Here is a 288,358-nt window from a genome sequence, read left to right on the forward strand (position 1 = left end):
GTGTATTGATTTATTTTCTTTAGGATATTCTAGTTTGATGAGTACTATGGTCTAAATTTATTCTAAAAGTCTCATATTTATTTCATCTTTTTCCTATTTTTATTTTCTATTCTATTTTGAATTTTTGGCTTACCAACCAAGGTTGGGTCTAGGTAGGTTCCATCAAGACCTTAAATTCTAGATAGTGAAAAAATTGTATCAAATCACTAGGCTCCCATGTCTCATAAATAAAAAAGAAGGACGTCTAATAGAGTATCACAGATCGATCTATTGACATATGTATCTATCTTTAAAAGGCTACAAAATATCCTTAGGAAAAACATCTCTAAACTGATTCCATATCACATAAGCCATTCAATCTAAATATTTTAAACTTGTATTACATTTTTTTCTATGTAGATGGTGAGAACTAGATCCAACGATATTGAAGATGTTAAGTTGGGTATTGTGATCGAGCCAAAGGTATAGGTAAGGCATGGGGAGATTCTCTAGCTAGAGGACAAGGTCAAGTATCCTCTACTAAGATTAATATTTATTTTGATGGGGGGATTATTAAAGAGATAATGTTAGACCAGATTAGGCCCCTTAGAGTTCTGTCACTACCTAGTGTTGTCTGATTTGTTTATATATATTTTGGTTTGTCTGGAAGGTATTCGCTAAAAAGGTATTCAATAGAGTATTCCGAGTGGTTCATAGTCTACATGAGTTACTCAAACACTAGGATAGGCACCTACTTATGTTTTCCAACAACAACGGTATATCCATCTATTGTGGTACCCCCATATGTTGATACTTTTCCTATTAGACATTTTGTTCCTCCTATTAAATCTGGTCTAGTGATGTCTTCTAGTGATCAAAATTTTTTCGAGGGATTTATTTGGTTTTCTCCTGTCAAGTTTAATGGTTTGATAGGTGAGAATGCTTATGAGTTTCTACTTAATTGCTAGGAGGGGTTGCATAACCTCAAATCCCTTGAGTACCATGGTGTTGCTCACACTACCTACCAGTTGAATAACATCGATAGGTAGTGGTGTAGTTCTCTTACTAGTATATATACCATTGGATCTCTAGCTATGACATGGACCTATGTTTCTACGGCACTTGATCTTAGGCATATTTACACACCTAAGTGACATTATTTATGCATATTTAGCTTAGTTTTTAGGATAACTTGATAAACTTAATAAAGTAAAAAGTGTTCATTTGTGTTTGTTTTCAAAGTTGTATGCTTATAGCATTTAAGGTTCATTTAAAAAAATTCAAGATTCAAAATTATCAAATAGAGTTGAGAGGACAAATTTAGTTCGACTGGCTTATGCTATCTTTCTTCTACTGTACATCAACGAGCTTTATTATATTGTATGGCCTAATGCATGTGATGAGAGGTTGCAGGGCCTATTGGGGTTTAATTTGGAGATAAATTAAGTCACACATGAGCTATAATAGTTGATGAAACAAGGATCAAGATTGACGTAAATAATGGATTTGGAAGAGTATATGTAAAACTTCTCAAGCTGAAGAATATATAGATTAAAGATAAAAAAACTCATCAAGCTTGAGATGCGATGCAATCAAATAAATGATACAATGTTATATATCAAGTTTGGGAGAGTTCGGACCACTAAAATAGTATCTTACCATGATATTAAGGTGCCACAGAGTAAAGGAATAGAAAGAAAAAAAGTTAGAATAAGTGTAGTCGGCCAAGAAGTAGCCTTTTGAGATATTTTTGTATCATGACGGAAAAGCTCCATGCTATCAAAGTGTCATAGAGCTAAGGCTCAATGATTCAAAAGTGTCACGAACCTTTGTTTATTTGGGTACAAAATTTTTGACACTATAAATAGGACACTTATCTTTAATTCTAATCATCTTTGGACAAGTTGGGAAGATTTTGGAGAGGTGAAAACAAGACAGAAGCTTATATTAGTGTTCTTATTCTTCTATTTTTATTACTTAATTCTTGAATGAACTAAATTAATTTTGTAATTGCAAATTAGATTATGAGTGTCTAAACACCCTCTTTCTAGGGTTGAGGCTACGAACATGATTTCTTAGCATATATTCAAGTTGGTTCATGTTAATTACTATAGTTGGTTGCTATTATCTTTGTATACTCACTATTATATTGATTTCAACCTTTAGAATACATTGATATTTCTTTTGTGAGTCAAAATGAGTACTATTATATTAAATTTTGGAACATAATAAATAGGTTCTTGTCTTCTAGATGAACTAAGGATAAGAATCATGGTTAGGAAAGGCATATACAAAAATTTCCCCATTTGGCTCAAATGCGAGAGGAAATATATAAATGTGTTAACTTTAGTTCCCACATCCACGCACAGCGATGTAGTTGTGAGGCTAATTTAAATAAATTATTAGAGGCTCAAAAGACCATAATCATGATAGTTAACCTTGTGAATCAACACTGAAGATAGATAACTTAACCAGAAAGATCGTATATCTTTGCACAGTTGTTAAGGATGTGTTAACCCTAGAATCCTACTAATTATTATTTCTAACACTTTTATTTTCCATTGTTGATCACTATTACTCTTAGAATAATAAAACAAAAACTCTTTGGTTACAAATTACACTAATTTAACCTTAATCAGTTTGTCTTCTAAATTCCATGTGCATGTGGGATAAATATTCAGCTTACAAGAGACACTTTGTTACTATCACCACTACGTACAATTATGTAGTTCTTGGATGAAACAAGTTTTTTGCACCATTGTCAGGGACTTGAAAAATTTGTGATATTCTAATTTTGTCTTAGTATTTTGTTTGATAAGTGCTGACAACTTGGTCTAAACTTCTGAATTTGTAGGTAAAGGTTTAAATTGTAAGCAATATAGAAAGTGAGAGGAAATTGGTCAAACCATATCCCAAACTCGCAAAATGCTTAAAATAATTGAGAAGAGAATAAACAGTTCTCTATCTAATCCTATAAGTTTAATAAGTCAAGATTATTCCTACAGTAATGGGTGATGAACAAATAGCCTGCAGGATAGTGTGTGAGTGGAAATCCCACTCACAACCACTGTGACCTACAGTATCTAAAAAGCAAAAGAAGGATGTAGATTTGAGCTTAAACAGAACATGATGCGATTATTTTACACAAGAGGGAAATTTCAAGGCTACCACATGAGGATCCATCATATTCAAAATTTTCAAGATACCAATGACATATTCATTCCCTCAAGAGTCTTTAAAAATTATTTTAGGCTCACTTTTTTCCTATTCTCACTATTGGGAGAAGCTAAGACATGGTTGAAGGGAGAACCTTTGCATTCTATCACAACTTAGGATTATTTGGCCAAGAATTTCCTCATTTAATTCTTTCTATCTGGGAAAATTACAATTTTGAGGAGTGAGTTATTAAGGTTTAAATAGAAGCCTGGCAAAAATCTCAATCATGCATGGGAGAGATTCAAGTTTCTTTTCACATCACCAATAGACAAATAAGGTATTAGATCATCTTTTCATTGAAAGTTTTGATCATAACACAAAGATTTTGTTAGATTCAGTGATAGGTGGTATTTGTAAAAAAATAAATAAGGTGTTGGCTACTCTACTCAACTGTATTAAACATGGTTATCCAAAGTGGCAAAGTGATGGACCTAGAAGCATGGCCAAGCATCCTGCATGTATGACCTAGGTAGATAGTATCACATCATTGGTTACATAGTTGGCCTCTTTTTAGAACCAAATGATGACTCGGTTCAACAAGGTGAGTATGGCTCAACCACAAGCCAAGTTTATTAAAGTTCAGACTTAGTTGAAACTTTATAATAGTATTGGTCACTCTTCAGACTTATATGGATCAAATACAAAGTTGATGAATATTGTAGCTAATGCACAAAATGCAAATTAGAACTATGGTAATGCTAATAATCCAAACTGGAAAAGTCATTCCTGCTATATCATGTATTTATGATGAGCAACTTACAACAAAGGACCAGGACCCTAGATCTTCAAGGAAAAAGTACAGCTGGTACGTGCCTACACAATATAGTCATCTAGTGTCACAAACTGTCCAGGTGTTACTTGTACTAATAGGGAACCTGGTCTAATAATATTTAAACCCTTACCAATACTCTACTCTAAAAGGTAAAGAATGCTTCTCAATTTATGGTTTTTAAGAATTTAAAAGGCTGGAGAGGTAAATAAAACAAAAATAGAACTTTTAACATAGCTCAAGTTTTTATTTCCTATGTGTGCTAAAATAGAGAGTGTTCTTGAGTCAAGCTTGAGTCTGTAACTGACTTACTTATTGTATAAGAGTAATGCTATTTTCTTCTTGGTTTGAGAGTGCTTAGATTGAGCTTCCTCGGCTTTAAACTAGTTAGAGTTAATCATAGTTGAGGAATTCTTGGCAGAGTTGTCAAGATGAGGTTGTAGTAGAGTTACTACAAGCAGAAGGAGCCTAGAGTAATGTTAAAGTTTGAGTCTGTAATCAAAAGTTTGAGGTTGATTATAGTGAACATTTAAAGTGCTTGTGAGGAAAAGTTGTGGTTTTTCGTCCCTTGAACACGGAGGCTTCCACGTTAAAACTTATGTTCTTTAAGTGTACTACACTACTTTGTTTCCCTGGTTAATTTACTTTTTTAATCATATGACTGATTTTTAGGGACTTGGTCCCTCATTGTGTAGTGCAATCCTAAGGTTTCAACAACTGGCATTAGAGCCGATTCACTCTAAAAGGTTCCTACCAAGAGTATTTTGGTTATCATAGATGATTCACGTAATCTAGAAGAAGGGCAATTTACCATTACACCACCTAGATTTAATGGGTTGTAATATGGGTGGTGGAAAACCAGGATGTATGACTTCATTATGGCTGAGATTAGTAAGCTGATGGAAATAATTCTCGATGGTCCTCATGTTCCTATTAGAGAAGTAAAAGAATGATAAGTTACAAGAATAGTTGTCAAAAGTAGAAGGGGGTTTAGTAATAAAGATAGAATGAAAGTTGATAAGAACTAAAAGGCCAAGAAACTGTAAGTTTATGCCATTGAACCTGATCAATACAATAGGATTTCTTCCTGTGAAAATGTTAAGGAGATCTAGGATTGCTTGACGAATCATCATGAAGTTAACACCCAGGTTTAGGATTAAAAAGTAGATAAGTTGTCTTCTAAATTGAAACCTTCACCATAAAACAAGAGAAAATTCAAGACATTCATACAAGATTCACTTTTATCAAAAATGAGCTTCACTACTTAGGTGAATTTTTATTCCATTGTACAAGCAAGTGAGGTAGATTCTTGATGTTCTTACTATGTCCTAGGAAAGCAAAGTAGATGCTATAACTGAGGTAAGAAACCTAAAGACCCTTACAATGGATGAACTTATTAGAAATCTAAAGACTTAAGAGCTAGAGAAGAAAGAATAAAAAAAGAGAATGATTTCTGGCATTGAATGCTTCAAAACATGATTAAAGTGAAGAAGACACTAATTTTACCTATTTAGCAAAACAACATTCTTAGAGACATGAAGAAGAGTAGTCAGTTCCAAAGAAGTGGAAGAAACAGTAAAAAGGGAAGCAACATGAGGTGTGTCACAAATGTAGAAGTCCTTAGCATTTCATTAAGGACTGTCCAATCCATCAATAGGATATTATTAGGTGTATATCAAGATTCTAGGTCACAAAGGAAATATTAGGTATTAGGTCCCTAAAAAACTCAAGAAGGAAGGTTGCAGCTAATTATGTAGTAAAGCAAGCTCTGGAAGTTTAGGGAGATTCTTCTAGTAAATCTGGTGAAGATGAGAAGTCAGGAGATGTTTCCATCCTAGTTGTTGAAGATAGTCCAATTATCCATCACTCCATATTTTATTTCATGGCCAACACAGAAGATAATGGAGAAAACGAGGTAACTCTTTCAAATATTAAAGAAAATATTAAAAACTACTCAATTAGAAAAATAAAAAAGCTTGCAAATTTTCTAATTGATTCTATGTGTGAAATAACTACTAAAAATGCTTTATAAGAAAAGGTAGAAAGTCAAGATCTTGAGTTGATAGCTTTAACCCTTTAGATACCTGAAAGTGAGGAACATGTTACAAAGCTAAAATATGAAAAATCTAAGATTAGTTAGTCAACTGGAGAAAGCTAATAGTGCTTGTGATAAAGAGAAGAATAATTCACTAGAAGGAATGATAGAAGATTAAGAGCTTGAATAGATAACTTTGACTCTCCAGGTATCCAAAACTGAGGAACAGTTTGCTAAGTTAAAACCTGAAAATCTGAGATTGGTGAGTTAACTGGAGAAAGTAGGTGATTCAAATGATAAATGGAAGAAAGAAGCCGCAAAGTTTTAGATTGAGCTTCAAGAAAAATTGAAGGATCCCAAAAGAATCTTAATACTGCACTTCAAAAGAATGAGGAGTTAGAAAGGGACCTAGTTCGTCTAAGAGAAGAACTAAAAAAATCCCTATAATGGATTGCATCCTCACAAATACTTTCAAAATTAATGGCCTTGCGTATCATTACAAAACTCAATCACTTGGATCTTAAGGAAAAGTTGTTTAAAATATCATAAATAATATCCATAAACCTCTTTGTACTCATTGGGGAAGAGATGGGAACATGAAGGAAAATTGTCAAAGCTATATTTTGAGCTAGAATGAATGGTTCCACGTATATTCTGAAAGGTATTTCACATCCTAAAGGTCTAAAACATTTAAAAATATGAAGACGCTCTCATTACCTAGCAAGGCCCAGAAGGATTTGATCACACTTTTTTTTTCCTACTGGGAACTCAAACTCAAGTGAGTTCCTAAATCTAACAAAGGATTTTGATTGCAAGAGAAGCAAAGGGTTTGCAGTCAGAATTATCTTCTTGATATGTAATTGTTCAAATATATGAGTATAAGGATTGATTGTATTCTCTCTCTTAAGACACTCGAAGGTGGAGGTGTCTTATGTGGAAATGGTAAAAACGATCAAGAAAAGTTATATGTATGGTCTATACCTACACAAGTAAGATATTAATGGAGAGGGGGGTTAAAGAAAAATTTGACATAGAGAGGAGTGATGATAGTGATAGTGATCCAATATCTCAATCACAAACATCAACTCAAGTAGAAGAACCTCAAGAAGTATCTAGTAAAGATTTTGCAGGGACCTGGTCCTAGTGGATTTCATCTAAGAAGGTCAAACTAAAAGAACATATATTCTAATCCCCGTGGATATTCTAAATTCATAATTAGAGATTGGAGTGCAAACAAGACACTAAGTTAGAAATATCTTTCTTTTCTTAGCATTCCTATACCAAAAGTAGGCTAAAAATGGTGAAAAATATTTTGAAAGGTGCTGACTGGTTTGAAGTAATGCAGAAGAAACATTTGCTATTTAATGTATGCTATGTTTGGGACCTGGTCCTCAGACCTTTTTTCAGAACAAATTTTTGTATTAAGTGGTGTATTTAAACTAACAACTTGAACCTGAGATTGATCAAATTAATTTGGACTACAGATAGATCAGTTTCTCTCCTCACCAGCGACTATGAGAAGGAGGAAGGTATCTTTCATAATATAAGTGCATATTGGTCAAACTCAGTATCATACGTTTGTAGGTATACACCCATAGGAACAACTTTGGAGGAGGACAAATATGACATACACAAATTGAGGATTCACTCAAAAAGAAAATGGATAGGGTCCCATTTGTTAATTTAGTATCATTAATATGCAATTTTTTGTTCTAACAAATAAAGCCATATCCTCACTCTTTCTTCCTATGTCATAAGTTTGTCTTATTCTAAAAGAAAGGATGTGTCACCCCTAAATTCAAATTGATATCATCATTTTCTTTCCTTCCTTATACTCCTTCCTTTAAATCTTGCTATACCTATTCTTTCTCTTATGATAAAGAATATTCTAGTCACAAATAGTTCTCCTATGAAAAATATATACAAATGGCTACAAATTCCCCATTTTTGAGTCTTTCAAAGAAAATCTAGCTTAGCATTGACAAGATATCTCTCTCAAATCCTCCTGAAAAATACCCTTCACCTCTTACTCTTCCAAAGCCAAAATCCTACTTCACTCAAATTGTGCATACAGAATCATCCCTGAACCCTTAAAATATTTTTAATAATATATTAATATATGATGTCTGGGTTGCTAAAAATCTCATCTTGCTGTCAAATCAGCCAAGAAAGAGCATATTTGACCCTAAGAAAAAAAATTAGCTAAAACACCAAGAAACTCTGGAGAAAAGTCTAGAAGTTTTACTAAAAAGCAGCAGACTCCTGAGGGACCTGGGCCTAAGAAGAAGAAAGTGGCTGAAGGGAATTTGTGATTACTTATACTTAAAGGACAATGGGGAGAGACGTAAGGTTGTGTACAAGGAAGTTAGAAACAGGTTCTTGAGAAATCAAAAGGTGCTAATTGGAATGATTTTTAATTTAAGTATTTTAAAAGAATTAGGTATGATAGAATTGGTTGAAGTTATTAAACATCAAGGATGGATCCATCTTATGGAAGGACCCATTCCTAGAGTCTTTGATGAGGTAGTCAGGGAATTCTGATCCACTTTGGACTTTTCTAAAGACAAATTGAGCATGACTACCAAAGTTCAAGGAAAACAGTTGACTCTTGATGTTGCATTACTTGGGACAATTTTGAATGTTCCTATAAGTTGTGTGAGCACTGTCTCAAAGCAACAGACTTTAATAGAGTATTTATCAAGTGCATCAAAAGTCAAAGAAAGATCTTTGGCTTTAGTGAATAGGAAATCACTCAAAAGTGAGTTACAATTAGTCTTTAATTTTATTAATAAAGTAATTCTACCCAGATGTCAAAAGTGAAACATTGCTTCAGCTAATGATTTGTATGTGATAGAGTGCCTTAGCAGTTTTAAGTTCATTAGGGTACCTTCATTAATGATGTAACACATTCATAAGGTTGTTCTTGAAAAAAGGTAAAACATGGCATGCCTTATGGATATTAGTTGAACAAAGTGTTTGATCATTTTGGTATTGCCTATGAGAATGGAACCCATGGAACCGTTTCTCAAATATTTGGCATAAAGACACTAGTCAAAATTGAGTATGTGAAGAAAAAATTAGGTAATAGTTCTCAAGGGGATCTAAAAAGGAAATATAATAACTGAAGTTCAACTCAGATGCCAAGGATGAAGAAATTAGTAAACTCCAAGTGCCAATTCAGTATCGTTCCAAAAGGACCCATGTGTCTTTAAAGTTCTCAAAATACTGAACTAGAGAAGGGAGTTTCAACATTAACTGATGAAAGCCTTAGATTGAATGCAAAGATAAGGCATCTATCTAAGAAATTGTTGCACTATCATTCTACAAAGAACAATAACATGGCTCTACTTCTCCAAACCCTCTTCCCAAATCCTTTACCTATTACTCTTTCTTGATTTCTATGGCTTTTTATATGGAATATTTTAATGATGCACTACAATGATACTTGAACTCTACATATGAATGAATCTGTGTTTGTGTATTGCATGTATTTCCTCTTTCTATTAAAGTTGTTCTTCATGTTAGTGTTACCCAGTAGTCATGAGTTAACTAACTTGGGATTATCTTACTCTTGGTTTACTGGCTTCACTTTTCAATGACTCTAAAAGTGGGAATATTGATTTAATATAGTAGGGACCAATTTCAGGTGGTAGGGACCAGGTACCAGGTGTAAGTGTTGAATATTGCAAATATGTATTGCATATTGATAGGGGGAAGTATGATGATGTGTATGCCATATTGGTTGGGGAAGTATGATAAGGTACAATGACAAAGGGAACTAAATAAAGTTTTCGATATGAATTAAAAGCAAGGGGAAAGGTCCCTAAGTTTCATGATGATGAAAGCATAATGATTGAATGATAGGGGGAAATTTATTTGCAGTAATGGTAATCACTCTTATTAAATATGAAAAATAAATGCGGATGCTCAAAAGATTTGTAGTTGGTTTGTCATCATAAAAGGGGGAAATAGCTATATCATGTTTGTATGATTAGAAACTTACAACAAGGGACTAGGTCCCTGGATCTTCAAGGCTAAAGTACAGCTGACACGTGCCTGCACAGTTTTTTTATCTAGTGTAACAAACTACGCAGGTGCTGCTTGTACTACATAGAATACCTGGTCCAATTGCATTTTAACTATAATCATTACTCTATTATAAATGTTAAAGTATGATTCTCAATTGATAATTTATGCAAATCCGAAAGATGATAAGTGAAAAAAAGTAAAAACCCAACTTTTAACATTGTTCAAGTTCTTAATTCTTGTATGTGCTAAAATAGAAAGTGTTCTTAAGTCAATCTTTAGTCCATAACTTATTTACTCATTCTATAAGAACAATGTTATTTTTTTCGTGCTTTGAGAGTACTTAGGTTTGAGAGTACTTAGGTAGAGCTACTTGAGCTTAAAACTGGTTAGAGTTAATTAGTTTTAAGGGAGTCTTGGTAGTGTTGCCAAGGTGAGGTTGTAGTTGAGTTACTACAAGCAGGAACAGCCTAGAGTTAGGTTCAAGTTCGAGTCTGTAATCAAGAGGTTGATTATAGTGAACTTTTGAAGAGCTTGAGAGGGCAAGCCATTGATTTTTCTCCCTTGATCAAGGAGGTTTCCATATTAAATCTTCTATTCCTTACATTTCCTGTACAACATTATGTTCCTTGTTAATTTACTGTTTTATTGCCTGTGACTTATTTTTTGTGAGTTGGTCCCTCACTTTGTCGTGGAACCCCCAAGGTTACAACAAGCCTAGCCACTATTGTGGTAATAATAAGGTTCAAACCCCAACATTATCAGTAGCATCAAGGTATTCAAGCCAGCAATATATAAGAGACATTGAAAAAGTTTTTAGCCAGCCAAGAACAAATAGTTACAAAGATCAAAACTTAGCAATTTCCTTAAAAGAAATAGAACTCTGAAAAGATCTGTTAGCTCCGATATAAAACACAAGAACTCAAAAGGATTTGTCTAGTGATAAAAAGAAAATACAAAGTAAGTAATCGAATCATCTTGAGAAGTTTTAGAGATTTGATTGATTCATATCCAAAGAAAAATCATGAGGCACAAGCATAGTTGATCACACCAAGACAAACAAAAAATCAAGTGGAATCTAATAAAGCAAACAAAAGGGAAAGTCTGAGTGCCTAATAAAAATTTAGTTGAGCAGCAAAGTATACCACCACCTCTATTGACTCAAAAGCTTAATAAAGTTGAAGAGGATGCTTATTTTAAAAAGTTCTTTGGCACTTTCAAAGAACTTCACATTAATCTTGCTTTGTTAGATGTTTTGTTGATAATTCCCAAGTGCTCTAAGTACATAAAGGATGTGGTGATAAAAAAAATGAGGCTTGGTGATATTGAGATGGTATCACTTATAGATGGCAGTAGTTATAACGACTAAATATATCATTACTAGAAAATACCGATATTAATATGGAGTCTAAAATTTTTTTCATAGTATTCGAAGTTTACGTGAGACCACAAGTACATTAAAATTTAGTGAATTAAATAATAATGTTAGTCTAACGTCAGACTGCGATAGGAAAATATATTTTATTATAGTTGTACTGTTATAGAGATGAGACTTTCCACTTAAGAAGGATTTATTTCTCTTCTCTACATTGGCTGAAATAAATAATGTAGGAGGCTTCAAAAAATCTAATGTCTTATAACAATCAATAGGAGATGAAAGAGGTGCAAATGGGTATAAACCCATGGAATTTTTATGATGAATGCATTCGTGTTCTTGACTTTTGTCAAAAAATTACATTGGATCCTTCTTCCTATAGTTGATTGATGTTTAATTATGCAAAGGTTGATTGAGTATAATAAACTTGAGTTAGAAAGAACGAATGTCATATAGATGGATGTGAAATTGCATGTTTAGGCCTTTGGACATAGAGTAGGATGGGTAAAATTTGATTCATGTTTGGATAACACATGGTTAGGGGATATTTATATCTCTTTTCATGTTATGTCATATGTATGTTATGAATTTAGGATTTCCAAATGCAATCTAATATTTAGGTGTAGTTGAAAGAACAAAATTTTAGTTATTAGTTAATCTCTAATTGAAAAAGATGTACTACGTAGGGTGTGGGTGAGCGTCTGACCAAAATAGGATGAAAATATTTATTATAGCTCTCAAATTTTAGTATGGTGGGCGTGTTATGGTTAAGGCCTCACTTATAGTACAGGCAACAATATTGTATTTTAGTCTAAATTATGCTATATGTGCATGCTAACTACTTCATTGCATGATTTGTTAGCACATATTGGTTGGTGGATCAATGAAAATTGTTTTAAGATAATTATATAACTTGACTTATGTCATTATTAATGAAGGAATATTTGGTAGTGAGAACATTCTCATAGATTTTTGGTGAAAAAATTACCAGACACTCGTGCCTTGATTTAGTATATTGATGATAATTGTCCCCTGCAAGTCATGTCTAAAGGGTGGATGCATCACCCATAGCATATATGTATTAGGGTTAGATGAGGTTTTTTGTTTTCATGAGTGAACTGTGGAATATCCTTATGTTATTAATATATATGTACATATTTAGAAATTTATGTAATCTGGGTAATTGTCATATGTTGGGTATGGTTGGAAACAGGGATTTTAAGTTGGTTGTGATTTAATTGTATAATTATTTACATGTATTAAATAGAATTGATTGAATACAAGTTGGTGATATTTGAAGAATTATAATTTTAATACTTATTGTTTGTTTATTGCTTGTATGTTGAGTGTATGTCAACTTGGATATGGGATAACTTGGGGCATCATCATCTAGTTAGGTGTGAAATTCTTATGACTTAATCCTAATTTCTTATTAAGGGTATCTTTTTATGTTACTTTAGTGGTGAAAGTCCACATGAACTTGATCTAATAATTATGGAGTTGGGTGGGAAGTTTATATGACTAGTTGGGCCTTACCTAGGTATTAAATGTGAATTTTTAGTTTCTTGACCTATGTCTAGGGACTTTCCTTTGTTGTAGTTATCATCTAGGAGTTATGTTGACCCTCGCTGTAAGGCCAGGTTACTAGTCTGGTGTGGAAAGGTAAGAGAAGGGGGATACAGTGATGTCTCAGGATTTACAAATAGAGGTTAGTGAGTGGGTGGAAGGGGACCTTTGGGGGTTGTGTAATGATTTTTAAGATCATGCATGTTTCCTTTAAATATTTACATTATATTTGTGTGGTCCAACTGGGTCAACCGATGAGGCTAACAGTATGTGTGGCTTGTACTGATATTACACTTGATATGCCCTCTTTGGGTCATAGTATTTTTAGGAATATGTGATGGTTTCTTAACCATGGAGGTAGTGATCCTCTAGTAGCTCACACTTTCTCACTCTCACTCAAAGTTGTGTCTTGAGTATTTTTCTCTTAGTAGCTCTTGTACCTATTAGACTAAATCTTAGGATAGCTTATTGCGACAGTAATTTCCTAAATTATGTAATAATGGTTAATTAATTTTAACTATAAATACTTCTATATGATATTTTGAATGTTTTGTAAGGGGTTCTCCTATCTAAGTGTATTAGAGTAGTTACCCTCGCAACATTGTAGACTTTTGCTCTCCTCCACCCCAAAAAGGTATGGACTCTCTCATGGAATTGCCTCAATTGATGACATAATACTAGGCTTGAAAAGCATGCATGCTATTCTACATGAGCTGGAAAAAGTGATAAAAAGACAAGCTCATATGGTACTATTGTTGGAGTAAAGAAGAGAAAAAAGTTATGGTAAAAAAAATAGAAGAGTTTAAGAGACCGTTGATGATGTTGTGATGTGATCAATGTTGTGATATAAAATAAGATAATGTTTAGGAGGAAACCCATTTTTTAATATTGTTAATTATTTTTTTTATGTAGCGTCACCATTGTTTTTGCATTTGTTTTTCTTTGTTTGTTTTGATGATTAGGGACGTCTGAGTACCCGAAATCTAATCTAAGGATCAAGATGAAAGCATAATCCTGAGGCGAGGAATCTTCCGATTTGTTTAGGTTAAAGTAAGCTATAGAATTTTTATTTTGATTTATTTATAAGTTTTAGACTAAATTTTAAAAAAATACAAAAAGTTTTTATCTTTGATTATTTTCAAATTATTTTGGTTTGTTTGTTTAGTAAAAGCACACTTCAACCACCCCTTGAATTTTCTTTTTGGTTCTTTTCCGAGGGGGGGCTGTTTGAACCCAGTATCCTTTTTTATTTATAGGAGTAATTTGAAAATTTTTGTTATTTGGAAGAAATAGAGGTGCTCTAGCTAGGTGTAGCATATGATAACATGTTGCAAGCGGTGCTGACTTCCAAGCCATAAAGGAAAAACATTGAATTATTGTTTTGAGAATCCTTGGCTTTTTTATATGAATCTTGTGTGATTTTGGCTTAAATTTGAATTCTTGTGAATACATGGTTGAGAGTCCACAAAGATTTTTCTTTAATTAAACATGTGCCATGTGTGTTGAGGTTTTTTCTGTATTCCATGTTTTCATATTGATGTCTAGAACTTGCTCGGTGCGTTTGCAAAGAAAATGAAGAATGTTATGTTTAGTTGATGATATAGGGAATTCTTTAATAGCCATGATTTATACCTGCTTTATCTACCTATAATGCATGATCATAGTTAGACTTGTTGATCCTTAAAGCTATTCTTTGGTAGGCTTATATGTAGTTCAATCAATTTTTAATCGACCACATGTTGATCCAAACTCGTAACCGCTTTTATCTGTAAAACTAAGATGTTAAAGAGTGTAAAATTAAAGAAGGAAAAGGTGAAGTTGAAGACCTAAAGTGATAATTATGGGTATTTTTAAAAATATGGTATTGTTGGTGTGGAGTGGTGTAATGAAAAAGAAATATTGATAATAATAATTAAATCATGTGTTGATGGCAAATACTCCCTATTAATGATGTGCAAGCTCGCTTAAAGAGATGGGCCAAAACAAAAGAGAGGTAGAAAATAAAATTTGTGGAAAATAGGTTATCTGTAGTTTAGTTTAATGTAAAGTATGCTATATTAAAAAACTTAGGGAAGATAGTCACAATTACAAACCTAAATAGTTCCTACTCATCCCTAAGCCTAATTACAATCCTTAAAGTCATACTTGATCTTGATCTTTAATATTTTGATATTAATGTATTACTATACTAAAGGAAAGATTATGATTCATCCAATTTGACGTGAATTCTTTGTGAGAGTGAGCGAAATCTGATTCTTACAACCATTCTTATGATGAAGTGCATATTGTGAGTGGACACAAGTTCCTCTCTTGTAGTGAGGGCGCATATTTAATGATGGATAGGTGACTTATATGTTCTATTTGTTGAGTAATATGCACGAGGTTTCCAATTTGGGAGAGCCAATCCTTAAGGGTGGGAAATGTTGAAGTAGTATTCATGTGCATTTCAATTGTAAGATTAGATGCCTAATGTGAAACTTGCTATTCATGTATTCATTGTAGTTCTATATTGAGTCTCTTAGTTCAAGGGGTGATGTTATATCCTTCCTTAATTTTTCTTAGTGTAAAGACTTATTCGAGGACAAACAAGGCTATAAGTGTGGGCTGGTGATGTTAGGTACATTTATGCACCTAAGTGTCATTATTTACACGCGTTTTACTTAGTTTTGAGGATAGATTGACATGCTTAATGAAGTGTAAAGATTGTGTTTGTGTGTTTTTGTCTAAGTTGCATGTTTAGAGTGATTAAAGGGTATTTGAATTAATTTAAGAGTCTAAATGATTAAATAGAGTTTCGACGAGAAAGCTAGTTCGACTGGCCTATGCTATGCCTGTTCTAGTGTACTTCGATAAGCTTTAATGTGTTGTATAGTCTAATGCATGTGATGAGCTATTTTAGGAGTCTATTGAAGCTTCTTTAGGTAGTAAATGAATCTGTACATTAATTTTAATGGGTGAATAAACAAGGAGTAAGCTTGACATAAACAATTGATTGTGAAACCCCTCCAACTGAAGAACATGAATATTAAAACCAGAAAATCATCAAGATTGAGATGTTCTGCAATCAAAGCCTTGGAACGATGTTAAATAACAATTTTGGGAGAGTTTGGACCGCCAAAATAGTAGCTTACCATGATATTAAGGTACTATAGAGACATGGAATAGAAGAAATGAAGTTGGAACGAGTTTAGTTGGCTAGGCAGCAGCCCTTTGGGATATCAATATGTCACGAAGACAATGCTTCACAGTATCAAAGTTTCATGGATATTAGGCTCTATGATTACAAAGTTTCATGTACCTTGGTTTTTTTGGGAACAAACTATCCTATTCTTTAAATAGAAAGCTTCATTTATGATCATCTTTGGATGACTTGGGATGATTTTGGATAGGTTAAAACATGAAAGAGACATCCTAGGATTCTTATTCTTCTCTTTTAATTTCTTAATTCTTGTATGAACAACATTAATTTTGCAATTGTGAATTAGATTATGAGTGGCTTAACACCCTCTTTCTGAGATTGAGGCTACGAACATGATTTTTAGTGTATGTTCATGTTGGTTCATGTTAATTATCATATTAGGTTGTTCTTATGTTCTTGTATTTACTATTTAATTGATTTGAGACCTTTAGAATACTTTTATATTTAATTTGTGAGCCCAGAATAAGTATCATGTCATAACCCGATTTACGAGTCATAATGGCATCTACTTTATTCCTCCAATAGGTAAATGAAACCGTAGCCCAAAGCTAAAAACAATGGGCTAATTTGGTTAGAAAATGGCATAAATGTTGGAAGTATGTAAGTAAAGTCTTTGAAGAAATAAATCATGGAATTAAAATTAGACAAAAGATAAATAAGACAAATGATAACATCCCATGACATAATAATTTCGGTATAAGAGCCACTAATAAAAATAATACAAGTACCATACTAGTCAAATATTCATCAGTCTTGAAAATGAAAAGCCTAAGAAATAATAGAAGATGGTAAAAGGTTAACTTTGGCTTCGAGAGCTCACTCTGTCTCTTAACTCTAGCTTGCATGATTGCATCATCAACAACAACTAGTACTTGGATCAGACCCAAATAGGTACAGAAGTGTTGTATGAGTTTGAAAGCCATAGGTACTTAGTAGGCATTATTGATCAACTAAGCTAAATCAGAATATAAATTTAACAAATATGCAAGATAAATAATGTTTAGTCAAAGTAAGAGGAAAAACCTAGAATAATGCTCCTATACTATTAATACACAAATAAAACAATAATAATATGAAAGAAAACATAGAAATTACTACAAACTATCCCAATAAGTTGGAAAGTATGAAAAAGTAAGTAACCTAATGTAGGCCCCTAGAAGTTCGGAGGGTCAAATTAAAGATAAGAAATAAGAAAAATTATACTAATTAATCATATCTCAAAGCCGTAATTGTAAATCCTTCTATACCTTAAGAATCGGACTTTAACAAGTTCCATAACTGCCATAGGTAACCTCTAAATGTCGAACTTGAACAAGAACTCATATCATCATTTGTCTGACTTGAACTGAAACTGTTATAACCATTTGCTGGACTTGAATAGAAAATCAACATCATAAACCTCCAGACTCAAACCGAAACTAATAGCATCTCGAAGTATCAATATACAATAAATCATCATACATCTAGCCTCCTCAAGATCTAAATATATATATGTAGAAGATGTACCAAGCCTATAAAGTCTACAATGATCTAAATATTGTCTTGGACTAAGGTGGGCCGGAGAGGCCCACTTCTAATCTTCAAATCCATTCTAAGGAAAATTTTAACCAAAAAAGTCTAAGGTATATAAACTAACTTCTAGACATTAATTAAACCACATATTAGTCCTAATATAGAAATTCCACCTAAAGGATGAGTAACTAAGTCAATTATGCTTAATTATGGTTCATTAACTAGCTGAAAAATCTAAATTGCACTAAATGTACTGCCAAGACCTAATATCCAACCCACATATAGTACATTATCATAAATATGCTATAACTTAGCCTAAACTATGAGTAAGGTAAACCTAGCCTAGCCGAAGAAAACCCAGCAAACTCCCCCAAATCAAAGTTTTCCCTTTCCTTAAAATTTCCTATGATGCCACACTATCAAAATTATAATCTACTCATCAATACTTAAGAAATTAATTGGGAAACTCACAATAAAATAAACAAAAATTTACCAAGATTGAGATGTAGAAATAAAAAACCCGAGGTCACAATCGCCCTAAAATCACATAATAATGTGTCTCCGAATTTTTCACTCTCTAGGGTTTTCACTCTTGAGACTTGTGGGAAAATAGGGAGAAAATTGGGTAGATGGGGAATTTACTATCACCTAGGTGGCGCTTAAGTTGACACTTGTACTCTTAAGTGGTCACCGCTAAAGCGTCCAAAAGTCAGAAAAGTTGTACCCACCTAGCGCCTGGCATGCGCTTAAGCGAACAAGCCAGCACTAAAGCGGCATACACTTTAGCAGTTAGCTGACCACTAAAGTGTGTTGCAAGGGAAGACCAGGGTTGCCTAAGCATCTAGATGGCTACTTTTGTGAATGCACTAGCTAAGACTTGGATATTTCTTTATGTTTTACCAACCCTTCGGGACTCGTTAGGAATCACGTATGCGCAAATGAACTACACTACCATAGAAAATTTGATGCAACAATACTATTATAAATTTCCGTCCGAGTTCGTTTAGACAAAAATTGGGTCCCACAACCAAGTGTCATATTTATCAATTTTTGGTCAATAGCTCGAAATGAGTCTGAAAGTCTCAAGACCCAAACCAGAGTTCTCCTACCCTAAATTTAATATTACGGAGCTCATTAAACTGTAAAAATTGGCATACAGGTCGTTAAAATAACATTTTTTCCTAATAGAAAATCGTACCATCGAAGAGTTGAAAAATGAGAATTGGCTCTAAAAATCAAATAAATTGCGGGATAGTCAAACTGTCAGATCTAGCAAATCATAAATGACTTGGGGTGGCTATAAGAATGACCGAAACAAAAAAATAAGTAGAAAAGCAGATAATGACCTTGAGGATCATTGCAATATCCACTACTAATGAACATTCATTCGCAAAAAGAAATAGTTGGAATGTACTTGAATCCTTAAACAAGTGAAGGTATTGACCCACATCTTTCTATCGATCTCCCAAGTAGCCTTCTCTATTAGGTGGTGTCTCCACTGTACAACCACATGACATCACTGGCCAATATGATCATCGGCTCATATACGAAGGTCAATCTCTCATCTAAATATATCGAGTTCGACTAAAGCATGTAAATGTATAAGGAATGTACCACTGCAACATTGAAACATTTAATACCGGATGGACAAGAGAAAAATCTTACGGTAAGACTAACTTATAACACACCTCTCCAATTGTTCAAAGGATCTAAAAAGGTCTAATATATCTAGGGCTGAGCTAGCCATTCCTCCCAAACCACATAACACACTTCATGGGAGATACTCAAAGGAATACCTAGTCAAGAACTCCAAATCTCAAGGCGTTAAGTCTACATCGACATAAGATTTCTTCCAACTCTAAACTGCCTTCATTCTATCTAGAATCACACTGACTCTATCCAACTCGTAAACAAAATAAGTAACACAGTTTCTAATCTCAAAGGTCTTAAACCATCCAATTATGGATCGATAGTGTCAACCATATAGTTCCTCAAATGGTGCCAACACAATACTCAAATGATAGTTATTATTATACACGAACTTTGCCACATCTAATGTTGCTCTCACTAACTTCAAAAATCCACAACATCGAATTGGAGAATATCCTCAAGAACCTAATTTGTTCTCTTCCACTACTTGTTGGTCTAAGGGCGGAAAGTTGTTCTAGGATCAACTTGAATTCCCAACTCCTCTCGAAAAGCTCTCTAGAAGATAAAAGTGAATATTGAACCCCAAATGGTAGATTTAGGAAAACCATACAAATAGACTACCTCATAAACATAGATATGAGCTAACCTCTCAGCATTGAAGGACATCAAAATAGGTATGAAATATGCTGATAAGGTCAATTTATCTATAATAACAAAACTACCATCAGAACTATGGGAGGTTAAGGAAAACAACTAACAAAGTATATGTGATTTGCTCCCACTTTCACTCAGGAATGGGCAGTCTCTAAATCAATCCCCTAGTCTCTGATGCTCGGGCTTCACCTTCTGACAACATGGGCAAAAATCTACAAAGTCTACAATATGTCTCTTTCTTCCATTCTAACCATAATGCTACGTAAAATCTCTATTTATCTTAGTTGTACTAAGGTGAATAGAATATCTGGAGCTATGAGCCTCACACAATATCGACTGAATTAAGTCTCCAACTGTCAAAATACAAATGCAACCATTACATCTCAGAATAACCTCAAGAACTGTGGTTTCCCTCTTGGACTCACCAGTCAACACCTAATACAGGATGATACAAAATCTTAAATCCTCAAATTAGTGACTCTGAATCTGATGAAATAAAGTATACCTTGCCTCAACACTAGCAAGAATATTTATGCAGTCAGATATACTAAGAAACACCATCAAATTGGCTACGGTGTGGATGTCCTAAGACAATGGCCTCTGAGAAATTAAGATTGAAGCCAAGCTACCCATACTCTCCTTCTTCTAGCTCAAGCTATCTACTATAAAATTTATCTTGCCCGGATGATACAAGATATAGATTTCATCATCCTTAATCAAGTTTATCTATATGTTTACTAGAATTAAGATCTCTCACAATGATGATCCATGTAGATCTCACAATGCACTCCATAGAGATAATGCCTCTAAACATGGAATAATTGAAGCCAACTCCACTACTGGGGTAGTTGTGATCGCACACATCTATTGACTCAATGCATAAGAGATAATTCAATCCTACTGCATCAATGCACAACCCAAATGAACACCAAAGTAATCAAAATACACGATAAATCCCTTAGTGTCAATATCAAGAGCCAATATAGGAGTTGCAGTGAGAAATCCCTTGAGCTTCAAAAGGCTCAACTCATACTCCTCAAACCACTTGAAAGAAAACTTCTTTTAGGCTAATTTGGTTATTAGTGCTGCAATAGTAGTAAAATATTCAATCAACCACCAATAGATATTAGCCAAACTAATAAAGCTACAAACCTCAAACAGAGATGTAGGCCTGGACCAATCGGGAATAGACTCAATCCTTGTTGGATCCACATAATCCTATCCTTAGAAACCACATGTCCTAGGAATGTCACTGACTTAATACAAAATGCACACTTTGAGAATTTGGCAAAAAGTTTATGATCTCTCAAATTATGGAGCATAATCCTCAAATATTATATATGCTCCTCTCTAATAATCGAATGTACAAGGATGTCATTAATGAACATAATAACAAAAGAATTTAAATAGATCCCAAAACAGAGTTTAGCCGATCCATGAATGCGGCTGGGGCATTTTTTGACCCAAAAGACATCATCAAGAACTCATAATGACTATAATGAGTCTTAAAAGTTGTCTTTGGGATGTTCTCAAACTAAATCCTCAACTAATACCTTATGCCAATCTTAGAGAATGTTGCAGCTCCCTGAAGATGGTAAGATAAATCATCAATGTGAGGAATAGGATATTTCTCTTCATTGTCACCTTAATAAGCTTTCTGTCGTAAATACACATATGCAAGGAACCGTAGTTCTTCTTCTAAAATAAGACAGTAGTACCCTACATCAACATACTTGGCCTAATGAAACCTTTTCCAAAATAACCCTAAAGATGAAAATTTAGCTCCTTAAGCTTAACAAAAGATATACAGTAAGGTGTCATAGTAATGGTTCTGGTGCCTGGATCAAGATCTATAACATACTCAATATAATTCTTAGGAGGATGACCAATAGATCAGTAGGGAAAACATAAGAAAACTCATGAACTATAGGAACAGAGTCAAGTAAGGGACTCTCCACACTAACATTACTAATATAAGAGAAACAAGACTCATAACCCCTTGAAATAAGTCTCCTATCCTATACATAAAAAATAATCCACATCATCTCATAGATAATATATCCTTAACGCATAATCAAGGGTATGCTAGGCATCACTAAGTTATCAATCTTGGAAAAATAATCCAAGACAACATGATAGGGTTATACCAGTCCATGCCTAGAATCACATCAAAATCCACTTTGTCTAATATAATAAGATTAGCTTGAGTAACAAAATCCCATACTGGCGTAAAACATGTTCCATAAACTTGATAAAATACTAAAGAATCACCTATGAGAGTAGATACACATAATGACATAGATAAAGAATTCCAAGAGAAATCTAACTTCGAAGCATAATAAGCACAGACATAAGATTAGTGGATCCAAGATTAAATAAAGCAAAAGTTGTCTGATGGAACACTAAAATTATACTTGTAATAAAACCATCCAAAGACTTTATCTCAAGTCTAGAAAGTATGGCATACAACTGACCACACTTGTCACCAAGCTGGGCTCTTGATTTATCTTCTATCCTACCTGGTTAAAGACTTCTACGAGCACCCTAAGGACCCCCCGATGACCATGCATAGAATCCTTAGATGGGGGAGGTACTTCCCTAATAGATGGAACACTATGAGCTATAAGAACTACAATACTATGACTGGGGCACTCACTTGAGAAATGGCTAAAGGTCACACAACTATAATACGTCTTAGGAAATATACTGAAACCATAATATTTGGCTTACGCAAAGTAACCACCATAACAAAAATACCCATAAAATGAACCTTTCGAAGGCTGACCACTACTCTGTCTAGGATGATCATTGCAACTAAACCAGCCTTCGTTGATCAGCTGAGGTGAGACGTGAATAAGTCTACCAAATCAACCCTGATCTTATAAATGCTAATACAGAGGGAACCTACTTGATGAGTGGTGAACTTACCACTCATTTGCACTCAACATTCATGCATATTACCATGATTTCAATGTATAAGTGAGACAAAGTTGTGATTAAAAGCACTATTCTTCTCATTTTGCAAGCATACAGATGATGAGCTAGAAAGATATGGAATTAATCAGAAAAGGAACAATAAGGAGAAGTAAAGTCTATAGTAGAATAACCATGTGCAAAATAAGGCTCAGTTACCATAATTGCAGTCTGAGGGCCATGATCGCAGCCAATCAAGATAGTCAGCCATCACGATCACATAGATCTACCCGCAGTCGTTTTAACTATAATTGCAAAAAATTTGGTGTTATCGTGGTAATGCAAGACTAGGACCAGGAGCAATTTTAAAATTTTTAGCAGCTGACACCAAATCCCTTAAAAGTCTAAAATACTTTCCTATTTTGGGTATTGTAGACTCTTGCAACATTTTGAATTTAAAGTTGAAACCCTAAATTGGGCAAGAATTATAATTTTAGTTGAAGACTTTTAATTTAGTATTTTTTGAAGAATGGATGCTTAGAATAATTCTTACGGTATATTTTTCTCTCCATTCTTCATGAATAGCTAAATTTCCATTATATTGAAAGGTGCAATTAGTTATGGTTTATGATGTATTTGTGTATATGCTAGTTAGTTGATGATGGGTTATACTTTTGATTGATTAAATTGAATGTGATTTATGAGTGAAAGCCCCTAATACCCAAATGAGTTTGTGGATGAAAACCCCATACTCTTGAAATCTCAAACTATCCTTAAAAAAAGGGTTTGGTTGAACTTTTGAAACCCACCTTATCCTTGAAAGGGGGATGTGGAAACCAAAGCAATAGTAGATAATTAATGGGTATATTTGCTAATTTTCACAATCTTAGACGTAAGGGTTATTATGAGGTTGACTATACCTTGAGTATCATCTTAGAAATAGGGATACCCAAATTGAGGTAATAGGTTAATATAATCAATACATATGCTACATATTCAAAAGGTTCAACAAGTGAAATTCTTGAGGCTTTGTTGACAAACTAACCTCAAGGAACTTAGACCTAGCCTACCATATTATTAACAACTAGCATGTACATCAAATCTTCATATACCAATGCATAATTTTCCCTTAGGTATACTTTATCCTAAGATTCTCTTCATATAAAATCAATGTTGTTGTGTAGTTTATGGAATTGAGTTTCTATTGACTAACACTTTACCGAAAACCAACCCCCCTTTATTTTAAATTATGCTTTTTACTTTATTAGTACTTTGGGTGTCTTCTTAGTATGTGTTAAGACCCATTAAACTAGAATTCTAATTCACTCCTTGTGGATTTAACCTCAACAAATATTGAGATATTGACAACGACCATCCTCAATAAACTTGTATGGTATAGAGCATTATTAATATGGAGCCATTGTTGGGGCATAAAATATAGTTTTCACTTGTGAGGTATTAATTCTTGCTTGGGGTGCACCTATAGTGGTGTGCATTTATTCAGGTTGTTCTTTTTTTTCCCTTTTGAGGTGATTCTTATAGTGTTCATGGAATAATGAGTGACAAAACAAGTGTTTCCAGATCCTTCAATGGCCCTTTTAATAACAAATAGCAACTTAATAAAGTTGGACATTCAAGAGCTATCTGTATCACACCTACTTATGGGAGTGGTGTCTTTCATGTCACGAGCGCCATATTGCATATGCTACAAATAAAGGGTCTTTTCATGGGACAAGCTTACGAGCACCCCAACATATATTTGAAGAACTTCGTGGAAGAGTGTGCACTATTTGATATTGCATACATCTCCCAAGAGTCCATCCATTTGCATCTCTTCCCATTCTCTCTAATAGAAGAGGTGGTATTGTGGCTTCGATCTCTCTAGGGTGGCTCAATTACTTCATGGGATGAACTTTCTGTGCACTTCATTTACCGATATTTCCAACCCTAAAAAATTCTCCAATTGTATGATGAGATCATTAACTTTAGGTAATTGAATGGAAAGACCTTGTACGATGTATAGGACAGATTCAATAGAAAACTCATGCAATGCCCCAAAAAGAAGGTATCAGAGAAGATGTCTCTCCAAATCTTCTATCGGGCTCATTATCCTCTCAACAAAACTGTGGTAGATAATGCGGCGAGAGGCTCTCTAGGGAAGTTGACTTACCTAGTAGCTACAATTTTTCTAGAGGAATTTACCAAGAAAAATAATGGGTGGCATACCTGGGATGACGAGGTACCCAAAGGATCTCCTACTTCCTCCTTGGTTAGAAATAAACAAAGAAAAAGAGATTAGGAGAGATAGGAGAATATGGAAAAAATGATGACTGAACTAAAGCTTTTGATGAAACATGTGATGGGTGCACCTATATATGTGGTGAATGTTGTGGCATCCAAGTCCTATGATAATGTAGTGGCTAAGAAGCTTGATGATGAGATTCGATATTTGACCAATTATTCGAGGTGTTCCCACCCCATATCAAAGGCAAAGTGGAAACCAAGGTTGGGACGAATGGGATAGTGATCATGACCAATATTAAAGGGATAGAGATCGTGATTATAACTGTTATGTGCCCCCTCATGACCAGGGAAAGAACAAATATGGCAGTTCTATCAACCCCAACAAATATAAAATTGAAGATGTCTTGGAAAGAATTTTTATTAAAGTAGAGGGAATGGACAAAATGCTCCATGAAATGAAATATGGTTTTTTCCGACTCCACAAAACTGTAGTGTCCCACTCTGTTCACATCAAAAAATTAGAAAAGAAAATCAGGGAAATCTCCACTCAATTGAATTCTAAACCAAAGGAAGGTATTCCTAGTGACAATATTATGAACCTAAAAAATAAAGCTCAAGTGTTTGTAATAGTCACGAGACGTGGAAAGACTATTGGTGATCATTTGAAGCATTTTAAGGGAGAAAATGAGGTTGATAATGACCCAAAGGTTACGACAATGAATGTGAAGGAAAAAGTTATGGTTTAGTCAAAAGAAAGTCTCCTGATATCTTAAAGTGGATAGGGTGAACAAATATCGGTAGAAATGAATGAAGAGGTTGTTGAGGATGATAAACTTTAGAGTGATGTATTTCCCACCATGCAAGTCCAATCTCTATTTCCACAAATGCACAAGAAGAAAGAAGAGAATGACAAGCTCAAGAAATTCATAACTAAGCTTCGCAACCTCTCGATAAATATCCCACTACTTGAGGCTATCCAAGAAATCCTGGGGTATGTTAAGCTTATGAAAAAATTGATGTCTAAGAAAAAAATTGTCAAAGATGATACTATTTAAGTCACCCATAGGTGTAGTGCTATCATGAGTAGTGAAATGGAGGAAAAGAAAGAGGATCCTAGAGCCTTTACCATTCCATGCACCATTGGAGCACATAAGTTTGAAAAATCTCTACTTGACCTTGGTGCAAGTATTAATCTCATGTCATTTGTAATTTATTGGAGGCTTGGATTGAGTACCCCTACTCTAACGTCCATAAAGTTTTTAATGGCAGACCGGTCCATCAAGAAATCGGTTGGTGTTTTATTTGAACTGTTGTTAAAAGTGGATAAATTCATATTTCCTGTGGATTTTGTGGTGTTAGATTATGATATGGTCCAAGAGGTGCCTATTATTCTTGGTCGACCTTTTCTTGCTACTAAAAAGGCCATTATGGATTTAGAGCTGGGGAAATAAAGTTTAGAGTACATGTTGGTAAAGTATCATTCCAAGTGAGAGAAACAGGAAAGAAACCCATGGACCTTAAAGTGGTTTCGGTGATAGGTGTTGAGGATAAGGAAGTGAAAAATAGGTCCTTTGAGGATCCAATATGAAAATGATGGAAGACATCGTGTCATAATGATAACTAAGGCGCTATACGGGAGGCCACCCATAAATGCCACAAAAGTGGCTTGTTTTCTTTGTTTTTATTTTTCTATATTGGTATTTTGTATTTTACTTTTTTCCCTTTTATTAATCCATGCATTCGACGACCTACAGAGTGTTTTGGATGAGTTTGAGAAAAGGAAATGTGTGAGATTTTTTCATACTGAACTAATCAAGGGAAAATCTGTCCAAAGGTGAAATAAATAGGGGAAAATAGGGGAGCAAAAATTCCCCAAGTTACCGCAATCATGGTCACCCGTGTGTCTATAATAGCACTCACCCGCATGTCCATGAGGGCAGAATCCTAACTGTAATTACGGTCACATTAGTTATATGGCCATATAAATCCATATTTCCTTCACACTCCCTTCCCAACTTGTCTCTCTAATTTGTCCCATTTCTGGCTAAATTATAAGTAACCGTTTTGTATCACTTATCTGGTAGGTGCCTTAAATTCATGCCTTGATTGTTAAAAGTAGGCCATAGAATGCATGTTATGGGAAGGCCTGAAATTATGATTTTCATGCTTAAAAAAGTAGTCAATTGTAATTGTGTGGTGTTTAGCTGCTAGAATGTGGTGTGCACATACTTGGAGAAGTTTTGAGTACCCAAATTTTATGTGAAATTGATTAAAGAGAAGTTTACACACCACGTTCTCGATCAAGATTCTCAAATGATTCATAACTAGTAGTTTTAACATTCTGAGGGCATAATCAAGTACTTAGCAATATTGTTCAATGACTTTAGTTCAAGTTCTTATCTTAGAACATATTTTTGCTTAAAAGTTAAATTTGTTGAATATTGGAAATTTTGTCTTGTAACTGGTCTTAGATATCATGATTGCGGTCATTGGGACCGTGGTTACATCTCTATGGCTTGCGATCGCAGTATTTGAGGCTGATTTTCTACCTTGGCAAACCATTCTGCACTTTAAATTTTTGTCCAAACTCCACCAAGTATCCTTTGCATGGTCTTTGAAGAACAACATGGCATAGTTTGTGCTTGTAAATATCAATAATTAATGAATTGTGTTGTCTCGATATTTTTCAAGATAATCTCATGGATGAATACGACCTAGTCTAATTTATGTCACCTGAGTACCACACTCTCTACTATGGTAATCTTCCAAAGGAAAAGCTACTCTCAGAGAGAGGAATTTGCTAGAAGAAAGTTCCAAAAAAACTTCCAGCATTTCAAGATAGGCTTGTGGCAATGGGGTGGTGGTTTTTCACCCCAGATCCTTGCAAGGATAACGAGTAATGAGTCTATGAGTTTGACACTAACATTAGCATGGTGTGTTTTTCATACCCATCCAAAATGATTATTGGGATCCGAGGGAAAGAGGTCGACTTTATGTGGAGAAAATCAATGATATCTATGGGCTTCCAAATGCAAAAATGGGTGAGTTCAAAGAAAAAAAGTATGAGTTGGGAAGTTTGTTGGGAGAAAGACTTTGACCCAGAGAGGAAGTCTCTTGGAAGAAACAAAGAGAAATATCTCTATGAATGACTTCACTAACGAGGCTTGGATTTTGTTGAATGTCATATGTAGTCGATTCTCCCATTTCACCCATATGAAAGCAGACCCAGATTTATGGGGTCGAATGGTTTGTTACATTCTAGACAACATTCCCTTTAATATTGGTCATCTCGTGGTTTCTGGCATAAAATCTTCAATAACCAGGGTGGCGCACATCTCACCTTTACCTCTTTGATTACTAAGCTTTGCAGGAGAGATGGGGTTGAGAAGTACCTTAGAGATAGATGGGTTCTCCCTGTCACCTCCATTTATCATCTCAAAATTTGAGGAGAGGGTGCACCAGGAAAAATCAAGAATAGGAAAATCGACTTAGGAAAGTCGATATGTGAGGAGCCTAAGTCTTGTAGGCCATCCACCACTAGGCCCCTTTAAGATATTGGAGTTGATATTATGGACATCAAGGAGCTCATGTCAGGTTTTCCCCAGGGGCTGGAAGAGCCCTCTACCACTCATAATTTTTATGTGTCCCGGTATAATTATGAGAAGTATCGATAAAACCAAAAAAATCATGGATCTACCATTGCTAGGATTGATAAATTCTACTCATCCTTGGCAGATTCACACTGAGAACTTTGGGCCTCAAATGACAAGATTGTAAAAAGGAAGAAGAAGAGAGAGAAATTCTTTATCAAGATGTGGAATAAGGTAAGGGGCCTTTGGAAGGTCCTAAACCCCGAGATAGACTACCTGTCTCCCGAGTTGACAATAATGATGAGGCCCTAACTGAGTGGTCAAATCCTGAGGATGCAGATGATGATGCAGAATATGAGGACAAGAGCAACTATTGATTTGGTTTCGTCGAGCACCCTTATTCCTTCTTATGTTTTATTTATGCAGTGAGGTCACTACAAGCTTTTTAGTTAGGGGTGCCTGTCTCTGCATTTATTCATTTGGTCCTATATTATTGATATTTCTAGTTACTTTTATGCACTTTTGGATATTTTTACTTCTTTATTTATTTGGGCTGTAATATTGGGGCACTTTGATGGTGCCTACATTGGCATGGATTAGTCATTTTTGTTTTATATTTTTACTTTATCCTTATTTTATATATGGAAAATTTTGGAAAACTTTTCCCTATGATAGATTGAGTGATGACATTCTTATGGGAAATGAGTCGTGATTGCATTTTTTGCCAAAGTTGTGGGTGGTGATGATTGGATGATGTACGTTTGGTCCACGAAGTTGTAAGTGAGTGCATATAGGATTAAGAATTGAGAACAAATAAACAAGAAAATGAATGTATCCAACAAAGGAAAGAGAAGCATAAAGGGTGTAAGAAAAAGAAATTAAAATATAATGGGTAGACTAAGGAAATAAAAGTAGGCACATATGTGAGAAGTGAAAACAAAAAGAAGTTGTCCATGATAAAATGTTGGATAGAATAGTGTGATGTATATGTTCAATGATGGTATAGCCATGTGTTCCTAAATAATATCCTACCCTACACCAATCCTATGTTACAAGCTCAAAACCCACTTCATGATTTCCAACCAAATATTTTCATTGTAGTGGCGATTGAAAATAGGGGTAAGCCTATGGTGAATTAAATTCCTTGTTGCATATTTTATAACTTGTTGTGTGTAAATATTTTTCTTATTAGGAGGCATGTGAACAAGTTAAGGTGGGTGATTTTGTCATCTCCCAAAAAATGAGGATAAAAGGAGTATAATGTAGTTGAGGTCAAACGTGAGTCATTTTAGAGTATTCGAGATTGTTGTATGGTTTCTCCTTGGAGTCTTTTGCATCATTAAAAATTGAATTTTATGTTGATGGGTGTCACTAAAATGGCTTTGTCCATGTGTGAAGAGCTATTTGTGGTAGTACTCACGTTTAAGTCATTGTGATCATTGGTAATTGAAATTGGGCATACATGTTCATTGTCTCATGGTAAGAGGTAGTGGTGCTTATGGACAATCAAAGCTTTAAGTTGGGGTGTTAAATATTGGTGAATTTACAACTCCTTTGCACTCAATATTCATGAACATTACTATGATTTAAATAAATAAATTAGACAAAGTTGTGATTAAATGCACTAATTTCAACAATTTGCAGGCATACAGGTGGTTAGCTAGAAGGATGTGGAATTGAGTTGAAAGGAACAAAGAGGAGAAGAAAAGTACACAACTAAATGATCATGTACAAAATGAGGCTCAGTTACCATGATTGAAGTTTGAAGGCAGCAATTGTAGAAAGTCAAGATGGTCAGCCATCGCAACCGCGTAGATCTACCCGTGGTCGTGGTAGCCCAGATCAAGGCAAATTTGGTGCAATTATGGCAACGCAGGATTAGGCCTAGGGGCAGTTTTGTAATTTTTAGTAGTTGATCCCAAATCCCTTAAAATCCTAAAACCCTTTCCATTTATGGCATTCTAGACTATTGCAATATTTTCAATTTGAAGTTGAAACCCTAAATTGGGCAAGGATTGTAATTTGAGTTAAAGACTTTGAATTTAGTATTTTTTTTAAGAATGGATGATTTGAATAAATCTTAAGCTATACTTTTCTCTCCTTTCTTCATGAGTAGCTAAACTTCCATTGTCTTGGAATTATATTAAACTAAGGTGTAATTAGTTATGGGTTGTGATGTATTTGTGTATCTTCTAGTTAGTTGAGGATTGGTTCTACTTTTGCTTGATTAAATTGGCTGGGATTTATGGTTGAAAGACCCAAATACCCAAATGAATTTGTGGGTGAAAATGCCAAACTCTTGAAAGCTCAAACCATCCTTGAATGAGGGGTTTGGGTGAACTTTTGGAACCCAGCTAATAATTGAAATAGGGATGTAAGGGAATAGTAGACAATTATGGGTGTAGTTTGTTGATTTTCAGTATCTTAGACATAAGGGTGGTTATGAGGTTCACTATACCTTGGGTATCATCATAGAAATAGAGACACCCAAATTGAGGTAATAGCTGAATATAATTAATAAACTTGTTAGGTATCCGAAAGGTTCAACAAGTGAAATTCTAGAGGCTTTGTTGACAAACTAACCTCAAGGAAATTAGACCTAGCCTACCATGTTATTAACAACTAGCGTTTACGTCAAATACTTAGGTAGACATAATCCCAAGATTCTCTTCATATCAAAGTTAAATCAAAATTGTTGTGTAGTTTGTGGAATTGAGTTTCTATTGACAATCACTTTCGAAAAACCAACCATCCACCACCACCACCACCACCCCAATTTTAAATCATGTTTTTTACTTTATTTACACTTCGGGTGTCTTCTTCCCAAGTGTTATGACCCTTAAGACTAGAATTCTAATTTCACTCCTTATGGATTCAACCTCAATGACATTTGAGATATTGACAACGACTGACCTCTACCAACTTTCATGTTATAGGTACGCGCTATCACTAACTTGAGAACTACTCCCTTTAAATTGTGAGCCACTATGGCTCCCTCTGATACTGACCTAGTATTGCAACCACTTATCCTGCCCCCTTGGGCTTCACAATGCATCTCCTCCATAACTTGTGAAAGACTTGAAACCTCAGGAAAAGATCAACCATCAATAACCAAACTCTATGTATCCAAACAAAGAGGAAGTCTCAATCCCTAAATAAAACATCGACCCCACTCATACTCAATCCCTAAACTAAACATCGACCCCACTCATACTCGATCAGAAAAATAGATGTAGATTTCCTATCCAACACATAAAATCAACCCTCATACTCCATAATAGTCATAAAGCCATACTCCAACCTCGAGAACTACTATTTCAGTTGATCTTTAGGACTGAAAGGCATATACTTCTCCAAAAAGACCTTAGAGAACTTAGTCTATGTCATATGGGAAGTTCTATATAGCTTGGAATCAGGATGACCTCTCCACCAGTGTAGAGCTATAAAATACAACTAGAAATTAGTGCAATCCATACCACTAGCCTTAACTAGACCTAAATTATAGAGCCTATCCTCGTACTCAAACAATAACTCATAAGCATACTAATTTGGTGTACCTAAAAACCTAAGCATAGTCAATATAAAGAATCTACCAAGTATTTTTTGCTCCTCAGTAGACATAGAAGGTTAGGCAAGCAGTGACTGAGAAACTACCAACTGAGCAACCACCGGTGTAGGAGGGACCTTAACTCTAGGAATCACAGCTATATATTGTTCGCCTACATCAGTACCCCTGTGATCCACATACTTTGTACCATTAGATGGTGCATCACCAACTAATTCAAAGACTTGAACTGGTGAATCCTTGAGTAGTGAAGAAGAAATGAACCTCCATAGACCCTGGGCTAGTCCCTAGCCTACTATTGGCTAGGGTAGTAGAGTCTCTGGCGCAGGTGCAAGAATTAGGTTTAGTGAAGGCCCCTTATCCTATTCTCTAGATTGGGATGAATTTCTCGGCTTTTCATATCCTCTAGGTCATCCCAAAACTATGATAGAATCCCTAGTCGTGGACTCAGGGTTCTCATTTGGTGTAGCAATAGCACATATCCTAGCTATCTGAAAAAGAGGGAAACCAAAACAATCTGTAGAAACCAACTCAAACTCTTATAATGAAATGTGTGAGAAAAGTGAAGATCACCTAGTAATGTCCTATAGACTCTCAAAACTAAGAAACCGGCGTCATTGTTCCAATCCTCTAGACTATACTAGAAAATATTTATTGTACCAATAATACTAGTGAACCTAGTGCTCTAATACTAATTTTTCATGACAAAATTTATGAGTCATGGTGGAACCTACCTTTTACCTAAAGTAGGTACTTCACACTGTCACTCAGAATTAAAAAAATCAGCAAATTTGGAGGGAAAAGAGCATAAATACCAGAAGTATGGAAGTAAAGGCTTTCAGGAAATAATAAAAGAATAATAATAAGATGAAAGATAAATAAGAGAAATAATAACATCCCATGACCTAGTATTGTCGGTACAAAAGCTAATAATCCAAATAAATTCGAGTACCATGCCAGTAAAATATACATCAGTCTTAAAAATCAAAACACTAAGAAAAAATAAAAGTAAAAAAGGCCAACTCCGGCATTGAGAGCTCACCTTGTCTCAAAAATCTAGCTCACATGATCACAATGTCAATGATAGCAACTAGTACTCGAATCTACACCAAACTGGTATAGAAGTGTAGTATGAGTACCTAATCCATGGGTACTCAACAGGCATCATCAACTAACTAAGTTAAATAATAAAATAAATATAATAAACATACGAGATAAATAATACTAAGTCAAAGTTAGTGGAAAAACTAGGAATAATGCTCTAATATTGTAAATACGTAACCGGAACAATTATAACATAAAGAAAAATATAGTTATTACTACAAAATTGGCCCACATAAGCCAATAAGTGTAAAAAAGTAAATAACCTAATGAGGGACCCTATAAGTCTAGAGGGTGCAATCAAAGCGAAAAAAATAATTGAAATTATACTATTTAATTGTATCACAAAGCCATAACTATGAATCCTTTCATACCATAAACATCATACTCAAACCAGTTCCATAACTATCATAAGTAAAATTTCAATGCCATACTTGAGCCAAAACATATATCGTAATTCATCGTACTTGAATTGATACTCATATCACCTTTTGACGAACTTAACCAAAACATAGCATCATAAATTGCCAGTCACGAACTAGAAATATCATCTCCCAAGTATCAATATAGAATAAAGAAGCACATATCTAGCCTCCTAAAGATCTGGAATTTAGCATTTAGAATATGTAACATGCCTATAAATTCTACCAGGAACTAGTATAGTCTTAGCCAAAGGTGGGTCGGAGAGTCCGACTCCTAATCCCCAAATTCATTCTAAGGCAAATTCTACTCGAACAAGGCTAAGATATCTAAACTAACTTCTAGATATTAATTAAGCCATATTTTAGTCCTTAGATAGCAATTCCACTAAAATAATGAGTAATTAAGCAAATAATGCCCAATTACGGTTCCTTAACTAGCTGAAAAATCCAAATTATACTAAATGTACTACAAAGACCTAATTTTTGACCCACATCTAGAACATTATCATAAATATACTTCGACTTAGCCTAATATTTTTCAAAGGTAAACCTAGCCTACCTGGAGGTCGAAGAAAGCCCGGTGAAGTTCACTAAATCAACACTTTCCCATTCTGACAAGCTTCTACAGGATTCCACGCTATAAAATGATAATCTACTTACAGTACGAGATCAACCGAACCCATATTTCATTTTTATGCTTTAGGTCCAAAATTATGTAAAAATTCCATGTGTGGCCCACTTGTGGAATCACACTTTTGAAATCATCAACACGTCCCTCTATGCTTAAGGAACAATTATCGTCAAAATTTTATAAATTATGAGCTCAAAAAAATTACCGAGGGTCTTTGAGAAATTAACTATTAAATTAATGAAAACTTATAAAGATTTTGATGAAGAAATGAGAAATACGAGCTCACAATTGTCCCAGAATTACCTAATAATGTTTCTCTAAATTTTCCACACTCTCTAAGGTTTTCACACTTGAGAATTATAGAAAAATGCGGATAAAATAGGGTAGATAGAAATTTAATGTCTCCCATGTGCCGCTTAAGGGGACACTTAGCCGCATAACCAGTCACCGCTAAAGCGTCAAAGTGCCAAAAAAGTGGTACCCGCCTAGTTCCTGGCATACCGCTTAAGTGGACAAGTCATGCTAAAGTGGCATGCGATTTAGTGATCAGCTTTCTGCTAAAGCGGTACTAAGGCAGTCCAAGGAGACTTATGCGGCCTCCGCTAAAACACATAAATAGCCACACTAGCAGATACACTAGCTGAGACTTCAAATTTTTCCCAGTTTTAATCGACCACTAAAATGTTGTTTGAAATCTTGTATGTGAAAAAAAACTATGCTACCCTAAAGAATTCGATGCTCTAGACCTAATAGCACAGTTAAAATTTCAATGCGATGTTGTTGAGATGAAATATGATTTCCACACCTAAGTGCCATTTTTATAAATTTCCAATTAGTAGCTCACAATAAGTCTGAATGCCTTAGGACCCAAACCAAAGGTCCCCCTATCCTAAATCGACTTTCCAGAGCTAATGGGATTGTCAAAATTGACAAACGAGGTTGTTAAACTAAAAATTTTCTCAGAAGCCATTTTTTACCAATAAAGAGTTTAAATCTAGGAATTGTCTCTAAAAAATAAATAAACTGGCTAATAATCAAACTTTTATCTCCAACAAGTCATAAATGAATTGGGGTTATTATAAAAAAGCTCTAAACAACAAAAATGAGCGGAATAGTAGAAAATAACCTGGAGGGTAGTTACATATCATTAGATTAGAACATGGAACATAAGGAATAGTTCCTTGTGTCTTATGATGAAATAAAGATAAGATTAATAATTAGGATAAGAATAACCTAATATGTCCCATTTGACTCAAATACGAGATAAAATATACGTGCATTTTAATATGTTCCCATATCCCCTCTTAATGATGTATTTGTAAGGCTAATTTATTCGAGTTTTAGGGGCTTAGAAAACCATGATCATGATATTAACACCATGAATCAACAACTAAGATAGATAACTTAACCAATGAGATCATATAGCTTTGCATAATTTTTTAAAATTCCTTCACCCTGGAATCCTCCTAATTATTGTAATTTCTTTTATTTTTCATTGTTACTTTTAGCATAATACAACTTAAACTATATTTTGTTTACATCGCACTCATTTAACCTTAATAGTAATATCTGAATTGGATTGTCATCCGAATACTATGTCACTGTGGGATCGTTATTCAACTTGCAAGAGCTACTTTATTATTGACACGACCATGTACACTTATATGTGATCTTAGAGGAAACACTTTTCTTAAGAGTTTCATTCCCTATAGTTTGAGAAATTAGATGAGTAATGTGTTACATCATTTAGAGAAGGCTCCATGACTATTACAAAGTATTAATCATGCTTTCATGCACTATCCAGACATTCCACTACTAGTATTTCCATCAATTTTTAGAGGATCAAGAAGTTAGTTCAGCGTTTGGTAGGATATTATCAACTGGTGATAGCTCAACTTAGGGTTTCAAGTGGTTTTACCTAGAGTGTTATAGAGAATTCTATATTGATTGAGTTAATTCGTCAGGGTGCTCAGGGTGGTAGTTCTAAGAATACACATAAACAAGGTGAGTTCAATGGACATGTATCTCCAGGTAGAAATTTCACACATAGGTTCTCATGATTATTATGGTAGATAGTTCATCCAGACTTAAAGAATTTGGGAAGTAGTTTTGTTGTTTATGAAGCTTCAAGTAGCCAGGGGTCAGTTATGTTATTAGAGGCTCCTATTTTGGTTCATCGAGCCATGGAGGGTGTTTCTTTTTATTCTAGTCCCTCTCAGTGTAAGTTAGGTAGTAGAGGGTCTTACATATGTTATGACCTTGGTTATTATGTAAGGGAGTTTCCACGAAGTACATTGGGATCAACCTAGTAGGAGTCTCAGCTTCAGCTTTGTCCAACTACTATATTTTTAGTTAGAGATAATTCACAGGGTGGTGGGGATAGTTTTAGAGGTGCTCGATATGGATCTCAGGCAGCTCATGTGTCATGACCCAATTTCCATGAGTCATGATGGCACCTACTTTTATCCACCCTCTAAGTAAGTCAAGTTTCATCCCAAAATGACCATGAATAGGCTAGATGCTAAAAGGTATAAATAACACCGATATAAGGTAATAAATATGTCTAGAATAAAAAACATAAATACGATATCATAACTAAAGGAGAAGAAATAAAAGAGTGTCACACGACCTGTTAATGTTAGAGCAAGAACCTCTAAGCAAAAGAATATGGGTACTTGTGGTATCAATATACAAGTAATCTCTAATGGAAAGACTATACATAAATAATATAGGGAGAGAGAATTATCTCCTGCTTCAAAAGATCACCCTATCTCTGAACCCTGACAAGTGCTAGAGTGACGTCAGCAGTAGCAACTAGAAATTGGGTCTACATCAGAAAAGATGCAGAAGGGCAGTATGAGTACTTAAAGAATGGGTACTCGGTAATCATAATAATCCAACTGATATAAATCAAAATAAAACTATTATAAGATACGAGAAGGTAAACTAAAGGAAGGATACAAAGGCTGACACTACGAATGTCTGAGAATAAAAAATCACATAAAAATGTGAATAATTATTGCCTATTTGGTCCCATATAAGCCCAGAAGGTGCAAATAAAAAGAAAGTAACTAATCGAGGAACCATAATTCCAATGGATAACTTCAAGCAAGAAGCACCGATAGTAATAATCATACATAATAAAACATCAAAATCATAACTATGAACCCCTACGTACCATAAGTACCAGACTTAAACCGGTTCTTTAATATGCTAAGAACTCTTCAGTTCCGGACTTGAACTAGAAATATTATCAGAAATACCAAAATCAAACTGAAAATTATATCATATATGCTGGTCTCAGATCGTTCTTAATATTAAATAGGTCTATTATATTAAATATCTTAATATAATAGATGTTGTACTTAAACCGATCTTAATATCATAGATTCTGGACTCAAACTTCTATTAAAATAAATACAAGGTGCAGGTCTAATCAAGAGTTAAAAAATGATTAAGCCCTCCTAGGGCCCCAGAATAAATGTAAAATAATGAAATTGGGCCTCCTAGATGTACAAAGAGCTAATTAAGATATTTTACCTTAAGAAGGCCATCAGGCCCCACCACTAAACCCCAAAAGTTCATACTCAGGAAATTTATACCCAAAACTAGGCTAAGGAATACAAGTCCTACTAAAAGGTGTCAATTAAGTCTAGCAAGTCCTGCGATCATTATTTAATACCAAAAATATGGTTAGGCCAATTTTACCTAATACTGCTCATTACTAGGCTAGATGTTCAAAATTTCACTATATGTATACAACCATCTCATAATCTTCAACAAAAGTCAAGCATAATACCATACTAATACCATGATAAATCTCAATCTAAGATAAAGCTAAGCCTATCCTATGTGGACGCTAATGAATGCCCAAGAAAGACCACAAAATTATGGATTTTCCCTTTCGTGATGCCTCCACACGATTCCACTCTTCCGATACAAGAATCTAGATATCAATATTAGAATAATTATACCATATTGCATAGAATTACTTCAGGTCCAAAATTGGGCAAAAAATCCCATATGGGTCCTACTTAAAGAATAACACCTTCGAAACTGCCAAAATGTCCCTTTAGTCTAAAGAATCATTTACTGTAAGAATGAGTAAATTTTGAGATCAAACAGGTTTAGAATTTTGCCGCAAAAGAGCTAAAGATTTAAGGTTAAATCAAAGAATTACTTAAGGAATTTGGATAGAAACTTAGAAAAATCAAGCTGGAAAAATGGCCCCTAGGCACTCTCTAATTCGCTTTAAATCCCCAAAGGTCACCTTCACTCTATCTCTCTAACTATCTAGGGATATCATAGACTTAAGGATAGATAAAAATGGTTAAAGGTGAAATAAATGTCCTTTGGTTGTTACTTAAGAGGCCATTTTACCACTTAAGTGGCATATGGTCGTTTAAGCAACTCATGCCCAGATCGACATCCACGAAAGTAGACATTATATCGCTTACACAATATCCATCAATACGGTATAGTATTTGTTAAGAAATTTAGGTGAAAACCCATCTTGGGTACTAAAGCTGTAACTTGGTTGCTTAAGAGGGAAATGGTGCACTTAAGTGACTTTACGAGCTGAGTCCTTGCACCAATTGAAACTAGTTTTTTGCCAAGTTTTCGTCAAATCGTTTGGATTGTTTAGAGTATCGTGATCGTAAACAAACTATGATACCTAATCATAATAGGCATTCAAAATTCAATGGCGCCATTGAAACTCCCATCCCAAGGCATCTTTATAAAATGTGAGCCCTACACCTAATGGCTATTTAAATAAAAATTGGTCCAATAGGCAAAAATGAGTCTGGAAGCCGTAAATTTAGAACCAAAGGTTCCCCTAGCCTAAATTGATATTTTTGAGCTGATGGAACTATGAGAACTAGCATACGAGGTTGTTAACAAGAGATTTAAGCCCAATAGTGAATTCTTAACAATAAAGACTAAATAGGGAATTTTCTCCAAAACCCAAACAAACTTCACGGTGGTCGAACTACCAGCTCTAGAAAGTCATAAATGACTTGTGGCAGATAAGTGAAAGCTCTAAAGGGTAAAAAAAGTGCAGAAATGCAAAGAATGATCTGGAGGGTCATTGTTGTATCCACTAGTAAAAGAAATTCCATCCGTTAAAGTAAGGGTATACTTGATGGGTCTAACATTTGGGGATATTGCTCCTACATTTCTCTCTCAATATCTCAGGTAGCCTCCTCTACTGTGCGATGTCTCCACTGAACCATACCTACTACAATATCTCTATAGCACAACAACATAATATCCCTAACTAATATAAGAGTTGGCTCTTCCATAATGGTCAGCCTCTTATCCAAATAAAATGAGTCTTACTTAAGCATGTGTGACTTATCAAAAATACATTACCGCAAGATAAAAAAATAAAATATTAGATAAAAAAATAGAACAATCAAGGAGCACAGACAACTCATAACCTACCTCACCAACTATCTGAAGTATCTCTAAGTGCCCAATATACCTGGGGATAAGCTTGCCATTCCTCCTGAACCTCATCATGCCCTTCATGGGTGATACTCTAAAAACACTCAGTCTCTAATTCCAAACCTCAAGGAACAAAATCTGTGATAAATATAAGCTTTCAGTCTACTCTAGACTACCCTCAACCTATCTTTGATTACTCAAACTCTATCTAATGACTCCAGAAGTAAATCAGTACCACAAGTCATAACCTCGAAGGTCTCAAACCACCCTATTGGAGATCGACATTTCCAATCATATACTACCTCAAATGGTTTCATGTCAATGCTAAAATTGTAGCTATTATTTTAAGGAAACTCTTCCAATGCCAAGTTTTGCTCCCACTAATCCCTAATGTCCATTACACAAGCTTAAAGAATATCCTCGAGAACCTGAATAGTTTTCTTTGATTGTCCATTAGTCTAAGGGTGAAAAGCAATTCTAAGGTCCACCTAAGAACCCAACTCCTCCTAGAGTCTAAAATATCAAGTCGAAATATAATGTTTTCTAAGGACTGGATGTCCCTATGCCAATGCCCACTCAGAAGCTAAAATGACAGCCAAGTTACCCATACTCAATGCCTTATAGCTTAAGGCATCCGCTATAATATTTTCCTTGTCTAAAATATATATAATAAAAATGTCATAGTCCTTTAGCAACTCCAACCATCTACTTTATGAAGAATTAAGCTTTATATAAGGCACAAGGTATTGAAGAGTACAGTGATCATTGTAGATAACACAATGAATGACATGCAAGTAGTAACTCCAAATAATAAGCATAAAAACTACCCATGCCAACTCCAAATCACGCGTGAGGTAATTGTACTTATTCATCTGTAGTTACCTTCATGCATAAGCAATAACTCAGCCTTGTTTCATTAAAACACAACCCAAACTAACACCAAAAGCATCATAATTTATGGCAAACCCCTTACCCTCAACAGGATAAGTCAATATAGGGGTTGAGGTGAGTAAATCCTTGAGCTTCTGAAAATGAAACTCGCACTTTATAAACCAATAAAAAGGAACCTCTTTTCTAATCAATCTAGTCATTTATATTTCAATAAAAGAAAAACCCTCAACAAACTACCTATAGTAATTTTCAAACTCAATAAAGTTACAAACTTCAAATAGAGATATAGATCTGGCCCAATAATAAGTAGTCTCAATCTTTGGTAGATACATCATAATCCCATTCTTAGACACCACATGTCAAAGTAAGGTAACAATACTAGAGTCAGAACTAACACTTTGAGAATTCAGCAAAATTCCTATATCTCTCAAAGTTTAAAGCACAATCCTGAAATGTTGCTCATGTTCCTTCCTACTCCTATAATACACAAGAATGTCATCAATAAACATAATACCAAATGAGTTCAAGTAAGGTCAAAACACAAAGTTCATCAAATCCATAATTGTGGTTAGGGTATTGGTTAACCCATAAGACATCACCAGGAACTCATAATGGTCATACTAAATCCTAAAGGCTATCTTAGGGAAGTCCTCAGCTTAAATACTCAATTAATTATATTTGAATATCAAGTCAATCTTAGAGAACAGAGTTGCTCCCTAAAGTTTGTCAAACAAATCATCAATATGAGGCATATGATACTTATTCTTCACCATCACTCTATTCAACTGCCTATAGCTGATGCACATGTGCATAGAAATATCTTTTTTCCTTACAAACAAGACAGAAGCGCCCTAAGTAAAAACAATCAGCCTAATTAAACACTTATCCAAAAGATCCTAAAGCTGAGAATTCATCTCCTTAAGTTTGTTAAAAGCCATGTGATAAGGTACCATAAAAATAAGTTCGGTTCCCATCTCAAGTTTACAAAGAAACTCAATATCATGGTCATAAAATCCCCATGGATAACCTGCTAAGAGAATCAAAAACAATGTTAACCTTACCTAGATGATAGTGAAGACTCATATCATAATCCTTGAGAAGCTCCAACCATCTCCTCTACCTAAGATTTAGCTCCTTATGTGTAAACATATACTATAGACTCTTATGACTAGGTAAGATGTCCATAGGCACTCCAATAAATAATGTCGCCATATAATCAAAGAGAAAACCATCGCTGAAATCTCCAAGTCATGATAAGGATAATTTCTCTTATGCACCTTCAACTGCCTTGAAGCATAGGCAATCACCTTCTCATGCAGCATAGAAAAGCAACCAAGTCCCACTCGAAATGCATCACAATAAACCACAAACCCCCCATTACCTTTGGGTAATGTCAAAATAGGAGCCAAAGTCATCTTATCCTTAAGCTTCTAGAAACTCCCTCACAAGCATCTGACCAAGAAAACTTTACCTTCTTCTGAGTTAACTTAGTCAATAGGGAAGCTATCAATAAGAAACCATTCACGAACCTCTTATAATACACAGCCAAACCTAAGAAGCTCCAAATATCATTTAGATTCATGGGTATAGGCCATCTCTTCACCACTACAACCTTTTGCAAATCCATAATGATCCTCTCACTAGAAATAATATGACCAAGAAAAGTTACAACATTCAATCAAAACTCACACTTAGAGAATTTGGCATACAACTATTGCTCTTTTAAGGTCTGCAATATAACCTGAAGGTGATTAGCATGATACACCTTACTTTTAGAAAACACCAGGATGTCATCAATAAACAAAATGACAAAGAGATCAAGAAACTGCCTGAAAATCTTATTCATCAAATCCATAAATACCACCCGATCATTTACCAAACGGAATGACATTACTAAGAACTCAAAGTTCCCATACTAAGTATGAAAATTTGTTTTAGACATATCTACCTCCCTAATCTTAAGCTTGTGATAGCCAGACTTAAATCAGTTTTAAAAAAGAATTTGGCACCTTGCAACTGATCAAAAAGCCATCTATCCTTTGAAGAGGATCCTTGTTCTTAACCATTACCTTATCCAATTATTGATAGTCAACGCACATCTGAAGGAAACCATCTGTCTTGTGCACAAATAAAACTGGTTCACCCCAAGGGAAAACACAAGGACAGATGAAACTTTTATCCAAGAGTTCCTTGAGTTGATCCTTGATTTTCCTTAACTCAGTTGAAGCCATTCTATAAGAAGAAATAGATATTGGACGAGTGTCCAGAATGAAATCAATACCAAATGCAATCTCTCTATCCAAAGGAACACCAGGAAGATCACCCGAAAACACCTTAAGAAATTTATTTACGACCAAAACTAAAATAAAAAGGACCTTCCGAGTTAGAATCTTTAACCCAAACCAAATCATAGGTATACCCTTTAGAGATTAATCTTTGAGTTTTAAGATATGAAATAAACCTCCCCATAGGAGAGAGGGAAGCACCCTTCCACTATATAATGGGTTCACCTGGAAACCTAAAGACAACCTTACAGCTCCAATAATCCAAGGATGTGTAACAAGAGGGTAACCAATCCATCCCCAGAATAACATCAAAATCCTCCGTATTAAGCTCAAACTAGTCTACCAAGGTCATCCTACTATCAAATGATACCACACATCCCCTAAGACCCCTTTAGTAATCACAGAGTCACCTACTAGGTAGAAATAAAAAAATAGATTTGAAATAGCCTTAAGATCAAAGCTAATACACACAGTGATATGTGAGGTCATATAAGAAAAAGTAAACCCCAGATCAAGTAAGCAATACATATCATGAGAAAAGAGGTTTAATGTAACAGTCACGATATAAGGTGATTTCTCAGATTCTTATTTAGTAAGAACATATAACCTATTCTGACCTACACTTGTACTAGTGGCAGAAACTAATGCTGAAGAAACACCTTTTGGTACATGAGCAGAAGATGAAGAAACTAGATCCTTACTTGCTCCCAAAGCATCCTTACTAACTAGACAGTTTCCAGTATATGGCCTGGTTAACCATATTTGAAACATTTTTCCCTTCCTTCATCATAGAATCCCCTATGCAACCTACCACAGAACCGGTTAGAAAGGAATGATTAGGCCGACTGATCCCCACTTTCCATAGATTGGGCACCCTGTGTCCAAAAATTATGACCACCCTATTGTCTCCTATCAATGGACTACTTCGGGAAAGGATAACTCAAAGAAGATAATGAACATGAACTCCCTCACTTCTTATTTGTCCATATACCATCATCCCGACCACCTCGCTGTTCAGCACCACCCTATTCAGATAACCTAAAGTTCTTACCCTGCCTTTTCCCAAACAAATCTTTCTTCCTCTTTTCTTCCTCCACTTTTTGCTTATGAAAAACCAACCTAGAAATATCCATATCCTTGATTAGAAATGCAATTTTGCTTTAAGGATAAAATCCTGAGATAGTCCTGAAGCAAACTTTCTCACCATACTCCTCATGTCAGATACCAATTTCGGAGCATACCAAGATAGCTGATATAATTTTAAGGGGTATTCTTTTACAAACATTTTTCCTTACTTAAGATTCACCAATTCCTCCATCTTCGCTTTCCTCAACTCCTAAGAAAAGAAGAAATATAGAAAAGTATTTTAAAAGGCCTCACACAAAAACAACTCCTCTACATTACCCCTATCCCTATCTCATTCCTCATACTACTGTTATGCAGCATCCTTCAGCTGATAAGCTATTAAATTTACCTTTTTCATATTTTTCCCCTACATCACTAAAAATATTTTCTCTATCTCGTCCAAGAAACCCTGAGGGTCCTCCTCTACCTTCACACCAGTAAAAGTAGGACAGAAGACTTTTCTTGAATTCCAGATCATCAAGGGATGATCTGAAAAGCAAATAAACAAAGATTAAAGAGGACCTTAGACCTTACAGCTTGAAATAGAATACCAAGAAAGTGAAAAAATCCTAAATGCCTTGTTGCCTCTCCCTTATGAGTGTGGTGCACTACACACCCTTAAAAGAGACTCTACTAGACACGGCTTTGTGAACTCCCCAATAGACCATGAACCTAAAGCTTTAATACCAACTTGACCCAACTCAATCTGTGGCCTTGTCATAATAGGCATCCCAACTCTAACTAGGATCAATGACTACCCCCATTAACCAACCCAACCTCCAACCGCCTGCCCTGAGTTGGCTGAATTCTCAATATTTAACAAGATACAGAGACTCTCCAATTACAAACTCAGTGAAAGGTTTATATCTGAGACTGACCTAACTGAAACCAACCGTTCAAACCATATAATAACCAAACCGAACCATAAAGCAACAACCAAACAATAACCAAACCAAGTTACATAACATAACATAAATAGATGGAACAACAAAAATATCATCCAAGGCTGTCAGCCCCAATACAAATTCTAATACTAAGGTTGACCCTAACACAGATCTCACCTATACCAACCTATAATAGTTCCACAAAAGCCTCTAACAAAAATAAAACCAATATCCAAGTAGGACATTTCTCCAACCATAGGTAAAACTAATATCCATAAATAAACAAAAAGTGTATAAAGGCATCCATGAATGAACTGGAGCCTTCCAAAATATTAAAGCTCGCCACTTCAATCCAATAGCTGACCCCGAAGACGAATACTAAATAGGAGGAGTAGGATGGTTAGTTCCTGCATCACATAGGGATACAGCCGTCTGAGGATGTGTTAGTAGGTGAACGCTAACAAGAAACTCAGGATAAGGATAAAATAATTCCATCTAGTAAAACAAAGTAAACCAACAATATGCATACAAACCATACATATACATATATGCACATATATATATCAATATATAACCATACCATAAAATAAAACCAGGTTTAGCATGCATTTAAAACCATTAACCAGGGTATATGTAGATTAATCATCCTAAAACCAACCAAGGCTATATGAGTCCTATGACACCCTTTAAATGGGCCCTAATGTGTGTAGCCGAATGAATCGGAGAAACCATAAGAGTAGGGGATTCCCAAGTACCCTTCGCTCTCCATGATACATATTACAGTGTTCTTAAAGGATTCCCATGTACCTCTTAGTATCATATATGGTCTCCATGACCTACTCTTATGTTATCAAACATGAGTTTCTAGTGCCCACCTATTGGACTCGTACCTCATGATTATCTATCATACCTCGCCATCACTGCCCAATTAAACCATTTCCATCCAACAAAATAATTAGACCATTATTATTAACCAAGGCTATAAGTAATGGTATCATGATACCGACTATAACTTGCATGTAATGTCCTTAGCAAACCTTTGTATGTAGAGAGATTCCCATGTATCCATAGTCTACATTATAAAGTTAACTTGGGGGAATCCCGTGTACCCCAAAAGTGTTTCACTATTAAGTTTGGTTGGGGGGAATCCCATGTACCCCATAAGTTAGTTTAAATAACCATTACCATGAACACCAAACCTTTCCATTTAACCATCCCAAAGCATTTAAATTATTTATTCCATTTAGGGTTCCATTACCAAACCATACTATGCAGTAGTTCCATTAAAAGTCCAATAATATAGTAAAAGCATTCTCATAGGCATTTTGACAAACATACCAGGGGCATAGTATTTCCAAAACCAATTCCAAATATCATTTAACCATTCCCATGAAACCAATTGTCCAAACCCCCATTAAAACTTGTAAAAATATAATTAAAACCATAACCAAGCATTTAATACCAAAACTCCAAACATATATTTTAAAACCCCAAGACCATACAATAATTATGCCATGAAAACATTGTATAGATCATATTTTTAGTTTGAACTAACAATGAGGAAGGAGTATCTAGCCTTAGATTAGTACATGATAAAATGAAATCATCCAAACAAGCCCCAAATTGCTTCTCTGGATGAAAACCTACCCTTACTTTACCCAAAAGCCTTAGGGAGAATTATAGTGTTTGAGAGAGTTTCTATGTATTTAATGATAGAACAATAGGGTAAATAACCTCCCAAGTGGGTTAGAAGTTGTGGCTTAATAGGTTAAGTAGGGAAATATCTGGATTACCCCCTACTTAAACCTTATAAAAATCCCTTCATATGGTTCGACTATACCATATCGGTCGTACCCTTCAATATGAGTTATACCCACCACTCGTACCCTAGGACTCACCCGTAGACCCAGCACTGCCCAATATATGACTTACCAAAACCAAGTTTTACTCAAGTAAAGACCTTTACCCTTGACCCATATCTTTGACAATATAGAAATCAAAAGAGGTTTTAACATTGTCCTCTATATGAGTTAAGGGTTTGAATAGTACCCTAGATCATGACCCATAGTGAGCTACTCGTACTCAAATTTAAGTTATTTTACTAAGTCTCAGATTAAGTGAAGGAAAAACCCAAACCAAATGACCCGTATCCAACCATATGACTCATACCAACCCAAGTCATACCCATTCCAGGGACCAATCCAACCCACCAACCAATACTGGTCAGCATACGACCAACCCAGTAGTGGTACTTAACCATTGTTAGGACAGTGTCCACCACACCTTGGCCTCAAAGTTGAGCATGTTCTTCTCTATTTTTATTGATGTGACATGCAGGCCACAAAATACCCATACTACTTCCACACCATTAGATGTTATCGCCCAATAATCCAACTAAAGTGACTCATATTCTCATCTAACCCCATCTATTTTTGAGTATTCTTTCATTCTCCTCTAGATAAAAATCTATTTTACTAGTGTTTACTGGAAGCTGATAGTCTAGTCCATACAGAAATATAGTAATAGTATGTGGGGAGATAATGAACCGCACTTCTCAAATAAATAATGAGACAATGAGGTCAGCACCTCTTAACAGCTTTCCCTGTGGATACTATCGCTTTAACTCTCCCTTGTACGTTGTCTAAAACTCCTATGCTATTGCAGGACTATATCTGCCAGGCACTCTCGTAATCTACTAAAAATCATATTGTTTGAAATGCTCCTCGAATTTGGGTAACTCTTCCATCCTAGTAGTAATCAAATATCTCTCAAACTATAAATTTCTTTTGATTTTTCCATTCTAAAATCTGCTCAGGTAATCATTATAGGTGGTGTACATGCCTGGGTATTCCAATCATCAATGGTGGGCACCAGAATAGTTGTAAAGGCAGGTGGAGGATGTTGTACATCAATTGGTGGTACATCCACATCTTCCACAGCATTATAATTTTATGAACTCTCTTGTTTAGAGCTGGATTAATCAACTTCTACCTCTGAAGGTGGAGCTAAGTGTGGAGAAGAGGTACTCAGGTTCTTTCTCCTTGGTCCCCATTGAGGTGTGTCCTCTAAGGTTGCTACTTTCTTTCCCTGAGTGAGTCTTTTTCCCCTTGGGTCAGGATTTCACTTCACTATGAATTCAACTATATCACCACTACTATTCGATAACTCGATGGATTTAAAAATTGAAGATGGTTCATTTTTTTCACTTCTTGGCCACTTTCTTGGAAAAAGAAACACCTTTTGGAGGAATGATATGTAAAAGTACATATACATTAGTAATTAACCAAGAAAAAGGAAGGAAAAAAGCAGAAAGTAAAAGTACATATACATTAGTAATTAACCAAGAAAAAGGAAGGAAAAAGGAAGAAAACAAATATCACTATGCATAATATGTACAAGCTATGACTGGGGGTAAAAGTCGTATCGCCTAGGTATGATACAAATAACTTTTTCATATTCTAAATAGTGTACGGATGTGTCATGACCCGAGCCTAAATCCTAGTCGCGGCAACGGTGCTTACGGTTACAAGTTACCACAAGCTAACCCATTAGTTGGTACCTTCTATGAACACTAAGTAACGAATAATAAAGACATATACGGAAAACAACTTATAAATGCCACAAGGTTTTAAATACCAAAAATGTAACTGAACTTGCAAGTCTGAAAAACATCTGTGAAAATACTAAAATTCGACTGATAACACTGATAAACTAACTGACTGTCTGAATGTCTAAAAATCCTCTAACTGACTAAATATGAAGTTGATGGGGCAAACCCCCAACTAACTCTAACTGACTGAAATAAAGAAATGCTGAAATAACTGAATGAAAGATAAACTAGTCCTCGAAAGATGAGGACTCACCATTGTTGCTACTGTAATGCTGAACTATCTAAGCGTGGTCAAGAAACTGTGCATCCAAACCTATAATATAAGAAATCATAGTGCGAACAAAATATGCGGCCAGTACTTTGAATGTACTGGTATATGTGATGAGATTAAGCTGTAATGCATAGGTTAACTATGCATGAAATACTGTCTGACTGAATAACATGAGATATTTGAGTAAGCATGCCTAAAAATTGAAATATTGAGAATGCAATACCAAGCATATATACCTTTCTTAAATAATTTGTAAACTAAAATACTAAAATCTAATAACTAAATAGCTGAGAATTTGTATACGTTGGTCAAGAAAACCTGAACTGAAACTATACTGAATACGGTACTGAGACTGTGGGAGCTAGTTAAAATTGACATGCCCCAAATCTATTATTGGGGTCCAACCTGTAACCCCAATTGGAATGGTATAAGCATTATGCCATGCGTAATAACACTGGCTGAGTGGATCCACTAATCTGATGTCCCAAAAGACTAGGGTGTCATGCCTAACTTACGGGGGGACCCCTCAAAGTCTATGGTAATTCCATAGGTAAGGAACTTAGGAACTCCTACTAATGTCTTATACCTAACTAGCGGGGTAGACCTTCTTCATGCCTAACTGACAGGGGAGACAAGTGTCTTCTACCTAACTGGCGGGGGAGATGCCATTCCTACATTCACTTGGTGCTAAGTTTTACTCCTAACTGATAGACACTGATTACTTGACTAAGCTACATTTTAATGAGCAATATAAGTGATCATGGTAACTAATTGTATGACAATGCTCATCATTTATATGAAACAATTCTGCAATACTGAAACTATGTCAACAACTATGTATCGGGTATTCATAACCCCCAATACTAAATGTAAGTAAAAACAAAGGCTTGTAAAAGCTTTAAAAACCCATAATCGGGATTCATTCTACAAAATCTTTCTCTTGGGCATTTCATCAAACATATGGAGATTAGGATTTTAACATGGGGATGCTTTTAAACATGATGAGATAGAATGATTACTTGAAAAAACCATAAATTGAGGGTTTATCCTGAATCGCATGAACATGACATGGAATCTTCAACATCCAAAACATACTATTATCCATTCCCCTTGAAGACAATTGTAACCTTAACTTGAAATAAACATATCAAGTAATTAATGGAGACAACTCATTTAAAACATGGAAAACTCATAATTTAACATTTTAAAAAAAGCATTCTCGGACACCATAGTGAAAGGAAAACCAAGGATGAACATCACACATACCTTAAATCCTTAAGCTTGAAAGAGAAACACAATCTTGAAGGTTTTCATGAAGTTTCTGGACTGGGAGACTTTAATTCTTAGTTTTTCTAGGAGAATATATAATTGAATTCGATGTTCTTGGGAAAGGGTTAGGGTTTCTTTGATAGAAAACTGGAGAAGAATTGACAAATAACGCCTAAATTTTTTATATAGTTGGGTTATGACAACTTGGATTGAAGGGAAAAGACGTTACTGCCCCTCGGACATTTAAATTTGTAATTGGAAAACATTTTAGAGGAGCACCATGATGCGCCAAGGGACTCATCACTATACCCACCATGAAGCACCAATATCGCGGTGAGGTGCTTGAAATGAAAACCAAACATAACCCAATCCTCATTTGAAAAAGCTAATACTTCCCAGAGATATGCTTGTTATACCCCTGAACATGAATTAATTCAAAAACTTACATCTCAGGGTTGGGAAGGCCATTTTTAAAATCCTTAGAGTTAAGTGGCCAAAAATAAGACTAAGTTCCCAACACTTAGTGAAATTTTTAGGTTCTAAGCCACTTATACAAGCACTATGAGCTAAACTGTGGTAACAAAAGTAGGGGGTATTACAATATCTCCCCCTTGGGAACATTTTTCCTCGAATGAGACTGATTAAGCTGAGAATACTGAGGAAATAAGAACACATACTGAACATACATAGCTGAATACATGATTACTTGACTGAGCTTGAAATATGATACCTGACTTAACTAAATTCGTGAAAGCATGCAATGACATAAGAATAATTATATAGATGGAACTAAGAATGGAAAAGTTGCAATCTAAGTAAAACTATTACCTTAGGTTGAGTCTAAATTAGCAGTGAAAATATAAGAGTACTTGGTACGTATATCTGCTTTTGCTTCCCATGTGGCTCCCTAAATGGACTGGTTCCGCCAAAGAACTTTGACCAAGTGAACATCTTTGTTCCGTAGACTACAAATCTGACGATTAAGGATCTCTACTAGGACTTCACTGTAAGAAAGGCTATCTTGAACATCTATGCTCTCTAAAGGAACTACAATAGCAGGATCACCAATACACTTCTTTAACAAAGACACATAGAACACTTGATGAACTGATGCTAAATCTACAGGCAACTAAAGTTCACACGCTATATTTTCCAAAACCACTCCAAATTCCATAAGGGCCAACATATCAAGGACTGAGTTTCCACTTCTGGCCAAATATTTTCACCCTCTTCATGGATAAAATTTTCAAATATACCAAATCACCAACTCAAACTCAAGGTCTCTTCTTCTCATATCTGCATAGGATTTCTGACAGCTTTAGGATATCTTAAGCCTCTCTCTGATTAATTAAAACTTCTCCATTGCATCAAATACCAAATCTAGTCCTATCAAAATAGCCTCACCTACCTTAAACCAACCAATAGGATATCTACATCTCCTTCTATAGAGAACTTCAAACAGAGCCACCTAAATACCGGAGTGATAACTATTATTATAGGCAATCTCAATCAAATACAAGTGATCATCCCAACTTCCTTTAAAGTCAATAACACATGCTCTCAATGTGTCCTCTAGGTGATAGGTCCACTCCACCTGACCATCTGTCTGAGGGTGGAAAGTTGTACTAAGATGAACTTGTGTACCAAGAACTTTTTGAAAAGCTCTCAAAAAGTGAGAGGTGAATAGAGTACCTCTATCTGAAATGATGGACAATAGGACTCCATACAACCTAACCAACTCTCTAAAATAGAGCTTGGCGTAATCCTCGGTTGAATAAGAAGTATGAACTTGCAAGAAATAGGCTGATTTTGTCATTCTGTCTACAATGACCCATATCGAATCATGTTGGCGACGCGTAAAAGGCAAACCCATCACAAAATCCGTTTTCACCTCTTCCCACTTCTAAGTAGGAATACTAAACTCCTGCAATGTGCCACTAGGCCTCTGGTTCTTTACATTAAGCTGCTCACTATTAGAACACTTAGCTATAAACTTTGAAATATCCCTCTTCATAGCACTCCACCAGTATATTTCCCATAAATCACGGTACATCTTAGTGGCTCCTAGGTGTCAAGAGTAACGTGCACTATGTGGTTCATCCAAAATCCACTATCTCAAACCATCAACACACGGCACACATAACCTATCCTAACATCGCAACTCCTCATATCTCCCTTGGGAGAAAACCTCCACTTTCTAATCTCTAATTGAACTTAAACAAAATGGAATCCCAATCTTACTTTTATTTTACTTTGGCAACCAAAAAGATTCCAAACCATTCTAAACCCAAAAACCACCATCAGCTAAATCAACCAACCGAACACATAATTAGCAAGCTGATGAACCTCCTGAACTAACCTCTTTTTATCATTCTCGATATGATCCACACTACATATAGATAATCTACTAAGGGCATCTGCCACGACATTGGCCTTGCCCAGATGATACGACCCACTCATATCATAATCTTTCAACAATCCTAACCAACTCCTCTAGCAAAAATTTAAATATTTTGTGAGAACACATACTACACTTTTATTATCCGTGAACACATCCACATGAACTCCATAAAGATAATGCCTCCAAATTTTCAAGGCAAAAACAACAATTGCCAACTCAAGATCATGGGTATGGTAATTCTTTTCATAGAGATTAAGTTGTCTAAAGGTATAGGCTATGACCTTACCTCTCTGTATCAACACACAACTAAGACCAATTCTAGAAGCATAGCATAAAACAACAAACCCATTAAACTATATGGAAAAGTCATGACTAGGGCTGAGGTGAGTTGAGTTTTCAACTCTTAAACACTCTTTTCACAAGAATCTGACCACTAAAATTTGACCTTCTTCTGAGTCAATCAAAAAATAGGGGACGTAATAGACGAAAACCCTTCAATCAATGGCCTACAGTAGCCAGCTAAACCAAAGAAACTCCTAATAAGTGATGGAGAGATGGGTATGGGCTAGTTTATTACTCCTCAGTCTTTTGAGGGCCAACTCTAATGCCATCATCATAAATAATTCAGCAAAGAAAATCTACTTATCATAGCCAAAACTCATACTTACTAAATTTGGTGAATACGAATGGACTCTAAGAGTATGCAATATAATTATAAGATGATTTGCATGATCATTTTCACTACAGGAGTAGACAAGAATATCATTAATTAAGACTATGATGAACATGTCCAAGTACTACTTGAACACTCAGTTCTTTAAGTCCATGAAAACTGTTTGGGCATTCGTTAGTCCAAAAGACATAACTAGAAATTTGAAATGACCATATTGAGTTCTAAAAGTTGTTTTTAGAATGTCACATTCTCTGACTCTGAAATGATGATAGCCAGATCTATGTTCTATATTAGAAAAATAATTGGCACCCAGAAGTTAGTCAAATAAGTCATTAATCCTGGGGAGTGAGTATTTATTTTTGACTGTGACTTTGATCAACTAACGATAGTCGATACATATTTTGAGAGAACCGTCTTTCTTACACACGAAAAGGTTTGTAGTGCCCCATGGGGAAATACTTTTCCTGGTGTATCCCTTATCTAAGATATCTTTAACCTATTCTTTTAACTACCTAAGCTCAGCTGGATCCATCCTGTAGGGAAGAATAGAGATAGGCTGGGTATCTAAAAGGAGATCTATTTCAAAAAAAAATTTCCTTTTGGGACGAACTCTAAGAAGATCTTCACGGAACACATCAGGAAATTCCCTTACTACTAAAACTGATTCAAGACTTGGGGTCCTAGAACTAGAATCTTAGACTCAAACAAGATGGTACATGTACCCTTAGATATTATTTTTCTTGCCTTAAGATATGACACAATTTGCCCCATTAACAGTGAAGTACTCCCCCTATTCAATAACTGGTTTATTAGGAAACTCAAACTGAACAACTTTATTTATGAAATCAATTAAAGCATAACATGAATAGGGATAATCCATACCAAGAATGACATCAAAATTAGTCATCTCTACGTCTACAAGGACAACTGAGGTGACTTTCTAGGATATTGTGACTGGACAATTCCTATATCCTACCTGGCTATAATAGAGATACCTACTAGGTAGACACTGAGAAGGGTTGTACAAAATATTCGGGATTGATACTAAAATTAATAGCTATATAGAGGGTTATAAAAAAAAGTGAAGCCTCAAGATCTAGCAAAGCATAAACATGTTGAAAGACCTATAACCTACCTGTAACCACATCAGGAGAACTTTCCTGATCTTGTTGGAACTGAAATACATATAGTTTGTTCTGGCACTATCCACTGGTTGCACTAGAAGTAGCACCTTGCTGATTTGGATAACCTGCTGGTGCCGCTAAAGAGTTAGTTTGACCTTTTGGGCGATCATTGTTACCCTTCCATATACCTACCAGAGATTCCCTCATCCAGTTTCCTAAATTGATATATCCAAAGCACACATCACTACAAGCTCAATACACACCCTGATGATTCCAGCCACACTTTCCATAAAGTGGATTAGTAAGACCATTGTTCATGCTACCCTGAGATTTAGCACCTTGTGCTCTATCTCGACTGTCATTCCTGAACTTGGACACTATTACACTAGCTGAAAATGGAGTTAGGGCTAAAGATTTCTCACAAAAGTAAGAACAGTTAAAACCCTTTGGCCTTGGGTGAGAAAAATTAAAACTACCTATTTTGGCCTTCTTACTCTCCTTCTCTCCCCTTAAGTTTCTATTCCTCATTTTGTTGAGCATGGACCATTAGCCTAGATATGTCCATCTCCTTAATAAACATAGAAGTCTGTACTCCTTGACCACACTATTAGCTACACCAAAAACAAACTTACACACTCTAGACCTATTATTAGCCACAATTGAAGGGGCATACCTCACCAACTGAGTAAATTTAAGTGAGTATTCCTTCACACTCATATTACCTTGCTTTAAATTAATAAACTTCCGTACCTTATATTCCCTCAATTCTAAAGGAAAGAACCTATCTAAAAAGGTTATGGAAAAATCCTCCCACTCTGTCAGCCCTACCTCGATTCCCCTATCCTCCTTTCAATGGTTATACCAAGTGTGAACCATATCCTGCAACTGGTATGTAGCCAACTCTTTACTTTTACTTGAAGTAACACCCATGATATCTTTCACCTTCTTACCTATATCAAGAAATTCTTGTGGAATATCATCTGAATTAGATCCTAAAAATAAAGGATGGTTCATTCAGGTAAATTATTGAATCCTAGCTGCAGCTATATTTGCCATTGGATTTGCTAGAGCAACAGCCTGCTAGTTATTCTTAGTAGCTACTGAATGAGCTAAGGTAGTTCACGCAGCTCTAAACTCGACATAAGAGATATGCTCATTTAGAGGATCTTCCTGAACAGGCGGAGGTGCAGGTTGGTTCTTATTCCTTCTTCCGTTATCCTTTCTAGGAGGCATTTTTTAAAATAGAATAAAGGATGGATTAGAAAGAGAGTTTAAATAGAGATCATACTCACTCGCACAACATGTATACTGAAAAAAGGAAACTTTTCCTAAAACTTCTTGTAGACTCTTGTCCATAAGTGTGGCGTGCTTCACACCCATCACAAGACTATACTCAATACATATTTAAGACTCTCTAGGACACTGTAAGACCTTAGACTCTGATACCAAGTTTTTTCATGACCCGAGGCTAACCTTAGTCGCAACAACACTGATTATGGTCACAAGTGAGCACAAGTAAACCCATGAAGTGGTACATGCTATGACCAGAAAGTAGCTAATAATAAAGACGTATTCATAAAAAAACTGATAAATGCCATAAGGTTTTTAATGCTAAAAATGTAATTCAATCTATAAGTCTGAAAACATCTATGAAAATACAAAAATCCGACTAAAACACTAATAAACTTACTGGCGGTTTGAATGTCTAAAGAGCCTCTAACTGACTAGTTGTGGAGTTGATGAGAAAAAACCCTAAAAAAATCCAAATGATTGAAAAAAGGAATATTGAAATAACAAAATGAAAGATAAACTTGTTCTCAAAAGATGAGGACTCACCACTGTTGTTGCTACCATAATGCTGAACTATCTAAGCATGGTCAGCAAACTATGCATCTGAACCTATGATATAAGACATCATAGCGCAAAGAAAATATTTGGTCAGTACTTTGGATGTATTGGTATATGCGATGAGGTTAGGTTGTAATGCATAGGTCATGAAATACTGACTGGCTTAATAATATGAGATATCTGAGTAAGCATGCTTGAAAATTGATATACTGAGAATGAGAGATGAAGCATATGTACCTTTCTGAAATAATCTGTAAACTCAAATATTGTAATATGATAACTGAATAGTTGAGAATCTGAAAGCTTTGGTCAATCAAGCTTGAACTAAAACATTACTAAAACTGTGGGAATATCACACATACCTTAAATCCTTAAGCTTGAAAGAAAAGCACAATCTTGGAAAACTTGAATTCTTCATTTTCCTTGAAGAGAATATAATTGAATTTGCTGTTCTTGGAAAAGGGTTAGGTTTCTTTGATTGAAAATTATAGAAGAATGGGCAAATAATACGCAAATTCCTTATATAAGTCGAGTTATGACAACTTGGACTAAGGGTAAAAGATTCTACTGCCCCTCACACATTTAAATTTATAACTAGAACACATTTTGGAGGAGCATCGCAATGCGCCAAGGTACTCATTGCTATACCCACCATGATGTGCCACTATTGCAGTAAGGTGATGGAAACGAAATCCAAACACGACCAAATCCTCATCTAAAAAATCCAAACTTCTTTGAGACATGCTTCATATACCTCTGAACATGAATTAACTCAAAAACCTACGTCTTAGTGTAAGGAAGGCTAGTTTAAAAATTCTTGGAGTTAAGAGGCCAAAAATAAGACTAAGTCCCCAACAGTTAGTGAAATTTTCAGGTTCTAAGCCTTATATGGAAACACTATGAGCTAAACTAAGCTAAGAAAAGTATAGGGTATGACAAGATGATTGTTCACTGGACTGCTTTCAATTCCTCCTAATGAATTATACAGATAAGGTATGACTCATTGCCAACAGTCATAGGTGATCTAAAACCAATCTTGTAATATATGATATTTACTCATATCCTTATGACTTAAGTGTAAAAGTCTTATAATTTTGATATGACTCATTTAGGCAAGTCATATCCATACGAGAGTCTACACTCAATTAAACTTCTATGTTGTCAGGGGGTACGAGTCTCGTTATGACCCAATTACTTGTGCTAAAAGTAGTAAGAAGTTCAACTTTAGATTTGACTCCAATTTAAAATTTCCCAAACTACCCTCTATTTTATGTGGTAATATCACCTAATTTTAGTCAAAACAACACACAATATCAACACCCAAAATTAATTTTACCCCTAATTTCCAGTTTTAACTCAAAACCTATGAACTAGGGTTTTGATTTTCAACATATAAACCAAATCAACTCAAAGTAAGTTTAAACTATCTCACATTTGCATTTTAACCCAAAAAATAGACCAATTAAGTTTAAACACTTACTTTAGTAGTTGATAGTGTAGGTTGCTCAAGGTATTGATTTCTCTTATGCAAATTAGTGCTTAATCAGTGCAATGTGAGAAATTAGAGCATTTTTGTAGATAATTAGAAGTTTTTTTGATTGATTTTGTGTGATAGAAGCTCAAGAATCAACAAAAAATAGATATGGGTACATCTGGTTGCCTTATTCGCTTTTAAATCAAGTTTTGGGCCGTGTTGATCCTCGACTCCTTACCTGGTAAGCTAGGGTATGAGTTATGTTTATGAATTATACCCAGACTTATAGGTATTTTCCTCTACTCATAAAGATCTAGAACCTTACCTAGGTTCTAGAGTCGATATGACTCAATGTGATGAGTTATACCTTGAGAGTATGACTCTTTCTGAGAATCATAAAGACTCTAGAAACATTTACCTTGAACTGCATAATCTCCCAGATCCTTATTCCTCTTACTCATGAGTCATACCATTAAGTTACGATTCGTGAAAAGCCTATATAACCTAACTTATTTAACATTTCTAAATCCTTTTTGCAACCTTTAGTCTTGTACAATGAACAAAAAAACTACCCTATAAATAAATAAGTACCAAAAATAGGTTTTCGCTCATGCAACACTTAATTTAACATCATGGAATGATGTGGCTAAGTTGGATACTTAGATTTCATCAACTAGCCTCATGGGTTGACTCTCATGCAGCGCTTGATTTAATAGCGTAGCATGATGTTTACCATGCTTACTCAGGCTTTACTAAGGTCCATCTCAAAAATAAAATTTATTTCTATAGTGTTACACATGTAATACTTTACTTATTACCTATTCACCTGGAACAAGTCTTCACCATTGCACGTCAATTCGTAAGCACCATATAGGAACACTCTTAGCATAGTAAAGGGACCATACCATCTAGATTTCAACATACCTTGAAACAAGAAAAACCTTGAGTTCTAGAACAATGCCTGGTCACCATTTTTGAAGATTATTTTCTCAATTTTGTGATCATGTTGTGTTTTTATCTTCTCTTTGTAAAGTGAAGAACTTTCAAACACCCGAAGTTGGAATTCATCCAACTCATTCATACTATTCATCCTTGACTTGACTATATCTTGCCATTCAAAATTCAGCTTATTCAAAGCCCATAGTGCTTTATGTTAAAGTTCAATATGAAAGTGAAAAGCCTTGGCATACACTAACTACTAAGGAAAATCACCAATAGGGGTTGTGAAAGCTGGTCGTTAAGCCCATAATGTATCATCTAACTTTCATGACTAATCAGTCCTATTGGTTTTTACTGTCTTTGCCAAGATAGACTTAATGTCTCTATTGGACACCTCAACCGGTCCACCAGTCTGCAGATGATAAGGTGTTGCCACCTTGTGTTTTACTCCATACTTCTCAAGTAGACTTTTGAATAGACGATTACCAAAAAGTGACCACTATTACTAATGATACCATGTAGCTTGCCAAATTGAGAAAATATACCCTTTTTCAGGAATGTAGTGACACTATATGCTTTATTGGTACGAAGTAAATCTACTTCCACCCATTTAGAAACAAAATCCACAGCAACAATTATATACTTCATGCTAAACGAACTGACAAAAGAACCCATCAAATGTATATACCATACATCAAACAATTCCAGTTCTAAAATAATAGTCATAGAAAGTTCATGGAATCTAGAAAAGTTACCTTGTCATTGATATTGATCACAAGATGAAGCAATATTATGTGCACTTTGTAGTTTGTGGGCCAATAATACCCACATTGCAATATTTTTTGAGTTGTGTGGGTTCCTCAATGAAAACCCCAAATTGGAGAAGAATGACAATCCTTAAGTAAACTCATCATCTCCACCTCAAGTATACATCAATGAATTATCCCATCCACATAAATTCTAAATAAAAAAAGATCATCCCAAAAAAATTTACTTACCTCAAGCATAAATTTCTTTTTCTGCTGAAATAAAAGATTTTCTAAGATTAGATTACTTGTTAGATAATTTGCATAGTTTGTAAACCATGGAATTAGATCATGGAATCTGCTAATATCTACTCTTCTAGAAAATTTTTATCAATCTCAATCCCATCTTCAACATTCTATATAGCTTCCTCCTCAAGTCTAGAGAAATGATCTGCAACTTGATTCTTAGTGCCTTTTTTCTCCTTGACTTCAAAATCAAATTCTTACTGCAATAGCACCTATTTAATTAGTCTAACTTTAGCATCTTTCTTTGACATTAAGTACGTCAATTTTGCAAGATCAGTGTGCACAATCACCTTTGTCCCAATCAAATAAGACCTAAACTTCTTAAAGGAAAAAACCACTACTAACAACTCTTGTTCCATCATAGTGTAGTTCTTTTGAGCAGGATTTAGTGCCTTGATAGCATACTGGATAGGATGAAAGGTCTTTTCTTTTTGTTGTCTTAGTACATCCATTAAGGCCAAACCACTCATGTCACACATAATCTCAAATGGCAAGGACCAGTTTGGGGATACTATGATGGGAGTAGTCATCAACTTCTCTTTCAGGCACTCAAAAGCCTTCAAGCATACTTCAGTAAACTTAAATCTCACCTCTTTCTCAAGAAGCCTACAAACTGGGTTGGCAATCTTGGAGAAGTCCTTGATGAATCACCTATAAAACCCTGCATGATCCAAAAATCTACGATCACCCTTCTCTGAAATTAGTGAAGGTAATTTATCAATCACTTCAATCTTCTCTCTATCTACCTCAATACCCATTTTTGAAATCTTTTGTCCAAGTGCTATACCTTTTTTTTCCATAAAATGGCACTTTTCTCAATTAAGTACCAAGTTGCATTCTTCACGCCTTCTAAGAATATTTTCCAAGTGAACTAAGCAGTCATAAAAAGAATTACCAACGACCAAAAAATCATCCATAAATACTTCAATGGTGTGTTCTATCATGTCAGAGAAGATTGATAGCATACATATCTGAAATATGGCTGGAGCATTGCATAACTCGAATGACATCCATCTGAATGCAAAGGTCCCATAAGGACAAGTGAAGGTTATCTTATCTTGGTCTTCGGGTGAAATAGTGATTTGGTCGTTACCTAAATACCTATATAGAAAATGTTACTATCCTTTACCCGTTAGTCTATCCAATATTTAGTCTATAACGGGCATGGGAAAATGTTTCTTCTGAGTTTATGCATTTAAGTTTCTATAGTCCATGCATACTTTCCATCCTATAACTAGCCTCATTGGCACTAGATCATTCTTCTTATTAGGCACAATAATAATACTCCCTTCCTTTGAAACATATTTTGTCAAACTGATCCACATACTATCAGCAATAGGGTACACTACACCAGTATCCAACCACTTGATTGTCTCTTTTTTTACTACCTTATACATAGAAGGATTAAGTTGACACTGATATTCTATGCATGGAATACAATCTGGCTCAAGTTGAATTTTATGAGTATAGATACTAGGAGGTATACCCATAATATCTGTAATGGACAAACCTATGGCCTTCTTGAATCTCTATAGTGCAGATAACAAAGCTTTTACTTCTGTCTTACCCAAGTCAACTGCAATGATTATTGGAAAAGTGTTGTTGTCCCACGAAAATGTATATCACAAGTGAGAAGGGAGGGACTTCAACTCTAAAATGGATGGCTCCTCAATATATGGACGAGCAAGTGCAATGGGTCTATTTTTCAAATTAAAATCATGCTTCTTTGGTGCATAAGTGTAAGAACCACTATAATATAGTACATATACTATCTCATCATAACCCTTAATACAATCACTATATAAGTTAATGATCACGGTTGCTAAAGCTTCAACACCCAATATCTCTTCAATAGAAAAAGTATCAGAAGTACCTTCCCAAGTAGTTACTACATCAACATCATGGAAACGGTCTATCTTCTTATCTAACACATTAATTAAATATATGACCCTCAACTCATCAGGTTGCTTCAAGGATTTCCATACATTGAATATCTCTTATTCATAATTGAGTCTCTGTATTAGATTTTCTAGCTCCAAATCAATCAACGTCCTTCTTGTACCCAAGAATGGTCTTCCCAAAATAATTTGGACTTGAAATTCCACTTCACAGTCTAATATCACAAAATAAATAGGAAAAATAAAAGAAGCCACCTTTACCAATACATTATATAGAATACCAATTGGCTTTTTGACTTTATTATCTGCCCCCACTAGTCTCATAATAGTTAGTATGGGAGCCCCCAACCCCAATTTCTAAATACTACTAACGGAATAAGTTGATACTATCACCAAAATAACATAGTGCTGGAGTAAATTATGATCCAATAATACATGGTATGGTAAAATAACTAGGATCCTCCTTCTTCTCAACGAAAGATCTAGTTACAGAATTGTAATGATGAATATTATCGACTAGGTCATAACTAACTGGCCTCTTCTTCGTTATTATATCCTTTATGAATTTTACATATCCTGGTATTTTCTTCAATGCCTCTAGAAATGGGATATTGATTGATATCTCTTTCAACATAGATAAATATTTCTTATACTTACCTTGTTCTTATTTTTTTAGCATTTAAGGAAAAGAAGGGTGAGGTCTCAGAATAGACTTTAAAACAGGGTCCTTGGCCTCATCCTTTCCTTTATCTTTTATAGAACTTCTTTTCATATCAACAGAATCATCATCATACTTTTTCTCATCAATAGTGGGTACAGGTGGGTGTATAGTGATTTTACCAATTCAAAAGGTAATGGCATGACAGTGACTATCATTCTTTTGATATGAAATCATGTTACTAGGAAGAGTTCCAGGTTGCCTTTAATTTAATATGTCCGACATATGACCTTACTACTGATCTAGTTGCATTATTGCGGTAGCATATGACTAGACTTTCTGATTCAGCCCTAACAGGTCTTTCTTAATCTCCTTAATATAGCTCTCTAGACTTTCTTGGACTTTGACTAGCTTTAACAACATTGCTTCCATTCTAGATTTTAAATTGTGATTACCAGGTTGAATGTACTTGTCACTCTTCTTCTTGTAATCATCTTTTTGATGCCAATCACCATCTCATTATCTACTTCTATCTCTATATCTATCATTATAATAACTTTGACCTTGATTCCCTTTTTCTTGGTCTCATAAATATTCCAACCTATGATCAATATACTTCGCTTCCTCTTCAGACTCAATCTCAAAAGTTCTAGAAGTCAAACCTTATGCCATAATTGGATTCACTTTCATAGCACTCATTATTGTGAACTATTTGGTAATCATCCAAATATCTATCTGAAGCAGTACAACCTCTTAAGATACCATATCATGACCGACTGTATGCATTATCTAATCCAATAGCATATTTACCATCAGCACGCTCAATATCTCTAGTGTCCCAACCTCTATTAGTCACTGAAATATCATCAAGAATATCCTATACAATATCCCATCGAAGACACATAAATGCACCTTCAGAAATAGTATCTCTCATTTCTATAGAACTAGCATTCAGTTATCTGTAGAGGATATCCAAAAAGTTGGACCATGAGATTCTTTAATTAGGTGTCATGCTCAACTTCTTCTTGAATCTAAGCAAAGCATCATACATGGACTCTGAAGGTAATTATTTGAAATTATAGATTTCATCTTTCAACTATAGCATCCTTGCAAGAGGAATGAATCTGTACAAAATTTGTCTCCACAACTTGTGCCAAGTAGTGATTTAACCTCTCAGAAGTTTCCATAACCATAGTGATGCTTCTACAGTTAATGAAAATATGAACAAATGCAGTCTCAAATCTTATTGATCTACCTCAAAATAGCATATGATAAACAAATCATAGTAAAAATTTTAAGATGCATCTTTTCATCATCAATTGTTATCTCAAAATTCACCCTTTAAAATGAGAAATGAGATCACAACACTGGTAATGTCAAATTTAACATTGGGGGGTAATTCAAGAGGAATGATGGCTCATATCTCAGTAGGTTAAACATACCTCATGTCTTGATCTTCATCATATAGTTGAAGATATTGATAATTAGGAATCACTTGAAAACTGGCTCTCTACACTCTTCCTTAATGTGCAAGAACTTATCTTGGCCTGGATAGCGTTGCATTCAAAGCTTGTCTAGCCTCTTCAGCTACTCATTCTTCCTCGTAAACTCTAGCTTCTTTAGATGTTGATGCTAATAATTGATTAGTCTATATCTCTAAAGTATTTTGTGGATCATTAGGTGAGAGTGGAGGTACAATCTGAGGATCACGAACCTCAGCAAAAACACGATCATGAACTTGACCTAACATCATTCTTGGTGTTTGAAGGATTATTTGAGGCTATGAATCGACAAAGAGTAAGGAATTGCCTTGTCACCTAGTGTTTGACATACACCAGCATAAGGCAAATCAAAATTAGAAAATAAAACCTGCAAACTTCACAAAATTTAATAAACAAATCACACCATCCTCCCTGTCAATGGTGCCAAAATTAGATGTCACCCAAAACTAACATCCAAAGAAATATGTTGTGTTCGATGCCAAAAATAGTAACCCAAACCAAGTTAGGATCGAACCCACAAGGAAAATTAAACTATTGCTTGGCTTTGATATAATTCACAAGCAGTGTAGAAAAGTAAATGGGGCATTTGAAAATCAATCTTAAGGAGTAACCGAATCTTGAGTAGTTTGAGTTGTAAATAATAGAAGAAGAATACTAGGACTGTGTTCCCCCTAGTTTCTTAACTCTATAAATTTCTCATGTTAAACCTACCTATTTTTCTTCTCTAAATGTAAAGTCAACAAGCTATGTATTATCAACAGTCTGGAAAACGTGTTGGTAAATCTCACCCTTTACCTTATGAGTTTAAGGGTGTGGCTTTATTGCTCCTTGTCAATGACTTTAGTTCAACTCTAACCTTATGAGTCTCAAGTTGATTAGATGAGATAGTGGGATAATAATATGGAAGTGAATCTCAAATTAATGTCTTAACCTTTATTTCCCTATCTAATACTCCCTTGTAAGGAAGTTATCAAATACAGGCAATACTCAAGCTTCTGTAGTATCTCTTTGGTTAATTATGATGAAGAAGATTAAGATACACACCTACTTTTGAATTCATAGATCTTCTACTTCCCTTATGTGGTCAATCCACCACGGTACCACTAACCTAGTCAGGGAAGCTAGCCGCTCATGTTCATGCAAGAACCTATGGTAATCAATGAAGAATACATGTAATTAATTTCACAAAATAAGAAGAATAAAATCTGAAGTCTTTAATAGAACAATAACCCAAAATCTTAAGAACAATGTAAAAGTATGTAATAGAGTATAATAGAATGCAAAAAGATATTAATGAACATAACCTAATAAAAGCTAAAACTTAGGGTATTTATAGTATCTAAAAATAACCCATAAATCCTTACAAAAATGGAAAAATAACTGTTTTGTCCGCACATGGTATGACTCTCTCATTCACTCGAATGCTCCTTTTACGGTCGTATCATGCCTCTCATATATACAATAGTGTTTGATCTCCCAAGGCTTCAACTTTATTTTCTCTTAGGACTGCTACTCACGAGTCAAACATTGAACATACGACTCATGACCTTTACTTTTATCCACCTGGGACTTCTGCCTTTCTAAGCTTGGACACTGGTTTGCTTACTATTTGATCATATGAGATGTAATCAGACTTCCTACTCATATTCTTCTGATACTTCATTTTTTATTTGCTTCCTTATGTTTAGCTCTTTGTATGACTATGATACAATATATACCCTTATCTTATGGCTCATACTCTCAGTCGTATCTTATCTACACTTAGTTTTTCTTTCTTGCCTTAGTTTTTATTGTTCTTACGAGTTACCCTCCGAATTATATAAGGCATTGAAAAGTTATGTGGAGACTCGTAGCATCTTCAGACTTCATCAAAATAGGTCTTTTTCTGCATCTTTCTACCCAATACTATCATCGAACTATTTCACCTATAATAAGCATAAAAGTACATCATATATCAAAAAATAACCTAAGTCCAAGCATAAATTCATGTTTTTAAGCATTCAAAGTGTCGTTTTTCCACGACGCATCACCTACCCTAAGAACCTCTACCTCTAAACTATAAGACACTTTGGCTTCTACTAAAACTACCCTGGTAATGAGGTCTCTTATTGTTGTCCCCTTGGGACTGGTGATGCATTTCCTCCATAGTTTGAGAATAATCAGAGATCTCAATAAAAGACTTACTAGCAGCAATCACTGAGTATCCATCTAAAAAACGTCTTAGCTATCTAATTAAACACTAAATATTCTCATACTCAATTGGAAAAATGTAGTAGCATGTTTGACCAACTCGTGGAACTATAACTCATACTCTTGAAAGGTCATATAACCCTACTCCAATATCAAAAACTAATCACTCAGACACTCTCTAAGACTATGAGACATAGAATTTTCCAAGAAATTCTTAGAGGACTGAGTTCTTGTAAAAAAAGAGATCCATCTCTCCACCAATGTCTAGATATCAAGTTTAAATAAAAGGTAGTGTAGTCAACCACATGACTTAACTAGGCCTAAATTATAGAGCCTATCCTCACAAAAAGTCACAAACTAGAATGCATCCTTGCTCGGTGCCCCAGAGAGCTTAGGAAGAGTCAGCCTAAAAAATTTTCACAATATCTTCTTCAACATACATAGTGGGTTGGGCGACTACCAACTAAGAAACTGCTAGTGTTAGAGGGATCTCAACTCTGAGTCCACAACTATAGGCTACACACTAATATTTATACCACTTTGGTCCATAGATTAAGAACCATCAGTTAATTCACCATGAATAAATCCCACAAACTAATCTAAGGCAACTCTGAGTAGTGATGAAGGAATGAATGCTAATGGATCCTGGGCTTCTCTAGGACCACCACTGGCTGAGGTGGAGTAATCTATGATGCGGGAGCAGGAATAGAATCTGGTTAAAGATCCCGTCAAGACCCCGAGTTGGAGTTGCAGCTCTTGCATTCCCCAAACCTCTAGGTCAGTCATGACCTCCTATACGATCATTAGTTGTGAACTCAAGGTCCCCATCCCTATTAGTTATATCTCACGTCCTAGTGATCTATGAAGAGTAAAACTAAGTGAATTTTAGAAATCAACACAGACTCGTACCATAGAATAAGTGAAGAAAGTGTAGATCTCCTAAGAATGTCTTATATCCTCACAAAGATAAGAAACTGACATCTTTGTTCTAATCCACATGATGCTATTAAACAATTGTTCTTGTCAAAAATACCAGTTACTATTCATATGATGCACATATGATCTAATGGAATTCCATAATATTAGACCTTAATTTATCCTATGAGGAGGAGCCCATTGTTATTCTTGGTAGAAAGACTAAGAGGTTGATGTCTAAGCATATTTGTAGTGAAAGTCAAGTAATGAGATTACCCAATTGTGGAGACTATATGGGAGGTTGAGATCGATGTATGTTATAGATACCCCCATCATTTGACCATTTTAGTTAGTTTATTTGCTTTTTAGTCCGAGAAAAAACATGTGTTTTAGTGGTTAATAATGTAACAACTATAGTTGTGATTTTTAGCTTTTGTCGTGTTTTAATTATTTTTTCCTTCCCCATAGTTGTTATATACTATTTATAAGTTGTGGAGCTGGTTGTCACAATCCCCAATGCATTTGAAAGTCAATTGAGTGAGCCTGAGTTCCTTAAAGGCTTTGAAGATGGTTATTTTAATTTTGCTCAATTTTTTGTGACACGAGTGTCGAATGATGATTTAGTCAGTTTAATTAGATCCAGAGTGTCTATGTTGTGGATTAGTAGCAGAGTTAGCTTGGGACCTGAGGCTTGTATTGAATTTTGACCTTTCAGATAAAAACTAGTAAAATAATCTTAAAAGGGGTCCTAAGGTCCCATTGTAAACAATCATTTTCATAAATCCAACAGTTTTATGGAGTTTGGAATATCAAAATTAACCTAGTAGAATAGTTGATTTATTTATACGGGTTGTGGAATGAATACGGATGTCCACTCAAAAAAAAATTTCAACTAATGCTTTAGTATTTTTACTGACATCAAGTGCAATTAGGCTTTTCATTACAATCATGTGGACATGTGTTATGATTGTAGGCCTCAATAATCTTTTCACCATGATAGCATGGTGGAGCACTACGATCATAAAGGGTTATTCTAGTAGTTAGGGTAGGGTTTGACCATTACATTCATGAGACCATCCTCCCATAATTGTGATGACTTACTTTAGATTGGTCACTATGACCCTTGTATTCATAAAGTGGGGACTGCGATCACTAGGTACTATTTACCTGAACATTAAAATTCTCCATTTTCTCAACTTTCACCATTTTTTGACCTTGAGACCTCGGGAAAACGATTTTAAAGTGGGTTTTACATCAAAAGTATTTGGAAGCTTCTAAACTCAATTTCAATCAATACTCATTGATTTTATCTTAAACAAAACTTCAGAACTTTTATTCTAACCTTGAAATTTATGGTTTTTACCTGCTAAAGTAGAAAATTAGTTTTTCTTTAATTTAAAGTCTAATTTTAACTCGATGTCAATTGGGTTTAAGAATTTGATACCTCTTGATATGGAAAACATGATTCTTACATAATATTTCAGATCAGCCCTTTTTTGAATTTTAGTCAATTTTTGAATCATTTTTGTACTCGAAATATATTTATCCAATATGAGTATCTTTGGACTCCTTTTAATGTGTAGATTATGATTTTGATATGTCTAATTTGTTTTGAAGTTGTTAGTGAAGGAAAGGCTCTGTGAAGGGTCTAGATTGGATTTTGACTTCTCAAGGTAGGTTATGGCTTAACATTCTTTAGATTGTGCTGGATAGTTAACCATTCATATAAAGCATATTATGGGTTGGGTATTTACTCGAGAGATCTTGTTTTGTGATTGTCATTATTATTGTGTTGCCTGTTGGGGGGTGGCTTATTTGTATTGTATTGTTGATTTGAGTGATTATATTTGATGTAATACACATGTGGGGGCTTGACTTTATATTATAGTCCTTATATGTGCATTTATTTATGTTATTACTATTGTGATCCCTGAATGGAGGCTTAGATATATATTATAGGCCTTACTTGAACATTATATGTCTTTATCATTATAGTGATGCACGAGTGAGTGGATTTATTTGATTGTTTTGATGTATTACATGACTATTTATTCTACATTGTTCCAAAAGATAGTTGATATCATAAATTATTAACATATTGAGTTGATTGTGAGCTTATTTATACCTATATTGAATTGATTATTATCTTCATACTGAATGGTTATAAGCATTACATCCTCGTTTTATTCATACATATTAATGAGCTTTGTAACACTGAGAAACACTAATTTTGAAATAAAATAAAACACATTACAAAACCATTCATCGAGGGATGTGCCCACAAGTTTATTGAGATATGAGATTGAGATTGCGAAAGTATATGGGTTGTGAACTCCCCATGGATCCTGTCCTGGGAGCTTTAGCTCCAATGGTGTATAAGAAAGTTATGTGATGGCTTATATGTTTGATCTATGATACGCTTGAACTATCAGTCATCGAAAGCCGTGACGGAAGAACTCCGTCTTTCTTCTCTAAGCAAAGCCGCAAAGAAACTCATCATTATTCCATTCCATTACATTGCATTGCATCATGTGTACTTTCACTTACATGTTTGTTACCATATATTTATATGTTCTTATATAATCATATGTAGTTATTATTATATAGATGTTGTACTTGTAAATCTATTATATGATACAGTGTGAGTTGTCATTTGAGAACTTTTCTGTATGCAGCTGAAAAGGTACTCAGTATTTTTTTACTTGTTTAGTTTTCTAGCTTGCTCAGCCGGCCTATGATACCTAGTATATATAAATGGACCGTACTCACTTCTACTTTTGTGTCGTTTCAGTGCAGATCCCAATATGAGTGCAAGCTGCGGTAGCTAACTTGTGCTTTGAGAGATTGATTTTTAAGGTATTGGTGAGCTCCATCATTTGGGGAAGAATTTGGACCTAATCCTACCTTATTTTTCCTTTATTTATTAGAGATAGACTAATGTATTTCAGATTGTGATATTGTATTAGATGCTCTTCACACTTATGACTCCAGATTTTGTGGTTTGATTGTATTTTCTTTCAGATATTTCAGTGGCATGAGTATTATGGCTTGACTTCGTTCTAGAAGTCATGTATTTATTTCATCTCTTTCCTATTTCGATTTTCTATTTCATTGAAATTTTTGGCTTACCTACCAAGATTGGATCAGGGCAGCTGTCATCATGGCTACATTTTTTTTGTTCCTGACGATGCTTGAAGGACGAAAATTAAATAGATGATGGTTATCCTATATTAATTAGATTGCTACGTTTAGCTTAAGAATTATGTCAATTGGGTGATTTTACTGCAAATACGTGTCGACCTTGAAAAGCAGATTTAAGGCAAATGTTGTTACATATAGTGAATAAACTAACCTATATGTTAATTTAATAATTTATTCGCCAAAAATGGTGGATTTTTGGTAAAGTCCTTACCTATTGGCTAGATACTGTTTTTTGTGTTACCAAGATATTTTTTTAATGGCACGTGCATTAAACTCTTCTAAACATAGTCCGTTGGATATTATTTTTTCTGATAATTCTTTTGATTTATCTTAGGGCGCTAGTGATTATCCTAGTACAATAATGTATACGCAATCTGTAAGACATCTGAAGAAAAGCATGCATCCCTGTCTAATGTTAGTCCAAGACAGCCCGACACAAGACTACCTGAATAAATTCTTTAGTTGATTGCAATAGTATACCAAAATACTTTGTTTCTCTATAACTACAGCAAGTAAATATCTCTTAATAAGTCTATTCATATACATGTTCGTGAAGATAATAGAATAAATGTTATTACTTTAACAGAGTAGTTGATTCTAATGTATTTGTGTATCTTCCGAACCTACAAACATGAGTACTTGAGGTGAGTCAGTTATAATAAATTTGAAAGTGTAAAAAGTATTTTGTATCAAGTAATCATAAGTATTGTATTTGACTTATTTTATTGGCAGACTATACTTTTTGTGTATATTATTTTTTTCACTTTTGTTACTCCGTCATGACCAAAACATTTGTCATTGTCTTTGATACTCAAATTTTTTAGAACTAACTTCTACGTACTTCTCATTCATAAGTATCATTTCTCTTTATTTTCTTCCTTTGTTGAACACCTTAGAGCTCACAAAGATTCCAAATACAAAGAATATCAAGTATGTATTGTTAAGTAAATAGGAGTAAAAATAGAGTTTATATTAGAGTTTTTGCCCTAATTTTCTTACTATATTTAAGTTTTATTTTTTCTTAGAAGGAAAATAAAAGTTATCATAATTACTTTTACTTTTTCTGAAAGAAAGAAATATAATTCTTTTTCATATTTGGCTAACCTCTTTCTTGGAGTAAAGGTTTTAGACATCTATAAATAGAAGACCCCCTTCTCATACCATAACACAATAGCATCCACAATGTAGTTTTTAAAAGTCTTTGTTTAGGGGGAGATTTTCTCTCTCATTAGTTTTTATGTTTTTTATATTAGGTTTTATATTTAGGCCAATTGGCCAAATAATACAGTAATATTAAGCCTTTTAGTATTTTTTTATGTGTCTTCTGAATTGTCACCATAATGGTTTGCAACTAACAGCTTTCACATGACGCCCTCTCAATTTCGAACCCAACAAGTGGTATCAAATCTTACAGTTTAATGGTCCAATGGTGTGGTGAGACGAGATTAAACAAGTTCTAAGCGGTTTCAAAATCAAGCTGCAACCAATTTGATGATAATGAAAATATATGTCCAAAAGCTACATGTGGAGATAATTGTCAATGATATTTTCAACAATCCTGCTGTCACATATTTGAAAATAAAGCTAACTTTTAACCCTGCAAAAGGGCTTCAATATTTTTAAACCCGAAAAGGGCTAATATATTTTTTAACCCCAAAAGCTCCATTTTTAAACATACCAAACAGCAATGATATGTGAAGAATATATATGAAAAACGAAGATCATGCACAAGAAGAAGGAGGATCAAGAATATTTTGAAGAAAATCAAGCCAAAAAAGAGAGATTTGTTAGGGTTTTTGTCCTGATTTTTTTACTATATTTAAGTTTTATTTCTTCTTAGAAGAAAAATAAAAGTTACCATAATTACTTTTACTTTTCCTGGAAAAAAAAATATAGTTCTTTTCCATATTTGGCTAACTTCTTTCTTGGAGGAAAGGTTTTGGACTATAAGACCCCCTTCTCATACCATAACACAATAGCATCCACAATTAGTCTTTAAAAGTCTTTGTTTAGGAGAGATTTTCTCTCTCATTAGTTTTTATATTTTTTATATTAGGTTTTATATTTAGGTCAATTGGCCAAATAATATAATAATATTAAGCCATTTAGTATTGTTTTATGTGTCTTCTGAATTGTCATCATAATAATTTGCAACTAACAGCTTTCGCATGACGCCCTCTCGATTTCGAACCCAACAATATTAAATGTTGGATTAGTTGATAAAATCTAAAGAAATTACTCAAGATTGTCCCCTAGGTATGTTGCATTAACTTTTGTGCCCTGTAACAAAAAAAAAATTGATGGCTAAAACATATATGAAAAAATATAAAATACGGGATGAATAAAAATATAACTATTAGCTCTTGTTAACTAAAATTACAATTTTTTGAGAACTACAACAACTGTATTTTATCAGCATTTAGATCACTTGAGAGTAGCGTGAAAGATAGTTGCTTCAAAGTGTGTTCAAAATTATATTCTTTCTAGTGGTACTTTTTGTGTAATTTTATGTGTTACTCTATTAAATAGCTACAAATTATCGTAGTTCTGGAGCAAGTATAGCTAATAAACTACTTTTCCCACATTAACTGGGTTTTGCAATTGGATCAATAGTACTTGTTTATCTTGCGATGTTTGGTGCCTATGTGAGTAGAGTTGGTATCAAAACTATCAATGTCATGGAACCAAAAGTCTTCATTAATTTAATGGAAGGGGCTATGCTTCCATATTAGTTCTCATCCAACAGATAATATGATATAATTTTATAACAAAAGTAAAACTTATAAGATGAGCAAAGTTTTATCTGAATAAGTGAATCATTGCTATATTAGTAGATGAAGAAAGTTAGTTATGAGTAACAAAAATTTAAATTAATTCAACTAATAACACAATCTACATAAATTATAAAAAATAGTTTTTAACTTAGATTAAGAAATTAAGCTAACCTAGCAATTAATATTGTTTTCAAATCAACAATGTAAAAAAGGGAAGACTTTATGACAATGAAAACATGATAATCGAATAGACAAAATTGATGAAGAAGGTGTAAAAAAACTGAGAGAAAAAAAAATAAATCTTAGCAATTCTCAATGGAAAAAATCGAAATTTATTATTGTTTTTATGGAAGTAGAGATGCATAAATCAAAAGGGACACTAACTATTTTTTTGGGAAATAGTCACGTACGCAAATTCATTCTAACTGATCAACCACCCCTTTTTACTAGGCAATTCACGTGCACAACTAAAAAAAGTCACCCAGAAAGTTAGGAATGGAATTAATAAATAAAAAAGACACGAATTAATATTTTTGGAAAAAAGTGACATACCAATACAAAATTTCCACACAACCAATAAAGTTAGGAAAATATTTCAGCAGAAAGAAAAGAATGAAAACACTATTTAGCATACTGTTAAGTGTTTTAACGAAGGATAAAAAGTTCAAATTACTTTTTAAATGATGTTCACACTTTTAATATAATATATACATATAGAAACTAGTAGAAATTATCCCTATGACAATGATTTATGAAAATGGTTCGAAACCATTGCCATAGATCATCTTATGCAATGGTTCTATAACAACGATTAGAACCACTGCAGGATATTATTGCATATGACCAAACAACTGTTGCCACTATGTAATTCTTGTTTCCATATTCCTTTTAAAGCAAGAGTTATATTTATGAGTTGCAATAGACTATTTTTGACAACGACTGAAATTCTATTGCTACGGTTCACTAATTCCCTCCTTATGTATTTTCCCATAATTTTCACTATACTGCACCAAACATATTTGACCCTCAGAAAATGTTCTCTCTCACCCAAAAAACAACAATGGAGCCATACACTCAGAAATCCCTCTCTTGTATGTGGAGAGGCCAAGGAGCTTTGTGTATCCGAATTTTGATCACCATGTGTGTTGGCTTGAAGCAATTTAAAATATTTTGTTGCCTTTAGATTTGTGGATGCATTTTGTGTGTAGAGTTATTAGGTACTTATGCTGCCTTGAGTTAATGAATACCCAGTGAAATAATCGAGGTGCCTATAACTTTGATGTAGCCCTATAAATAGGTAGTATTTCGAAAAGTTCTTAACTTTCTACTTTGACTTGCCGATTGTACTAGTTTGTAACTCTGTGTTATCATTATTTTGGGCAGATGGTGTATTTTATACATCTTTGTAAAACCTCTAAAATATGTGGCATCAAAGTCTACATCTCTTTGGCATTGCACTTTTCTGCAATTACTGATTTGATTGTGTGAATCTATGGATCTTCTATTATTGATCCATTTGCCTATTGTATGGAATCTATAGAGGCTTCTTACTATATCTTTACATACTTTTAGCGTGATGAGTTCACGAGGTCTCTGCAAAACCAATGTTGTGCTTAGTGCGGATAAAGATGAGATCTATATTTGGTTTTATTTGTTATGTTAGTTTGGATGGATAGGTGAATGGTTTTTATGAATTGAACTTCTCATGACCACATATTAAGAGAGTTATTTTGTCATGAAATGTATGGCTTCTTTATTTCTTGTGCTTACAGGTTGTGATGTGTATAGTAGACGCTGATGTCGCTTTTGGCCTTGGTAAATTGTAATTAACTGCAGATAAGATCTAGAGATTATTCTAACATAACTCAACAACAATAACAACAACAACAAGATATGCAGTATAATCCCTCAACAACAAGATATGGTGAATCACTTTGTCCAGGAATTTAAGAGAAAGCACAAGAAAGATATTAGTGGTAACCCAAGAGCTCTAAGAAGATTAAGGACAACTTGTGAGAGGGCTTAGAGAACTCTATCTTCCATTGCTCAGACAACAATTAAAATTGATTCCCTGTATGAGGAAGTTGACTTCTATTCTAACAATTGTGAATGAGCGATGAGCAAACGAAATTCCTGTATCCAATGAAAGAGCAAGTTGATGCTTGCAGCCTGTGGGTTAGACCCATTACCCATGCCAGATTCGAGGAGCTGAACCTTGATATCTTTAGGAAGTGTATGGAACTTGTAGAGACGTATGTAAGGAATTCCAAGATGGATAAGAGCAGTGCTCATGATGTTGTTCCTGTAGGTGGACCCACTAGAATTCCCAAGGTGCAGCAGCTGTTGCAACACTTCTTCAATGTAAAGGAGTGCTGCAAAAGCATAAACCCAGATAAGGTTGTTACCTATGGTGTTATTTTTCAGTGGAGAATGTAACGAGAGGTCCAAGACTTTCTTATTTTTTATTTAGATTACTAGCTTGTGATATATTTTTGAGTATGATTATTAATGAAAGATTTATTTTGTGATGTGTATATAATTTTGTGTATTATAATTTATTATATATGTAAATACTAATTTATAATAACGGTTACTGTTTCATCTGAGATATATGTTAAGTGAGATATATGAATTTACCTATAAATTATTAAATTAATTATTAGAAGACCATTTAAAAATAGAGAACCTTTTAAAGAAATTAAAGAATCTTTAATTAGTAATTATTCAGAATATATAAGTCTAAATAAAATAAAAGAAAATCCACAAAGATTAGCCTACCTAATTACCTTAATATCTAGTATTGAAGCGAAATTAATAATCCATTTAAAATCTAGAAGAATGGGACACATACCACCTAATTATGATAAAATTAGATTTAGATACCTACCAAGATATTATAAATAAGGTTTAAATGAATAAAGTGTAGAAATACAAAGAATTAAAACAAATTATTTCTGAAAAACGTAAAGAATTAAAAATAAGAATAGAAAGACTACATTATAATATATTTGCCGGAGTTAGTAAAAACTTAATAAATACACAAAAAGATGAAATATCAAAATTAGAATCACAAATAGATAGTTTAGAATATATATATCAACATGAACTATTCACAATAAAATGAACAAAGAAAAATTTATAATAGATGAAAAAATATATGAAAGCCACGAAGGCTTAAAAATAAAAATAGTATTTTCTAATCTAGGAAGAAGATATAAGAAAATTGGTGAACATTTATATCTAATGTTAGAAAAAGAAGAATTAAAGTTAGAAGATAAATTAACAGCAATGGTAAGAATAGAAAGAGAAAATGAAGAAATAGATAGGAAAAAAGAAATAGAAAAAATAAAACAACAAACTACAGAAGAAATACGAAAAATAGAAGAAACTAAAAATAGTAGGATTGCTGAATTAGAAAAAGAACTACAAATGTTAAAAGATCTGTATGAACAAGGACAAAAGGAAAAAGAAGATAAAGATAGAGAACAAAAATTACTGAACGAGATAAATCAATTTAAGGAAAATTGGAAATAAAAAACAAAGAATTAGAAATAAATAATATAGATGTTGAAGAGACAGATAATTATGATTCAGAAGATAGTGAAACATATACAGAAATATTAACAAATACAAAAAATTTAGAAATCAATGAAAAACAAAAAGAAATTAATGAGGAAAACTTAGAAAGTACCCACACAGAAATAAATACTCTTGATAAAAAAGAAGATGAAAATATAATATCTAAAACAGCAGAAATAAGAAAACCTATATATTATAAGAGTAAGTTTAAAAAATATAATGAATATGACAAATGGACACCAAAACAAATAGTTAATAAAAATTATAACTTTTTAGACCTAGACTGTGTAATAGATACAGAAAAAACAATACAATTATGGATAGGATATATATGACAAAACAATTATTAGATAATAATATAAACATAACAGATGCACCGGAATATATAGAAAGAACACTAATAGAATCAGTAAAACTATGGTTTTCAAATTTAACTGAAAATAGCAAGAAAGTATTAAGAACTAATAAACCTATAGAAGGAACATCATCGACAACAACTAAACTAACACCTATAGAACTATTAAAAAAATATGAAACAGCTATAAAAGATGAATTTGGTAGTACGACAACAATCGAAGAAGAACAAGATGAAGAAAAAGATACAAATATGAATTTAATGTTAAAATTAGCAATATGTAATAGGTGTTATATAGATGAATATACTTGCGTATTTAAAGAATATTATTATAAAGGAGCATATAGTATAGAAGAAAGTAAGGAAATAAGAAAATTATATTTTAATAAATTACCCGAGCCATTTAGTTCAAAAATAATAAAAAATTGGGAAGAAGCAAAAATAGTAGATACGTTAGGAGCAAGAATAAAATTTTTACAACAATGGTATAGAAACTTATGTGAAAAATATAGAGAAGAATTAAAAATGGAAAAAACATTAATAAGAAATTTAGCATGTTGCAAAAATAAAATAGCACCCCAATTTGGATGTGAAGAAAGATATTATAAGAAAAGAAAAAGACATAAGAAATATAAAAAATTAAAATATAAATATAAGAAACCGAGAAAAAGATATTATGTAAAAAATTATAAATACAAAAGACCATATAGAAAGAAGAAATCTATAAAAGAATGTACTTGTTATAATTGTGGAAAGATAGGTCATTTAGCTAGAGATTGTAAATTACCTAAAAATTTAAAAAATAAACAAATATCAGAAATAAAAATAGATAATACAGAATATATGCAGATAGATTATATAGATTATGAATTAGAAAGTGAGGATAGTATATATGAAATTTCAGAAAATGAAACAGATAATGAAATAGATAATAAAATAGATAGTGAAATAGATGAATCAAATGACTGAAGAAGATATAAAAATAATAACAAAGGAAGAATATTTAAATGATGAAGGAACGGAACAAAAATAATATTTGACAGTAACATATTTGATGAAATAAAAGGAAAAGAATTAGATTTATGTGTAGAAAAAATATTTAAAATACCAACAATAAAAAATATTTTTACTAGGAAAAAGGACGAATATTATGTAGTATGCCAAAAAGAACATGTAATAGACTGCAGCTATGCAAAAGGCAAAGCTAGTATACCACTAGTAACAAAAAGAATAATTAATAAAGAGATAAATGATATAAAAAGTAAAGGAGATCCAATAAAATATGTACACCTTAGAGGTACAGAGATACTAATAAAAGCATGTTTTAGAGAAGGAATAGATACACCAATAGAATTATATTTAGCAGATGATAGAATTATAAAACCTATAGAAAAAAGTATAATAACTGCCGTAAAAGGAAATCTAATATATCAAAAATTCAAATTTATAATAAGTGCAAATTATTCAGTAACAGTAACAGATAAAAATATAGATAAATCACTCGTATTATATTGGAAGATATCAGGAATAGAATTAACCCCAGGAAGTAAAATATTTACAGCAAGATGCAAAAATCTATATGTATTAACAACAAAACATAAAATAACAGGAAAAAATAAGTTTAACAAAATACGAATAGAAAGCCCATTCGAACAAATTGTAAAAATAATAAATTATAATGATTATAGGTATAGAGACATAGATATAGAAGAAAATTTAGAAATAGTAAATGATAGAATAAGTACAACGAAAAGAATAGTTGATGAAAAACCAGAATCATCAAGCTCATCAAAAAGAACAAGTTATGAAACAAATTCAATAAGTAATTTAAACCAACATTACATAACAGGAAAAATAAATGAAAAAGAATATCTAATACTTTTGAATACGGGACAAGAAGAAACTTATATAGCAAAATATCTAGTAAAAAATGAAGAAATAAAAACTGATAATGATATGTGCCCAGATCTACCAAGAAGTTTAATAAATAGTAAAAATATAGCAGAAAAAGAAATAATAATAGGAGTTAGGAAAATAAAAATAGAATTCGAAGTAAAGGAAGAAATGCAAAAAGCAGATATAATATTAGGAATAAAATGGTTAGAACAAGTAAAACCATATAATATAGAACATACACAATTAACCTTAACATATAACAAAGAGAAGTTATTCTTAAGAAGAGCCTTAACATAAAATGAAAATACATGTTTTAATGAAAATAGTAGTAGAAGGATATTATAGTAGATATTATACGCCTATGATAGATACAGGAGCAGAAACTAATTTATGTAGATATAATTGCTTACCAGAAAGTAAATGGGATAAATTAAAAACACCAATAATAGTTAAAGGATTTAATAATGAAGGAAGCTTAATTACTTATAAAGCTAGGAATGTAAAAATACAAGTACGAGATAAGATATTAACAATAGAAGAAATTTATAATTATGAACTAACATCAAAAGATATACTTTTAGGAATGTCGCTCTTAGATAAATTATACCCACATATAATAACTAGAACAGACTGGTGGTTTACAACACCATGTAAACAGAAAGTAAGAGCAAAAAGAGTTAATAATAAAATAAGAAAGCAAACTGATTGGATAAAAGGAAGTGAAAAAATTACACAAAAGTTAGAAAACATAAAAAATACTGAAGATACAATAGAACTAGTAGTATTTTCGATAAATAAAACAGAAATAACTATATTTTCAATAAATAAAATACAAATAATTAAGAAAAAATTAGAACAATTATATAGTGAAGATCCATTAAAAGGATGGGAAAAACATAAAACTACTATAAAAATTGAATTAATAAATAAAAATAGCATAATAACCCAAAAGCATTAACATATAATTTTGACGATTTAAAAGAATTTAAAATGCATATAGATGAATTATTAGAAAAACAATATATACAAAAAAGTAATAGTAAACATAATAGTCCAGCATTTATAGTAAATAAACATAGTGAACAAAAAAGAGGAAAAAGTAGGATGGTTATTGACTACAGAAATTTAAATGCAAAAACTATAACATATAATTATCCAATACCAAATAAGATATTAAAAATAAGGCAAATACAAGGATATAATTATTTTAGCAAATTCGATTGTAAATCAGGATTTTATCATCTAAAGTTAGAAGAAGAATCTAAAGAATTAACCGCATTTACGGTACCACAAGGATTTTATGAATGGAACCTATTACCATTTGGATATAAAAATGCACCAGGTAGATATCAATATTTTATGGATAGTTATTTTAAACAATTATCTAATTGTATAGTATACATAGATGATATATTATTATATACAAAAACTAAAGAAGAACATTTAAAATTATTAGAACAGTTTACAGATATAATAGAAAAATCGGGATTAAGTCTAAGCGAAAAGAAAGCTGAAATTATGAAAAACCAAATAGAATTTTTAGGAATACAAATAGATAAAAGTGGAGTAAAAATGCAACAACATATAGTACAAAAAATAATAAATTCGAAAGAAGAATTGGATACAAAGAAGAAATTACAATCATTTTTAGAATTAGTAAACCAAGTAAGAGAATATATTCCAAAATTAGCAGAAACTTTAAAACCACTACAGAAAAAATTAAAAAAGGATATAGAATATAACTATAATGAAGAAGATAAAAAACAAGTTCAAAAAATAAAATTACTTTGTAAAGAATTACCAAAATTACAATTTCCAGATGAAAATAGAAAATTTATATATATAGTAGAAACAGATGCTAGTGAATATAGTTACGGAGGAGTACTTAAATATCGATATGAAGCAGAAAAAATAGAACACCATTGTAGATACTACTCAGGTACATTCAATGAGACAGAAATAAAATGGGAAATAAATAGGAAAGAATTATGTTCATTATATAAATGTTTGTTAGCATTTGAGCCATATATTGTGTATAACAAATTTATTGTACGAACAGATAATACACATGTACGCTGGTGGTTAACAAAGAAAATACAAAATTCAGTTAAAACAAAAGAGATTCGGAGACTAGTCTTGAATATATTAAATTTCACATTTACAATTGAAGTGATTAGTACTAACAAAAATGTTGTTGCAGATTACATATCAAGACAAAGCTACACAGACTGAAATAATAGAAGAAGATACTCTAAAAAAAGTACTTAACACCCTAACTACGCTTTCAATGAAAGTGGACAGTATGGGTAATGAGATAGAAAAGCTAAAGACTAATGAAGATAAACTGAAGTCTATAGCTACAAATCAGCTAACTCAGCAGTGTGCAGAGCTATGTCGATCGGAAGACATTAAAGTTTCAGAGCTAGAAGGAGACGTTGGGACACTCCATAAAACCCAAAACATTTATCAATCTACTTTTGCAGGTACAAGCAAATGAGTTAATCGACCAAGATACCAGAATATGAATATGAATAAAATATTTGAAAAACCATTTATACCGAAAACACAAAAAGACCACTTGTTCATACCCCCACAAGTTAGCACATACCGAGATAGCCTAAACCAAGATAAAAAGGTTTACAACTACACAGCCCAGAAATACATAGAAAATATCTACAGAGTACAAACTTTTCTAAACCATAACCCCAGAGCTACAAACATCAAAGAACCAAACACAAACTATATAACCCAAAAATTACAAGGATATAACAAGCTAATAGCACTACCCAAAACTAACCCAAGCCTAGTAAAACTTATTTTGACTATGGACTATTAAACACCATATACACCCAAGACGGAGAAGAATTAACAGCTATGGAAGAATTACACAAGATATTCACCACCTACAAAAGGATAACGAAAGGAAATCTATTTTACATAAAATGTTACACTGCACCAGCAGAGATACTATATGACGAAATAAAACCAGTTATACAAGTTGTAAAAATAGGACTAACTAGAGATATGATCATACCAGAAGATATTACACAGCAACCGGAGATACCCAGAATTGAGATACCCGATTTCTACGCAAATAAATGACTTATTGGACTAGCTACGATTATCCAAGAACTAGCAAATAATTATACTAATGGAAACCCACTATGGAGCTATTATTCGAGAGATCATCAAATGATTTACTCTAATTCAAAAGAGCTACGACAAGCAGATATGGAAGATGTCTGACAATGGATAGTGACATTACTCAACCCAGAAAAACAATCTACCGCAAGAGCAATTAAAAAAGGATTTATTTCAGATGGACTACTGACAAGATATTGTAAAATAATCGGACACAAATATCCAGATCACCAATGTTCAAGATGTAATGGAGAAGATAACATTATTCTAGAAGTACATCTAGAATAAAAGAAGACAAAATGCCAGCTGGAAAGATAAGATAAGAAGCAATAATGGAGATATAGCAGATACGACAACATCAATGGAAGACAAGATATTGGTTAGATTTTTTTAGTCTTTACGTAAATTTGTAAATTAGCTTTTATGTAGACTTGAACTTTTCTTTTAGCCTTTAAAGGCTATGTATAGGCTTTTTAGGTTAGGTAGCCCTTTTAGACCTTTCTTAATAGCCTTTTTGACTTTACAAAATTAGAATTTTTAAAACGTGTAAGGATATTGTAAAGATTTCTCTATAAATGAAGGAAACTGAAGGCATTGCAAAGCAAGCCTTCATGCGTTGAAGCAATACTCTCTCCAGTTCATAACAAATATTTTGCTCAGTTAATTAAAAAACAGACATATTTCAATGGAAAAAGCTATGGAGGAACAAACTTCAGAAATATCAAAACTACCCGAACAGGTATATTTATTTATGATTATGAATAGCTAAATTCATAATTCCCAACAATCATGATATGATAAAATGAATTCATATTAGTTACTTTATAGTAGAATTATTCGAAGAATAATATGTTAAGAAGTTTATTAACAAAGTGGAAACAGAGAAAGATCCCTAAGAACTATGCCATCCTAAAGGTGAAACCAATGAGGCAAGAAGCCGTGGCGGGGAGTAACCAGAGTAGAGGCGCTGTTTAAGGGAAAAAGTATCTGAATTACCATGTTAATAGTGACCGAAGAACATATTATTTAAGAATAATCTAGTATATAGTAATCTAAGATGACCATATTTTGTTATGTACATGATTGAAGGGAATATTTTGAAAAAAGTAATTTTATGAAAATGAATAATTATTTATTTGATGTGATGGTAGATAAATTTAAAATACTTATTTTGTATGCACTTAAAGATATAAAAGTAGTAGATATAAGAAAAATCATATTAGAAAAAACATTTGGTAAATATTACATGACTAGAGTAAATTATATACCATACCTACCTAACTACTCTTACAAATACTTACCATGATAAATTACATAGAATTTTTAGAAAAAGAAATGAGAAACATACAGTTACTAGAAAAATAGATGAAAATAAATATAGACAAATACATGGAAAATAAAGATATAAAATACATAGAATATCTTGATAAAAATATGCAAGAACTACTAAGGCTAAAACAAACAACTACAAAATATTATAATAAAACCAATTTTAAAAGATAGATCATCTAGATTATCTTAAAGTCTTAATCTTATATATATTTATATAGAAATAATCGATATTAAGAAAATAATATTAGAAAAAGTAATAGACTATGAAATTGAAACCATAAATTGGCTAGAATAGTTATACGAAGAAATTTACCCAGAAGGATACTATTCAGATTAAGAGATGTTAGAATATATTAGAAAAACAAGAGAAAATCAAGATAATCTAAATAATGAAATTAATTATAGAAACCGAATTAGAAAAATAATGGAGAATCTAAAAGAAAAATTAATATGGATAGAAGAAACCTTAGAAAATTTAGAAAAAAGTACATGTGATAGTTTATATAATTTAAAAAACTCACTACGAGAAGAACAACACAAGATAATAAATAACATTGAAAATCTAGAATTAGATATACATTACAGTACAGTTAGGATAAATTATTATACAAAAATTTGTAACTCTGCAATTACTATAGGATAAAATAATAAGCCAAATAAATTAATGAATATATCTTACGAAAAGAATAAATCATTAAAAGATATTGAAACAAAATTTAAGAAATATCCATGCACAAAGAAAAATAGATTCACTAGATACCTAATAAATCTATTTCATATATCAGATATCCGCACCCCCCTACAAATGGTATATCCGCACCCCCTTACAATTGATGAACTAATTGTAATAGGTAGTGAAAACCATTGCAAGAGACCAACAAGCCGTTGTAATATATTTTCATAATAGTTGCAATAGATAGTCAAAAACCCACTGAAATAGAGTTTATTCCAATGGTTTATACCATTTGTAATAGATTCTATTGCAACAGTTTGTAACCGTTGCTATAGATATAAAAATTATCCCAATTGGAGAAAAAATAATGATTGCCATTGGTGGTTCTATGGAGATGGATTTTAAAACCATTGCCATAGATATGTTCCCGCACTCGCATATGAGACACATGCTAAACCATTATGATAGAGCTATGGCAACGAATTTTTTATACGTAGCAATAGTTTTAGAACCGTTTCCATAGGGGTAAATTCTAGTAGTGAGATATAGATAAGTTGCATTATACTCTTTATATTCTCGTAGTTATTCGTATTCAATGGTCAAATCGTCATTGTTTAAAACTCACATAATAACCTTTAATCTTTATATTCTCATACTCTCATTATTTCATTTTACTTGGTCTTTGTTGAATTTTTATTATCCTTAAGAAAATATTTACTACTAGTTTATTTTAGTGACATTATCCCTCCTTTTAGCGTTACAATCTTTTTCACACAGTCATTTTTAAAAACCCTTTCAACACTCGAATCCTAGAAAATGCTTAATTTACCTATTTTCACCAATTACCTTGGCCACAGTGGCCGTTGTCCAGCCTCCACCATAGGAGGCCAGGACCAAGAACTAACATAATTAATAACACTTGACAACCATAAACTATCACATATGCTAATAACATAAAACTCATTGTCCCTTAGTGGCCATACCATTAAAGCATATATCATATCTATATGGTGAACCAAGAATAGTTTGAAGGAGAAGGAAGAACCATAACTAATCATCAGTGAAGATCTTTAATATGCAGTTATAGAAAAATTCTCCTATGAATGGTCGGAGATCCACAGTTTATGTAAACTAATACAAAACAATGTCAAATTAGAGAGGATGTAAATATTGAATTTCTAAGTAATAGGAATGTTTTTATAAGAGTCACTACTTTGGAGGACTATGTTAAGTTGCATTCCAAGGCTTAATTCTATATTACACACCAATATTGATCCTACCCTATGCATGCACTTAAATGGGACTCTATGTTTGATCAAAAGGAGGAAACTTAATTAGTCATAGTATGGATATCTTTCACATTACTTTCACTAAATATTTTTGATAAATAGGTAATATTTTCATTAGAAACAATAGGAAAGCTATTGTTAGTTGATATAGCCACTCTGAAAAAGACTAAATCATGTTATTCAAGAGAAAAGGTGAAGGTAGATTTACTAGGGAAATTTTTGACAAAGATCAATGTTGAAATAATAAAGAAATCAGCAAAAATCAAGGAGAAGTGGGTGACCATTAAATATGATTATGTTCCCATACTTCAAGGACATGATGAGAAGGGACGTTTCATAATTCACCCAAAATTGGTTCCTAAGAAAATGGCCAGAGGTGGAGAAGAACCAAATAATGAGAAGAAGGAAGAACAAGAAAGGAATGTAAATAATAAGGAGAAGGAAGATAATGAAGAAGAAGAAGAAGAAAAGTCAAGATGTAACAAAAGACAACAAAAAGTAGCAACAAGAGAACAAGGATTTTCAATACCAAAGAATAAATTTTTTTTATAGGAGTAGAAAACAAGGATTTTCAAGAACAAAGAAGGAAAAATAGTTATAGAAAGGGGAGAAAATTTTAGAGGACAAATAGAGATGAGCTAGTATGGAATCAAAGGCAGGATAAAAGCAATGAGAAACATATTTAAAAAAACTAATAAGTATGGGGATATAGATGATGATAAAGGTGTGGAAGCAGGACAAGGAAAGAAATGAGAATGGGAAAGAAAATTGGAGATAAGAATATAGAGGAGAAATAGACCAAATCTTTTATAGGATACACTAAATGATGAAAAAGCTTCAAGTAGTACTAGTAACAAAAGCTAATAGTAAGGAGGGAAAAGTTAAGAAGAAGAATAAAACCAATAATGACATTGATTGGGATAAGTCTCCAAACATCTCTAATTCTTCATCAATAGAGCACACATCATCAATCCCAGACCAAATCATTGATGAAGGAGTAGGCACAAGTTAAATCATAAGCAGAAAAACTAGAGGTACATGAAAAGGACTCAATAGATGAAGAAAGCTGAATAGGGGAAACAGAAGGTGAGAGTGAGAATACAACAATATCAAAGGGTCATGAGGTGGATTTATTATAATAAAAGGAAAGTATGGATGAGCATACTCATCGAGGAGAAAAGTACACTACCCCAAAAATTCAAAAGATGTATCAACAAAAGAAAAAAAAGCCATAGAAGGATGAAAATTTTGATGCTAACATAGAAAATATCAACAAGACTGGAGATCAACATAGATAGAGAGACTGAAAGGTAAAAACAAAAAATGTACACACATTAAATCAGTCATCACAAATTAACATAAAAAGTTAAACGAATAATTCTTTTACTATTGTATAACAAGTTACAAAATAATATTTTTAAATATTAGGTTTGTTAAAACTTAAAGTTCTTTTAAGAGACTAATAGACCTGATATGAGACATCATTACTCTCACATTACTTTACTACAACCTTTTTAAAAGTCTACTGAGTTGACGGGTTATAAAATTAAGTTGGGGATGCAGAATGTCAAAGTCAATTGTCCATCAAAGATTTGAATTTTTTTGGAATAATAACTGGGGGGAAGAAGAAGGATCAACATATATTATTCAAAAAATTTCCACTAACTTCAAGCTAAAATCATTGAAGAAAACTTCATAGCTACTGATTTGTATGCTAGATGCAATTCTTTGAAGAGATTGGAGCTGTTAGAAAATTTGGAGGGCATTGCAAATAACACTACAGTCCCTTGCCGGCGGGTGGTGATTTCAATACTATCATGGATGACTCATAGAAGCTAGTAGGTTTCTAATACATCAAAGTGAAACAGTGAATTTTACCCAATCTTTTAGCTCATATACTTTGAATGAACTAAAATTCACCGATAGCTCATACACATGATGGAATGGCAGAATTAAAAAAGCAAGCATTTTCAAAAGACTAGATGGAGTTTTGGAAATACTAAATTCATGCAGTTTACTACCTTATAGTGAAGTCCATTTGATTAGATAGGGCATAAATCATGCACCATTAAATGTCATATGTAATACTAATCAAGAGAAAGCTACAAAGATTTTTAAGTTCTTGAATTTCCAAATAAAATATAATGATTTTCATAATGTGGTAGAAAATAACTGTAAGGTGCCTTTTATAGGATCCCCATTCAGTACTATAGTGCATACAAAACTACATAGATTAAAGATAGTCTTAGTATAGTTGAGTAGAATCCCTTTTGGGAATAATTTTCATAGAATTGCTACTTTTAAATATGTCATTAATGCTAAGAAAAATTAGTTGGAGATTGCCCCTACTGAGGAGGGCATAACTAGTCTCAAAAAGTCCACATATTTGAAAAGTTATTTGAAAATTGAAAAAGAATATCAAAAATAAAAAGCTGGGATGAGGTGGTTTATATATAGGGATAGAAATATTGATGAGGTGGTTTATATATAGGGATAGAAATATTAACTTCTTCCATGAATATGTTAAGGAAAGAAAAATAAAGTTGAATATTCCATAAATCTAAACAATACAAAGAGACAATTACTTTGATACAAAATATTAGAGAGGATATTGCAAATGTATTAGAGGATCAATTTAAGTAGATACATAAAGCGACAGACTAATCAATGATAAAATGTGTTCCTAGTCTGATCATATAAGAGTAGAATATTGATATGGAAAGAGTTCCAACAAAGAAGATAGGGAAGCAAGTGGTTTTCTTATTAAATGGGACAGTGCAAGTTTTCAAGATAAGTTTCCTAGTCATTTTTTTTTCAATGTTGGTGGGGGATAGTAGAAGAAGACATTGGAACATGGTAAGTGCTTTTTTACGTAGATATGATTTGAAAAGATACTTAACTCATACAAACCTACTATTGATACAAAAAAGGAAGTGGTTAATAATTTATTGATCGGACACAAATTAGCCTTGGAAATTTTACTGATAAAATTATTTCGGGACTTGTGTATTAAAGGTTAATAGCAGAGCTACCTTGAATTATTTCAGCTAATCTGACTAGTTTTATTCAAGTAGAAGTACAATTGGAAATGTACTGTTATCCTAGGAGATAAGAAGGGATGTCAACAAAAGAAACAAAATTCATAATGTGGTGGTAAATTCTGGCAAAGACTAATTAGAGTGTTTTGAAAATATCTCATTTATGTCATGGTTTGATTTTTTTATAGAGAATAATTGATAAGATAGTGATAATGATCAGTAATAACTGGTATCCCATATTAATGAATAGACATCCTATGGCTTTTTTTAATCCCCAAGATTACTGAAGCAAGGAGAAACTTTATCACGTATACTTTTTACTATTACATTAGAGGTTTTGCCTAAAAATATTAATGGTTTGTTTGAAGTTGCTTTGTTTGGATATGGAATGCTTAAATGAAGTCCAAAATAAAAAACTTATTTTATGCATATGACACCATATTATTTTATTAGGACATCCAACCTCTATGAAGAAGGTGATGAAGATTTTGAGAGGATATGAAGTTGTGTCTAACCAAATGATTAATATAGAAATGAGTCTAGTGTACTTATATATAAATGTGGCTATAAGTCGTTTAACAAGATATAAAGGACTATAGGTGTAAGACAAAGATCTTTTCCTTTAAAATACCTGGGTTTTCCTAATTTTTATAGGAGAGAGAACAAAGGATCTTTTTAAGCTTTGATTATGGATGTGGTTAAATAATGTACTTATGGCAGAATAAATTGTTATTATTTAGTGGTAAACTGTCACGACCTAAATCATGGATCATGCAAACACCTACCCATTGTCATCCTAGATGGGAGAACTCCTATCACCAAACTATTCAATTAAGTATGGAAGACATATACCAATAGTTTTAAAAACTAAATAATTTCTTAAATCATACAAAATGTCTTATCTAATTACATTAGTTACTAATTACGTCATGGGATAAATAATAACTTTCCAAAACCTAATCTAAAAATGGTACAAGATCACTAAGCAATTAGAATGACTCAATATACTACATCTCTATTAAAGTAGAACAATAGGAGCTGCTAAAGAGTAATTCTTGTTGCACCTATAGAAACTATAATTGACCTGCAACATCATTATACCCCTAAATTGATATATAGGAAGTATAGTATCACTATAATAACATATATTAGTAGGTACTATCAGCCAACCTACAACATAGCGCTTGATTAGATAACTAAGTTTTATGGATTAATCTAACACACAATCTTATGAACTTACGTTATTACAACAACCCTATATACTTCTCTCTCTCATTGTTAATAATCCACTTTAGTGACAACCCTTGCTTACAATTATACTATCATTAATCATTATGATTACTACAATCAAGATAATCAATAACATTAACAACTTTACAAGAAAGGGCACTACAATATACATCATGTATATAACTATATATATATATAGGGGAATAAGATCTATAAAAAATCTAGAACATACCTTGTATTCATATTTTGCTGCAATGCACAATCACAACCATTAACATAATCAGTCTACTCAAGGAGCCATAATATATCATCAAATAACTAGTCTACTATAAGAACCATGATATATTATCAACAATACTCGATCTACTCAAGGAATCATCAGCAATATATAAATTAAATATGCATTTAATTCATATGATGAATGTATGTAAGTAGGATGTACGTATTATATCATTTCTTATCAATCCCATCAGCATAAATATCATAATCTCAATATCATTTTCAATATTATCAACTCCTAACCAATCAATATCCTCTTATTATTATGAGAATTATGATCTCAATACCACCATCAATATCATCAACTCATTATCATAAATATTATATAAATATCATGAACATTATGGTCTCAATATCATCATTACTATCAATATAAATGTAAGATACAGTAATGCTTGAAGGTGAAACACAAATACCTAATAATAATTAGATATAATCAACAATAATTAAAATAGAACCTACAAATATTGACATCCAATAAATCATATGAATTATACTCTTACATGTTTTATAATATCAGTTATTATTTTTGTATTCAGTTGATACCATGTCAATTTCTCAAGTTATGAAATAGACCATGTGATCATGTTTTCCTCATATGTTTTAACATATTCTCATACTCATAATCATGAATTTCACCAGTTAAGTGAAATATACTATAATTTGGGTTTATGAATCATGAACTCCCTTACTATATTTTAAATAATGTTATTATATTTAAAGTATTATTCAGTCTTGGAGGGTTATGAATACACGATACTTATATATTTACACATGTTTTAGATTTTCAAGTTTTAAGTCAGTCGGATCATAATTTTATTATCATATTCAAAATTATTATATTCAATTAAGAAATTATCAGTTGTGAGTTCAATTAACTTTAATCAATATTAGTGTAAGTTTAGTTGGGAGTATGATTTAGTACTGAGCGAACCTAAGGATAAAGTCTCACCCGCCAGTAGAGATCTAAGATCTTTATTAGAAGTAACTATGTTCCAGAACTACATAGTCAGTGTAAGTTGTGAGATGTCACTCGCTAGTAGAAGACTGGCACTCTCTTAGAGGTCAGCCACCTGTAGAGGACTGGCACACTAGTCCTTTAGGATATCAACCTTGTAGATCCATATCATCAAACATATGTTAGAACCCATGGCATACTAACACCCTTCCCACTAGGATTAAAGGTTAGACCCCAATTATCTCAGATTGGGGTATATCGATTACATAATAACTCGAACAGTCTCAGTTAAGTATTCAGAGTAATTTGGCTCAGATTTGCATAAAAAAGTGTATAGATATCAGTTATTCAGTCATATAGATATCAGTTATTCAGCTATTCAGATATCAGTTATTCAGTTGTTCAGATCATTTTTGTATATGTTTATGCTTAGTCTTGCATTCATTTTACATGTTCATGTATTCATCCTTAATATATACATGCACTTCAGCTAGTTCGTATCTCACATACCAATACATTCAAAGTAGTAATCACATACTTTTTTCTGTTCTATGTTATCTTATAACGCAGGTTCGAACACTCAATTCCCTAATCGCCTTTAGTTATTTCAGTACTATTCATCAGTTGTTATGGTGATTCCTCATCCATCAATGACAGTTAGTTGTAGTTATTTCCAGTACTTTTTTTATTTTGGTCAGTCAGAGTTAGTTGGGTATTGGTCTCATTAACTCTTCATGTTTTAGAGGCTTTCATTTAGTCAAATTTGTTTTTGTTTTATCAGTAGTTTAGACATATTGAGTATTGTTTCAATATTACATATTAATACAATATCTCATTAGTTTTGGTTTCATATGTGATATTTTATTATTTTTTATTTAGTTCTCAAAATAGATACCAAATCATGGATTAACTTGGGGTAACTTGTGGCCTTTATCATTATGTTATGACTAGGGGTAGTCTCAGGTCATGACAAACTTGGTATCAAACCCTATGGTTTTAAAGTGTCCTAGGATATCTGAAAGTCACATTGACTAGGTACTTGCTCATGAGTGTGAAATATGCCACATTTATGGGCAACAGGCTACGAGATATTTTAGAAAAGTTTCCCTTCTTTCAATATTCATATCATGCAAGATATCTGAGCTCTATTGAATTCCCTTTCTAACTTGTTTTTTTATCTATCTATAGAAAATGTGCCTCCCAAAAAAATAATGGAAGAAGGAACGGGAATCAGCCAACATCACTACTTGTTCAGGAAGACACACTAAACAAGCATGTTTCCCATGCAGAATTCAAGACCACTTTTACTACTTTAGCCTAGACTATGGCTACTTAGATTAATCAAAATATTGTTTTCCTAGCCAATCTATTAGTGAATATGACAACAGCTAGAATCTGAGATTTTACTCGGATGAATCCTTCTTTTTTTAAGTCCAAGACTGAGGTAGATCTACAAGAATTTCTAGATTATATGCAAAAATTAATAGACATCATGGGTGTTACTTCAAGTGAGAGTGATGACTTAGTCACTTACTAATTAAAAGAAGTGGCTCATATTTGGTTCAAGTAGTGAAAAGAGGATAGAGGTGTTTAGGTAGGGCCTATAGAGTGAGAGGAGTTTGCTATGACTTTCTGAGATAGGTTTTTCCCACTTGAGTGGAGGGAAGCCAAAGTATAGGAGTTTATAATTCTAAGGCAGGGTAACATGAGTGTGAGGGACTACTAACTTAAGTTTACCCAATTGGTGAGGTATGCTCCAACTATGGTGGTTGATTTTAAATCCAGAATAAGTAAGTTTGTGTTTGCATTTTAAAAGATATGGTTAATGAGTGCAGGATAGTTATGTTGGTTAAGGAGATGGATGTTTCTAGGTTAATGGTTAAGGCTCAGTATATTGAAAAGGAGAAGCTCAAAGAAACAAAAAGTGAGTATAAGAGGGCCAGAACCAGTAGCTTCAACTTCTCATAGTAAATGTCTGATGGTGGGAACCGTTCTTAGTACCACAAAAAAGTTTTAGCTCCTTGATAATGCTCAAATTATGCATTAATTTAAGTGCAAATCAATCATTATAAATATAATAACTCAAACAGAGATGGATCAAATCCATGGGGAACAACGTTAGTGGCGAATGGGTAAATTCAAAATAAAAGTACTTACTAAATTCAGACTTAAGATACAAAGACTGGGGTGTTTTAAATGTTTTCAAAGATATGATTAATTTTTGTCTTCTAAATGACTAATTCAAGACTAAGAATAATTATAGTAAAATAAATTAGGTACAAATCTTTGGATTATTGAAACACCCCAGTTTCTGGACCTTAGAAAATTTCTTGGAATTCTGGTCTCTGGACCTAATATGACTCAAGGGTACGAGCCATAAATTGGTGTATGGATGGTATGATCTAGTCATATGCAGACCAGTGTTTGTTGGTGGGATTGATTTTGGTTATTAGAATAGATATGACTTAGAGGTACAAGTTATATTAGTGGGTATAAATTGTTTGGTTCCTTAACTTAATCTTAGAATTGGTTACTTAGGATAGATCTGAGTACGAGTGTCTCACCATGATCTGTAATCCAGGGTACGAGTCATACACAGGACTCGTATGGTGGACAGTATCTAAATCTTCCTTGGGATTAATTTTCCAGGGGTACAGATGAAGGATACTGATCATATGCTTTGGATATGAATCATTTGGATAAGTCGTATATTGGAAAGTGTTGGATCTAAAGATCTAGTCTAGGATACAAGTCGAGGGTGCCACTCGTATTGGAGGGTATAACTCTTGAGGGTTAGTTGTACCCCTTGGATGGGATTTTGTGCAACATAAGTGGGGGCATTCTAGACATTTCCCCACTTATCCTAATAAGGTCCAATGACTTCTAACCTATTTGGGAGGTTATTTTTCCTATTATTCCATTCATTAACACATCGAAACTCTTCTAAATACTGTATAATTCTCTCAAAAGTTTTTGGGCAAGGAAAGCTAGGGTTTCAACTAGAGGATTGATTTGGGGATTGCCTTGGTGATTTGTTTCTCTCATTATCTTGGTTTAAGGAATGTTCTCTACCCTCAATATTAATTCTAACTAGAAGCATGGTTTTTATAAATGTTTTCCTGACTTTATTAATTGTATGACTTTGGTTATAAAATAGGAATTGGGGGTTTTGATATTAAATGGTTGGTTGTGGTTTTCCATGGTTTTAACTATGCTTTATGTGCATTAATGATGGTTTTGGATAATTTGATTGCATGGGAATGGTTTAGTGATAATTGAAATTGGTTTTGGTTATATTATGCCCCTAAGGTGTTTGATGAAACGCCTTTAACAATGTTTTCTTTATAATATTGATTCTTCAATGGAATTTATACATGGTTTAAACTTGGTAATGGAACCCTAAATAGTATGAATGGTTTAAATGATATTAAATAGATTGGAAAGGCCTTGGTGGCCATGGTATTGGTAAACTATAAATCATGTCGGGTACATGGAATCCCCTAAGATTTGGCTAAGGATAATACTTACAAGTATGGTTGGTATGGCGATACCACCACTAAATGGACTTGGTTAATAAATGGTAAATGGGTTGGTTGGGTGCTTTGTAATATTTTTGATTCAGAAATAATGACGAGATGTGTAGGAAAGTCATAGAAGGTAGAGGTTCTAGGGGGACAAAAACTAGAAACTCATATTTACCGATGTGAGGTTTGGTCTTAGTGACCATGTACATGATATCAAACTATATTTTGGGGGATATACTAGTCATCCCAAGTTTTCTTCCCTGGTTGTGCGACTTTACGCACTGGGTCCTTTTTAGTTGGGGGAGCTAAACCCGTATAACCCATGGGTGGTTTTGGACTACAAAGCTACACCGCCAAGGTAATGGTTTTGAAGGAATGCTAAACACGGTCCCTTTTCTTGGCATGGTTATATATTTGTATGGTTGTTTTCATATTCATGGTTTTACTTGGTTTTATAAATGGCGTTATTTTATCCTTACCTTGAGATTATGCTAGTGTTCACCTGCTAACCCATCTAGTAGCGGTTGTATACCCATGTTATATAGGAACAGGCTGTTCTAATCTTCCTACATAGTGATTGACCCGTGGATTAGTATTTGGACTAAAGTGGAGATCTTCAATCCTTTTGAAAGGCTCCATTTCATGTTATGGATATTTTTAGACTCTTATTTTTTATTTTGGATATTGGTTTTGGCCATGGTTGTGGGCATGTCCCAACCGAATTTTATCACTCTTTTGGTTGGAGGCTTTATGGTACTACTATGGGTTGGAATGGGTGGGTTCGGTATAGGTGTCATCCTTAGGATTGGTATTGGTATTTAGGCTAGCATCATCGGAAATAATTTATCACTATTCCATTATATTTCATTTTGGAATTAATTATACTAAGTTTTGGAACATCTTTGGTTATAGCCTTTTTATAGCCTTTATTTCGGTATCAGTTTGGTATGATTAGAATATTTGTATGGGATGGTTAGACTTAGTTGGGTCGGTCATGGTTGTGATTTTATCCCAGAGTCTTCATGTGAGCTATTACAGTATCTTGTTATATTCTCGTAATTCAGCCAACTAAGGGTAGGTGGTTAGAGGTTGGGTTGGGTAATGGGGGTAGTCTCCAGTCCCGGTTGGACTTGGGATGCCTATTACAATAAAGAACCCAGTTGGTTCACGCCATGTTGGTATCAGAGCCTAGGTTAATGGTCAATTAGGAGTCCACAAAGCTATGTTGATTAGAGTCTCTTTTAGGGGTGTGTAACTCGCCACACTCATAAGGGAAAGGCTACAAGGCATTTAGGAATTTCTCACTATCTTGGTATTCTATTCTTAAGCTTTTAGTGTCAGTCCTTAAATCTTATATAATCCTTGTTTGTTCGTCTTTCAAATCATGCCTCGTACATCTGGAACATAAGAAAATTTTCCTATCCCATCTGAGGGTAATGCTGAAAGGGTGCATCCTACTTTTGGGGTTCATCTTAGATCTCATGCTCCCATACTTGATAGTTTTGGAGTTCTATCAATTACGACTAGTCCTCCTCACGATGAGGTGACTAGTGCAGAATTCTGTCAGTCTATTTATATTATTGCTAAGATGGTTGCTTCTTAGGCTGAGCGGGGTGCTATTTTTTCTTTGTCTACTGAGGCCACAAGGGTTGGCCAATTTATGATTGGACCAACCATTTGTACCATTGGTATATGACTCATTTCCACTGGTCCCTCCCTATCATACCTTAAGCAGCCTATGAGGATAACATTCCATCTTCTATATGACTTGGCCTCCCCTTAATCATATCCTAAGTATATGAGTCGTACTAAGGTTAGTTGTATGGTGCATGACACCTAATGTTGAGTGGATTATTTTCTATAGGAGTGGTGCATATGAATAGGGCATGAGTCGTACCATTTGGATATGACTCAAGGGTGTCCACTCGTACCCTAACTAGTGTAGAAGGCATGGAAAGAGCCTAGAGTATGAGTAAGGGTACCACTTGTACCCTAGGGTATGGTTCCCATGTGAGACGTATGGGGGAGTCCAACCCCTGGACGGGGTCATATTCCAACTTTTAACCAAGGGCCTTGTGGTTATTTCCCTTGCTTAAAACCCTAAGTCCTCTCACTATATAAGGCATTTTAGACTCTTAAGCCCTCATTTACATTACTCAAACATTCCAAAGCACTCTAAAAGCTTTTTGAAGCATTATTAGATGCTAGGGTTTGGAGGGTGCTCATCTAAAAGATAAATAAGAGTCAAGTTCTTGGTGGATAAGCTTGTTTAAGGCATGTAACTCTTTCCCTTGTTAAATATATCTAAACCCATGCATTTTACGCTTAGATTAGAACGTTTACATGGTGATTTTGAAATTAAATGAAGAGGGTTTTGTTGCGTAATGATGAATAATAACGATTCTTGCCTAGACTTGTGTTTATACATGTTATTGATGATGGTTTTCCTATGTGGGTTCTTGTAGTATATGGTTTAATATGGGGGTCTTGATGACCATGAATTTAATGTATGATGAAATGTATTAAGGCATCGGCCTATTAAAATGGTTGAGCAATGAAGGCTCCCTTGAGGACCAGGTTGTCATGTATAATGTTGAGTTGGCTAATTTGAGCTAAAGTCCTTAAATATGAAATAAATTGTAAGGCTGTTAACGTATGAACTAATGGGTCAAAAGTTCAAATATCGACTAATAACAGCGAGTGATTCGAGCTCCTCATTAAATGAAATGACTACTGATTCGAGTTCCTTGTCTAATGAAAGGGCAAGTGATTCGAGTTCCTTGTCTAAAGAAATGGCTAGTGATTTGAGTTCCTAGATCAGTGAAATGACTAGTTATTCAAGTTCCTACTCCAAAGAGATCTTTTGAGGTTAAAAAACCTCATCAAATAAAATAGTTAGTGATTCCAGTTCCTAGACCGGTGAAATAACTAGCAATTTGAGTTCTTAGTCTAATGAAATGTGAGTGATTCTAGTTCCTCTTATAATGAAATAGCTAGAGATTTGAGTTCCTAGTCGGATGTAATGACTAGTGATTCTAGTTCTTAGTCCAATGAGATGGCTTATAGCCTGAGTCCCTTGCCTAATGAAATTGGTTAAATTGGTTGAATTAGTTGAATTGGTTAACTTGGTGGACTCTGTTGAATGTATATGTTAGTTGAGTTAGTTTGGGGTTTGGACCCCCTAACTAATATAATGATGAAGCTTAAGATTATAAAATTTGAAAGGTGGAAGATTGAAAGCTCTTCATTCTATGTCTCATGAATGAATGATTTAATAATGTATGTTATAACTTGTTTTATACTTGTGTATGTTGTGTAAATATGTGTACATGTATACTTATATATGCCTATGCTTATGTAAAAGTGATTGCATATATTTGACTTGTATTGGACAAATGTGTTATTTTATCCTTATCCTTGGGTTACATGCTAGTGCTTCAGCCACTAACCATCTCTGGATGTTATGTCTCCATGCGATATAGGGGCCGGAGCATCTTCTCTTACACGGTGAAGAGTTGTTCGAGCAATCCGGGCACTGACTTTGAAGTGGTAAGATTCCATACTTCAGAAGACCTAACTTTCATAGTCACGTTACTCTATGTTTTAGACTTGTATAGATTTAAAACTTGGCTATTGTTGGGGGCTTGTCCCGACATATTATTGACTTTGGTTGGTTAGAGGTTTTGGGGATGACTATGGACTTGGGTATTTTTTCTAGACTATTTGCATTAATGAAATGTTAGTTATTGTCTAAGTGTTTACTATTCGCCTTATATTTTTGCTATCTTATCATAAGGTTGGGATTCATTCGACCCTTGTGGTTGTTGTAATGATGATTAGGGTGTGTTACGGTGCGACCTCCGATACATGTATGCTTAAGGTGCCCATATGACATGGCTCTGTTTTGGGGTGTGTCAAGTTGGTATTTGAGCCTAAGTTCATGGTCAGTTGGGAGTCCACAAAAATGTGTTAAGTAGAGTCTCTTTTATGGATGTGTAGAGCGCCACACTTATTATAGAGAGGCTATAAGGCATTTAGGAATATTGCCCTTTCTTGTGTTTCAATCTCAATCTATGTAGAGTCTAAGGTCTTAGATTTCTCTGATGTTTGTTTGATCATCTTTCAGATCATGTATCTAAGAAGATTTGAAGTTTAAGAAAGTTCTTTTGTCCTGACTGGGGGCAACATGGACAAAGCTCGTCCAACTTATTGTATTCAGACCCGGTTAAGGGTTGTGACATTTATTATCCTCGTGGGGTTCCACCTGTCCATACTAGCCCCATAGTTAGAGGTAACCTTTGTCTTTAGTTACGTAAAACTATTAGGTTCTATTGCTCTTTTTCTCAGTTGGCTCAGGTTGGTGGAAAGTAGTCCAAGATGAGGTATTGGGCGGGACCTAGTTTTCACTCCACAACTAGTCCTCCCTACCCAAACCCGTTGGGAGGCGAGCATCTTTAGATCGGTAATGCTCATGGGAAACCTATACTCTTTGTCAGTTTTGAGGTCAATCACACTGTACTTATTGCAAGAAAGAAAAGAACCAGTGTTTTAAGTATGATCAATTTGTTTACATGCAATGGGAGTGTACAACAATAACTTTCACTTGGGAAAAAAGATGTCGGTTACCACTTCTCTAGCTTTGGCACCTAGGGGTGCCAAAGTTCAAGTTACTACTGCCCTATCGGCTGTATTCCACCCTCCTTGTAGATTCTGTGGTCAGAGTCATAATATTAAGTGTGAGAAGGGGAGAGATAGATATTTCCATTATGGTCAGGTTACGCATATGCAGCGAGAGTGCCCCACTCAAGCTGCTTCTTTGGCTACTAGAGCTCTACTCCAGCACCAAGAAGTGCTATCTCCGCTTCTGTTCCTCGTACCGTCACTGGCCAAAGTCACTTGTATGCACTTCCCAATCACCAGGAGTTCGAGACCTCTTCGAATATAGTTATGGGTATGTTGAAAACTTCTTCTTTGTGTTATGTATGCTTTGCTTGGTATGTTTAATCCTATTAATGGTTGTGTATTTTAATTTGGTTCCTATCCATTCGGTCTCCTTTTTTCGTGGGGTTCTCCCATGTTGTTTGTGTGTAAGAAAGATGGTTCCCCTCGTGTGTGCATTGAATTTTGTTAATTGAACCAAGTGACCGTAAATAATAACTGTTTGTCTAGGATTGATCCTAGAATGGGTTATCACTAGCCTAATATTAGGGATGTGGATATCCCTAAGACTACCTTTAGAACCCAATATGGCCTCGATAAGTTTCTTGTCATGTCCCTTGGGTTGACCAATGCCCCAGTGGCATTCATGGGCTTGATGAATAGGGTCTTACATCTATTCTTGGACATGTTTGTCAATGTCTTCATTGATGGCATCTTATTCTATTCTAAGAGTGAGGCAGGTTATGTCAATCACCTCCATGCTGTGTTACAAACTTTGACGGATAATCATTTTTCTATCAAGTTCTCCCGATGTAAGTTTTAGTTGAATGTCATAGATTTCCTTAGTTATGTTACCTGTCTCTAGTTAAGGGATCATGGTAGATCCCCAAAAGTTATGTGGTGGTGTGTCTTTTGGTGCCCATTCCTAAGGACTCCTTTTGTATATTGTGTCGTGGTGGGTCTCATTTGTGACCTAGGTGGTTTATATGAAGTCCTTCATACTTATGGTGTCGTGTCTATATGGAAAGTGTTTCCTTGAGTAGCATAAGTTGCTCTTTTGCTTTGGTTCCTTCGTAACCCTTCTTATATTTCTTAGTAGCTTGGGGAGCAAGGTGATGTTTCGAAATGAGGAATGTAGGGGTCCCCAAGTAGGGGAGATTCTAGGGTACCTTTTTAAGGAATTGTATGGTCGAAGATGTCGTTCTCCCATTTGATGGTATGAAGTTGGTAAAGGTAAGTTGCTTGACCGCAATTTAGTTCACCAAGCCATAGAGAAGGTGAAGGTGATTCGTTATAGGTTGAAAACCACTCAAAGCTGCCAAAAGTCCTATACGAATATGAGACGTAGGGACTTAGAGTTTAGTATTGGCGATTTGGTATTCTAGAAAACGTCTCCCATGAAGGGAGTGATGCAGTTTTGAAAAACAAGTTAAGCTTAGTCCCTGGTATATTAGTCCGTACTTGACTATGAGGAGGGCTGGGAATACTGCCTATGAGTTGGAGTTACCTTCTAGTATGAACTCCATTCACCCAGTTTTCCATGTCTCTATATTGTGAAAATGTGTGGTTGACCCTTCATTGGTTGTTCCTTTGGGGAATGTTGATATTTTGGGCTCATTGTCCTGTGAGTAGATCCCGATGAGGATTTTGGATAGGCAAGTTCGCTGATTGCAAATTATTGAAGTATCTTCGGTGAAGGTTCTAGGGGGAACTAATAGTCCAAGGAATCTTCTTGGAAGATAGAGGAAAACATGAAGTCCAAGTATCCGTAGTTATATTTTGTTACAGAAACTCATGATTGAGATATGTATTGGTGTTCTTAACTTTGTTTATGTCTTTGATAGAAAATGGGTTTAAATCCCCAAATCTTGCAATTGATTGATGTTTTTTTTAGACAAGGGATTCAAGTTCCAAATGTTTCAGTTTCTCTATATCTTTGAAAGAAGATGGGATCAAGCCCTTAAGCTTTGAATTGATCAAGTGTGTTGATAAATAATGGGTTTGAACCCCAAGGATCAATGAAATGAAATGGTTGATTGATGCTGATCATGATATGTGCTGTGTTGTAATTTCGTTGTATGCTTTGTACTAATTTGCTTGAAGATTGTGTCAGTGTGTGCCAATGTGTTAACTTGTGTTCATGCTTGCCTTACCCATCCTTCGGGGACAAATGATCCAAAGTAGGAGAGAATTAAATGTCCAAGATTGTGGCTTTCCAAAAATTTTTCGGTTTTAAGAAATTTGGCTAAGGTACAAGTGGACAATCCACTCGTACCCTCGGTATAAGACTCGTATCCACTTGTACCTCCCCTATCATACCCTAATCAGCCTATGAGGATAGAATTCCGTCCTCTATACAACTTAGACTCCCCTCAATCATATCCTAAGTCTATGAGTCATACCTAGGTGAGTCGTATAGTGCATGGTACCTAGTGTTGAGTGGACTGTTTTCTATAAGAGTCGTGCATATTAATAGGCCACGATTCATACCCTTTTGATATGACTCGAGGGTGTCCACTCGTACCTTAAACCGTGTAGAAGGCCTAAGAAGAGCCTAGGGTATGAGTCAAGGTACAACTAGTACCCTAGGGTACGGTTCCCTTATGAGTCGGATGGGGTCATTTTCTAGCTTTTAACCAAGGGCCTTGTAGTCATTAACCTTGCCTAAAACCAAAAGTCCTCTCACTATACAAGGCATTGTAGCATCCTAAGCCCTCATTTACATGACTCAAACATTCCAAAGCACTCTAAAATCTTCTTGAAGCAAGATTGGAGGCTAGGTTTTGGAGGGTGCTCATCTAAAAGATAAAGTTGAGTCAAGTTCTTGGTAGATCTAATTGTTTAAGGAATGTAACTCTTCCCCTTGTTCAATAGCAGTAAATCCATGTATTTTACACTTGAATTAGGAAGTGTACATGGTGATTTTGAAATAAAACGGGGAGGGTTTTGTTGCCTAATGATTAATAATGATGATTCTTGCATAGACTGGTATTGATACATGTTATTGATGAAGATTTACCTGTGTGGGTGCTTATTGTATGAGGTTTAACATGGGGGTCTTAAGTAACCCTAATCTTAATGAATTATACCATGAAAATACACTTGTTTAAGGTATGCACATGAGGTGTTTGTGATAATGTCTAGGTGAATTATCTAGGTACTTGTTTGTATTGTTTTGAACTAGGGCAATGTCCTAATAAGCATGAATGATTGATGAACAACAACAACAACAAGAAAAACATACCCATGGTATTCCCACCTAGTGGGGTCTGGGGAGGGTAGAGTGTACGTAGACCATACCACTACCTTAAGAGAGTAGAGAGGTTGTTTCCAATAGACCCCCGGCTTAGGACCAATAACAGTATAACAAATACAAAAAGTAAGCGGATAAAAACTAGTATGGTACACGAAAAAAACTAACAGTATAACAAACATAAAAGAAAAGTGCATAATAAACTAGTACGGGATACAAAAAACCCAACACCACTAACCCCAAAAACTACAGCCCCAACACTAAGAACCAGAAACTCCAAACCCAAAGGAGCACTCCCCTATTATTACCGTCGTTCTCCCACCCCCTAACCCTCTACCCTAATCTGCGTCCTCCACACCTTCCTATCAAGGGCCATGTCCTTTGTAAGCTGTAATTACTCCATATCATGCCTAATCACCTCCCTCCAACATTTCTTCAGTCTACCTCTAGCCCGCCTAAAACCATCCACAGCCAGAGTTTCACACCTCCTCACTGGAGCATCAGGGCCCCTCCTCATCACATGCCCGAACCAATGTAGCCTTACTTCTTGCAACTTATCCTCCACCAAGGAAACTCTCAACTTCTCCCGAATAATCTCATTCCTTACCATATCTTTCCTAGTATGTCCACACATCCATCATAACATTCGCATCTCCGCCACCTTCACCTTTTGGATGTGGGAGTTCTTAACTGGCCAACACCGCTCCATACAGCATAGTCATCCGGACTACCACTCTATAAAAATTACCTTTAAGCTTTAGGGGTATCTTCTTATCACAAAGGACTCCCGAAGCGAGCCTCCACTTCAACCACCCTACCCCAATACAATGCATGACATCCTCGTCAATCTCACCATTATCCTGAATTATAGACCCCAGATACTTGAAAATCTCCCTCTTCTGGATGGCTTGAGAGTCTAGCTTCACAACTACTCCATATTCTTGTGACACATTACTCAACTTACACTCCAAGTACTCCGTCTTTGTTCTACTTAATTGAAAACCTTTAGATTCAAGTGTCTGTCTCCAAATCTCCAACTTATCATTAAGTCGACCCCGTGTCTCGTCGATCAGAACCAAATCATCAACAAATAACACACACCAAGGCACCTCTCCTTGAATATGTTGCGTCAATACATCCATCATAAAGGCAAATAGAAATGGTCTAAGAGTCGATCCCTGGTGCAACCCTATCAAAACTGTGAAGTGCTCTGAATCTCCACCTACCATCCTCACACGAGTCTTGGCACCTTCATACATATCCTGAATCAACCTAATGTACGCCACAGGAACCCCTTTAGCCTCCAAGCACCTCTACAGAATCTTTCTGGGAACTCTGTCATATGCCTTCTGTAGATCAATAAACACCATGTGCAAGTCATTCCTCCTCTTTCAAAACTGCTCTACTAATATCCTCACAAAGTGAATGGCCTCAGTGGTCGAGCGACCAGGCATGAAACCGAACTAATTCTCAAATATCATCACGATCCTCCTCATCCTCAACTCTACCACCCTTTCCCAAACCTTCATAGTATGACTCAACAACTTAATACCTCTATAGTTGTTACAACTCTAAATGTCTCCCTTGTTCTTATAAACTGGAATCATCGTGCTCCACCTCCATTCTTCAGTAATCTTAGCATCTCTAAAAATAATGTTAAACAAGCTTGTCAACCACTCCAGACCTGCCCCGCCAGTGCTCTTCCAAAAGTGTACTGGAATCTCGTCTGGCCCCGTCGTCCTACCCCACTGCATCCTGCGAATAGCTCCCTTGACCTCCTCAACCTGGATACGTCTACAATAATTATAATCATAACCCTCCTTAGATATCTCTAAGTCTCCCAACACAGAACCTTTGTCCCCCTCACCATTCAAAAGTTTATGAAAATAGGACTGCCACCTCTCCCTAATGAGGGCATTCTCAAACAACACTACACCATCCTCTTCTTTGTTCCACTTTACTTGGTCAAGGTCACGAGCCCTCTACTCCCTAGCCTTGGCCATCCTATACAACTTCTTATCTTTACTTTTCTCCTCTAAAGCAGCATACAAACTCTCAACAGTTGCTATCTTAGCCGCCATAACTGCTAACTTAGCCTCTCTTCTAGCAACCTTATACTTATCCTTATTCTTCCATCTTTCCTCATCATCCTTGCTCCCAGCCAACTTAGCATAAGCCATATTTTTAGACTCTACCTTTCTCTTTACCTTTTTATTCCATCACCAGTATCCTTGATGTTTGCCAGATTGACCTCTTGAGATACCCAACACCTCTCTAGCAGTCTCCCTAATTCAACTGGCAGTCATCTCCCATATATTATCCACCCCCTACTCTCCCAAGCTCCCTAATCTTTAATTTCTATTCCATCTCCAAAGCACTAGACAAAGTCAGGCTCCCCCACTTAATCCTGGGTCGCACCTCCCTTCTTCTTTTTTTTTGGCCTTATTGATAACCAAGTCCATCACCAACAACCTATGTTGAGTCGAGAGATTCTCGCTAGGTATGACTTTGTAGTCTTTACATTGCACTCTATCCCCTTTTTTAAGAAGCAAAAAGTCTATCTGAGTCTTGGCCACTGAACTACGAAACGTAATAAGGTGATCCTCCTTCTTCGAAAAGCTCAAATTTGCTATCCACAACCCAAAAGCCCTAGAAAAATCAAATAGAGAATTTCCTCCTTCATTCTGCTCACCAAAAACTAAATCGCCATGCACATCATCATACCTTTTCAAAAAAATAATATGCCCATAGAAATCCCCTTCCACGAAAAGCTTCTCAGTGCTCGGGATGCTCCTCACCACCTCATCTAAAACCTCCCAGAATTCCTTCTTCTCCTCTTCGTCCAAACCTAGTTGTGGGGAATAGGCACTAATAACGTTCACTGTAGACCCTTATAAGACCAACTTAATAGACATCAGTCTATCACTAACTCTCTTTACCTCTACCACCTTCTCCCTAAGATCTTCATCTACTAAGATACCTACCCCATTTCTATGTCTCACACTACCCAAGTGCCACAACTTATATCCATCCACATCTCTCGCTTTAGTGCCTACCCATTTAGTTTCATGGACACACGCTATGCTAACCCTTCTCTTTCTAAGAATCTTCACCAACTCTATAGACTTACCCTGTAAAGTACCAATATTCCAAGACCCAACTCACAACCTAGAAGCTCTTTTATCCCGTCTAACCTTACTATCCTTATCCCCTTACCCCAAACTCGATCCTAGACCAAACCCAGACCTCACCCCTTCAAACCCCAGCCCAGACCCATCATCTCCTGATCTTGACCCCAACCTATGACATGCCCCTAGTCTACCCTTGCCAATCACAACCACTATGCAATAAAGGAAAGAAAGAAAAAAAGGAAGAAAGATAACAAAGGGGGATCAAGATAAGGTAAAAGGCACACTAGTTAAAATAAAGTCAATAAAGGAGCTAGGGAGAAAGACAACAATATATAATAGATATGGAGCAACAAAACCAATAATATAATGCAAATTTTGATACACAATAGTCAATAGTGGAAACTAATACTACCACACTTAATAGATATGCTAGTAAATTAAGTAACAGTAATAAGACAAGGTAACACACTCCAAAACTACTAAGAACAATAAAGAGATTCACAGGTACAAAACTATTATAAAGTACCCAATCAATAAGAAATTCGACACCCACAACCATATAATCAACCAAGATGCTACGAAACAAGAATTGCAACAAGAATAATGTAGAACACCACCAGTAGCAACCCCTAAAATAAAGAAAGCTATACACAACTAGAAAAGATGGATCGAGTACACCTAATCGAAGATGAGTTGTGTCCTTATACTTGATTAAGTCATTGGATTTCGGTAATTTATGGTAGAAATTGGTCACCAAAATAGTGTCGCCAGAATAGTGTTCCTATCACTAAATTTTGCTGTGTGAGCAGATGCTAACATATTTGAGGCTTTTAACTCTAAATAATTATGAAGTCTTAAGCAACTTTTTGTTGTTTTTGATTGTTTTCTTATGATATTGTAGTTGTAGCAAGGATAGGAGGAAAATATAAGAAAGATAAATAACATAAGTAAAATCTGATACAAGTGAGTTGATATGAGTCTGACGGTATTTCTTGCAAGCCGTCAGAGATATGGTAGTCTACCAAAAAAAGGAGTTAGGAAGAATAGTGAAGAAGAGTTGCTGGATAAAGGTGATGACATTCTCAATATATCATCATAAGCATGGTAAGCTATTAGAATATGCTGTCAGAGTGAGGCAGAACATGGTGAAATAAGTTCAAGATATGACGATATTTGCTATATGCCGTCACAAGTGTGGTAAGCCATCATAGGACATTGTCAGAGTGAGGCAGAAAAGGTCAAGATGGCATGACTTCTAATGACATATCTGAGACACCGTCAGAAGCTTGACAACCAACACCAATATGGTGTCACCTAAATTCGAGACCAGTTGTGATTTTGTTATTTTATTTCCTTAATTAGACGTTAGTATAAATATCATCTTTTAGGGTTTCATTCACAACCTTGGGGAAACAACTTTTGACATCTTATAACTTAGTAAAGGGGAATTCACTTGTTTTTGACTCTCTTAACTTAGAATTCAATTTTCCATCCTTTGATTTAGTTGTGGGAAATTCTTATTGTACTCGAAGGAGAAACAACTTTGAATTTCATCTTTTGTAGGTATAGTTGCTTTAAGTTATGAATTTAATCTTTGTTATCTCGTTCTATCTTATGAGCAACTAAAACCCACAACTAGGGTTGTGGGATCTATGATTATTGTTTCATTGATTTAATATTTGGATTAGGGTTTGAGTGATTTTGAGAACGTCTTGAAATTTTGTTATTTTAACTTGAATCTATTGGTTGCAAATATTAGGTTATGCCTTAGGTTTTATTTGCTTATAACGCAGAAATAGACTAGAGATCGTGAATAATCAATAGGGACTCGGAAGCTACCAACCTTCTATTTAATGATTGATGCCATAACTGGATTAATCTACTTGAGATAACATCTGTTTGTATATAGATAAATTATCCAAGTTTGAGAGAATTAGATAATAAATTATCTGGTAAGGTCGAGAGATAAGTCAGACTGTATCATCGATGGGGATAATCTGTTATTCTGACCTATCACAAAAATCAGGAACAATTATTATTCAATGAAGATTAATAGTCATAGTGATCACAACCCTAGTTTCTCTATATCATTAATTTGAAATATTGAAATCTAAGTTTTGAGTTCTAAAATAAGTTGAAACATTAAAATTTGTTTGATTGATAAAAACCCCTACTCTGCCCTTTTCTTACTATTTATTTGAATTTAACTTATAGCTATAGTTTTGAACTAGTTTAATCGCCACTCACATTGTTCTTTGTGGATTCGACCCCAACTTTGAAGTTGGGTAAATATATTGACGATGACCTCCTTTCACTTATTTGAGGTGTAAGTTGAGCGTTATAAAAAATGGTGCCGTTGCTGGGGAACAATTTAGCATATTGAGTTGGTTTGAAATTTTAGCCTACTTGCTTGAATTCAAACTTGTAAATATTTGTTTTTATTTTTCCTTTGTTCTTGTGTTAGGTAGATTTTCTTTATTTTTGTTTATTTCTTACTATGGCATCATGAAATGAATGTAAGTTTGATGGTTGACAATCTTATCTGGATGATCCATGTCCATATTATGATGGACCCTACTTTTGGCAAGATTGTAGATATGTTCCCCAAAGAGAGATGTATGCACCATCTCCATCCTATGAAGAGTATAATTGTTCTTTATGTGGTGGTCAAGATGAACATTAGAGTGATTGCCCAAATGCCCCTTCCCCCTATTGCGCTAACCCAGGTTCTAGTTTTTCTTATGAGTATGACAGGTCTTATGGTCAAGAAAAGAAAGAATGAAGAACTTTAAAAGGTGACATTGAAGCTATGCTTCAACTAATATTGGATCGTATAGACACAACGAATGATACCATATGTGACATAAATCTAGACATTAGGGCATTTAATGAGGGAAGAGAAAGGATAGAAGAGATAAATATCGAGGTCAATCATCCAAAACACTTTTCTACATTATATTTAGATGATATCTTGTCTGTGGAATCATTTAAAATAATGGAAGAGTGTGACGATGAAGAGCAAGATTCCTATACTAATGATGAGCTTGATGTTGATCAACCCTTGGAGATTTCCCAACCAACCAACCCAACCATGAGGGATGATGCCAAGATTGAGGGAATGGTGCTAGAGGCAAAAGAAGAAGCCAAGTCAATCTCTTATGAAAACTCTATCCCAATTCAAATTAAAAATGTTGAGAAGATGAATAAAAGTGAGTGTGTAGAGGATAGTGTAAATTTTGAAGTAGGATTTGTTGGGCCACACTCGAAGACTTTTTCCACATTATGTTTAGATGATATCTTGTCTGTGGAAGCATCTAAACTAGTGGAAGACTATGAAGATGAGGAACAAGAATCCTATATTCTTTATTTTACACTTGATAAACAACATAAAAACACACCTCACTTTAAGATCGAGTTGTTTACCATGCATCATTCATTACTCGGCTTCTTAATCTTTGTACCACCTCCCTATGAGCAAGGCAAGAAGATGGACTCTAAGTTGGGGGTAAAATTCATATCCTCAAGGTGGACGAAAAAGCTGAGTTGGGTCATGCCGTGACGTGAAACTAGGTGCTTCTTGGGAGGCAACCCAAGGTAATTTGTTGTTTGTATTCGTATTATGTGATTGACATCAAATCTTTGCACCTATGGTGCCACAGGTATATTTCTAACTCTCTTATTTTGATTTGACGTGTTGGGAACAATGCATGATATTAAGTTGAGGGTGTGGCTACTTATGGGTGTTTATATATGGCTACGGTGAATCTTTTTATGGCATTAGTACTAGGGAGATGATAATCACTGCTAACAATTGCATGAACTGAATGGGTAGTAGCTTTTGATGTACCATTATGCCATATGTGTGTGAGGTCTTACTCAATTCTCTGTATGTGTTGAATGTAGAACTTGCCCGGTTAGTCTTACCTTGGTTGAAAGATAGGGGTTAGGAAAAGATCATAGGCCGTTTTGATTTTTAAGTCACTTTTTGCCAAAATGATCTTCCCTGTATACATGATATCTCTTGATCCCTATTTTGAGCCTGAATTGACCATTTCTTTCTATGACACCTATCACCTTCCCGTTTAGATCATAATGAACCTATTTTGGCCCTGGTCCTCCTTGGATACTATGCACCTAGACTTAGGTAAACAACCTAAGTTGAGGGTGGCTATCATAGGGGTGCATGATATAAACTGAGTATGAAGAAAGGTAGAATAAAAGAAAAAGAATAAGTGAAAAAGAATAAAAAGATGGGTGGTGTGGAAGAAGAATAAGAAAAGAAAAAGAATGAAAAAGAAAAGCCACATCCATCCTAAATAATGTGTGATCAAGAAAAGGAGAAAAAGAAGAAAAAGGTTAATAAGTGAACCCCAAAAGTTAAGGGAGTGCCAAGGAGGCTTAGTCACTCTAAATGCCATTGAATATCATACCAGCCCTTAACCTACATTACAAGCTGAAGAAAAGACCTATAGTGATCCTAACTTACCTTTCTGGACACTTTGGTAATGAAAATAAGGGCAAGCATATGGTATTTGACATGCATTGATTGGAATTTCTTTCTAAGAGTGAGTGTCTCTTGACCATCCCTGCATTGACATGCTTGAGTTCATATATGAGTGAGGAAGGACTTCTTTGTTGTAAGGGCACATCAGTTGCATTGCTAGCTATTCACTTATTTGGATAGTGTAATATTGGTACATGCATGGTTGTTGTTGCTAAATTGATGCCATATCTTGACTCCTTTGGGTTACATTGTTAATCTTCATAGATATGCACAATTGGATTAAACGTGGAGAGTGGCATGAGTTTTGAGCTAAACTTGATAATCAACTGTGATAGGTATCTTATGTGTCTCTTGGTTAAGCATCGTAGTATGGTGTTGTGTAGTTGCTTGAGGACAAGCAATTATTTTAAGTTGAGGGTGTTGATGTGTGAGAAGATGCTAACATATTTGAGGCTTTAAACTCTAAATAACTACGATGTCTTAAGCAACTTTTGGTTATTTTTGATCGTTTTCTTGTGATGTTGCAGTTGTAGAAAGGATGGGAGAAAAACATAGGAAAGATGAACAATATAAGTAAAATCTGGTACAAGTGAGCTGATATAAGTCTAACGGCATTTCTTGCAAGCTGTCAAAGATGTGGTAAGCTACTAGAAAAAGGCATCAGGAAGAACAATAAAGAAGATTTGCTGGATGAAGGTGACGACATTCTTAATATGTCATCACAAGTATGGTAATCCGTCAGAATATGCCGTCAGAGTGAGGCAGAACATGGTGAAATAAGCTGAAGGTCTGAGGACATTTACTACACGTCATCATAAGTGTGGTAAGCCATCATAGGACATCATCAGAGTAAGGCAGAATAGGTCAAGATGGCATGACTTCTGACGACATATCTGAGACGCCGTTAGAAGCCTGACGACGAACACCAATATGGAGTCACCTACATCCGAGCCCAGCTGTGATTTTGTTATTTTATTTCCTTAATTAGGCTTTAGTATAAATAGCATCTTTTAGGGTTTCATTCACAATCTTGGGGAAGCAGTTTGACATCTTATAACTTAGTAAAGGGGAGTTCACTTATTTTTGACTCTCCTAACTTAGAATTCAATTTTCCATCCTTTGATTTAGTTGTGGGAAATTCTTATTGTACTTGAAGAAGAAACAACTTTGAATTTCATCTTTTGTAAGTTCAGTTGATTTAAGTTATGAATTTAATCTTTGTTATCTCTTTCTATCTTATGAGCAACTAAAACCCACAACTAGGGTTGTGGGATCTATGATTATTATTTCATTGATTTAATAGTTGGATTAGGGTTTGAGTGATTGTGGGAACCTCTTGAAATTCTGTTGTTTTAACTTGAATCTATTGGTTGTAAACATTAGGTTATGCCTTAGGTTTTATTTGCTTCTAACAGAGAAATAGACTAGAGGTCTTGAATTATCAACAGGGACTTAGAAGCTAGCAACCTTCTGTTTAATGATTGATGCAGTAACTGGATTAATCTACCTGAGATAACATCCATTTGGATATAGATAAATTATCTAAGTTCGCGAGAATTAGATAATAAATTGTCTGGTGAGGTCGAGAGATAAGTCAGATAGTATCATCGGCAGGGATAATTTGCTGTTCCGACCCATCACGAGAATCATGAACAGTTATTATTCAATGGAGAGTAATAGTCATAGTGATCACAACCCTAGTTTCTCTATATCATTGATTCAAAAATATTGAAATCTTAGTTTTGAGTTCTAAAATATGTTGAAATGTTAAAATTTTTTTGATTGATAAAAACCCTTATTTTGTCCTTTTCTTATTCTTTATTTGAATTTAACTTGTAGCTATAGTTTCAAACTATTTTAATTGCCACTCACATTGTTCCCTGTGGATTCGACCCCGACTCTGAAGTTGGGTAAATATATTGACGACGACCACCTTGCACTTATTTGAGGTGTAAGTTGAGCGTTATCAAATTTCAACAAAATTTGCATTTTTCTTCTTTGAGATGATGATGATGATGGTACCTATCTTCTTCTTGTTGTTGTTATTCGTTAACTATGGAAGTATGAATGGACGGTGAGCTAAATCACCATAGATACGCCGAAGAATTGCTGGAATATCTTTTTGCCAGAGCACCGGTTCAAACCATAAAGAAATTCGATGCTGGTTTGAACAAGAAGACGGTGGCTATTAATGCTTGGAAGCTGGACGAGGCGGTGGAACCAGCAACACTTGAGAAAGTTCCTTGTGTGGGGGAAGCAAACTAAGGTATGGGGGAGGATGTTTGAAGTGTTCTTCTTTAGTTGAATGTGAAGATGATACAGTGTTCAACTGTATACAGTGTTCATTTATGATAAAGAAGAAGATAAGTATAGTTACATCGTCAAACATTTAGTTAATCGATGAAGAAACTCCGAGTGGAAATTGAAGTGAATTTATAAGATAAATTTTGGAAGAAAATGGCTAGTGAAAATGAAAGATATCATAAATGTATTATGATCCATGTATTGTGTAATTGATGCCATTATTTGGTCAATGACTAATAAGGGTTTGAAGCCCCTAAACATAAAAAGGAATTGGATATGTATGATAGCCTAAACGTAGGAAGATTGTGATGTAAGCTTTCTAATGAATTGTTAATAGTTATGTGGGTCTTGATGACAATAAGTGAAATTAGTGATGATTTGAATCAAGTCATTTAGTCTATTTAAGTGATTAGTGGTTAAATGATTTGGTAAAGGCCTAATGTGTATCTATCAAATTAGTTTAGTGAACATGAATAAGTCATGATAAGGACTAGATGAATGTGAGAACTTGTAGATAGATGGTAAAGACCTTGTTGGCCATGTATTGAGTTATTATTATTGTAAATTATTGGTAAATGGTCAATAAGAACCTTGTTAATCATGTAATGGATTAGCTTATGGCTTTTAATGGGGTGGTGGGACCCTAAGAATAAATGATTGATAATTGATATTGTGTTGATGTTATTAGCCATGTAATTTATGAAGCTATGACCATGTTGGTTTGATGGCTAAGAAAGGGGTTCGATTCCCTAAGATTGAACTTGAAGTTTTGTGTGGAACTAAAATATGGCATGGAAATGTTAATGATCAATGAATGAGTTAGTAAGGGTCTTAATGACCTCTGATTGAATTGACTGATGACTTGAATTGAGGAGTTGGCCTAACAAAGTCTTATAACACCTCTAGACTTCCCCCTGGACAACACATGGTGCCTAAGACCACAATTCATCAGAAGCTAACCATTGTACTTGCTTATTGCTTGACCTAAAGATTTAATTACATAAAACTGGAAGTAATAAGCAGAAGAGAAGTCATTAGTTGAACACATTCAAAACAAGACTATTTAAAATATTTACACTTTGGTTATACAAGACAAACTAAAATCAAATACATCAACTCTACTGATTGTCTATGAAGCTTCTACTAATAATGACTATAGAGGGTTGAGAAATAACCCACAGCCATCCCAAATCAATTTGATAAAATAAAAGAATGGTACTGAAACTGTAGTAGACTCTCGTCCTCAAATCAAAAGAACTCCTCATCTGCTAACTGGAAGCTGCAACTTATGAGATAATGTAGCACATAGAGACAATGGAGACATAGACATATATGTGGATTAGTACTTCTGGAATGTACCGAGTATATGGGGGTGATTGCATAAGTAAAGAAATTACTGAATATTCATATAAACTTTCAAATAATGCATGCTAAGTGTAAATGACTCACCATGGGCTTTAATAAAACTGATAGCTGATAACTCATAATCAAGAATAATAAAGCATATTGAATAACTTTGTGAGCCATAACACTTAGTTCTAAAAGCTTCACTTTTATTCTTTCATAGGGAGGTTCTTCTAACCGATATAAATCATGTGAGCTAACAAGGAGTCCAACGTCTTACCCACGTTGGGGACAACTGTTCTACCCTTGCCATCAGAATAGAAATGTAACTTAAGTGATCACTATCTTTAACTTCATCCATGTTGGGAATAAACTTAACCTATTTTAGATTGTAGTTTTGGGGAATGCGACCTTGGATTCATACCCAATTCGGTGCTAAATAATACTCCCTTATTACTTATATGATGATAATTTAGGAAATCCACCTTAAAATAGCATAAGAGTTTGTAGAAATTAGTTATACTTCTCTTTGTTTTAATTCAAACTCAAGATGAACAAATGTGGATTCCATATCTTAGCTTAGGATATAAAGATCATTTATTTCTTTAAATCTTGGTATAAACTTATCAAAGAAGAACTTAAGATTACAGTCTTCTTAAAATCTCAAAAAACTCATGCTTGATTTAAAGCATATGAACTAAAATCTTCAGAATTTCACCTCTACAATTTTCTTGAAATCATTCTACAATGTCAACTCGCGATAAGGAAGTGAAATTCATGATATAAATCTTCAAGTCAAATAATAAATATATGAAATAAACATACACTTCAATACATAAATCACTTATAAATTCATAAATTCAAAACATGATAGTTAGGGTATGAACTCTAATTTGCAATTCATGGAATCTTAACTTAAAAGAAAGTTATGGGCACCAGGATGAAATCATTGTTCATAACCCCACATCCCTTGAATGGACAAATCTACTGAGAGGACTTTGAATTTGGAACTTAACTTCTTGATTCTTGAGAGATGACACTTGGATTTTTGTTCTTGGGAATGGAGAAGGGTTTATGAATTGCTTACTGATTTCTTAGGGTTAAGAGGATGAAGTTAATGTGTCGAACACATAATCAAAACGTTTTAAAGTGATTAGAGATGGTTTAGGGGTATGATATGACTTTAACACCCTTGATTAATGTCAAATTGGAGTATTTTTGGCACTGGGCAATTACATAGGTGACGCCCTGTCAGTCGTCCAAGCTAAGGTGGGAGATGCCTTGCCAATCGCCTAGCCCTGGGCTGGGAGACACACGGATAATATCCTAGCCCTTGGTTGTGTGATGCCTAGCCAATCTCACACCCATTCTAGTAGCCTTAGGCGATTGTTAGGCGACACACACCTTTTTGGATGGCCATAACTTTTTGCTCGAGCATCGAATTAAGGCAAAATTGGTATCGTTGGAAAAAAAACTCAATTATATATCATTTTATTGGTACTGATATGAAAAATTAAACATATATAAGAAGTTATACATATCCCAAGTAGACCCTTGTAGAATCAAATACAAAACTTAGGACGAATCAAAGGCTCTTAGCTCAACTTTGTTCTAAGTGATTCTTATGAACACTTTTACCTCTAAAGCACTTAACGTACTAGGATAAAGATGATGAAACATGAATTCAGAAGTAAATCATGGGATTATAGTTTACACACGTAAGAGCGATGCTTCAAAGTCTAGCCTAAAAATATGGGGTATTACATTATCTCCCCCTTGGAATCATTTGTCCTCAAATGATGGAAAGGAACTCATTGAAGTCTTAGAAGCATGGAATAATGTAGACATGATATGTCTTCTAAGAAATGATAAAACTGAGCTAAAATATTAAAACTTTTATCATGAAACTGATTTCTGAGCTGGCTTGACTTTACTTACTATAAAAAGCTGATTCATGCTGATAGTTTAGAACCTGCTTGAAGTGTTCATGATACAATCATTCATATAGAACTGTAAAATAATGACTTATGCAAGTACAAACCCTAAGATTACGAAACTAAGATCGTACAAGGGGTATTATACTGTCCGAGCTGGGATACTTGGAAAACTGAGATTATGCACTGAACACTTATGAACTGAGTCATGACTAAATAGCTAAATCTTAGACATGGTGCATGAACTAAACTAAATTCGCAACTTACATGTATGTGAACAATTACCTAATGGAATATCCATATTCATGAAACTTTGTATAGTAAGACTAGATGGAAGGATGCAAAATAATAGGAACTTATTTGTCTGATTATTAAACTGAATTATTGGCTATACAAACTGAATTATACTGAAAGCTTATACTCAAGTAGAGGTGAATTGAGTCTTTAACTTCTGAAAACTCTTCTCGCAAGGATCTAACCACTGAAACTTGACTCTTTTCTAAGTCAATCAAGACATAGAGGATGCAATAGAAGAAAATTCCTCAATAAACCATCTGTAATAGCCAGCCAAACCTAAGAAACTCCTTATATCTAATGGAGAGACAGGTCTGGACCAGTTTCTTATTGCTTTGGTCTTTCGAGAATCTACTCTAATGTCATCACCGGAAATGATATGACCAAGGAATGATACTGACCTTAGCCAAAATTCTCACTTACTGAATTTGGCGAACAACTGATAATCTCTGAGGGTCTAAAGTAAAATTCTGAGATAGTCTGCATGATCACGCTGACTACGAAAATAGACCAGAATATCATCTATGAAGACTATGACAAACATGTCCAAGTACTGTTTGAACACATGGTTCATTAAGTCCAAAAAAGTTGCTGGGGGATTGGTAAGACCAAAGGATATGACTAAGAATTCAAAATGACCATACTATATACAAAAGGCTATCTTCAGAATGTCACATTCTCTGACTCTGAGCTGATGGTAGCCTGATCTGAGGTCTATCTTAGAGAAATAGCTGGCACCCTAAAGTTGGTCAAACAAATCATCAATTCTGGGGAGAGGATACTTGCTCTTGATCGTGACTTTATTAAGCTGATTGTAATCAATGCACATTCTAAGAGAACCATTTTTCTTGCACACGAATAAGATTGGTGCACCCTACGGGGACATACTGGGCCTGATGAATCCCTTACTAAGAGATCCTTCAATTGTTCTTTTAGTTTTTTGAGTTCTACTGGTGCCATTCTGTATGGCGAGATAGATATAGGCTGAGTATCTGGAAGAAGATCAATGTTGAAGACTATTTCTTTTTTGGGAGAAATTCTTGAAAGATCTTTGGGAAAGACATCAGAATATTCAGGTACTACTAGGATTGATCCAGGACTGGGAGTTTTAGAACAAGAGTCCTTAACTCAAATAAGATGATAGACACATCCCTTATATATCATTTTCCTTGCCCGAAGGTAGGAAATAAGCTGACCTCTGAAAGTAGATACACTACCCTTCCACTCTAGGACGGGTTCATTCGGAAAATGCAACTGGACTATTCTATTTCTATAGTTGACTATGGCATAGCTGGAATGAAGCCAATCCATACTGAGAATGACATCAAAATCAGTCATATCTAATTCGACTAAGTCTACTGAGGCGACTTTATAAAATATCATAACAGGGCAGTTCCTGCATACCCGTTGGGTTATGATGGTTTTACCCACTAGAGTAGAGACTAAAAAGGGCTCTTCTAGAATTTCAGGACTGACTCCAAAATCAACTGCTATATAAGAAGTAACAAAAGACAAAAAAGCTCCTGGATTTAGCAAAGCCTAAAAATGCAAGTGAAAGATCTGTAACGTACCAGTAACCACATCAGGAGAATTTTCCTAATCTTGTTGGGACTAGAGAGCATAAAGTCAAGTTGGGAGTTTCCCACTTATAGCACTGGAAGTGGCACCCTGCTAATTTGGGTGACTGGACTGAGCTGAGGAATGGTTCTGTTGACCCTGAGGACCTAGCTGAGGATAGTCTCTGACTCTGTGGCCTGGATTACCACACCCAAAATAGATACCACTACCTGCTCTGCAAATACCCTGATGTTGCTTCCCATAAGTTTGGCAAAAATAATGGGTGCAAGTACAGCCAACACTTCCCTGAGACTTAGAGCCTAGCGCTCTATCTTTATTACCATCCCTGAACTTAGGAGCTAGAGCTCTAGATGAAGAAGGAGCTGGAAATGATGACTTAGGATGAAACTGAGAATGGTTTCCTTCTGATTTGGGCTGACCAAAGTTGAAACTACCTGTCCTTGCTATCTTATTCTACTTCTCCCTCATCTTAATCTTTTGCTCTTCTATCTATTGAGCATGAGTCATAAGCTTGGCTATGTTTATGTCACTATTCAACATCATAGACCTATACTCATTAACCATACTATCATTCGCCCTAGAAACAAACTTACTCAACTAGGACCTGCTATCTGCAACCACGTGAGGAGCATATCTAGATAATTATGTAAACTTATGAGAATACTCTTTCACCATTATGTTGTCGTGCCAAAGGTTGATGAATTCTAACACCTTAGCCTCTTTCAGCTCTTAGGGAAAGAATCTATCTAACAATGCAGTGACAAATTCCTCCCACTCTATAGGCCCTACATCATCTAGCCTTTCTAACATCCAATGCTTATACCAAGTGTGACCAACATCCTGCAACTGGTATACAGCTAGCTCAATACTCTCACTAGGAGTAACCCCCATAATATTAGTAACCTTCTAAACCTGATCGATGAATTCCTGAGGGTTCTCATCTGACTTAGACCCAAAAAAGGATAGAGGATTCATTCGGATGAAGTCTCGAATCCTAGCTGCAGCTGAATTGGCCACTGGGTTGGTCGGAATGATAGATGGTTTTTTATTCTGAGTTGTAACTAATTGAGCAAGAGTTGTGAATACAACTCTAAACTCTACATAAAAAACATATTCGCCCAAAGGATCTTCGGGCTGAGAGGCTGACTGATTCCCGTTTCTTCTTTTAGGAGGCATGTTCTATAGAAGAAAGGGAGAAACAGATTAGACTAAGATATTGACTTGAAACTATGCTCACTGGCACAACATGAATACTAAAAGAAGGGAAACTATTCCTAAAACATCTCATAGCCTCCTGTAAATAAATGTGGCACGCAACACACCCATGCACAAGACTCTACTAGATGCGACTTTCAAACTTCCTAGAACTCTATTGAACCTTAGACTCTGATACCAAGTTTGTAACACCTTGAATCTGGTACCCAAAATGCTACACAGTGCTCATGACCTTGAAAGACTACAAGCTAACCCATGACTGATATCTGTACCTATATACGACATGAACTGAAAGGCCATAAGGTTCAAATCTGTAACATAACTGATAATTCATAACATATGGATGGGGTATGAAATACCCAAAACACTCAAAATAAATGTCTGAATAAACTAGTCTAAAAAGCCTATAACTGACTAAACTTTTTGAATAAGGAGTGGATGGGATAGGTCCCCAACTAACTCCAACTAATAAATTAATTAATGAGATAATAAAGAAATAATCATGTCCTCAAAGAATGAGAACTCACTTCTAACTGACTGCTGATATCTGTAATCTATTGATGCTCTGGAGCTCGTGCTTCGGAACCTATGGTATAAAATATAATAGCGCAAATACGTTAGTACTTTGAATGTACTGGTATGCATGTGAGGTAGACTAAATGCATGGGGTTCATATACATGAACATTACTGACTAACCGACTACTGTGAACGTGAGAATACATGCATAACCATATAGTAACTATATCTGAGATCGTGATAACATGAATTTATTGATAACTAACATGACTGATAACTGAGTTCTGATGAGTGATATAACGGATAACATGATTGACTATATCTGACAGTCATAAATCTTATGGAACTAGCTGAGTTCCTATTGTTCTGAGTTGGTTGTATCTGATAGTCCTAAATTCTGTAACTGAAACAGTGAGAAAAAGTTATCTAACTGACATGCTCCTCATACTCCATTATAGCTAAGATGGGGTCCAATCTGTAACCCCAATTGGAAGGGTGTCAATACCGCGCCACTAGTAGGGATAATTTGTGAATAACCCTCATATAACAGATAACTCTAGCGAGAATGGTGGGAACCCTCATATAACAGGATAAGCCACTTCATCTACCCTCATATAGCAGGCTATGATGTCTCAACCTATGCTGGCTTAGTAGTTCTTGAATGCAAGGATTACTTCTAAGAATCACACCCTCATATAACAGGTGAGTTCCCATCCTTGGGTTCACTCTGTGCTAACTCCTACTCCCATCTGAATGGACACTGAACATAAATTATTGAACTGAATTAATTAATTCCATTGACTGACGGATTAGTACTGAGATTAATGAAGTACTGAGATTTCCTGAGTCATATGGCTTACTGAGTTCTATAGATCATTGCTTGACTGAGGATATCGTGAAACATGTCACTGACTCTAGGAACACAACTATATTTTTTGGGTACAAGTACCCCCGGGACTCGATGAAAGAAAACTGACAAGGCATGATATTCTTGAATATATGACCAATCATTAATAATCCATAATACAATAATTGGAGATATTTCATGGGCATTTGATTATCATAGCTTGGTATGTGAATAAGATAGCATAATTTCATAAGGCTAACTCATGAGTAATCCAACAAAGAAATTTCATTACATAAGAATAACATGGAAATCATTTTGGATCACAATTTAGCTATAGTACATAATTTCTATCTTCCTAGGCATTTTATCAAACACCTTGCATGCACCCATAGGTCATAGGCTTAAACATCAAATTGACACATTATAAATACATCAATTTATGGAGTTCAGTCACTTGCTAATATATTTTCATGAAAAACACATAAATATTCCAACTTGGGTATCATATAACAAGATAAACATGGTATAATCAACCCATAACATAAATATCATGATTTGCAATTTGAAATAGGATTCTTGAGCTTTATGGATAAAAGGAATCCATAAATCAACACAACTCATACCTTAGTTCTTGGTTTAATGAATATTGATGGAGATATTTTTTTGAAATTGAATCCCCAATTAAAACCCTAGCTTGTTCTCGAGAGAAAATTGAGAGAAACTAGTTTATTTTGGGTTCTAAATAGTTGAATCTTGTGTTAAAGGGCTTAATTAGGGGTTGGAAATTAACCCTTTTAACCCTGGATGCTTCTTTTAAATTGGTGAAAATTCCCCAAACTGGACCCCTGTTGCGACGTGGCACTATCGCATCATGTCACTAGAATTTGACAATTGGGAAATAGGGGAATGGAGCGATGCAGAGTCATCACGTTGCCACTTTGTTTGTGACCTGGAAGCTTGGTGCGACGCTCCATTATCGTGGACCCCTACTGGAATTTTACAAATGCCATTTTCTCTTGTGGCGCGGTGTGCCATTGACTTATATGGCGCTGTTTTGCGATGGGAACTTGAAATAGTCATAACTTCTTACCCGGTTATTGGATTTAGGAGAATCTTATATCGATGGAAAGATTATTGAATTTTACACATGGAAAAGACAGAAAATTTTAGAAAATCCCCATGGAATAAACATCATTCAATTTAGAAGATAGTACTAGACATTCTTCTGATGGAATTAGTTAGAAAACTTTAGGTGTTACAAATCATCACAAGGTTCATGCTCGATAATCAAAATCTTGAAATTTCTTTTACAATTCTAGTCAAGACAGTGAAATCAAATTCTTTATATATTTACAGCCGAGACATATGTATGGATACATAAAATAGAGATTCAATTCAACATTCAAATGGCTTGTAACATTATAAACATCAAATAATGACAATTGGATATAAACCCTACACTCAAATCATGTAAATTCAAGTTTAAAGACTAGTTTTGGGCACAAGGATGAAAGAGTTACCCTTGTTTATAACCCCACATACCTTAATTGACTAAATTGATGAAGGCACTTGACTTTGAATTTCTATTTGTGTTCTTGAAGATTGTTTCTTAAAGTTCTTGAACCAGGAAACTCAAATTTTGAATTCTCTTTGAAAAGGAACGGTGAATTTTGGATTTCTTGAAGTTTAAAATTGAAGCAATAGGGTTTCTTGGAGAGGTATCTGATGAATAATGAGTATTTTTGCTAAAAAATACACTTAATCTTCTGTTTTCCATGATTTGGAGGTTTGGTAAAGGGCAAAACTACACTTGGGGTTTTAAATCCCACAACTGGAATGCTGATCATGACCTTGCTGTGACCCGCCAAATGGGTCATCGCGATACCCACCACAATAAGGTGGAATCACGATGACTCACTGGAAATGGTACCATTGATGATTTAGGGGTCACTAGGATGTGGTGACTGGTCATCGTGATACCCACTAGGATGCGTTTGATTCGTGGTGACCCTTTGGAAACTGACAAAATCCATTTTACACTCCACTGCATTGCGGTGGACCTCTTGATGCCATACTCACCATGATGCAATGGAATCACGGTGAGCTACTGGAATTCCAATCCAAACACCATCCAATCCTAGTCTGAAAAATCAAAAACTTGCCTAAAATATGCTACTTATACACTTGAATATAATTCAGCACAAAAGTCATCGTCTCGGGGACCAAAAGGTCAACTTAAGAATCCACGGTGTTTAAAGGGAGTCAAAAGTGACTAAAGCCCTCAACACTTAACTTTATTTTCAGTTTCTAAGTACTATGGGCACATACTAGGGGCTGAGCTGAACTAGCAAAGTACGGGATATTACAATATCTCGCCCATACAAACATTCACCCTCCAATGAGACTAATGAAACTGAGGTTACTGAGAAACTAAAATTATACACTAGTATGCACAACTCTAAGCATGACCGCATGTCTAAACTAATTTGCAAAACCAAAAATTATCAAGAGAATAACTATATAAAGCTGAAACTAAGAATGAAAAGAGATGTTCTTAGGAAACTTGTTACCTTAAACTGAGTCTGAATTTCCAGCAAAAAGATAAGGGCACTTGGTTCGTATATCTGCTTCCGCTTCCCAAGCGGCGCCATTAACGGACTGATTCCACCAAAATACTTTGACCAAGGGAACTTATTTGTTCCTTAGTTTATGAATCAGGTGATCAATAATCTCAACTGGAATCTCTTGATAAGAGAGGCTACCATGAATATCTATTCTTTCTAAGGGTACAATGGCAGCTGGATCACCAATACACTTCTTTAATTAGGATACATGGAACACAGGGTGAATGGATGACAAATCTGTAGGCAACTCAAGCCTGTACGCCACCTTCCCAACACAGATCAATATTATATAGGGGCCAACATATCGGAGACTAAGCTTCCTTTTTTTGCCAAATCTCTCAACCCCCTACATGGGTAAAACTTTCAAATAAACGAAGTCATTAGCTTCAAACACAAGATCTCTTATCCTCATATCTGCATAAGATTTCTAATGACTTTGAGCTATTTTCAACCTTTGACTAATCCACTGGAATTTCTCCATAGCTTATAACACCACATCTGGACCTATCAAAGCAGCCTCACCAACTTCAAACCAATCGATAGGTGACCTACATCTCCTTCGATAAGGAGCCTCACATGGGTCCATCTGGATGCTAGAATGCTCTTTGTTATTATAGGAAAACTCGACCAATGACAAGATCATCTCAACTGCCCATGAAGTTGAGAACACATACCCTCAACATATCCTTTAGGGTCTAAATAGTCCTCTCTGTCTGAGCATCTATCTAAGGGTTAAAAGCCGAATTAAGACGAACTTGGGTACCAAGACCCTTCTAAAAGTCTTTCCAAAAGTAAGAGGTAAACTGAGTACCCCTATCTGAAATGATCGACAAAGAAACTCCATGTAATCTGACCAACTCTTTAATATACAACTTAGCATAATCTTCGGTTGAGTAGGATGTCTGAACTAGCAGGAAATGGGCTTATTTGGTCAATCTATCAATAATAACCTAATTCAAATCATGCTGACGATGGGAATGGGGTAACCTTGTTACAAAATCTATGTTCACCTATTCCCACTTGCAGGTGGGAATACGAAACTCCTACAAGGTGCCAGTAAGTCTTTGGTGCTCCACCTTAACTTGTTGACAAATAGAACACTTAGAGACAAACTCCGTAATATATTTCTATATACCACTGCACCAATAGACTACCTAGAAATATTTGTACATATAAGTAGAACCTAGGTGAGTGGTGTAACGCGCACCATGTACTTCAGTCATAATCATCCGCCTCAAACCATCAAAGCACAACACACATAATAAACTTTGGTATCTCAACACACCATCTCCCCCTTAGTAGAAAACCTCTATCTTCTGATCTCTAACCGACTCTTACAACTTAACTAGGCTGGGATCCTTATCTTGTTTATCCTTCACCTCTAAAACTAAAGAAGATTCTGCACTACTCTAGACCTAAATATTTCCCTCAGCCGAATCAACTAACTGCACACCTAGTCTATCTAACTGATGAACTTCTTAAACTAACTCTTTCTTATCACCCCCTACATATGCCATGCTACCCATCGACAATCTACTAAGGGTGTTTTCCATAATATTTTCCTTGCCCAAATGATACAAAACATTTATTTCATAATTATTCAATAATTCCAACCTCCTTCTCTGATGGAGAATTAACTCTCTCTGCATAAACTCAAACTGCAAACTTTTATGGTCTGTAAACACATCGACATGCACCCCATAAGATAGTGCCTCCATATTTTAAAAGCAAATAGAACAACAGATAATCCAAGGTCATAAGTAGGATTGCTCTTTTCGTGAGGCTTAAGTTGTCTAGAGGCATATTCTATGACCCTACCTCTCTAAATAAAAACACAATTGAGACCAACTCTAAAAGCATCACAATAGACAACGAATCCATTTGTATCATTAGGTAACACTAAGACTGGGGCTGAACTGAGTCGAGCCTTTAACTCTTGAAAAGTCTTCTCACAATAAGCTTACCACTGAAACCTAACTTTCTTCCGAGTTAATCTAGACATACGGGATGCAATGGACAAAAACCCCTTAAAAAACTATCTGTAATAGCTAGCTAAACCCTAGAAACTCCTAATGTCTAATAGAGAAATGGGTTTAAGCCGGTTTCTCACTACTTTGGTCTTTTGGGGATCAACTCTAATGCCATCACTGGAAAAAATATGATGGAGGAAAGCTACTAACCTTAGCCAAAATTCACTCTTGCTGAATTTAACAACTGGTGGTCTCTAAGAGTTTGTAACACAATTCTAAGATGGTCTGCATAGTCATTCTCACTATAAGAATAGACAAGAATATAATCGATATAGACTATGACAAACGTGTTTAGGAACTATTTGAAAACTTGGTTCGTCAAGTCCATGAAGGCTGGTGGAGAATTTGTTAAACTGATGGACATGACTAGGAATTCAAAATGACCAAAGCGGGTTCTGAAAGATGTCTTGGGAATATAACATTCCCTTACTCTAAGATGGTGATAGTCGAATCTAAGATCTATCTTAGAGAAGTAACTTGCACCTTGGAGTTAATCAAATAATTCATTAATTCTGGCAAGAAGGTATCTGTTTTTAACTATGACTTTATTTAGCTGATGATAGTCAATGCACATTTACAGAGAACCATCTTTCTTTCTTACAAATAGGAGAGAAGCTCCCCATGGAGAAACACTGGTCCTTATGAAACTTTTATCTAAAAGATCTTTGAGTTGCTATTTTAACTCATTAGGCTTGGCTGGATCCACATGATATGAAGGAATGAAGATGGGCTAAGTATCAGGAAGAAGTTCAATACCGAATTTTATTTCTCTAACAGGAGGTACCCTTGGTAAATCTTCAAAAAAAACTTCTGAAAACTCATTGACTACACGGATCGACTGAACTGTTGGTGCCTTAGTGTCTTTGACTCGAACTAAATGATAAATGCACCCTTTGGAGATCAACTTTCTATCCTTAACGTAGATGTGAAATGATCTTGGAAGACACGGAATTACCTTCCCGCTAAAATACTGGCTCATCTAAAAACTAAAACTTTACCACTCGGGAGCAACAATCTATAGATGCATACCAGGAATGAAGTTAATCCATGCCTAAAATAAGGTCAAAGTCTACCATATCTAACTTTATTAGTTCTAATAATTTGATCTTATGAAGGACAGTGATAGGACACTTTCTGTAAATCTATTTGATGATACTTACTCACCCACTGGGGCAGAAATTAAGAATATCTTAGAAAGCTTTTCAGGATCTACTCCAAAATTTACAGCAACCAACAGAGTCATATAAGAGATATTTAAACCTGGGTGTAGCAACACATAAACATCAATATGAAAGACACGAAGCATACCAGTAACAACATCTGCTGAACTCTTCTGCTCCTGGCGGGATGATAAAGCATAGAACCAATTCTGGCACTAACCTCTACTAGTATTGGATGATGCACCCTAAAGAGGGGTTGGGCAACCTAAAGGAACTGGTGCCTAGTAGCCTGAGTCTAGGGATGAACATCCCTGCTTCCTTGCGTAGCATATAGGTACTTTTTGATTTCGTGACCCAACTTGCCATACCCAAAACAACCTTTCTTTCCCAATAAACACTCACCAAGATGATTCTTACGATATTTAGCATATGTTAGATAATTGGGCCTTCCACCCACACTATTCTAAGACCTAGACGTAGAAGTTCTATCCCACTGTTCCTGCTTGTATTTGGGTGTAGGAGCGCTGGCTGAAGATAGCACCGGTATAGATGGGCAAACCTAACACTGTGAATGGTTTCCCCTAAAAATATTGGTTGGTCATACTCAAACTGCCCAGTTCTAGCCTTATTATTTCCCCTATCTCTTCCCTTTAACTTTTTTGCCTTAACTTGCTGAGCATGAGTCATCAGTCTAGCAAGATCCATATACCCAATAAGCATGGCATTCCTACACTCCTTAACTACTAAACAAAACACTCCGGTAACAAACTTACTCATACTAGATCTTAAGTCAGCTATCAAATCAGGAGCATATTTAAATAACTGATTGAACTTAAGACAGTACTTTTTTAGTGTCATAGATCCCTACCTTAGGTTTATGAACTCCTCAATCCTTGCTTCTCAGAACTAACACAGAAAAAACATGTGTAGAAATGCATCCTGAAAAACCTGCCAACTCAAAGGAGCTGTATTCTCACCTTTACCATTCTTCCATATAACCACCCAATCATATGAAACATCCTTCAGTAGGTATAAATCCATTTCTACGCTCTCCTCTTCAGTAACATGCATAACTTATGTGATCTTTTTCAACTCATCAAGATACAACGGTGGGTCCTCACCTATCTTTGCCATAAAGAATCTAGGCAAATTCATCCTCATAAAGTCATAAAGTCTGGATATAGCTAAATCATCCCTTTGCTGACATCAGACTATAGCCTGATATTTGCCTTGATCATTGGCAGTCACAGCTGAGGCCAACACCTAAAAGGCAGCCTAGAATTTAGCATAAGACATATTCTCATTCAGAAGATCAACAAGCCGGGGTGGCTGGTTATCATTTCTGCAGGCATTAACTCTGTGGGGAGGCATATTCTGTTATGTAAGAACATGAATTAAAAGTAGATAGAGACAACTGTAAGCACAATGGATCATGAAAGAAAAGAATAATTTCTTATATTATTATGTAGCCTCTTTCTCTTGAATGTGGCGCACTTCACACCATGATCAAGACTCTACGTAACGCGACTTGTCTGACTCCCTAGGACTCTTTAAAACCTTAGTCTTTGAAACCAAGTTTGTAACGTCCCAAAAAGGGGTACCAACATGTCACATAGTGCTCAAGACTATAAGTAGTCTCAAGCTAACCCTATAAGCCTTCTACTAAATCTGAAACTCATAATAGAGAAATATAAACCTATAATTAATGCTGGAATGTTGAATTCTGTCTGATCTAAACTAGAATTAACTTTACATAATATCTAAGAATACTTCACTTAAAACACTGGATAATCAACACTGGAAATCTAAGTTATAACTAGTAGTTTGACAAGCCTCTACTACTAACAACTAGAGAGCCACTAAGACAGACCCCTAACTGACTAAATTTGACTAAAAATAAATAAGTAGGATACTTTAATAAATTGAAAGTTCGAATAATAGGGTCCCCAAACTATGAGAACTCACCACCTCTCGGGATGTAGATAGAGATGCTCACAATTGATCACGCTGCTGAAACTGAGCACCTGAACCTAGATTATTAAACAATGTAACACATAGACATATATATTGATTAGTACTTTCGAATGTACTGAGCATATGGGATGAATGTATTAGTAAAATAATATCTCAGTGTTCATAAAAATTTATGAAAGAAATCATGCTAAGTGTAATGACTCATATTGGCTTGAATAACTAAAAGCTGAAAATCATAAATGATAAAGCATACTGTGTAAGTTTTGTGAGCCATCTAATTTCTTTCTAAAAGTTGTACTTGTATTCTATCTTTAAATCATGCAGTCTAAGTATAGAAAGGACTCACTTTTATATCTATAAACTGAATGCTGAAATCTCATGACTAATATCTGATGTAAAACAATATAAAACAGTATCTGAATGAAACTTTGAGCTTTCACACTTAAATTCTAATGATTTTTTGTAAGTCTTTGTTGTTAGCATGGTTCTTCTAACTGACATAAACAATGTGATTTATCATGGAGTCCAATGTCTAGTTCCCCTGAGGGGAAAACCTCATGTTGCGGAGAAGTGTCATACTCTTGGCAGGGAGTATAACCTGAGCTAACTGATCATAATCTGTATCTGTATCCATATACAAATGGAATATAATCTAAATATGTACCTACTTTGGTTCGTAGTTCTGGGGAAGTAGTATGCGCCAAACCCATACTTCTCGCTCGGTGCTAAATACTACTCCCTTTAATCTATATGCTCATTCTGTAGGAAATCCACTTTAAAGATAACATAAGGGTTTACTATGAAAACTAGTTATGCATTTATTTACTTTAAACTGTAATAAAAAAGGTAATTAAAAATTGATAAAGTGGATTCCATATCTCAGCTAAGGATCAAATGATCAATGTTGTTAAAAACTGAATATAAACTAATCTTAGGATGCTTAAAAGCATAATCTTCTTGGAATATCAATATTCAAACTAGGGCTTAATAACCCATTCTTTCACTTATATCAAATCTTCACAAGGTTATGACTTGATAATCAAATTCTTGAAATTTCTTTAACAAATCTAGTCCAGACAATAAAATTCTATTCTCAATATATGTAAAACCAATCCAAATGTATGGATACGTTAAATAGAGATGCAATTCAACATTCAAATTGCTTGTAACATTATAAACATCAAGTAATTACAATTGGGTATAAACCTTATACTCAAATCATGTATATTCATGTAAATTCAAGTTGAAAAACTAGTTTTCGGCACAAGGATGAAAGATTTACCCTTGTTAATAACCCCACATACCTTAATTGACTAAATTGATGAAGGCACTTGACTTTGAATTCCTTTTTGTGTTCTTGAAGATTGTTTTTTGAAGTTCTTGAACTGGGAAACTTGAATTTTGAATTATCTTGGCAAAGGAACGGTGAATTTTGGATTTCTTGAAGTTTAAAATTGAAGATCTAGGGTTTCTTGGAGAGGAATTTGATGAATAATGAGTATATTTTGCTCAAAAATTCACTTAATATTCTGTTTTCACGATTTGGGGTCTTAGTAAAAGACAAAACTACCCTTGGGGATTTAAATCTTGCAATTGGAATGTTGATCACGACCTCATCACGATGCACCAAATAGGTCATTGTGATACCCACCACGACACGATGGAATCTCGTTGACTTACTAGAAATGGGACCATTGCTAATTTGGGGGTCACCGCGATGCAGTGAGTAGGTCATCGTGATACCTATACGATGCGGTGGATCACGGTGACCCTCTAGAAATTAACAAATGACTTTTCACACTCTACTACAATGCGGTAGACCTCTTGACACCATACTCACTGCGACACAATAGAATAGCAGTGAGCTGCTAGAATTCCAATCCAACCACCATCCAATCTGAGTCCAAAAAAGCCAAAACTTGCCCGAGATATGCTACTTACATCCCTGAATATAATGCAACTCAAAAATCAGCATTTTGGGCCCGAAGGTCAACTCAAGAATCCTCGGAGTTTAAAAAGAGTCAAAAATGACTAAAAACCTCAATATTAGCTTTATTTTTAGGTTCTAAGTGTTATGGGCACGTACTAGGGGTTGAGCTAAACTAAGAAAGTGCAAGGTTTGACAAACCTGGAATATGTAAGAATACTATGCATAACTTAGACACTTAACTGAGGCCATGAGTTCTAGAAACTAAGCATACTGTGAAGCATGAGTACATGGGTCATGAACTGCATGACCTAAGTTTTGAGTTCATAAATTCATGACACATGATTCGTACTGCTAAGTGAACTAGAACTCCTTATGCTAGGGACAGAAAGAATATATGATTCTTTGGGAAGTGTACAGATATAAGGTATGATCATGGAGCTAACATGTAAGGCATGAGTAGATATCATGATGACTGAAGTACAAAAATTTGAACTGAGATAAGAATGGGTCGTGTACCTTCCTCCCTTACTGCTATTCCAGAACTTACTAGCATCACTACTAGGATCTAAAAACCTGACTTGGTTACTTATTCTATCATCTCTACCTTATCTTTAACCCATCATTCTAAGTTTGTGGATCCCTTTAATAAACTCTAAACTTTGCTTCAACCATTCTAATCTAGAGTCTTAGATATAATAATACACATAAATAATAAACTCACCCTAAAAGACTACACTTGAAATTTTAAAACCCACTGCTAATACTTCCTTCTAAGATACAACACTTAACTTTCTATAGCCCCAATGGTCATCATACAATAGCTTGAACACTTACTAACTTAGAATCCTGATGAGCATAACATAATCTGAGTTCACATAATCTAAAGCTTTAACTCTTCTTTCTATTAGTTCAATCATCCTAGATTCAGACATATATTCTAACTCTTAACATGGATATCCCCAAACCTTTAATGAACCATACTACTTCCATCATATCCTACTAATATCGCATATCTAAAATTATATTATTCCCTAAACTATGAGAATCTAAATCATACCAAATGACTCAATATCATCTATCCATAACTCCTTAACTTAGATATTAAGAACACCATATACTATATAACTAGCCCTCTTCTCAATTAGAAACTTAAGGGTACTACTAACCACACACAACCTTTAATAATCTTAGAAAATAATGCAACCAACATATCACCTTGGGTACATATCTAAATCATTCCAACAACATCATACTCAATTCCAAATCAATGAACTTAAACTCATGCATATACTGTTTAAGCCTACTAGATCACTTCCATATAACTAGCATCACTAACCAAGCAATCATTATTTCTACCTCGATGATCATCCTCTATTCAAACTCAGTGTCTAATGATAGACAAATTAGAAACCCGACCTCATATACTATTCTTACTTGGAAGATATAAAAATACATCAAGAAACACCAGTACACTAGAACCTCATGATAACAATAATTGATCATGATTGTATGACCCATATTATTATAATCCATTAGCATATTGTCCCTCTACACATCACTACTATTCACCCATATATACTAAAATTTCTTTCATAGCTCTATATGGTTAAACTAATCTCCTTGCAACCTTAAGAAAAGCCTAAATTAACAATACCCAACCACCAAATACTTTTATCAATAACCTATACTTTACTAACACAATAAATAACTTTAATAACTCCTTATCTACCTTTAACCAAGGAACATGTACCACATTCATTACCCCTAAACTAACACACAACGTCTTATCCCATCACTACTAGCTCGATCGTATGCAAAAGTTTAACTATATACATTCAATCAATCGCCATTACCATATTTCTTGTCACTATACTTCTAAACCCATAATTCCAACTATAAGAATTTTCTACTACTTATGAATCATAATACTCAAGGTCATAACATCCCTCAGATGCAAACTCTATTTAATACTTTGTATTAATACTATCTCTTCTCATGAGCACTATCTGGATTAAAGCGGTTAATAAGGAATCTAAATACATAACATATTTTATCTTATTTGGACAACTCATATGGATGAGGATACAAGGTTTTGACTTAAGGGTCTTATAACACACTAACGAGCTTCTCTCAAGCCTCTTGTATAACTTCTAAAGTTATTGATGGTAAAACTGAGAGCATCATATTATGAGAAATTGGAATCTAGTGCTCAGGTTATGTCAAAAGGTTATAGATGGAGAACTATAGAGTAACACATGAAATAAAATAAGTGTCTGAGAGAATAAATTCAAAACAAGCTCTAGAGCATGAAAAAGGGAAACATTTCTTAAATGCCCTGTAGACACAAAAAAAAGTATAGACGTCTCTGTACCATTTCACAAGACTCTACTAGCCACGACTTTAAAGGCACCCTAGGAAACGTGAACTTTGGGCTCTGATACCTTGTTTGTAATGCCTCGAGATTACCCCTTGGACGTCACATGGTACTTAAGACCATAAGTGATCCTAAGATAACCCTTGTACTGGCATATTGCTTGAGCTACTGATTTAATAATATCAAACTCGAAGTAATAAATTGAATAGAAGTCTTTAGTTGAACACATTCAAAATAAGACTATTTAAAATATTTTCATCTCGGTTATACAAGACAAACTAAAATCAAATACATCAACTCTAATTACTGCCTATGAAGCCTCTACTAATATTGACTATTAGTAGCTGGGACATGATCCCCAGCCATCCCAAATCAATACAACTAAATAAAAGAATGGTACTAAAACTATAGTTAACTTGAGTTCTCGAATCAAAAGAACTCATTATCTACTGACTAAATGCATCAACTGTGTTATTATGATATGTGCACTACAACTGGTACCTATATTATGAGATAATGTAGCACATAAATATATATATATGGATTAGTACTTTTGTAATAAACTGAGTATATGGTGGTGAATGCATAAGTAAAACAATAACTGAATATTCATATAAATTTTCAAATGATGCATGCTAAGTGTAAATGACTCACCTTGGGCTTGAATAAAACATATTATTGATAACTCATAAATCATGAATAATAAACCATACTGAATAACTTTGTAATCCATAACACAGAGTACTAAAATATTTACTTTTATTATTTCTTAGGGAGGTTTTTCTAACTGACCTTAACCATGTGAGCTAACATGGAGTCCAACATCTTACATATATTGGGGAGAGCTATTCTACCCTTACCATCAGAATAGAACCTTAACTTAAGTGATCACTATATTGAACTTCATCTATATTAAGAATAAGCTTAACCTATGTTAGACTCAAACCCAACTCGGTGATAACTACTACTACCTTATTGCTCATATGCTCAAACTTTAGGAAATCCATGTTAAAATAGTATAAGAGTTTATAGAATGAAAATTAGTTATGCTTCTCTTTGCTTTAATTCAAACTCAAGATGAATAAATATGGATTTCATGTCTTAGATTAGGATCAAAATATCACTTCATTCTATAAATCTCGGTATAAACTTATCAAAGAAGAAATTAAGATCATAGTCTTCTTGAAATCTCAAAAACTTATGCTTGAGGTTTAAAGCATTTATACTTAAATATTCAGAATTTTACAATAAAGCTTCATTCTCAACAATTCTCTTAAAATATTCAACAATATTAATTCATGCTAAGGAAGTGAAATTCATGATATAAATCTTCAAGTGAAAGCATAAATAGATGAAACAAATATGCACTTCAATACTTAAATCACTTATAAATTCATAAACTCAAAATGAGATAGTGTGGGTATGAACCCTAATTTGAAAATCATGGAATCTTAACTTAAAAGCAGGATTTGGGAACAAGTATGAAAGAGTATCCTTGTTCATAACCCCACATACCTTGACTAGATGAATCCTTGGAGAGGACTTTGAAACTGGAACTTAACTTCTTGATTCTTGAGAGATGACACTTGGATTTTTGTTCTTGTGAATGGAGGAGGTTTTTTGATTTTTTTACTGATTTCTTAGGGTTAAAAGGATAAAGTTAATATGTTTAATACATCATCAAAACATTTTGATGTGATTAGGGATAGTTTAGGTGTGTGAAATGACTTTAACACCCTTTATTAAAGTCAAAATAGAGTGTTTTTGGCATTGGGCAATGACCTAGGCGATGCCCAGTCAATCGCCTAAGCCAAGATGGGTGATGCATTTCAAATTGCCTAGATCTGGGCTGGGCGATACATGGCTAATCACCTACCCCTTGTTTGGGTAGGTGATTGTTAGGTGATGCACACCCCTTTGGATGGCAATAACTTTTTGCTCGGGTATCATATTAAGGCAAAATTTGTATCGTTGAATAGCTAACTCAATTATCTAAAAAATTTTAGGTCTTGATACGATAAATTCCACGTATATAAAAAGTTAAACGTATTTAAATTAGAACCTTGTAGAAACATATACCAAACTATGGACGAATCAAAGGCTCTTAGCTCAACTTTGTTCTAAGTGATTCCTATGAATATTTTTTGCCTTGAAATCACTTCACAAACTAGGATAAATATCATGACATATGAATTCAAAAGTAAATCATGGGATTATAGTTTACACATGGAAGAGCAATATTTCAAAGTCTAGCCCAAAAATATGGGGTGTTATAAGTGTATAATCGATAAATATTTCCATGAAGACGTTATGGGTCTTGATGAATATGAATTAAATTGTATGATGAAATTTACTAAGGCATCGTCCTATTGAAATGGTTGAGTAATGAAGTCTCCCATAAGGACCAGGTAGTTATATATAGTGTTGAATTGGCTAATTGAGCTAAAGTCCTTAAATGTGAAGTGAATTGTATGGATGCTAATGCATGAACTAATGGGTTAAGAGTTCAAATGTCTTCTAATAACAATGAGTAATTAGAGATCCTTGTCTATTAAAATGACTATTGATTCAAGTTCCTGGTCTAATAAAATGGTGAGTAATTCGATTTCCTCATCTGAAGAAACAACTAGTGATTCGAGTTCCTAGACTAGTGAACTGACTAGTTATTTGAGTTACTAGTCAAAAGAGATCTCTTAAGGTTAAAATACCTCATCAAAAGAAATGACTAGTGATTTAACTTCCTAGATCGATGAAATGACTAGCGATTCAAGTTCTTAGTCCAATAAAACAATGAGTGATTTGAATTCTCATCTAATAAAGTAGCTAGTGATTCAAGTTCCTAGTTTGATGTGATGACTAGTGATTCAAGTTCCTAGTCCAATGAGATGGCTTGTATCTCAGGTCCCTTTCCTAATGAAATTGATTAAATTTTTTTAATTGGTTGAATTAGTTAACTTTGTGGACTTAGTAGAATATAATTATTGGTTGATTTGGTTTAGGGTTTGGATCACCGTGACTAATGTAATGATGAAGCTTAAGATTATAAAATTGATAAGGTGGAAGATTGAAAGTTCTTCATTCCTTGTCCTATGAATGAATCATTTGACAATGCATGTTATAAATTGTCTTATGCTTTGGTACATTGTGTAAATATTAGTACATGAATCTTCATAAATGCCTATACTTGTGTAAATATGATTGAATATGATGATTTGACTTGGAATGGAAAACCATGCTATTTTATCCTTATCCTTGGGTTATATGCTAGCGCTCCAACCGCTAACCATCTCTAGATGCTATGTCTACATGAAATGTAGGGGCCAGAGCATCTTCTTCTTTTACATAGTGAAAAGGTGTTCAAGCAATTCGGGCATTGACCTTGTGTAAGACCCCATAAAATTTTCTCATAGTCTAAGCCTTAGAGCATGTTCAATGGAGTGTAAATCTGTCCCTAAAAGGTTGAGAAGTATCTTCTCATGTGATAAATATTTTAAACCATGTATAATTTCTACAATATAAAATTTTTTTGTGTAGATCATTGAATAAGCTTTCTGTCGATACCAATTTCTTCAAAATCCAGAATCGGACAAAGAAGTTATGGCCATTTTATAGAAAGTAGTCGGAATCGCCCAGGTGCGATGGCTGGGTTGACAGACTGTTGAGCTTGTGATGGACCATCACCCAAACCATCACAACCAAGGCATTAACTCCATTTTCTAGCCCAAGTTTGACGGCCAAGATGACGAACCATCAGGTTTGCGATGGACCATCACTAGGACCGTCGTTGCAGTGGCAGTGTGGCCTCATCCTAGCCAACGTACGATGGATAATATGATGGACCATCGAGTTAGTGATAGACCATCGATGAGACTTTCTCATTGAGGTAGTGTGTTCTTTTTCTGACCGATGTGCGATGGACGATCTGACGGACCGTCAGACTAAGCGACGAACCATCGCTTCAACCGTCGCAACCCCCGTTCAGCATTTTTAACTCATTTTAAAAAAGCACTTTTTGATCTTTTTCCACTTTTTTCAGCCCTTATTTATACCCGATCAAGGCTCACAACTTTATTTCTCCTCTTCAAAATCAAAAGCTAGGGTTTCTACAAAATCAAAACTCTTCTTTCTTCTTCAAGAAAAATCAAGAAATCTAGAATCTCTCTAAGAGCCTTCAAGAAAGAGTTTCCCTAAGGTATGTAGATGTTGATTCTTAGGTCCCTTTCATCCAAAAAGCTCAAGAACCCTTTTCTAAATTTCAAAGATCTTATGATTATGGGTTTTCATGATTCATGTGAATTGAAATTAGAGTTCATGCTATTATTGAGTTTTTAATTCATGTTTTGTTTATGAGGTTTCAAGCTTTGACCCTAGTATGTGATATTCATGTGATGTTCATGATAAGCCCTCTTCAAGTTTCTTGTTAGTGATGTGTTTATGTCAATTAAGTGTAGAAATTGTTGAATAAGCAAGGCATGCTCCCCATATATTTGATAAAATGCTTATGTGAAAGAATTAGAGCCATTATAGCATGTTGACTAGAAATCCCCAATTGTGTGCAAGCCCATGCATGCCAAGTATTTGTTGAAAAGCCTTAGTGAATTAATTCTGACATGATAGCATGAATTTCCCCAATTATGTGCTCTTCGATACATACTAAAAATTTAATATATGTTAAGTGTTTGATGCAAGACCTTGTTGAATGGAGTATGAGCCAATAGTATATCTCCCTACACTATCACATGTTTATGATTACTAAATGCTTGAAGAGATGCTTTAGTGATTATGATGGTGAATGAATATCTATGGTCTTGAATTATTCAAGAATAATTTTATGTTACTTTTATGTCATCGAGTCCTGGGGGTATTTATACACGATAAATTAGCTGTAGCTTAGAGCCAGTGTTAGTTTTTTTGATAATCTCAGTCAAGCCATAATTCTCAGAACTCAGTGAGTTATAGAACTCTGTACTCTCAGATAGATAAAGAACTTAAGTAATCTCAGTATCGCTAGTATTCTAGCCTCAGTTCAGCACTTAGCTCAGATCTAGTAGTATTTAAGTGTTCAGTTCAGTACTCAGTAGTATTCGAGTAATCTATCTCAAGCTCAGTATCATTTAGCCAGATGACGAGATTCAGTAGTATTTCGTCAGATACAGAACCAAGTGAATTCAGTGTAACTAAATCAGATCATTCGAGAAATATAATCAGTAACAGACTCAGCTCAGTCTAATTTCAATTAATAATTAGTTCAGAGTCTTTTAGTTAGGAGTGAAAGCTAGCACCGAATAAGTGCAGGGATGGCAGATCTCCATTAGAGGGGCAGAGTCATTAGGAGCAATCCCTAAACTCCAGAACTGCGTAGCCAACACAAGATTCAGGAGTCACCTATTAGGAAAAGGCTTAAGTATTATACTGCCTTAGGCTTGACTTTCTGTGAGGGTCACCCATTGAGAGGCTTGACCAGAGTTGAGGTCTTTACTCGTGGCACAGTATTGACACCCTTCCAGCTGGGGTTATAGATTAGACCCTACTAGTTTAGATTTGGGGCATGTCAGTTCAGTGAGCACTCCCACTGTTGCAGTTTAAGTACCAGTCTTTAGAGTTGAACTCAAAAATCAGGACTATCAGATACAATCACCTGTCTTAGTAAGGAACTCAGATAGTTCCATAGATTTATGGACCACTAACTAGATAGGCCTGGTCCCTTATAAAGTTAATTAGTATCAAAATTCTCAGATCTAGAGATCACCCATTGATAGGCTTGATCTCAATCTCAGATTCAGTTGAGTAATCTCATTATCAGATCCATAGATTACTCGTTAGATAGGCTTGATGTCAATCTCAAATTCAGTTGAGTAATCTTATTATCAGATCCAGAGATCACCCATTAGATAGGCTTGATCTCAGTCTCAAATTCAGTTAAGTAATCTCATTATCAGATCTAGAGATCACCCGTTACATAGGCTTGATCTCAGTCTCAAATTAAATTGAGTAACCTCATTATTAGATCCAGATCACCCATTAGATAGGCCTGATCTTGTTCTCAGACTCAGTTGAGTATTCTCATTATCAGATTTAGAGATCTTCCGCTAGATAAGTTGGATCTCAAACACAATCATTTCTTATCATTGATAGTAGATTTGGGGATCATCCGTTAGAGTGGTTTGATTTTAGATTTAGTCATTCGAGAGTAGTAAGCTCAGAGTACAGTCATTAATGTGAGTAGATTCAGTTAATCAGCTCCAGTAACATCAGTTTTCAAGATCACTTTCTAGAGAGGACTGATCTCAACTCCAGTACTCAATTATCAATATTAGGAGATTCAGTTGTTTAGTATCTCAGTATTAGGAGTGAGTTCAGATAACAGTAAAGCAGTACTCGAGTTGCAGTATTTTGATTCACGATGATTTCAGTTATGATTTATGCATTCATGCATGTGTTCTTATTTAGTACTCTCATGATTGTTCAGTTAAGTAATTGTTTATGCATAAGCTATTGCATTTAGCCTAACCTCATCTTCATACTTAGTACATTCCCGTATTAATGCATTTATACTATGGTGTTTTATTTGACACCATAGGTTCAGAGGCACGAGATCCAGAGTACCCTTAGCAGCTTAGTCCCAGTCAGCAGCAGTAGATGTAGCAGTGAGTCCTCTTCATTAGAGGATGATCATTATTTTATTATCTCATCAGATTTAGTTTATTTTTAGTAGATGGAGTTAGTTGGGGGTATGTCCTATCAACTCCACAGTTCAAACAGTTTTGAGGCTTTTTGGACAGATGTATCAGTAATCAGTTTTCAGTTTTGAGTATTTTTAGATATTTTGAACGTTATGGCTATTTTTCATATTTATTATCAATATTATACAGTTCTCAGGTACAGATATCAGTAGAGGATTAGCCTGTGATCCTTCGGTATCACGAGCACCGTGTGACATTTTGGTTCTAGAAAAATTGAGTGGTTACACCTTTAAGTGGTGAGCTTCCATATACCAAAAGATCTACCTTTCATAGTCACGTTACACTATGTCGTAGACTTGTATAGATTTAGTACTTGGCTATTGTTGGGGGCTTGTCTCAACATATTATTGACTTTGGTTGATTATAGATTTAGTGGATGACTGTGGACTTAGGTATTTTGGCTAGACTATTGGCATTAATGGAATGTTAGTTATTGTCTAAGTGTTGACTATTGGCCTTATATTTTCACTATCTTATTATAAGGTTTGGATTCAATCGACCCTTTTAGTTGTTGTGATGATATTAAGGTGGGTTACGGGGGGACCTCCGGTACAGTGTGCTTAAGGTGCCCCTATGACTTGGCCCAATTTTAGTCCATGTCATACTGTGGAGAGGATACACTTTACAGCTTATCAACTCAAATATGTTGCATATCAGTGGTATAAAGAGTGGAACAATAATAGGGGTGATGTGGAGGAATAAGTCTTATGGGATAATTTTTCTAAGGCCTTTTTAAATCATTTATTTCCCTAATAGCTGAGTCAATCAAAGATGGAGAAATTTATGAACCTCAACAAAGAGAGGATGTCTGTCAAGGAATATTCCTTGAAGTTTTACCAATTGTCAAGGTATGCTCCTTATTTAGTTGCTGATATACGGGCAAAAATTAGGAAGTTCACTTCTGGGTTGAATCAAGATCTGATTTGTTAAGAGAAAGACTGCCTTGCTATTTAAAGATATGGACATCTCTATATTAACTTTTCATATACAACAACTGGATGATGAAAATAGAAAATAGGCAGAGTTTGGGGATAGATAGAGTGAAAGGTGTAGCTTTTCTAACCAGGGAGGTGCGATGACCCAGAGTGGTCGGGATGGTGGAAAATAGCAGAAAAAAAAGTTGGGGAGTTTTGGTTCCTACTCTTCTGCTAGTGCTCTTTACCAGTCAGGCGACAAGCATCATTAAAGTGGTGATAATTTCCTTGCACAGGGTGCTCAATATCTGGCAAGCGGAGGTTATTTAGTTTCTTTATACCCTCCTTGTTGGTTTGTAGTCGTCCTCATCGAGGTTATTGCGATTAAAAAAGGGACAAATGCTTTAAGTGTGGCTAGGCAGGCCATTGGCTTAGGAATTATCCAGTTAATAAGGTTTCTATGGAGGAGAATAATATTCATGTGGCTTCATCTTCTACTCCTGCACCTGGTGGTATTGCATTTACATTTGTTACTATTATTGCTTCTAGTATTGGTCAAAATAGATTGTATGCTTTGGCATCCCGATAGCAATTCGAGGAATCAACCAATATCGTTAATGGTACATTACAACTTTTCTCCCAATTACATATATTGTTTGCTTGATTTGGGGTCCACTCTCTACTATATGACTCCTTATGTAGCTGTATTTTTTGGTTTTGATCCAGAAGTTATTTTGGATCCTTATTCTATTTCTACCCAGTAGGTAACTCAGTTATTACTAAGTGCTCTATAGGGATTGTGTGGTATCTGTTGGTGGCAAGCAGACCTTAGTGGATCTGTTTAAATCGGGTATGGTGGATTTAATGTCATTCTGTGTATGGATTGGTTGCACTCTTATTATGCATCTTTGGATTGTCAGATCGATATGATTATTTTTAGGTTCCCCGATAATTCGTTTATAGAATGATAGGGTGGTTCTTTAGCTCCTAGGGGAAAATTTATTTCTTATCTTAGAGATTGGAGGTTAATCTCTAAAGGTTGTCATTATCACTTGGTTCAGGTTAAAGATTCTAACTCGAAAGGTCCTTCTTTCAGTTAGTTCCAGTGGTTAATGAGTTTCCAGAGGTCTTTTTGGATGATCTTCCTGGTGTTCCTCCAAATAGGAAAATAGAGTTTAGTGTTGATCTAGTTTTGGTACACTCATCCAATTTCTATTTCTCCATATAGAATGGCTTTGGCTGAGTTAAGAGAACTTAAGGAGCAACTTAAGAATCTTCTAGATAAGTTGTTTATTCATCCTAGTGTATCTACATAGGGTGCACTGGTATTGCTTATGCATAAGAATGATGGTTTCCTTTGGATGTGCGTTGACTATAGGCAGTTTAATAATGTGATGGTCAAGAATAAGTATCCTATTCCAAAGATAGAAGATTTGTTCTCTCAGTTGCAAGGTGCCAAGGTTTTTTCTAAGATAGAACTTGGTCCGGGTACTATCAACTAAAGATTAGAGAGGTGGATATTCCTAAGATATATTTTGATACTCAGTATGGGCACTTTGAGTTTCTGGTAATGTCATTTGGGTTGACTAATGTTTTGATGATGTTTATGGATCTAATGAATAGGGTTTTTCATCAGTATTTAGAACTTTTTGTTATTGTGTTTATCGATAACATTCTAGTTTATTCAAAGAGTGAGATGGATCATGCTAATCACCTTCGTGTGATGTTGTAGACCTTAACCTAACAATAGTTGTATGCCAAGTTCTCCAAGTGTCAGTTTGTGTTGAACTCTATAAATTTCTTGGGTCATATTATTTCTAGTAAGGGGATGATGGTGGATCCACAAAAAGTTGTTGGGGTGAAGAGGTGGCCTAGACCCATGACTCTATCCAATATTCAGATCTTCTTAGCTTTAGCTGGGTGTTATAGGCGGTTTATGGAAAGCTTTTTGTCGATAGTTGCTCATTTGACTAAGTAAACTCAGAAGTAGGTTAAGTTTTCTTAGTCAGATGCTTGTGAAGGGAGTTTCGACATGTTTAAGGATAATTTAACTTCGCCTCTAATTCTGACTTTATCGCAAGGCAATGATGGGTTCGCGGTTTATTATGATGCTTCTCGGGTAGGTCTTGGTTGTGTGTTAATGCACATGAGAAGGTGATTGCCTAAGCTTCCAGGAAATGGAAAGTGCATAAGAGGAGCTATCGTACTCATGATTTAGAGCTATTGGTGGATGTGTTTGCTTTGAAAATATGTTGGTATTATTTATATGGTATGCACGTAGATATCTTTTCTGATCATAAGAGTCTACAATATGTGTTCACTCAGAAAGATCTTAATCTCAGGCAGAGGAGATGGCTTGACCTTCTTAAATACTATGATATGAGTCTTGACTATCACCCAAGTAAGGTTGACGTGGTTGCTTATGCTCCTAGTAAGTTATCCATGGGGAGTTTGGATCATGTGGAAGAAGGAAAGTAGGAATTGCTGAAGGATATTCAGCACTTGGATTATCTTAGAGTTCACCTCTTAGACTCCAAGGATAGTGGTGTGATGGCAAAATAAGTGTTTTAATCGTCTCTTGTTACAGAGATTAAGGAGAAGCAAGTGCTAGATCCTATCTTGATGAAAATCAAGAGTGACTTGGGTATGTAAAAGGTAGTGGTGTTTGAGATCAACGGTGATGGTACTTTATAGTACCAAAAGAGGTTATGTGTTCCTAATGTCGATGGTTTGTGACAAAGGATTTTGGTTGAGGTGCATGAGTTGCGCTATGTTATTCATCACGGCTCAACTAAGATGTATCATGATCTTAAAGAGATCTATTGGTGGAATGTCTTGAAGAGGGATATGGCTAATTTTATTGCAAAATGCATCGTGTGTCAACAGGTTAAGGTTAAGCACATAAAGGCCAGGAGGATTGTATTAAGAAATTAATTTTCCCTAGTAGAAATGGGAAGTTATCAATGTGTAGTTTGTTACCGATCTTCCTCAGCCTTGGAATCAATATGATTCTATTTAGTTCATCATGGATAGGATGACTTAGTCTTCCCACTTTTTGCAAGTTTGGACTACCTTTTCGGTGGAGGATTATGCAAAACTCTATCTTCAGGAGATTGTGATGCTGCATGGGGTACCTATTTTGATTATTTCAAATTATGGCACGCAGTTTATATCTCACTTTTGGTTATCATTTCAGAAAAGGTTGGAGACTAAGGTTAGTCTGAGTAATGCTTTCCACCCGTAGATGGATGAGCAAGTGAAGAGAACTATTCAGGCATTCGAGGATATGTTTCAGGCTTGTGTGATTGATTATGGTGGAAATTGGGTTGATAATCTACCTTTGGTGGAGTTTTCTTACAACAATAGCTATCATTCTACTATTGGTGTGTCCCTTTTTAAGGCATTGTATAGTAGGAGGTGTATGTCTCCTATTGGTTGGTTTAAGCTAGTGAAGTGGATATGTTTGGTCCAAACTTGTTTTACCAGCCTATAGAGAATGTGAAGCTGATTCGGGATAGGCTTAAGGCTTCCCAAAGTCACCAAAAGTCCTATCCAGATGTTAGGCCTAGATACTTGGAGTTCAAGGTTGGGAATAATGATTTATTCAAGGTATCTCCTATGAAGAGAGTAGTGCAATTTGGTAAGAAGGGGAAGCTCAGTTCCTATCATGTTGGTCATATATGGTTTTACAGAGAATTGGTAACATTGCTTATGAGCTAGGGTTTCCTACTTGATTGAGCTCGGTTCATCCGGTATTTTATGTTTCCATGTTGAGGAATGCATTGGTTATCCTTCTTTAGTTGTTCCTTTGTAAGGATTGGGTCTCACAGATTCTCTATTTTATAAGGAAATCTTAGTTGGGATCTTCGTTAGGTAGGTTCGCGGACCAAGGATGTATCTTGGGTTAAGTTTCTTTGTTGGAATCATAAGAGGGAAGAAGATACATGGGAAACGGAGGAGGACATGAAGTCCAAATATCCGCATTTATTTTTAACTCCTAGGATTCGTGCGGAGGGTATGTGTCTTTAACACATCTTTATTTTCAGAGATTGTTATAGGAAAGATTAATATCTTTGCCTTTTTGTTTTCAAACTTTGTTAAAGATTGGACATATATTTGATAATGCAAATGATTCATGCATGTGTTTACCCCTACCTTGTTCGTCATTTAAGGTCAAATGTTCCTAGTGGGGGAGAGTGAGACACCATGGTTTCTGGTCCTTTGAAAATTTCCTGGAATTATTATCTCTAGACCCAATACGACGCGAGGGTACGAGCCGTATGTTGGGGTACGGATGGTATGGTCCAGTCATATACATACCAGTGTTGGTTGGTGGGATCGATTTTTACTACTGGAATGGATACGACTTAGGGGTACAAGTCGTATTGGTGGGTCCATATCATTTGGTTCCTTAACTTAATCCTAGATTTGGTTACTTAGGTTTGATCTGAGTATGAGTGGCTCACCATGAGCTGTAAGCCAGGGTACGAGTCATACTAAGGACTCATATGGTGAACGGTGTCTAAATCTTCCTTGGGATTAATCTACTAGGGGTACAGATGAAGGGTATAGATAGTATTTTTTGGATATAACTTTGTTGGATGACTCCTATACTGGCCAGTGTTGGATCTAAAGGTCGAGGCTAGGATACGATTAGACGGTATGACTCGTCAGGGTCAGTCGTACCCATGGGATGAGATTTTGTGCAACTTAATTGGGGTTATTATGGATATTTCCCCACTTATCCTAATCTGTTCTGATGACTTCTAACCTATTTGGGAGGTTATTTATCCTATTATTCCACTCATTAACACTTAGAAACTCTCATAAACACTTTATGATTCTCTCAAAAGCTTTTGGGTAAGGGAAGCTAGGGTTTCAATAAGAGGATTGATTTGGGGCTTGCCTTGGTTATTTCTTTCCATCATCATTTTAGTTTAAGGCATGTTCTCTTCCGTCATTCTTATTTCTAACTAGAAGCTTGGTTCTTATGAAGGTTTTCATGACTTCATTGATTGTATGACATTGGTTTTCAAATATAAATTAGAGGTTTTGATATTAAATGGTAGCTTATGGTTTTCCGTGGTTTTAGTTATGCTTTATGTGAACTAATGGTGGTTTTGGATAATTGGATTACATGGGAACGGTTTAATGGTAATTGGAATTGGTTTTGGTTATATTATGCCCCCAATATGTTTATTAAATGTCTTTAACAATGTTTTTATTGCAATATTAGTTTTTCAATAGAACTTATCCATGGTTTAAACTTGGTAATGGAGCCCTAAATGGTATGAATGGTTTAGATGGTTTTAAATGGATTGGAAAGGCCTTGGTGGAAATGGTTTTGGTTAACTGGAAATGATTTGGGGTACATTGAATCCCATAAGCTTTGTCGAAGGATAATACTTGGAAGTATGATCGGTGTGAAAATATCACCACTAAATGGCCTTGGTTAATAAATGATAAATGAATTGGTAGGTTGCTTGGTAATGGTTTTAATTGGGAAATAATGATGGGATGTGTAGAAAAGCCGTGGAAGGTGGAGGTCTCGGGGGGGACCAAAACTAGAAACTTATATTTGCCGATGTAAGGTTCGGTCTTGGTGACCGTGTGCATGATGTCACACAACATTTTGGGGGATGTACTAGTAATCCCAGGTTTTCTTCCCTGGTCATGCAGCTTCACACAAAGGGGCCCTTTAAGAAAAGGGATCTGAAGCCATATAGTTATAACTCCCCAGAAAACGGGTCCCGGAGAGTCACACGGTGCTTGAGGCTACGAGTAGCCCCAAGCTAACCCTTTGATCCATTTTCATTCAGTTCAATACAAATCAACGGGGTTTCTATAAATAACCCTCAAATATCAACAGAGTAATCATCATCCAAGAATAAAAGAATTTCAGAAAGATAACAAAATATGACTTATTAGTCAACTCCCAACATCTATACTAGTCTGACAAGCCTCTAATAAAATCAATAAAACCAGCGAGCCATTGAGACATGCCCCAACTGACTCATACTCAATTATCAAATGTAAACAATTCCGTGAAACCAATATCAGACATAACGTCCTCAGAACATGAGGACTCACCACAACAGAGGATGTAGAACAGCGTGCCCGAAGAATAACTGTCGAACCTGGAACTGAGCACCTGAACCTACATTCCGAGAAAATGCAGCCCACATCCGAAGATGTGGGTCAGTACAATGGAAAGGAACCGAGTATATTAGGCGTATGCAGTTGTATAAACATCATCATCATAAATATTTATAAGAAATATGCAGGATGTATGGAAGACTCACATAGCCCGAAGAAAATCATCATAATCATGAGAGGACAAAATAAGTACAATAACACATGTGAGTCATCATATAATTTGTCAATCACTTTCAGTTCATCAAGAATATCAATTCTCATAATGTAAATATCATTTAAATCTTTCGAAAGAATAACTTTCACAATTCCACTTTAAAATCACTTCACCATTCACCATAGACACAAGGAAACACACACACACTGGGAGATCCTATAACCGACATAAACCATGTGAGCTACATGGAATCCAACGTACTACCCACGTTGGGGAGAGCCGTCCTATCCTTTCCATCGGAGTAGGACTATCGATATCAAATCCACACAAACTAGTGATCACTATATAAATCAGCCTCAGGCTCAATCCTACGGGGGCACGTAGTTTTAAGAAAGTAAGGTCGCTTTATACCTCCCACTCGGTGCTAAAGATTTCTCCCGGACTTAGCTCAGATCATTTCAAAAACAATCCACAACAAAACAATTTCAGTAATATATAAATATACATCGGGAGCCATCATGCTTCCCATCTATCAAAATCAACCACGTTGTGGATTTCTTTCACACTCGAGTTCAAAACAACTCCATTAAGACCAAAAGGTCAAATCATTCAAAATATCTCAAATATTCAACATCAACGTGCTTATAACACATACTTTCTCAAAAAACACAATTTCCAATGGGGATTCACGACCCAAATATTAAAATCATGATAAATATCGTTCAAGATTCATGCTTTATATCTCCACATATGTAAATTCATCTTTCAAAATCATAAACATCAAAATTTCATAATAATCGTCATAAGATATGGGTTCATTCTTCAAATTTGTAAAAATCAAATAAAAATCATGCCTTTGTAAAGAAAATTACTTTTGGGCACAAGAACGAAAGAGAGTTCTTATTGAAAAATCCCACATACCTTGAATGATGAACTTTAGATCGATACTCATTTTTGAGATGTTAATCGTTCCTTTGAATGATGGTTCTTGGAGTTCTTGAACTAGGAACTTGGAATCTTGAATAAATTTGCAGAATTAATGGTGAACTTTGGAGGCTCTTGAAGTTGGATGTAGGAGCTTAGGGTTTTCTTTTTATAGGAATTTGATGAAATATAACATATAATACTTCTACTAGGCTTTAATACAGGGTTTGGATGGATTTTAGGTGAGGGGGAATGACCAAAAATCCCCTAAAAATCAAAAAAATTCTCGAATCTATCATTTGGTGGACTGTTTTGATAGTCTGAAGTAGATCAACCATAACGTTTTACTCCGATATTCAAATTGGATGAAACTAATTTCATTAGAAAGAGGACTCTCATATATTTCCATTGATATATTGTATCTCACCCAGATCATTGTGTACAAGGAGTTATGATTGTTTGAAGTTGACCCAAAAATTTACTTTTGATAGATTGAAGTAGATCGACCATAAGTTTTTGCTCCGATAGAAAAATTAGATGAAAATAATTTCATTGGAAAGAGGACTCGCAGAGATTTCCATTGATATATATTAGATCACCCATATCATTATGTACAAGGAGTTATGATTGTTTAAAGTTGGAGCAAAAATACGCCAGGCCTCAGTACTTTTTCCTGCACGTTTTACTGTTCACTACTATTTACGGTTCGATCGAAATGTTCATAACTCGTCGCTCGGGTGTCCGTTTTGCATGATCCACATATCGTTGGAAATATTATTCGATATTATACACAATGGTGGGTCATAATCTAAGACATTCCACATGAAAAATTTATAATTCATTCTAGAAGATAGAACCCAACACGTTTACGCACAAAATTTCAACAAAAAATTTTCCGGGGTATTACATCATCCCCCCCTTGGAAACATCCATCCTGGAATGATGCTAGACATGCCAAGATTAGATAGGGAATAGAGAATACAGCTGAAACCATTAGTTATACTCATCACCACATCATTTCTCACTCCGAATGCAACATAGAATGCATAAATTCAAGAAACTATAGCTGAACACATAATAAATGATAGCTGAACTGTTGTAACTTTTATCAAAAGTGCATGATTTAGGAAAGAACGGTACCTTTGGATTGATCGGAGTTCGCAGAAAATAGGTGTGGGTACTTGGATTGCATATCTGCCTCAGCTTCCCAAGTTGCACCCTCAATAGATTGGTTTCGCCACAACACCTTGACCAAGGGAACTTCTTTGTTCCTTAGTCTTCGGACACTGAAATCAAGAATCTCAACAGGAATCTCATCAAAAGAAAGATTTTCTTGAATGTCAGCACTCACAGAGGAATCCACTACCACAACATCGCTAATATGCTTTCTAAGCATAGAGACATGGAATATTGGATGAACAGAGGACAACTTGGAAGGCAACTCAACCTCATAAGCTACCTTACCAGCACGGCTAAGAATTTTGTAAGGACCAACATAACGGGGACTAAGCTTCCCCTTCTTTCCGAATCTCTTCACCCCCCTCATGGGTGAAGTTTTTAGATACACTAGGTCACCAAATTCAAACTCAAGGTCTCTTCTTCTAACATCCGCATATTACTTCTAACGACTCTGCGCAATTTTCAACCTTTCCCTAATCAACTTAACTCTTTCCATAGCCTCAAATACCGAATTAGGACCACTCATAGCCGCTTCACCCACCTCGAACTAACCTATGGGGGATCTACACTTTCTCCCATATAAGGCTTCAAATGGATCCATACCAATACTAGAGTGGAAACTGTTATTGTAAGCAAACTCTATCAATGGTAAGTGATCATCCCAACTTCCCTTAAAGTCAAGTGCCCAAGCTCTCAAAATATCCTCTTAGGTCTGGATGGTCCACTCAGCCTGACCATCGGTCTACGGATGAAAAGCAGAAATCAAAAGTACTTGGGTACCAAGACCCTTCTGAAAATCTTTCTAAAATTGCGAAGTGAACTGAGGACCCCTATCCAAAATGATAGACAAGGGAACTCCATGCAGTCTGACTAGCACTTGGATATACAATCTAGCGTAATCCTCAGTAGTATATGAAGTATGAACAGGCAAGAAATGAGCAGACTTAGTCAACCTATCAACTACAACCCAAATGGAATCATGATGGCATCGGGAAGGAGGTAAACCAATCACGAAGTCCATATTTATCTCTTCCCACTTCTAGGTGGGAATACTAAACTCTTGCATCATACCACTAGGTCTTTGGTGTTCAACCTTAACCTGTTGGCATGTTGCACACTTAGCTATAAACACTGCTATATCTTTCTTCATGCCACTCCACCAATAAATTTCCCGCAAGTATCGATACATCTTGGTGGCACCAGGATGAATAGAATATCCCAGCCCGTGCGCTTCAGCCATAATCCTCTGTCTCAGATCATCAACATTCAGCACATACAATCTACCCTGCAATCTCAATACACCATCTCCCCCTGTGGAGAAAACTTCTACCTTTTGGTCCTTGACTGACTCCTTCAGTCTGACCAAACTAGCATCTAAGTATTGCTTTTCCTTCACTTCCGAAACCAAGGAGGATTCAGAACTACTCTGAACCCCTATACTACCTTCAGTAAAGTCAAACAACCTAACCCCCAATCTAGCCAAACGATGTACATCACGAGCCAACTCTTTCTTACCTTTTACCACATGCGAAACACTACCCATGGACACTCTACTTAGGGCATCCGCCACAACATTGGCCTTGCCCGAATGGTATAGCACACTCATATCATAGTTCTTTAACAATTCTAACCATCATCTCTGCCTAAGATTCAATTCTCTCTGGGTAAACACATACTGCAGACTCTTATGATCAGTGAAAACATCAACATGGACATCATACAAATAGTGTCTTCAGATTTTCAAAGCAAACACAACAGCAGCCAACTCAAGGTCATGGGTAGGGTAATTTTTCTCATAGGGTTTCAACTGTCTAGAAGCATAAGCTATCACTTTACCCTTCTGCATTAATACGCAACCCAACCCAACTCTTGAAGCATCACAGTACACCACAAAACCATCAACACCATCAGGCAAAGTCAAAACAGGGGGTGAAGTGAGTCGAGTTTTCAACTCTTGAAAACTCTTCTCATAAGATTCAGACCACAAGAACTTCACTTTCTTTTGGGTCAACCGAGTCATAGGAGACGCTATAGAGGAGAAACCCTCAACAAAACAGTGGTAATAGCCAGCTAAACCCAAGAAACTTCAGATATCAGTCAGAGAAATAGGTCTAGGTCAAATTCTAATATCTTCGGTCTTTTGGGGATCACCTCTAATACCCTCGGAAGAAATGATATGACCTAGAAAAGCAACTGACCTTAGCCCAAACTCACACTTACTGAACTTGGCAAATAACTTGTGATCTCTAAGGGTTTGCAAGACAGTTCAGAGATGATCAGAATGTTCATCCTCATACGGGAGTACACCAGTATATCATCGATGAACACTATGACAAACATATCTAGATATGGTCTGAACACTCGATTTATGAGGTCTATGAAAGCTGCTGGGGCATTAGTTAACCGAAAGACATAACAAGAAACTCAAAATGGCCATAATGAGTTCGAAAAGCAGTTTTCGGGATATCACACTCCCTAACTTTGAGTTGATGAAAGCCGGAACGAAGGTCTATCTTTGAGAAATAACTTGCACCTTGCAATTGATCAAACGAATCATCTATTCTTGGAAGGGGGTACTTATTTTTTATAGTGACTTTATTCAGTTGGTGGTAATCAATGCATATATACAAAGAGCCATCTTTCTTTCTCACAAACAACACAGGATCACCCTAAGGAGAAACACTAGGCCTTATGAAATCCTTATCTAGTAGATCTTTGAGTTTCTCTTTCAACTTCTTAAGTTCGACAGGGGCCATACGGTAAGGAGAAATAAAAATGGGCTGAGTATCGGGATGAAGATCAATCCTGAACTCTATATCTTTATCAGGAGGTATCCCTGGGAGATCATCCAGAAAGATATCAGAAAACTAATTGAAGACGTTAATAGACTAGAGAGTTAGAGTCTCAGACTTAGTGTCTTTGACTCTAACCAAATGGTAAATACACCCCTTGGAAATAAGCTTTCTAGCTTTGAGGTAAGAGATAAAATGACTCTTGGGTGACACAGAATTTCCAGACCACTCAAACACGGATGCACCCAAAAATTAAAACTTGACCACTCGGGTCTGACAATCAATAGAGGCATAAAAATAATACAACCAGTCCATACCCAGAATCACATCAAAATCTACCATGTCTAACTCAATCAAATCAGCCAACAAGACTCTATGAAGAACGGTAACAGGACACTTTTTATACACTTTCTGGGCAACAATCGAATTACCCACTAGGGTAGAAACTAGGATAGGCTCATGAATAATCTCAAGACTCATTTCAAAATTTACAGCAGTCAAAGGTGTAACATATGAGAAACTGGATCCAGGATCCAACAAAGCATACACATCAAACTAAAATATATGAAGCATACCACTAACAACATTGGGAGAGTCCTCCTGTTCCTGGCAGGATGGTAAAGCATAGAATCTATTCTGGCGCTGCCCGCCAGCATTGCTAGAAGAGGCGCACTGAGATGGGGCTGGGCGAGTTGCTGGAACTGGAGCACTAACAGTCTAAGTCTGGGTCTGAGGGCGATAGTTACGATGCCCTTGTCCATCCTATGGACAATCTCTAACTCTGTGACCCATATCACCATACCAGAAATAGCCTGTCTTCTCACCCCCAACACTCATCCAAATGAGCCCTACCGCACTTAGGAAACAGGGGACAATTCGGCTTACTGCCAGTACTATACTGGGACCTGGATGCATATGACCGGCTACCTTGCTTCTGCCTACCTCTAGGCCCAGGGGCACTAGCAGATGATGGTGCCGGCATTAACGAATGATCCTGATACTGAGGGCGACTCCCTCCCTACGATCTAGTCTGACCCTATCTGTGCTGCTCGGACCTAGCTCTTTTGTTCCCTCTCATTCTATCTCTCTCCTTAATCTTGTCTGCCTCAATCTATTAGGCATGAGTCATCAGCCTAGAAAGATTTATCTCACTATTCAGCATAGCATACCTACACTCCTTAACCACATAACTAGACACTCTAGTCACAAACTTACTTATACTAGCCCGTTATCAGCCACTAAGTTAAGAGCATACTTGGCCAACTGATTGAACTTTAGACAGTACTCTGTAACAGTCATTGAGCCCTGTCGCAGGTTCATAAACTCTTCCACCTTTGCCTCCCTTATCTCTAAAGGGAAAAACTTATCCAGGAATATATCCTGGAACTCTTGCTAAGTTGTAGGGACAGCTCCCTCACCTCTACCTTTCCTCCAAGCAATAACCCAGTCATAAGCAAGGTCTTTCAACCTGTACGCAGCCAACTCCATACTATGTTCCTCAAATACATGCATCACCTGAGTAATCTTTTGCATCTCCTCTAAAAACAACTGTTGATCCTCATCAGACTTGGACCCATAAAATTCTAGCGAATTCATCCGCATGAAGTCACGGATCCTGACAGCAGCTGAATTACCTCCCTGCTATTGTGAAGCCGAAGCTGGGTTGGCCTAAACATTTGCAGTAATAGCTTGGGCCAGCGCCTGAAAGGCTGCCCGAAATTCAGCATGAGATGCGTTTTCATTAATGGGTCAGCGGGTTGAGGTTGTTGACTACTATTATTTCTTCTCGCTCGACGTGGAGGCATATTTCTAAAAGAGGAGAGCACGAATCAATAGTAGAGAGAGACACTTTAAGCACGATAGACTTCTGAAAGAAATAATCACATTTTTTCCTAAAACGTCTTGTAGCCTCTTGCTCATAGATGTGGCATGCTATATACCAATGATCAATAATCTACTTAACGCAGCTTGTTAGACTCCTTAGGACACCTTAAAACCTTAGGCTCTGATACCAAGTTTGTAACGCCCCAAAAAATGAGACCCGGGGTTTGTAACGCTTTGAACCATTTTAATTCAGTTCAACACAAATCAACGGGGTTTCCATAAATAACCCTCAAATATCAACAGAGTAATCATCATTCAAAAATAAAAGAATTTCCGATAGATAACAAAATACGACTTATTAGTTAACTCCCAACATCTATACTAGTTTGACAAGCCTCTAAGAAAATCAATAAAACCAGCAAGCCATTGAGACATGCCCTAACTGACTCATACTCAGTTAACAAATGTAAATAATTTTGTGAAACCAACATCAGAAATTATGTCCTCAGAACATGAGGACTCACCACAACAGACGATGTAGAATAGTTGCCTGAAGAATCACTGTCAAACCTGGAATGAGCACCTGAACCTACATTCCAAGAAAATACAGCCCACATCTGAAGATGTGGGTCAGTACCATGGAAAGAAATCGAGTATATGGGGACGTATGCAGTTGTATAAACATCATCATCATAAATATTTATAAGAAATATGCAGGATGTATAGAAGACTCACATAGCCCAAAGAAAATCATCACAATCATTAGAGGATAAAATAAGTACAATAACACATGTGAGTCATCATATAATTTGTCAATCATTTTTAGTTCGTCAAGAATATCAATTCTCATAATGTAAATATCATTTAAATCTTTTGAAAGAATAACTTTCATAATTCCACTTTCAAATCACTTCACCAACACTATAGACATAAGGAAACACAAACACACTGGGAGATCCTATAACCGACATAAACCATGTGAGCTATATGGAGTCCAACGTACAATCCACGTTGGGGAGAGCCTTCTTATCATTACCATCAGAGTAGGACTATCGATATCAAATCCACACAAACTAGTGATCACTATATAACTCAAGCTCAGGAACACTCCTACGGGGGCACATAGGTCTAGGGAAGTAAGGTCCCTTTATACCTCCCACTCAGTGCTAAAGATTTCTCTCAGACTTAGCTTAGATCATTTCAAAGACAATCCACAACAAAATAATTTCAGTAATATATAAATATACATTGGGAGCCATCATGCTTCCCATCTATCAAAATCAACCACGTTGTGGATTTCTTTCACACTTGAGTTCAAAACAACTCCATTAAAACCAAAAGGTCAAATCATTTAAAATATCTCAAATATTCAACATCAACGTGCTTATAATACATACTTTCTCAAAAAACACAATTTCCAATGGGAATTCACGACCCAAATATCAAAATCATGATAAATATCGTTCAAGATTCATGCTTTATATCTCCACACATGTAAATTTATCTTTCAAAATTATAAACATCAAGATTTCATAATAATCATCACAAGATATGGGTTCATGCTTCAAATTTGTAAAAATCAAATAAAAATCATGCCTTTGTAAAGAAAATTACTTTTGGGCACAAGAACGAAAGAGAGTTCTTGTTGAAAAACTCCACATACCTTGAATGATGAACTTTAGATTGATACTCATTTTTGAGATATTAATCGTGCCTTTGAATGATGGTTCTTGGAGTTCTTGAACTAGGAACTTGGAATCTGGAATAAATTTGCAGAATTAATGGTGAACTTTGGAGGTTCTGGAAGTTGGATGTAGGAGCTTAGGGTTTTCTTTTTATGGGAATTTGATGAAACATAACATATAATGCTTCTAATAGGCTTTAATATAGGGTTTGGATGGATTTTGGGTGAGGGGGAATGACCAAAACGCCCCTAAAAATCAAAAAAATTCTTGAATCTATCCTTTGGTGGACTGTTTTGATAGTCTGAAGTAGATCAACCATAACGTTTTACTACGATATCCAAATTAGATGAAAATAATTTCATTAGAAAGAGAAATATCATATATTTCCATTGATATATAGTATCTCACCCAGATCATTGTGTATGAGGAGTTATGATCGTTTAAAGTTGACCCAAAAATTTGCTTTTGATAGGCTGAAGTAGATTGACCATAACTTTTTGCTCCAATAAAAAAAATTAGATGAAAAAAATTTCATTGGAAAGAGGACTCACAGAGCTTTCCGTTGATATATAGTAGATCACCCATATCATTATGTACAAGGAGTTATGATCATTTCAATTTGGAGCAATGCCAGGCCTCAGTACTTGTTCCTACACGTTTTACTGTTCACTACTATTTACGGTTCGATCGGAATGTTCATAACTCGTCGCTCGGGTGTCCGTTTTGGATGATCCACATATCGTTGGAAAGCTTATTCAATACTCTACGCAATGGTGGGTCATAATATAAGACATTACACACGAAAAATTTATAATTTATTCTAAAAGATAGAATCCAACACGTTTACGCATAAAATTTCAACGAAAAATTTCCCGGGGTACTACAATAGCCCATGGGTGTTTATGGCATGATAAATTCGATCCCCTTTCCCGTTATGCTTATATATGTATGTATGGTTGTGAGCATATGGATGAGTTTACTTGGTTTTATAAATGGTATTATTTAATCCTTATCCTAAGATAATGCTAGCATTTACCTACTAACCCATTTTCTAGCAGTTGTATACCTATGCTATAAAGGAACCGACTGTTTTACTCCTTCTACATAGTGATTGACTTAGGGATCAACATTTGGACTGAAGTGGTGCGCTTCCATCCTTTTGAAAGGCTCCATTTCATGTTATGAATATTTCTTAAAACTTTATTCTCGATCTATTTAACTCTATGGTCATAGTTATTTAGGTGTTATTCCGAGATTGAATTTCTCCCAGGAACACACAAAACAAAGATATGAACTATGTTATTTTGGATTTTTTTTGCCATGGTTGGGGGTATTTCCCAATGGATTTTATTAATCTTTTGGTTAGAGGCTTTCTGGTAATACTATGGGTTGGAATGGCGCGATCGGTATAAGTGTCAGCCTTAGCACTGGTATTGGTACTTAGACTGGCATCATTGGACATAATTTCTCAATGTTCCATCATATTTAATTTTGGGATTAATTATACTATGTTTTGGAAAATCTTTGGCTATGGCCTGGTTTGTGGCCCTTGTTTCGGCATCGGTTTGGTATGGTTGGACTGTTGGTATGGGATGGTTGGACTCGGTTTGGTTGGTCACAGTTGTGATGTTATCCCAGAGTCTTCATGTGAGCTGTTACACTATCTTTTTACATGCTTGGAATTCAACCAAGTCAGGGAAGGAAGATGGAGATTAGGTTGGGAAATGGGGGTGGTCTCTAGTCACGGTCGGACTTGGGAAGCCCATTACGACAAGGATCCCTATTGGTTCTCATATATTATGCTTTCCTGAGGTCAAGTAATGCATGGGAACATGATGATTCGGTGCAAATTTTAAACGCTCATGATGTGGTAGGCTAGGTTGAAAGTCCTTGAGGCCATTTTGTGAACAAAGTCTCAAATATGTGACTCATTGACCCTTTCGAGTACCTAACGAGTGTGTCAGTTAAAGACACCAAACACCTCAATTTGGTGTCCCTATTTCTAGGAAGATGCCTAAAATATACCCTACTCTCTATTCACCCTTATTTCTAAGATAGCAAAAAGATAGCAATCTACATCCATAATTATCCACTATTGCTTTGTCCCCCATAGCCCTCTTTCAAGGATGTCATGGGTTCCAAAAGTACACTCAAACCCCTCTTTCAAGGATGGTTTTAGATTTCAAGAGATTGGGGTTTTCACCCCCAAACACATTTTGGGTATTTGGGGCTTTCACCAACAAAACCAAACTAATTTAACCAAGCAATAGTAGAACTCATCATCAACAAACTTGAATCTGCACAAATATATCATAACCCACACACAAATTGCACCCTATTCTAACATAATCCTAAGAGGAAGAACTAGCAACTCATAAAGATGAATAAAAATATACTAAAATCTCCATCAATTTGATTCATGAAAAATAATTAGAATGCAAACCATAATTTAAATCCCAATAAATCTCCTCAATGGGATTTGACAATTCTTCACTTTGGAGTTTCTCTAACTAATTATTTCCTCAAATTAGTATTAATTCAAGTTCCAATCTCTAAGTGATATACCCTAAACTAAGGATAGGATAATATGTAAGATAAAATATATGATGAAAAATGAGGTAAAAACCCTATTTAAGCTTGAATTCCACATTTGCCAAATATTACAAAAATATCCTTCAAACTTTTCCACTCTACCGCGATCACCATCCCTTGAATATGATCGAAGTAGTGATATTGCAATCGCCCTTTGTTTGACATATTGACTAACCATGATCGCGACCTCTGTCCGCAATCGCGGTAACCAAGGGTCAACTCCTGGGCCTGCAATTTCAGCCTTTGTTCTTTTTTCTCACATTTCTTCTCTTTCACCTTCTCCTTAGCTAATTTTTATCAAATTTTCTTACTCCTCTTCTCGTTGTAATTCTTACCTAGACAAATGAGAATTAAGTAAGAAAGTAACATTAATTCAATGAAAAAGCATGATAATTTACGCTTAAAAAATGCTAGTAAGTTGTAAAATTGATTACTTATCAACACCCCCAAACTTATACCACTACTTGTACTCAAGCAACCAAGAACAATTCAACAAGATAGGGTATTTAACTCAAATCCACCCAAAATAAAACTATACTAGAGGAATAAGCTAACAATGCTCTACAAAGAAATTTCAAACATTTCATGGCAATAAGTAAACCAAAATTTTCTAATAAGCACATGTTATGAAGCAAGGATGCAAGTTTGTATCAAATGAATCTTTCAAATCAACAAAGCACCTTAAGAGGAAACACAAAAACATCAAAAAAATTCTCAATCTTCATAATGAAACTTCACCCATTACCCAAACCGAGAGTAAGACTTCACACTCTACCACAAAGTATCGATGCAGCTCATAAGCAAGAGTTATCTCCACACACACAAAAGACATTGAAATTTCTAAGGAAGCTTAAATTATGAAATAATTCACACTCACTCTCGCAAAAAATTCCAATTTAATGAGTAGAACCATAGGCTTGCCCTTTGTTTTTTTCTCAACTAATGTAGACTAACCTAGTTTGGTATCACCAAGGTCTTGCAGTACAAGATGAAGGTTTGAGGTGCGGGATGAAATATATATGGATCAAGTAACTAAAATACCTCATTCAATGCAATTACTCAATCTTTTCTACTACTAAAATTTTCAATCTCTCCACCTTATTATCCTTCAATACATTTTCCATGTTTCCCTACCCTTTTTTTCTTAGCGTTTACCAAATAATTCAATGACGCCATTTTCTTTCCTCATTTCTTTGACTTTTTCAAGAGACTTTCAAACTTTAAGCCCTTCTTAGACCTTCATTCATCCAATTTCTCTTCAAGTTCTATGGGCTAGGCTATTCAACTTTATTATTAAGAACATCTCTTATCTTTTAAGAACATGAGTTGACAACCTTACATACACCTTTGTTGGATTATCTTAGCACATCATATTCACCCCCTCCCCCCCAAATCTTGGAGTTTGAACTACCCTCACATTATTTTCCTAACTACACAACCCCCCTCCCCACAAACTTAGGCTTTCACCTATATTTCATTTCATAGAATCATGCAATGCATCAAAGGAGGTTAAGTGCCAAAAAGAAGATTTTAAAAAGGGCTTAAGTATTTTAGCAATGTTATCATTCGACAATGAAAGAAAATTGGGTAAAAAGGCTTAAAGGGGTTAACTAGGAAAAATGTTAAGGTGGGAATTTGGCTATGTTATGGTCAAAAAATAGCCTCGAGTCATTCTCCAAACAATGCTTGTCTAGGATTTTCCTTTGAACACACTCGGGGAAAGTTCTAGAATACGCATATATACTAGAATTATACAAAAATCTCACCACACATGGCATCGTACTCATAGAGCAAAAAGTTAATCTCCCAACCAATTTGATCTTAATAAGTTAGTCCGAGTCATGACTCATCCTTGTAAAGAGAGAGACAAAAATTGAATTTAATGTTATCACTCAAAAGAAAACTCAAAAACATCCTTGATCTCTTTTTTTTTTTTGAAAAAAAAACTATTATTTAATTTCTTGCCAATGACCTTTTGAAAGAATTTTTGATCTTTTGACTCTTCCTAAACAATTAAAGAAAAACTTAAGTGAATGCAAGGAAACATTATTATTAAACTTCATGGTATTCTTTCCTTACAACCTCACATATCGTCTATTTAGTTCATAAAACACAAATGGAACCAATACAAACACAAACGACCCATTACCCTTAATAATGGCATCACCCAATATATCATAGGGAAAGGAAAGCATTCATGTCCCTCGGGTTACTTAGACTTCACTTGGAGATGCTATGATATGAACACTATGGACACAACATTGATAAATAATTTCAACCAAACCCCACCGGTTATACCACTTTCAAAACCAATTGGACTCAAAACTATACTCCAAAAATGATCACACAATGCCCCAAGAATGTTTACATTAACTTTTACAAGCATATAAGACATTTCTCACTTATTGACATTTTAAGAAACATATGGTGTGCATGTAAGGTAAGAGCTTGAATAGGTAAAATAACAACACATGTGAACAAGCCCAATGCACTAATTAATCACCAAACATATCACTTGTAATCATACTAACCCAATTAAACCACCCACTACTCAATTAAGTACATAAACCTTAAGTGGGTGTTTCATCAAACACATGGTGTGCACTAGTGTTTGAAAGCAAGAATTTTGCAATTTAGCATTTGAGACAAGGTACACATTCAAAAATCATCATCCCAACAACAACGTTCTACAAAATTTGGCTAAAATTAATTAAATTCAAACCAAATGAAACCATGGAATGTGATCATCATTCATATTTTATAGATCCAACCTAATAAGCTTACTAAAGATAGCAGAGTGATGAAAAGAAAGTCCAATATACTTATTCGGGGTTTCATTCGTGAGGTACACATTCCAACTTTTTCTATCACCTATAAACACCCAAAAGTGAGCTAAAAAATTAATTAAAAACAGTAGAAAACATCAAGAAAAAATTCTTGGGTGGCCTCCCAAGAAGCACCTTAGATAATGTCATAGCACGGCATCTTTTGCCTATCAAATCAACAACAACAACAACAACAACAACAAACCCAGTGTATTCCCACTTAGTGGGGTCTGGGGGGGGGGGTAAGATGTACGCAGTCCATACCTCTACCTCTGATGAAGTAGAAAGGCTGTTTCCGAAGGACCCCCGGCTCAAGTCACGAGATATCACACAAACACATAGTACAGCACAGCAGCAGATGACATAACATAGATACGGCACCCATAGGGAATATAAAACAGAGTAAAGCAGGATTGCAGGAATATAAAGCAGAGGAAAGCACCCAGATTCGTAATATACATGGAACACGGAACACAAAACACTGAATACAGAATCATAACAGGAATACACCCCCACCAATTAATTCCCTACACTAGCGACCCGAACTGGCCCTAATCCTCTGCCGTAATTCGCATCTTCCAGACCTTCCTATCTAGGGTCATGTCCTCGGTGAGCTGTAACTGTTCCATGTCCCGCCTAATCACCTCACCCCAGTACTTCTTCGGTCTACCTCTACCCCGTCTAAAACCATCCAACGCTAGCCTCTCACACCTACAGACCGGGGCATCCATGCCCCTCCTCTTCACGTGTCCGAACCATCTCAATCGTGCTTCCCGCATCTTACACTCCACTGAAGTCACACCAACCTTCTCCCAGATAGTCTCATTCCGAACTCTATCCCCTCGGGTCAGTCCACACATCCAGCGCAACATCCGCATTTCTGCCACCTTCATTTTTTGGATGTGGGAGTTCTTAACTGGCCAACACTCCGCTCCATACAGCAAGGCCGGACGGACTACCACCCTATAGAATTTGCCTTTAAGCTTGGGCGGCACCTTCTTATCACACAGCACCCCCGATGCGAGTTTCCACTTCATCCATCCCGCCCCAATACGGTGCGAGACATCCTCGTCAATCTCACCGTCACTCTGGATCACGGACCCGAGATACTTGAACTTATCCCTCTTCCCTACCTCCTGTGCTTCTAGCCTCACTACTACCTTATTCTCCCGCCTCACGTCATTAAACTTACATTCCACATACTCTGTCTTGGTTCTGCTCACCCTGAACCCTTTAGACTCCAGAGTTTGCCTCCACAACTCTAATTTGTCATTCACACCTCGTCGAGTCTCATCTATCAGGACTACATCGTCTGCAAAAAGCATACACCATGGCACCTCCCCTTGGATACGCCGCGTCAACACATCCATTACTAACGCAAACAAAAAGGGACTAAGAGTAGATCCCTGATGCAATCCTGTCAGGACAGTGAAATGCTCTGAGTCTCCTCCCGCCGTCCTCACCTGGGTTTTCGCTCCCTCATACATATCCTTAATTACTCGTATATATGCCTGCGGTACTCCACTCACCTCCAAGCATCTCCAAAGCACTTCCCTGGGGACTTTGTCGTACGCCTTTTCCAGGTCGATGAACACCATGTGCAGATCCTTCTTCCTCTCCCTATACTGCTCCACCAACCTCCGTACCAGGTGGATTGCCTCTGTCGTCGAGCGGCCGGGCATAAATCCGAACTGGTTTTCCGAAATAGACACTATCCGTCTCAGCCTCACCTCGACCACTCTCTCCCATATCTTCATAGAGTGACTCAGTAACTTAATCCCCCTGTAGTTATTGCAACACTGAATGTCCCCCTTATTCTTATAGAGGGGGATCATGGTACTCCACCTCCACGCCTCGGGCATCTTTGCCGTCCTGAAAATTTCATTGAACAATGCAGTCAACCACCTTACACCAGCCTCTCCAACGAACTTCCAAAACTCCACCGGTATCTCATCCGGCCCCGTCGCCCTACCCCTTCGCATCCTGCGGACTGCCTGTCTAACCTCGTCTACCTTAAAACGTCTACAATAGCTAAAATCCCGACACTCCCCTGAGTGCTCCAGTTCCCCTAACACAATAGCTCTGTCCCCCTCGTCATTCAAGAGCGTATGAAAGTACGACTGCCATCTCTTCTTTATGTGACCGTCCTCCACCAACACCCTACCGTCCTCCCCCTTAATGCACCTCACCTGATCGAGGTCACGACCCTTCCTCTCCCTAGTCACTTTTGCCTATCAAATATATATCTTAATTTGGAAGACTTGAAATGGCAGCCTAACTTTAGATCAATACATCTTTGAGGAATTTTGGGCAAAAGTGACGACAAAATGAAATATTTTCTATCTTACCACTTTGAAAATTTAAACCTTTTACCCAACTTCGCATCAAAATTTCTAATAGGCTCATTGGGTATTGGTGAGAGCATCAAAAATTTGCTTATTACACACTGAATTTTGCATTTATCCACCTTCAAGTGAGAGGCTTCATTTTTTCCTTTTGGAATGATAAGCTCCAAAATGTAGGGATTTACCTCCTCATTTCAAAAATTCATCATTTGCTTGGGTGGTTCAACTTTCATCACATCCACTAAGCAAAATATTGAAAGGTAGTTCGAGTGAGGTCTTCTCCTTAATTTTGGAGTTGAATCGATTTTGACATTCTTACCCCAAAATGGACTAGACCCTTCACAAAGGATTTTCTTGGCTTTTTCTTTCAACTTTAGTACCATTTTCTTAATCTTTGCATCATCTCTAATGTTTGTTTCAGTTGGTTGGGAAATTACTGAAGATTCATAAACATTGAGCTTATTTTGAAGAGTGGGCATAACCATGGTACTTGAAAATTTAGCCTTTATACCCACTTTCTTTATTGTTTTGATTTCCTTTTTATATGCCCCCACAGCTTGATGAGTAAGATATATTTTATCCCCCATTGTTTTCACTCGATCAAAGATATGTTGATGCATTGCTTCAATACCATTGCATCTGGCATGTTGTTCGTCCTTTTTACCTTATAAGACCCATCAAACTTATAATAAGAACTAGCATTAAGATTAGTATAACTAGGGAAAGGGGAATTTAGACAATCGCTCCAATGTCCATCTCTACCACCACATAAGGAACAATCATACTCCCAAGTGAATTGAGATAGTACACACATCTCTTTCTGGGGAGCACATCTATAATTTTGCCAAAATTAGGGTCCACCACAATATGGACATGGATTATTAAGATAAGATCTCCAACCACCAAACTCATATACATTCCAAAATGCCATAGCAACTAGTAAACAACACTAAAAATCTACCTAACACAAGAAACAAAAGAAAATAAAAACACATATTTACAAGTTTGAACCAAAGCAAGTAAGCTAAAATTCCAAACTAACTCACTACACCAAATTGTTCCCTGACAACGACGCCATTTTTTATAACGCTCAACTTACACGCCAACTTAAGTGCAAGGCAGTCATTATGAATATAATAACCTAATAAGTGCCGGGGTCGAATCCATGGGGAACAATATGAGTGAAGAATGGGTAGGTTCAAAATGAAAGGACTTACTAAATTCTAACTTAAGATACAAAGACTTGGGGTTTTAAAATATTTTCAAAGATATGAATTATTTTGGGCTTCTAAACGACTAATTCAAGACTAAGAATAATTAGAGTAAAATCAATTAGGCATGGATCTTAGGATTATGCTTTCCTAGGGGTAAGTTATGCATAGGAACATGATGATTATGCTTTCCTAGGGGCAAGTTATGCATGGGAACATGGTAATTCGGTGTAAATTTTAATCGTTCATGATGTGGTAGGCTAGGTTGAAAGTCCTTGAGGCTAGTTTGTCAACAAAGTCTCAAATATGTCACTTGTTGACCCTTTTGAGTACTTAATAAGTATGTCAATTAAAACCACTCAACACCTTAATTGGGCAACCCTATTTCTCAGAAGATGCCCAAAATATAGCCTACTCTCTATTCACCTATTATTTTGTCCCTCATAGCCCTCTTTTAAGGATGTCATGGGTTCCAAAAGTTCACCCAAACCCATCTTTTAAGGATGGTTTCAGCTTTCAAGAGTTTGGAGTTTTCACCCACAAACCCATTTTGGGTATTTGGGTATTTGGGTCTTTCACCCATAAAACCAAACTAATTTAACCAAGTAATAGTAGAATTCATCATCAATAAACTACAATCTACACAAATACATCACAACCCATACACAAATTGGACCCTACTCTAACATAATCCTAAGTGGAGGAACTACCAACTCATAAAGATACTTAACAAAAAAATATACCAAAATCTCCATCAATTTGATTCATGAAAAACAAAAAGAATGCAAACCACACTTTAAATTCTAATGAATCCTGAATAGAATTTACCAATTCTTCACTTTGGAGTTTGTCTAACTAATTCTTTCCTCAAATTAATATAGATTCAAGCTCCAACCTCCAAGTGATAAACCCTAAACTAAGGATAGAATAATATGTAAGATAAAAGACAGGATGAAAAATGACCTAAAAACCCCTATTTAAGCCCTAATTCCATACAACAACAACATACCCAGTGTATTCCTACCTAGTGGGGTCTGGGGAGGGTAAAGTATACACAGACCATACCACAACCTCAAGAGAAGTAGAGAGGCTATTTTTGATAGACCCTCGGCTTAGGACCAATAATAGTATAACAAATACAAAAAGTAAGTGGATACAAACTAGTATGGTACAAAAACAAACTCACAGTATAACAAACACAAAAGATAAGTGCACAATAAACTAGTGTGGGATACAAAAAAGCCAACACCACTAACCCCAAAACTACAGCCCCAACACTACGAACCAGAAACTCCAGACCCAAAGGAGGACTCCCCTATTACTACTGCCGCACTCCCAACCCCTTACCCTCTACCCTAATCCATGTCCTTCACACCTTCCTATCAAGCTTACCTTTAGGCTTCGGGGGCACCTTGCCCTTCAAACTTTTTTTCTTTATTTTGATCGCCATCTCTTGACTATGATCGCAGTACCACTATCGCGGTAGCCATATCATGATTTTCCTTTAGTTGACTTATTAAATGACCATGATTACGACCCTCAGTCCACGATCGCAGTAACTGAGGGTCAACTCCTAAGCCTATAATTTTATCTTTTGTACTTTTTGCTTATATTTGTTCTCTTTCACCTTCTCCTATTTTTATCAAGTTTCCTTATCATTTTTACCTTCATAAATGAGGTTAAGTTAGATATTAACAACAAATAAATGAAAAAATGATAATTTAGGCTGAAAAAATATTATTAATTTATCAAAGTGATGACTTATCACTCTCGCCCCATCTTCAGCTAATGCCTAAGTTTATATAAGATGATAGGGATAGATTGCTAGGCTCAAAGTCTAAGGGTAGTATGAATAGTTGTCTTAACAATCCTCTTTGTAAGAGATGTGGTGGGAACTATCAGGGAGAGTACTAGATAGGTAGTGATGCATATTTTTGATATCACAAGATAGGACACAGGATTAGAGATTTCCCAGCACTTTCCTAGAAAGGAAAGGATTTTATCAATGGGGTCAGTCTAACTTTTCATCAGCTCCAATAGTTAGCACAACTCAGTCGAGCGCCATATCTACTTCCACCTATAGACAGTGTTAGAACCAATTTTAGACTATCCAGACTAAACATTATTAGAAGAGTTCTCCTGATGTTGTTATGGGTACGTTACAAGTCTTCCATGTTCATGTTTATGTATTATTAGTCCCTGGAGATTCTCTTTATTTTATGACTCCCTATATAGAAGTAGTCTTCGGCATAAGTCCCGAATCCTAGCAGAACCCTTTTCATGTTCTACCTAGTAGGTAGTTCTATTATAGCCAGATGGGTATTAGAAATTGCCTGATTAAAATATCTTAGAAAGTTATTTTAGTTTATCTTATGGAGATAGAAATTACAGATTTTGATATTATTCTCAGCATAGATTGGCTCCACTCATGTTAAGCCTCAGTTGACTGTAGAAATAGAATAGTCCAGTTCTAGTTTCCTAATAAGACTGTCGTAGAATAGAGGGGTAGTACTTCAGTGCCTATTGGTTGATTTCTCTCCTATATTAAGTTAAGAAAGATCATTTATAAAGGATGTATTTACCATATCATACGAGTCAAGGACTCAAATTCTAAAACATTGAGTCTTGAGTCAGTTCCAGTAGTGAATGATTTCCCAGAAGTGTTCCACTAAGATTTTTGGAGTTTCTCCTAAGAGGGAAAATGACTTCAGAATAGATCTCCTCCCAGTTACCCAACTATCTTCATTCCACCTTATAGAATGGCTTCAGCTAAGCTTAAGGAATTTAAGGATTAGTTGAAAGATCTCTAAGATAAGGGTTTTATTAGGTATATTATTTCTCTATGGGGTGTTTTGGTTCTCTTCGTGTGCAAGAAAAATGGTTCCCTAAGAATATGCATCAACTACCTTTAGTTAAACAAAGTAACAATCGAGAATATTATCCTCTCCCAGGATTTATGACTTGTTTGGACAACTTTAGGGTGCAAGCTATTTTTCTAAGAAATACCTCAGATCTAATTATCATCATCTTAGATTCAGGGAATTTGGCATTACAAAGATAGTCTTTAGAACTTGGTATGGTCACTTTGAATTTCTAGTTATGTCTTTTGGACTAAAGAATGCTCTTGTAACTTTTATGGACTTGATGAACAGGGTGTTCAAGCAATACTTATACATGTTTGTTGTATTCTTCATAGATGACATCCTCGTCTATACTCTTAGTGTAGTTGATCATGAATAACATTTGAAAACTATAATACAAACCCCTAAGTATCACTAGTTATTTGGTAAGTTCAATAAGTGCAAATTCTAATTAAGATTAGTACCTTTCATTGCTGACATTATTTCTGGTGATGGCATCTGACTTGATCTTCAAAAGACCAAAGAAGTGAGAAACTAGCCTATACCCATATCTCTGTCAGATATCTAGAGTTTCTTGGGTTTAGATAGTTACTATAAATGGTTTGTTAAAGTATTTTCTTCTATTAATTCTCCCATGTCTCTATTGATTTAAAACAAAGTCAAACTTTAGTTTTCAGATTCCTACAAAAAGTTTTTTTGAAGTTGAAAGCTTGACTCACATTAGCTCTAGTATTGATATTTACTAAAGGGTTCAAATAGGCTTGTAGTTTATTGTGATGCTTCTAGAGTAGGTCTTGGTTTTGTGTTAATGTAGTGACGTAAGGTCATGGTGTATGCCTCTGGACAACTAAAACCCTATTAGAAGAATTGTCTGACCCATGATCTTAAGTTAGCAGTAGTTTTCTTTGCCTTAAAGATTTGGAGGCATTACCTTTATGGGTTTCATGTTTATGTGTTCATAGATCATAAGATTTTCAAATATGTGTCCAATGCATAAGGATCTAAATCTTAGTCAGAGTAGGTGGATTGAATTATTGAAAAACTATGACATGAGTATGTTGTATCACCCTAGTAAGGCTAATATAGTAGCTAATGCTCTTAGTAGAATGTCTATGGGAAGTGTTGTTCCTGTTGAGAAGAATAAGAAGGATTTATTCTATGAGGTTCATCATCTTAATAAATTAGGTGTTCGGTTGGTAGATTCAGTCGAAGGTAGTAAATAGGTTAAAAATGTTTTGGAATCTTTATTAATGGTCAAAGTGAAAGAAAATCAAGACAGGAATCCTATTTTGATCAGGTTGAAGGAGGCAATTCTAGATCAGAAGGTTGAGGGTTTCTCCCTGGGGTGTGATGGTGTGCTTCATTGTTAGGGCAGGTTATGTGTTCCGGGTGTGGATGATTTGAGATAATGAATATTATGGAGGCGCATGGTGCGCTATATTCCATTCACCTAGGAGCCACTAAGAATTATCGTGATTTGTGGGAAATCTATTAGTGGAATGTTATGAAGAAATATATTGCAAAATTTGAGGCTAAGTGTTTGAATTGTCAGCACGTTAAGGTTGAACACCAAAGTCCTAGAGGTACTCTTCAGGAGTTCAGCATCCCCACAAGGAAGTGAAAAGTTGTGAACATGGATTTTATGATAGGTTTACCTCGCACGCATCGTCAACATGATTTAATTTGGGTCATTGTAGATAGATTGACAAAGCCAAACCATTTTTTACTAGTTCATACTTCATATTTAGATGAAGATTAAGCTAGAATCTATCTCAAAAAGATAATAAAGTTGCATGGGGTCCCATTGACCATTATTTTAGATAGAGGTACTTATTTACTTCCCATTTTTTTGAAGGCAATTCTGAAGGGTTTTGGGTACCCAAGTCCATCCCTGTATAACATTTCATTCTCAGACTGATGGTCTGGCATAGAGAACCATTCAAAACTTAAAGGATATATTGAGGGCTTGTGTTATTGAATTCAAGGGTAGTTGTGAATACCACTTACCTTTGATTAAGTTTTCCTACCATTAAAGATATCATTATAGTATTTAGATAGATCTATTTGAGGCTATTAATGAAAAGAGGTGTATATCTCCTATTGGTTGGTTTGAATTAGGTGAGGTTACTTTGATAGGGCTAGATTTAGTATATGAGGTGATGGAGAAAGTTCAATTAATCAGAGAAAGGCTAAAGACAACCAAAAGCCGTCAGGAATCTTATACAAATATGAATAAAAGAGATCTTCAATTTAACGTTGGCAACTTGGTTTATTTGAAAATTTCACTAATTAAAGGGGTGAAGATATTCGGTAAGAAAAGGAAGCTCAGTCCCCACAATGTTTGCCCATATAGGATTTTGAGCCCTTTTGGTAAAGTAGCTTATGAATTAGAGTTGCCTCCAGATTTGGCATTAGTCCATCCCACGTTTCATGTTTCTTTGCTAAGAAAATGCATCAGTAACCCATCTTCTATCATATCTTTAGAGAGTGTGGCTGTAAAAGATAGCCTTTCCTCAAAAGAAGTCCCAGATAAGATCCTTGATTGTCAGATTTGTAGGTTACGGAATAAACAAGACCCTTTGGTTAAGGTTCTATGGAAAAATCTGTCCTTTGAGGAAGCTACTTGGGAAGCCAAAGAAGATATGCAAGCAAAGTACCCCCCCCCATCTTTTCTCTACAAATTCAAATTCATCTTGAGGTAATGATTTTCCTTAAATTAATTCTATCATTTTTTATCTCAGCCATCCAACCATCCTCATGTCATAGCAGGCATTCATGATTTTAGTTAATCCATGTATCATGTATCAGATTCTTTTACTTAATCACGATTCAACTCATAAGTATTTAGTGCACGATTTTAGTTTTACTAGTATCTCAGCTCGGACAGTTTCATTCGGGGACAAATGATCCCAAAGAGAAATATTAGATTACCCCAAATATTCTAGATGAGTTTCCATCTATCAACCACATGTTTAAAAGTCCCAAAGTCATTATTTCGCACAAAGTATTAGTGACATGGTAATTTAGACATCCCAAGATTTTGAACATTTTATTTTTGGAATTCCTGAGTTTGAAACATAGATTTATTAGTTGAAATATGTTCAGGGATGTTAAAGGATTTATCTGGGAGAGTTTTGAAATTTTTGGAAGGGATTCGGGGTGTTTTTCGACCATGGAGGTGAAATGTCTTCATGATTTTAACGTTTCATGTAGGCTAGACCTCCGTGATACATGATGTATCGAGGAGGTTAGTCTCCGTGATACACGTCGTGTCATGGAGTAGCCTCCATAATAGCCTCCGTGCCACAGAGGATATGTATTTCCTGCATCACTATTAAAGGTTCAAGGGGCATTTTGGTCTTTCCCTTCACCCTAAATACCCAATTGATGATTTAAAACCCAAGAGGGGTATTATTTTCCCTATTATTCGTCAGTTAAAGATACGCAATCTCCTCCTATTCTCAAAAACACAAAATTACATGTTTTTCCAAGAATTCAACCATTCCAAGGTCCCAATTCCAGGTTCGCTTATAGAATTTGAGTAACCTAGGTATGTGGGAATTCATCAATGGGTTCCTTCCACCCATTGAGTCCTAAGAAATACCTTGTTTTTAAGTATAAACTCCCTTTTCCTTTTCATGAAATTTCAATGTTAAGTATAAATTTACTCAAATTGCTCTTAATAGTTTTGAATAAAAACCATGACTTTGTGTTTCCCCATGTGAATTATACTCTTACATGCTATATAATCTCAATAACCCACATCATGATAAGTTGATACCATGTTAATTCCCCAATTTATGAAATAAATCATGTGATCATGTCATCCTTATAAGTTTAACATATTCCAGTACTCATAATCATGTGTTTCATTAGTTTAGTGAAATATACTATGATTTGGGGTTTACGAATCATGAACTCCATTACTGTATTTTAAATGATATTATTGTATTTAAAGTATTATTTAGTGCTGGAGGGTTATGAACACCTGATAGTTGTATGTTTACACAAGTTTCATATTTTCAAGTTTCAAGTCAATCAGATCATGATTTTATCATCATATTCGGAATTATCATATTCATGTTGAGCAATTATCAGTTTTTAGTCTAGTTAACTTTAACCAGTATTAGTGTAAGTTCAGTTGGGAGTGGGATTTAGCACCGAGTGAACCTAGTGATTAATAATCACCACCAGTAGAGGACTGAGACCTTTAGTACAAGTCCCTAAGTTCTAGAACTATGTAACCAGCATAGGTTGTGAGATATCACCCGCCAGTAGAAAATTGATACTCTCTTAGGGGTCACCCAACAGTAAGGACTAACTACCTAGTCGTTCAAGACATCATCCTTATGGATCTACATCGTCAGACATTTTTTAGCTCCCGTGGCAAGGTACTGACACCCTTTCAACTGGGGTTATAGGTTGGACCCTAATTATATCAAATTAGGGTATGTCAGTTACATTATAGCTCCCATAGTCTCAATTCAGTATTTAGAGTAAGTCTACTCAGGTTTGCATAATCAAGTGTACAGATATAAGTTATTCAGTCATATAGATATCAATTATTTAGGTATTCGGATATCGGTTATTCGGTTTTTCAAATCATTTCAGTACATATTTATACTTGGTCTTGAATCCGTTTTACATGTTCATGCATTCATCCTTAATAGCTACATTCACTTCAGCTAGTCCTTATATCACATACCAGTACACTCAAAGTACTAACTGCATACTCTCTTTTGTGCTATGCTGTCTTATAATATGGTTCGGATGCTCAGTTCCCCGATCGCCCTTAGTCTATTCAGTACTACTCAACAGTAGTTGTGGTGAGTCCTCATCCATTGAGGATAAGTTATTTGTAGTTATTTAGTACTTCCTTTATTTCAGTCAGTCAGAGTTTGTTGGGGGTTTGTCCCATCAATTCCTCATGCTTTACAAGATTTCAGTTAGTTAAGTTTGTTTTTAGTTTTATCAGCATTTTAGACATGATGAGTATTCTTTTAGTATTACATCTAAAAAGAATTTCTCATTTGTTTAGCTTCTGCGTATGATGTTTTACTATTATTTTATTCAGTGCTCACAGCAGATACCATATCATGGTTAGCTTGGGGTCACTTGTCGCCTTAAGTACCATTTTATGACTAGGGGTAGTCTCGGGTTGTGACATCACCACTTTATCAATTTATCATTATCAAACCCCAATAATCAATCACAAATATGTCTGAAGACCAATCAATCAAGTATCCATTTTAGGAGTTCATGTTCCACCAAGTTTGATAACAATACTCTAAATCATTATCATAATTTGTTCACCAGTCTAACCCTTTTATAGTCATATTGAAATAGGTAAAGTCAATTACTATCTACTAACCCTTGAACTCAAGCCATCACTAATTTCAAGGCACAATATCCTTTAGTCGATCATTCAACCAATCAGCTATATTCAAGGAATATGATCCACAGTAAAATTAATGTAGGGGCTATATAAGATACCCAAAATACCACATTATATTATGATTCATGAATATTTTGTGCGACAACATAATTAATGGGAAATGAAAAACTAAAATTTGCATTTTTACCACATGGTGGTAATGTTACCATTGTTGTAGCTTGTAGGACTATCAAGGTTACCGTTGTGGTAGTATTTTTACCGCTGCAGCTATCCCAGGGCTATAACGCCAGCCCCCATCCCAGTTCAGTCCATTTCACAACACACCTCTCAAAATTCAACATTATGAACTAACTCTTTTATTGAAGTTGTTATAAATGGAGTTCTACCATCTCATTTTACATATTGAAAGCTTGTACGACATCCTAAAATTGTCCTCTAACCACTAAAATTCACCAATCAACACAGTATGATCAACTATTTAACACTAATTCGTAAAACACTACACTTTTGACAAAACCACATTAATCTAAGGTTATGATCCCTATATTATGAAAAAGTTTAGTAGAGTACTTACACCCTAACCATTGTGATAACATCACAACACCATCAATCACACAACTATGGGTTTTTGTTAACACATAAATTCTCCACCACTACTCACATTTTTCACTACCCGATATAGGAGTCCTGATAGTACCTACTAAATCAAGCCAGCAAGTAAGCCAAAACCATAACCCAGAGCTAACGCAATGGGTTGATTCAGTAGGAAATGCCGATCATAGTTGAAATTCATGAACACAATATATAAATAACCAAGTTTCTAAATAGATAAAGATAATAAAAATAAGATACCAATCCCACAACATGGTAGAGCTAGTACAAGAGAATCTAATGTTTCAATACAACTCAAAGGTATAGAATAGTGAATACATCTGTATCAAAACAAAAGGCTAAAAATAGAGATAGAGGGAAATGGGTGACTTAAACTCCAAGAGCTCACCCTATCTCCGAAAATTAGTCACTGCACGAACAACGATCAACGATGATAGCTAGTACTTGGATATGCGCCAAAAAGGTATAAAGTGTAGAATGAGTACAAAAATAATGAGAAATTAGGAGATATCACTAGCCAACTAATCTAAATCAAGATATATGTATGATAAAATGCTATATAATATAAACTAAGTTAAGGTACAGAAATAAACCTGAATTATCTCCAACATCGCTGAAAATAATAGGTAATTAAATTGGAATAACAATATAACATAAGGTATCAACAAATTCCACTATTGTTGTGCAAATAAATGTTCCCAATTTGGAATAATAACACATCATAAGGCATCATCATAGCAAATATAACTACTAAATTGGATCCCATATGCCAATTGGTAAATAAAAGTAAAGAACTCATCACGATCTTCCATACAACTGGAATGAACAATCAAGAAAAGAATAAAGAAATCAACAAACATTTTAGCTAACTTTCGTCATCGTTTAACCATCATTCCACAATTATCATCAATCAGTCATTTACCAGTATTTCAAAATTCCCCAACATTATACAATGTACTCACATTCCATACTATTATCATTATTTAACAATCTTAGCATCAATATACACTAGTCACCATTTACTAGTTAACCATCTCTTCTTAACTAATCTATTTGACTACTAGTCATTATATAACCTCTAATAATTATTTAATAACTATTTAACACATAGCCACTAATTATCATTTATTAGTTAACCATCAATTATCACTAGATTCATTTATTACCAATCATCATTACCAAATAAACCTTGTTTATAAACTAGTCATTATTAGCCACTTAAACAATCATCTACCACTAATCCTTATTTAGCACTAATCATCAACTATACCGCTTTGTAAATATTTATCACTTTCGGGATACATCTAGCATCCCTAATATAAACATCACCCAAATGACACATAAGTTTATATAAGCATATAATTGCTATACATAGGGCTAGCCAGACTCGAACCGGTAGATGAACACATAGTCACATCAGTATAATAATCATTCAGTATTTTTGGGTATCTATGCATCATCATAGTCATCCTAAAGACTTGTTGGGTATCAATATATCATCACAATTTCCTATGGCCTTGCCAGGTATCAATATCATCAAAGTATCCTTCAGCCTTCCCAGACATCAATAGCAACATAGTGTCCTTCGGCCTTACTGCATATCAATGTATCATCCTAATATCCTTCGACCTTGCTGGGTATTATCATATATATTGATTATATATATATATATCATATATATATATATATCACAACCACATACAAGAAAAATCATAAGAGGTGGAAAAATCAATAGCATAAGTATTTATGTAATCAAACATTGTGATTTAAAGCACAACTAATATCATAATTTTCCATATAATCAAAAAACATAATTGATAACATAATTCATGGAACAATTGCTAATATCACCATTAGGAATGTTTTCTAGCATGATTATAATTATAAGAAATATCATGAGCAATGACTCATTAATAACATAATCAATGGCCTATAATTGGCATAAATGATAGCTTATTGTCAGCTAATCCAAGGCATAATCTATAGCTTAATCATATCATAGTTAATAACATAATTTATGACTTAGGAAGTATCATAGTCAAGGGCTCATTTAATAGTATATTCGGTAGCCAAACAATAGAATAATCAATAGCTCATTATAGGCTTAACCAATAACTCATACATATCGCCTAATCATTTAGGCTTTACTTCTAACGCTATCTATCATGACTACAAAGTGCTAAAGTTCCTCAATATTACCTAAGAGGGCATTTTGTATGCATTTAATAAGGGTCTAAGGAATTTAGGAGAACTATATCAATCTTGGCATAAGGTAGGTCAAGAGCCCAATTCTATATCCCTAAAATACATTCTAAGTCCAATTTTATCTCAGACTAGTCTAAGGTATCTAAACCCACTCTTAGATGTATAACAATCCCAATTATTCCTAGGGTAAATGTTCTTCTCAAACACAACAACTAAAATAATATGATAACTAAAGCAGCTTCCATTAGTGTAAGAAACTACAACCAACTTACCCTAAGCATGATTAACTAGACCATTATACTTAATCTTTATCAATCTAAGGCATTCTCATGACAAATATGAGTAATGAAGTATAATGCACCAAGGCTCAAAGAAACAAGCTAAGAGTTAAACTCTACGATTTTCAATTTAGGCTAAATAATCCAACTAACATAAATCTTGCATTTCATAAATCTAATACCTAAAACCCATCCCAATCTAACAATATATAATAAATATAATATGACATAGCTCAATCTAACAAGGGATAAACCTAGCCTACCTCGACGCCGAAGAAAGCTCAACAAATTGATAAACCTTCTCTTTTCCCTTACGAGAAGCCTCCTCAAGATTCCAAGATGTCAAAAACACATTCGACTTATCAATATGAAAATGTTGATACCTATATTGCACCATTGGCTTTGGGTTCAAAAATAACATTAAAACCCCATGTGGATGCCCCATAAGAAAATCACATTTTTGAAATGAACCCAACACTCATACAAGCTCGAGGAATCATTATCCTCAACAATGGTTAAAAACTATGTAAAATTGAAACTAAATTTATGTCCTAAAGGTTTGGGAGTTTTGAGCAATTAATTAATAAAATCAACCATGAATTTATAGAATTTTTACCTTAAATCCGTTGAAGAAATAAGAAATGGATGCTAATATAGTTTCTCGAGCACCCATAGTATTCAATATTAAGCTCTCACACTATTTTAGGTTTTTTGTCTCTCAGTAAGAGTGAAAATAGGAAAAATCGCTTACTAAGGGGTCCTTTTATACCCAGTCCAGACCCTCAGAAGTTGCTATCATGACCAACAGGTATGCGATCGCAGCATCTTGTGGTTTACACAACTTGTCACAATCACAACACCATTTGCAATCATACCACCATGATCACTACCCAAAGATGGTGATCGCGGTTGCATTAGTTGAAAACTTAAAACTTGGAAATCTTCAAAGTCTCCTCCAAGGCCTTGGGATTCATACGAAATCCTATATATGCAAAAAAAACTCTGTAACCATACTAAATTCAACATTCCAGACTTAATGGCACACTCAAATTTTCCATCTGAGGTTGTTTAGATTAAATAAGGATCCCACACCTATATGTTAAATTTCTCAACTTTCCGACCAATAGGTCAAAATGAACTTGAGTGCCTTGGGACCCAAACGAAAGGTCTACCTATCCTAAAATAAATATTCCAGACCTATTGGTGCAGTTAAAATTTTCATACAATATTGTTTTATTAAAGTTTTTTCCCAGTGGCCATTTAGAAACAACGAAGTCTTCTAAATAGGAAATTGGCTCTAAAAACCAAATGAACTACCCGATAACCAAACTGTTAGTCCCAGAAAGTTATAAATGAGATGGTCAGCGATAGAAATGCTCTAATGATAAAAATATGCAGTAATTTAGAAAATAACTTGTAGTGTCATTACAATATCCATAAATAAAGAAACTTTCATCCCCAAAAGTTAAGAATTTGGATGTACCTGAAGTCTCAAATAGGTAAGGATACTGGGCCCTCATCTCGCTCTCAATCTATCAAGTGGCCTCCTTCACTGGGCAGTGCCTCTATTAAACCTTAACTATAGGAATCTCTCTAGTACGTTATTACCTAAAATCACTAGCCAAAATAAGCACAGGCTCCTATACAAAGGCCAAAATCTCATCCAACTATACTGAGTCCCATCTAAGCATATGAGATGGATCAGGTGATAAAGCTCAACTTATACGTCAATTTAGTACAAAGTGGTTGTCGTTAATATATTTACCCAACTTTAGAGTCGGGTCGAATCCACGAAGAATAATGTGAGTGGTGATTAAACTAATTTGAAACTATAGCTATAAGTTGAATTCAAACAAATGATACGAAAAGATAAAATAGGGGTTTTTGATGATCAAACAAATATTAAAGTTTTAACTTGCTTCAGAGCTCAAAACTAAAATTTTAATAGTTTAAATAAGTGATAAAGAGGAACTAGGGTTGTGATCACTATGATTATTAATCCCCATTAAATAATAATTATAGTATTGGGTTCTCATGACTTGTGGGAAACAGCAAATTATTAGTTTCGACAGTCCATCTAAGTGTTTCTCAGCCTGCCTAGATGTTGAACTCCCTAATTCTCTCAAACTTAGGAAATCATTCTATTCATACTAATTTTATCTCAAGTTGATCATTCTTGTTACAGCAGTAATTATTAGATGGGAGCTTAACCTTCCCAAATCCTTGTTGATAAATCGCTACCTTTAGTTTATCTCTCAGTTAGAGCAAATCAACATAAGGAGGGATTTATTGTTTGCAACCCATAAATAAAAATCATAATAAAGGAATTATCAAGATGTTCCCACAATCACTCAAACACTAACCAACTATTAAATCCATGGGGGGGTAATCATAGATTCCACAACCCTAGTTGTGGGTTTTAGTTCCACGTGAGAAAGAAAGAGATAGCAACAATTGTAATCATCATTCAAAGTAATTATACTTACAAACGATGAAGTCTAAAGTTGATTCTCTTCTAAGTTCAAGAGAAAATACCCACAACCAAATCAAAGAGTTGAAAATTGAATTCTAAGTTTAGAGCCCCAAAAAGAGGTGTCTTTTCCTTTTGGATAAGTTCAAGATGTTTCGCCCCTTTTATTAGAAAGCCCTAACATATGATTTAAATACTTCATCCTAATTATGAAAACAAAATCACAGATCACAGTATTTTCTTGGACAGACGACGATGTGTGTGATGACTTATCAGGAGTATGATGCCTTATCAAGAATGTCGTCAGCTCCTCTTTATATTTGAACAAGTTCTGTCTTCAACTAACAATGAAGCCTGACGGCTTATCAGATATGTGACGACTTATCAGAATTATTGTCACTTTTTTACTTCAAGTTCTCAAGCACTTCCTAAGCCTAACGACGAGCCTGATGGCTTATCACAACTATGATGGCCTATCATAAGTTGTCGTCACTTCTTCCATCTGAATATCATTCTCTGTCAAAGGCTGACGATAACTCTGATAGCTTATCATAAGGCTGAGGACTTATCAAACAAGTCGTCAGCCATACTTCCCTTTCTACTTGCTCAGAAATCAACTCTTTTACTTCCATTATTGCTTGTTCTCTTGCATCTTGACTTTTACTACAATATCAAAGAGAAAACAATCAAAAATGATAAAAGTTGCTTAAGACTTTGCAATTATTCTCAGTTAAAAGCCTTAAATGTGTTAGCATTTGCTCACATATCAACACCCTCAACTTAAAACAATTGTTTGTCCTCAAGCAACTAAAACATAACTAAGAGGATACAAATCACATTCGGCAGTCAATCATCCATTTTAGATCAAAACATCTTCACCATCTCCAAGGTCAATTAATTTAAAAAAAGCAATTGTGCATATTATAGAAGAATAGTAATGTGACACAGAGGAATCAAGATATGGCATCAATTCAGCAACAACAACCATGTATGTACAAGGATTAAACTATCCAAAAAGTTAAGCAACTAGAAACGTAACCAGTGTGCCCTTACAACAAATAGGTCCCTCCTCACTCATATGCGAACTCAAGCATGTCAATGCGAGGACGATCAAGAGACACTCACTCTCAGAAAGAAGTTCCAGTCAATGTATACCAAATACCATAATCTTGCCCTTATTTACATTATCGAAGCTTTCAGACAGTTAAGTTAGGATCACTATAGGACTTTTCTTCAGCTTGTAATGTAGGCTTGGGGCTGGTATGATACACAAAGATATTTAAAGTAATTAAGCCTCCTTGGCACTACACTATTTTTGGGGTCTCACTTATTAACCTTTACCGTATTTCTCCCTTTCTTGATTAAAGCACATTCAAGCTGGGTGCAATTTTTATTCATTCATTTTCTTTTTTTCATAACTTTTTTTTCTTATTCTTTTTCTACCACGCCCAGCCTTGCATTTTTTTTACCCTTCTTTATACTCACTTTATATCACGCACCCCTATGATAGCCACCCTTAACTTAGGCTATTTACTTAAGTCAATGTGCACAATGTCCAAGAAGGACCAGGGCCAAAACAGGTTCATTATGATACAAATGGGAAGGTGATAGGTATAATAAAAAGAATAGGCATTCAGGCTCAAAATCAGGATCAAGGGATATTATTCACACATTGAAGATCATTTAGGCTAAAAGTGGACTAATATCAACAACGGCCTATGATCCTTTCCTAACCCTATCCTACAACCAAGTCAAGACCAACCGAGCAAGTTTTGGATTTAACACACAATAGAAACTAGGTAGTATCTCACACACACACGGCACAAAGGTACACCACAAGCTACTACCTATTTGGTTCATGCAATTGTTTAGCAATGGTTATCATGTCACTAGTAGAAATGCAATAACAAGATGCACAGTGGTCACACATAAATGCATATTACATAGTTATAAAATAGACCTTTGGAGAGGTGTTCAAAAATCAACACAAACATGTTAACTACCTAAGGTACTTGTATTTCTCCCAGTCAACTATAAAATCTTACAACAAATCACAATACGCCTAAACATGCCGGCTTTACTAGGAAAAAGACTTCGGGAAAAAGAGTCACGGCAACAAACACCCCAAGAGGGCATCAACACCCACAAGTAGCCCCACCCTCAACTTAAAATCATGTAATGTCCCCAATACGTCAAACCAAAACAAGAGAGTTAGAAATATACTTATGGCACCATGGGTGTGAATATCTAATGTCAATCATATAATACGAATACAAACAACAAAATACCCTGGGTTGCCTCCCAAGCAGCGCCTGATTTAATGTTGCGGTATGACTAGGTTATCTTCACTACTCAAAATTCATCAGGATATCTTAAGAGTGCTTCATCCTTTATATCTCCACTCAGACGATTTGAATCGTCAGCCCATCTTTAGATCTTTACATCTTTTAGGTACGTTAGGAAAATGTGAGAGCATGATAAGGAAAGTTCTATCATGCCACTTCAAAGACTTGAACTGCTTACCCAATCTTGCACTGAACTTTAGGGTGGGCTCGTTTGACAACGGTGAGAATCTTAAAAATCCACTAAATGGACATCGATCTTTAAGATTCTTGGCCTTCAAGATTGGGGTTGTATTATACCCTTTCGGCATGACAAACTCCAAAATGTAGGAATTTTCCTCCTCATTTCCAATATTCACCATTTGCTTGGGTGATTCGATTTTCATCACATCCACCAAGCATAATGTTGAAAAGTGATTAGAGTGAGGTCTTCTCCCTAATTTTGGAGTTGCATCCTTCTCGACCTCTTCACCTTGAATTGGGCTAGAGTCTTTATAAGAGATTGGCTTGGTTTCTTCTTTTGCCTCTAGCATTATTTCCTCAATCTTGGCATGATCTCTCATGGTTGGTTTGGTTGGTTAGAAAATCAGCGAGGGTTGCTCATCATCAAGCCCAACATCAATATAGGGTTCTTGCTCCTCATCTTCACACTCCTCCATTATTTTAAATGATTCCACAGACAAGATATCATCTAAACATAAAATAGAAGAATGCTTTGAATAATTGACCTCTATATCTATCTCCTCATGAATGATTGGCTTCATGTATTAACGTATATCACATACAATATCATATATTTTTTATAGAGATAAAACATTCAATGAAACATAGCTTCAATGCCACTCTTACCGGTGCTTCATTCTTCCATTTCTTGACCATATGACCTATCAAACTCATAAAAAGAACTAGAATTTGGGTTAGCACGATAGGGTGAGGGGGAATTCGGGAAATCACTCGAATGTCCATCTTGACCACCACATAAAAACAATCATACTCCCGATAGGATGGTGATGGTGCACACATCTCTCTCCGGAGAGCATATCTACAATCTTGCCAAAAGTGAGGTCCATCACAATATGGACATAGATCATAAAGATAAGATTTCCAACCACCAAGCTCATGTTTATTCTACGATCACATAGTAATAAGTAAACTAAAATAAAAATCTACCTAACACAAGAAATAAAAGAAAACTAAAAACAAATATTTAAAAGTTTGAATTCAAGCAAGTGGGCTAATATTTCAAACCAACTCAATACGTCAAAATGTTCCCTAGCGATGGCGCCATTTTTGATAACGCTCAACTTACACGTCAATTTAGTGCAAGGTAGTCGTCGTCAATATATTTATCCAACTTTAGAGTCGGGGTCTAATCTACGAGGAACAATGTGAGTGGCGATTAAACTAATTTGAAACTATAGTTATAAGTTGAACTCAAACAAATGATATGAAAAGATAAAATGGGGGTTTTTGATGATCAAACAAATGTTAAAGTTTTAACTTGCTTCAGAGCTCAAAACTAAAATTTTAATAGTTCAAATAAGTGATAGAGAGAAACTAGGGTTGTGATCACTATGATAATTAATCCCCATTAAATAATAATTGTAGTATTGGATTCTCATGACTTGTAGGAAACACCAAATTATCAGTTTTGACAGTCCATCTAAGTGTTTCTCAACCTGCCTAGATGTTGAACTCCCTAATTCTCTCGAACTTAGGAAATCATTCTATTCATACTGATTTTATATCAAGTTTATCAATCTTTTTACAGCATTAATCATTAGATGGGATCTTAACCTTCCCAAATCTTTGTTGATAATTCTCTACCTTTAGTTTATTACTCAGTACAAGCAAATCAACCTAAGGTGGGATTTATTATTTGTAACCAATAAATAACAATCATAATAAAGGAATTATCAAGATGTCCCCACAATCACTCAAACCCTAACCAACTATTAAATCCATGGGGGAACAATCATAGATCCCACAACCCTAGTTGTGGATTTTAGTTCCACATAAGAAAGAAAGAAAAAGAAATAATTGTAATCATCATTCAAAGTAATTAAACTTACAAACGATGAAGTCTGAAGTTGATTCTTTTCTAAGTTCAAGAGATAATTCCTACAACCCAATCAAAGAGTTGAAAATTGAATTCTAAGATTTGAACCCCAAAAAGAGGTGTCTTTTCCTTTTGAATAAGTTCAAGATGTTCCTCCCCTTTTATTAGAAAACCCTAACATATGCTTTAAATACTTCATCCTAATTATGGAAACAAAATCACAGATCACAGTATTTTCTTAGACAGACAACGATGTGTGTGATGTCTTATCAGGATTCTAATGCCTTATTAAGAATGTCATCAGCTCTTCTTCACATTTGAACAAGTTCTATCTTCAACTGACGATGAAGCCTAACGGCTTATCAGGCATGTGATGACTTATCAGAATTGTCGTCGCTTCTTCATTTTAAGTTCTCAAGCACTGCCTAAGCCTGACGATGAGCCTGATGGCTTATCACAACTCTGACGGCCTGTCATAAGTTGTCGCCACTTCTTCTAGTTAAATCTCATTCTCTGTCTAAGGCTGACGGTAACTCTGATAGCTTATCATAAGGCTGAAGACTTATCAGACAAGTCGTCAGCTATACTTCTCTCTCTACTTTCTCAGAAATCAAATCTTTTACTTCCATTAATGTTTGTTCTCTTGCATCATGACTTTTACTGCAATATCAAAGAGAAAACAATCAAAAACGACAAAAGTTGATTAAGACTTTGCAATTATTCTTAGTTAAAAGCCTCAAATGTGTTAGTATCTGCTCACACATCGTTAGGGATGTATCACAACAATATAGTGACATAGAAAACTTTATGAACAGCGAAAAAATCAGGAGGTAAAGCTAACTCATACCTCACTAACTACACGAGGAATATATCTAGGACTGAGCTTACCCTTCCACTTGAACCTCATCATACCTTTCATGGTTGGAACATGGAGGAATACATGATCACAAACTCCAAATCACAAGGCACAAATTTTATAGTCTGCATAGGCCTTCTACCTACTCTGAACCGCTCTCAACCTATCTTGAATCACCCTAACTCTATCCAACTAATCCTAAAGCAAATCAGTACCATGAGGCCTAACATAAAAATCTCAAATTATCCAACTAGAGAATGACATCTCTTACCATACAAAGCCTCAAAGGGTACCATCGTAATACTCAAATGATACCTTTTATTATAAGCAAACTCAGCCAAGGCTAAGTACTACTCCCACTAGCCTCTAAAATCCATAACATAGGCTCAAAGGATGTTCTCAAAAACCTAAATACTCCACTTCGACTGACCATCTGTCTGTGAATAAAAGGTTATACTAAGATCCACCTGAGTTTCCAACTCCTCCTAGAGTGCTCTTTAAAACTTCAAAGTAAATAATGAACCAGAGTCTAAAATAGTAAAAATGGTCACACCAGGCAAATGGACTACCTCACAAACATAAATATGAGCTAACCTCTTAGTCCTGAGGGGCATCTGAATATGAATAAAGTGTACTAACTTTGTCAAATGATCTACAATGACCCAAATACCATCAAAACCATGGGAAGTAAGATGAAACACGCTAATAAAATCCATGGTAATTCTCTCTTATTTCTTCTCAGGAATGGGCAACCTCTAGTCAAACCACCTGGTTGTTCATGATTGGTATTTACCTACTAATAATAAAGGGAATGAGATGCAAAGTTTGCCCTATCTCTCTTCATACCACTCTATCAATAATGTTATCTCAAATCTCTATACATCTAGGCTGTGTCAAAAGCAATAAAATATCGAGAGTTGTAAGCCTCATGTTAAAACAACTGAATTAAGTAATTAATCTGCGGAACACAGATGAGACCATAAATGTTAAAATACCAATAGAATCTATGGTTTTCCTCTCGAACTTACCACTGAACACTTAATCACGAAGTAAGTGAAGCTTTTTATCCTTAAATTGACAATATTGAATATGCAAAAATAGTAAAGACCTCACCTTAACACTAGTAAGAACCCTCCTAGGGTTTGAAACATCAAGGTTAACCATCAAGTTGGCTGAGGACGAAATGTCCCATGCCAACACCCTCTGATAAAAATTAAACTACAAGCCAAGCTATCTATACTTACTGCCTTACAGCTCAACGAATCATCCACCACATTTTCCTTGCTCGAATGATACAAGATGGAAATATTATAATTCTTAAGCAACTCTATCTATCTATACCTCGTAGTATTTAGCTCATTTTGGGTCGTAAGATCGTGAAGATTGTGATGATCGATGAAAATCTCACAATGCATACCATAGAGATAATGACTCAAAATCTTAAGCATGAAATCTACCACCGTCAACTACAACTCATAAGAGGGGTAGTTAACGCTCATGCACCTTAAGTTGTCTAGAAGCACAAGCAATAACACGACCATATGGCATCAATACACAACCAAGACCAACACCTAAAGCATCACAAAACACATTGAATCCCCTACTCTCAACAGGAAGAGCTAACATATGTGCTGAAGTAAGGAAATCCTTTAGCTTTCCAAAGCTCGACTAATACTTCTTGGACCATCAAAAAGGAACCTTCTTCTGAGCAATCTAGTCATAGAATCTAAAATAGAATCAAAACCATAAACAAAGCATATATAATATCTGACCAAACAGATGAAGCTACGAACCTCAGTGGGAGATGAAGGTCTAGAACAATGATGAATCACCCCAACCTTAGTCGAGTCTACCATAATATAATCCTTAGACATCACGCAGCAAAGAAATGGCACCAACTAAAGATAAAACTCACATTTAGAAAACTCTACAAAATTCACATGATCTCTCAAAGTCTAGAGCACAATCCTCTAATATTGTGTATGCTTCTTTCTACTCTTCGAATACATATGAAAATTATTGATGAACAGAATAACAAAAGAATCCAAATAAGTCCTGATTACTCAGTTCATCAAATCAATAAATACAGATGGGGAATTCATCAACCTAAATATAAGACCCTACAAAATCCTAAGCTTAACTCAATCCTTTAAAGTTTGTTAAAGGGTCCCAGACCTAGAAAATTTTAGCCAAGTATTCAGACTTGGTGTTATTTTAGACTTCATAAGTTGACGACTCTATTTCATTACCCTCATGACCTTAAAGTAATGATTTTTAGGTTGAATCAAGATCAAGAATGTCAGTAGGTATTTCCAAACAAGTTTTGGACATTTTGGACCTCGTTTGAAACCCTTTTGGAAAGCTCAAACCAGTGGATTGAAGCAATCTCGATGCGCCACATCGCCTATTGCATCAATGAATATTTTTCTTTATCTCCCAGTGTAAGTTCTAGTGAATCAATGCATACTCAATATGGCGTGTTGTCCATCGCATCAATGCCAATGATGCAGTGCGTCCATCAGTGCATCGTTAAATCAGTTTTTAGTCATTAAAAATATTGCATCCTCAGGGATAATTAGGTCTTTTTCCACCTTATATCGACCCCCAAAACATGAGATTAAGCCCCTTTAGAGTAAAATCCGTTCATCTTTCTCAAAATATCTCAAGAAGAAAACCCTAGGATCTCAAATTAAAGATTTAACTTTAAGAACACTCTATCATTCTTCGCAAATTTGAATACCAAGGTATGTGAAGTGTTCATCCAAGGGTTTCCTTCGACCCTTGGAGTTCAAGAAAGTCTTTTTAAATATAAGTTAATTAAACTTATGGATTTCATGTTGGATCTTGAATATGTTAATGATTATGGTGTTAATGGTGATCTAATTCCATGATTTGTCCCAAGTTTCATGCAAACTAGTTAATTGTGAATTGAATTTAATGAACTACATGTTGAACTCTTGAATTGCAAGTTGTGTGTAGAATCCATGATATTACTACATGTGTATTGATATGTGAAATACCCATGCTCTCAAAGTGTTTAGTAAATTTCTCATGTAAACAAAGAAAAAGGGGAAAACAGTCATGTCATATTATCTTATGTGCAAACTATATCATGGAAGCGTTTGATGGAATGTCTCTATGAATGAGTTATGATCCAATGCATATGATTATGCCTTTCAAGTTTATGCTATGATTTATTTTTCATGCTATCCAGTCCTGGGGTATTCAATACTCAAAAACTTAGTTGTTTGCCTAGAGTTGTGGTATTTACAGAATAGTCTCAGTAGTGTCATAAATATTAGTCTCAGTAATTAGTCCCAGTTATATTTTAGTATTCAGTTCAGACCTTAGAGAATCCATCTAGTCAACACAACTCTGTAGTATTCCATCAGTTAACAAAATTCAGTAGTACTCCATCAATTAATAGAACTCAGTGAACTCAAATTAATTTAGTTAGATAGTACGATCAGTAACAGTTTAGTCTGGCCTAGTATAGTTTAGAACTCAGTCCAGTGTCTATTCTCTTGGGAGTAGGATTCAGCACTAAGTGAACCGAAGGATGGCGACTCACCTGCTAGTAGAGGGTGTGGTTCTTAGAAATAGTCCTTGTATTCCAGAACTACTTAGCTAGCATAGGTTGAGATATCAACCTGCCAGTTGAGGGTTGATGAGGTATCCTACCTGCTAGTTAAGGGTACCACCAGTCTCATTCAGAGCACCTGCCATGTGAGGGTGACTAAGCTTATCTTTACCCGTGGCACGGTACTAACACTCTTCCGATTGGAGGTATAGGTTGGACCTCAATCCATTCAGAAAGAGGCATATTGATTAGAAGATTAACTCCTATAGTCTTAGTTTTAGTCTTCAGAATATAACTCAGTTTAGTTCTACAAAAATCAGGACTTTTAGATATAGTCACTCAGTTCAGTATGGAACTTAGAATAGTTCCATAGAATCAGGACTTTTAGATATAGTCACTCAACTACCAGTGATACAGTATCAATAAACTCAGATATCAGTAAATCAGTAATTCAGAACTCAATATCCAATGTTATCACAACCTTAGTTACAGTTTACGTATTCATGCTTGTAATCTCGTTCAGTTATACTTATGTTATTTAGTTAGTATTGTTCATTCATATGAACCCATGCATCTCAGCCAACCTTACTTAGCATAATAGTACATTCAAAGTACTAATGCATACCTTTCTTTTGTGGTATGATGTCTTATATCATAGTTCATACGCACAGGATCCTGATCATACTTAGCAGCCTGATCCATCAACATCAAACTAGTGGTGAGTCCTTATTGTTTGAGGATAGATTTATTATTCAAGTATTTCAGTACTCATTTTGTTTTAGTAGTCATAGTTAGTTGGGGACTTGTCCCATCAACTCCTTATTCAGACAGTTAGAGGCTTTTCAGACTAGAGTAATTTTTTAGATAGATATTCAGTTTACAGTATTGATTTTAGTATTTAGAAATTGATTTTCAGTTTTGAACCTTATGGTTATTTCCACCTAAATTCCACATTTTACAGTATTATTATTCTGTTGTTACAGCAGGTACCAGTCATGGGATAGCTTGTGGTTCCTCAGGATTATGAGCACCATGTAGCATCTGGGTTACAGACTTAGGGAGTTACAAACTTGGTATCAGAGACTAAGGTTCAATATAGTCCTATAAAGTCATAAAGGCATGTCTAGTAGAGTCTTGTGTATCGGCGTGTAACGCGCCACACTTATGGACAGGAGGTTATTAGATGTATTAGGAAAAGTTTCCCTTCTTTCAATATTCATGTCGTGCCAGTGAGCATGAGCTCTAGTAAAACTCTCAGTCTAATCCAAAGTTTCTCATCTACTTAAGGAATATGTCACCAAATAGGACTAAGGAAAGAAGAATAAAAGACCAGCCAGCACTTCTGCCCGTCTATCCAGATCCCCTGGAAGAACATGTCTCCCTTGCTGAATTTTGGGCAGCTTTCACCACCCTAGATCATTTTGTGGCAGCCTAGAATGAATGCCCAGCTGTCATTCTGGCCAACCCAGTGGCCAATACGATTGCAACCAGGATTGCGAACTTTACCCGAATGAACCCTCCATCTTTTATTGGGTCAAAGTCAAATGAGGACCCATCAGAGTATTTTGATCAGGTATAGAATATTACAGATATTATAGGGGTGACAACTAGTAAGAGTGCTAAGTTAGCTACATATCATTTGCAGGATGTGTTTCACTCATGGTTTAAATAGTGGAAAGTAGAAAGGGTCGCAGATGCAGGGCCCATAGAGTGGGAGGAGTTTACCACTGCTTTTCTTGATAGGTTCTTTCCTTTGGAGTTGAGAAAAGTGAAGGTTCTAGAATTTATTAACCTAAAGAAGGGCAACATGACATTGAAAGAGTATTCTCTCAAGTTTACTCAATTACTAGATACGATACTCATGTGGTAGCAGATAGCAGATCTAAGATGAGTAAGCTTATGTCTGGCGTGTCTAATAGTGTGGTCAAGGAGTGTAGGACACTAATGTTGGTTAAGGATATGAACATATCTAGGATCATAGTACATGCTCAGCCAATAGAGAAGGCTAAGAATAGGGAAAAGGAGAGGGAGAACAAGAGATCGAGAATAGGCAGTTTCAACTTTGCTCAGCCTAAGTCAGAGGGTGGGAATCATTTTTAGTTTTTCCCTAAATCCTTAGTTCTAACTCTATCATCATCCAGTTCTTCTTTTTCAAAATTCAGAGATGACAACAGAGATAGGGCTCCAGGCCCTAAGCCTCAGGGTAGTGTCAGTAGCGCCTGAACCAATCCCCTTTGCCAGAAATATAGTAGAAACCACCACGTTATCTACAGGGCTAGTAATGATATATGTTTTGGGCGTGGCAAGCTAGGTCACAGAGTTAGAGATTTTCCCAGTCAGGTTCCCAGAATCAGCATAACCTTTTCTCAGCTTAATTGATTACATGAATCAGTAGGGTGTCACTTCTAATGCCACCAGTGGGCAATGCCCAAGCAGACTCTATGCCCTTCAGTCCCGATAGGATCAAAAAAGTTTTCTAGATCTGGTCACTGGTATGTTATAAGTTTATCATTTGTATATTTATGCTTTGCTAGATCCAGGAGCTTCTTTGTCTTTTGCAATTCCCTCTATAGCTATTGATTTCAGAGTGAGTCCTAAAATTTTAGTAGAGCTTTTCTCAGTCTCTACCCTAGTGGGTAAAACTATCATAGCTCGGTGAGTATACAAGAACTGTCCAGTTATGGTATTTCAGAAAGTCACTTCAACAGACTTAGTCAAATTAAAGATGACCGATTTTGATATCCTTCTCAACATAGACTGGCTATATTCCTGCTATGCCTCAATCGACTGCAGAAACAAAATTGTCCAATTTTAGTTTCTAAATGAGCCTGTCCTAGAGTAGAGCGATAGTACTTCAGCACTCAGGGGTCATCTTGTTTCCTACCTTAGGGTAAGGAAAATGAAAACTAAGAGATGTATTTTCCATCTCGTTTAAGTTCAAGACTCTAGATTAGAAACCCCTAATCTTGAGTCAATGTCAGTAGCATGTGAATTCCCAAGCGTGTTTCCTAAAGATCTTCCCAGAGTTCCTCCCAAAAGGGAAATTGACTTCGAAATAAACCTTCTTCTAGAAACTCAACCCATATCTATTATGCCATACAGAATGGCTCTAGAAGAACTCAAAGATTTAAAAGTAACAGTTAAAAGATCTCTTAGATAAGGGATTCATCAGACCTAGTGTGTCCCTATGCAGTGTACCAATTCTATTCGTGCGTAAAAAAGATATTTCTCTCATAAGGTGTATAGACTACCATCAGTTAAATAAAGTCACAGTCAAGAACTAGTTTCCACATCCTAGAATCGATGACCTGTTTAACCAACTTTAAGGTGCCAGTTACTTTTCAAAGATAGACCTTAGATCATGCTATCATTAGCTCAAAGTAAGAGAATGTGACATTCTAAAAATAGCTTTCAAAACTCAGTATGGTCACTTTGAATTCTTAGTCATGTCCTTTGGTCTTACTAATGCCCAGCAGCTTTCATAGACTTAGTGAACCATTTGTTAAAGTAGTACTTGGACATGTTAGTCATAGTCTTCATAGATGACATCTTTGTCTACTCCCGCAGTGAGCATGATCATGCAGACCTTCTCAGAATATTATTGTAGACTCTTTGAAACCATCAACTATTTGCTGAATTCAGTAAGTGTAAACTTTTTCTAAGGTTAGTAGCTTTCCTCATCCATATCATTTCCGATGATGGGACTAAATTTGATCCCCAAAAGACCAAAGCAATGAGAAACTAGCCCAGACCCATTTCTCCATTAGATATCTGGAGTTTCTTAGGTTTGGCTTGTTATTACCGATGGTTTTTTGAGGGATTTTTTATATATTCCATCCTCTATGTCTAGATTAACTCAAAAGAAGGTCAAATTTCAGTGGTCAGATTCTTGCAAGAAGAGTTTTTAGGTGTTGAAGACTTGACTCACCTTAGCCTCAGTTCTTACCTTTCCAGATGGTTTGGATGGCTTTATTATGTATTGTGATGTATCCATAGTAGGTTTGGGTTTTGTCCTCATGTAGAGAGGTAAGGTTATAGCCTATGCCTTTAGACAGTTCAAGCCCTATGAAAAGAACTATCCAACTTATGACCTTGAGCTAGCAGTAGTAGTATTTTCCTTATAGATTTGAAGGTACTATTTGTATGGAGTAAACATTGATGTGTTCACTAACTATAAGAACCTACAGTATAGGTTCTCTCAGAAAGTACTAAATATCCGTCAGACTTGATGGTTGGAGTTGTTGAAGGACTATGACATAAGCATCCAATATCATCCAGGTAAAGCCAATTTAATGGTTGATGCTCTAAATAGGATGTCTATAGGTAGTGTTGCTCACATGGAGGATGCTAAGAAGAAGTTAGCTCAGGAAGTTCATTATCCCAAACTAGGTGTTCGCTTAGTTGATTCAGCAAAAGGTAGTGTATAGGTACAGAGTAGTTTAGAATCATCTCTAGTTTCCAAGGTAAAGAAAAAGCAGGATAGGGATCCCAGTCTATCTAAGTTAAAAGAATCAGCTAGAGATCAGAAGATAGAGGTTTTCTCCTAAGGGTGAGATGTATATTGCATTTTCAGGTTCGGCTATGTGTGCTAGGTGCAGATGACCTGAGATAGCAGATTCTTGCAGAAGTGCATAGTGTGTGTTACTCTATTCATCCAGGGGCCACTAAGATGTACTATGATTTGTGAGAGAGATATTGGTGGAGTTGGATGAAGAGAGACATTTCAGATTTTGTAGCCAAGTACTCAACATATCAGCAGGCTAAGATCGAGAATCAAAAATCTAGTGGCTCTATACAGGAGTTTAGTATGCCCACTTTGAAGTGGGAGGAGGTGAAAATGGATTTTGTGATGGGTTTGCCTCGTACTCGTCGTTCACATGATTTATTCTGGGTCATTATAGATAGGATGACCCAATCATCTCATTTCCTACTAGTCCATACCTCTTTTTTAGTCAAGGACTATGCCAAACTCTATGTTAGAGAGTTGGTTAGATTGCACGGATTTCTATTTTCTATTATCTCAGATAGAGGTACATAGTTTACCTCTCATTTTTGGAAGGAGTTTTAGAAGGGTCTTGGTACCCAAGTTCACCTCAGTACAACCTTTCACCCTCAAATTGATGGTCAAGCAGAAGGACCATTCAAACTATAAAGGATATGCAATGAGCCTGTGTGATAGAATTTATAGGTAATTGGGATGAGCACCTACCTTTGATTGAGTTCACATATAACAATAACTATTATTCTAGAATTTAGATGGCTCCATTTGAGGAGTTCTATGGGAGTAGATGTAGTCCCCCATTGGTTGTTTTAAAGTGGGAGAGACCACAGTGGTAGGGCCTGACTTGGTGTTTGATACCTTAGAGAAGGTTCAGTTGTTCATGGAATGGCTTAAGACAGCTCAAAGCGGACAAAAATCATACGCAGATATATACAGAAAAGATCTTGAGCTCAAGATTGGTGACTATATGTATTTGAAGATCACTCCTATGAAAGGAGTGAAGTGGTTTTGCAAGAAGGGGAAACTCAATCCTCGATAGGTCGATCCTTACCGAATTCTCAGCCATTTTAGAAAGGTAGCTTATAAGCTTGAGTTGCCTTTAGATTTATCTTTAGTCCATCTAGTGTTCCATGTCTCCTTGATAAAGAAATGTATAGGTGACCCAGTAGTTTTAGTCCCTGTAGGCCAGATAGATGTTCAGAATAGCCTCTCTTATGAGGAGATTTCAGTCGAAATCCTTGATTATTAGATTCGCAGACTGAGGAACAAAGATGTCCCTCTAGTCAAAGTTATTTGGTGGAACCAGTTCGTTAAGGGAGCTACTTAGGTAGAAGAAGTAGATATATGGAACAAGTATCCTCACCTCTTCTCCACAAACTCAAATTCAGCCCAAGCTAACAGTTTTCCCTTGAACTTACTCAGTTTCATGCTCAGATTTTCCTTTATAGACTTGGTATAAGTTACTATTGCATTTTTCAATTATGTATTCATGCATCAAATATGTATGTTCAGCATGAGAAACTCAACTTATCAGCAATTCCAGTCATGCATTCATAAATTATGTTCAGCCATGTACTCATGCATCAGATATGCATGTTCAGTATGAAATTTCAGCATATCAGTAGTGTCAGTGTGATATCATGTTACAGTTGTGCATATCCTGTATCTAAATCTAGTTAATCATTATTCTTAGCTCAGCCAGCCTCATTTGAGGATGAATGTTCCCAATGAGTAGATATTGTCAGACCCCGCAAAATCTTAAGCTTAACTCAGTCCTTTAAAGCTTGTTAAGGGGTTCCAAACTTAGAAAATTTTAGCTAAGTATTCAAACTTAGTGTTATTTTAGCCTTCGTAGGTTGACAACTCTATTTCATGACCCTTATGACCTTAAAGTATTGATTTTTAGGTTGAATCATGATCAAGAATGTCAGTGGGTGTTCTCGGACAAGTTTCGAATTTTTTGGACCTCATTTGAAACACCTTTGAAAGCTCAAACCAGTGGATCGATGTGACCTCGATGCACCGCATGACCCTTTGTGTCCGTGAATATTTTCCTCCTAATCCCAGTGCAAATTTCAGTGAACTGAAGAAAATCGACCCAGTGCATTGGCCATTACGTCGGTGCCAACGACGCAATGCATCGGTCTACACATTACTAAATCAGTTTTCAGTCATCAGAAAGGTCGCATCCTCAGGTAATTGGGTCTTTTCGAACCATATGTCATCCCCTAATACACAAAATTAAGCCTCTTTAAAGACAAAAAAATCCATTCATCTTTCTCAAAATTTCTCAAGAAGCAAACCCTAGGATCTTTAATTCAAGATTAAGCCTTCGAGAACACTCTATTATTCTTTACAAATTTGGATACCAAGGTATGTGAAGTGTTCATCCAAGGGTTTCCTTCATCCCTTTGAGTTCAAGACTCTTTTTAAATACAAGTTAATTGATTTCAATGATTTCATGTTGGATATTGAATGTGTTAATGATTATGATGTTAATAGTGGTCTAAATCCATGATTTGTCCCAAGTTTCCTGCAAACTAGTCAATTGTGAATTGAATTTTATGAACTACATGTTGAACTCTTGAATTGCAAGTTGAATGTAGAATCTATGATATTACTACATGTTTATTGATATGTGAAATACCCATGCTCTCCAAGTGTTTGATAAATTGCTCATGTAAACAAAGAAAAGGGGGGAAACAATCATGTCATGTTAGCTTATGTGCAAGTTATATCATGCAAGTGTTTGATGGAATGTCTCTATGAATGAGTTATGATCCGGTGCATATGGTTATGCCTTTCAAGTTAATGCTATGATTTATTTTCCATCCTTTCAATTTCTGGGGGTATTCAATTGCCCGGAAACTTAGTTACTTACCTAGAGTTGTGGTAGTTATTGAACAGTCTCAGTAGTGCCACAAACAGTTGTCTCAGTAATTAGTCACTATTACAGTTCAGTATTTAGTTCAGACCTCAGTAAATCTACCTAGTAAATAGAACTCTATATTATTCCATCAGTTAATAGAATTTAGTAGTACCCTATCAGTTAATAGAACTCATTGAACTGATATTAGTTTAGTTAAACAGTATGATCAGTAACAATTCAGTCCAGCCTTGTACAGTTTATAACTCAGTCTAGTGTCTATTCTCTTGGGAGTAGGATTCAGCCTCGAGGAAATCCAAGGATGGGGACTCACCTGCTAGTAGAGGGTGTAATCCTTAGAAGCAATCCTTTTGTTCCAAAACTACGTAGCCAGCGTATATTTAGACATCAACATGCTAGTTGAGGGTTGATGAGGTGTCCTACCTGCCAGTTGAGGGTACCACCATTCTCATTCAGAGCACCAGCCAGGTGAGGGTGACTCATCTTATCTTTACCCATGGCACGGTACTAACACCCTTCCAACTGGGGTTACAGGTTGGACCTCAATCCATTCAGAAAGGGGAATGTCGGTTAGATGATTACCTCCCATAGTTTCATTTTTAGTCTTTAGAATAGAACTCAGTTCAATTCTATAGAAATCAGGACTTTCAGACATAGTCACTCAGTTCAATATAGAACTCAGAATAGTTCCATAGAATTAGGACTTTCAGATACAGTCACTTAGTTACCAGTAGTACAGTATTAGTAAACTCAAATATCAGTAAATCAGTAATTCAGAACTCAGTATCTAGTATTTTCACGACCTTAGTTACAGTTTACGTATTCATGTATGTACTCTCATTCAGTTATACTCATATTATTCAGTCAGTATTGTTCATGCATATGAATCCATGCATCTCAGCCTACCTCACTTAGCATACCAGTTCATTCAAAGTACTGACGCATACCTTTCTTTTGCACTATGATGTCTTATATCATAGGTTCAGATGCACGAGCTCCCGATCAAACTTAAAAGCTCGATCCATCAGCAGCAGACTAGTGGTGAGTCCTCATTGTTTGAGGATAGATTTATTATTACAGTATTGTAGTACTTAGTTTATTTCAGTAGTTTGAGTTAGTTCGAGACTTGTCCCATCAACTCCTTATTTAGACAGTTAGAGGTTTTTCAGACTAGAGTAATATTTCAGACAGATGTTCAGTTTTCAATATTGATTTCAGTATTCAAAAATTGATTTTAAGTTTTGAACCTTATGGCTATTTCCTCCTAAATTCCTTATTTTACAGAATTATTGTTCAATTATTGTAGCAGGTACCAGTCATGGGTTAACTTGTGGTCCTTCGGGATTATAAGCACCATGTAGGGTACGAGGTACAGACTTGGAGCATTACATTAAATGACATAACGAAGAACTTATAATGACCATAACAGTTCCTAAAGGCTATCTTCAGGATATACTCATCCTGAATCCTCGACTGTTGGTAATCAAATCTCAAATAATTCTTATTAACATTGCTGCACCATAAAGCTGGTCAAATAAATCATTAATGCGAGGCATAGGATAATGGTTCATCACTATCACCTTAGTAAGCTACCTATAATCAATACACATCTGCATGGATCCATACTTTTTCTTCACAAATAATATAGGATCTCCCCAAGGAAACATACTTGGCCTAATAAAACCCTTACAAAGAAGATCCTGATGCTGATAATTCAACTCCTTAAGCTCGGCAGGAGCCATACGATAAGGTGCCATAGAAATAGGTTGGGTGTCGAGCATGAGATCAATGGCAAACTCAATCTTATAGAAAAGGGGAATATCTAGAAGGTCGGTAGGAAACACATTTGGAAACTCACAAATAATAGGAACAGAGACCAGAGACGGACTGTCCAAACTAGTATCACAAATATAAGTGAGGTAAGACTCACAACCCATAAAAATAAGCCTCCTACCTTGAACATAAGAAATAATCCACGTTGGCTCATGGATAATCGCTACTTGCCACACAATTGGGGGTACTCCACACATGGATAAGGTAACGGTCTAGGCAAAACAATCAATGATTGCATGATATTAGAATAATCAATCAATGCCTAGAATAACATAAAAATCTACTATATCCTAAATAATAAGATCAACATAAGTGTCAACATCCCTAGTAGTCACAACACATGATCTAAAAACTCAATCCACTAATAAAAAATCACCCACAAGAGTAGATATGTAAAATGGCACAGATAATAAATCACAAGACAACTCCAACTATATTGCATAATGTGAAGATATATAAGAATATATGGATCCCAATTAAAATAAATTAATGGAAGAGTGGAGGCACACCATAATCGTACTTATAACAATAATATCTAAAGTCTCGACCTCGGGTCTAGTAGGTACTACATACAACTGACCACGTCGGCTACCTAGTTGGGCACCTGATCGACCTCCTATCTAGTCTACTTGAGAACCTCCTTGAGTACCCTAGAAATCACCCATGTGACTATGAGAACCACCTATAGTTGAGTGATGAACCTCTCTAATAGGGGGAACACTTTGAGCTAAAGAAATAATTGCTCTATAATAAGGGCAATCATATGAATAGTGATAATAGAGTCCATAAGTAAAATATGAAACATAAGTTGAACCAGAACAAATAGATCTGGCTAACACAAATTAACCACCATGATTAGAATAACCAGATGAAGTACCCCTTGAAGACTAACCACTACTCTTACGAGGTCGATCACTAGCACTAGATTGGACTTCATCAATAATTTAAAGTGTTGTTTGAATCGGTCAACTAGGTTTAATTTGATACTAATAAGATGGACATGGAGGATACCTACTATGAGAATGGCCATCTCTGGGTTAGGAACTATGATGGCTCCCACTGAATCTGCTCTAAAACCTAGGTCTCTTATCAAAACCCTCACGCTACATCTCCTCCATCACCCTAGCATATTTCAAAACCTCAATAAAAGACCTACCTATATCAACTAAACTCTAAGTAGCCATATGAATGGGAAGTCTCAACCCTCTAATAAAGCAACAAACTCTCGCATACTCAGTATCCAGAATAGAAGTGGCATGCCTATCCAACTCATTAAAATAAATCTAATACTCTTCAACTATCATGGATCCCTTCTCTAATCTAGAGAACTGATCCCTCAAATAATATCTATAGTTGTGGGGCATATACTTCTTCAAGAACATCTTAGAGAATTGAGTCTATTTAAAGAAAGAAGATCTAACTGGTATAGAATCTATATAACCTCTCCACTAATGTCGAGCAGTTAAATCCAATTGAAATATTGTGTTATCCACAACACAAGTCTCAACAAGGCACAAAATATGGAGACAATCCTCATAAGCATTCAGAAATTCATATGGATCCTTGGCTGGAGCACCAAAAAACTTTGGCAGAGCTAACCTAAAGAATCTACCCAATATCTTCCACTTCTCAGAAGACATAGAAGATTAGGCAACCACTGGCTGAGCAACAACCAGTGCAAGAGAAACCTCAACTCTATAAGCTGCAGCTACAAGTTGCGCCCCTGATTGGGTAACACTCTGATTTATGGATTGTGAACCATCGAATGTAATACCACCAACTATACCCAAAAGAAGGACCAATGCATCTCAAAGCACTAAAGAGAAAATAAGCCCTGGTTAATGGTAGGCTAGTCTATGGACCACCAAAGTCTATAGCAGAAAAATCTCTGGCTCATGAGCAGGAATAGGTGTAAAACCCCATACCTTTTCCTAGATTAAAATTATCTTAAAAATGTTAGGAGCTTTATTTGAAAGATGAATCCAATTTTTTACACGTGGTATTTTTAAGACTTTCACATTTTATCATATGAGAAGTTCAATAAGCTTTCCATCGATATAAAATTCACCTAAATCCATTAACTAGGTAAGAAGTTATGACTATTTCAAGTTCCCATCATAAAACAATGCCATATTGGTCAGTGGCGCGCCGCGCCACAAGCTAAAATGGCAATTGTCCTTTTCCAATGTCTCAGCGCAATTTCCTCTGCGTCGCACCAAAGATCCTGGTCACAAAACAAGGGTCAATGTGATGGATCCATACCACGCCATCCCTCAGTTTCCTAATTATCAAATTCAAGTGACACAGTGCGATAGCGCCGCACTGCGCCGCGTCGTGCCGCATCGCGCCGCATCACGCCAAGGGTCTAATTCAGGAAATTTTTACTAATATTACAAGACACATCTAGGGTTATAAGGGTCAATTTCCTAGCCCTATTAAATCCCTTTAACACGTGATGTAGCCACTCTTCAGCCAAAATACACTCTCTTCTCTCAAAAACCTCTCAAGAACAACCTAGGGCTTTTCATAGAAGATTTAGAATCAAGAATTTCCTTCATCAATCTTCGTGTATTTATGAACCAAGGTATGCATAGTGTTTATTCATGAACTCCTTTCTTCCATGAAGCCCAATAATTCCTTTTCTAAATTCAAGTTTATAGATTTTTTTATGAATTTTATGATTGGGCTGCGCTTGTTCATGTGGATAATGTGAAATTGAATTCTACTCCATGTTGGGTGATAAATTCTATGTGGGTTAAATTATTATAGATATAGATTCATGCAAACCTATGACTAAACCATTAAATGATGAAATTAGAATTGAACTATGTAGTTTAATTATTGTACAATGATGTTTACATGTACCATGCCTACAATATGTTTGATTAAATGCCTAGATGAAGGAAAAGTGTCTAACTAGCATGATACCATGAAATCCTCATGTATGTAAAAATTATTCCCATCACATGTTTTGATAAAATGCTTATATAAATGTATTATGGATTATAATGTTAGTTATATGTTCAAGTAAGTTATGCTTTGTCAGTTTCCTTCCATCGAGTCCTGAGGGTACTCAGACTCGAAACATTAGTTGTGTGCCTAGAGCCATGTTATGTTTTCATGATACTCTCTATCAAGCTATGAATCGTTAGACTTTAGACAGCCTTACTCAGGAAATCTCCATGATCTCATAAACTCAATCAGTTATCAGATATCAGTAGTATTCCGTCAGTCAACAGAATTCAGTAACTCAGCCCATGTTCGGTTCAGTAAAATTATTTTCAGTTCATATTCAGATGGGAGTAGTAATTAGCACCGAGTGAACCTAAGGATAGGATCACACACTATTAGATGAAGGTGTGATTCTTAGAAGTCATCTGTGTATTCTAAAACTATGTAGCCAGCATAGGTTTAGACATCAGCACTATCCAATGAGGGTTGATGAGGTGGATATGCACTGTTTGATAAGGGCCTCACTATTCTCTTTTGGGGACACTATCAGATAAGGGTCGCTCATATCTTGTCTTTACCAATGTCGTGGTATTGACACCCTTCTAATTAGGGCTACAGATTGGACCCCAACCCAGCCATAATGTCATTTTAGGGGCATGTCAGTTAGATAACTACTTTCCACAATTTTATGTTACAGAATCAGACTATTAGACACAGTCAATCAGTCTAAGTAATGGAATTCAGATAGTTATTTAGATTTCAGGACTTTCAAATTTAGTTAACTTAGATGCAATACGAAACTAAGCTAGTTTCATCAGATTCAGGACTGTTAGATACTGTCACTCATGTTATCAGTTATATCAGTTATCAGTATGTTATGTTATCAGTATTCAGATTTAGTAATCATGTTATCACGGTATCAATGTCAGTTATTATATCTCATGCATCTATTCTCACTCTCACGATAGTCAGTCTGCTATTGTTATTGTTTATGTATATGAACCCCATGTATTCAGCCTACCTCACATGCATACCAGTATATTAAAGTACTAATGTATTTGTGCTATGGTGTCTTATACCATATGTTCAAAGACACGAGCTCCAAAGCATCAGTAGATTCCAGTCTCAACTGTCAGAGTTAGCAGTGAGTCTTTATCTTTTGAGGACATGATCATTAATTTACTATCTCAATAATTATTTTATTAGTTGGAGTTAGTTGGGGATATGTCCCATCAACTCCTTATTCAGACAGTCATATTTTAGAGGCTTTCCAAACTACAGTATGTTCAGATAGCTTATTTTAGTTTTGTTTTGGGTATTTCGTACCCCACCCTAATGTTCAATTTTGTCAGATACTATGTCTTAGTTTTGAACCTTATGGCCTTTCAGCTCATATTTCCACATTATACAGTATATTATGTAGTATATAGGTACAGATATCAGTCATGGGTTAACTTATGGTCCTTTGGGGTCTTGAGAACCGTATAGCATTCCAGGTACTAGATTTGGGGCATTACAAACTTGGTATCAAAGCCTAAGGTTCAATAGAGTCCTAGGAAGTCTGAAAGCCACATCTAGTAAAGTCTTGTACATGGGTTTGTTGTGCACAACATTTATGTATAGGAGGCAATAAGATGTTTTAGGAATAGTTACCCCTCTTTTAGTATTCATGTCATGCCAGTGAGAATAATCTCAAGTCAATCTCTCAGTCTAATATATTTCTCCCTTTCTTCTATAGAATATGCCTCCTAAAAGAAGAAATGAAAATCAGTCAGCCCCTCAGCTCGATGAACCTTTGGGAGAACATGTTTCTCATGCAGAGTTTTGAGCTATATTCACTACTCTTGCTAACTCAGTTGCTACTCAGAATGAATAACCAGATGTCATTCCGGCCAACCCAATGGCCAAATCATTTACAGCTAGAATTTAGGACTTTACCCGAATAAATCCTCTATCCTTTCTCGGGTCTAAGTCAAATAGGGACCCTCAGGAATTCCTAGATCAGGTGTAGAAAATTATAGACATAATGGTGGTTACATCTAGTGAAAGTGCTGAGCTAGCCGCATATTAGTTATAGGATGTTTTCACACTTGGGTTAAACAGTGAAAGTCATAAAGGCTAGATGATGCAAGGCCTGTTGAGTGGGAGAAGTTTGCTTCTACTTTCCTTGATAGATTCTTTCCCCTAGAGCTTAGAGAATCTAAGGTGTTAGAATTCATCAACCTCAGGCAGGGCAATATGACGATGAAAGAGTATTCTCTTAAGTTTACTCAATTAGCCAGATATGCCCCTCATGTGGTTTCAGATAGCAGGGCTAAGATGAGTAAGTTCATTTCAGGGGTGAATGATAGTATGGTTAATAAGTGCAGATCTGCCATGTTTAATAGTGACATGACTTTAGCTAGTCTCATGACTTATGCTCAGCAAATAGAGGATTAGAAAATTAAGTAGAGAGAGAAGAAGAATAAGAAAGCTAGGATAGGTAGCTTTAATTTTAGTTAGCCTAAGTCAGAGAGAGGCAATCACTCTCAGATTTGTCCTAATTCTTTCTAGCTCCTTCGTCAACCATTTCTCCAGTTCCTAAGTTCATAGAGGGTAACAAAGATAGAGCACCAGGATCTAAGTCTCAGGGCGGTGTTAGCAGTGCCCGAACTAATCTCTTTTTGTCAGACTTATGGTAAGAACCACAAGGGTATGTGTAGAGATAGCAGCGATGTCTATTTTGGTTATGGAAAACTAGGCCATAGAGTCAGAGACTACCCTCATTCAGGTTATCAAAGTCATCTTTGCTTATCAGCTCAGTCCAGTTGCCCAAATCAGCAGGGTGCCACCTCCAATGCTACTAGTGGGCAATGCCCAAACAGACTCTATGTTCTTCAATCATGGCAAGATTAGAAAAATTCTCCTGATGTGATTGCTGGTACGTTACAGATCTTTTATGTGCATGTTTACGCTTTGCTAGATCTAGGTTCTTCCTTGTCTTTTGTTACTCCCTATATAGCAGTTGATTTTAGACTCAGTCCCAAAATTCTGCCAAAGCTCTTTTTAGTCTCTACCCTAGTGGGTAAAACCATCATAGACCAATGGGTATACAGGAACTGCCCGGTTATGATATTTCAAAATTTCACTTCAGCAGATTTAGTAGAATTAGAGATGACTGATTTTGATATCATTCTCGGCATAGATTGGCTTCATTCTTGCTATGCCACAGTCGACTGTAGAAATAGGATAGTCCAATGTCAGTTCCTAAATAAACCCATCCTTGAGTGGAAGGGTAGTGTATCCACTTTCAGGGGTCAGCTTGTTTCCTACCTTTGGGCAAGAAAAATGATAACTAAGGGATGTGTCTATAATCTTGTTCATGTTAAGGATTATAGTTTCAAAACTCCCAGTCTTGAATCCGTTCTAGTTGTGAATGAATATTCAGATGTCTTTCCTGAAGATCTTCCAGGAATTCCTCCCAAAAAGGAATTAGACTTCGGCATTTATCTTCTTCCAGATACTCAGACTATCTTATTCTGCCATACAAAATGGAACCAACAGAACTCAGAGAATTGAAAGAAAAGTTGAAGGATCTCCTAGATAAGGGATTCATCAGGCCCAGTGTTTCCTCATGGGGCTCACCAGTATTATTCGTGCACAAAAAAGATGGTTCTCTCAGAATGTGCATAGACTACTGTCAACTTAATAAGGTCACGGTCAATAACAAGTATCCTCTTCCAAGAATCGATGACTTTTTTTACCAAATTTAGGGTGCCATTTAATTCCTTAAGATAGACCTCAGATCCTACTATCATCAGCTCAAAGTCAGAGAATGTGATATTTTGAAAATAGCTTTACATACTCGGTATGGTCACTTTGAATTCCTAGTTATGTCATTTGGTATTATGAATGCCCCAGCAACTTTCATGGACTTGATGAACCACGTGTTCAAACATTACTTGGAAATGTTCATCATAGTCTTCATAGATGATATTTTAATCTATTCCCACAGTGTGCGAGATCATGCAGACCATCTCAAAATACTACTTCAAACTCTTAGAGATCATTAGCTATGCGCCAAATTTAGTAAGTTCAAGTTTTGGCTAAGGTCAGTAGGATTCCTTGGTCATATTATTTCGGGTTATAGCATTAGAGTAGATCCTTAAAAGACTGAAGCGGTAAGAAACTGACCCAGACCTATCTCTACATCAGATATCAGAAGTTTCTTGGGTTTGGCTGGCTATTACAAATGATTTGTTGAGGGATTTTCTTCTATTGCATCCCTATGTCCAGATTGACTCAGAAGAAAATCAAGTTTTAGTGATCAAATCCTTGCGAGAAGAGTTTTCAGGAGTTGAAGACTCGACTCACCTCAGCTTCAGTTTTAGCTCCTCCAAATGGTCCAGATGGGTTTGTAGTGTATTGTGATGCATCCAGAGTAGGTTTAGGTTATGTCCCCATGCAGCATGGTAAGTTCATATCCTATGCCTCCAGACAGCTTAAACTTTATTAGAAGAATTACCCTACTCATGATCTTGAGTTAGCAGTCGTAGTCTTTGCCTTGAAGATTTGGAGGCATTATCTCTACGAAGTTCATGTAGATGTCTTCACAGATCATAAGAGTCTTCAGTATATCTTTTCTCAGAAAGATCTTAATCTTTGTTAGAGAAGGTGGTTAGAGCTCTTAAAAGATTATGACATAAGTGTACTCTATCATTCGGGCAAGACCAATGTAGTGGCCGACGCTCTCAGTAGACTATCTATAGGTATTATTGCTCATGTGGATGATAGTAAGAAAAAGTTAGATCAGGAAGTACATCAGCTTGCCAGACTAGGCGTTCGCTTAGTCGATATAGATGAGGGTGATATATGGATTCAGAGTAGTTCAGAATCATTTCTAGTTTCTGAGGTAAAATAAAAGCAAGATAGAGATCCCAGTCTTGTTAAGTTAAAAGAGTCAGTTTAGGATCAGAAAGTAGAGGTTTTCTCCCAAGGGGGAGATGGTGTTTTTCGTTGTCAGGGTCATCTCTGTGTTCTAGGTATAGATGAATTAAGGCAGCGAATTCTTGTAGAAGTGCATGGTTCGTGCTACTCTATTCATTTAGGGGACACAAATATGTACCGCAACTTGCAGGAAGTCTATTGGTGGAGTGGGATGAAAAGAGATATTGCATAGTTTGTGGCTAAGTGCTCTACATGTCAGTAGGTTAAGATAGAGCATCAGAAGCCTAGTGGTCCTATATAGGAGTTCATTATTCCTACTTAGAAATGGGAAGAAGTGAACATGGACTTCGTGACGAGTTTTCCTTGAACTCTTCATCAGCATGATTCGGTTTGGGTTATTGTAGACAGAATGACCAAATCAGCTCATTTTCTTCCAGTCCATACCTCTTACTCTGCCAAGGATTAAGACAAACTCTACATCAGGTAGTTGGTCAGATTATATGGTGTTTTGTTATCTTTAATCTCAGGCAGAGGTACCCAGTTTACCTCTCTCTTCTGAAAAGCATTCCAAAAGGGTCTTGGTACCCAAGTTTATCTCAGTACAGCCTTTCACCCTCAGAAAGATGGTCAAACAGAAAGGACCATTCAGACTTTAGAAGATATACTACAGGCGTTTGCAATTGATTTCAAGGGTATTTGGGATGACCACTTGCCTTTGATTAAGTTTGCATACAACAACAGCTATCATTCCAGTAGTTGGATGGTTCCATTTGAAGCTCTCTATGGTAGGAGATATAGATCTCTGATTAGTTGGTTCGAAGTTAGTGAGGCCTCAATCATAGGGCTTGACTTAGTATTCAATGCCTTAGAAAAAGTCCAGTTGATTAGAGAAAGACTTCAGGCTACTCAAAGCCAGCAGAAGTCTTATACAGATGTTCATAGAAAAGATCTCAAGTTTGAGATTGGTGACTATGTCTATCTAAAGATCTCTCCCATAAAGGGAGTGAATCGGTTCAGCAAGAAAGGGAAACTCAGTCCTCGATATGTTTGTCCCTTCAAGATTCTCAGTCGATTCGGCAAGGTAGCTTATGAGCTTGAATTGCCATCAGATCTAGCGTCAGTTCATCCAGTCTTCTATGTCTCTTTGATCAAGAAGTTCATAGGTGACCCGGCGGTTGTAGTCCCTATTCAGAGCATTGATGTTCAGAACAGTCTCTCTTATAAGGAGATTCCAGTTGAAATCCTAGACTATTAGACTCGTAGATTGAGGAACAATGAAGTCCCTCTAGTTAAAGTTCTTTGGCAAAATCAATCTATTGAGGGAGCTACTTGGGAAGCAGAAGCAGACATGCATACCAAGTATCCTCACCTCTTCTCCACCAACTCAGATCAAGCTTAAGGTAATAGTGCTCCTTAAAATTACTCAGTTTCATGTTCAGTGTTCATCACAAACTTGGTATCAAGTACCATTGCATATTCAATCATGCATTCATGTATCAGTTTAGTTATATAATTATGCATTCTCATTGTGAGAAACTTAGTTCCTCAGAACACTCAGTCATGCATTCATGAATCAGTTACACATGCATTAGATATGCATGTCTAGTATGATATATTCAGTTATCAGTTATGTCAGTCATGAGATCATATTTCAGCTATTCATGTTCAGTATGTATGTCAGTTTATGTTCTTCCCCTCACTCACAATTTCATTCGAGGATGAATGTTCTCAAGGTGGAGATATTGTAATACCCCGTACCTTTTCCTAGGTTGAAATCATCTAAAAAATGTTAGAAGATTTCTTTGAAAGATGAACCCACTTTTTTACACGTGGTATTTTTAAGATTTTTACTTTTTGTCATATGGGAAATTTAATAAGCTTTCCATTGATATAAGATTTTCCTAAATCCGATAACCAGGTAAGAAGTTTGACTATTTTAAGTTCCCGTCGTAAAACAGCGCCATATTGGTCAGTGGCGCACCGCGCTATAAGCTAAAATGGCAATTGTCCTTTTCCAGTGTCTCAGTGCAATTTCCTCTGCGTCGCACCAAAGTTTTAGGTATCAAAAGAAGGGGCAATACGATGGCTCCGCATCGCGCCATCCCTCAGTTTCTGAATTGTCAAATACCAGTGACATGGTGCAATAGCGCCGCATTGCGCCAGGGGTCCAATTCGGGAAATTTTTACTGAAATTACAAGACACGTCCAGGGTTAGAAGGGTCAATTTCCCACCCCTATTTAAGTCCTTTAACACATGATTCAACCACTTTTTACCCAAAATACACTCTCTTCTCTAAATAACATCTCAAGAACAACCTAGGGCTTTTCATAGAAGATTCAAAATCAAGAATTTCCTCCATCAATCTACGTGTATTTAAGAATCTAGGTATGTATAGTGTTTATTCATAGACTCCTTTCATCCATGAAGCCCATGAATCCTTTTTCTAAATTCAAGTTTATGGATTTTTTTATGAATTTCATGATTGGGTTGCTCTTGTTCATGTGGATAATGAGAAATTGAATTCTACTCCAGGTTGGGTGTAAATTCTATGTGGGTTAAATTATTATAGATATAGATTCATGCAAACCTATGACTAAACCCTTGAATGATGAAATTATAATTGAACCATGATGTTTAATTATTATACAATGATGTTTACATGTACCATGCCTACAATGTATTTGATTAAATGCCTAGATGAAGGAAAAGTGCCTAACTAGCATGATACCATGAAATCCCCATGTATGTACAAGTTATGCCCATCACATGTTTTGATGAAATGCTTCTATAAATGTATTATGGATTATAATGTTAGTTATATGTTCAAGTAAGTTATGCTTGGTCAGTATCTTTTCATCGAGTCATGGGGGCACTCATACCCGAAACATTAGTTGTGTGCCTAAAGCCATGTCATGTTTTTACGATACTCTCAATCAAGCTATTAATCCCTAGACTTCACACAGTCTTATGACTCAGGAAATCTCCATGATCTTATGAACTCAGTCAGTTGTCAGATATCAGTAGTATTCCGTCAGTCAATAGAATTCAGTAACTCAGCCGATGTTTAGTTCAGTAAATCATGTTTAGAGTTTATTTAGATGGGAGTAGGAATTAGTACCGAGTGAACCCAAGGATGGGAACACACACTATCAGATAAGGATGTGATTCTTAGAATTTATCCTTGCATTCCAGAACTATGTAGCCAGCATAGGTTTAGACATCAACGCTGTCAGATGAGGGTTGATGAGGTGGATAAGCACTGTCAGATAAGGGCCTCACCATTCTCTTTTGGGGACACTATCAGATGAGGTTCACCCACATCTTGTCTTTACCGGTGGCACGATATTGGCATCCTTCTAATTGGGGTTTTAGATTGGACCCTAACTCAACCAAAATGGCGTATTAGGGATATGTCGGTTAGATAACTACTTCCTACAATTTCATGTTACAGAATTAGGATTGTCAGACACAATCAATCTGTCTAATTAATAGAACTCAGATTATTCATCAGATTTCAGGACTGTCAGATACAGTCAACTCAGATACAGTATGGAACTCAGCTAGTTCCATCAAATTCAGGACTTTTAGATACAGTCACTCATGTTATCAGTTATATTAGTTATTAGTATGCCATGTTATCAGTATTAAGATTCAGTAATCATGTTATCATGGTATCAGTGTCATTTATTATGTCACATGTATGTATTCTCACACTCATGATAGTCAGTCTTCTATTGTTATTGTTCATGCATATGAACCCCATGCATTCATCCTACCTTACATGCATACCAGTACATTCAAAGTACTGACGCATTTGCACTATGGTGTCTTATTCCCGATGATAGGAAACGGACATCATCGTTCTGATTTGCAGGACTCTACTAGACACTTACAATTGTACAAATAATGTTGGAGAAACCTAGGCTTTGATATGAATTTGTCACGACCTGATTTACGATTCATGATGGCACTTACTAAATCTAGGTAGTAGGTAAGCCAAAATAATAACTCCGAGCTTACATAATGGGTTAATTCGGTATGAAATGCCCATCATAGGTAAAATTCAAGAACACATATATAAATAATGAAGGTTCTAGATAGATAAATATAGTCAAAAAGAGATACCAATCCCATAACTTGGTAGATCTAGTACAGGAGCATCTAATGGTATCAATACAACTCAAGAGTCTAGAATAGTCAATTCATCTATCTCAAAACAAAAGAATGAAAATAAAGATAGAGGAAAATGGGCAACTTAAACTCCAAGAGTTCACCACATCCTAGGAAATCAGTCATTATACGAAAAACAACCAACGGCGACAGCTAGTACTCGGTTCGGCACTAAAACTTTATAGAAGTTAAGTATGAGTACTAAAACAAAGGGTACTCCGTAGACAACATCGACCGACTAAGCTAAATCACGATATAAGTATGATAAAATGTAAGAAAACATAAACTAAGTCAAGGTAATGAATCTAACCTAAATCATCTCTAACATCGTTGTACATAATAGGTTACTAATCTGAAATAACAGTATAACATATGGTATCAACATATGCCAATATCGTTGTGCAAACTTATTTAGACAATTTTGAATAATAACATATCATAAGGAATAATCACTTGCAAACATAACTACCAAATTGGCTCCCACACACCAATTGGTGTAGAAAAATTATAAAAGGAACACATGGAATCAATTAAAAACACTTTTGACGTCTTGGGACTGGAGAGGAGGCAACTGCACACAAAATTTAGGTTTTATTATTCTTCTTTTTAGATTTTTAATAGATTCGATCATGAATTCAAATACTTGGATGATGATTATGTTAATTAGTGGCTAAATACCTCCTTTTCGGGGTTAAGGCCAAGTCCAATGCCTTAGTTCAAACACAATTCATATGTGACAAGATTCTTCTCATTAACATTTTCATAAATGGTTTGAGGACATACCATTATCAAACCATTATTCAAGCCAAAAACTATTAAGTCTAGGGTTAAACATGACCCCTTTCATTAAACCATAATTCTCATGCACCCACATCTGCAAAACCATTATTGAAACATGTATAATCATAATTTTAAACATGAGATAACAATACTCAACATTATGTATTCAAACCCTCAACCATGGCTTTCAAAACCACTATTAATGAACCATAACAATGTTTAAAATACATGATTATTGTGAACTAACAATTAAGGAAGAGTCACATCCCTGAGTTATGAAGATTCACAAAGAGAATTTGATCCTTAAACACCTAGATGAACACCTTGAAGAAATCCTAGACCAATCTTCTTGAGTAGTTTTTAGAGAGTGTTTCAATCTTCTAAAATGTAGAATAACTGCCTAATAAGTGTTATAAGACGTGGGGTCTTAAGGGCTTGGGGTAGAATGTCCAAAATCCCTTCACTTAAAAGCTTTAAAAAGAACGTGGTTGAGTATGATTAGACCCCACGACTCATAACCACATCACATGAGTGGTACTTTCAAATCGTCACTTGATCAGAAAGCTGGACACCACATTCTTCCAACATCTGAGTCCCATGTCCAACTTGTATCTTCACTATACCACTAGTACCATTCCAGTCGTACCCTATGCAGAACATAAAAGGTTAGACACTTGACAACATATGTTTTTGACCCTACCTCTCATCACTTAAACATCTAGACCCGTACCCACACCATACGACTAGTATGGTGAGTTGTATGATCAACAGAAGGTTCAAACTCATAAAAACTTTCAAGGGCCAAAGCCTAGGGCATTTCAGTTCCCCACTCCCCACCCCCCTTAGGATTATTTATCCCCAAATGATGGGACAAAGTAATACAAGCACGATATAGACTCCACACGCCTCTAATCTAACCTTTAACTAAGTTAGAAAACAAAGATGCAAGGAAATCAATCTTTCCTTTAACTAAGTTAGAAAATAAAAGATGTTTTGAACAACACATGCATCTAGCATGAATTTCTGAAATCAGGAATAGGAATGGATACTTGGACTTCATGTCCTCCTCAGCTTCCCAAGTAGATTCCTTGGATTTTTGGTTCCGCCATAGAACCTTCACCGAAGCCACGTCTTTCGTTCGCAACCGACGAACTTGCCAATCCAAGATCCTGATGGAACCTCCTCATAGGACAAGGAATTTAAAATACCAATGCTCTCCAAGGGAACAACCAACAAAGGATCACCCATGTATTTCCGCAACATGGATACATGGAATACCGAATGAATGAAATTCATGCTAGAGGTTAATTCCAACTCATATGTAACATTACCAACCCTTCTCAAAATCAAGTACGGGCCAACATACCAAGGGCTGAGCTTCTCCTTCTTTCAAAACTGCATTACTCTCTTCATGGGAGACACCTTCAATAACATCCAATCTCTAACCTCAAACTCTAAGTCCATTTGTCTCACGTCTGAATCGGACTTTGGGCAACTTTGGGCGGTCTTAATCCTATATTGAGTTACCTTGACCTTTTACATAGCTTGGTGAACCAAATCCTAGACAAACATTTCCTCTTCACTAACCTTGAACCACCCAATAGGAGATCTACACCTCCTACAATACAATGCCTCATACGGGGCCTTACCAATTCTAGAATGGTAACTATTGTTATAAGCAAATTCAATAAAAGGAAAATGGTCGAACAAATTACCACCATAATCAATCACACAACCTCACAGCATATCCTCCAAAGACTGAATAGTCCTTTCAGCTTAGCTATACGATTGTGGGTAAAAAGTTGTACTAAGGCTGACTTTAGTCCCCAAACCATGCTAAAAAGAGCACCAGAAGTGTGATGAGAACTGAGTACCACGATCCAAATTAATTAAGACAGGCGCACCTTGCAACTTTACAACATCCTAAAGGAACAACTTAGCATAATGCTCGGTAGAATATGTAGTCCTCACTGGCAAGAACTGAGCGGACTTAGTCATCCTATCCACTAAGATCCAAATGGAGTCACACTAACTCTGCGATAGTGGAAGGCTGGTTATAAAATCCATATTAATTACCTCTTATTTCCACATTGGTAGTTCAATCTCTTGGAGTAGCCCACTGGGCCTCATGTGCTCCACCTTAACTTGATGGCATACCATACACCTAGCCACAAAGTCAGCTATATTCCATTTCATGTTGTTCCACTAATACATTCCCTTAAGGTCATGATACATCTTTGTCAAACCGGGATGAACCGTATACCGCAATTCATAGGCCTCGGCCAAAAACCTACCTCACAATCCATCCACATCGGGAAAACACAACCTCCCTTGGTACCTCAAGATACCATCTACGCCGATATCAAAGGCCATCACCTTTTTCTTAGCCATATTACCCTTGATCTTATCAAGAGAGGATCTAATACCTGCTTCTCTTTTATTTCTGGACCAAGAGATGATTGTGCCACCTATTGCATAAACACACCACCATTCTCAGAGTCTAAGAGATGAACTCCAAGGTTATCCAAATGTTGAATATCCTTCACCAATTCCCACTTATCCATAACCACATGCGATAATCTTCCCATGGACAACCTGCTAAAAGCATCAGCAATCACATTAGCTTTACCTGGGTGGTATGAAGACTCATATCGTAGTCCTTAAGCAACTCAAGCCACCTCCTTTGCCTGAGATTAAGCTCTTTCTGAGTGAACACGTATTGTAGTCTCTTGTGATCAGAAAAGATATCAATATTGACCCCATACACATAGTAACGCCAAATCTTCAATTCTAACACCAGGCTAGCAATTCCAAGTTATGAGTCAAATAGTTCTTCTCCTGAACCTTCAACTGTCTAGAGGCATAAGCAACCCCCTTACCATGTTGCATTAAAACACAACCCAAACCAACCCGAGATGCATCACAATAGACCACAAACCCCTCTGTACCCTCAGGTAGAGTCAAGACTAGAGCTGAAGTCAACTTATCTTTTAGCTTCTCAAAGCAACCCTCACAAGCACCAAACTACAAAAACTTTACGTTCTTCTGAGTCAACTTGGTCAATAGAGAATCAATAGAAGAAAAACTTTCCACGAACCTCCTATACTAACCAGGTAAACCCAAGAAACTCTGAATATCGGATAAAGACATGGGTCTAGGACATCTTTTAACCATAACAACCTTTTGAGGATCCACCCTAATCCCCTCTTAGATACGACATGACCCAGATAAGTCACGGGATTCAACTAGAATTTACTCTTAGAGAACTTAGTATACAACTGTTGATCTTTCTAGGTACGCTACACAAAGGAAAGGTGACCAGCATGATACTCCTTAAATACATCAAGATGTCATCAATGAATACAATCATAAATAGATCTAAAAACTGATGGAAGACCCTATTCATCAAATTCATGAATGTCGCAGGGGCATTGGTCAATCGAAAAGACATAACCAAAAACACAAAGTGTTGTCTTAGGGATATTCACCTCCCTAATCTTTAACTGATGATACCCGGATCGAAGATTGCTCTTAGAGAATTATTTGACACCCTGAAGCTAATCAAAGGGATCATCAATTATTGGAAAAGGGTACTTATTCTTAACTATTACCTTGTTCAACTATTGATAATCAATACACACCTGAAGGGATCCATCCTTTTTACGCACGAATAACACTGGTGCACCCCACGCGAACATGGTAGGATGGATGAAACCCTTGTCTAATAGATCCCATAGTTGCTGCATGAGTTCTTTCAACTCAGATAAAGCCATTCTATATTGGGGAATAGAAATAGGACGAGTGTCCAGAACAAAGTCAATCCCAAACTCAATCTCCCTATCGGGAGGGACACCAAAAAGGTTATTCTGGAAGACTTTAGGAAATTCATTTACCAGAAAAACAGAATACAAAGAAGGACCCTCCGAGTTAGAATCTTTAACCATGATCAAATGATAGAGATACCTCTTGGAGATTGATCTCCGAGCTCTAATATATGATATAAACCTCCCCTTAGGTACAAGAAAACTTCCCTCCCATTCAACAATCAACTCATTAGGAAAATTAAACATAACCTTACGGGTACAACAATCTAAAGAAGCATAGCATGAGTTCAACTAGTCCATTCTCAGGATAAGTCAACCACAGAGTCTCCTACCGGGGTAGAAGCAGAAAAATGATCTGATAGACACTCAGGACTGAAACCTAAATACACAGCCACAAATGGGGTCGCATAAAAAAGAGTGGACCCCAGATTAAGTAAATAGTACACATCATAGAAAAAGAGTTTCAATATACCAGTAACAACATCCTGAGATACGTCAGACTCCTGATGAGTAGTGAGTGCATAAAGACAGTTTCGACTAGTGTCGGAGCAGGAGTAGCACCTTTTGATGCCAAAAATAAAAAAAAGACAACAGGAACCTTATTTTCCCCAAACAAAACTCTAGAGGCATAATCCCACTGCATATGCCCAATATGACCATATATAAAACATTGGTTCCTCTCCTTCTTACACTGACCATGATAATGCTAACCATAGAATCTACAAGAAAGGTAGGATGGTGTTGATTGGGCCCCACTGATCTGAGTTTTGGTACTGTATTCCCTAGAAGTGTCACTACCCTAAAAACATCCATCACCAGACAACTTTGTATAGGGAGAACTAATCATTGAATAAGAGTTAGGACTCCCCCAGCTCTTCTTCTTAGACCACTTTCCACTCTGTTGTTGGTTCTCACTTTGTTCTGAATATCAAAATTTCTTACTTTTCCTCTCGCCAATCTCAGCTTATTTTTGTTTATCCTCTTTGACTTGTTACATATACATAACCAATCTGGAGATGTCCATGTCCTTGTCCAACAAGGTGTCCTTACTCAAAATCAACTCATGAGACAATATCAAAGTGAACTTTCTCATCTAGTGACATGATCTGAACTAGGTCCTATCGTAATGTGTTTCTCAAGTCCAACCAAGATCGGAGACCATCCTTGATACCAAAACTACGCAATCAACATATACCCTAAATTGAATAAATTTTGAACATATAATAAGATAGCGTACTTAATAATATAATGACTTTGGGATAAGTCTATATTCGAGACAAACCAACCAAGTCAATTCATCCAATAACAAACCAACCAAACCAAAAATGATAATCCAATATGTGTGTATATATATAGACATATAAATATAACCATTCCATACCCTAGTCCATAGTTGTCCATAAAAAGCCTCTAACCTAATCCAAAAGTATTTAGTTAGGACATACCCCCGACCATAGCCAAAAAGCCAAGTCTATGAAAGGACAAAAGTATATAAGAGATCCATAACATAAAATGGATGTCTTCCAAACTATGAAAGTTCGCCACTTCAATCCAACACCAATTGTCCCCAAATCTGATAAATGAGCAGGAGGAGTAGTATGGTCGGTTCAATATTGTGTGGGGATGCAGCACCCGTAGATGGGTTAGTGGGTGAACACTAGCATGCGCTCAGGACAAGGATAAGATAATACTAACCTTTAAAACAAAGTAAACAACTATACTCATACATAACCATACATATATATATGACGGGAAAAGGAACCAGGTTTAGCATGTCATAAAACTATTAACTAGGTATGTGTAGCTTAACCATCCTAGAACCACCAACGAGCTATATGAGTCCAGTATTACCCCCTAAATAGGCCTCGATACGTGTAGACACACAAATCAGAGATACCACAAGAGTAGGGGATTCCCGTGTACCCTTTGCTCTCCATGATACATATATACAAGTGAAACTTAGGGGATTCTTATGTACCCCATAAGTATTATATATGGTTACTATGAACAATCCTTATGTTAGAAAATATGAGTTTCCAGTGTCCATTCATTGGACTCACACCTTCAGGATTAGCTATCACATCCCGCTATTATTGCCCAATTAAAACCATTAGAACATAATCAAACCATTAATTCCATTTATTATTAACCAAGGCCAGAAATAATGGTATCATCATATCGACCATAGCTTGTAAGCAATGTCTTTAGCCAACCTATTAAAGAAGCAAAGGAATTCCCATGTACCCATAGATTACATTATTATTAAGTTTACTTGGGGGATTCCCATGTACCCCACAAGTAGTTCATCATCATGTTTGCTTGGGGGATTCCCTTGTACCATTTAAAACAATTTAAAACCATCGAAACTAGGTTAAGTTCCATTACCAAGTTATACCATGCAATAGTTTCATTAAAAGTTCAACTATGTAGCAAAAGCATTCTCATTTGCATTTTATCAAACACATTGGGGATAGATAGTTTCCAAAACTAAAACCAAGCACCAATTAACCATTCCCATGAAACCATATGTTCAGACCACCATTATGTTATGAAAACTACCATGTCTTTGGGAAAACCATAACCAACTATTATAACTAAAAGCCCCAAAGAATAATTAAAAACCCAAACATTATCACAATTTATGACATGAGAACAATTAATAAAAGATGCCTTAGAACTAATAATGAGAGAGGAGTAACATGCCTTATTTATGTAGATTCATGCAGAGAAACTTGACTCTTGAGCCCTAGATAACCGCCTAGATGTAAACCCTAGCCAACCTTCTTGAGAGAGTTTAGAGAGAATTTGAAAGTGTTTTATCTTTCCAAAGTGAGTTATGAGAGGCCAACAAGAGTTATATAACGTGGGTACATAAGGGTTTTGGGGTGGTAAACTCAACCGCAGGAGGGTACGACCCATCCCCCTAAATTGCACCCTAGGGCACAAGTGGTACCCTTGTCTCATACCCTAGCACCACTTTGGACCTCCATACTGTCCAACATATGACCACACATACCCAACTCGTACCCTAGCATATAGGTAGTACCCTAGGAACCATACCTTAGTCAGAATCCACTATATCAGACAATAAGCATCATACGATTTGGAAAGTTACCACTTTTACCCTATCATACGATAATTAAGATATTGACTCGTACCTTGGGCAGAATGCACCTAAAACTCACTGTCCATCATATGAGAAGAGGGACACCAAATTGTACCTTAGCTTACTACTAATACCCATGAATAGTGCCTTGTCCAAAACTCAAGAAATTTTTCAAGGGCCAAAGTTTGGGGTGTTTCATTCTCCCCCACTTAGGATCATTCATCCTCGAATGATAGGAAAAGGCAAGCACAAGCATTAGTTAACACATTGATACACATCAAACTTTTCTTCAAACAAGTTATAAAACAAAGACATTAAACAAAGATGAGAAGATCATCACATACCCCAAGCACGACTTACACTCTAACACCTCCATCCGGACCTCAAACTAAGTTAGAAAACAAAGATGCAATGAAACCAACCTTTTCTTTAAGCAAGATAGAAAACAAAGATGTGATGAAGAACACATACCTTAAACACAAATTTCTGTAAAAAAGAACCAATACGGATACTTGGACTCCGTGTCCTCTTTTGCATCCCAAATGGCTTCCTCAAACTTTTGGTTTCACCACAGAACATTCACCAAAGCCACACCTTTTGTTCTCAACCGGTGAACTTAACAACCCAAGATCCTCACTGAGACATTCTTAGGACAATGATTCTGAGACACCAATTCCCTCCAAGGGAAATAACCACCAAAGGATCACCCACACCTTTCCTCAGTATAGAACATGGAATAACAAATAAATTAAACTTATGTTAGAGGACAAGTCCAATCCATCTGATAATACCCTAGAGACACATCACTATGAGAGCCTGAGTCTAGCTATACACTATTTCCATGTTCAATCCTATTCAAAGCTAAAAGAAGTTAACTTAAGTCATGATGCTCTATTCCTTACAACCATCCAAAAACACTACCCCGCTTCCATCACTATAGCCAAGCAGCAGCACCCATCAAAATTCTTAAGTACCTAACACAATGATTGGTATATCTATCAATAACAACATTCAAGCCTACCTCTTATATACTCGTGGTATAATCTATCCTTCCAAAGATTTAGCACCCTCTATTATTTTCACAAAAAAATTTCACCACCTACTCTCCTCCTAACCATTCCTTATGGCAACAACCTTACCTTAGCCTTTCCTTCTCCTCCATAACCTTAGTTTTACTAACCACCCCAGAATCTCCCCGACTAGGGACTTCTACTCTACCAGTTTCAAAACATAACCTTGCTTCCATGACACTACCACCTTTACACAAAAAGGTCACTCAAAGAACTAGAGCACAAGTATCAATAATGAGGGAGTTACTTCCCAAATACAAATCCTATTTACTATACCACCCAAGGCTAAACTTACAGAATAAGACACGACACCATAGGCATGAGGTACTTTATAGTAACCACCTAGGTCATAAATGAGGAATCATACTGACATAACATACCATAGAAGGAGTCCATAGGACTGGATGCCGAAAGACATACGACCACATATATCCTAGGTTAGGCAATGTAAGGTCAAGATTCATATCCAGGGAACAAGGCAAATATAGAATGCTAACCTTAGGAATAAGCTCTATTAGATTGTGTGCAATACTAGAAGAGTGCCTTCTTAATCGATATAGGAGGGAATCGCTAGAATAGAAGTAAATACATCCTAACCTTCTCTTGAGTCCACTGCTAGAACAAAAATTTAAGATTAACCCATAACCTTCATCTTATTACACCTGAAAGCACAATACTCCACTCTAATAGGTATCACCGAGTATGTACACTAGGGATGCTTGGTTCCCCTATAATACCTATAGTCTGGAATAGTCATACAAACTCCATGTTCTAACCCATCCAATGACTTAGCCACCAATCCACTAGTTTAGCCTGAACCCCTGGCCTATGTGTCATAACTTTTCCCCAATTATATTCCCCAAGCCATCAACCTCACCCCTTCCACACGCCTTATCCAACCTACCCATCTACCTCCATAATCCTCTCGTATTGTTGTTCCTTAGATACCATCCTTTCTTTATCAACATCAATATTTAGGATTCACACTTAGTGTCTATCAACCACCATGCACTACCTAACAAAACAACCCATATAAAATATACACATATAGTCCACCCCACAAGGAGGACACTTCAAATCACTTATTCACCCATCGATAACCTATGCATTCCCAAGGAAAACCATCCCCTTTATGTATGAAAAATAGAAGCACCCCACAGAGAAACTCTAGGATAGATAGAACCTTTATCTAAGGAGTCATTTAATTGCTCCTAAGCTCTTTTAACTTTATTGAAGCCATTCTATAAAGAAAGAATAGAAATTAGACAAGTGTCCGAAACAAGACCGATACCAAACTCAATCTCCCTATTACAAAGACACCATAGGGTCATCAGGAAGGACCTCAGGACACTCATTCACCATCAAAATTGAATGCAAAGAAGGAAATTTTGAGTTAGAATCTTTAACCCGAACCAACATAATAATAGAGACACCTCTTTAAAGATAAGTATTAGAGCTAAAAGATATGGCATGAACTTTCCCTTAGTAAAGTGAGGGAACCATCTTTCCACCCAATAACTGACTCACCAAGGATCTTAAAGACAACCTTACGAGTCTGACCGTCTAATGATGCATAGCACGAGCATAACCAATCCATCTCAAGAATGACAATGAAATCCACCATATCTGAGTCAGAAAAATCCACCAAAACCCTTTTTCTACCAGCAGATACTATACACCCCCTATAAATCCTTTTGGCAATCACAGAGTCATCTACCGGGGTAGAAACAGAAAAAGGGTCTGAAATACACTCTGAACCAAACCAAAATACATAGGCACAAATAGGGCCACATGAGAGAGAGGAGACCCTAGCCCAAGTAAATAATACACATAATGGGAAAAAAAATTCAATATACCAGTGTCAGTATCAGAAGATGCCTCGGACTACTGAGGGATAAGAAGAGCATTGAGACGATCCTGACTAGTGTCGGAGTCAGAAATAACACCCCTCGATGCAAGAGCTATAGAGGTGGTAACCGCTATCTATTTTCCTAAGAGGCAATTCTTATGGGAAACTCTCATTATATATGACCTAACTGAACACAACTAAAATAAAAATTACATCCTTCCTTGCAACAACTATAGTGCGACTAACCATAAATTCTATAAAAAAAAAGGTAGGATGGTGTGGATTTGGCCCCACTCTTCTGAGATTAGGCACCGTGTGCCTTAGAAGCATTACCATTCTGAAAACATCTACCTTTCAATGGATTTAGGTAGGGAGCACTACCATAGAATAGGAGTTAGGACTCACCCAACTTTTCCTCCTGGACTACTTACCACCTTATTGTTGGCCTCTATTTTTTCACAAAAAATCAAAACCTCTTACTTTGTCTATTTTTTGACTTTGACTTATTCTCCCCGGTACTAATAGAATCGAGCTAGCGTGATAAAGTTGTCACTATCTGGGTCAATAACTGAATAGAATGTCAAAACTCTACACTGGTAACCTCTTCTTAAGGTAACTGAGCATGAGTGCCACCTTCTAAAGTAGGGTCAATAGAGACTGGTGGAACTCCATGGGGAGAATCAAAACTGTGACCCTTGACCGGGTCTATGCCCCATGAGTTGGACTATATGAATCCATGTTGTCCTTAAGTGAGACAAGTGAGTTTCCACAAATGTTATATTATTGAGAGGACATAATTTGAGAGGTGAACAAATAAAGATTAAGGGAAGAGTTCAATACCTTAAACTTTGTAGCCCGAAAGTAGAACATCAAGAAGGTGAAACATTCCTAAATGCCTTGTAGCCTCTTGATTATAAGTATGGTGCACAACATACCCATAATAAAGAATATACTTAACACGGCTTTGTGGATACCCCATGATACCAAAACCTAGGCTCTAATAACAACTTAACATAACCCGAACTGAGGCCTTGTCATAATGAGCATCTCAAGTCCAACCAGGACCAGAGAACACCCCATACCCAAACCACCTAACCAATATATACCCTAAATCGGATGAATTCTGAACAAAGAATAAGATAAAGTACTTAACAATATAATGACTTTGGATAAGTCTATATCCGTGACTAACCCAACCAAGTCAATCTATCCAATAACTAACCAACCAAATAAAAAATGATAATCCAATATGTGTGAGTGTGTGTGTGTGTGTGTATATATATATATACATATAAAAATCATAACCATTCTATACCCAAGTCCACAGTATTTTGTCGCGACATGCCCGCGACCATAACTAAAAAAATAAGTCTATGAAGAGACAAAAGTATATACAGAGATTGATATCATGAAATAGATGCCTTCCAAACTATGGAAGTTCACCGCTTTAATCCAACATCAATTGTACCTGAATCCAATTAATGAGCCAGAAGAATAATATTATTTGTTCCTGCATTGCATGGGGATACAGTGCCCGAAGATGGGTTAGCATATGAACATTAGTATTCACTAAGGATAAAATAATGCCAATCTTTAAAACCAAGTAACTAAACATATGCATACACAGCCATACATACATATATATATGTATATATATATATTCATGTCCGAAAAGGGAATTGGGTTTATCATACCTTAAAACCATTAACCTAGGTATGTGCATCTTAATTGTCCTAGAACCACCCACTGGCTATATGGGTCCAATATTACCCCCTGAATAGGCCCCGATGCATGTAGCTCCATGAATCAAATATGCCATAAGAGTAGGGGATTATCGTGCACTATTTACTCTCCATGATACATATATACAAGTGAAACTTAGGGGATTATTGTGTACCCTATAAGTATTATATATGGATGCTATGACCAATCCTCATGTAGGCAAATATAAGTTTCCAATGTCCATTTATTAGACCCAATACTTCACGGTTGCCACCATACCCGCCATTATTGCCCAATTAAAACCATTAGCAGACAACCAAACCACCAATTCCATTTATTATTAACCAAGTCTACAAGTAGTGGTATCATCATACCGATAATAGCTTCCAAGCAATGTCCTTAGCCGACCTTTTAAAGAAGCAAAAGGATTCCTATGTACCTATAGATTACATTATTATTAAGTTTACTTGAGAGATTCCCATGTACCCCACTAGTAGTTCATCATTATATTTGCTTGGGGGATTTCCTTGTACCCCATAAGGCTTTCACTTAAACAAAAGCATGACCACCAAGACCTTACCATTTAACTATTTAAAACCACCCAAACCAAATTTAAGTTCCATTACCAAGTTATACCATTCAATATTTAAATTAAAAGTTCAACTATGTAGCAAAATCATTCTCATAGGCATTTTATCAAATACATTGGGTGCCTATTGTTTACAAAACCAAAACCAAGGACCAATTAACCATTCCCATCTAACCACATGTTCAAACCACCATTATTTTATGAAAACCACTAGTAAAAGACATCGGAATACCATAACCAACCATTATAACCAAAACCCCCAAAGTATAATTCAAAACCCAAATATTATCACAATTTATGCCATAATAACAATTCATAAAACTTGCCTTTAATTAGCACTACCATAGAGAGAGAAATAACATTCCTTATTTACAAAGATTCATGGAGAGAAACTTGACTCTTGAGCCCCTATATGACCACCTTGATGTATACCCTAGCCAACCTTCTTGAGAGGGTTTAGAGAGGATTTGAGAGTGTTTTATCTTTCTAAAGTGAATTATGAAAGGCCACCAAAGGTTACATAATGTGGGGACATAAAGGATTTAGGGAGGGAAATATCCAAACTACCTTTAGCTTAAAAGTTGAAAATCAACTACAGGAGGGTACGACTCATACCCTTAAATCATACCCTAGGGTACGAGTGGTACCCTTGTTTCGTACCCTAGCACAACCTAGGACCTCCATACTACCCAACATATGACAACGCATACCCAACTCATACCCTAGCATCGAGTAGTACCCTAGGAATCGTACCTTGGTCAGAATCCACTATATTCGATAATAGGTATTATATGATTTGGTAAGTTACCACTCTTACCCTATCATACGATAAGAAAGATGTTGACTTGTACCTTGGGTAGAATACCAAAACTCACTATCTATTATACGAGAAGAGGGATACCAAATTGTACCTTAGTTTTCTATTTGTACCCATGAATTGTACCTTGTTCAGAATGTCCAAAACTCAAGAAATTTTGCAAGGTCCAAAGTTTAAGGTATTTCATCCAAACCCTAATATTAGATACTAATTCAAGAGCATACCTAGATAACTGATGGAATTTTAAAGCATACTTCTTGACTGTCATCCTTCTTTGATTCAAGTTAACAAATTCTTCCACTTTCGGCTACCTCAACTCTTGATGAAAGAAGTAATCCAAAAATGCACAAGCGAAATCCCACAAGGTAGAACCATCATCCTCGACTCTCAACTATTCCCACTCTTCATACCACTGGTATGCCACATCTTTAAATTAGTAGACAGCAAACTCTGCACCTTCAACCTCTGAAGCATGCATAACTCAGGAGATCTTCTAAATCTCATCTATAAAGCTTTAAGGATCCTCCTCAATCTTTGTACCAGTAAATATTAGAGGATACAACCTCATGAATTAGCCAAACCTAGTGACAACAGACAAACCTATAGCACAACAATCACAACCAGAATGTTATGACTGAGACATCACTAATTGAGTCAATAGGGAAATAGAGTGATGGAACTTAGCATTAGTGACCTCCTCAGGAGGCGACTAAGTATGAGTGTCACCCTCAGGAGTAGTATCAGCGGGGAAAGTGGGACCATATGAGGACAGTTTGATGCAGCGACCATTGACCAGGTCTAGACCCTAAAATTAGATGAGCTCTATCCATATTGTTCTCAAATAGGACAGAAGAGTTCATATGGACATCAAATCTTCTTGGAGGCATGATCTAAAAGATGAGCAAACAAAAATCAAAAGAATACAAGACCTTAGACTCTATAGCTTGAAATTAAGACAATAAGATAGAAGAACATTCCTAAATGTCTTGTAGCCTCTCTCTTATAAGTATGGCATGCTACACACCTTTAAAAGAGACTCTACTTGATACAACTTTGTCAGACACACAATGACACCAAACTTAGGAACTGATACCAACTTTTTCAAGACCCAAACCAGGTCCTAGCTGTGATGGGTATCATAAGTCCCACATGGACTGGAGATCACCCCCTTTACCTAACCTAGTCAACACAAAAACCTCAATGATGGATGAATTCAAAAAATATAATAAGATATGATATTATTATATAAAGACAACAAAGTATAATAGTAACCAATACTAATGAGTATCGGATCAATGTCAATACCAATACCAATTTTAATACCACTACTTACACCTCTCATACCAACAGTAGTTTGATAAAACCTCTAATCAAATCCAAAGAGTATCCGATCTGGACTTGCGCCCAACCATAGCCAAAAAAACCAAAGTCTAAACAAAGTATGAAACATAGAAAATGTAGACCATGAAGAAGCCTTTTAAAGTATGGAATCTCACTAAATCAATGTCAACTCATGAACCAACTTGAGCACCTGATCACTATGCAAAAAAAAAAAGTTTTATCTCCTACATTGCATGAGGATATAGCATTCAAAGATAGTTAGCGGTTGGAATGCTAGCATATAACTTAGATACAGAGAAATAAAATAATGTCATCAATCAAAACCAAGTCAAATCATCATATCCAATCACAAGTATACATATATATATAGTATCGGGATAGGAAATAAGGCTTAGCATGAAATTTGAAAACCTTAACCTAGGTTATGTAGCATAACCATCATATAACAAGGAATACATGGGCTAGATGGACCCAGCTCTCCCTTAGCTGGAAGGGCTATAGTACGTGTAGCCATACAAACTAGAGGATGTTCATAACTTTATATGCCTTTTATGGGGGGACACAAACCTCCCAACATAATCAAGGGTACTTAAGATCCAATGTATACAATTTGGGGGGCTTGAACCTCCTATTCATATATTTATTAAGGAAACTCAAACCTCCCAATCATATAGACACCCGCATCGACTAGCGCAGTTTCCAGTGTTAGTCCTTCAGACTCTACTTTCCTGGCATAGCTACGTATCCCACTTTAAATCCTAATTAAAATATTCATTAAACATATACACTACCATTAATATAATTACTTACCATAGGCATCCCATCGGTATCGTCATACCAACCCCCACTTGCAAGCATATAATATTCAATAACCATTATTAATCAACATAGGGACTCGAACCCATTGTCTAAACAAAGATATCAATTCAATTCAACATTTAGGAACTCAAACCCAATTAGCCAATAAAATCACCAATGTTTGAATTCAAATTAATTCATGGCCAATAAGGCCTTCATAAAATCATTCCCCGATTATCAACATTCATAGGCTAATGCCTTAGATCAAACACAATTCATATATGATAAGATTCTTGTCATTGACATTTTCACAAATAGGTTGAGGGCATACCATTATAATTATTAAAACATGTATAATCATAATTTGAAATATCACAAAACAATACTCAATATTATGCATTCAAATCCTCAACCATGGCTTTAAAATCACCATTAATGAACCATAACAATGTTTAAAATATATAATTTTTGTGAACTACCAATGAAGTAAGAGTCACATGCCTAAATCAGGAAGATTCACGAAGAGATTTTGATCCTTAAGCCCCTAGATGACCACCTTGAAGAAATCCTAGCCTAATATTCTTGAGAGGTTTTTAGAGAGTGTTTCAATCTTCTAAAGTGTAGAATGAGTGAACAATAAGTATTATAAAACATGGTTCTTAAGGGATTGGGGTGGGAAATATCCAAAATTAGCTATAACGAGAATGCAAGTTGGTACAATTAGACTCCTCAACTCGTAACCACATCATACGAGTGGTACCCTTAAATCATCACACGATTAGAATAGTGGACACCATATTTTGTCCAACATATAACTCTCTTGCCCAACTCGTATCATTACCATATGACTAGTACCATTCAAATCATACCCTAGACAGAGCATCAAAGGTTAGACACTAGAAAATATATAGTTTGGACCCTACCTCTCTATAATATCCCTTTTTAAAAAAAATCAGAAGTTAAAAAAAAAGGAAAGTGGGCCAAGTCCATCCTTTAATTGAAAAAAGAAAAGGAATGGGCATAGCCCATATGTGAGGTCCCAAAACCAATTAAAAAAGGGATTGATTTCAATCCATCTTTACTTAATAAGAAAAATCAAAAGGGGATTGGGAGATGTTGAGGCTCCAATGTGCAGAAGCCACCAATAATAAAAAAAAAAGTATATAAAGGACTTTTGGGTTAGAAAATGCAGAAGCAGTGCATCACAATTGAAAAAAAATATCTTATCTTTTGTAGAAGGAAAATTGAGGAAAGAAGAAGAAGAAGAAAAAAAAAAGTTTGTTTGTTTGGAGATTTCTATTGGATTTAAGATAAACCTTTTCCTACATCTTTATTATGATTTTTGGTCTAGGTAATTTGTTTTAGGTACTAAAATTTACTTATCAAAGACAATAAATATGCATATTAAGATGTTATTTTAGGCATAAAGTTTGAGAAATTGAAGGTTATCATGAAACCTTGAGGGTTGGGTAGTCTAAGCTTATCATGAGTTAGCCTAAACTAAGACAATTAACTCAAGATTGATATGATGTGATTATAGATTTGATCCAAAAAGCAATATGAATCAGTTGAGGTAACAAGTTTAGGTATTCCGACACATGTACTATGAGTAGTAATCTTACCATAATTTGTGTTTATTAACTTGCATATTTTATACTTGATTTTAATGAAACAATGAGTTACGAAATGCTTTGAAATTGCATGTGGGTCATGTCGTTTTCTTGATATGATATTGAAACGTTTATTTGAGATATGATATTATTATTGTGAATATTCTTCACTTACATGATAAATAAGTATTTTGACATGTGTTTTTATTCAAGTTCTCATGTAACATGATTTGATATGAATTTTAAATGCTATGTACAATTCTAAAAAGCTTTCATATGAATTTCTATTATTTACAAAGAAAGTATAAATGAGAGTAGACCTTGATTTGAATCTCATAGCTAATGGTTGGATTGTTAGACATGGTGCACCTTGTATTTACTATTCAAGGCATTATGTGCATTAGGATGTACTAGAAAGAGTGTTGTAGATCTTGCATCGTACAAATTGAAGGACATGGATAACACTTGGTATGATACTTTATTGCTAAGGAGGCATGCTAGGGAAGAACCACTGACATGGGATGAGTTCACTAAGTTCTTCATGGATACCTTTCTTCTTGACAGTCAAAAATAGAATTATGCAGCTCAGTTTGAGAAATTAGTTCAGACTCCAAATATGGATGTGTTGACCTATAATACTATGTTTTGAAAGATGGCTAGATATGCTTCATACTTAGTCTCTACAGAAGCAGCTCGAGTTTAAAGGTTTGTTAATGGCTTGGTTACTCATCTCTTTAATGTAGTAGCCCTACAGATAAAGGTCTTGACCTATTATGAGATAGTGGATTTTTCTAGAAAAATTAATGATAAGGGTTGTGTGGAGCAGGGAACTTATGAGATTCATAAGAAGGCTAAGATGGGTAGATCTTTCAATGGTGACATAAGTGCAAATCTTAAAGCAAGAAATCAGCACCATCAGATGGATAGATTTGGTTTCATAGTCTGTGTACAAGCCACCTTTTAGATAAGGTAATCAAGGGTCTTCAGTATCTTAGAGGTATCTTAGTTCTGGCTAGATATATGATACTACTCCATCCTGATAAACTTGTGGCAAATCACATGTGTGCTAGTGTCGTGTTTTGACTAAAGAGTATTTTTTATATGGTCAGTTGGGTCATCACATCAGAGATTACCCTCAGCCTTATAAAAATATTAGTCGAGGTTCTGGTCAGTAAGCTGTACCTGGTCAGGCTACTCATAATACTGCAGGCATGGGAAATAGAGTTCGAGGTAATATAGAATGGGTTGCTGGAAATCATGAACAAGGAAATGCTAGTAGAGGATAATAGAGAGTCTTTACACTTACTAAACAGGATGTTCAGGCCTCGAATGCAGTGGTCACATGTATTTTTTTGTTTGTTCTTTTGATGCATATGCTTTGATAGGTTCGGGTTCTACCCACTTTTATGTGTCCTCATACTTTGCTATGAAATTTAATAGACAACCAGAGATGTTAAATTATTCTTTTCTTGTTGCTACTCCCATGAGAGATTCCTTATTAGTTGTGTATGCGTATCATGACTATGAGATAAGAGTGGATGGTAGGGATAACCTTGATGACTTGATTGTTAATATGATTGATTTTGATGTGTTGATGGGCATGGATTGGTTATCTCCTTGCTATGCTACCGTAGATTGTCATGCAAAGATAGTTTGATTTGAGATACCCAACGAATCTAGTTTTGTATTGAAAAGGGGTCAAGTTCCAAAGGTTAGTAAAGTTATATCTTTTATAAAGACTCAACGACTATTGAAGAAAGGTTTCATGAGTATTTTGTCTATGATAAGTGATATTAAAGAGAGAGCACTCGAGTTGGAGGAGCTACCTGTGGTGAAAGAATTTTCTGATGTTTTTCCTAAAGAGTTTCCAAGATTACCTCCAGTACGAGAGATAGACTTTGATATTTATTTGGCATATGAAACTATGCCAGTATCTATTCCATCATATCGAGTGGCATCAGCAGAGTTGAAGAAGCTCAAGCAAATATTGTAGGATTTGTTAGATAAGAGTTTTATTAGACAGAGTGCATCACAATAGGGTGTACCAATTTTGTTAGTAAAGAATAAATATGGGATTCTAAGAATGTGTATTGACTACAGACAGCTAAACAAAGTAACAATACATAATAAGTATTTGTTGCCTCGTATAGAGGACATATTTGATCAGTTGCAAGGGCATGCCCATTTTTTGAAGATTAATCTTCAGTTTGGTTATCACCAACTTTGAATCAGGGAAGAAGATATATCCAAGACAGCATTTAGAACTCGATATAGGTATTATGAGTTTCTTGTGATGCCTTCGGGTTAACCAATGCTCCAGTTGCATTCATAGACTTGATGAATAGGGTGTTTAGGACATTTTTGGACAAATTTGTGATAGTATTTATTGATGATATTGTAATATATTCTCATAGCCATGAATAACATAAGAATTATTTGATGGTTACTGTAGACATTGTGGGAACATAAAATCACTGTAGACATTGTGGGAACATAAAATCTATGCTAAGTTCTCAAAGTGCGAATTTTGGCTTAACTCGGTATCATTTTTGGGGTATGTTGTCTCCAAACATGGTATCATGGTGGATTCTAAAAATATAGAAGCAGTATAGAAATGGCCTTGACCTACTTAATCGATATAGATTTGTAGCTTTATAGGTTTGACTAAAAACTATAGTTATTTTGTGCAGGATTTTTCTAAAATTATTGCTCCATTGACTAGGTTAACTTAGAAGAATGTAAAGTTCCAGTGGATGGAAGAATGTGACTTTACAGTGGATGGAAGAATGCGAGTAGAGATTCCAGAAACTCAAAACATACTTTACCACCGCACCAGTATTAGCCTTACCATCTAGTTTTGGAGGATTTAAGGTATTCTGTGATGCTTTGAAAGATTGGTTCAGGATGTGTTCTCATGCAAAATGATTATGTTGTAGCTTATGATTTAAAATAGTTGATAAAGCATGAGCTGGACTATCCGACACATGATTTGAAGATGGCCACAGTGGTGTTTGCTCTTAATATTTAGAGGCATTACTTATACGGTGAAACTTCTAATATTTATACCGACCATAAGAGCTTGAAGTACATTTTCCAATAGAGAGATCTAAATCTTCGACAGCGTCGATGGATGGAGTTACTCAAGAATTATGATTGTGCTATCTTATATCATCCTAGAAAAGCTATGTTGTGGTTGATGCTTTGACCAAGAAATCTATGGGTAGTTTGGAACATATAGCTCCTGGAAAGAGACAATTGGAGAAAGATATGCAGAAACTTGAAGGCAAAGGTGTCAAATTTGGTGTTAGAAAGTCAGGAGTGTTGTTGGATTGTGTTCAAGCTAAATCTTCTTTGGTAGAGTGCATAAAGTCCACTTAATATGAAGATGTGCAGCTGAGAAAATATCAAGATGAGGTCGTTGCTGTTCAAAATAAGATGTTGAGTGTTGACTCCGATGGTGTTCTTAAAGTGGGTAACCGATTATGTGTACTAGATGCCGATGGGTTAAGATGAGCTATTCTTGAGGAAGCTCACAACTCTATATTACTATTCACCCTGGCTCTACTAAGATGTATCATGACCTAAAGTAATTGTACTGGTGGGAAGGTAAGAAGAAAGATATTGCTAACTTTGTTTTGTAGTTGTTTGACTTGTCAACAGGTTAAAGTAGAGCATCAATGACCAGCAGGGTTATTTCAAGAGATAAGGATTCCAGATTTGAAATGGGAAGAGTTACTATGGATTTTGTAATTGATTTACTGCAAACCAATAAAAGTTATGACTCTATATGGGTAATTGTAGAATGACTTACGAAGTCAGCTCATTTCTTACCAGTAAAGACTATATATAGTAGAGTGAAATATACTCAGTTATTTATGAAATTGTCTGACTTCATGGAGTTCTATTATCTATCATTTTGAAAAGAGGATCACAGTTCAATTCACGTTTTTTTATATCTTTCCAAAAAGCATTGAGTACTTGAGTAGATCTTAGTTATGCATTTCATTCGCGAACAGACAGACAGTCTGAGAGTACAATATAAATTTTAGAGGATATGTTGAGATCTTGTATTCTTCATTTTGGAGGTAGTTGGGATACTTATCCTTAGCTAAATTCACTTACAATAATAGTTTTTAGTTAAGTATTCATATGAAGCTTTATATGGTAGGCGATGTCATTCTCTTATCGAGTGGTTTGAAGTTTGAGAGACTAAGGTTCTAGGACCATACTTGGTATAGGATGCTATGGACAAGGTCCAATTGATTAGACAGAGGTTTCTTATAGCTCAAAGTAGATAAAACTCTTATGCAGACAAGAGGAGAAGAGATCTAGTGTTCTCAGGTGGGGATAAGATTTTTGTATGAGTCTCTGCTATGAAAAGTGTGATGTGATTTGGAAAAAAAGGTAAATTGATCCCGAGATATATAGGGCCATATGAGATACTTGAATGAGTAGGAGGTGTGGCAATCATCTGGAACTTCCTCTTCAGATTTCCTTCATCCATCTAGTGTTTCATGTCCCATTGCAAAGAAAGTGTATATCAGATTCTTCTCATGTGCTTGAAGCATCGACTTTGTAGTTGGGTAAGATCTAAACCTATGAAGAGGAACCAGTAACTATTGCTGATCGACAAGTAAGAAAATTGTGGTCGAAGGAGTTGGTGTCCGTGAAAGTCTTATAGAAGAACCATACCATTGAAGAGGCTACATGGGAGCTGGAAGAGGATATGAAACTCAAGTACCCTCACTTATTTCAGTCTATAAGTATGTACTTGTTTGAAATTTGGGGACCAAATTTCTTAAAGTGGGAGAATGTAATATCCTTTTTAAGAAAAAATTCATGAGTTAAAAAAAAAAAGCAAAAGTGGGCCAAGTCCATCCTCCAATTGAAAATATGAAAAGCAATGGGCATAGCCCATATGTCTAGACCTAAAACTAATTAAGAAAAGGATTGATTTCAATCCATATTTACTTAATAAGCAAAATCAAAAGGGGATTGGGAGATATTGAAGCTCAAACGTGCAGCAGCCTCCAATAATAAAAAAAGTATATAAAAGACTTTTGGTCTAGAAAACGCTCCAGTAGTGCATTAAAACTGGAAAAAAAACAGCTTCTTTTTTGGATAAGAAAAATTGAGGAAATAAGAAGAAGGAAAAGTTAGTTTGCTTGGAGATTTCTATCGAGTTTAAGGTAAACCTTTTCCTACATCTTTATTAGATTTTTGGTGTATGTAATTTGTTTTGGGTACTAAAATTTACTTATCAAAGAAAAAAAATATGCATATTAAGGTGTGATTTTGGGCATGAAGTTTGAGAAATTAAAGATTATCATGAAACCTTGATGGTTGGGTAGTCTAAGTTTATCATGAGTTAGCCTAAAATAAGAGAATTAACTCAAGATTGATATGATGTGACTATATAGTGGATCCAAGAAAGCGATACGAATCATTTTAGGTGACAAGTTGGAGTATTCCGACACATGTACTGTGTGTAGTAATCTTACCATAATTTGTGTTTATTAACTTGCATAATTTATACTTGATTTTGATGAACAATGAGTTACAAAACACTTTGAAATTACATGTGGGGCAAGTCCTCTACTTGATATGATATTTAAATGGTTATTTGAGATATGACATTATTATTGTGAATATTCTTCACTTACATGATAAATAAGTATTTTGAAATGTGTTTTTATTCAAGTTAACATGTAACATGATTTAATATGAATTTTAAATGCTATGTACTCTTCTAAAAAGGCTTTCATATAAATATCTATTGTTTACAAAGAAAGTATAAATAGGAGTAGACCTTGATTTGAATCTCATAGCTAACAGTAGGATCGTTAGACCTGGTGCACCTTGTATTTACTGATTACTGTTACAGCCCTCACTAGTGGGAAGGTAGAACTAGCACACTGTTATTGATCTCCCTCAAGTAGGGACCTTAAGATATGATATTTGACTCCTTTATGAGGGGTCCACCATTATTGGTTATTCTTGATGTACAATGCCACACTGGTTACATGATTCATTCTTGTAAACCTCCTATATACGTAAAATTTGATATGCTATAATGCTTATCGAGTTTATTACTGAACTATTGGTTCATTATGCTTATAAGAAACAAATGATCTTGTTTATGGTTACTGTTTTCTGAAAGAGCCTTTATTTCATGATGTTTTTTGACTCGTCCCCATTAAAACGATTATGGTTAAGTGTTATTACTCACTAAGCTAGCATCTCACTCCTCACTATTGTGTTTACAGAGAATGCAGGTGACGGTGAGGATTTTGTTAACTAAAAATCTCGAAGTAGCATATTCTTGGTGAGCCCCACATTTGTTCACATGGGTAGGAGTTTATTTATTAGTTTTGTCCTATTTCTTGAAAACTCTTAGACTTGCTCCATAGTTATGTCTTAAGAGTTTTGAGTATTCTTTCATTATTTTGGACTTGTGGAGTATTGGACTTCCTCTCATATTTTGGAGATGGATTTCATGTTATTATTTGGTGGTGTTATTGAGTGTTGATGATTTTGGTGTATTGTGTTGGGGTTTGATGTGTTTATGATATTGGGTTGTTTTGTTGTGGATTTGAGACAAGGAATTTTCTTGTTAGGTCCAAAAATAGAGGAAACTCTGCCCGATTTTCTATAGAATTCTGATGAGGCTTGCTTTGGAGTCCTAACCTCCTTAGTACCACTAATGATCCTATTCTGGGTCGTGACAAAGTTCGTATTAGAGCTAGGTTAATTCTATGATTATGGAGCACAGGTAGTAGTAGAATCTCAATTATGGTTATGTTGCTGGTCATTTTTATAATCTTAATTCTGTGAGAGTGTGACAGGATATGTCTTGATTTTCTTTCTCATTCTTCCTTATGTGTGGGATGTTTAGGACCGATTAGATGAATCTAACTATTTTGTTTTGCTAATCAGATAGTTCATAGTGTAACTAATGGTAGGGGAAGAGGTGGATCCCGTAGAAGGGGCCAAAGTAGGGGTAGTCCTAATACCGCAAGGAATCGCACTACCACTCCAAGAAGTTAAGAAGAGCCCACTCTTGAAGGAAATGTTAGTCTATCTCTACCATCTCATGATGGTAGTACTGCTGAAGCGCTTGATTCCATACAAAGTGCCATAGAGGTCTTGGCTAATCGACTGGATAGATAGGAGAGGGGTGGTCAACACAATTCTACACAGCTTCAGCCACTGTTTAAGGAACCTATTCAGCCTTACATCTTTGGAAACAAGGAGATATCCTTGTAAGAGTTTCTAAGGTTGAAGTCAAAAAAATTCATAGGTTCAGCTAGTCCAGCTGATCCTTAGATCTTTTGGATGGTACATTCAAGGCGTTGCGTGCGTTAGGATGTACTAGTAAGAGGGTTGTGGAATTTTCATCCTACAAATTGGGAGGCATAGCTAACATTTGGTATGATACTTTATTACTAGGGAGGCCTACTGGGGCAGCACCACTAACATGGGAAGAGTTCACTATGTTCTTCTTGGATACCTTTTTTCTTGACAAAAAAAAACAAAAATTTTTTGCTCAGTTTGAGAAATTAGTTTAGACTCCAGATTTAGATGTGTCGACCTATAATACTATGTTTTACAAGCTGGCTAGATATGCTCCGACCTATAATACTATGTTTTGCAAGTTGGATAGATATACTCTGTACTTGGTGTCTACAGAAGCAACTCGAGTTCAAAGGTTTGTTAATGGGTTGGTTGCTCATCTCTATAATGCAATAGCCCCACAGATGAAGGTCTTGACCTATTATGAGATAGTGGATCTTGATTAAAAAAAATTAAGGATAAGGGTAGTTCAAAGCGGGAAGTTTATGAGGTTTGCAAGAAAGCTGAGATGGGTGGATCTTTCAATGGTGACTAAAGTATAAATCTCAAAGAAGGAAATCAGTGCCATCAGACAGGGACAAATTCTATTTCACAGTCTGTGTATAAGCCACCTTATAGACAGGGTAAACAAGGGTCTTCAGCTTCTCGGGGATATCATAGTTCTGGCTAAATGTATGTCACTACTCCATCCTTCCAGACTTGTGGCAAATAGAATGTAGGCCAGTGTCGTGATTTGACTGGATAGTGTTTTTGATATGGTCAGTTAGGTCATCGCATTAGGTATTGCCTTCAGCCTCAGAAAAATATAAGTCAGTATTCTGGTCAGTTAGTTACACCTGGTCAGGCTACTCGTAATACTGCAGGTTTGGGAAATAGACATCGAGGTAATGGAGAATGGGTTGCTGGAAATCAGGCACAAGGAAATGCTAGTAGAGGCCAATCGAGAGTTTTTTCACTTACTAGATAAAATATTCAGGCCTCGAATGCAGTGGTTATAGGTATTCTTTTTTATTGTTCTTTTGATGCACATGTTTTTATTGATTCGGGTTCTACCTACTCTTATATGTCCTCATACTTTGCTGTGAAATTTGATAGACAACCAGATATGTTAAATTTTCCTTTTTTTACTACTAGTCCCGTAGGAGATTCCTTATTAGTTTAGTATGTGTACCATGACTACGAGATTAAAGTGAAAGGTAGGGATACCCTTGCTGACTTGACTGTACTTGATATAATTGATTTTTATCTATAGATGGGGATGGATTGGTTATCTCCTTGCTATTCTGCTGTAGATTGTCATACAAAGATAGTTTGATTTGAGATACCCAACAAACCTAGTAATGTATTAAAAGAGAGTCAAGTTCCAAAGGTTAGTAAAGTTATATCTTTTATAAAGACTCAACGACTAATGAAGAAAGTTTTCATAGGTATTTTATCTATGATAAGTGATGTTAGAGAGTGAGCACTCAAGTTAGAGGAGCTACCTGTGGTGAAAGAATTTTCGAATGTTTTTCCTAGAAGTTTCTAGGATTATCTCCAATACGAGAGATAGACTTCGGTATTGATTTGGCACCTGACACTATTCCCATATCTGTACCGCCATATCAATGGCACCAGAAGAGTTGAAGGAACTCAAGAAACAATAGCAGGATATGCTAGATAAGAGTTTCATCAGATCGAGTGTATCACCATGGGGTGCACCAGTTTTGTTTGTAAAGAAGAAAGATGGGTCTCAAAAAATGTTTATTGACTATAGATAGCTAAACAAGGTAAAATGTGTAATAAGTATCTGTTGCCTCGTACAGAGGACCTATTTGATTAGTTGCAAGGGGCTGCCCATTTTTCAAAGATTGATCTTCGGTCTGGTTATCATTGACTTCAAATTAGGGAAGAAGATATATCCAAAACAGCATTCAAAACTCGATATGGGCATTATGAGTTTTTTGTGATGCCTTTCGGGTTTACTAGTGCCCCGGCTGCATTCATGGACTTGATGAATAGGGTGTTCAGGTCATTTTTGGACAAATTTGTAATAGTATTTATTGATGATATTCTAATATATTCTTGTAGCTAGGAATAAGATTAAAATCATCTGATGATTGTACTATAGACATTGCGGGAACATAAGTTCTATGTAAGTTCTCAAAGTACGAATTTTGTCTTGACTTAGTATCATTTTTAGGCATGTTGTCTCCAAAGATGGTATCATGGTGGATTTTAAAAAGATAGAAGCAGTGCAGAAATGGCCTAGACCTACTACACCGATAGAGATTCGCAGCTTTATAGGCTTGGCTAATTACTATAGGCATTTTATGCAGGATTTTTCAAAAATTACTGCTCCATTAACCAGGTTAATTTAGAAGAATATGAAGTTCCAGTGGATGGAAGAATGTGAGCAGTGCTTCCAAAAACTCAAAAACATGCTTGACCACCACACCAATATTAGCCTTACCATCTAGTTTTGGAGGATTTAAGATATTCTGTGATGCTTCGAGGGTCTATTTAGGATGTGTTCTCATGCAAAACGACCATGTTATAGCTTATGCTTTGAGACAGTTAAAAAAGCACGAGCTGAACTACCCTACACATAATTTGGAGATAGCCGCAGGGTTTTTTCTCTTACAATATAGAGGCATTACTTATACAGTGAAACTTGTGAGATTTATACCGACCATAAGAGTACATTTTCTAACAGAGAGATCTAAATCTTCGACTGCATCATTGGGTAGAGCTACTCAAGGAATATGATTATGCTATCTTGTATCATCCTAGAAAATATAATGTTATGGTTGATGCTTTGAGCAAGAAATCTATAGGTAGTTTGTCACATATAGCTACTGGAAAGAGATAATTAGCGAAAGATATGCAAAAACTTGAAAGAAAATGTGTGAAATTTGGTGTTGGAAAGTCAAGAGTGTTGTTGGCTTGTGTTCAAGCTAAATCTTCTTGGGTATAGCGCATAATGGCCACTCAATATGAAGAGGTACAATTGAGAAAATATAAAGATGAGGTCCTTGCTGGTCAAAATAAAACATTGAGTGTTGATTCTAGTGGTGTTCTTCGAGTGGGTAACCAATTATGTGTACCAGATGCAGATGGGTTAAGATGAGCTATATTTTAGGAAGCTCACAACTCCAGATATACCATTCACCCTGGCTTCACTAATATTTATCATGACCTATAGCAATTATACTAGTGGGAAGGTTAAAGAAAGATGTTGCTAACTTTATTTCTAATTGTTTAACTTATTAACAGATTAAAAAAGAGCATCAGCGACCAGCAGGGTTATTGCAAGAGGCCAGGATTATAGATTTGAAATAGGAAAGAGTTACTATAGATTTTGTAATTGGGTTACTGCGAACCAATAAAAGTTATGACACTTTATGGGTAATTGTAGACCGACTTACTAAGTCAGCTCATTTCTTGCCAGTAAAGACTACATATAGTGGAGTGAAATATACTCAGTTATTTATGAATGAAATTGTTCGACTTCATGGAGTTCCATTATCTATCACTTCTGACAGAGGATAATAGTTCACTTCATGCTTTTAGAGATCTTTCCAAGAAGCATTGGGTACTCGAGTAGATCTTAGTACTGCATTTAATTCGCAGACAGATGGATAGTCCGAGAGTACCACGTAAATTTTGAAGGGTATGTTGAGAGCTTGTATTCTTGATTTTGGAGGTAGTTTGGATAATTACTTAGATTTAGCTGAATTCACTTACAATTTAAGAACCAAACCATTGAAATTCTTATGGAAGAACCATACCATTGAAGAGTCTACATGGGAGATAGAAAAGGATATGAAACTCAAGTACCCTCACTTTTTTAAGTTTACAGGTGTGTACTTGTTTTAAATTCGAGGACCGAATTTCTTAAGATGGGGATAATGTAAAATCCCTTTTAAAAAAAATTCATTAGTTAAAAGAAGGAGTAGAAGTAGGCCAATCCTATCCTTAAATTGAAAAAGGAAAAGGAATGGGCATCGCCCATATGTGCGGCCCCATAACCAATTAAGAAAAAGATTGATTTCAATCCATCTTTACTTAATAAGCAAAATCAAAAGGGGATTGGGAGATATTGAGGCTCCAACGTGCAGTATCCACCAACAATAAAAAATATATATAATGAACTTTTCGGTTAGAAAACGCAGCAGCAGTGCGTCAAAACTGAAAAAATAGCTTATCTTTTGAAGAAGAAAAATTGAGAAAAGATGAAGAAAAAAAAGCTAGTTTATTTGGAGATTTCTATAGGGTTTAAGTTAAACCTTTACCTACATCGTTATCATGATTTTTGGTCTAGGTAATTTGTTTTGGGTACAAAAATTTACTTATCAAAGACAAGAAATATACATATTAAGGTGTGATTTTGTGCTTGAAGTTTGAGAAATTGAAGGTTATCGTGAAACCTTAAGGGTTGGGTAGAGTCTATCATAAGTTCACCTAAAATAAGAGAATTAACTCAAGATTGATATGGTGTGATTATAGATTTGATCCAAAAAAGTGATACGACTCATTCAGGTGACAAGTTTGAGTATTCCGAAACTGTGAGTAATAATCTTACCATAATTTTTGTTTATGAACTTCCATATTTTATACTTGATTTTGATTAAACAATGAGTTATGAAATGCTTTGAAATTGCATATGGGGAAAGTACTTTACTTGATATGATATTGAAATGGTTATTTGAGATATGATATTATTACTGTGAATATTCTTCACTTACATGATAAACAAGTATTTTGACATATGTTTTTATTCAAGTTTACATGCAACATGATTTGATATAAATTTTAAATGCTATGTACTATTCTAAAAAGGCTTTCATATGAATATCTATTGTTTACAAAGAAAGTATAAATGGGAGTAGACCTTGATTTGAATCTCGTAGCTAACGGTGGGATCGTTAGACCTGGTGAACCTTGTATTTACTGATTACTATTATAGCCTCCGCTAGTGGGAAGATAGAACTAACATACTATTATTGATCTCCCTTAAGTAGGGACCTTTTGATATGATATTTGACTCTTTTATGAGGGTCCACTGTTATTGGCTATTTTTGATAAAGAATGCCACACTAATTGCATGATTCATTCTTGGAAACCTCCCATATATGTAATATTTGATATGATATAATTCTTATCGAGTTTATTACTGAACTATTGGTTCATTTAGCTTATCTAAAACAAATAATATTGTTAATAGTTACTATTTTCTGAAAGATCCTTTATTTCATGATATTTTTTGACTTGTCCCCATTAAAACGATTGTGGTTAAGTTTTATTACTCACTGAGCTACCATCTCACTCCTCACTAATATTTTTACAGAGAACGCAGGTGACGATGAGGATTTCGTTAGCTAGAGATCTCAAAGTAGCATATTTCTAGAGAGCCCTGCATTTGTTCGCGTGGGTAGGAGTTTATTTATTTGTTTTGTCCTATTTCTTGCAAACTCTAAGAGTCTCTCTATATTTATGTCTAGAGTTTTGAGTATTCTTTCATTATTTTGGACTTGTGGAGTATTGTACTTCCTCTCGTGTTTTGGAGATGGATTTCATGTTATTATTTAGTGGTGTTGGTGAATTGTTGATGATTTTGGTCTATTGTGTTGGGGTTTGATGTGTTGTGTGATGTTGGGTTGTTGTATTGTGGTTTTGAGACAAGGAATTTTCTTGTTACACCCAAAAACAGAGGAAACTCTGTCCAATTTTCTGTACAATTCTGATAAGGCTTGCTTTGGAGTCCTAGCCTTCTTGTCGCCGGTCATGATCCTATTCTTGGTCACGACACTCTCGTCAATAGAACATATAATTCGAATGGAGTCTTCTCATACCAAGGACAAATCTTGGCCAATATTACACTGACCAGCATACGACTAGTGTCCCCAGACACGTACCCATACCATACCACTAGTATGGTGAGTCGTACAATCAGCAAAAGGCTCAAACTCATGAAATTATAAAAGGGCCAACGCCTGGGGCGTTTCAGTATTACCCAATAACGGTGCCAAAATTTGGTGACGTCTAAGCTACATCTCCTCTCAGAAAATGATACGGTCGCTTGCAAATAGAGTAACTGATCTTGGGTATATTTATATGTCCAATCACCAATATTTACCCATACGAGGACTTGTTCTATGAGATAAAATATGTTACTCTTATTGTGTTTGAGTTGTAATTGCATTTCATGATTTTGCTAATGGATATAATGTGACGCAGGATTGATTTTTGAGTAAGTTAGATGTAATTAAATGCATTACAGGAAGTGAATAGTGATTGAGCTTTAGGATTGAGTTGCTGGACATGAGAAGACTTGGATTGAGCACAGAAAGAATGCATTTAGAGACAAAAACAAGTAAATAAGCAATAAGCTGAGAGGGAGTAAGTTGTGCGGAGCATAGGCTGTTCTCCTAAACTGTGCTCCGTGCGCCCCTTGTTATTTAGGTCCCAATGATGAATTTCAGTGAGGGTCTGTGATAGCCTTACGGTATGAACGCTATTCCCTTACACTCACTGACATGGTGTAGACCCCATACCCATGAGCTTACTATCGCAATGCTACACTTATTCCCTGCTATTATCTCTACGGTGCGGTGGTGGGTATTTAATAGGCTAAACTTGTCCTACTATAAAAGGAACACTTCAACACAATTGAGGATACTTTTGCATATGTACAGCAAAGGCTAAAAACACTATGATAATTATTTAAGGATTCTTGGAACTTCATTCTTTCAAGATTACTTCTTAGTATGATTAATTATTTATTTTTTATGTTGAATTCGAACATGAGTGGCTAAGTACCCTTGTTCTGGGGTTGAGGATGAAAACATGATTACACTTTGATATTCTTAGAGTAGTTTATTGTTGAATTATCATATGGTTTATTTTTAATATCTTGTGCTTACTATTTTGATGATTGGCCACTATTAAAATACACCTATATTCCTTTGTGAATTCGAGAGGAGAATTATAGTATAGAACGAAGAGGTTATGGAGCAAGGTTCTTATACTTTTATAAAATAAGAGATTTGAATTAGCATCTAGGATAGAGATATACATAGATTCCTTATTTGGTTCACTTGCAGGATGACATCTTAATTCATCTAAATAGATTATTGTATGTCTGCTCAATGATGTAGTTACACTGTCCAGTTAGGTAGAAGTTTAGAGGATTGAGAGACCATGATCATACTCGAAACCCTGCGATCAATAACCCGATAATCTACCAAACTACGATAAAATAGAGATTTGTAAGAGGGTTAAAATGTCTCAACCCTAGAATTCTCACTAGTATTGTTTACACCCCTGCTTACATTCTCTATTAATTAATTATTACTTGAACCTCACAATAATCTTGATGCTCTAAAGCACTTAATACGTTCTTGTCCAAAACTTAAAGTTTGTTGAATTGCTAGTTAAGTAGTCCTCGTGGGTATGATATCCGACTATCTTAGGCACTATATTACTTGTACAATTTTGTGCACTTACATATGCGTTAGACCACAAAAAGTTTTTGGCGTTGTTATCGGTGACTAGTATAATTAGTAATTTTCTAAATTTTTGGCTTTTAATAATAAGTTTAAGTGTTAATGACTTTATCTTAGTGGCTGACTTTTGCAGGACTAGTGAAGTACTAGACTGGAAAAAGATAGAGAATTGGTAAAGCCTTATTCAGAACCATAACAGGCATTTCATCAGAGGCAAAAAGCCCACTATCCAATTCATCAAGTTCAAATGGCAAAGCAAAGAGATCCTAATCTTATTGATCCAATTGATCCAAATGTTACACGTGCTCCAGCTTTAGTGATTCCAGTTTCCCCTGCTCAAGTAGAATCCACACTTATTCGTGAAGTGTCAATCCCACTTATGAACCATGCAACTAGTTGCATCCACAAGCCAGAGGTGGGTGGTCGATTTGGATTGAATAAAAATATAGTACAAATATTGTGATTGAATGGACAATTTGCAGGGTTCTCATATGAAGATCAATGAAAGGACATACAAACTTTCTTGGAAATCAGTGATACCTATATTCCAACTGTGGTATCAACTAATTATGTCAGACTGAAGCTCTTTCCTTTTTCTTTAATTGGGGAAGTGAAGAGGTGGCTATATAACTCCATTACTTCTTGGGATGATCTGGATCAGAAATTCCTTATGAGACTCTTCCCATTAGGGAAAATAGCATGTTTAAGAAGCGGGATTTTAGGTAGAACGAATGAGAAAATCTTTACAAAACTTGGGAAATATTTAAGGGTATGCTTAGAAATTGCCCTCACCACCATCAGTCTAATGATGTACTGGTTCACATTCATAGAGGGTCTTGAACCTAACACCAAGATTCTCTTGGATTTAGCAGTAGGTGGGCAAGCTCTTGAGAAGACATATGATGAATTATACACACTGCTGAATCAAATTTCATAAGGGAATCCTGAGTGGTATGCTAAATCAAAGAGTGCTACAAAGAAAGTTGCAGGTGCATTAGAGGTAGACCAGTTTACTGCTTTATCAGCTAAGCTTGTTGCACTACAAAATCATAAAGAGGCCAAGTTTGAATTAGGGGCTGACTGCCAGAAAGCATTTGATAGTCTGAAGAAGAAATTGACAAAGGTACCCATTCTAATTCCTCCTTATTAGGCATTACCATTCGAGATGATGTGTGCTACAGGTGATGTGGCTGTTGGAGCGGTATTAGGGAAGCACAAATATAAGGTATTTTATTCTATTTATTATGCGAGTAAAATCTTGGATGCAGCCCAGGTTAATTATATAGTTAGAGAGAAGGAAATTCTAGCTCTTATGTATATATTTGATAAATTCAAATCGTACTTAATGGGTACAAAGGTTATTATTCATACTGACCATGCCGACATCTGGTATTTTTTCAACAAGACGGATGTAAAGCCAAGGTTGATAAGGTGGATTCTTTATCTCCAAGACTTTGATCTAGAAGTTCATGATAGAAAGGGAGCTAAAAATTAAGTGGTGGATCATTATTAGAGACTTGAGAGTCATGATAACGTAGCTGATGATATGCTTTATATTTGAGAGGAGTTTTTGGATGAGCAGTTATTGACACTGTATATAGCAGAAGTTCCATGGTATGCTGACATAGTGAACTTACGGGTAGTTGGTGTCTACCCTCCAGAGGCCACTAGTCAACAGAAAAAGAAGTTGTTCCATGATTCTTTTGTTTATGTATGGGATGAGCCATTTTTCTTTAAGCAGGGTGCTGGTAAAATAATGAGAAGATGTGTTTTAGAAGCTGAATCTAAAAAAATACTAGAAAGTTATCATTCGGAGCCTTATAGAGGTCATTATGGTGAAGAGAGGACAACTCAAAAGGTATTGCAATCTGGTTTTTCTTGGCTCACACTATTTAAAGATGTTGAGAATTATGTTTAAAGTTGTGACCAGTGCCAAAGAATAGTCACAATATCAAGGCATCATGAAAGGCCCTTGAATAATATTTTGGAAGTAGAGATCTTTGACGTGTGGGGAATAGACTTCATGGGGCCATTTTTCACTATCTCATGGCAATTTATACATTTTGGTGGCTGTTGATTATGTGTCTAAATAGGTGAAAGATACTGCTCTCCACACAAACCATGCAAGATTAGTTATGAAGTTTGTCAAGAAGTAGATTTTCTCTTGTTTTGGCACACCAAGAGTGATTATCAATAATGGAGGTACACACTTTATTAACACTTGGTTTAAGAATTTGTTGGCAAAATATGGTGTTAGACACAAGGTGGCCACAGCGTATCACCCATATGAAAGTGGCCAAGTGAAGGTGTATAATTGTGAGATCAAGCAAATATTGCAAAAAAACAATAAATGGACAGTGTAAGGATTGGTCAGAAAAGCTCAATGATGCACTATGGGCGTATAGGACATCCTATAAGATGCCTATTGGGACCTCTTCTTATTTCTTGGTACATGGAAAATCATGCCACTTGCCTGTGGAGCTTGAGCATCAAGCTTATTGGGCAGTGAAGAAATTAAATCTCGATATGAAGGTTGCTGGAAAGAAGAGATTGTTAAAACTAAATGAACTTGATAAGTTTCATTTACATGCCTATGAAAATGCAAAATTGTACAAGGAAAATACCAAAAAATGGCATGATAAGCATATTATGACTCAAGTTTTTGAGCCTGGACAACTTGTGTTGTTATTCAATTCTATATTAAAGTTGTTTCCAAATAAGTTGAGGTCCAAGTGGTATGGACTATTTGAAGGGGTAATGATGACTTCTCATGGAGCTGTGGAACTATGGAGTAAGGAAAAGAGTAATAAATTTATGGTGAATGGATAGAGAGTTAAGCATTATTAGACAGATTATGGGGATTAGCATAATATGTCAATCGCCTTTTCAGATGAATGAAGTTGAGTTGGGTCATGCGACAATGTAAACTAAGGCGTTACGTGGGAAGTAACCCACGAATGTAATGTAATAGTGTATTTTATTTCATAGTTGTTTGAAGAAAAATAAAAAAAAAAGAAAAAAATATATATAGAAAAGAAATCAAAAATACAAAAAGATTTGTCATGCCACGACCAAAATTAAGATGCTGAGTGGGAGACAACCCACTTTTACTTATACTATTTTGTAGTTTTTATTTAGTGTGCAGGAATGAGAAACTTAGTAGCATGAGGGATAATTATAAGTAAGTGAGATTTTTCCCAAAGGGGAGCTCTCAGGTACGTAAAATGTGCATTAAAGTGAGGTATGGGGATGGAAAAAATGGGGGATAAAATGTCCCCCAAAATTACAAATACCAGTAGGCGTGCGCATAAATCCTGCGACAGGAACCCCAAACCAGTGCATTTAGATAGGTGATGCAAGGAATATCCTGTGAATTAAGCCCCACAAAGGGAAGGCTTTCACGCGCTCTATGCCACACGCCACAGTCCAATCTTCGAGTTGGGTTCTAACCATAATTTGGTCCTCTTATTTCCCTTTCCTTTTAAATACTTCCCATTTCCCACTTTTTCTCTCCCATAGAAACCCTAACCACGCCCATTCTCCCGCCTCCTCATTCCCTAAGCTCTATACACTCTTCTATTTTGTGTTAATTTCAATCAAATAAAAGAAAGCCATTCCCTCATCTTCTCTACTACAACTAAGGTAACTATTCATGTCACTATTCTTTTTTCTTAGTTAGGTTCAAGAAGTGCATTTATTTTTTAAATAATTAGAATAAGAACTTGATGTGCTTGATCCTTAGTGAGATGACTTTGAGTTCATGGAGAATTTTTGTGCTCTAAAAGATTGTTGTTATGCTTCATGTGCCTGTTTGTTCCATTGTTATTGAAACAGACTATTAACATGTGATTTTAGTAGAATATTGCATATTTAGACAACATGCATGATTAAAAAACATGTGGAGAATGTGTGGGTTAAGTAGTGGCACTTAGATTAGCATATGGGATACGTTTATAAAAAGGGAAGTCTAACTACCTTGGGTTGTTAAGTTACACTACAATGATAGCAACTAAGTCTGGGGTGGTTTGTAAATCTTCATACACTTAGTACTTGCTACAGTGTGGATATATGTGTGCCTTTGGTATAATATTATGCTTGAAATTATGGTTGCACTTGCGTAAAATTGTGAAGTTGGGAATATGTATGAGTTATATGTAGGTGTGGTCTTGTTAAAACAAAGAAATATATGCTCCTGAAGTTGTGTTTGATGAAGTGAAGTGGATTATAAATGATGTAAGTTAAATAAAGGTATGAATCGATGTTTTCTTGATATCTGAGTAGTTAGCCATATGCGAATTTGTATATTAAACAAGGGAAGTCTGAGTACCCTAGTTCTCATACCTACACACTTGTACTAGAAACTAAGTATGGGTTGCCCTCAAAATTTTCTCCTACTTAGTGTTTTCTAGTCCAAAATAGGTTCCTTGATTAATGTATTTACTGAATGTTGTGACTTACAAGTAATATGTCTAGTCATCAATAAAAGGGTAAGGACATGGCTGGACCTTCTGAGCAGCCACGAAAATAGAACAAGCCAATTGGTTGGGTGCCCCAACCTCTGGCAATCCTACAAGGACAGGCTAGGAGGTATGGTACTAGGTGGGTTTTCTAGGCTAGGAATAAGGTGTATGACAAACATAATAAGACTAAATATGTTGCAGACCACTTCATTGATTGGGCAAGCCTAGTAAGAGAGTTTTCGAGCATGGTACAAAGAATAGAAGAGTTGCACATAAACTTCTTATTTGAGCAGCCACACGAGTGCAACCTATACCTTTTTAGGAAGTTTATGCAAACTGGAACCCCAGGGAGTGAGACTCAGAGGTAAAGATACAAGGTCAGGTGGTTACCTTTACTCCTTATGCATTGAATGTACTTCTAGTCACACCGAAGGTGGATGCCGAGCCATTGAAGCAGATGAGCATCACACCACCTTATGCAGACATTTGCCATTTATTATGTGGAAACAACTCTATATCCAGGTGGACACATCATAGATATAGCAGCCTCTATCTTACATTGCACTATGCTCAGATGAATAGGGAGGCTCTCATATAGGCAAAGATTATCTACCACTATTTTATACAAGGGATACATATAACTGATGTGACACACGATAGGGTATTCCTTATTTATGCTTTAATGAGTGATGTTGTTGATATGAATTTAGGTGTTATAATCTTTTTAAAAATGAGAAAAGTGTGCTTCTACAGGGGCGCAAGTATCGCTTTGGTTGTTTTCTGATGAGGTTCCTGATGGATCAGGGTATAAAGGAGGAGGCACTCGATTATAGGTCAGCAGTGGATACTTGCCATATGTATGTGTCCCGTACTAAGAGATTATTATATATAATGGTACAGTATTGACTATGCCCGAGCGTCAGGCTTGGAATGATAAGATCACAGCTCGGATGTTTGAGCTACAGCTGCTTCAGTTGCAGATAGGCGGATGCCCAGCTACATAGGAGGAGATTTGAGTTGTAGAGCTATATTATTCTCTTGTTCATCATGCGAGGACCATGCTGAGTATTGGCCCAAATTTTATTGAGCCTATTAAGGATGATGTGCCCACTGATGAGGAGCATCGACTGCGTGATTCAGATTTGGAGTCAGATGAGAAAGAAGAAGCTGATAACCCAGACTTGGGAGTCAAGGTCTATGGTCCATAGTCTGATGATGATGATGTGGACTATGTTTGACCAGGGAATTGCTCCCCACCTCATACTTGGTTTAATTTGCAAGCACTGGAACAGTGCTTCATTTTAAATATGGGGTGATGGCTTCTCATTTCTCATTCCTTATACTTTTATTGTCCATGTTTTGTTGGATAATTTTATTTTATTCTATTGGATATTTTTATTTGATTATTATTAGGAGTTAGACATTCATTCCAACTATTCAAAACAATTCGGTCTCTAATAGTTAGTATTGATGACTTGCTTAGTGATAGTTTGCATATTAGTTATGTTGCTTAGTAGTTATATTGCTTAATGATAGGTTGCTTATTAGTTATGTTGCTTAGTAATTACTTTTTTAAGAAAATTAGGATTAAAATTTATCTTTTTGCCCTCAAGGCAATTTTTAATAAGTCATCATAGTTAGGTGTCTTCCCCTATGATGGATGGATGACGGCCGTCTTAAAGGAAGTTAGTCGTAGATAATAAAGAACCGAACCACAACTTTAAGGGGAAGTACTTTGTGTTGGTCCATGTAGTTGTTACTTGACTTGGAAAATACTTTGTGGTGAAATAGAAGCATGTCATAAATAAAAAGGGAGCTAGTTTTATCACTTAATCTCAATAGGTGTAATTTTCGATTTGTTGGCTTAAATCTAAATTTGACAAGTGCGAGATCGGAAACCATAGGGATCCAACTTAAATATAGCATGCACCAAGAGTGAGATAGGTTTACTAATTATTCTACATGCATAGTGATGTCTAGAACTTGCCCGGTGTGTTTATGAAGCGAAATAAAGAATGTTAGGTTTAGGAAATGATGTAGGCATTTTTATTGATAGCCATATTTTTAGACCTTATTTACCTACCCTTGTGCATGTTCCTAGTTAGCCCCGTCGAGCCTATAGCATATTTTCTTTGGTAACCTCATAAGTAGCCTAATCCCTTTTTGTTCTTTAACCGTAATTTGATCTGAAACTCCTAAGCGCTTTAGTTGAAACTCAAATAAGGGTTATGGTGAAACTAAAGCCCTTAGGAAATTTCTATTGAGATAGGAAATTGATGTCTGTGTAAAGAAAAGAAAGAGAAGAAAAAATGGTGAATAGATGACACTCCCACCACAGTGTGTGTAATAAGTTTTAAACGATAGGGCTAAAGTAAGAGAAGAAGGGAAGGTAGTGAGTAAAGAATTTGGTTGTTAATGTGATGCTTTAAATGTTTGAGTGATGTACTAAATCGCTTAGGAAGATTAGCCACTATTTTCCCAAAAAGTTCCTACCCATCCCTTGGCCTACATTACAAAAAGCCCTAGGTTATCCTTAATCCCAACATTTGACTATTAATGGAGTAGTACACTAAGGGCAAGCTTATGGTTTATTGTCTATCATATATGAATTCTTTGTTGAAAGTGAGCGCATTAGTTTTTGATATACCAATTCTATCATATATATTGTCAGATTGTGGAGTGAATATGGGAATTTTCTTGTTGTGGGGGTGCATGTGGATGATAGTCAAGTGACTTATAGTGTTATTGATTGAGTAACTTGATTGAGTTTTTCAATTAATCGGAAGTTCACTTTTAAGGTAAGGATGTTTAAAAAGGATAATCCCATGTTTACAAAATCGAATTGACATATTTTGGCTAAAGAGTCACGTTTGGTTTATGTGTGCCCAACACGAGTATTTTTCTTAAATTGTGGTGTTAAGCTTTAATATGTCTATTATCTGTCTAAGGTTGTTCAAGGATGAACAAGATTCTAAGTGTAGGGTGATATGTCCAAGCACCAATATTTACCCATACTATGACTTATTCTATGAGCTAAAATGTGTTATTTTTATTGTGTTTGAGTTGTAATTGCATGATTTAGCTAATGGACATGATTAATGATGCAGGTTTGATTTTTTAAGCAATTGGATGCATTACGGGAAGCGAATAATGATTGAAGCTTTGGGATTGAGTTGTTGGATATGAGAAGACTTGGATTGAGCGCAGAAAGCATGTATTTGAAGACGGAAAAAAGTAAATAAGCAATAAGAATAATATATAGGCTAAATCATGTGAATCAATAACCTGATAATCAACCAAACTATGATAAGAATAGATATTTGTAATAGTGTTAAAAGTGGCTTAACCACAACATTCTCACTAGTATTGTTTACACCCCTGCTTACGTTGCTGTTGTAATGCATTGTTATTTCTCTATTAATTAGATTATTACTTGAATCTTCACAATCGTCTTGATACTCTAAAACACTTAATATATTCTTGTCAAAAAATGTAAAACTAGTTGAATTGCTAGTTAAGTAGTCCTCATGGGTACGATATCTGACCATCTTAGTCACTATATTACTTGTACGATTGTGTGCACTTGTGTGTGCGTTAGACCACAATAGTAACCCAATAAAGGTTGGGGCCGAATCTAATGGAATACATGGATTCACGACTCTTAGTTGTTGTAATCAACGGGCAGAACTGGAAAAGTAAATGGAGGTTTTGAGTATCAATGTCGAACTAGTAGCAACTATCAACTTCAATTGTAATCAATCATAAGTGAACACTAGGATTGTGTTCCCCCAGGCTTCTCAACTCTGTAGGCTTATCGTGCTATGTTGAACCAACTGGATACCTTATATGCAGAATCGATAAGTTATGTATCGTCTGCAGTAGATTAGACAAGCAGACAAATTTCACCCTTTACCTTTTGAGTTTTAGGATGTCGCCTTACTAACCATTATCTTGATCCCAATTAACTATTACTTTTTGAGTCTCTAGTTATTATATTAAACCTAACCATCTTACTAAGATAAAACCTAGAATCGTGGATCGACAATTAAACTCCAAATTGTTGTTGTCTTTATCTTTTCCAAGTCATTACTACTCTTTTAGAATAAGTAGCAATAATCTAGAAGGGATCCTAATGTGTGCACCAGTTAAGAAAACTATTATATTGAAGATAAATCAATACATGCATGGGCATCTATTTTAAACAACAAAGCACTTCTCCTACTTTGGCAATCCGCCAGGGTTTTCATAACCCTAGCTCTGGGTTTTTAGTCGTTCATGCTTGTGAAATAATCAACAACATTCATAATTGAAAGCATAGATGAAATCACAATAATAAGTAGAAAAACCCACAATCATAATTAAATTAATCAACTGAAGTAAATACAAGAGAATCCAAAGATCAAAATCTAATCTTGGAATCAAAAAATATTTGTATCAAAAGTGTGTTACTTCAACTTTTGGGATTTTGGACTTCTGGCACTTGCTTTGCCATATGCGGTCCAGAAGTGCTACTTTTGGTCCACATATTGACTTAGCAAGTGTCGAGAGTCATCTTTTCAATTCTTCTTCAAGTCCTGAACATTCTTTGATCATGAACAAATCGAAAAGTGTCCCAAACATCCATAATTGCTCCAATAAGTAGCCAAAAACATCTTTTTGATCTTTTTCATGAACTTTGTTTCCAAAACATAATTTCCTGCAAAACATAACTAAAATGCATCATATCTAACAAAAATAACTTCAAAAACTTGCAAAATTTCCTCATTTTAAGCGTTGAAAGTGCATATTTCTATAGCACATCAATACCCTCAACTTAGAATGCTTCCATGTCCTCAAGTAACAAAACACAACAAAACAAAAACGACGCTTAACTAGGAGAATCTAAGTTATTCAAGGCAGTCAATCAACGCTTTAAGCCCAAAACACAACACCCCCTACAATCTCACTTTTCAAAACCTTCATATAATCATGAAGCCCAACAATGTGACATAATGGGATCAAAGTATGGCATTACATTAGCAACAAACAACCACATATATGTACAAGTTACACTACCCAAAACAAGTAAATATCTAGTAATATGACTTATGTGCCCTCACAACAAAGATGTCCCAACTCACTCATATGAAATAATTCATGTTAATACAGGGAAAGTCAAGAGACACTCATACTTAGAAGAGAAGTTCTAATCAACGTGCATTGAATACTAGAGGCTTGCCCTTATTTTCTTTACCTTAGTTTTCATATAGTCAATTTAGGATTACAATAGGACTTTTCTCGGCTTGTAATGTAGGCTTTGGGACTAGTATGGTACATATGGATATATAAAGTGACTAAGTCTCCTTGGCACTACACTAACCTTGGGTCTCACTTACTAGCTAATTCCCTTTCATTCCACCCTTATTTCTCCCTTTTTATTCTTTATTGCATATTCAAGTTGGGTGTGGTCTTTTATTCTTTCTTTTTCACTTTTGCACAATTTTTCTTTTCTTTTTATTTTTTCTACCACACCCATCCTACTAACTTTTTTTATTTTATTTTGCCCTTCTACATACCCATTTTACACTATGTACCCCATGATAGCCACCCTCAACTTAGGCATTTTGCCTGAGTTGAGGTGCATAATTTCCAAAAAGAACCAAGGTTAAAATAGGTTCATTGTAACACAAATGGAAAGGTGAATAGATGAAATCAAAGAAAAATAGGCTAAAAGTCTCAAAATAGGGATCAAGAGTTGTACTTGCTGCTAGCTCTATACGTCTCTGCCTGCCAACAACTGTATTCTCAATTGAATCATGTATGGCTCTTTTAACGGCCTAGTCTTATGACATATCAGGATCCTACAAATCTCTAATCTGACCTCTCTTGGCCCCAACTTCCGGGACCTCCTCATTATCTTTTATGAAGAAATCAAATAATCTCAGTGTGTATGGAAGTAATATCTAAACCACTGGGGGATATAACTAAAGGAGTGGCTTAAATATAGCTCCTTGTAAAAGAGCATACCTCTGCTCATAGTATATCAAAATTCTCTCTCATCTGGGCTAGATCTAGCTTATTTATCTCTATAAATTAGGTTGTAACCCATTTCTCAAACTCATCAAGACATCCCTAAAAGTCAAAACATAGCTTAGACAGTGCAGCTCTCTATATGGCCTCCTATACGGCCTCCTCCTGCTCAAATTTATTGTGAACCCTTAATATTATTTATTCATAGAAAATAGTCATCTCGCTCTCAACAACCCTCAAGCAAGCATCTATGTCCCTCTGTCTGTCCACTAAACTCTTCAAAAACTCTCTGGATATAGTAATCATACTTGTAGTAGGAGCAATAGTTGATGGGTGAGTAGGCTCTAAGGATACGCCAACTGGCTTTGAGGTCAAAGTCGAGGCTAAAAAAGAAGTAGTTGGTTCCCCTCACCCTGTATACTTGAATCTAGAGCCTCTTTCTACTCTCTAATCTCCATATCAATACTAATACCCATATCATATCTATATGTATCAACAAGCTCTGTGGAAACTATTGGGCCCTCGGTATGGGCCCTAGGTACTACAACTGGCTCTATAGATCTCCTAGGAAGGCCTGGGGGTCCCAGAACCTTCATACTTTTTGTCTGTGCAGTAGCTAAAGTACCTACCCTCTCATCTACACCTATTATTTTAGGTACACCAGCCTCATCACATAGTCTTTGAATTATGCAAGGGAATAGCAGATTAGTCAATTCCCAAAATACTCTACAATGAATCTCATGTCAGAGGATAACTTCGAAATTAATGAAATATCCAGCCATTATACAAGCAATGGGATTGCTCCCTCCAAAGCCAACAAATTATCCAAAGTAGTGGGGAACAGTCGATACCGAATAAGCAACCACTAAAACTTGTCCTCAAAGGTTATTGTACCCTTCTTGATCATACCATGCCCTTAAATCCATAGGGTAGCATCACCCAAAGTTTAAATATAGTTGGATATCCACCTAGCCATCTCAACCCTCTCTCATCTATTCTCCACATCCCACATAATATATCCATCATGTACAACTTTCAGTTTGTAGTCGCACGCAGGTGTAGATGTGGGAGTAATATAGTCAGGACCAAAAATGACTCTATAGATTGTCTCTGTTGAAATATCAACTCTGACCCTTATAAAAAGTGTATGATCAAGGACTGGCTACTCCATGTGCCTCATCAATCTTTGAAATTTGTGCATGGGAAGATCTACTGTAGCTCAATATGATGCATAAAACTCACGTACCATAGCTGGGCTATAAGAGCCGAGTGGTCTAGCCATCCACTCTAACTGATATTGATCAAACGACAACTATAACTATGGTAATCTCTTCAGTCCCGACATATCAACCATGCGCTCCTCATAAATAAGTCTCTTAGGCATGCCACTATTTGAGAAATAACTGTCTATATTATAAAATGTCCACATATCCTCTATACACCACCTCAGAGGTGCCTCCATGGAATATGTGGGTGCAGGACTCAGCCTCTGCTGTACTGAATATCATGGTAAGCCTGCTGTGTACCCTCTTCAAACTGGGGTACCTCTGATAACTCCTCCTGCTTAGCATCCTTAGATGAATCTTGGGACCCCTCTTCAGACTGGGGGTCCTGAGCTGTAATCTGTAAAGTAGACTCTGAATATGTTTTCTCCTCATCATCATCATCATCAGGTAAAGGAGTGTAGGGATGATATCTATGCTGACTTCATCCGTGGTTGAGCTATAACTTTTTTAGCAGCCTGGTATGTGTTCCCTCTAGTAACTCTGTGTTTCACCCCAACAGTAGTGTCTCTACGTCGCTGCCTCGGGTACTCCTCCACTAAACCACTAGGCTCGAGATATTTTGCCTGTCTCCTCGAGTTAATGCCTTCTTTTTCTTGGCATCTTTAGGTGTCATATGAACCTGAAAAATAAGTCATTAGTTTCCAACCAAAATGAGGGATAGCAAAAGTTGAAAAAAAAAACTCAAAATTTGAAAAGTTTGAATTTTTCCTCAATTTTTACACCCCTTTAACCTATTTAAAATCCCAACAAGTCCAATATACATATATATGTCAAGAATCATGATTTTCAAAGAAAATTCAATATGCTCATCTTGTGGTATCACTCTACTCCTTCAAGTTCAACTTCTGGTTTTGGCCTAACCTAAGAATTTAATTCGAAACAAAGTCCTAAATTAGGATTTTAGGCTACTTTAAGACTCCTACATACAAGCATGATAAAATCTATATATTTTTCTAGGAAATACACATATCAACTTGTTTAAACAATGAATAAATCAGTACATAACCCTTTGGAACTAAGAAAGTTACCTTTTTTATGATGAAATAGAAGTGAACAATGAAGAACTCAAGCAAAATAAAAGTTGGAACTTGATTTTAGTGTATTAGGATAAGTTGGTATCTTAAACAAGTGTCAATTTGGCCTTTACTTAAGTGTGGGGTTAGTTTATGTTTTAAGAGAGAGGTTTAATTCAAAGAGAAAAGTGAAGTTTTGAGAATTTGATGAGTTATAATGAGGTTAAGAAGGTTTAAATAAGGATGTGGGGTTGTCTTAGGTCATATATAAGTGTTGTTAGGACAAAAATTTTAATTAAAATTTAGGCTAGTAACATGACCTACCCGCGGCAGCCAACAACATAACCTACCTGCGGTAGCCAGTTGCGCCTGCCACCTACAGCCAGGCCTGGGGAACAAGTGCCACCTACTGCCAGTAGGTACAAGGCGCAAGCGCAGGTCCAAAAATTTTGGCCCACTTTTCTGTAATCTATACTTGGCTTTTCAACATTTATCCAACTACTTATGGTCCCAAAACCTAAAGTCCCAAAAGTATGAGTAGGTGTCAAAGTCCACAACTTTCCATTTTCATCCTCAAAATTTTAACTTTTCAATTTATTATTCAACTTACCTAGTCCATGCGGTCCATAAGTGTTACTTGTGGTTCATATATTGACTTGGCAAGTGCCGGGAGTCATCTTTTCAACTCTTTTTCAAGTCACAAACATGCATTGACCATGAACAAGCCGAAAAGTGTCATGAACATCCATAATTGCTCCAATAAGTAGACAAAAACACCTTTTTTATCTATTTCATGAACTTAGCTTCCAAAATATGATTATCATCAAAACTTACCCAAAATGTATCATATCTAACAAAACACCATAGAAACTTGCATATTTTCCTTGTTTTAAGCATCGAAAGTGTTATATTTCTATCGCACATCATCTACCCCAATGGGTGACTCTATGGTGAATAAAGGGTTTATAGGGGTTGTGTCGTGCCTATTTGTTGTAGGAAGACCTTAGTAGATTTAAGAGAGTTGGATATGTTAGATTTTGATGTTATCCTAGGGATGGATTTGATTTATTCATGTTGTGCCTCTCTTGATTGTCGGACCTATAAGGTCACTTTCAAATTCCCAAACGAGTTAGTTATAGAATGGGAAGGGAGTTTCCTTTTACCTAAGGGAAGGTTTATATCTTATCTTAGAGACCGAAAATTGATTTTGAATAAGTTTTTATACCATTTAGTGCATGTTAAAGTTTCTATATCCGAGGGTCCTTTATTGTAATCTATTCCCGTGATTTGTGAATTTCCCAAAGTGTTTCCTGATCATAGTGTCCCTTCCAAAAGGGAAATAGATTTTAGGATTTGTCTTCTTCTAGATACCCGCCCTATCTTTATCCCTCCATATAAAATGGCCCCGACTAAGTTAACGAAACTTAATGAGAAGATGAAAGACCTTCTTAATAAGAATTTTATTCATCCTAGTGTGTCTCTGTGGGGTGATCCTGTGTTGTTCGTGTATAATATGGATGGATCCCTTCGAATAAGTATAGATTACCGCTAGTTGAATAAGGTAACGATAAATAATAAGTATTCTCTTCCAAGGATTGATAATTTGTTTGACTAGCTTCAGGGAGCTACGTACTTTTCTAATATTAATCTTTTGTCGGGTTATCATCAGCTGAAGATTAGGGAGGTGGATATCCCTACGACTGTTGTGTGAAGCCGGTATGGTTATTTTGAGTTTTTGGTGATATCCTTCGATTTGACTAATACGTCAGCAATATTTATGGATTTTATGAATTGGGTATTCCATTTGTTTCTAGACTTATTCATTATTGTATTTATTAATGATATTTTGGTGTATTCCAAGAGTGAGGGGGATCATGCCAACCACCTCTGCATAGTGTTGTATACCCTTAAGGATCAGCGGTTGTATACTAAATTCTCCAAGTGAAAATTTTGGTTGAATGTAATGATTTGTTTGGGTAGCATTGTTTCTAATGAGGTGATCATGGTGGATCCACAGAAAGTTAAGGCAATTAAGAAGTGTCCTAGACCCATGACTCTAACCGATATTCGAAGCTTCTTGGGTTTAGCCGGTACTATAGAAGGTTCGTGGAAAATTTTTCTTCAATTATTGCTCCATTGACTAAGTTGACACAAAAAAAGGTGAAGTTCTCATGGTCTGATGCTTGTGAGGGTAGTTTTGAGAATTTCAAGAACAAGTTGACTTTGGTTCCGGTTTTGACCCTACCTGGGGGTACCAATGGTTTTGGGGTTTATTGTGATGTGTCCCGTATGGGACTAGGCTTTGTGTTGATGCAGCATGGTAAGTTTGTGTCCTATGTTACTAGATAGTTGAAAGTTTACGAGAAAAATTACCCGACGTGTTGGTTGGGGTCTTTACTTTGAAGATTTGGCACTATTATTTATATGGGGTTCATGTTGACAACTATTCAAACCAAAAGAGTTTACAATATGTGTTCACTTAGAAGGAGTTTAATCTCAAGCAGAGGGGGTGGCTTGAGTTGCTCAAGGACTACTATATGAGTCTTCACTATCATCCAGGTAAAGCTAACATGGTTGTTAATGCTCTTAGTAGGTTATCTATGGGGAGTTTATCTCATGTGGATAAGGATAAGTGAGAATTGGTGAAGGATATTCACGATTGGCTAATCTTGGACTTCATCTCTTGGACTTTGAGAATAGTGGTGTGATGGTGCAAGAAGTGTTAAAGGGTCTCATAACGAGTCATAGGGTGTGAATCATAGGGACACCAGCGTATTATCCTAAGTTCATGTTGTGACTACGACTAGTATATTACGGCTCATAAGGATTGGATATAAGTCGTATAGTATGACTCATAACCAGACTAGTATGGGGTGACCCTGGACACTGTTTAGACTACGACTGGACTAAACGAGTCATAGGATGACCCTATGAGTCATGAGGTCACCCATTGTAACTGGGCATTTGTTCAATCTTTTAATTAAGGTCATCCTGGTAAATTCCCGCCTACCTCATTTATCCCTCAAGACTTAAAACCCTCTTTGGGACTTCATTAGTATACAATTCACAATCTAAGCAATGTCTCAAACTCTTTAAATTCTACCAAGTAGGATACTTAGGGTTTCCAAGAAGTTGATCAATTAGAGCTCCCAAGGGAAAATTCTCTTGATAACTCTTGATATTTCAGGCATGTTACTCTTCCCCAACTATTACCTTGTAAAAGCATGTGTTTTAAATAGATATCCATGTGGTTTTAACGGTGGTTTTGGACCATGGGTTGAGGGTTTTTGAATGATTGTTGTTTATGTAATATTTCATGTTTACGTATGCATTGTTTATGCTTAGATAGTGGTTTTGAAAATAATTTGATGCATGGTTATAGTGAATAAACTAGGGTATTGTGATTTCCCCAAACTTTGTAAATATTGACAGTTGAATTGGTAACAACCCCAACCTAACTTTTTGAAAACGATTTTGAGTGCGAATAAAATTGTATTGAACTAATTTCGGAACAATTTCATGAGATAAAGAGGTTATTGAAAAATGATGGTTGATTTAATGAACAAAGGGATATGGTGTTTCCCCCACCTTGTATTAATAAACAAAGGGAATTGTTCTCCTAAGTTAATGAATGATTTGGCATGTTGATGATACCTTGCAAGTGTAGTTGGTATGGCGATACCGATAATATATGCCTAAATGGGTATTATGGTTCAATGAATGAGAATGTGTGCTAAGTGTTTTAATAGTGCTTAAAAGAGAGTTATGTAGCTAAGCCGTGAAAATGGAGGTCCCAAGGGACCAATACTAGAAACCGCATTTGCCGACACGGGGGCCGAAATGGCCTAGGGTTCGGGTCTCCTCGCTTATGACCAGGTGGTTTGAGTCTACTTTATTATTATGATTGTGAGGTTTGATTCCTCCATATTACATTATATGATCGGGTGCTTAAGTCACCGTAGTATATGATTAGGAGGTTCAAGTCCCCTACGTATATATATGTGTGTGTGTGTATGTATGTTTGCATATGTATGTGAACATGTACATTGAGTTGAACTAAATTTTGAATTGTCATGAATTTATTATTCTCTATGTGTTACATGCAAGTTCTCAACCCACTAACCATCTTCGGATGCTGTATCCCCATGCAATGCAGAAATTGAAGATACTTCTACTTTTTCTGCGCAGTGTTAGGTGGATCAGCTCAGTTCGTCGGTCGTGTATGGTAAAGTGGTAAGCTTTCATTCTCTGGAAGACTTGATTATTCCATTGGTTTCCTTTCATAAACTAGAATTAAAGAGTTCACATTAACATTAACATTAATTTTGTCATTGTCATTGTCAGAGTCGGGGCATGTCCCAACACTTTATTCATTTTAATTTTGTTAGAAGGCTTTGTGGATTACTGTGGCCTTGGGTGGTGGTGGTGTTTGTTTTGATTGGCTAACGGTTATCGGTTATAGACATATCTTAAATTCTTTAAGCTTATCTTTTACCATCTTGTTATATGTTTGGAATTAGTCACTATTTGGGGTATTGTGTCTTGTTTGGTTAGGAGCAGGGGTGGTCTCCGGTCCTTATTATACTTGAGATGCCCATCACGGCCAGGCCCTAGCTTAGGTACACTACGTGCCACCATAGGTATTATATTTTCCCAAATGGGCATAATTTAGTGATCGCACCAGTCATGGATTTATACCCCTAGCAAGGTATATTGCAGCCTTCCAATGAGGCATATGTTGGATTTTATTTTGCTGGCATAGTTTATATCGGTTAAAAGAATCTTCCACAAAAGGACCAGATTTTAACTAAGTATACAATGACTCACTTCACTATGATTTTTGTTTCAGCATCATGCTAGTTCTCATTATATTTTCTAGTTTACTTCATGTTTAATGTGAGTCACTTAAACTCATTATCATGCCTAAGTCTTATGCATAATTTCTAAACTAGTATAATTGGTTCACTGCATAGCTATTCATATTTCCTAATCAAGTCAGTTTTTACTCTATTTCAGACATTCATGTACAATTGTGAATCATTTAAATTTGTCAACATGTTTTCAACTCTATGCATGATTTATTACTTCCATGTTACTTATGCATCACATATGCATCCCCTCATTCTCAATATATTTTTTTGTACTAACCACATATATGTCTCTATGGATACATTATTTCATAATATAGTTATCAGTTCTAGATTACAAAATCATGGTCAGACAGATCACAACTTCCAGCTAGTGATAAGTTCTCTTTATTCGAGGACTCAAGTAAGTTTGTAATTTTAGTATTTTATTTTTTATTCATATGTATTGATTAGGGATTATCATGACCCAAAAATCAAGGGTCATGATGGCACTTGTCGCAAAAAGACTTGACAAGGTAAGCTTATCATCCAAACTGATATGAAATGAGAAATTAGTACCAAAACCAAGGCAAGACTCCTAGAATGGAGTAGAACCACTCAAATACAGTAAAAGCGGAAATATAATCAAACATACCAAACCAAATCCCAAAATATTGTGTCATGGTGTAAGAACCAACTAATACAACTCAAAAGCAAAATATACATAAGATATCCAAAAGGGAACAAACTCTGTCTCTTAATACAATGAGACATAATCTAGACAAGAAAAAATAGTGGTCAACTATGGATGCATAGATCAACCGCTACCTCGAATAGACTCTAAATATAGCCTAAATCAGATATCCATGTGTCACACTCGTACCTGAATCTACACGGATTACATAAGAGTGTCTTTTTATATAGTTTGAATTCATATTGGTGATGGGTAGATAGGGTCATTTTGACATAACTTGGATCTAAAGTATGGATGCTTGGATCATGGAAATGAGGCATATTTGTTTGGTGGCATATTGTGCGCATTTAGTGGAGCTGGATATGTATGGCATTGTGGCAGACAAGATGTGAATATGGATCGTTTTTAAGAAGCATAAATTTGTGACTTGAATTATTTGGGGTTGTGAAATAGAAAGTATTGGTAAGGGATGACTTGTGAATGAGGGATGGGATTTAATAGCAGTGTTACTCTCAACTTGTGGCTCAAGAGAAGCATTATAAGTAAGGGGTAGATAAGACAAGTTACGGGCTTATGATAATTCCCCTTGTAATTAAAGAATTTTTTGTTCCATTCGTAAGATCGTCTCATGATGCTTATTACTAATATAGTTGTTATTACCCATTTTCCTATCTTGGCGACTAAGCTTCAGGAGAAGGAGCCCGAGCCTTTTTTTAATTGATGCGATGGGCGAGAGAATGCACGAATCAAGCAGTGGGGGGAAATAGAATTAAAAAAAATAAAAATAAAAAATATATATATAAAAAGATACAAGTTAGTAAGGTGAATGTGACATATAGTGAAACAATAAACATGTTAATTTGCAAGAATAAAATGTTCTATAATGTATGGAGCCTTATTAGGTCCGAGGTAGGTCTAGGATGATAGATATATGTGACTTATGATATTATAATCTAAGTTTGATGCAATAGAAGTTTGGAATTAGAATTTTCTAACTTTATTTGCTCAATTTTTGGTTTGGATTACTTTATTACGATCAAAAGACACATAGCATGAATATTTGTCGTTGATAGAGGATAAGGCGAGAATAAAGAGATACAATCCAAACAGGGCGAGAAGAAAATTAATGAAATTTTTTAGAATACTGAGCATATCTGTCATATCACAGATTTTTCAAAGGAGTTGATGTTCAATAAAATAGCAATTTTAACAAAACAGGAGTGAGTATATCAAATAAGAAAGGAGATAGTATGATAATATGAGTCCTTTTGTCAAGAAGGACTTTAGGACGAATGGGTGGGTTAGAACTTGAGCTTGAGAAGTGAATTGATATCAAAGATGGAAGATAGACTCTAATAAAGACTTAGATACTAAGTTCATACTTGAAGATGATTGAGCGAACAAGTAAATAATGATAAGGTATTGAAAAGATGCGCATGGAATGCTTAAAGAAATTGTTTTGAATAAATCAAAAAATTGAAGATTTGAAACGTTTTGAAAATTTTGAAGTATTTTTTTTTTTGAAACATTTGAGAATTTGATAGATTGTGAAAAGTCGTTTGAAAAATAAAAAAGCTTTAATTTTCATCCTTATGAAATTATAAAAAATTGAAAAAATGGAGAATATGATTTGATAGAAAAACTATTTGAATGATGAGGATTGTTTCACATTCTTAAATATTACGATATTTTGTAAAAGAAACGGAAAAGGAAGATCGCACCCTTATAAAGGATTATCTGTGTATCTTGTTAGAACAAGAATCAGGTCAGACATAGTTCAAAATTTTGAGAGTTATAGAAGTAGAAATAGCGGGGTGAGGATGAATTATAGACGAAATAACCAAGGAAGGTTGTCAAATACAAATGCAAGAACGAAAAAACAAATTCGACATATGCATATAGGTCATGAAGACATGCTAGATTTATCAGGATGTATATTCCTTAGTAAAGAAATATATAATTAAGCTCTAGAGAATAAGAGCGATTTTTGACAGGGTTTCCTCAAACGGACAACTTAAGAGTGGAAAAGCTTGTGGCTCTCGACGCATCGCTGATCGACCAATCCACAAGGCATTTTTCGAAGGGCATTTTAGGAAAGAAACCACGCAATCATTCATAAAAAGAAAATAAAAAAGGTTTCAAGTGGAGGAAAATATGAGCAGAATGACAGTTTATGAAAAACAGTAACACATAGCACATAGTGTATTCAATCAAATAACATAACATACAGTAAAATATCAAGAAAAAAAGGGAAAGAAGATAAACATAAAGGGACATATATAAAAATACGTAAAGGGACAGGAAAAAGATTAACATGTAGAAAATAAATTATGATGCTAAAAGAAAATAATATTACACAAACATCAAAACAAAATTTATACAAATAGAGAGAATCCCACATAAAGCACAGACTTGTAATGGTTAGAATCTAAATATCTCCAGCGGAGTCGTCATTCTATCGCACCCAATTTTTCTCACAAAAAGCGGAATTCGACGTGACTACTCTTTTTGGGATTGATTAAGGAGTGAAAAGTCGACACCTAACGTATTAAGGTGCGTTAGGGCACCACTCTAGGCTAACTACGAACCTATTTTATTATTTAGTCTTAGTTCCCCAGAAATTTAAGTAAGGATTCAAATTACCTCAAAAGGAAGGTGTTAGACACCTTTCGAGGTCCACAAATGTGGCTCTCGGCTGAATTCGTATTTTACGTAGGGATTCTACGTGATCAGAAAAGGTCGATTGTTTTTATTTACTTAAGAGAAAATTGTCAAAAGCCCCCGCAAGCTTTACCCCGAACCCCAAATACACACTTATACTTTGCGGGGGTCCTATGACCCCCTCTCCCCCCGAACTATTTTAAAGTAGAATTATTATCCCCTGAATGCTGACATGGCAAGAGAGTGTGTTTCACTCTCTTTAAAGAGAGTGAGAATGAATTTTTTTAATAAAAATTTATTTTTAATATTTTTTATACAAATAATTTTAATTATTACTTTTCTTATTCATTTTCTCATGTCTTCTTCTTCTCTTTTTTAGAACAAAAATTCAAGAACTCATTAACGGAGTTCCTCATCTTCCTCATCTCCAATTTTATTTTCTCATCTTTCTTGAACTCATTAATGTGGAGGACTCATTAATGGTATTTTTTGATAATTTGAAAAATATTATTACCGAAAATAAGAAACACTTGAACTAAGGAAACAAGAAGATTTCTCCGATTAATGAATTCTTGAATGAGGAAGATGAGGAACTCCGATTCAAAAAACTTGAAAAAATTCAAGAACTCCGGTTTTCTCTCTTTTTGCTCAAGATCCACCATTAATGGCGAGGTCAAAGCTTTGAATTTCCACAATGCCATATATAATTTCCAACATAACCCACAATGCTATATATAATTTCCAACTCATTTCTCTGATTTTCTCTATTTTTGCTCAAGATCCGCCATTAATGATGAGCTCAAAGCTTTGAATTTCCACAATGATATATATAATTTCAACATAACCCACAATGTCATATATAATTTTCAACCCATTTCTCCGATTTTCTCTTTTTTTGCTCAAGATCTGCCATTAAAGAATTCATTAATCGGAGAATTAAACAGTGTTCGATAGAGGGACCTTCGAACGAATGACCCGCTTGTCATTAATCCAATTTTTCTGATCTTGGAACTTTCCCAAGAATTCATTAATCTGCCATTTTCTTCTCCAAGAAGATGAAATTGGGTTGAAGAAGAAAATGGAGCAAAATGGGAAATGGGGAAGGAGAAAGGAAATAATAAAGTTAAATAATTAATTTTTTTAGAGTAAAAAAAATGATGTGGCAATGATGTGGCAGCGCGTGCATCACACCACATCCCAAATGACTGGTTGTCAGTTTTCGGGGGGTAATAATTCCACTTTAAAATAATTCAGGGGGTAATAGTTCCACTTTAAAATAGTTCAGGGGGTCATAGGACCCCCAAAAAATATAAGTATGTAGTTGGGATTTGGGGTAAATGTTGGGGGGCTTTTGACCATTTTCTCTTAACTTAATAATAACTAAGTGATGAAAATAATAAAGAAAACTTTCAACTAGTGTACATATCATAAAAATGCACGAGATATGAGAGTGACCTTTTGCAACATGTAAATAAAAAATTAAAATGCCATAATTCTTGTAATCTTCATATTCCTCGAATCACGGACTCTAGTGAGCTCCTTCGCTCTTTAGCGTGAGGCCAAAATTAGAAGGTGATAAACTATAAATTGAACTTACGTCAAAGTAAGGATAGACTATAAATGGTGCAAAACTTGTTAGTAATTTGTGTGCCACCTCAATTTTGGTGATGACTTAATGTAAGGAATTAATAAAAGTAAATAAGTAATTCAATAACATATATATAAAGTAAAGAATATAAGAGATAGTGTGAGAGGTATTAGGTATGACAAGGTTGAAATGGGCCCAATGCGATGTTACTCCCTCTATTCCAATTTCTATATCGACTCTCTTAAATGCCTTAAGACCAGACGGAAGAAATTCTTAAAGAAATTTATTTACGAGTACTAAATAAAATGTTTTATTATTTAAAAGTCATGTAAAGCAAATATATGTGGATATAATAAATAAATTTTATCAAAGCGTGTTGCTATAGTAGTAAAGGTTGTGAAGTCTTTAAGAAGTTTAAAATAGTGACATATGAAGTAAGAAAAAAAGGGAGTAGCGAGGTGATTTGTTTATAATAAAGTTGCGTATACGCTTCATACAAGAAGTCGGTCATAGCCTGTCTTTGTTATCATATCCCAAAATGTACCTCACCCCCCAATGGAGTGACAACTCTATTTGAGCTCCATTTCACGTGTTGCTTCTCCACTCGCCATGGTTGAATTCCAACCAATTCATTGTGATGTACATGTACAAAAAATATTCAAAGGATGAGAGTAATATCTGCTCTTAATACTTAACTTGTCGAGAGAAAAATTAAAATGACTAAGTAATAAAGACTCATGATTGAAGTGAGCAATACATCACTGCACTTACCACAATAAAAATTAATTAATTGGACCTTAAATCTATTTCTAGCATACCCACGGCCAACTTCAAAATACTTACCAACTTCTTATTTGAGAGATCGGTGAAAACATGCCATAATATAATTTAATATCCTATTATGTGTAATTAACACAAATATAGATAATGTAGAGAAACAAAGAGAATAAAAAATAAATAAATTAGTACTCAAATAAACCTTATACATGGATATGCTCCAATCAAACTACAATACTATACTCTGAAGACTTCAACAAGTAAAGTCATATGATACTATCCATACTTATTTAAAGACAAGAGTTCACTGCAATAATTACAAAAGATCCATGGTGGAAATTCATTTTACTTTCAAGGAGATGGTTAGAAGATCACATCAAATCAAGCTCTAGATCGCAAGAATAAAACAAAAATAGCATTCATGGATAATTAAACTAATGAAAGTACTAGAAATAGTAAAGAGAAAGAATGGACCTTAAATAGAGAAAGCATTCTTCAATATTGATAAGAACATCCAACTTTTTGTATAAGATCTGAAATAGGTAGCAGCTCTACCCAAATAGAGAAAAAGGCAAGAACTTTTGTGAAAAAAATTTACCGATGGTCTCGACCAAGAAGTCGCCCACAACCAAGAGAAAACGGATGAAAAGTGGTGTTTGAAAAATATTATAGTTGGTGTTTTAGCCATAGGAGAGTCAGTTCTACAGCATGAAAATCGTGGTGTTGCAACAACGAGATTAATGGAGTTAGACCAACAACTTAGTAGTAGCTTGGTGGCTGATTATGATTAACGTTTTTTCTCCATGTACATGATTAGATGTGTGTGTCATGTTTACTACTTATGTGAGAGTGAGGTGAAAGAGTTTTGTGGGTGCTTTAAGAACAAAGGCCATAATTAACAATATTGTGTACGTGATCTTGGTATTGAAAGTTGCCTCATGATGTATGTGGATTTTCTATATGTAGAGCTGCCCCTCCCTAAGAATGGAAAATTACATTTTTTTCTGTCTATGAATGAAATGAAGAAGAAGATTATTCCAAATTCTCCAAGATATATGTAAGAAAAAATTGAAAAAGGGATGTTGAGGAAGGAATGAAAGTGATTTTAAAAAAATATTTTCTTACCTAAAAATAAGGTGAAAAGAATATAAGGGAATATGTTTGTGAGTTAAGAAAATATTTTTATGGGAATGATTTGGGGGGATATATTCTTCCATGTAAAGTCAAGATTTTGTTAAAAAAAAATCATAAATATAGAAAGATCTGACCATGTTTGAAAATTTAAAATTTGAATTTTGAGCTTGCTTAGGAATCAATAAATTTCTTTCAAAAACAATATATAAAATGAATAACTACTAAATTAATAAGTGAAGAAAATTAATAACAAATTATTAAATCAATTTTTATATTTTATAGTTAAAAAATCACAATAAAAGAATGACAATTCTAAAAATATTTGGTCAAACACTTATATGCTAAAAAAATGAAAGAATAATAAACAAAATTTTGCAAGTGAAGAATATTATGTCATAATAATAAAAATATTTAAAAATAATTGTAATAACAATAATAATAAAAAAAAACTAAAAAAAATAATGGACAACGTGTTTGTAAATTATGAGTGTGCATATTTGCAAAAATAATTTAATAGAGATTAATAAATTACATAAGATATTTTATCTAAATTATAGAAAATAAATTTCTTACGTCAAAATCATGAATGCGATACGTCGATATTTATTTGATACCCAAAATAAAATGTACAAAATATTACTTTTTGAAATTAATAGTTTTTGATAAAATAGCAGCATAGGAGGTGTATCGGGAGGTCAAAATTGGGTGTCAACGGCTCCAAATATCGGTTGGAGTCATGGGTCTTGGCCACTTCTTAACCACCACAACTTTTTGTGGATCCGCCATGATCCCTTCACTAGAAACAACATGACCTAGATAGGTCACAGTATCCAACCAAAACTCATATTTAGGGAACTTAATATACAACCCTGACCTTTCAAGGTTTACAAAACCAGGCGGAGGTGATCGGCATGATCCGCCTCTCTCTTGAAATACGCCAAAATATCATTGATAAACAAACTTATGAACAAATTCAAGAACTAGTAGAATACCTGGTTCATAAGATCCATGAATATCGTCGGAGCATTAGTTAAACCAAAGGACATCACCAAAAAATCAAAATGACCGTACCAGGTTTGGAAGGCAGTCTTAGGGATATCCATCTCCCTAATCTTCAACTGATGGTATTTAGATCGAAGATCAATCTTATAAAAGTACTAGCACCCTAAAGCTGATCAAAGAGATCATCAATCCTCAAAAATGGATACTTATTCTTCACGGTCACCTTATTCGGTTGGCGGTAATCTATACACATCTGAAGGGACCTTTCCTTCTTACGCACGAAGAGAACTGAAGCACTCCAGGGAAAACCACTAAGGCAGATAAAACCCTTATCTAAAAGGTCTTTCAACTGCTCTTTAAGTTCTTTCATTTTAGCCAAATCCATTTTATAGGAGCGATGGAGATAAGACGAGCGTTCGGAAGATGATCAATTCCAAAATCTATTTTTCTATTGGGAGGAACACCGGGAAGATCATCGGGAAATACCATTGGAAACTCACAGACCACAGGGACCGATTGCAAAGAAGGACCTTCGAAGCTAGAATCCTTAACATGCACTAAATGGTAGACACCCCCCTTGAAAATCAATTTCTGGGCTCCAAGATAAGAAACAAACCTTTCTTTGGGCACTAGAGAACTACCTTTTCATTCAACCACTGGCTTATTTGAGAATTGGATATTGACCCTTTGATGAGTAGTGGGTTTACCACACATTTGCACTCATTATTTGTGCACATTACCTTGTTTTGAATGAATAAATGAGATAAAATTTATGGATAGATGTACTAATATCCACTTTTTGAGGGAATAAAGTTGAGGAGACCAAAAGATATAGATGGGAGCTGAAAAATGATAAAAGAGGAACAAAGAAAAGTACAACTAAAGACCTGAAATACCTCAACCGCGATTCTCTATCCGCTGTCGCGGTCAGTCAAGACAGTCAAAATAATGTGGTCACAGCACACAATTGTGGTCACATGGTCACGGTCGTGGGGAGTCATGCGCAATCGCGGTTAAGCGGGAATGTGCCTAGGGGAAGATCTATAAAAGCACTTAGACGTATCCCAAGCCATATTTAAGCAAAAACCTCTTTCTCTTTAAAAGAGCTTAGCTCATAAGATATCTTGGAATTCAAGACTTGAAACCCTAATCTTGGGCTGGTGTGTAATCAACTTTGGAGACTCAAATTTCTTAGTTTCTTGTTGAAGAATGGATGCTTGAATGACCCATATGGTATATTTCTCTTCACTTTCTTCATGAGCAGCCAAACAATTTAGCCTTGGGATTATGTTGAATTAGTGTGTGATTGTGTGTGGTATTGTTGTGTTTACATGGATTTTAGTTGTTGAGTAGGGATTTCACCATTTCTTGAGCTTATGAGTTGAGATTTGATGGGTGAAAACTCCAAATTCCCAAATTGGTTTAATGGATGAAAGCTCCAAGCTCTAGAAAACCTTTGTCATCCTCGAAAGAGGGACTTAGGTGAATATTAGGTAACCCATAACATCCTCGAAAGAGGGTTATCGGGGGACAAGGCAATGGTGAACAACTAAGCTATAGGTTACTACCCTTTGCAATCTTAGAAATAAGTGTTTAAGGATGGTAATTCATATCAAGAGCATGATCCTAAAAATAGGGATGCTTGGTTGAGGTTTTGGGTAGTTATATAAACTCCACACTTATTAGGTGCTCAAAAGAGCCAGCGAGAGAAATCGTTGGGGTTTTATTGAAAGGTTGACCTCAACGACCTTCGACTTAGCCTATCTATTAATTAATAACTAAATTCCATACTAAACCAACACGGTCCCACTTTCTTCACCTCTAAGGATACATGATCCTAAGATTCTTTCGAACCTTGAATTCTAATCAAAGATATCATTTACTGATTACTTGCTAAAGGTAGTAGTAGAAAATTTTCCCAAACAAATCCCCCCATTTAATTATACATGTCTTTTTTTAGCATTTCGGATGACCTTATAGTAATTGGAATACCCATAGGCCTAAAGTATATAACATTCACTCCTTGAGATTTGACCCCAATTTACATTAGGTTACTTGATAACGACAGCCTCACCCCCCTAATTATGGGAGCGAATTGAGCGTTATCAAAATGGTTTTGTTGCCAGGGAGTGAAGTGTAGATTTCTCTTGTGTGGTGTTATTCTTACTTTGGAGCATCCAGAGTATCACTTTATTTTCCTTGTTGTTTTTTAATCTTCTGTAGGTAAATCTAGCATAAGAAGAACCATAAGTGAAGGCCCTAATTATGTGGAACCATCCGATAATACTTGGGGAGAAAGCAACTTAAATAATAGGGGTTATGTGAGTGAAAACCATATCCCACCTCGTCGTGGGGGCGGGACGTTCTATGTGACTAGTACCATGCTTCATGTGTTGCAAATAAAAGGGCTATATGGAGGTCAAGCACATGAAGAAGACCCATATGTTCACTTAAGGAATTTTTTGGAGGTTTGCACACCATTTAACATTTCATGCACCACTCAAGAGGCCTTTCGGCTCCGTCTATTCCTATTCTCATTAACAGGTGAAGCATTGTTGTGGTTATACTCACTCCCTACGAACTCAATCACTTCATGGAATGAACTCACAAGTATTTTCTTAGACCAATAATCCCATACCTCAAAGGTATATCAACCAAGAGATCAAATAGTGAATTTTAAACAAAGGAGCGGGGAACCACTTCATGAAGTGTGGGAGAGATTTCATCATAAGTTATCCCAATGCCCAAACTACGAGATTCCGAGGAAGACACTTCTTTAAATATTCTATCGGGCACTTGAGCCTGTGAACCAAATGGTGGTAAACAATGCGGTGGAAGGGTATTTCTTAAACTTGCATTTCAATGCGGCTACAAAAATATTGAGAGAGGAAACTAATCAAAATCGGGAATGGCATACCTAAGATTACAACATCTTCACTAGCTCTTCACTCAAAACTATGGTTACCAAGGATCAACAAAATTGGGGTGACGAGCAAGAGAAAACCTTGGCAAAGAGATTGACTCAACTTAAGCTCCTAACCAAGTATGTCATGGGTGCTCCACCAAAAGCCCATAGCAAGGATGACGAAGAAATTCAGTATTTAGCAAACCCCTCGGAGGGTTCCTACTCGACCTACCGTAGGCAAGGTGGGAATTAAGGTTGGATAAATCGGGTTGGTAGTTGAGTTTAGAGAGAATAAGAACATGAATATTGCTATTTTACACCTCATCATAATCAGGATTCTAACAAAGAGTCAAGCTCCATTAACGCCGACAGAGGTAGAAAGGAGGATCTCCTTGCAAAAATTTTGAACAAAGCTAAGGGAATAGACAAAATGGTCCGTGAATTCAAAGAGGACATCATTTCACTCTCTAGAATAGTAGTCTCCCATTCGGTCTCTATTAAAGAATTAGAAAATCAAATGGGTCTAGTCGTCGCACGTCTAGACGCTAAACCTAAGAAAAAATCTACTATTGGCATGATCACCGACCTCCAAAATGATGATCAAGTCTTGGCGATGTGTGTAGAGAGTAAAAAGATAAAGGACTTAGGAGGGAAATTGCCAAACTCCTGATCAAAAGAAAGGTTGTCCCAAAGTCTAATCGACAAACAGAATAAAGAGGTGAAAAACATTGTTGATCAGTTAATTGATGAGGGGGAGTTTGATAAGTGGGTTCCTATGGACCCTCCTTGATAAATTGATACGTGCCAACGTCGTGCCATGACAATAACTAAGGCGTTGTGTGGGAGGCAACCCATAAATACTACGAGGATGGCTCGTATCCTTTTTATTATATTTTTATAGTTTTGATGGTTAGTTTTCGTATATGAATAACTCATGCATGTGTGACACTATGGAGAGCTTTGTATAAGATTAGAAAGAAAGAAGTGTGCATTTGAAGTGAGCAGGAAAGCTGAATAGGGGAAAATTAAGAGAGTAGACATGCCCTCAGTTATCGCGACCACGGTCCCCAGGCGCGATCGCGGCTACCCGCTTATCTACAATCGCGGTCAGTCAGCTGCGATCGCGAGAACAGAAACTAATTGATTCTTCGACTACCTCTCTAATTTTCTCACACTCTCGCTCAAGTGCTTGCATACAGGAATCGTCTAATCTAAAGATAATTGGTGATGGTGCATAATATGAAAAGAATAGTCACCTTTGATGGAGTTTCAAAGAGCACCCTTATCTCTTCGTTAGCTTTGGTTATTCCTGCAGTAGGGACACTGCAACCTTTTCAGTTGGGGTGTTCCCTTACTAATTTCATTTGGGCTTGTATTACTTATATTGCTGTGTACTTTTCTGTTCTTTTGGACAATTCTTATCGTGACCCTTATTTGGTATGTAATATTCGGGCACTCTGATGGTGTTTCACATTTGCATGGATTAGCTATTTTGTTCTGAGTTGGCTATGTCAGCCTAAATTTCATTAGACGAGTTTTGCCTTTGTAATTGGGTTTCCAACCATAGGTGCAGGTGAAGTGTGAGTACCTGTGGCATCAAGTCCATAGAATGCAAGGGAAGTCTAAGTACCAGTAGCATTGAAAAGTTGGGGTTGCATTATGATTTCATTGGCGAAGACTGAGTAACCATATGGTGGGTTTCCCATACTATGAACTTTAATATGAGACAATAACTTGGATGGTTGCCATTATTAGAAAATTATATATGGTGCGGATACAAAATCAAACAACCCCCTCTGTCCGAAAATTTCAAAATATTCGAAGGCATGGGCGTGAGCAACTTTATGACAAAATTTTTCCCTCTTCCTATGACTCTGAAAGTTGAATTCAAAAAAACAATGAATACTCCATATTTTTCTCGAGCGGGCAGAATAATTGAATCCCCTTGACAATATTCGCATGCCATATGTGTGAGGTTAATTGTCTCCATCTCATGTGCACTTTTACTATCTAGAACTGGCCCCCTTAGTCTTTCAAAGCTAATGTTTGACTGTGCTTGGTTGGTAAAATGATCATAGGCCATCTTGTGGTTTTGGAAGTCCACTTTAGCCTAAAGATCCTACCAATACATAAGAGTTACCCCTAGTCACCCTTTTCTAGCCTTTGGACTTTTCTTTGGCAACCGCATTACAAGTCGTGACCCTTCGATTCATCTGCCCTTGAACCCTATCCTCCTTGAGCTTGAGAATACAAATTGAGGCTAAAATCCTAAGTGAGGGTGGTGGTAAGAGAAAGAAGTATAGTTGGGCCATGAAGTCTTAAGAAGGTTCCTACAATCTTGAGAAAGTGAAGCTTTTTAGATTTGAATAAAGAAAAGATCCCATAAAGGACAAAGGCTTTATCTATGTGCAAAAATTATAGAACAAGAGAAAAAAAAGAAAGTGGGAAAATCAAGAAAAATCAAAGGTGGGCAAAATAGTAAAGTAAAAAGAAGTGGCAATAAGTGAAGCATAAAAAGAGTACGATATAGAAGTTCAGGGAGGGTGTAGCCTTATGTTCCTAAGTTGATCTCCTACCCTACCCTAAACCTATATTACAATCTTAATAAGCCTTTTGTGATTCCCAACCAAGTGTATTCATTGTAGTGGTAACCAAAAATCGGGGCAAGCCTATAGCATGGTACTTGTTAACATGGAGAATTTCTTGAGAAGGTGAGTGATTTCACTTAAAATTCCTTGTTGCAGGATTGATAGCTAGGTGTGTGAATTTCTCCTTTCTTGTGAGGAGGCATGTGAACTAGTTACGGAGGGTAATTTTATCATCTACTGCACAATGAGATAATCGAAAGTATTGCATGTTTGAAGTCAGCATGTGAGTCATTTCTAAAGTATTAGTATTTGTTACATGGTTGATCCTCGAAGTCTATTGCATTCTTCACCATTCCATTTTATGATGAGAGGAGTTGTTAAAATCCTATTTGCCCATGTGTAAAAAGCTTTTTGTGAAAGCAATCTAGTTTGAGTCATCATGATCATTGGCTGATAGAATGAGGACACACATATGAAATTGTCTCATAGTAAGAGGTAGAGTTTCTTGAGGACAAGCAAGGTCTTAAGACGAGGGTATGAGTGGTGAGTTTACCACTCATTCGTACTCATTGTCCGTGCACATTACCTTGTTTTGAATGAATAAATGAGACAAAATCTATGGATATATGCACTAATATCCACTCTTTGCAGGAATAAAGTTGAGGAGACCAGAAGTTATCGATAGGAGCTGAAAAATGATAAAAAGGGGAACAAAGAAGATTGCAGCTGAAGAACTGGAATACATCAACCACGGTTACCACCACCGTGGTCCTCTATCCGCAGTCACAGTCAGTCAAGACTGTCAAAACAACAAGGTCGTATCACACAACTGTGGTCGCATGGTCACGATCGTAGGGAGTCATGCGCGATTGCGCTTAAGCGAGAATGTGCCCAGGGGAAGATCTATAAAAGCACTTAGACGAATCTCAAGCCATATTTAAGCAAAAACCCCTTTTTCTTTAAAAGAGCTTAGCTCATAAGATATCTTGGAATTCAAGACTTGAAACCCTAATCTTGGGCTAGTGTGTAATCAACTTTAGAGACTCAAATTTCTTAGTTTCTTGTTGAAGAATGGATGCTTTGAATGACCCATATGATATATTTCTCTTCACTTTCTTCATGAGCAGCTAAACAATTTAGTCTTGGAATTATGTTGAATTAGTGTGTGATTGTGTATGGGTATTATTGTGTTTGCATGGATTTTAGTTGTTGTGTAGGGATTTCACCATTGCTCGAGCTTATTAGTTGAGATTTAATGGGTGAAAACTCCAAATTCCCAAATTGGTTTGATGGGCGAAAACTCCAAGCTCTAGAAAACCTTTGTCATCCTCAAAAGAGGGACTTAGGTGAATATTACGAAACCCATAACGTCCTCAAAAGAGGGTTATCGGGGGACAAGGCAATTGTGAACAACTAAGCCTATGGGTTACTACCCTTTGAAATCTTAGGGATGGTAATTCATGTCAAGAGTATCATCCTAGAAATAGGGATGCTTGGTTGAGGTTTTGGGTGGTTATATAAACTCCACACTTGTTAGGTGTTCAGAAGAGCCAACGAGTGAAATCATTGGGGTTTTATTGAAAGATTGACCTCGATGACCTTCGACTTAGCCTATCCATTAATTAACAACTAAATTCCATACTAAACCAACACTATCCCACATGCTTCACCTCTAAGGATACATGATCCTAAGATTCTTTCGAACGTTGAATTCTAATCAAAGAAATCGTTTACTGATTACTTGCTAAAGGTAGTAGTAGAAAAGGTTCCCAAACAAATCCCCCCATTTAATTATACATGTCTTTTTTTAGCATTCTGGATGACCTTATAGTAATTGGAATACCCATAGGTCTAAAGTCTATAGCATTCACTCCTCGAGATTTGACCCTAATTTACATTGGCTTACTTGACAACGACCGTCTCACCCCTAGATTATGGGAGTGAGTTAAGCTTTATCACCCTTCAAGTTCGACAATTAAAAGATGCATAGCATGAGTGCAACCAATCCATCCCCAAAATCACATCAAAGTCTAACATGTCTGATTCAATTAGGTCCAATAACCTCTCCCTACCAGAAATGGATACCACACAACCCCTATAGACCCTTCTAGCAACAATACAGTCACCCACTAGGGTAGACACAGAAAAGGGATCCAAAATACACTCATGATTAAAACCAAAATAAATAGCCATATATGGGGTCACATAAGAGAGAGTAGAATCAGGATCAAGCAGACAATATGCATCACTAGAGAAAAGTTTCAGCGTACTAATAACAACATCAGGAGATGCCTCAAAATCCTGATGGGTGGCCAAAACATATAGATGGTTTCGACTAATGCTAGAGCAAGAAGCATCACCCTTTGGTATAGAAGCTGAAGAAGCCACAATCGAGACCTTATTAGCTCTCATAGAGACATCGCCCTAAGGACAGTTCCTTTGAAAGTGGTCAGGCTGGCCACATCCGAAACACTTATTTTTCCCCTCATCACAAAAGCCATGGTGCAATTGTCCATAAAATCTAGAAAAAGGATGTAACGGAGTTGACTGGGCCCACTAGCTTGAGATTGGGCATCTTGAGCCTTAGATCCACTGTTGCTCTAAAAACGGCAATCACAAGATGACTAAGGATAAGGAGCACTAACCATATAATAAGAACCAGAATTCCCCCACTTCTTCTTAGACCATTACCTGCATCATTGCCACCACTCTGCTTAGAATATGAGGGTCTTTTACTTTGTCTCTCCTCTTATTTTGGCTTGCTTCTTCTTTTCATCTTCCACCTGCTTTATATACACCACAAGCCTAAAGATATCCATATCACTGTTCAATAAGGCAACCGTACACTCTAACACCAAGTCTCGAGAGAAACACAAAGTAAACTTTCTTATCTTAACGCTCATATTAGATACTAGATCAAGAGCATAATAGGACAACTGATGAAACTTCAAGGCTTACTCCTTCACAGTCATTTTGCCTTGTATCAAATTCATGAACTCCTCAGCCTTCTCCGCTTTCAACTCCTGAGGAAAGAATCGATCAAGAAAAGCACCTGAGAAATCCTTCGATAAAGCAAACTCTGCATCATCTCCCCTAGATTGGTCCCACTCCTCATACAACTAATATGCCACATCCTTAGCTGGTATGCAACAAACTCTACACCCGCAGAATCAGAAGCATACATCACACAGAGAATCTTCTCCATCTCATCTATGAACCCTCAAGGATTTTTCTCAACCCTATAGCTAGTAAAGGTCGGAGGATTCAGTCTCATAAACTAGCCAACTCTAGTAGCCTCAAAAGAACTCATAGCAGCACCAGTAATACCCGGCTAAAGTGACTGAGATATCACCAACTAGGTGAATAATGAATAAACGGCGGAACTTAGCATTGGTAATATCTCCTTGGGATGACCGAGAAGGAGTGTTACCAGCGAGAGAAGGATCAATGGGGACCGATGGAACTCCTCTAGGACAATTAGAAGCAGCGACGCGACCCTAGACTGGGTCTGAGCTCCTTGAGTAGGACATTCCCCATTCGCATTGTCCTCAAGCAGGATAAATGAGTTTCCACGAACATCGAATCTTTTGGGTGGTATGATCTGAAAAATGAACAATGAGAATTAGAGGAGATTTCAACACCCTAGACTTTATAGCCCGAAAGTAGATCACAATAAAGGAAAACATTCCTAAATGTCTCATAGTCTCTTTCTTATAAGTGTGGCGCGTTATATACTCATAAAAGAGACTCTACTTGACACGGCTTTGTGGACACCCAATCACACCAAACCTGGCTCTGATACCAAATTTGTCACGACCTTAACCAGGGCCTGGCCGTGACAAGCATCTCAAGTCAACCGAGGACCGGAGATCGCCCCTTTTGCCTAACCTCACCAAACATAGCACACCTAGCAGCGGCTGAAATTCAAATATATAATAAGATAGAGTGAATAAAAATTCAAAGTCAATGAAATGTCAGCCAACAATACCCAACCACAGCAATATCCATAAGGTCTCTAACAAAACCAAAAACCCAACCTAAGTTGGGATATGCACCTGACTCTGATAATGGCAATGATAATGTTAATGATAATATAAACTCTTTAATTCCAGTCTAGGAAAGGGAACTGATGAAATGGCCAAGTCTTGCTGAGAATGAAAGCTCACCACTTTATCACCAACGACCGACGAATCGAGTTGATTCACCTAACACCGCACAGAAAAAGTAGAGACATCTCTGGTATCTGCATCACATGGGGATATACCATCCGGAGATGGTTAATGTGCTGAGAACTAGTATGTAATTCAGGAATAAGGATAAAATAATGCCAAGTCAAATCGAATTCAAAACCATGCGAACACCATCATATACATACATAAATAATATGCTAGAATAGGGAATAAGGATTAGCATAAAGTAAAACATTATCCTGGACTATGTAGCTTAACTGTCATAAAAGGCACCCATGGGCTATATGGGTTCAGCTCCCCATGCTGAAAGGGCCCCAGTGCATATTAGCTGCACGAACCGAAGAAAAATCAAGGGAAAGCTAAATCGATCAAGGAAACTCATGGTTGCCGACATGAGGTTTGATCTTGATGACCGTGTGCATCAAGACCCACACCTTCAAGGCGTCGCTACATAACCCCCATTAAGCCCAATTTAAAGCAAGTTTCACATAACTCATTTTTAACCAATGAACCAACTATTAAGGCACACAATGGGTATCGGCATACCCTTACACTTGTAAGCTTATCTCTATATCGTAACAATCATATTAACTTAGGGGAATGCCTCAACCCCCTTTGTTCATTAAATCAAAACATAGCCAACAAGGCCTTCAAAATTCATGTACATGGTTTTACTTCTTATGCAATGCAATAACATAGGTGAGTAAGTCAAACCAAGTGATAATTCCACAATTCAAAGTCATTTACAAAAGTGGGTTGAGGGAACACAATTATTCAAACCAATTCTAATTTCAAAACATCAATTTGGGGAAACCCATGGCCCCGTAGTTTAATCTTCATTCTCATATACTCCACAAGTTCAAAACCATTGATAAAGAATAAAAAATGCATAATAAATCATGGGAAAACCATTTAAGAATCAACCATGCCAAAACTCTCAATCATAACAAAACCCACATTCAAATCCATACAATTTAACCATGTAAAACCCATGCTTTTCATAAAATAAGAATTAAGGAAGAGTAACATGCCTAAAATATCAAAATTTATGTAGAGAAATTAACCCTTGAGCCCTTAGATGACCAACTTCTTGAAAACCCAAAGTATCTTTACCTTGGAGACTTTAGAGGGAGAAGAGTGTGTTTTGATTGTGTTATGAATGAGAAATAACACCCTTGAGTATTTTATGGATGTGGGGTCTGAGTAAGGGAAAAAGGGGAACTGACCAAAATGCCCTTAATAAAAAGACTGAAAATTATCGCCCAGTCGATATGGGTGACCTTACGACTCGTAGGGTCACCTTACGACTCGTAAAGTCCCACAGTGTCCATGATCACCAATACTAACTTGGCTATGAGTCGTGCCATATGACTTGTACTCAGTCGTTACGACTTGTATGGTCCAGTCATCGTCAAAGCAGAAACAAATGGGGCATTACATTGGTTAGGCTACGTAAGACACCATACGACTCGTTTTAAGTCCTTACGACTCATAACCCCCAGTCGTAATCATGGAAGAAACTCCAAGCCAACATACTGTCCAGGCTACAATTGGGTCCTTAAGACCCATCAAAACTCCCTACAACTCGCATGAAGAGTCGTAGTCTGGATAGTGAAGATAAAATTTTAGAAATTTTCAAGGACTAAGAATCTGGGGTATTGTAGTGATACCGGCCTTTTATGAGCTGACCTCCACCTCTGGCGGGTATGGCTCTTCTCGTTCCTCTCCTATCTCTTTCTCTTACTCACCCTCTTCCTCTAACGGTTGGCTCCACAACTGGATCGGTCGATGCAGGGCTGTTGCTCGGGTTCTATTCAACCTAGTAGTCACCATCTACGGGGAAAAGAGTGAATATGATTAAATACTAATTTGGATCACCAGATACCAATTGGAATCAAGTTACAACACAAAAGAAACAAGAATGATGGCTTTTCTTAAGTCCTCTAGCTTCCCGAATATTAGTACAGACATTTTCATACCGTTCTGCAAGACTCTATTGGACCTATTTTGATACAACAAGATCAATAAACTTAGACTCTGATACCAATCTTATCACGACTCAAGTAGACAATAGTGACACCCACCCATTCTCTAGTGGGAGAACCAATAACCCCAAAAGTACTAACCAATACTTAAAAAAATAAAAATATCTAATCCATTAATAATTCAAAAATAAATTCAAGGCTAATACAACTAGGAGAATTACGGAACATACTCCTAAATAAAATAACCACCCTAGGGCTCGAAAGTCAATGTATCAAAACTACTAAAGAATGTCAAGAAGGAGATGCAACCCCAAAAACTAAAAAGAAATACATAAGTCCAGAATAAAGGACTAAATTATCCAAGAATGATTCTTGGTAGCCCAAAACATATTGCTTTCCCTTGAATCCAGAGTCCAATGCTAGAATCACAAGTGAGGTCTCACAGGAGCAGTCAAAATATACGCTGCACTATACAAAAGTAAGAGCAAGTGTAGTATCAGCACACAAAAAAACATCAGTATATTGGTAGGGTCATTTGGACAACCTAAGATGAGAATATGAACACCCAACCACAATATAGTACAACAAGTTAATACATATTTATCCTAACTACACCTTAATGTAACACATAACATTTAAGCAGTTTAGGATTCCTAGCAACAAGTCAAAGACATCTACAAGTATGCAAATTAGTCAAATCCAGTCAAGCCAAGTCAAGCAAACACCATAACATATAGATATAATACCCGATTCACTCATGAAATCGTCAAACTCACTTGTACCTTGTATATACATGCTAAGGGTATCATAACCACCATTAAGTCATGACCTACAGGGGACAAGTTTTGTCCATATACCTAATCCCAAACACAAGTTCTTGCCAACTTTATTCCACCACAGTCAATGATAAAATATAACAAAATCATATAAAATAAATATGTCAACCAACACTTGTAATATCCACTAGCTTTACATATAAGTTTATTTGAAAAGTGACCACACAAAAATCAGCATGCACTAATAAGCAATACTAAGAAATAGTTAACATGCACATATAACACAAATTGAATTAAACCGCGGAACCATCACCTACCTCAATCCAATCGGACTGCCATTTTTTTTTACTACCGCACTTACCCAATTCATTTTTGGATTGCCCTAGATCGCACTTCACTCAGATTTCATCCAAAACTAGTCTAACCTGAAATTTATAACTTCAAATCCTAGAAAAATTGTAATCCAAAATTTTAAACAAGAAACTAAGGCCGAAAAGGATTGTTACAATTGCCTTTTACCATTAAAAAAAATTGAATAAAAATCTTAAATAATCTAACCAAAAGTCAAATGTCACCTATATCTACGAGTATCAGAATATATATAGAATGGTGGTGGCTGCATGCATTTTACTATATTTGGACTAAGAGGAACTAGAGATTTTTTCAGCAGCAAAGAGGACCAACAACATGTCTCATTCGGATAATCATATAGAAGGTGGTACCGGAGCTTTAATGCAAAAGATGCTAAACACGTGGATTGCTAAACTAAACTACTACTTGAGCTGAACGGTGCATGGATACTGTAATATAAGCAAGTAGATGAGTAGTATTGTATAAGCTTGGGGCTGACGTCCAAGACTACACGATTGACTTTGAGTTTTGTAAAGATCCACTTTTGACAATAAAATTCTAATAGTTACCAAAAAATAGTTAAAAAATTGTGGTCACGACACATCCTTTGAGTTTTTAAGTCAATTTCATGTGCCTCATTCAAAAAAGATATCATCTTATTTTCTTAGCTGCTATCCCAGGTGTCTTTACTATACATTTTTGGAACTAAACTAGAATGTTATATGTTATTTGTATTTTCTGATCTATGATAATAAATTAAGGCCATAAAGTAATCATCATTTTAATTGGATTACTAATTAATATTATTATAAAAATTTGGTTAGAATTATTTTATTAGTGAATTGATAAGAAAATAGACTTTTATGATGATTTACAGATTTGTTTAAAAAGAAATGACTTTTTAAAAATTTTTAAATCTTATTTAACATATAAAAATAAATATTTCTTATAAAAAATAACATAATATTTTTTTAGATGACCACAAGATCAATTAACCCATGAATTGATTATGTAAATTGAGCAATTTTTATTTGGTGCATAACATAAAATCTAAACTCTTAACTTTTTTATATTAAGAAAAATGATTAATACATACTCCAAAAAAAAAAAAGGAAAAACAAAGAAAGGAAAAGAAAAGAGAAATAAAGGAAGTTGAGAATCATTTCCAATGATCCATTCATACATATCTTTATCTTTTGAATAATATACTTATTTATATTAATTAATAAACTTGTTACCCACTTCTCTCGTCTCTATTTAGCTTGACGAGTACAGAACCCTAATCAATCTGCTGATTTGATCGATCGGAAAATGGATGAAGAATACGATGTGATTGTTCTAGGCACAGGTTTGAAGGAATGTATTCTTAGCGGTCTTCTATCTGTTGATGGCCTTAAGGTATTCTATTCAGATCGGTTGGATCTTTTTTCATTCTGTCAATTCCATTGTCCATTTTCTCATACTACGTATCAAAGGATCTGATAACCCTGAAAACTTTGATGCAAAGTTGTATTGATGTATACCTTTGGCTCGGCCCTTTTTTAAATGATCGATCTTCATTGTCAAACTATATATTAGTTGTCTTCATCAATGAAGGAGCTAGAATTTTCACTCACGGGGTTAAAAATATGAAAACTAAGCACAAAAAGAAGTCCAAGGGGATTCAATATGAAAAGTAAGCACAAAAAGAAGTCGAAGGGGACTCAACATCTACTCTATATACATAGAAAAATAATTTAGTTTACGGCCTTACCTGGCTCTACCCCTCGTCTTCATTTGCCGGTGATTTATTAAATTAAAGATTATTATTTCACTCAACAATATATATATATTTGATAACGACACGTTCCAAAAACTACCTTGGCCTAGCTAGTTTATGAGTACATATTTGAGTTAAACAGGCTAGTGTAACTTTGGAGATGTACTTATTTAGATGTGATTATGTGCACGAGCATCCCGTCCTAGAACCTATGCCAACAACAGCAGCTGCCTAGTGAAATCCCACTGTGGAGGGTAGAGTGTACACAGACCTTACCCCTACCTTGAGGGGCGGAGAGGTTGTTCCCAAAAGACCCTCAGCTCAAGTGAAGTAAATCAAAGAGCCTAGGGTATTTCGGATAAAGTCTCTCTACCCTCCCAAGCCCCCACTTTGTGGGATTTCACGAGGTATGCTGCTGTTGTTGTTGGCATAGGTTCTAACATATGCCATATAACTAAATTGGGTAATTATGGGCTTTATGCTTTGAATTTATGTATCTACAAAATGCAAGAGAGTAATCAACTTTACACGTGGATTGAATGATAGAATTTTGGTTGATTCAATCTTTTGGGTGAAAGAAAAGAAAAAGGAAAGAATAATTTGTGGTTACAACGGAAATAGATTTCATTTTAACTATGCTTAACATTCCTTTTTTATTGTATGTATTTTTTTTTAGTTGTCTGGTGATTGGTTAAAGGTTATTTCATGTGAAATAGGTTCTGCACATGGACAGAAATGACTACTATGGAGGAGAATCAACTTCCCTCAATCTTGTCCAGGTAATTTTCCTTAAATTTTGGGCATGAATTATTTGTGCTATTTGTTTCTCCTATTTGTCTGATAGAATTATTGTGTTCTAGCTTTGGAAGAGGTTTAAAGGAGGCGATAAACCTCCAGCTGAACTGGGTTCTAGTAGAGATTACAATGTTGACATGATTCCTAAGGTTTTCCCCTTTCTTTATCTATCTGCTTCACAGAAACAAAACCTTCCATTGTTTGTGTTGTTCTAAATCTTTTTTTTCTGGAGCAGTTTATTATGGCAAATGGTGCTCTTGTGCGAGTGCTAATTCATACTGATGTCACCAAATATTTATACTTTAAAGCGGTTGATGGCAGCTTTGTGTATAACAAAGGAAAGGTATAATTGTTTTTCATGTATGTGGTCTTTCACTTGTTTGGTAAAATTATGTCGTTTAGAATGTTAAATTGGTTTTTGGATAACCTTATTCTAACCCGGAATATTGTTACACTTAATTCAATAGGTGCACAAGGTGCCAGCTACTGACATGGAAGCACTTAAATCTCCTCTGATGGGCATTTTTGAGAAGCGGCGTGCTAGAAAGTTCTTTATTTATGTTCAAGACTATAAAGAAAGTGATCCTAAAACACATGAAGGGATGGATCTAACAAGAGTTACCACAAGAGAGCTTATTGCGTATGCTCTTGATTCTTTTGCTTTCTATTAGGTGTTTGGTTTCTATAGGCTAATTTGAATACATTTTCATGGAATATAAGAGTCCTGGCCTAGTTTTCTTGTGGGACTATATCATACTTTAACATTGGTTGAGGAGCATCTTGAAAAGAATTAGTCAGTAAATTTATTGAAAGGCACTATAAATGTTGCTTCTTGTTGTGTTAGATTTTTTTACAGCAAAGTGAATGTTTCTTCATTGCTGAGCACTTATGCTTGCCTCAAGTGATTTTGGTATTAGAAACTTGTGTTTCTACTGCTTACCCCTCCTTATAGAAAAGAGAATCGATTTTCGTAAAGGATCACAAACTGGTGAAGTGTAATAATCCAATGTTTCCAATGAGTATGTAACTATAAACATTTTAGCTTGATCAGTCTCCCATTAGGACGCTGAAGATGATCCATACTGTTAAACTTTTCATGGAAGAAGGTTATATTATGAAGTGGGAATACTTGTGGTTCGGTAACAGTTGGTTTGTGATTGATTTACATGCCTTGTGGGGATTATTAGATTGTTTTTTTTCTTTTGATAATACATACGCCCTATATTCTTGCTAATGGTTATGTGATAAATTTTACAGAAAATATGGTCTTGATGACAACACCGTGGACTTCATTGGTCATGCATTGGCACTGCATAGAGATGACCGCTACCTAGATGAACCAGCACTGGATACTGTCAAGAGAATGAAGGTGGAACACATTATTTTGCTTTTGAATTTCTCACGGATGTTTAAGGTTTGTGTGGATATGTGATGTTTTTATTCTCTATAATATTACAGCTATATGCTGAGTCTCTTGCTCGTTTCCAAGGTGGATCACCGTATATTTATCCTTTGTATGGATTAGGAGAGCTCCCCCAGGTAATGTTTTGAGTTCCTCACTATGTTTCTTGTTTTCCCTCATGTTAACGGTTTGTACTTTCCAACTTCCTTATCTTTAATATACGTAGCGTTAACATCTGTTTGCTAGTTTAGGCATTTGCTCGATTGAGTGCCGTCTATGGTGGAACCTACATGTTGAATAAACCTGAATGCAAGGTAGTATTTCCTCTCTGTACCTTTTTGCAAAGGGAAATATGTCCTCAATATATGTGTAATTTTGAGTCCTCAATATATATGTAATTATGAGTCCTCTGAAGATGCTCTCTTCAAATCTCAGGTAGAGTTTAACGAAGAAGGAAAGGTCTGTGGTGTTACTTCAGAAGGGGAAACCGCAAAGTGCAAGAAAGTTGTATGTGATCCTTCTTACTTGCCCAACAAGGTAAATGTTTTTCGACCTGCTGAGATAACTGCTCTGTTGTCAGTAATTTTAATAGGCTTCTGGATCCGTAATACCCGGCATGATCTTTGAGTGTAAGTAGCAGTAGATCATGGATATATGTTCTTCAGTGTTTCCTAGCAATTTAGATTCCACTTGGTTATAAGTGGAAGTAGTTAAACTACTTGTCATGGGGGATAATGTCTGACCTGTTTATAAGTGGCTGGATGAGTTACTAAACCCAAAACATGCTATTTGCAGGTGAGGAAGGTCGGCAAAGTTGCAAGAGCTATCGCAATTATGAGCCACCCAATTCCAAATACCAACGACTCTCACTCTGTGCAGATTATTCTACCTCAGAAGCAGCTGGGTCGCAAATCAGATATGTAAGTATTGTAGTATCGTAGAAAAAATTTACTTATATTCTCAGGTCTGAGCTGGAAATATAACAAATCACTTGCAAATTAAGTTTACTTCGTAACATGCTCATTCATTTGCTAAACATGCGTATTAATCAACTTGATTCTTACTTGAGTACTGAAAATATTTCATGTGAAAGCCTGGTTCAATGTGGTTACATTCATTTATTAAAAGATCATTAGTTCCACAGTTTGCTCAAATATACAGATCTTTCCTTTTTGTTTGCCCCCTAAGAAATGGATGAGTACTGCCTTTTCATATTTCGTTTAATTAATTAATTTCGCACAATCTCGCATTTTCAAAAATTGTCCCTTGCTCTCATGTCTTTCTGATTTGTTCGTGTTATTGTACGCTCCCACCTGCGTGATTATACTGGGTTTGTTGTTGTTGTTCTATTGTACACACTCCTCAGTCTGTAGTATGTACCAGACCCTTAAAATCATCAAGATTCCCTTGTAGGCAGCAAAAAGGCCATGGGGCCCCTTTTTTTAGCTATTACACTATTCTCTGATTCTTTTTGTGGGGTGGTGGGTATTGATATGGCACTTGAAATTTGTTTTGGACAGTTCAAGCTGTGTTTCGGTCTTTTAAACAGTTGGTTTCAGAATTTGTAGAACTTCTTATGGAGTATATGCCAATTGGACTGATATTTGAAGATGTTAACATCGTTGATTAATTTTTGAGTGGGTCTTGAAGACTGGGTGTTTTCCTTGAACGGCTTGATCCAGCACTATCACTCAATTCAGATTTAGTCTTTAAAAAAATCATAACAACTAAGAACTAAAGTCTTCTTACTTACCTTATGCTTAACTTCTGGTTCTTCAGGTACCTGTTCTGCTGTTCTTACACTCATAATGTTGCTCCAAAGGGGAAATTCATTGCATTTGTCTCAACAGAGGCAGAAACTGATAACCCAGAGAGTGAACTGAAGCCAGGCGTCAGTCTTCTAGGGCAAGTGGATGAGATCGTCTATGAAACTTATGACAGATCTGAACCTGTCAATGAGTGCTCCTTGGACAACTGTTTTATTTCAACTGTGAGTCTCTCTTAAGTTTTACTTTGAAATCATACTTCAGAAAGATAACCTAACATAAATTTATCGCATTACTCTATTTTGAACAGAGCTATGATGGCACGACTCACTTTGAGTCGACTGTAGACGATGTGCTCAATTTATACACCAAAATAACTGGAAAGGTATTGAGTTGGTATTTACCTGACTTTGGTCTTTCCATTACGTGCTTTGGAAGTTACTAGGATAGATCTAATTGTCATTTCGTATAGCTTCTCTTTTGCCTGCATATTCTGTAAACTTCGAATTTCCAAAATATTCTACTTGTGGAAAGTGGCGTAGACATTTTGCCATTTACTGCTTGAACTTTCTTCTCACCAAAAAAGCTTTGCATCGAACTTCAGCCCCTTCGAGTTGGCCACGAGGTGACGAATGCACCGTCTAAGAAGCATGGCTTGCTATCAGTTAGATGTTACTGACAAAATATATCTTCGGTTAACAATTTCTTTTGATGTATAACGTTTTAGTTTTTTGTAATCTGCTGAATATTTCTCCCAAATAGCTTTGAGATACTACTTATTGAATCCTTTTAGACTGAAAAGAATAACTTTAGATGGAAGGAGTATATGGCATGTAGAATAGAATTCTATTTTCATGAAGTGGACACTAATTTTGCAAATACAGAAAAGGAGCACGTCCTCTCCCAAAAAACGCCCTTACTGTTGGGTTATCAAAAGAACTCCTTTACCTTTGAGAGAGAGGGAGAGAGAGGAGGGTGCAGTTTAGTCTCTAGTGCAGTTCTGTGGTATCTTTTAATCAAGGAAGAAACCAAAGTTGAATCAATTGAGTTGCGAATGTTTTGTATAGTATCTGTCCTTCATTGGTTGCACTAAAATAAAGTTCTGTGGTATCTGTGAACTCCCTCTTCTTGATGATTGGGGGTGTTTATTCCACAAATAAAGTTCTTGAGAACATAATTAGTTAAGTCGCACTAAAATGTCAATTTCTTCTTTTTCTTTTTTCGATTATGAGGGACATGCTTTCTTGGGTTAGTTCACAAAAGTATATCTGATGCTATATATTTGTCATAGCATCTATAATTTTGCTCGTCTTCTTGTGCCCTTCTCTAGTTTGTGTGGTAGGGATATAGGTATACGTTGCTTGTACCAGGCCCACATGGATAATATGATGCATAGTTACTACCATGTGAATCTAATGTTCACTTTTTTTAAGCTGGAGCTTTTGTGGAGCTTTTGTACTGAAACTATCCTCCTGAAAAAGTTCTTCAAATTCTATATGTACTCCTATTGCATCAAAAGGTACTTTTCCTAGGCTTCACTGTTCCCTCCGCTACTCTCTTCTTGCCTCCAGGTGCCATGGGGGTTGTGGGTAATGAAGGCCAGAGAAAAAAAAAGACTTGTAGCCTATTCTACTTTTCTGTCACTAGATTTCATTTAAAAGGTGGCTTCTAATTACTGTTTTGAGCTTTGAAGGACCTAACTGAGTTGACTCAATTGCATATCTTTTCAGGTTCTTGACCTCAATGTGGACCTAAGTGCTGCGAGTGCCGCTGAAGAATGAGAAATTCTTTTACTCCTGTACTTTTCACGTATTTTGCTGCTGTATTCCTAGACGTATCAATGCAATTATGATGGTTTGGCTGTAGAAGTGGACTAATTTATGATGGTTTCTCTGTTGTACTATAGTTCAAATGTTGTTTTTTCTTTCAACAAACCTATGTAATATTTAAAAACAAATGAATTTAACACTCCATAGGTGCCTTTCCCATGCTCCAAAGCAATCACTAAAACACCCTTAATGAGCCTTTACACTCAAGGCTGCCCCTCCAATGCTCCAAAGCCGTGGGTCCCTCCTCCAAGTTTCAAAATGTGAAACCTCTTGGAACCCTTTGGTAGACATCAACACAAGTCCCAAGCAATCTTCCTAACATGGTTTTGCTCCATTGTAAGCTCAAAATGAGTCCTCCATGCATTTCCTTGTACCCTCAATGTGATCAAAGCTTGCATCTTCATGTATGGGCCTTGAATGATGTCTTCAAAAGTTATGATGGCCCTTTGGCTTGTATCATCCTCATGGCATGAGGGTTAGGGTTAGTACAACAAATAACATCATCATGCCAGTGTGGTACACACTTTAAATATAACCATAAATCTTTTGTTTTAGTCATGAAAAACTTAGTAAAAATGTCACAAAGGAAATGACTACCACACTTTAAATATAACTATGAATCTTTTGTTTTAGTCATGAAAAACTTAGTAAAAATGTCACAAAGGAAATGACTATGACAAGTATCAAGAGATAAAGAAACTACAAAGGTCTTAATGGTATCACTAAATCTAAAAGGTAAGACGACCTTTATCTGAGGAACCATAAGACACAATTGTTTCATTACCTCTTCAAGTGTCCTCATCCAACAAGTTCCCTACCTCTACATAATACAAATCCAAAGCTAGTATGGATGTCATCATAGACAAAGAGGTAGTATAGGAAGGAATCAAGTGTAAAGGCATCATCCGAGGTGCTATCATATATAAGAATGCCATTTGGCCCAAAAGATATAGCACATAAAGCACACAAGGATGGATTTAGGGCACTTAAGCACGTATGACCTCTTCCTTTCAAGTAAAGTATCAACTTGGCATCCACAAGTTGGGAATCATGTAACTTAAGCACAAGTGTGTCAAGTAAGGAGACATATTTAGTAACATTACCCCAAGGAGACAACGACGCCTTTGCCCTTGGGTTTTCAAGAATATCACTTTGCTTTTCATGAAGACCAAGCAACAAGTGGGGTGTGCCAACATCATCATATCCGTATTTGGCACCGGGGTCAAATGGAAAGAGTGGCCATAGACATGGGTCTAGACAACACTCTTTTTCCCTGTAGGCTTCACCCAATCTAAAAGACATACTCTCTGCAATAACATCCACATCATCAAAAGAAAATAGAGAGTAGAGAAAGACATCACTCAAGTCAACTTTAACTAAGGTGTCCTCATGTATGTACTCACTACTAGTTTCTACATTATCACTATGAGTACCTTCAACAACAAAGTTACACATATTAGAAGAAGAAGTAATTTCCAAGTAATGAACACTTTCTCCTTTTATGGAAGAACCCTCAAGTAGACACATACCACCACCAAAATCAAAGGAATTATTACTTAAGTCTTCACAAGAAGCAAGTAATTAATCCTCATAGTTATCAAACATAGGCGGGGTGTCAAAAAAAAAAATCACAACCACCAGAAATTTTCAAGGAACAATCACTTATTGGGTTTCTTAAGAATTCAAGCAAGTTAAAATTATCATCACCCAATTGATTGTTCCTTTCGAAGACCACTCATTCCTTACCCTTAAGAGTACTCTCATCTTTCAAGAAAAGATTTTCATTTTTAGGGGAATGTTATCACACCATAGTGGATTAACATATAGGATATAACCTTCAAGACAAGCTATACCTTCAACATCATTCTTACCACTAGGTTCATTAGGTTTGATTGGACCATCTTTGAACAAAATGTTACACCTAAAGAGAGAAGGAGCTACCTTCGGAGAAGATTTAGAACATGCAACTTCACTCTCTAAAGGACAACCATCAAGTTCCAAAGAAGTTTCAAACTCATAATCATCCCTATGAGCAAAACCGTGAGTAGAACATTCACTAGAGGTCATGCTAAAGGGGTCACTCCTATTCATTTGGTCAATATTTTCAACGTCATCACTCAATTGAGACCCATTAAACACATCACACACATCCTCAAGTGGTGGACAAATTCTGCACATAAGTTGATTAACACAATTTTCACAAGATGATGTACTTTCATTCAACACAATGGCTTTAACACTAGGTGAACATAAATTTCTCTTACGAGAAGAGTCAATTCAGTCATCAATAGGGTCCACTAGTGTATTCACACTCACAATGTGTACATCATCAACAAGAGGCAAAAAATAATAGATGATGTACTATCATTCAACACAATGGCTTCAACACTAGGTGGACATAAGTTGCTCTTACAAGAAGAGTCAATTCGGTCATTAATAGGATCAACTAGTGTATCCACACTCATAATGTGTACATCATCAACAAGAGGCAAAGAATCAATAGACTCACAAATAGGTAAGCTACTACTCACACTTAATGGGCTACTAGCCACACAATCATCATTCACATGCATAAAAGGGTAAGAGTTAGCTATTTTACCTTAAAGTTATTGAGCACATTCTTCTTTACCTTGGTGTGAAGGTTCTCTATGAGCTTCGGCAGCTTCTAAGCTTTCCCTCATCAATTCTTCAAAGGAAATCTTCTATTTTAGCATTTGTTCTCTTCCTCTTGCCATATTGGTACCTATACAAATGTCCTTAGAAATAGAAGGACAAACAAAGTTAGCACGATTTGGTGGTAACCCCCTTACTTCACTCCTCATAACCTCTCTTTTTTCCACTCTTGAATTGCCACCTTGTACACTTTTACTTCTCTCAATCTTTTGTCTCTCATTTTCATTTGGATTGGAGTAAGTGAGCACTTCTCTTTGCGGCTTGGGTAGAATGGACGTCATGAGATGATTTCTCCATCAATCTCTTACACTACTAGGCTAATTTTGGACATTTGGAACTTTATGTTGTACAAATCAATCGACACCTAAGCTTACATGTCCGTATATCAAGGGAAAAATATCGCAC

The 288,358-nt window shown here is 35.7% G+C and overlaps 1 protein-coding gene across 3 annotated transcripts; it reads left to right on the top strand.

The window, feature by feature from the left end:
- The first annotated feature begins 278,732 nt into the window (after positions 1-278,732).
- Positions 278,733-285,424, top strand: LOC107838837 (guanosine nucleotide diphosphate dissociation inhibitor 2). 3 transcript variants are annotated; one of them, XM_016682061.2, is made up of 13 exons: positions 278,733-279,127; positions 280,205-280,267; positions 280,349-280,432; positions 280,519-280,626; positions 280,751-280,923; positions 281,541-281,652; positions 281,742-281,822; positions 281,937-281,999; positions 282,121-282,222; positions 282,481-282,605; positions 283,465-283,675; positions 283,762-283,836; positions 285,182-285,424. In XM_016682061.2, exons 1-13 carry the CDS (start codon positions 279,041-279,043, stop codon positions 285,230-285,232), a joined length of 1,335 nt encoding a protein of 444 aa, XP_016537547.1. In that variant the 5' UTR covers positions 278,733-279,040; the 3' UTR covers positions 285,233-285,424. The 3 variants fall into 3 exon arrangements, with proteins under 3 accessions (XP_016537547.1, XP_016537548.1, XP_047251773.1); XM_016682062.2 differs by having other exon boundaries at positions 278,778-279,127; positions 283,762-283,847; XM_047395817.1 differs by having other exon boundaries at positions 278,778-279,127; positions 284,885-285,226.
- The last annotated feature ends 2,934 nt before the right edge of the window (positions 285,425-288,358 follow it).

This window comes from Capsicum annuum, chromosome 8, assembly GCF_002878395.1.
Source record: "Capsicum annuum cultivar UCD-10X-F1 chromosome 8, UCD10Xv1.1, whole genome shotgun sequence".
NCBI classification, from domain to species: domain Eukaryota; kingdom Viridiplantae; phylum Streptophyta; class Magnoliopsida; order Solanales; family Solanaceae; genus Capsicum; species Capsicum annuum.

Bases quoted from the DNA above. Each gene is read 5' to 3' on its own strand.
- LOC107838837 (XM_047395817.1), top strand. From the start codon at position 279,041: ATGGATGAAGAATACGATGTGATTGTTCTAGGCACAGGTTTGAAGGAA. The intron at 280,627-280,750 runs GTATAATTGTTT...TTAATTCAATAG, and splicing joins TTGTGTATAACAAAGGAAAG to GTGCACAAGGTGCCAGCTAC. The intron at 280,924-281,540 runs GTATGCTCTTGA...TAAATTTTACAG, and splicing joins ACCACAAGAGAGCTTATTGC to AAAATATGGTCTTGATGACA.